Source organism: Saimiri boliviensis, chromosome 9, assembly GCF_048565385.1.
Source record: "Saimiri boliviensis isolate mSaiBol1 chromosome 9, mSaiBol1.pri, whole genome shotgun sequence".
NCBI classification, from domain to species: Eukaryota; Metazoa; Chordata; class Mammalia; order Primates; family Cebidae; genus Saimiri; species Saimiri boliviensis.
The window spans coordinates 20,082,092-20,370,449 of NC_133457.1; the positions used below are offsets into that span (position 1 = coordinate 20,082,092).

The window sequence follows — 288,358 nt, forward strand, 5'->3', positions numbered from 1 at the left end:
TTCAGCAGCCGCTATCAAGCCCCCTCGCCCGCCTCAAGCCTCGATCCCCTTCTCTCCCTCTCACAACACTCCGCGTAAGACTAGCCCAGCCTTCCCAGCCCCAGCATTCCCAGCCCTGCCACCAGTTTTCCCACTTCCGCCCGGTGCGTGAGGCCAGGGGCGGTGCAGGGAAGCGTTGACGACGGCGTGGGCCGTGACGTCACCGCGCCCTGACGTCAAGCCGGCGGGTGACACGGTCGTCCGGGAGATCGGGAAAGCCGTTTCACACCCGTTGTAGTCAAAGTCGAGGTGAGAGACGATGGTTTTCCTCAGCCTGGGATGACCCAGTCTGCCGAAATGCAGTTACGGAGTGGAGGCGTGCTCGCACCCGGGGAGAGGGCCAGAAAGCTGAGCCGCGGCGCCCGAACGAGGGCGCGAGGCTTTGGGCCTGGACTCCGCCGCCACGCTCCTCTGCGGCCCCTTCGTGGTCTCTGCCAGCCGGCGGAGCCAAGGCTCGGTCCCCCTTCCTCCCAGTCCCGGAGTACGTGCGGCTCTGCCTCCTAACCCCCGCACTCTCCTCCTCACGGCAGCTCCAGGGGGACCGGGGTTAGAAAGGGACAAATTTGAAGGCCGTTACAGCAGTTTTGTCTGGCCTTGGGGTTGGTTTCTGTGTGGAAGATCCCGCCGCTTCAGGGAAGTCTTAGGACATGAACTCCCGTCTTCTGCCCCTGACCTGCTAGTTGTGGGTGATTCACCCCAAGGGAATGATTCTTTACGTAAGGCTTGAAAGCTGAACGTCAGTTAATGGCCTAATGTGACACTAGTGTGAGAAAGGGAATTGGAAATGAACAAGGACGTGTCTGCATTTAAAGAAGTCTTTTCAGGGCCGGGCGTGGTGGCTCCAGCCTGTAATCCCAGCACTTTGGGAGGCCGAGGCGGATGGATCACGAGGTCGAGAGATCGAGACCATACTGGTCAACATGGTGAAACCCCGTCCCTACTAAAAATACAAAAAAGAAGCTGGGCGTGGTGGCGCTTGCCTGTAATCCCAGCTACTCAGGAGGCTGAGGCAGGAGAATTGCTTGAACCCAGGAGGCGGAGGTTGCGGTGAGCTGAGATCGCGCCATTGCACTCCAGCCTGGGTAACAAGAGCGAAACTCCGTCTCAAAAAAAAAAAAAAAAAAGTCTTTTCGGTGATCTTGTTAGAGAGCAGGTTCACAAACACGCACGTAGCTGCAGCTACATCATTGCACTTCTTACCAAAGGGCAGTCCATGCACATGCACAATGAGAAAGAATTAAAGGGACTTGTTTGATAACACACTCAAAACTAAGACTGAATTTTAAAACACGAATTTTTCCTGTTGCCTTCTTTTTCTTGAGAAACTTGGTGTTTGTGAATGCTTCCTCTATTTAATATGTATGCAAATATTTTTAAAGACCTAGGAGTGCTTTTCTTGAGGGGCTGGAAGCCATTTCTTTTACAATGTAAACATCAAAGAAGATAGGGCCCCAATCTCCTTGTCACTTTGGAAGTTTAACGTAGGTGCATTATTCCTAATTGTAAACACCTGCTTTGTTATAGAGCTATGCATTAGGAGGAAAACCGTTAGCTAACACAGGTGGTTACCCCAGTTACCAAGTGAATTAAAGAGGAAATATAAAAGAATGTATAGAACACTATATTAAGTCCTCTTATGTGAGGACTAGTTACCAATTTTCTTGAGAATGTGTGTGTAACGGATGGTGTCTCCTTGACTGTATAAAGAAAAGGGAGATTTCCTTCTTTCTTTGTAACCTCATTAGTAGATTAGCTATGATGTTCATCAAAGTCTAGTTAAATGTCTCATTACTAATAAAATTGTCTTTCTGCATTGTGGAGCATTTTCTGAGTTGGCAGGATATCTTCTTTTTAATTTTCTCCCAAAATCAGAACCTGCCAGTTCCTCACCTTCTTATGGTGAGGCCATCAAGTTGGAATAGATTCACACACGATGAAGACACTAAACAAAAACTGTTCTACTGGTGCTTTGTTTATATTGTCATTTAGATCTGTGCTCTCAGATAATTTTATGGGTGAAACTTTAAAAGATGTTTGCCTGGTAATTTTTTGGAAAATTCTACTCCCAATAGAGTTGAAGTTACTATTTTATTTTACTGATGGCAATTCCACTGATAAATGACGGAAATGAGAATGATGAGCCTTCTGGGCTCTTGCCGCATGATTATCATGGTCTGCTAAACATAAGATTACGTTTGAGCCTATGTTGACATGGTTAATGGTACCTCCGTTGCAGACCTCAGTTAACTTTACCACACATGTCATATTATGTTTTATGCGGGGAGACATAAAGCTCATTAGTTTTTGGTTTTAAACAGCAACTCACTGAAATGAGTCTTGGTGTTAACACAGGGGACGAGGAATCTCCTCTTCTACAAGTGGTTGCACCATTTTAAAAAATAATGCCACTATAGGACTTTTTGTCAACTATAGTTTTCCTGCTACCTTGCTGTATGGCCGGGGTTGCTGTCTCTGATAAAGTACTTGGCTTCTCCAGTCTCTCTTGTCAAAATCTTGCCCTTACTAAATGCAAAAAGCCTCAGGAAGCCTTCACTAACTCCTAACTCCCGTCTGAACCATAAGATGTTTTTCTTTCTCGATCGTCATAGTCATGTGGCAAGAGACTGCTCTTGTCCTTAACTCATGGTCCTCAAACCTTCTCTGCTATGGAATTGTGCATGTGTTGTCTGACTCGGCTGCCACTGCCTTCCCCCTTCCCCTGACTCCTTAGATACGTATAAACAGCCTTCACTCATGAAACTAGACTGTTTCCATATTTGGGAAGGATTAAAAAAAGGAACCCAAAATGCTCCTCCATTTATCCTCTGTGGCTTTATGAAAGTAGTGACTGACTTTTTACATTGAATGGTTTTTATTAGAAAAATAAAATCTGTTAAAAGTAAAACATCTGCATAAAATTAAGTAAATGTCCATCTTAGATAAAATTGGCACTTGGCTTCTTCTGTTTTGATCACTTTTCTGTTCAATGCCTGCATATCATATTTAATCTGGTAACTCTAAATGTTCTTTTTCTGTATTTCATTATTTAATCCAGCATTCATGCCACGATTGCTTTTTTCATCTGCTGAACTAAAATACTATGTTTTATACTTTTTCTAGTGGCATTTCAGAAAAAATCCTTTTAAAAATATCCCAAAATAAATATGTATTTAAAATTTTAGTTATTATATATTTGAAAAATAGTAGTAAATCACAACAAAAATTACTATTAAACTTTAAAGTTCTGACAAGAGAAAAGATTTCCAACTTAGCAGTCTCTATAGTTCTCTCCTCTTTTATTGGCCCAATAACTAATGGAGAAAACCCTAATTGTACCTTCTAACATTGAGCTGATGAAATAAGCATCTATTGAAACAGTTATCCCCATTCATCCCCAAATACTCCTAAGAATTTATAAAGCATCTGAATTTGAATGTTCTCTACATATTTCTATTCTGACTGTTGCCATCAATGTTCTTAGATTTTTTTTTTTCCTTCAAAGCTCTCTCACTATATTTGGGGAAATTATGGATCGTCAAACTCCCATGCATGCTTTGCCTGAAGAAATCCAGAAGGTATGATATGTTGTGTTGCTACAGCCTAACAGTGGGAGCATTTAGCAGTTAGATAACTCTAAAACCTAGAGGAGTGAATTCATTAATTTTGGTCGTAGGATCTGAATGAATTGGTGGAGTGGGAGAGGTAACAATTATAATCATAATGAGCATAATTGTAGAATTCTATTCTGTACAAAGAATTTTGCTGATATGGAAGAAGACATGTATCTAATTCCAGTACAATATTTAACCAGGTGGTTGTGAAGCCCTAGTGAAAAGAAGGGCCATGTGTAAGTTTTTATGGTGCTAGATTTCTAAGCCTCTATTATAGTTTCACCTATGTTACACACATGTCAGAAATGTTCATGTGCGTAAGTTTTTAGGGTGCTGAATTTCTAAGCCTCTATTACAATTTCATCTACGTTAATTCTCAATACTTACTCTGTGCCAAGCACTGTTTTAAACCCTTTTTTATGCAGTTGACCATTGAACAACATGGGATTAAATTGTGTGGGTCCACTTATATGTGGGTTTTAAAAATAAATATATTGGAAAATGTTTTGAAGATTTGCAGTGGTTTGAAAAAATTCACAGATGAACTAAGTAGCCTGCAAATGTTGAAAAAATTAAGAAAAAGTCATGTCATGAATGCATAAAATGTATGTAGATACTAGTCTTATCATTTATTTCCGTAAAATATGCATAAATCTATTACAAAAAGCTAAAATTTATCAAAACTTATGCACACAGACACTTAACAGTCTACATGGTGCTATTTGCAGTCAAGATATGTAAATAAACATAATGATGCAGTATTAAATTGTAACTGCATAAAATTAACTATAGTATATACTAATGTAATAATTTTGTAGCCACCTCCTGTTGTTTTTGCAGTGAGCTCAAGTGTTGTGATTATCTGCTTAAAACACTGTGTGACAATCATAGCCATGTGAGCAGTTCCTCCCTTCAGGAAAAAGTGATCTTGAAGTCCTCATGTATTTTTTTTATCATGTTTAGTGCAATTTCATAAGCCTTGGATGACACCATAGGACACATTTAGCATAGCACTACTGATGCTGGAAGTACTTTCAAGAAGCAGAGAAACGTCATGACGTTACAAAGAAAAAGTTGAATTGCTTGCTATGTGTATATATGTCTGTGTGTGTGTATGTATGTATGTATGTATCTATGTATGTATGTATATATGGGGGGACAGAAATTGTGATGTTGTAGCTACAGATATGCCAACAGGTGCAAAAATCTTGTACTTTTTGTAAAATCTCTTACAATGAAAATATAGCTTTTATGTGAGTACAGAATTGCTATTCTGATTCTGTACTCAGATTATATGATTCAAGGAAAAGCAAAATCATTCCACAGAGTGAGCAGAGAGTGATGAAAAGTCTGGGATGTTAGTGTTTGGAGGCAATGTGGAGGCTGGAAATGGAGTAGGAAATCTAGGATACAGCCAGTTGTTGGAGGATCTTGGATGCTATAGGAAGGAGTTTGGATTTTAAGCCACAGAGAGAGAGAAAAAAAAGCAAAATCATTATATGGAAACTTAAAGAAAATATGAAAGATCCAAAGCTGGATAGTTTAATGCCAGCAAAGGATGGCTTGATAATTTTTGAAAGAGGCTGGGCTTAAAAATGAAGTCAAGATAACAGGAGAAGCATCTTTTGCTGATCAAGAGGCAGCAGACAAGAGGCAGCAGACAAGTTGTCACTGGAGAATAAAGGGGGTTTTGGTTTTTGTTTGTTTTTTGCAGTGAAGAAAGTTTAATTGATACGAGGCCACTATGACATGTTACAGATGGAGTTATTACTGCAATCAATCTCTGACAATTTGCAGGGTAGGGATTTTCAAGGATAGTTTGGCAGACAGGGAGCTAGGGTATGGGAGCTGCTGATTGATTGGGGATGGAGTAATAGGGGTGTAGAAAATGGTCCCTGTGTGAAACAGAGTCTAGGTGGGACATGAGTCATCAGAAATGAAAAAGCCTGAGAAAACGCCTCAAAAGGCCAATTGTAGGCTCTACAATAGTGATATTAATTACCTGAGTAATTAGGGAAGCTGCAATCCACTGGAATAATGGCTCATAGTCATTTACACCTACATCTTAGGAGAATTCAGACCCCTCTCATCCTCCTAACCTGTTGGCTTTTATTAGTTTTACAAAAATGGTTTAGTTTGTTCTCATGCTGCAGATAAAGGCATACCTGAGACTGGGTAATTTATAAAGGAAAGAGGTTTAATTGACTCACAGTTCCACATGGCTGGGGAGGCCTCATAATCATGGTGGAAGAGCAAGGAATATCTTATATGAAAGCTTGTGCAGGGGAATTTCCCTTTATAAAACCATAAGATTTCATGAGACTTACTATCATGAGAACAGCATGATAAAATGTATGTAGATACTAGTCTATTTTATCATTTACGATGATTCAGTTACCTCCCACTGGGTCCTGCCCACAATGTGGGAATTGTGGGAGCTACAGCTCAAGATGAGATTTGGGTGGGGGCACAGCCAAACCATATCAAATGACCAAGGGCAGTTTGGAGGTTAAAGGCAAGACTGAGTTAGTTAGGTTAGAATTTTCTCACTGTTATAGTTTTTGCAAAGGCAGTTTCAGTCACCCTCCTTCAGGTTTCATCATACCTTATTCTTAATCGGTGGGCTATGGAGATGGAAAAAGGTTGACAGCCACTCTAACTTCTTCCGGCTCATAGGGGCAGAGTTGGGCTGGGAGTTGCCCTCAGGACAAGAAGAGTGAAACTGTCTGTAATTGTTGATATGTATTCATGTGTACCAGATTGAGGTTCCAAGGTCTGCATAACAAAACATTGGTGCTCTTAATCCACAGATTTCATATAGCACTGAAGTGAACAGATGGATGATGAGACAAATAATGAACCCCAACAATAGGAGAGAAAGTCTTCACTTCAGGAATCCCTGTAGAACTGACCTGAAGCCTTAAGGGATGCAAGTGAATGACCCCAAGAATCAGTCAGTCAGATATGGGGTCATTAGCAGAGACACAAACACAGTGGACAAGGCTGGAATCTAATAACAGTTGTACTGTAATTTTTCCTGAAACAATTTTTCTTTCTCTAGTTCCCTATTTCTACCAAACACAAATCATAGTAGGACCAATTTATTTGCAAAATAAGTTCCAGTCCCATTATATTTGGCATGATTACTTGCATAAAATACAGCAAGAATAGTTATTTGCCACATAGGTTTCTTTAAAAAAAAAAAAATTGGCTTTGCTGGAATTTATTTCATAAGGAGTCCCGGATTAGACCTTTTAACAGCCTCTAGCCTAGCCAGGGATTCATCTGTGCCTGCAGCCACCTGTATGAATTGGGTGAAATTTCTCTCTTCTTGAGTACCCACTATAACTTGTGGTTCCTTGTCTGTCAGAAAGTGACACACTACTTACTACAGGCTAAGAGCCCTGGAAAGGACAAAGTATGAGACCAGTATTTCCAAGGGGCTGTTATCAGCTCTATAAGTCAACCTCAGTTACTCAAAGCAGCCTGAAACCATGCCATTTCCAGTCACATAATCAGTGTCTCCAGTTGTATCCTGTTGAAAAAAAAAACCAAACAATGAAAAAACCAGATTTTTTAAAAATGTTATTGCCATAAGCTAAGAATACTTAACAGTTAGTTTCAAAATTCTGGAGAAATCAAGTAGATAGAAATATGCTCCAAAGTTTGCTGATTAGAAATATGCTTCACTCAATTGTTAAAAGCTATAAACAGCTCAAAAGAAAAGAAGTTGTTTTTTTGACCCTGAAAAAAAAAGGAATCAGAAACATTTAAAGTAAATAGTCATAGATTATTTCATTATTCTCTTAGTTCAGTTCATACAGTTAATTCCTGTTCTGTTTGATCAGCTGTTCCTGAGAGTCCTAGAAGTGTTTCTTTATATATTAATGGCACAATCTTTAAAGATATCAGAAATCTGCATTCAAGAGCACCTGTCAGAGTCCCATAACTGATTATAAAATCACCTTTTGAAATGAATCGAAGTAAAAATAATTGTGAATGACAAGAGGCTTGGACCAGCTATGATTTAAGACTCAATTAACAAGGAAATTGGGTTATTTTTGTGGCATACAATTTAATATAACAATTACTATTACTGATAACATATACTAAATAATATTGGAATTACAGGAATCTTATACAATTTTGGAATACATACCAACAACACATTCATATAAATAAAAGCCAAAGAAAGCCAAATACCAATTCATACTTGACGGTGCTCACTCTGTGATTTCAGCATGCCAAATAAGCCAGATGTCTCGTTTAGACTTCAGGGGACCTAATACTGAAATAGTTAATGAAGTCTAAAGGACTGACTTTAGAACCTGAGATTTTGATTTTGGAAGATTTGTCAAATAACAAAGGTTTAGAACACTTACTGAGGCCTTGGTACCACCTCTGTTTCTCCTAAGGAATGCCAGGTTGTCAGAAATTACATTAGGTTCTCTCATGTAGGCATTGAGGATGGCAGAAAGAAGTAAATGGAGAAAAAATTCAGCCAACCAAGAAAAAAAATCATTTTTCTCAAAAAAAAAAAACAAGATCCAAGAAGAGAAAAAGCATAAAATATATGTATAGTGTGGATTAGCAACTTTTAATTAAGCCAACTTTTAACCATAGAGCTTTGTTAAATCCTTTTAACTCTTTTATTACTACACTCTGACAAACAGCCTCTAGCTTTGAAACTTTTTTCCCCTCAATGTCTTCTCCTAACTGAAGCCAGTAAGTCTGTAACTAAGCTTGTGACTTATCTATGGATGCATGTGGTATCTCCAAAGAGATGGCAAGCATTTTTACAGTATTTAGAATAGCCCCTGAGGTAGCTCAGAGAAAAGAAAATTTAAGACAGGAAATCAGAAGCTGCCCATGGAGAAGAAAAGAATTAAAAAATGACAAAACTACCACAAGTATCCAACCAGAAAGGACTCATTCTTAAAGCCAGCTGTTGAACCCAGACTGCTGCTGTAAAAGGGTAAAACCTTAGCTACTGAGCTATAGCATAGGGCAGCGGCCACTGCTCTTCCCAGAAGGAGTCTGGGACAGTCATTTTCAAGCTTGCAAAGGATTGTAACTGCTCAAGAGAATTTCCTGAAGCTACTTATGACATTATTCATCTTTTCTAAAAACGTCTTTTTTTTTAATTGTGGAGAATAAAAGATTTCTAAAATTCCTTTTAAAAAATGGTATACCTGTACTTAGTTTCAATAGTGACATAATCTGAGTCTTTTAAAAGCCAAGATGTTAATGTTCCAGGATTTTATCATATAAGCAAGAGATACTCTTAGGGAATAGAGGAGACATTTCCATGGTCCCCAAGAATTCAGAATGGAGAACTCGGAAATGGGCTTAAGATGACAAAAGCCCAGTAGAAATGGGATCTTTAAAGACAAAACTCACCCAAAGGCTTGACACACTGGGGATGAAGAATGTGCTGACTCATCTCAGATACCCGGTCCTCTCAGACTGACTGCCTGACATGAACCCCAAAATTCTTGCCTTTTGGATAGTGGAGACTGAGAGTGTCCCTCTACATGGTCATAAAGTCAACCTCCCAAGGGCAAAACAAGATGAGAGGAAAACCTCATCCAGTTTTTGTTTCAGGGACCCACAGCAAAGTTTGTAACTGACCAGCCTACAGGGCCAGCTTGAGTAGTGGGCTTATAGGGATCCTAGGCCCTTATTCTGTCCTATGGTGCCCCTCTCCATGACAGAAGACACATAAAGATAACTGAGAGGAAAGGAATCAAACAGTATGAATATCCATAGCACAAAGTACACCAGATTTGCTATAACCTCAGACTATCACACAAATCCTTTTCCCCATTAATCAGACCTTGCAAAGGAGACAGTGATTTTTACCATTGACTCAAAACAGTTTGCCCACAGGGAGGCCAGCAAATTCTTACCCTTTTGCTAGTATGCCAGGTTTCCAGGTTTGTGGAATCATAGTCAAAAGCCTCTCAGTTTTGCAAGATGTAGTCACGCTACGTGGGGGAACCAAAATGACATTTTTTATTCCAGACAGAGGAAAACACACATGACAAAACACAGACACCAGTCACCCCACTTAGCATCCAAGTATTGACCTGGCAAGGCTTAAACTTGCCTCTGTTGGCCCGTGTTGTCTTTGATCTACTCAAACTGGGGTGGGATGGCTTCCAACCTGGAGTTTCAACGGGTGATCTCTGAGCAACATGGAAGAGCAGATAGTCACCCTGAGTTAGGCCTGTTGAACTTTCTTCATGGCTCACAGAACGTGACCAACCAGACAAACTAGTAGAGTCTCCTGGACTTTCATCAGCAATTTATTTAGGGAATTCTCTCCATATACACACAATGAGATAAAGACAAACAAAAAGGCCTTCCAAACCAAGATTCCTAACCAAAAATTTCCAGGAGTAATTCTTCCAGACCTACCTCTTATTCTCTAACTGAGGAGAAATCTCTTCAAACCCAGATTCTTCCTACTATTTTGAGAGAGCCAGCTAATACCTGCAAAGGAGCCAAACTGACACGGTTGAAGGAGCAGAACCAAGAACTCCAATGGAGCCAAACCAATTGGGAGAAGGAATAAGGTGTTGGCTGTGTTTAGAATATTCATGAGACCAGTTTAAAGATGTCTTTCTAGGCAGGATGTCTTTCTCCACTGCAATTAGGCCCAAGTACTATGGGTCAACAGCACCTCACTGGCTAAGTACAGCACCAGACATGGCCTTCAGTTCCAGAGAAATAAGCAGCTGCCAGAGCTCACCTCTAGTTCCATCATACTGGTGGGGACTGACAAACTGCAGGCAGGTACCCACAAAGGCAGATACCAGACCCCCCAAATTAATAATAGCTCAATGGGTTCTTCCTGGCTGCCAGACAGATGAAATCAAGCCTCTGAGACCATGGCATTGCAGCAGAGAGAGAGTTTAATGGAAACAAGGATGACCATGCCACACACAAGATGGAGTTATTACTCAAATCAATCTCCTAAACAGGTTTTGAATGCAAACAAAAGTGCCCTATTCTGGAAAAAAAGTGACACAAAATACATTGTGGAGGAAGAGAAGTGAGCACCAGGATTTAAAGAAGGAAGGGATAGGCTAACTGTATGGTTTTGTGCAAATGTAGTCAGGTTTATGATCAGGACTGCCCTTATCTATGAAACTGCTGATCTCCAGCCTTGATGGGAAAAGATAAACATCAGCCATCATTCTTTTGATTGTACAACACAAAGGCTTGGAGAAGGAGAATGCTTTTTCTCGATTGATTCCATCAATGCTTTGTCCCTGAAGTCAGGAAGAACCTTGACATTACTCAATCGAAAGGGTTGTCAATGTTATGGAAGAGAACCCTGGTGGAATATCGTGAAAGTCTTGAAAGATTGCACCATTAAAGATGCCATCATTATTATAGAAAAAGCCATGAAAGTCACCAAGCCTAAAACGAGAGATTCCTTCTAGAGAAAACCGTCCAGATGTTGTGCATGATTTCATAGGATTTACAATGGAACCAATCAAGGAAATTATGAAAGAGATTGTGGATATGGCAAAAAGGGTGGAGGTGAAGAGTTTCAAGATACAAATCGTGGAGAAATTCAGGAGCTAATAGATAACCACACAAGAGAAGTTAGCAGAGGACAACATGGAGATGATTTTTTTCTGAATCAGTACAGGCAATGAGAAAGAAGACATAGTAGAAGCAGTGCCAGAAAACAAATTGACAATAGATAATATGGCAGAAAGGTTTCAATTATTCAAGACTGCTTCTGACTTCTTTTATAACATGAATCTTTCTATGATATGGGCACTGACACTAAAGCAAACATTAGAGTAGGATTGGCACCATATGGAAACATTTTTAGAGAAATGAAAAAGCAAAAGAGTTTGACAGATATTATGACATATTTCCTCAAAGTTACTCCAAGTGTGCCAGTCTTCTGATTCCTCATCCACTTTCTCCATTTCTGTCACGCCTGAGACAGCAACACCAACCTCTCCTCTTCTTTTTCCTCCTTAGCCTGCTCAATGTGAAGATGAGGATGAAGACATTTATGATGATCCGCTTCTATTTAATGAAGAGTAAATGTATTTTCTCTCATGATGATTTTCTAAATGACATTTTCTTTTCTCTAGCTTCCTTTTAAAATATGCATTAATTGAATGTTTATATTGTCAGCAAGGCTTCCTGTCAACAGTAGGTGATTAGTAGTTACGTTTTTGGGGAGTCAGAAGTTGTACATGGATTTTCAACTATGTGGAGGGGAGGTTGGCACCCCTATATCCATGTTGTTCAAGGGTCAACTATATATCAACTCATTTTATCTGATTGACAGTCCTTTAGTTTTTATGCTATTCTCTTCTCTTTTAGTTCACAAATGTACTCAGGACAAAGCATTTCTCCCATATTTAGCTTGGCAATCCATATATTGTTAATAGTATAATTTTTAAATCTCTCTTTGAAAAAGATTGATTTAAATCGTGAGTTATAACCTTAAACCTTAAGTATCATTAATCTTTCATGTTTTTCAGTAAATTTACAGTTAATTATTAATTAACAACCAATCTGTTACATTTTGATTAAAATTTACAGTCTACTCTTAGATATGCTTTTGTCCATTGTACATGTTCTTTTGGGCCGCCTGTTAATGTCAATCATGCCATCAATTTAACTTGATGCTTACTGTTGCTGCCTTCCCTTCAGATTGATGTAAACTGTAACCTAGCAGGAACTGGAGGAAAAGTCAATTTACATTAAAATATCTTTTTTTTTTTTTTTTGTCACCCATGCTGGAGTGCAGTGGTGCAATCTTGGCTCACTGCAATATCTGCCTCCCAGGTCAAGTGATTCCCCTGCCTCAGCCTCCCACGTAGCTGGAACTATAGGCAAGCACCACCATGCCCAGCTAATTTTTTGTATTTCGTAGAGACAGGGTTTCACCATGTTGGCCGGGATGGTCTCCATCTCCTGACCTGCTTCGGCCCCCCAGTGTATTGGGATTACAGGCATGAGCCTCTGTGCCTGGCCAAAGGATCTTTTAAGTCATTATATTCAATTATCTTCACTTTTTAAGTTAGGTATAAAATAGTAAGCACAGAGAGGGCTCAGCTATGCTGTGTTCACTTGAAAAATGGTGCTTGTATGTGTTTGAAGACATGAAATATCCTTCCTCTTGCCTTGAACTAAGTTCCTTTCTTGTACTAGCCTAGGTGTGGTAGAAATTAAAAGAAACAAAGCAAAACAAACAAAATCTACAAGAAACAATAGCTGCTCTTCAGACCGTAATCACCTCTTAGGCAGAGGAAAGATATATAATGGCATGAAAAAAAAAATAGCTCTACAAGGCAGTATATTGATTTAGTGCCATATAAGATAGTATCTGCTATGAGAATGAATAAAGTAGAAAGAGGAATCCCTGCATGGTGGGATGGCCAAAGCAGGAGCTTGATGCTGGAGGTGAAATTGGAATTTGCTCTTGAAGCCCTAGTATTTCCATAGGCAGTGGGTAATGCATCCTAGGCCAAATGAACAGAAGCTTTCTGGTGAGAAAAGCTGGCCAAGTTAGGGAATGTTTAACAACTTCGGTGTTTTGAAAACATAAAATATGTACTTATTTTGATAAGGTTTTTATGAGAGTTACAGAGTGGTCTCTCTCATGTTTGAGGTACTTTACAAGTAAATTTTTTAAAAAATACTAAAACCAAGCATTTCATAAATCTACAGTTAGAGTCTAAAGCAAGAATCACAGGCAGCGATCCAGGCAGTGCAGAGAAGTGTGGTCACCAGGAGAGGCTCAGCTGCCGAAGGTCCTGGACAAGTGTGCTAGTTGTAGACTTGGTCCTGCCCAGTGTTTAGAATGTAAAGTGCAGCTTTGTACTTTTTCAGACCTAAGTTACATACATTTATATAACAAGTAATTATTATGCCTATTATGTGCCAGTCCCTGTTTTGGGTGCTGGGACAAAATACGTATATGCATCTCAAAGCCTATGAAAGCATAGTCTCTTAGAAAAAGTATTTGTGTTATATAACATCTTACCTATATCTAGATTGTCTATAATTTAACTTAATTTCCTAGTGATTGGGCAGTGTATCTATTTAACCAGCTTGCATGTATTATTCTATAGAGAATAATATTAGACAGAAAAATGAGGGGTCCCCAAACTTTTGGCCCTTTACTGGTACCAGTCCATAGCCTGTTAGGTACTGGGCTGCACAGCAGGAGGTAAGTGGCAAGTCAGGGCGCATTACCCCTGAGCTCTGCCTTCTGTCAGATCAGCAGCATCATTAGATTCTCATAGGAGCAAGAACTGGACATTCGAGGGTTCTAGGTTGTGTGTTCGTTATGAGAATCTAACTAATGCCTGATGATCTGAGGTGGAACATTCATCCCCAAATCATCCTCATCCCGCTAGTCCATGGAAAAATTGTCTTCCATGAAACCGGTCTCTGGTGCCAAAAAGGTTGGGGACTGCTGATTAGATATATAGCTTATAGTGGAAACAGGAGTTGTTTAGATTAAAACCATCTCATTTTAAGATGAAGGAAACAAAGGCTTTTTTCATAATGGCTTAGAAATAGTTCTATTTCTTTATTAAAGAAAAAAAGGACTTGAGGTGGGTGGATCAGTGTGCAATGACAGGTCTTTCAAAGGCTTTTTCTTTCTTTCTTGTTCTGTTAACTTTTTATGTTACTTTTTATGCTGGCTTCTCTTTCTAGAGAAGTCCCTGCTGTTTCCTTCCCCCATTCCCCCCACCCTCCATGTATAGGCAAGGAAGGTCAGTGTAGAAATCAGGGAAGAGAAGGTGAGAGCCTTTCCTATTTTTTTCTTTTTGTATTTTTGCTATGTGATATGAAAATACATGGTTGATAAATTAGAATGTGAAAATGACTATGCTACACTGTATTATTAATACCAAAATGAGCAGTAAACGAAGAAGGAGAGTTGCAAAAAATGTAAAGTTAGTGGGGGAGAAGGCTAGAGAAAGTATAGAGAAGAATGATGATGATAATAAGCTACAGTTAGAGAATGCATTGCCTGATTAGAAGGCTAAGATTGTTAAACCATCTTCTCCTAGTGTCATCTCCTCAGGGAATTTTAGGGAAGAAGGAATAAGATAATCTTTGACTCTCATGTCCAGGTCTTTTTGCTTTTTTGTCACAGTTTCTGACTGGGCATAGTATACTTGCAGATTTCCATTTTCTTAAGTGACAGAAAATGTAAAGGTGGCCCGTGGGCTAGAGAGCAAAATTACATTTGGCTCCTTTTTCTACTGCTGTACTCTACAGTTTACTTCTGTATGTACTGAGACCATATCTCTAAATCTGTTCTCTCTCCAGGCTAAGCTGACTCCTGCCTGTCCCTGACCTCAGATAACCAGCAGCCTTACTAGCATTTTTGTCAAGTATTCTGAAATCAGAATACACTTGAAATTATAGTACTGTTCTAGGTTTAGGATTTTATTGCCACCATTTAAGACCAAAACAACACTTATAGATAAGCAAAGTAATACTATAATTGTGTATCTCTTCCACTCATGAATGTCAATCTGTTTTAGAGACATATGGACATTTCTTTTTAGAAAAGAGCAATGAACAATTTTCCTTTTGCTGTTTTTGCTAGGGGACATATGTGGAAATCAGAACAACAGCAACAAACTAGTAGAAAAATCAGTTAGTTTGCTGAAAGTGAACTGATCTTTTGGTTAAATGGTGACAAAATGAATACTTGTAATAGGATTTTAGCTTCAGGAAATCTTTATTACCACAGGATACAAAAGTAAAATAAAGAGACCAGAGTTGTTTATTTTGCAAAACAGAAGTAGCGAGACAAGGGCTAGAGAGTGCACTGTTCTTTCTGGGATAACAATCCCTTTCCCTAGCAGTAACAGCTCATTTTGTCCTGTTTCAGTAAAGTAATTTTAGTACTTTGGAACTTTGAAATATATTCAGAATAACAGTTTTATATTTCCAAGCACAGATTGTTATTGCCAGAAAAAATAAACTTAATTTTCCAGGTTATTTTGGGCCACTGTGGCTGGGTTCAGATCTTGTCTTGAGCTGAAGTGGAAGAAAAGGAAAAGGAAAATGGTCATAGAAATGTTAGACCTAGCATCCTAGCAAAGTTGTGGGGTGTGTGTGTGTGTGTGTGTGTGTGTGTGTTTGTGTGTGTGTGGCGGGGGGCAGTGATCATGTTTATGATGTATTTTTAAGCAATTGCAGTTTTATTAAAACCTTATGACAAAGGGAATAGGAAGCTGTATAATTTTTGGAGAGGCTATCACTCAATATTGTGAATAGTTAGCTCATTAGAAAGGTAGTTCATTAGAAAAAAACATTTTCTTCAAAATATTACTATGAATCTTGAAAAGTCTGAATTTACCAATTTGCAGTCAAAAATACTTTTGCTGACTGACCATAGAAGGACATAGAGTTTATTAAGGTGAGGTTTCCCACTGGAACAACAGGTATTGGAGGAAATATACTTTGGAAGTATGTATAGATAGACATAAGTATATCATTTATAATTTACATAGTATAAAGCCAACATTTCTGATATTACTCAGTAAAATGTCTTTATGGGTGAATCTCTGGTATTTTAGTCCCAGATTGATTTTTTTTCTATTTTTATTATTTTAAAATTAAACTTCTTATTTTGATATAATTGTAGATTCACATGCAGAGTAAGAAATAACACGAGGAAATCCAGTGTATTCATCATCTAGCTTTCTGCAGTGGTAACATCTGGCAAAACTAAAGTACGATGTCATAACCAGCATATTGACAATTGTTGCAATCAAGATACAGAACATTTTCATCACAACAAGGATTCCTCATGTTGCCCTTTTATCACCACATTCACCAATCTCTTCCCTACTTCCAGTCCATGGCCCCGACAACCATTGATCTGGTCTCCAATTATTTTATGTCAAGAATGTTATGTAAATGGAATCATGTAGTGTGTAATCTTTTGGGATTAACTTTTTTCAATCTGTAATTAGCTGGAGGTTCATTAAGTTGTATGTATCAATAGTTTATTCCTTTTTATTGCTGAATAGTATTCCATGGTATGAATGTACCAGTTTGTTTAACCGTTTATCTACCCGTTTAAGGGCATCCAGGTTTTTCCCAGTTTTCAGCAACTACATGTAAAGCTGCTATAAACATTAATTTATGTGAACATATGTTTCCATTTTCCTGGGATAAATGTCCAAGCGTTCAATTGCTAGGTTATATAGTAACTACAGGTTTATTTTTTAAAAGACAATGCTAAACTGTTTTCCAGAGTGGCTATACCAGTCTACATTTTTTACCTGCAGTATATGAGTGATCCAGTTTCTCCACATCTTTACAGAATTTGACGTTGTCAGTGATGTGTAGTGAGTGATATCTCATTGTGGTTTTAATTTGCATTTTCCTAATGGCTAATGAAATGATATGGAATATCTTTCCATGTGCTTATTTGGCATATGTGAAATGTGAAATGTCTTATGCAAAAAGGTTCTTCAAGTCTTTTTGTCCATTTTCTAATTAGATTTTTTTTGCACTGAATTTTGGAAATTCTTTGTATAATCTAGGTACTAGTAAGATATGTGGTTTTCAAATACTTTCTCCTGCTCTGTAGCTTGTCTTTTTATCCTCTTTGCAAGGTCTTTTGCAGATCAGGAGTATTTAAATTTGATGAAATTTAGGCTCTCAGATTCTCCATTTATGAATCATGCTTTTGCAATCATGCTTTTGGTATTAAATGTAAGATACCTTTTCCAGTTTAGGTCCTGAAGATTTTCTCCTCTATTTTGTTCTAAAACTATTTCTTCTATTTTTTTCTACATTTATATTTTACATATTTGTCCCTATTTGTAGAATATGTTAGGTTTAGTTAGGTTCTTTCTTTTTTAATGTATGGATATTTAATTGTACCAGCACCATTTGTTGAAAAGGCTTATCTTTCTTTCATTGAACTGTTTTTGTACCTCTGTCAAAAATCAGTTTGGTGTATTCATGGAGATCTATTTCTTGGTTTTCTGTTTTGTTTCATTGATCTATGTGTCCTTCCTTCTGCCAAAACCATACAATCTTGATTACTGTAGCAATACGGTCTGTCTTGAAATCAGGTAATGGTTCCCTCCACTTTATTCTTCTTTTTCAGAATGATTTTAGCTCTTCTAATTCCTTTGGCTTTCCATACAAATTTGAAGATAACTCTTTCTATATATAAAATGCCTTGCAGGGATTTTGATAGAAATTGGATTATACCAATTTAGGGAGAATTGATATCTTTGCTATTTTATATCTTCCAAGTTATAAACACAGTATATCTCTTCATTTATTTAGCTCTTCAATATATTTCATCAGCATTTTGTAGTTTTCAACATGCAAATCTTGTACGTATTTTGTTATATCTACCTGCGTATTTAATTTTTTGGAGCAATTGTTTTATATATATATATATATATATATATATATATATATATATTTTTTTTTTTTTTTTTGGTATTGTATTTTCTTTTTTTTTTTTTTTTGAGACGGAGTTTCACTCTTGTTACCCAGGCTGGAGTGCAATGGCGTGATCTCAGCTCACCGCAACCTCCGCCTCCTGGGTTCAGGCAATTCTCCTGCCTCAGCCTCCTGAGTAGCTGGGATTACAGGCACGCGCCGCCGTGCCCAGCTGATTTTTTGTATTTTTAGTAGAGACGGGGTTTCACCATGTTGACCAGGATGGTCTCGATCTCTTGACCTCGTGATCCACCCGCCTCAGCCTCCCAAAGTGCTGGGATTACAGGCTTGAGCCACCGCACCCGGCGGTATTGTATTTTCAATTATTTTCAATTTCAGTGTCTTGGTGCTCACTAGGTATATATAGAAATACAATTGATTGTTCTTTCTGTATCTTGAAACATTCAACCTTGCTGAACTTAATAGTTCTAGTTTTATTGTCTATTTTTTGGGATTTTCTGTGTAGATAATTATGCCATGTCAGTTAGGGAGAGTTTTGTTTCTTCCTTCTAATATGTATGCCTTTTATTTTCTCTCTTGTGTTATTGCTCTGGCTAGATATTCTAGCACTATGTCGAATAAGTGCAGTGAGGGTGAATATCCTTGCCATTTTCCTAACCTTAGGGGAAAAGCACTGAGTCTTTTACTACTAATTATGATAAAGCTATAAGGTTTTCTTGTAAGTGCACTTTACCAAATTGATTTTTAAATTGGTAATTAAGCAGGTTAACTTAATGATGAGGAAGGGTCCTAATGGCTTTATGAAGTAGTCAGGTGGTCTGTGTGACTAATTGGCTTGGAGTGTCCACTGTCCTATCTCAAAAATTTTCTCCTAATTTGAATGAAATTTACTAAACACTCATTGTTTTGATTAAAGACATCCTATTGAATGAAGAACCTCTTAAAGGATTAATACTTTATTCTGCTATCACTCTTACCTTTGTAGAGTAGTTTATTTCCTCCTTATCTAAGCACAAAAAGCATGATATGGGTGGGAGAAGGAGGCACAATTTTTTAAAATTGTTTATTTGAAACAAGGTCATCCTCTGTTGCCCAGGCTGGAGTGCAGTGGCACCATCTCTGCTCACTGAAGCCTCTGCCTCTTGGGCTCAAGTAATCCTCCCACCTCAGCCTCCCAAGTAGCTGGGACTACAGGTGCACACCACCACACCTGGGTATTTTTTTTTTCAATTTTTTGTTGGTATAAGGTCTCACCATGTTGCCCAGGCCGGTCCTGGGCTCAAGCAATCCGCCCACCTCAGCCTTTTAAAGCACTGGGATTACAGGTGTAAGCCACCATGCTTAGCCAGGAGGCACAATTTTGGAGCAGAGAATGCCACAATTGGGCAGTAGGAGGGTACTGAGTAGTTTTTCTAGTTGAAGCACAGACAGGAGCTCTGAAAAGGGTCTGAAGCCTAATTTTACCTTTTAAAAAATTTTATATTATTTTTATATTAACTCTAATTTTAAAAGTATAAACACTGCATTTTGTTTCATAATTTATTTTCAAATGGTTTGTTTAATATACTGCAATTGTTAATGTCTCCTCCAAAGTGCATCTTGTAGAATGCAAAAACATCCTGTTAATGATAGGCTTTTGTCAAGAATGACAGCCTGTCATTATTTTCCTTTCAAATGAGAAAATGATATAACACCAAGTTATAAGAATGAAGCACAAATTATATTTCACAAAAAGCAGATAACTTTTACTTCATTTGGGAACGTAATTACAGTATTTCATATTTTCTCAAGTTTCACAAAAATGCCCTAAGTAATTAGCTCATATAGACACTAATAAATTGAAAGGGTTATTACATTTTTTTCTATAGCAGCTTTGCTTACAGAACATTATTTACAATTTAATAGCATTAAAAAATTTTGTGCAATGTACTTATTTAATGTAGCTCACTTAATGATTCAGGTAAAGTCAGAAGACCACTCTTGTGGACCTCTTATTTTAAAATCTTACTGTCTTGTTTCCTGCATCATAATGAATATCATGTTTTCTCTTTCCTTGGTAAACTTCTAGAAAACCTATTCTCTAAAATGTATTGCTTCACATAAAATATATTTCAGCCTTTTCTCCCTTGACTGTTCTGGTAAAATAACATTCTAATAGCTTCCACAATGTGAAGTTTTTACCATTTCTGTTTTGTTCTTCAGGCTGCAAATCTGCTCCACCCATCAAGAATTTTCTTTAGAATAAAGATAGGACACTTTGCCAGGAACAGGGCAGGAACTGCAATTAATAGGCAAAGGTTAATGGTGAAAGTGACTTTACAGTAAGCAACAATGTTCAAATTGAGAAGAAGAAATCAAAATGCAAGATAAGCAAAGATTTTAAGAAAATACTCATCTGTTCCTAATTAGTTCGGGTTTTGTGACATGGATGAATTATATTTGTGAGGACTGAACAGTGTCTTTGAATAGAATTGCAGAGCCACTCTGGGTTATGTTTGAACACATGTACAGAGTAATAGGATAATGTACAAATGCCATTTCATGTATAAATTACCCATAAATTAAAACCGATGAACTTAATTTCGATACCAGACAAGATTTAGAATATATTATGAAAGAATGGTTTGCTAGGTTATATTAGACAAAACAACCCTTGGACCAATTTTATGTTCATGAGAGCAAGCATGTAGGCTTTGCTATTTCATTTTATGTAGGATTACTAGATCCAGGGACCATATTAGGCGTAGAATATATGGCCTTTATGAAAACATTTGACAAACTTTGTCATAATAGTCCTGAAGACAGTATGCAATAAATATAGGCTGGTAACAAAGATAATGGGATAATTTAATGATCAGATTAAGAGTTGTACCTGAAATGTACTGAATAATAGAACAGTAACAACCAAGGTGATATGACATGCAGTAGGGTTCTGTCCTCAACTTTGTCAATTCAACATTTTAAAATCAATGAGTTAGACAGATAAAATGGCTTATAAGGATCAACTTTGCAAAAGACATAAAACTTAAAATTTTCTGGATACCAATGGCAGTAACTAAGGCAATAATCAAAGGCAATAATTATGTCTAAGACATACATATCTGCGTTATATACTCAAATATATGAGTCTATATAATGTACTAATATACTAATAATCTAAGATAAGATGTATATTTTTATATATTTTATATATTTTTATATATTTACATTTATATCTGTAGTTTTATACTTGGATCTGAAATGCCAAATGCTCACATAATAGAATGGGAAGTGTTGGTTGCAAGGAATAGGTGGCTTCAGAGAGAAAAGAGAAAATAATAGAGGAAGATTGAGCATGAATTCCAAATGGCAAGTGGGACAGCCAGATCTCAAGAGGAACTGGTGAGGAATTGGAAGATTTTTGGCTATGTTAGTGGCTGATTCCTAATTATCTGTTTCTGGAGCTACAGTGTCCTCGTCTCAGCTTCTGTCTGTGTCTACTCATTCATCTCTCAGATTTTAGTTACATTACTTATTCTGTATCTTGTACATGACATTTTCTGTCTTATGGCTATGCCAAAGGTGACCTAAGTGCCTGAATCTTCAACAGTTTCAGGCCCAGTTGGCTCATCCCAGCTTGGGTTTGGTTCTTCTGGGTCTGATGTCCAATCCTGGTTCACCAAGTCAGCCATGGCTTAGGTAAATGGGTGGAGGGAGTCTACATTGCCAAACATCGCAGCTAGGCCTGTGGAAAGATTCTCTAAAATGAAAACATAGAAAGGAAATAATTGGTATATTCAGTATAATGAGACATTGGTTTGCACTGCAGTATTTTTAAAATCAGGGGTTTTATTTAACATAAAGCCAGTTAGAGTATATAACAGCAGAATATAATTGCTAAAAATGTGGAAGACCAATGAGATCTAAGGTTGCGTTAGAACATACTACAATGATATTAGTAATAAGATATTAGAATGAGAGAAGTTTGAGTCTTCTCTTATTCTATTTTAGTGAGACGAGCCACAGTAAACTATTCCATTCTGGGCACCATACTTTAAAACACATGTAGAACACTGGAAAAATTTTAGGGAAATCTTGAATGAGGAAGTAATTCACCTGAAGTAATTTTAAGTGTTGGCCTGGAGAAGAGAAGACATGGACTGTTCCTGATAGCTATCTTCAAATATTAGAAAGACCTTCATGTGAAAGAGGCTGGGGATGTCTTACATAGTTTCTAAATGGACTGGGATCTGTGCACAATTCAAGGTGGTAGATTTGGGATGAGGCTGAGAAAGGATTTCCTGAGAGACACAACTGGCAGAAGATGGAACAGACTGCTTTAGGAAGTAGTTTTCCTTCATTTGGGATGCTAAAATAAAGGATAGGCAACAACATATTTAGGTTAAATAGATTGATGCAATTGAATTCGTCTAGAGCTTGAACCAGGTTATCTTTATAATTACTTTTAAACAAGATGTTTAATAAATCTATACATTTGATAAAGTGGCAATTAGATAGTTGATATAGTCATCAATTGGTATCCTACAATACTGTATTATGGTTTTTAATTTAAAATATTTATTATTAAAGTTTAAAGGATCAAAATTTTACTTTATAAAAATGTGTTATTTTCTTCCAGTTGACATTTGTGTAATGACATTGGTAGGCAGATATGGTGGCATCACTGTTAGTTACAGAACAGTTTCTATAGTTTTAAGGGAGGTTACTTTAAGAGTAAATACTTCTTGGAGAGTTGGGGAGAGATAGCATGGGGAGAAATGCCAGATATAGGTGATTGGGGGGAAGGCAGTAAATCACAGTGTCATATGTGTACCTATGCAACAATCTTGAATGTTCTTCACATGTACGCCAAAACCTAAAATGCAATAAAAAAAAAGAGTAAATACTTCTTGGGTAATCCAAGAGTTAATTTCAAATTTAGTGCCCTGGATCAAGTATTTTATGAAGCCATCTCTTATCCCTTGTGAATAGGAAAATGAGCAGAGGCTACTAATAAATATTTATACCTGAAACAGAGAAAAGAATTATCTCCCTTCTAACTTGGCTAAATTACATTTTTCACTGGCCCTATGCTGTCCAGAAGTCATACAACACTTTATCTGAAGGGAGGAAGAGAAAATAGCCAATATACATGTGATAGATAAATATAATACAGATGGATAAAGGCACAGGTGCTGGTTTTAAATAGACCTGAGTTTTAATCCCAGCTTCTCCACATATTAGCCAGTTACTTAATTTCAATAGTTTCAATGTTTTAAAAAATATATATAAAATGTGTATAACTAGACCTACTAAGAACTGACTTAGGGAGAAGAGATTAGATTCAAAGTATTTTTCCTGTTTGTAGATTTATGACAGAATGTTAAATTCTGTAAAAATCATAAAATGCCAAAACTGAACAGAAACAGTTCATTTAGTGTGATGCCATAATTTTACAAATGAGGAAAATAAGATCTGAAAAAGCCATGGGAACAGAGCCGTTTGCAATTAAAGAACAGTGATTTCCTCCCACTTTTTGGAAAACTCATCTTAAAACCAGAATTATAAAGATTATAAATTTTTCTATTTTTAGTTTTATTTTATGGAAAATATTTCAAGAGTAAATTTTTCATAGAGATTACATGGAGAAACAATTGCTCTGAAAGATCTTTTTCTAATCCCAAGATTTTGTGTCAGACTCAATATGCCAGTTTTAAATTTTTTTTATATAAATGTGGGCAATGTCATTTATTGCTCCAAGGCATAGTATGCTGTATATTTACTTCATTCACCCAGCATGGTTACAATATCTTCAGTTGAACTTCATTTTTCAGGACCAAAAAAAAAAAAAAGATAGTAAGTGTATGTTCTGTTTCTAGATGTTGCCTGAAGACAAAGTTTGTAAGTACTGTGGAGTCAGCTATCTAATTCTTCATGAATTTAAGGCCATGGAAGAAAAAGTGAAAGCAATGGAAAAAGAAATGAAATTTTATCAAGGAAGTGTAGAACGTGAAAAGAGACTTCAAGAAAAAATTAAGTCTCTTAGCCAAGATCTTGAACAGTACAAAACTGACAACAAATCCAAAACGGAAAGGTTAGAGTATGTTTTTCTTTTTTATCATTTATTTAGTTGAAAGAAAACTATAAGAAATAAGCAGACTTTGAATGTTATTCTAAAATTTCTTTACATCAGGTATAATTTATGCTTCAATATATTTGTTCCTTAATTATATTAATAATTACTAAATATAATTGTTATAGTTTGATTTCTTTAGAGGCATGTATTTACTGTCTGAAAAACTAGAAACCAATTAATTTATTAACCATAATCTGAAATGTTCAAGTTTTTTCCCCAGGTACATATCTTATGTTTTATTATTAGGAAAATTTATCTACCAAAAATCAGATGAATTTTCGTAGTTTTTCATAAATTTATTTTTAAATGGCTTTGAATTTTTAGATTTATAGGGTAAGGCTTTCATGTTTTAGAAAAAGATGCCAAGACATTAAAATTAGTATATGATTTTAAATTAATGGAATTGGAAAAAAAATAAAGATTAGGCCTCTAATATTGTAGAATCTAATCAGCAATCTAGTCTTCCTAAAGACACCTCAGTGAGCCTATACAGACATTTATACAGAAGAGCTTTTGCTCCTGTTTTATAGTTTTTCCTGTTAATGAAAAATTTCTTCATTTAAAGTATTCACTGTTGATGTTCAGACACCTTGAGTTAATGAATTTAGTGAGTTACATGTATATGTAAAGTGGAAACTTGCTTAAATCTCTTCAGATTAAATACTTTTATTAAATTTTACTATAAATTGTTATATAAAAGTATATAATTACATTAAATGCCAGTTGAACCAGATATTTCTTAGTCTTTTACCAAAAAAATTATGTTTATAGTTTCTTTAATTTCAAATCTGAATAATATTTTATGATATTTTCATGGAAGAACTTAAAAATTTGAAGTACTGTTTAAAATTTCTAATTTAGATAGTGTTTGCCTGTCAGGGAGTCTTTTGTTTGGTATATTCACACTTTATTTTCTTTAATAAAATTTAAATAAAATGTTGCATTATACATGCAATACATAAACATACGAAGTAAAAGAAGTACAGAAAATAATAAGACAAGAAAGTCTTTGCACCCTGCTGATTGTACTATTACTGGTACCTTGCTAATTGTGCTGATTGTATTCTTACTGGAGGTAAAAAATCACTATTTTTTATTTTCATTTTTGAAAAGGAACCTAGCTCTGTACGCAGGCTGGAGTGCAGTGGCTTGATCTCAGCTCACTATAACCTCCGCCTTCCAGGTTCAAGGGATTCTCTTGCCTCAGCCTCTCAGGTAGCTGGGATTACAGGTGCACACCACCACCCCTGGCTAATTTTTTTTTTTATTGCATTTTAGGTTTTGGGGTACATGTGAAGAACATGCAAGATTGTTGCATAGGTATACACGTGGCAGTGTGATTTGCTGCCTCACCTATATCTGGCATTTCTCCCCATGCCATCCCCCCACCAACACCCCACCCCACACTGTCCCTCCCCTATTTCCCTCCGACAGGCCCCAGTGTGTAGTGCCCCCCTCCCTGTGTCCATGTGTTCTCATTGTTCAACACCCACCTGTGAGCGAGAACATGCGGTGTTTGATTTTCTGTTCCTGTGTCAATTTGCTGAGAATGATGGTTTCCAGGTTCATCCATGTCCCTACCAAGGACACGAACTCATCGTTTTTGATGGCTATATAATATTCCATGGTGTATATATACGACATTTTCCCTGTCCAGTCTATCATCGATGGGCATTTGGGTTGGTTCCAGGTCTTTGCTATTGTAAACTGTGCTGCAATGAACATTCGTGTGCATGTGTCCTTATAGTAGAATGATTTATAATCCTTTGGATATATACCCAGTAATGGGATTGCTGGGTCAAATGGAATTTCAATTTCTAGGTCTTGAGGAATCGCCACACTGTCTTCCACAATGGTTGAACCAATTTACACTCCCACCAACAATGTAGAAGTATTCCTGTTTCTCCACATCCTCTCCAGCATCTGTTGTCTCCAGATTTTTTAATGATTGCCATTCTAACTGGTGTGAGGTGGTATCTCAGTGTGGTTTTGATTTGCATTTCTCTAATGACCAGTGATGATGAGCATTTTTTTATATGTTTGTTGGCCTCATGTATGTATTCTTTTGTAATGTGTCTATTCATATCCTTTGCCCACTTTTGAATGGGCTTGTTTTTTTTTTTTTTTTTCTTGTCAATCTGTTTTAGTTCTTTGTAAATTCTGGATATCAGCCCTTTGTCAGATGAGTAGACTGCAAAAATTTTTTCCCATTCTGTTGGTTGCCGATTCACCCTAATGACTGTTTCTTTTGCTGTGCAGAAGCTGTGGAGTTTGATTAGGTTCCATTTGTCTATTTTGGCTTTTGTTGCCAATGCTTTTGGTATTTTGGTCATGAAGTCCTTGCCTACGCCTGTGTCCTAAGTGGTTTTGCCTAGATTTTCTTCTAGGGTTTTTATGGTGTTGGATCTTATGGTTAAGTCTTTAATCCATCTAGAGTTAATTTTAGTGTAAGGTGTCAGGAAGGGGTCCAGTTTCTGTTTTCTGCACATGGCTAGTCACTTTTCCCAACACCATTTATTGAACAGGGAATCCTTTCCACATTGCTTGTTTTTGTCAGGTTTGTGAAAGATCAGGTGGTTGTAGATATGTTGTGTTGCCTCTGAGGCCTCTGTTCTGTTCCATTGGTCTATATCTCTGTTTTGGTACCAGTACCATGCTGTTTTGATTACTGTAGCCTTGTAGTATAGGTTGAAGTCCGGTAGTGTGATGCCTCCTGCTTTGTTCTTTTTGCTTAGAATTGACTTGGCTATGCAGGCTCTCTTTTGGTTCCATACGAAGTTTAAGGTGTTTTTTTCTAGTTCTGTGAAGAAGGTCATTGGTAGCTTGATGGGAATAGCATTGAATCTGTAAATTACTTTGGGCAGTATGGCCATTTTCACGACATTGATTCCTCCTAACCACGAACATGGAATGTTTCTCCATCTGTTTGTGTCCTCTCTTATTTCATTGAGCAGTGGTTTATAGTTCTCCTTGAAGAGGTCCTTTACATTCCTTGTTAGCTGTATTCCTAGGTATTTTATTCTCTTTGTAGCAATTGTGAATGGCAGTTCATTCTTGATTTGGCTCTCTTTCGGTCTGTTATTGGTGTATAGGAATGCTTGTGATTTCTGCATGTTGATTTTGTATCCCGAGACTTTGCTGAAGTTGTTTATCAGTTTCAGGAGACTTTGGGCTGAGATGATGGGGTCTTCTAGATATACAATCATGTCATCTGCAAATAGAGACAATTTGACTTCCTCCTTTCCTATTTGAATACCCTTTATTACTTTTTCTTGCCTGATTGCTCTGGCTAGAACTTCCAGTACTGTATTGAATAGGAGTGGTGAGATAGGGCATTCTTGTCTAGGAATTCATGTCCTTTGCAGGGATGTGGATAAAGCTGGAAACCATTATTCTCAGCAAACGGACAGGAGAACAGACAACCAAACACTGCATGTTTTCACTTATAAGTGGTTGTTGAACAATGAGAACACATGGACACAGGGAGGGGAACAGCACACAGGAGGCCTTCTTGGGGGGTGGGGCGCCAGGTGAGGAATAGCAGGGGGTGGGGAAATTGGAGAGGGATAGCATTAGGAGAAATACCTAATGTAGATGACGGAGTGATAGGTGCAGCAAACCACCATGGCACGTGTACGCCTGTGTAACAAACCTGCACGATCTGCACATGTACCCCAAAACTTAAAGTATAATAATAAAAAAATAAAAATAAATTTTGATGAATATTATACCAAGTAGTCCTTTGAGAAGATAGCATTAACTTACATTTGGCCAATAGTTGATGAAGTGACCACTTTCCTACATTTTGTTAATATATCTCTTGAGTGAAAAATGTTACCTCATGGTTATTTAATTAGCATAACTTTTTTTGCCAATGAAGCTAAACAGTTTTTTTCATGTTTATTAGTAATTTACGTTGATTACCTACATACATCTATTGCCCATGTTGTTGGGTTATTTACTTATTTTTGTTTATTTATAGAAGCTTTAATATAATATTGGCATTATACTTTTTAAATATATGTTGTTAATATTTTCTCATTGTTGCTTGTCTTTTCACTTTGTTTATTGTATTTTTTTTTTTGCTTTATCTTTTAAAAATTTTAATTATATTCTGTGCCAAATTCTGGTCAGTTAGAGTTCTGTGTAAAGTTCTTTTAATTGCAACCAACAGAAACTTACTGTGACACAAACCTAAACACAAAAGAAAACGATAGCTCATTGAAGGAAAGGAAAAACTCAAGAACCTTGGCTTTGGAAAAGGACTAGAAACAGAGCTCATTCAGGGATATGGGAAGTCTGGGGTAAATTCACTCAACTTTTTCTTTCTTGCATCATTCCCTTCAAGATTCAAATCCCGGAAGAGAGCATCTCACTGGCTTTATTTCTTTTATGTGACCACCTTCCAATTCCACCCCCTTAGCCTGATGAAGGGGGAACCTTGATTGATAGTTCTGTAAAGACTTCATACAATGAAAGCAAAGACATTCACCAAAAAGAAGTTAGAGTATTGTTATCAGAAAAAGGGGGAATAGACTCAGGCAAGTAAAAACAACAACATATGTTTAAAACTTACAGTATTATTGTATTAGGATTTTTAATCTATTTAGTATTAATTTTGTATATAATTTGAGGTAGATTTTCAATTTCATGTTTGTTGTTTCTCAGATGTCTGGCTTATTGGCCCAGTATCACTTACTTATTAAATTCTTCATCCTCTCTCCCTTGACTTGAAATGTCACTTACTAATTTTTCTTCTAGCATATTTCTGGATACCTGTTTTGTGTTATTGATTTATTGTCTATAAATGAGTCAGGGCCAAACTTTTAATTACTTTAGCTTTATAATATGTTTTGACATTTTGTAGGACAAGTGTTTGATTTGCCATTAAGTTACCCTCGCTTTTTAGTATATTTTCTTTTCTGGATGAACTCTACAATCAGCTTGTCAGATTCCATAAAACATGCTGTGTTATGATTTAGACTGCGATTGTATTTACTTTCTAGAGCAGATTATCTTGATAATTGACATCTTTATAATTTTGAGACTTCTTATCTTGGAATGTGGATTCCTCATTTATTTGGATGTTCTTTAAATCCTTCAATATAATTTTGTAATTTTTAGATATATTCTGTATAGTTTAATCTTGGACATATTTTTGTTGCTATTGGGAAGGGTGTCTTTTTATTATATTTTTTTGAATTTTTCTTTATTAGTTGTTTGGATTATTTTAATTTTTTTGAATAGATGTTATATATGTTTATAACACATACTTATAAAACAATCACATCACATATAGATGGTATCTGCCATCTTTTTATTTCCAATAGTTATACCTTTTTCCTCCTTTTTCTTGTCTTATTAAATTGGATTAGACCTATAGAACAGTGTTGAATAATAAACTTGCAGAATGCATCTTTGTATTTATTTCTAATGCAATGCAATCCTGTCTAGTGTGTTTCTGTGTTAAAAAGGACATCTGCTAATAGGTTTCTTAAAGATATCTTTTTATCAATTTAAGGAATTCCTTCTTTTATTTCTAGTTCTTTAAGTTTATTTAAAATCAGATGACTATTGAATTTTAATAAATGCTTTTCTATCTTTTTTCCTTTAATCTATTGATATAGTAAATCATACTAATGGATTTTCTAATATGAAGCTACATTTTTTATATAAAGCCATTTTGATCATGTTATATATTTCAGGGTTCCCAAATCTCATGTATTTGCTTGCCTCCGTGTTTCTTGCCACTGCTATAAGTACTCTGCACTATTTTTCTGTGAACAGTCGCTTAAAAATATGTATTTCTGTGCAGATAGTAAGTGGAAAAACATTTATCACTTGCTATAAATAGAAGATTAAAAAATAAATACATAACTACAGGTTGAGTATCTTTTATCCAAAATGCTTTGGATTTTATCCAAAAAAGCATTGGATAAAAGTACTTTGGTCCAGAAGTGTTTTAAATTTTGGATTTTTTTTGATTTTGGAATATTTTCAGAATACATACCAGTTGAGCATCTAATCTGAAAATCCAAAATCAGAAATGCGCTAATGAGTATTTCCTTGGAAAATCATGTGACACTCAAAAAATCACAGATTTTGGAGAATTTCTGTATTAAAATGAAAGTATTTTGTCTTTGTAACACTAACAAAATTGCTGTTGCTAATTGTGATATGTGAAATAATTTATGAAAAACATTGTTCTTTTAAAATAGTGCTGCTGGTATTTTACATAGATATTTGCATCTGTGTTCACAGGTGAGGTTGGCCTTTTCTTGTGGCATACAGACTAGCTTATACATATCTTTTCTAATAAATTAAGAAGCCTTCCATGTTTGGTGTGTACCAGACATCTTGAATAGCACGTTAAGTTTTTTGTTCCTTGAAGCTTTGGTAGATCTTCATTAAAAATGTTTTGTATTTTTTGGGGGGAGGGTTGGTAGAATTTTGATGACCTATTATGCTTCCTCTATGATTATTGCCTTACTTATGGATTTTTACCTGTTTTTGAGTCAGCTTTGGAATTGTTCTCCTAGAAAATCAAGCATTTCACTTGGCATTTTAGATTTCTTGATGTTTAGTATGCTATAGTAGCCTCTTATGTAGAAGCTTTCCTCTGTATCTATTATGATCCCATTTCTCTTTCCTTGGGTAGCTTGTTTGTGTTTGATTGAGAAAGAGATAAGAAAGGGAGGGACAGAGGGAGAGCGAGCTTTTTTCCCCTAGGAAAATAAACAGATTTGTCTATTTTGGCCTTTGTTAGGAACCAGATTTTTGTTTAAATTAATCAAATATGTTCCTTTTTAAAAATTTATATTTTTTGAGCCAGGCGTGGTGGCTGACACCTGTAATCCCAGCACTTTGGGAGGCCGAAGCAGGCAGTTCACCTGAGGTCAGGAGTTTGAGACCACCCTGGCCAACATCGTGAAACCCCGTCTCTACTAAAAATACAAAAATTACCTGGACATGGTGGCAGGCACCTGTAATCCCAGCTACTTGGAAGGCTGAGGTGGGAGAATTGCTTGAATCTGGGAGGAACAGGCTGCAGTGAGCTGAGAATCATACCACTATAATCCAGTCTGGGCGACAGAGCAGGACACTGTCTCAAAAAAAAAAAAAATTACATTTATCTATTTTATCTATTTCTTTTCCTTTCTTTAATGTTTAGTTTTCTTACTACTTACTTGAGTTGATGTCTTTGGTTAATTGATTTTCAGTCGCTTTTTCTAATAAATACATTTAAAGCTGTCAAGTTTTCCCGTGGAAGTAATCAAACTTTTTGATAATAGCATTTCATTTTCATTTACTTCTAAATAAGATGAAGTTTAGTTTTTATTTCCTTTTTAATCCAAGAAATACTTGGAGGAATGTTTTAAAATTTCTAAATGGATAGATTGATTTTTAGCTATCCTTTTATCTATGTCTATTTTTATTCCAGGTGGACAGAGAATATGACCTATTTGGGAAAACATAGTAAGAGTTTAATAAAAAGTTTTGGAAATATTCTGTTGCTACTCAAAAGGGTACATAGTATTTGTTTTGTAGATATAATTTCTAATAGATCCATTAAATTACATTGGTTAATTACAGTATTCAAATTACATATATTTTTAGTTAGGTTTGTCAGTTTCATTTGAAAAAATTATAAGGGAATACTGAAGTCCTTCAAAATGAGTATGGATTTGTCAGTTCCTATCTGTGTCAAAATTAAGCTGATGGAGGTATATAAAACCTATCTTTTTGGATTTTATATGTTTTGGTAATATAGAATATTATTCTTGACCTACTTACATTTTTCTAACATTGGATTTTTAAAATTCTAGTTTGTATCTTTACACTTCACAAGTGTTTTATACTGACATTTTAACAAATTAATAAACTTTATTTTTTAGAGCAGTTTTAAGTTCACAGCAAAATTGACTGGATTAGAAAGTTTTCATATAACCCAGTCCTCACATTCACACAACATCCTCCTCACACCACAATTATACATTTGTTATAGTTGATAAAGCTATATTGACACATCATTACCCCAAATCCATGGTTTACATTAGGTTTTACTCTTGTTGTTATACATTCTGTGGGGTTTGGCAATATATAAAGACATTATGCACGATTGTAGAATACAGAATAGTTTCATTCATATGGAATAATTCCATTCATGCAGAATAGTTTCACTGCCCTAAAAATACTCTGTGTTCTACCTATGCATCCTCCTTCCCCATTAACACTTGGCAACCACTGATTTATACTGTTGGCTAGAGTAGAGCAAGTACTGCCAAAGATGATTTCTGTTGTTCAATCGCCTTCCTCCTAGTCAGCTAGGTGGATTAAATTTTTCTTGGAGCTCTTTTGTCTACAAGTGTTGGTGGTTCTGGGTTGGAGACTTCTACAGCACCCTCTCTGGGATATATGAGAGTCAATAAGGAAACTCAGGGATTTTATTGCCTTGGTATTTATCAAGACTCAAGGTCCCTAGGCCATCTGCCTTCTTTCCACTTTTCAGAGTCTTTCTATGCTGCTTGTGTTATGTTCAGGGTGTTTTACTTGTGAGGAGGAGGATCTGGGATCAATGGAACTAACCCATCTGGGTGGAAATCTTGGGTTGGTTTTTTAGTCAAATAATGTTTTGAGTAAGTTACAATATTTCTAGAAAAAGATAATTGGTTGAATTCTCACAAATGTCAGTAGATTGCAGAAGTCAGTGGTTATACAATAAAATGCACCTCTAAGTATCTGTTAAATATTTCCTCTTCAGTTTCTCCTCTGCTCATACCAAATTGAGACTGTCATATGGAGAGTTAATCCACTGTAATGTGGGCTTGTCCATGAGAGACAGCACTTAAGAGTTTGATTGATCATAGTTGGCAGTTATCTCATGTTAGGTGAGCCAGACAAGTCAGTTTAGAGCAGTCAGCCCAAGGATAGGGCTACCTAGGGTAGGTACCAAAGGTCCAGAGAGCTGAATTGAGTCTACAATTTGAGACCAAATTAATACATAGAATATCTCCGAATTTGCAAATGGAGAAAACTGGAGGAAATAAATGTACTTAGCTGGAGTAGAGGGCGATGGGACAAACAAGGCAGCTTTTGTTAGTCATTTTCCTTCCCTGCTAAACCTACCTACCTCCAACCTAGACTAGCTGGATCAATTCGGAATACATTCTGTAGTAAGTGGCTTAAATGGAAAAAGGTTTATTTTTTGAAGGAAGCAGAAGGGGTATGGAAAGTTTAGTGATGTCACCAGGAACTCAATCCCTTTCTATTTCTCATTCTGTCTTCCTCAGTAGGTAGGCTTTTAGCCTCATACTAGTCTTAGGATTTCCTGATGGCTTCAGCATCACCAGATATCATGTTTAATTTCTAGGCAGGAATATGAGAGAGGAAGCATTCAGAGGAAATGGTTGTATTAGGAAATCAAAAACTTTTTCAGAAAGCTTCACCATACATGTTTTTGGCCATGACTGCAGAGGAGTCTGGGGTATTGACTGCAGGGTGTTGGCTTGTTGCTCCCTGATACAATATCAGGTACTGTTGTAAGGAAGAAAAGGAAACAGACACTAGCAGGCCTGCCTCACTGGGCCATTAGATTTTTTTCTCCAGAGTATAACATGTGCATGCTTAATTTCATTCATTGAGAGGAAGAAAAATAGTATCTTGAGAAAATAAATACATCAACAACCCCTTTTGTAAAAGGTCTTATCTTTTATACATGTATCATCCAGGCTTCTTCTTTTTGTACTTTTGCAGCACTTTTTGGTATTTATGGAAATAGTGTAAAGGGCATATATGCTAAAAATGATTGGGATAACTTAATTTTGAATAATCAATATTTTATAGAGCAAAGAACTGATGCAAAACTGTAGTTCTTATGGGGGGGGGAATAATTTTTAATCTCTGAAGTCTTTGCAATCCCTCACATCTCTCTTGAGATTCTGATTTGCCCATTTTGGGGCATTGTGGGAATCCCTATAGTAAAATGAGAATTGTTACTGAAGGAAGTGTGGCTGGGCATAGGAACATGGGTAAGGTAGGGAAAAAGGTTGAATGCCATTGTAGAAAAACATTCATTTTCAGGCCACTGAAAAATGGCTCCAGTAGACACAGGGCCATTAAAAAGTAATTTAAATCTAGAAGTTCATATCACTTTTTTTGTCTAGATATATAGATATGAATTTATTATATTGATGTTTGTACTATGCATTACTTGAACTTTGAGGAACCTAAACAAGTTTTACTTATAAAATACAGTTCTAAGATCAGCTAATCTTTTTATCTTTTCATTTTTCTCCCACACCAACGATAGATTGTGCTCCAGACCAAAGTCCTTAGGTTTAGAACATACTGTTTTCTTTTATTCCTTCTCTCCATGAACATGTACAAATAGTAAATAGAAGTTGACAGGTGTTTTTACGATCGGCATAAATAATGTTTACTTGGCTTTCCTTGTTGCTAGATCTGGCAAGGTTATGAAGATTGATATTTATTTAACAATATTGATAGGCCTATGATATGTGTAGGTTTTTTATTACCTGTAGAACTTTGAAAGCCCTTCGTGTATAATTATGATGTTGCTGTAGCGACATGGTTACCAAAATAAGGTACATTTTTTTCTGCCTTGTATATTTAAGGCGTTCTTTTTCTCACAAAGCTTTTTAATCAGCAGTGTAGAGTTTCAGGCCCAGTCACTTATTATTTTTTCTATTCATTTTCCACTTTGAATTTCTCTTACTTAAAATTAGTTATTTATTATTATAATAAATAAAATCTAATTTTTATTGAGCTAAATATAATGAGATTTATAAGAATGAATTCAAAGGCAATGTATGACATAGTATAAACAGTATAGGCTCTGCTAATACCTAATACTATGACCTTGCCCCTTACTCTTTCTGTGCCTTGGTTTCATCATCTGTAAAATGGACAGAGAAGGAGCTACTTTATAGGAATGATACACACATTACTCATTGCTTGGTAGAAATTCAGTTATCTTTCACTTCCCTCACCTTCCTTTTTCCTTTGTCTATGTTAGTTAGCTAAAGTTAATAGCATACTATTTCTCCCTATAGATATTGTCACATTCATACCTACCTTCGATATCTAAATATTGACTAATTTTACAACATAAGTTTTTTTTTGTTTCGTTTTGTTTTTTTTGAGATGGAGTTTCACTCTTGTTACCCAGGCTGGAGTGCAATGGCACGATCTCGGCTCACCGCAACCTCCGCCTCCTGGGTTCAGGCAATTCTCCTGCCTCAGCCTCCTGAGTGGCTGGGATTACAGTCACGTGCCACCATGCCCAGCTAATTTTTTTGTGTGTATTTTTAATAGAGACGGGGTTTCACTATGTTGACCAGGATGGTCTCGATCTCTCGACCTCGTGATCCACCCGCCTCAGCCTCCCAAAGTGCTGGGATTACAGGCTTGAGCCACCGTGCCTGGCACAACAAAAGTTTTTGAGTCTAGAAAACTCTAATTTTTGAGTCTAGAAAATAACCTGATCTCAGCTCGCCCGCAATTAATTCCAGTTTAATTGGTATTTGAAAATGCCTAGCTTAGCTTTGGTTAAGTTCACAGCCAGTGGAGTTCCTCCTAGTGGAGTAAAGCTTTTGTGAAAAGCATAACTGTAGAACTTAATTATTACTTTTATTTTTTATACCCCCTTTCTTTGCATAAAGGATATGCAGTGATTTAAAGAGCATAATAAAATTAACGACATAGGAGGGAAAAGGGAAGGAGATGTTGGACAAAAACCAAGAATTTTAATATGTCGACCTCAAGGGTCAAAAGTTAAGTTTGGCTTTCCAGCAAATCCTTTTACCTGAGCTCCAGGGATTTTCATACTCATAGCCTTTTTGTAGGAGTAGGAACAGGGCAGGGGTTGGGGAGGTGGGCTGTTTTGTTTGCTTATTTAAGCAAGGCTGACTTAACACTGGATGAAATCTCTAGGAAGTCTAAGGGAGATAATTCAGGAGAGTAATTAGGCTCTGGTGAGAACTTCTACTGTCCATGTATCTGAGGGCAGTTCTAATAGGCAGTAGGTGGCCACCCTCTCTAATGCTAGACTCTATGCTGCTCTTCATCAGGGAGGCAGCAAAATTAATTTAACGAATGCATCTCTGACAGGTCTTTCAGTTAGCTTTTCTCTTGACCCTCATCCTTCCATGCATCTCCTTACTGCCTCACTTACCATAACGCCTGAACAAACAAGTCAGATCATGTTATTTTTAGCTTAAGAATAGGATAATTTTTATTTGTTGCAGGTTTGAGTTAATGCACCTTCACAAAGTATATAATTTGAAATTTTTTGCAGGTTCTTGACATTATTTACATATTTCTTACTGGAAACAGCTTTCACATTGGAAAAAAAATGAATTAACTCATTGACTGAGGTTATGATCAGCAACTCATATGCATTTTACCGAAGGCTAAGCAAACAAAAAGATATTAAATAATGATGTTCAAACAGCTGGTCAAATTCTTTTTCTTTCTCTTTTATATGATATCACTGTTCAGGTTAGTTGAAGAAACAAAACAAATATGGCTATGGTAAGCTATGGTAGAGTGAAGAATCTGTCATTGGAGGCACCGAGTTTAAAGGGACAAGGCACACCAGATCTTGTCTTCTTGAACTGAAGAAACCCAGTTGTACAAAAAGCCATCCAATGTTGGCAAGAGACAGGGTTGTTTGAATTTGCAGAACTGTTAGGTAAGCTGTCCCTAGAAACATTGCGAAGAACTCAACAAAATTCTTCATGTATTATTTTAAACTAAAGTGAAGATGTAGTCAGATGGAAAATTCTTTTAATCGACCAAATTGGCTCCATATTTGAAGTCAGTAATTTAGACATTCCATTCTTTGTGTACTTCTCATTGTCCAACTTGATCAGTTTGATTGTGTCCTGAAGTGTATTGATGACTCTACCTTCTCTCTTTTTCTGTTACCACTTTCTTATCCGGCTTAGATGCCATGTTTGTTGTGTCAGTCATCCTTTGACAGTGTCTTAAAAGTCCCATTTACATCATCTTTCCATCATATCAGCTGGGAAAACTAATATGGAGGACTCCAATTAACAACACTCTTTATATAAGTAACCTGGCTGCCAGGAATCTGGTACTAAATATTTCCTCTTTTTATGTATTTTCATCTTTTCTTTCTCTACAAATTCCTTTCTTTCCAACAGTATTTCCTTAGGACTCCAAATAAACAAATTTTTTACTTAAATTGAGACATCTTTCAGATACTTTCTAAGTTCTCCCTTTTCATGCCATTCTTACTGAATACATTACCTGGACTTATTGCTTTCATTTTCTCACATCCATGCATACCTCAGTTCACTGTAATTTGGCTTGACTGACCAACATTTCAAAAAAATGTTCTAATTAAGATTATTTATTTCCATGTTATATAAATCCAAAAAGTATGCTAGTTCTTTATCTTCATTAACTTCTTAATAGCATTTGATACAATATTTTACCCCTTCTGTCTAAAACACACTCTTATTTTACTTTCATATCATATTATTCTCATTTTTATGTGGCCTTTCATGATACCTATTGCTTTTTGTTGTCCTTTTCTGGCCTCTCCACTTCTTCCTGCTATGTAAATACTGGAGACTTCCAAGGACCCATCCACAGCTCTCTTCCATTTTTATTCTACATTCTCTCTTCAGTTTCCAGTTGCTTTTATTCAACCCTAAGGCTTTAGTTACCCTCTCTGTGATGTAGGCTTCTGAATCAACACTTCCACTTCTAACTTCTCTTGTGAGCCTCAGACTAATCTCTTCAGCTCTCTATTTAACATCTTCACCTGGCTATATCACAGGCTTTAACATGTCCCAAAATGAACTGCTTATCCTCCTTCAATTGTGTTCTACCTGCTACTCTTATGTTCCTAACTTTAGCAAATGTTATCCCCATCATCACTATGCAGCATTAAGGTAGTGTCGAAACAGTTTTGCAATCAGATTGCCTGGATTTGAATCCTGGCTGCACCTGATATTAGTAGCTTGGACTTGGGCAAATTACTTAAATGCCCTTTATCTTAGTTTTCTCTTTCTCTTTTATGTGATGCCACTATTTAGGTTAGTTGAAGAAACCAAATATGGCTGTGGTAAGCTATGGTACTCCATTCTTGGTTTGCACATCTACAGTCATGTCCCTATACAAACTGTTGCCTATTTTTAATTCAGTCTTTATTCTGCAGCCTGGTGGTTCAGTCAAAATGCATATTTGATCATTGCATTTCAACACTTTATCTGACATAGGTTCACATTGTCTTTAAAATATGGCTGAAAATCTCTGTGGTCTGAGAGTCTGGGTGATCTTTCACCCTTGGTTATCCTCACTCTCTTTGTTTCGGTCACGTTATACTTTTTTTTTTCCTGCTTTCTAAGAGGTTATAGATCTCTTTTTGCTACCTCCTTTTTCAGGGTTTAGCTGAGATGCCAGATCATCAGGAAGGCATTTGTCAACCTCTGATGGGGTTCCCATGAACATCCTTTGTTTTCCCTTTTATAATGTTCCTTAAATACAATTATTTGTTTAATGTTTGCATTCCTGGTTAAGTTCCATATTTATTTCTAGGACCTAACAGTGGCACATAGTAATGCTCTGAAAATATTTGTTTAATTCATTTATGAGCAGATATGGAAAATATATGATTGCTATGTTTGAGGAATTCTCCTTTGTCTGTTGTAGGCAGAAGAGCTGAACTTTCTCTATAGATGCTGGAAAGACCAGACACTTACTTTCCAAACCTACCTTCAAATTAAGGGTAACTTTCTGTGAAGGTTCTGTCCAATGAGATGTGAGTGAAAATCTGCTGGGAGGTTCTGGGAAATTTTGCACCACCACTTTCCTTTGTTGCTTCCTTCTTCCTCTTCCTCCAAAAATGCAGAGGATAGGCTGGAGGTAGATTAGTCTTCTTGAAATAGTGAGGTTACAGTGAGGATGGGCATGACATTTTAGAAAGACATAAGGATTCTTTGTTATTGATGATATCTTGGTGTCCTTCTGCCCACCCTCAAATGCCTCTCTCCAGACTTCCGACTATGTGAAAATACTTAACCACTATATCATTAATATACTGAAGTCTGGTTTCTGTTCTGTGTAGCCAGATGCAATCCCTGATAGGTGCACATAGTGCTTCCATAACTTACTTAGTACCTAGTGATATGATGTTTTATGATTGTAAACCAGCAGGCAGATGGCTTGATGGATGGGCAGGTGGATGAGTGAGTGGATAGATGGGTAGATGGATGGATGGACAGCAACCAGTAGATTATAAACTACTGGAAAATAGAGACAGTATTTTATATTTTTTGGATTACCCTTCCCCTCACCCAACTCTATGCACGTTATGTACTTTCCTTCATATGGTAAATTGCCCAACAACTGTTTCTGATGGTGATGTTGACTGAGGTTTGAAGAGGTTATTTCCTTAAGGGCTCTGGGTTACAGGTTTCATTTGTATTCTAAAAATGAAATCTCCTAAGAGGGCAGCCTCTGGACTTAATTTAAAGAGAAACATAAACATTTGGGTCAGTCTTTGCTGTATCTCTCATAATTTAGAAAATGAAGTACTTTATAAAAGTCAGAATCAGGGATATATCTTGGCAAATGGCTTTGCCAATGATGTTCAAAACAAAAGAACCATTATTAAATGAAAGGATGTCAAGTAGTATAATTCTCTGCTGAGATAGCTTATTATAAGTAAGATGACCATAAAATTTATTGTCCAAATTGGGAACTTTTTGAGTAAGAAGAGGTGCTCTCAGTAATTATTCTTGAACAATAAGCTCAAACTGGGACTGTCCTAGGACTTATGATTAGTTTTAAGAAAGTAACTCATTTCTATATGTCAAAAAAGTCTACAGTTTTAATGTAGATTTGAGTTATTAAGTTGATGCGAAAGTAACTGGTTTTTGCCAATAGTATGGAACTCTCTGAGGCCATTTGCTTTTTGGTATTTTTGTATGTTTCCCCCCGACCCCCGGCCGAAATAAACCACCTATATAATTTTTCTCTTTATGGTTAAATTATTTTTATACTTCAGGATGCTTCTTTCGTATATTGTAACCTCCGGTTACTACCACCCACAATAATCTCTTTTTGATATTGGATAGCATTTACATTTTTAAATGTGCAGCAAATAGGTATATACTGTCTTACTTTGTCTTTTTTTTTTTTTTTTTTTTGGTGTTCTTAAACCTCATCTTTTTAATATGTCACTATCTTTCAGAATAGAAACTGTCTTTATCTGCCCTTGTATTACCCATAGGACCTTGCATAATGGTAGGTGCATCATAGGTGTTAAATAATATGCTGATTGATTTGAAATACGTGTGTGAGATAAGTTATGAAGCCAAGATTTTCATGTTATATTTCATTTTAATTTTACCACTGTATATAACATAGGAATAATTATATACCTACTGGAAGGTACTAATATTGTTTGTTTGATATTATAAATGATTTCCACATCAAGAAAGGAGAAATGGAAACAGTGTATCTCTCGCTAATACCTCTGTTTTCTATTAACAGTAATGCATGTACGCCTATAGATGCCTGTCTGCCATGAATTGCATAATTTATACTGGCTTTTAATATGAATCCTGGCATTTCACTTTCTTTTCTCAGCAGGCAATCTCACTCACACTGAATCCTCTAATATTTGTACTCGGATAAATGCTTAGAGAACTATAAAAGGTATTTTTTTTCTTTGAGTCTATATGGTTTCAGATGGTTGGAAAGTATATTATTCAACTATAATTTAAAAGATCAATTATAATAATTTCCTAGAATTTATATTCCATTTTTCTTTGTGTTTTTTTTTTTTTTCTTTTTTTTTGGGATGGAGTTTTGCTCTTGTTACCCATGTTGGAGTGCAATGGCGCGATCTCGGCTCACCACAACCTCCGCCTCCCGGGTTCAGGCAATTCTCCTGCCTCAGCCTCCTGAGTAGCTGGGATTACAGGCACGCGCCACCATGCCCAGCTAATTTTTTGTATTTTTAGTAGAGACTGGGTTTCACCATGTTGACCAGGATGGTCTCGATCTCTTGACCTTCTGATCTACCCACCTCGACCTCCCAAAGTGCTGGGATTACAGGTTTGAGCCACCACGCCCGGCCTATATTCCATTTTTCTATTAACAGATGTGAATTTTTCTGTATTGAGTTTTGTCACTTATATATGATTACTCCTGGTTTTTGTCATTGTCTGCCCTCAGAAGATGAGGGCTATATCTTAACCTGCTGCTAGAGAGCAGGTACCCTGTGGAATGCCTGTTCCCGATCTAACAAAGGGAAGCAAATAAACAGGTAGGGGTAAAATGAAAAATTATTAATACTTTTCATGTACAAATTGGGGGTAGAGTATGACAAGCAGGGAAGAAGGGAGAAGAGATACATATTTAAATGTGCATAGCTTTTAGTTAAACCTCAGAAGAAGAAAAAAATTACTTTGTAGTAATTACACATTTTTTTCTGTCCATAATTATGCAGATAAGCTTGAAAAACATTTTTAAAGCTTTTTGTTCCTTTAGGACACTTTGTGTTCCAAAGACTCATACTGTACTTGACATAAAGGTAAAAAAAAAATCACCTTTATTGCTGTATTTTCATAGAGAACTTTTTATAGTTTTTAAATTGATAAATAACATTTTATATATTTATGGGGTGCATGTAATATTTCATTACATGCATAAAACGTGTAATGATCAAGTCAGGATATTTTTGGTATCCATTACCTTGAGTTTTTATAATTTCTATAAATTTCTTAGAAATTTATAATTTCTAAGTTTGGAATATTTCAAATTATCTCTTCTAGCTACTTAAAAATATATGATACATTGTTATTAGCTATAGTCACCTAACTCTGCTATCAAACATTGAAACGTACCCCTTCTATCTATGTTTGTAGCCATTTAAACAGCCTCTCTTCATTCCCCCTCCCACCATACACTCTTCTCAACCTCTGTAATCTGTCAGTTTTTCTCTCTACTTCCATGAGATCAACTATTTTGGTTATTGTAGAACTAGTCATAATAACAAAGATATGAATTTACCCCAGCTGTTTATTTGCTTCCCTTTGTTAGCTCAGGCACAGGCATTCCACAGGGTACCCGCTCTCTGGCAGCAGGTTAAGATAAAGCCCTCATCTTCTGAGGGCAATGACAAAACCCAGCTTCTGCATATAAGTGAGAACAGGTAGCATTTAACTTACTGTTCCTGATTTATTTCACTTAAAATAATGACCTCCATCCATCCATGTTGCTGCAAATGACATGATTTCATTCTTTTTCATGTCTGAATAGTATTTCATTGTGTGTGTGTGTGTGTGTGTGTGTGTGTGTGTGTGTATCTATCTCACATTTTCTTTATTCTTCCATTGATGGACAGTCAGATTGATTCCATATCTTTGCTATTATGAATAGTTCTGCAATAAACATTCAAGTACAAGTATCTCTTTGATATACTGGCTTATTTTCTTTTGGATAAATACCCTGTAGTGGGATTGCTAGATTGTAAGCTAGTACTATTTTTATTGTTTTGAGAAATCTCCATACTCTTCTCTATACTGGGTGTACTAATTTACATTACTACCAACAATGTATAAGAGTTCCCTTTTCTCTGCATCCTCACCAGCATCTGTTACTTTTTTTTTTTTTTTTTTGAGATGGAGTTTTGCTCTTGTTACCCAGGCTGAAGTGCAATGGCGCGATCTCAGCTCACCGCAACCTCCGCCTCCCAGGTTCAGGCAATTCTCCTGCCTCAGCCTCTCGAGTAGCTGGGATTACAGGCACGCGCCACCATGCCCAGCTAATTTTTTGTATTTTTAGTAGAGACGGGGTTTCACCATGTTGACCAGGATAGTCTCTATCTCTTGACCTCGTGATCCACCCACCTCGGCCTCCCAAAGTGCTGAGATTACAGGCTTGAGTCACCGCACCTGGCCTTTTTTTGTCTTTTTAATAAAGTAGCTGTTCTAACTGGGGTAAGATGATATCTTATTGTGGTTTAGATTGGTATTTCCCTGGTGATTAGTAGTGATGAACATTTTTTTAATATACCTGTTATCTATTTGTATGTCTTCTTCAGAAAAATGCCTATGCATGTCCTTTGTCTACTTTTTAATGGAATTATTATTATTTTTTTTTTACTGTTAAGGTTATTTTTTTTCTTAATTTCTTGTATGTCTTGGATATTAGTCCTTTGTTGGATGAATGGATTGCAGGTATTTTTTTCCCATTCAGCAGGTTGTCTCTTCATTCTGTTGATTGTTTCATTTGTGGTGCAGTGGTTTCTTAGTTTAATATAGTCCCATTTGTCTATTTCTGTTTTTATTACCTGTGTTTTTGAGGTCTTGGCTATAATGTCTTTGCCAAGCAATGTCCGGAAGTGTTTTACCTGTTTTCTAGTAGTAGTTTTGTAGTTTGGAGTTTTACATTTAAGTCTTTAGTCCATCCTGAGTTGATTTCTGTATATGGTGAGAGAGGTCCAATTTCATTCTATTGCATATGGATATCTGTTTTCCCAGTATTTATTGAAGAGGGTGTCCTTTCCCCAGTCTGTGTTCTTGGTACCTTTGTTGAAAATCCTTTGGCTGTAATTATGTCAGCTTATTTCTGAATTTTCTATTCTGTTCTTGTCTATACATCTGTTTTTATATGCCAATTGCATGTTGTTTTAATTACTGTAGCCTTGTAGTATTATTTTGAAGTCAGATAGTGTGATGCTTCTAGCATTTTCTTTTTGCTCAGGATTGCTTTGACTTTTTGGACTTTTTTGGTTCCATGCAAATTTTAAGATTTTTTTCTACCTTTGTGAAAAATGACATTGGTATTTGAAAGGGACTGCATTGAATCTGTAGATTGCTTTCATCGTTGCTGTGTTCATTTTAATATTAATTTATCTGATTCATGAGCATAGAACATATTTTCATTTGCTTTTGTCTTCTTTATTTCATCAGTGTTTTATTTTCCTTGTAAAGATTTTTCACCTCCTTGGCTAAATTTATTTCTAGGGTTTTTTTGTTTGTTTGTTTGTTTGTTTTTGTAGCTACTGTAAGTGGAATTGGTATCTTGATTTCTTTCTCAGCTGATCCATTATTGGTGTATAGAAACATTACTGATTTTTTGTATGTTAATTTTATATCCTGCAATTTTACTATTTTTATCAAATCTAAGAGTTTTTTGGTAGTCTAGGTTTTTCTAGATATAAGATTATATCATCAGCAAAGAGTACAATTTGACTTTTGGATGTCTTTTATTCATTACTCTTGCCTCATGCTCTGGCTAGGACTTGCAGTGCTGGCTTGAATAGGAATAGTGAAAGTGTGTATCTTTGTCTTGTTCTATTTCTTAGGGAAAAGGCTTTCAGCTCTTCCCCCATTCAAAATGATGTTACTGCGAATTTGTCATATATTGCCTTTATTAGATTGAAATGTGTTCCTTCTATGCCTAGTTGGTTGAGTTTTTATCATGAAAGGATATTGAACTTTATCAGATACTTTTTCTACATTAATTGAGATAATCATATGTTTTATATCCTTCATTCTTTTGATGTGATATATCACATTTATTGATTTATGTATGTTGAACCATCCTTGTATCCCCAGGATAAATTCCAGTTGATTATGATGTATTAATTTTTTTGATGTGTTGTTGGATTTGGTTTGCTACTATTTTCTTGAGAATTTTGCATTTATGTTCATCAGGGATATTGGCCTGTAATTTTCTTTTTGAGTTGTTCTTGTCCGTGTGTTTTTGTTTGTTTAATCAGGGTAATGCAGGTCTCATAATGAGGCAGGGAGAATTCCCTTCTCTTCAGTTTTTGAGAATATAGTTTGAGAGAATTGGCGTTAGTTTTTCTTTAAAAGTTTGATATAGTTCAGCAGTGAAACTATCAGGTCATACACTATCTTTGTTGGGAGACTTCTTATTACAGATTTAATCTCATTGCTCATCATTATTGGTCTGTTCAGATTTTCTGTTTCTTTCTGATTCAATTTTGAGAGGTTGTATGTGTCCAGAAATTTTTTCATTTCCTCTTGGTATTCTAGTTTATTGGAGTTTATCGTCGTTTATTATAGTCTTTTGTATTTCTGTGGTATCAGTTGTAATGTCTTCTTTTTCATATCTGATTTTATTTATTTGAGTTTTCTCACACTCTCTGTTTTGGGTTAGTCTAGGAAGTGGTTTATTAATTTTGTTTATCTTGTCAAAAACCAACTTTTCATGTCATTGATCCTTTTTATTTATTTATTTATTTTATTTTTGTAGTCTCTGTTTTGTTGAATTCTGCTCCAATCTTTATTATTTCTTTCATTCTACTTATTCTGGATTTGGTTTGCTCTTGCTTTTCTAGTTTCTTCAGGTGTATAGCTAGATTATCTATTTGAAATCTGTCTACTGTTTGATATAGGTGTTTATTGCTAAAAACTTCCCTCTTAGCACTGCTTTTGCTAAATTCCTTAAGTTTGTGGAATGTTATATTTTAACTTTTGTTTGTTTCAAGGAAACACACAGACAAGAACAACTCAAAAAGAAAATTACAGGGCACTTTTAGGCAAGCCTGGGTTTAGACTCTTCTTGGGTAGGGCTTGCTACAACCATTGTGGGGAAGAGGGATGTTCTCAGGCCAATGATACTATGTTTCAGAGGGGTTCTTGGCTGCCTCTGATACATTATATAGTTTGCCAGGGAAGTGGGGGATAGCCAGTAGAGAGAGACCTCACCCAGCTCCCATGCAGTTAGAGAAGCTGGTCTCACTCCTGCTACTTAGATCTTACCCCAGACCGTGAGCTACTCTGCTGAAAAAGCAACCTTGGCTTTCAGACCTTGCCCGTCTCAATCTGTTCACTCCATCAGTGGTGCCTCCTGGACTCTCCTGTGCTTGCTTGTATCCTTAGTAGCTCCCCTTTGTCCCCTGGACTCAAGAAAATTTGTACCCAGTAAAAACCACTACCAATTTCACTTGGGAGGTTCATTTGCCCTGTGACCCCCCACTCCAATTCTTCTGGCTGCTTTTCCCGAGGACTGCTGTCAGGTATAGTCAGGGATGACTTCCCTGGACTCAAGCTGGAGACTGGGAGTATTGCAAAGCACTTCCTGCTGCAACTTCTACTTTTATGTTTTGTGTGACTCCCTTAATCCATTTCATCTCTTGGTAAGGTTAAAACCTCCCATGATCTGGATTTTCAGATTCTCCGTTTGTGGGGGGCAGGGGGTACATTTGGAAGTAGGTTTTCTTCTTTTCACACTTTGGCAACTCAGTTCTTCACCTGTTTCACAGAATTTGTAGCAGCATGCTGCTTTCTTTAAAGGATCTGTGTATTCTTTTAGTCTTCCTGGTATGTTCCTCCAGTAGTTCTTGGAGCAAAAGATCATAGTATGAGTCTCCACATGCTATTCTGTCCATCCATGTGGGAGCTGCACATTAGCTTTGCCTCCTATCTGCCATTTTATGTTATATGTTTCTTTTTCAATATTCTGTTATAGCTCATGGACCTTCTTTAATCTTAATATTTTAAATTCTTTTGGGGATTTGGTAAATTTCTTTTTGATTGAAATCAGTTCTAGACAATTATTTTGTTCTTTTGGAGGTGTCCCATTTTCTTGCTGTTTTATGCTTTTTGTTTGTTGTATTGTTATGTTGATATCTGAGACTCTGGTGTAACAGTCACTCCTCCCAGTTCATTGAATTTGCTTTTGGAGATTTTCTTGTCACCTCTCAGCCTTCTTGGTGGGCCCTTGTGGAGGTGTGGGCCCAGTGAGTGTGACTGTGAAGCCTAGACCTGGAACCTTGTGAGCAGAGTGTGGGGCACACAGGAGCTACAAATTTTATGTTAGTAAAAAGTAGAATTGTTTTTTCAGGGTATGTTACTTTATATTTAGAAATGTGTTCGTAAGTTTTATGAACTATTATGTAGATGTTTTGTATGGCCAACAGAATGATGCTTTGAATTTTGAACACTCTATTGAAAAATATGTTAATGATTAGTTTATATATTCTGATGTACATATTGATGCAAGTTCCCTGGTAATTGCTCAGGAGGGAGCAATCAAACAAGAACTCATATAGTAATGTGAATTTTAATCACATAGTTAATCTAATTTGGAAATATTTTTATTAGACACTTAAGAAATTTAAAATTAGCATAGTTATTGTGTTACAGTTCTGGCATTGGGGTAATCTTTCTTCATCTCCCCCAACTAGTTGATAACATTTTGTATAAATTTAAGTTAGGTCATTCATTCATTCATTCATTCATTCTTTTTTCCAAATGTTATATCTTGAGAAATACATTTGAATATTCACTTCTCTATATATCATTTGAATATGTATATATGTTTTATATTATTGTTACTATTTTGACAAACTTAAGATAGTTGGGCAGTCTAAATTTTATCATTGATATGTAGATAAAATCATAATAGGGGAAACCTGGTGATATATATCAAAGAACAGAAAGAATATCACCCTTTCAATATGTAATTTTGTCTAATATGTAGCCTCAGTTCATGTAGCTTTTTGGTATCTTTAGTGACACTATCCTGTTGAATGTGATTGCATAAAAGGACTCAAAGAAGGGAGCCGAATAGGAGTGGGGAGAGGATTGGGTTAGGGAATGGACAAAAAAGTAAAGTAAAGCCGTTGGTCAACACTTCTGTTTAAAAGGAAATGTACAATTGATAGAAATGGTAATGTTTATGTTCAGCCTTAACAGCAAAATATATTTCAGAGTCATGCGTAGACTGGAAGTAGAACATTGCCAGCTGAAGGAACAAATGCCAAATTCACAACATTCTGTCAGTGAGCCATACATAGGTCTGTGATTTGTTTTCCTTGGTCATTTCTTAATAACTTAGTTTTTGCAAAATAAATAATTTTTTGAAATGAAGTTAATGGATTTATTATGTTATTAAACCAGAAGACTATAAAGAGGCACAGAGGGAGAAACAAAAGGATTGAGAGGGCCTAGTTAGATTTGGGAGCTGTTAATATGAAGAAAGAGAGAGCTAATTAAGCATGCCATATTCTCTAGTTCCTTTTATTTTGCTTATGTTTGTTTATCTGCTCTTTCTCTAACCTTTTGCCTTTAGCCTGTCTTCATTTTTTAAGTTTTCTGTTAAAAGCAGCATTTTCATTGAATATTTGTCATCATCATTCTTCTGTATCAGACCTTGTCCAGTGTTCTCAGGTTCTTCTCACCAGCATCACATTTCCAAACACAAGCCTGCCTTTGTGTCTTTTTTTAAAGCTCAATGAAAAGCAAATTAGAATATGAGCTGAAAAACAAAACATACTTTGTTAATGTCTTTGAAAAATTAACTTAGGCATAACCTGTTTTGTAGCTCTTATTTTCTAAAGAGGAAAGTTTATTTTTTTTGCAAATGCTAAATCATAGACTCCTTTTTATTAATAATCTTATTTTCTTTGGCTAGATATTTTATTCACTCATATGCTTATATCTAGGAGAATACATTATCATTTTCTCCATTTCTTATCTTCTTTTAAAGGAAAAAAAGTTGGTTACTGAAATAAAGCTCAAAATTGTCACTGAGTTAGAAAAGTCATTTAGTACTTCATTTTACTCTAATATGGGCCTGTTGTTGTGTGCTATTATGGGAGGGAGGACCGCAAATAAAAAGCTTTCTAGGGTTGATAGCAAGAATTATACTAAAAAGTTATGTTTTACATAATTATAAGCATATTTTGTTTGTTGCTGTTAAGAAGAAAAAACACAGCAGCAACCACCCCTGTACCTCTTTTTTTCTCTGATGCTTTTCTTTTGCCTAAATCTTAAATCAGTTTGGAGGCAGTTAGAAGGAAGTGAAAATGATTTGCTGTGGAAGCTAGACTATTAAGTGGTCTGGCAAACATTTGGATTTCTCTCTCAGAAGGAAAGCAGAAACATGCCAACTCTTTACCATGCCAAAATACAAAAACTAACTAGGGTTGATTCTGAAAACATTTTATACCCGTGAAAACAAATGTTTGTAAAAATTACCACCTAACTCTTTTCCTCTGTGAATTCCTGGCTTTTGTAAGAAGAGATTTTAAAAAACATGTATTTGGTAATATGTATGAAGTTAATCTCCTGCTTAACTTTTCTTTATGGCCATAACATTTGCAGTTTTAGCTGCTACTAACTTCCTTTTCTTGGTAGTGTCATTCCCTACTCCTCAATTCATATGAATCCCTCTTAAGCATCTTTTTAATCAAGGCAGTATTCAAAGTACAGTGAACAAGTCAAAATCCATCTTTTAAAATGATATGCAACGAAATAATCAAAAGATACAAAATCAGAGCAAGGGATAGTCCAACTACATATTAGTAGCAAGATAAAAGTCAGGCTGCCTGAGTTCAGATCTGAGCTTGGGTACTTGCTTGTTTTGTGGCCTCGTTTGTTCAGCTTGCTTACATCTCTGCCACCCCATTTCCTCATCTGTCAAATGATATTGATATGCAGCCACCTAATAATAAAATTGTGATGTTTAAATATGATGGCCCATGTAAATTATTAAGTCCAATTCCTGGTACTTTGTAAATGCTAAATAGAGTTTTATTTTTGTTTTGTTTTATTATTGTTATTATTTGTATACAAGTTTTCTTAAGGAAAGTTTTATTTTGAAAAAGAATATCAATAAAATGCCATATAAAGTAGCATTCTGAACTAACTCATTTATTTAAATGCCAAAATGAAGAGAAATGAAATCTGAGAAGTTATAATCAACTTAATATATATTGTATAGCTTGACAATTCAGAGTTATTTACTAAGAGCAATCTAAATCAGTAAATAGCTAAATGATAAAATATTTTATAAATCTCAGTTTTGTTTAAGTACGTATAATTGATAAAACCAAGACAACAATACATAATGTGATTTACAGCTTTGTGGATTTGCTTTAATAAACTCCCAAACCTAATGCTATAATTTTTAATTATTTCTAAATATAAATAATTTTCAGTATTTTTCTGAAGTTGGTAAGCAGAAATTAATATTTCCATTGTAAAAATACATTCAAACTTCAGCCTAGCCTTTTGTTCTAACTATCAGAAATTCCCTGTCATTGTATTTGGAATCAGTAATTTGTAATGTAACATTATATTTAACAGACAACTCTGAGGCTTCTCTGTAGTGGTAACTGAGATCAGTGTGATCATCTTACCCCAAAGTAATGCTTAAACAGCATTATTTTGACAGGCAACAGATGAGAAAAGAGGCAGCGACTTTTGATATGGACAGTTGTTTTTTTTTTTCTAACCACCATGCTTTTTTTTTTTTTTTTTTTTTTTTTTTTCTTTTGAGATGGAGTCTTGCTCTGTTGCCCAGGCTGGAGTGCAGTGTGGCATGATCTTGGCTCACTGCAACCTCTGACTCCTGGGTTCAAGTAATCCTTCTGCCTCAGCCTCCCGAGTAGCTGGGATTATAGGTGTGCACCACCATGCCCAGCTAACTTTTTTTTTTTTTTTTGTATTTTTAGTAGAGACGGAGTTTAACCATGTTGGCCAAGCTGGTCTCAAACTCCTAACCTGAGTGATCTGACTGCCTCTGCCTCCCAGAGTGCTGGGATTACAGGCATGAGCCACTGTGCCTGGCTGCCATGCTTCTTTTTAACAAAGAATACTGAAGAATTTATGGGAAACTAGAAAAGCATCTTTGTGTTTGTTTATATTGTTACATTTCAGAAGAATTTAATCTTGGAAAATACAATCCAAAATTGCTTAAGGGTAAGAAAAAAGTATATAAATTTGCCTTTTGGGGTTACATGATTCCATATGTAATAAATTATTAGTACTTGAGAATAGGTCCAATACTGTCTAGTTTCTAGGAGTGGAGAAATTGAAGAGATTATTAATCTTTTTAATCTGGATGAGGGATGTAAGGACTTAAAGGGTTAGTAAGGGAGAAACATAAGGCTATTGTTTTATGGTATGCAATGGAAGGTATCAGTGAGGATTAATCTGAGGGGCAATGTTATTATCTGAGAGAACAGTTCAAATTAATTGTAGTTGTTACTTCTCATAACTGCACATGATTCAGTTTCTTGTGACAAGTATATAGCTTACTTGAAGGGACTGGGGCCTGGAGTTATACCCATCCTTTGGCTAGGACAGGTATTGACGAAAATAGCCGAAGCCTTAAGTATTATATACTACTCCGTGGAGGCCACAGGAGCAGAAACATGGAATGCCAGACGCTGGGGATGCTGGTACAAGTTGTGGGACTGCATGCTACTGTCTAGAGCTTGTCTCAGTGGATCTAGAACTTCATCGCCATCTGATCGCCGATCACCTCTGAGACCTACCTTGCTCATAACCAAAGCTGCCCATGTTGGTCCTTTGCCCTGGACCTGTGACATTCTGGACTATTTCTGTGTTTACTTGTGGCCGAGTGTAACAACCATAAAATAAATCACCTCTTCCGCTGTCTTAGCTGAAGAATTTAAAAAAAAAAAAACAATTTCCACCACCATTTTCCCCACACATACCTCTCAAATCTCCAAGAGATTTGATGCTTCTTGATAAGTAGTTAACAAGAAAAGTTCAAGGTGAAGTATTAATAAATTGTCCCAACAGATAGCAGGGTTCATTTTGGGGACTCCAAATGTCTAATCTCTTACCCAGGGACAGTTATAGAAACTGAATTGCAAGACTGTACTCTTGGCATGAAAAGAGAATATTAGAGTTCTAATGTCACTAGTAAAAGACAAGATTACAAGAAACCAAGTTATAAGCATACTATTAAACCAGCCCCCCCCCCCCCGCCGCAAAAAAATCAGCAACAAGAATGAGGGGCTCTAGAACTTTGATTATGCCTTGGCCGTCAAGGGAGGTTTCAGGTTTCAGGTTCTGTATTTCAGAGTGTGTGTTTTGAAGAAATGTAAAAGAAATAACAGTCTGTAAGTCCCTGGTGGAGGAATGGCATTGGGAACGACTTCTTGGGTGAAATTTTTATCCATGACTCTTGAAGTTCATAGTGTGGGCTACTTAGCAGATATCTGGAGATCAGATAAGTCAGACTTTTTAGATTTGACAGTGTGAGGAATTGTGATGAAACACTGTTTATTAATTCTTTGGATTTATCTGTGTAGATTAGCCTTATTTATCGTTTACAAAAAACAGTAGCATTCAGCTTCACTAAGATTATAGGAATAGCATCTGATATAGTTTAGATGTTTGCCCCCTCCAAACCTCATGTTGAAAGGTAATTTCCAGTGTTGGAGGTGAGGCCTGGTGGGAGATACTTAGGACAGGAGGGTAGATCTCTCATAAATGAATTGATGCTATCCTCACCACAATGAGTGGGTTCTCTTGATCTGATTGTTTAAAAGTGTGTGGCACCCCTACCCCTTGCCTCTGCTCTTGCCATATGAGATGCCTGCTTCCCCTTTGCCTTCCACCATGATTGTAAGCTTCTTGAGGCCCTTATTAGAAGTAGATGCTGAAACTATGGTTGTACAGTCTGCAGAACTGTGAGCAGTTAAACCTCTTTTGTTTCTAAATTACCCAGCCTCAACAATGCAAAAATGGCATAATATAGTATCTCCAGGTGTAGGACTGTCTATCTTCTCCTATAGTCAAATAAACTATCCTGATCTGGGGCAGAAAATTGGTCTTGGGATAATGGATATGGCCCAACTGTCCCTTCAGAATTGGGTACAGGATACATTGGCTTGCTGAGGAGTCTTCCAGTTCTAAAGCAGCAGGCCAAGGGTGAACTTAGAGGCTGAAGTGAAGGGTCAGGAGTTGGAAACCAGTTTGATAATCAAGAAAATTTATGAGGAAGTACCAACAGCAATCCCCTGAAACAGTGTGGAGGAGAAGGAAGTCTTTAATGGAGTAGACTTCATCTTGGTCAGGAATACTCTCTGAAAGGGACAGCTCCTGTGGACAGATAAAGCCTCTTTGGGGCTCACCAGGAAATGAGTAATCTCTTTTTAGGTGGGGTACCTATTATCCATTTGACTTTCCCTCTTTTGCTGATATTCTCTGATACCCTATTGAAGTGAACAACACTTTAAATAAAAGTAATCACTTACAATAATTATAAAATTAATGCTAAAAAATAAAGCATTGCTCCTCAAAGTGTGCACCAAGGGATTCCTAAGAAACATTAAAAATGTTTGGAAAATATTCTGCATCTGTTCTTGGTGACTTATTCTGCATATTAGCATAGTGTTATAGTTTGAATAGTTATGTTCTTAAACTCTTATATAGTGATATTTTTCATAGAATTAGAAAAACTATTCAAAAATTCACGTGGAACCAAAGAAGAGCCCAAATAGACAAAAGCAATGCTAAATAAAAAAAGTAAAGCAAAAGCATCACACTACCAAACTGCAAACTATACTATAAGGCTATAGTAATCAAAATAGCATGGTATGGTACAAAAACAGACATACAGACCAGAAAACAGGATAGAGAACCCAGAAATAAAGCCACACTCCTGCAACTATCTGATTTTCAACAAAGTTTACTAAAACAAGCAATGGAGAAAGGACTCCCTATTCAAAAAAATACTGCTGGAATAACTGGCTATCCATATGTGGAAGATTGAAACAGGATCCCTTGCTTTCACCATATACAAAAATTAACTCAAAATGGATTAAAGACTTAAATGTAAAACCCAAAACAAGACGCTAGAAGAAGATTGAGACAATATCATTCAGGACATAGGCATGGGCAAAGATTTCATGATGAAAACACCAAAAACAATTGCAACAAAATAAAAATTTGATAATGGAATCTAATTAAAGAGCTTCTGCACAGCAAAAGAAACTTTCATCAGAGTGAACGGACAACCTACAGAATAGGAGAAAATTTTTTCAATCTATTCATCAGACAAAGGTATAATATCTAGAGTCCACAAGGAACTTAAACAAATTTACAAGAAAAAACAACCCCATTAAAAAGTAGGCAAAGGATATGAACAGACATTTCTCTAAAGAAGACATTCATGCAGCTAAATAGCATATGAAAAAAAGCTCAACATTACTGATCATTAGAGAAATGCAAATCAGAATCACAATGAGGCCAGTGCAGTGGCTCACACCTGTAATCCCAGCACTTTAGGAGGCCGAGGTGAGTGGATCACCTGAGCTCAGGAGTTCAAAACCAGCATGGGCAATATGGCAGAAACCCCATCTCTACAACAATACAAAAATTAGAGATGGTGACTCAAACCTGTAGTCCCAGCTGTTTGGGACTACAGGTGTGAGTAAATCCTCTGATCGCTTGAGCCCAGGAGGCAGAGGTTGCAGTGAGCTGAGACTGCGCCACTGCACTCCAGCCTGTACGACAGAGGGAGACCTCCTCTCAAAAAAATAAAACCAAAACCAAAACAAAACAAAAACCACAATGAGTTACCATCTCATACCAGTCAGAATAGCACTTATTATAAAACCAAGAAACAACAGATGCTGGTAAGATTGCAGAGGAAAAGGAATGCTTTTACATTGTGGTGGGAATGTAAACTAGTTCAACCGTTGTGGAAGACATTGTGCTGACTCCTCAAAGTTCTAGAAGCAGAAATACCATTGACCCAGCAATCCCATTACTGAATATATACCCAGAGGAATATAAATCATTATATTATAAAGATACATGCACGCATATGTTCATTGCAGCACCATTGACAATAGCAAAGACGTGGAATCAACCCAAATATTCATCAACGATAGATTAAAGAAAATGTGGTACATGTACACCATGGAATCCTATGCAGCCATAAAAAGGAACAAGATTATATCCTTTGCGAGGACATGGAGGGATCTGAAAGTCATTATCCTCAGCTAACTAATGCAGGAACAGAAAACCAAGCACATGTTCTCACTTATAAATGGGAGCTGAATGATATGAACACATGGGGGAAACAACACACAGTGGAGCCTGTCAGGGACTTGGCGGGAAGGAGAGTATCAGGAAAAATAGCTAATAGATGCTGGGCATAATATCTAGGTGATGGGTTGATCTGTGTAGCAAACCACCATGGCATATGTTTACCTCTGTAACAAACCTACACATCCTGCACATGTACCCTGGAACTTAAAAGTTGATTAAAAAAATAAAAAATAAAAATGGGCAAAGGACATGAACAGACATTTCTCAAAAAAAGATGTACATGTGGCCAACAAGCATATGAAAAAATGTTCAACATCACTATTCATTAGAGAAATGCAAATCACCATCACAATGAGATGCCATCTCCCACCAGTCATCTGGCGATTATTTAAAAGTCAAGAAACAACAGAAGCTGGTGAGGTTGCAAAGGAAAGGGAATGCTTATACATTGTTGTAGAAATGTAAATTAGTTCAGCCACTATGGACAGCAGTTTGGAGATTTCTCAAAGAACTTAGAACTATCATTCAACCCAGCAATGCTATTATATACCCAAAGTAATGTAAATCATTCTATTTATGCATACAATATGCATGCATGTGTTCATTGCAGCACTATTCACAATGGCAAAGACATGAAATCAATCTAAATGCCCATCAGCAGTGGACTGCATAAAGAAAATGTAGGATATTATACACCATGGAATACTACACAGCCATAAAAAAAAACAAAATCATGTCCTTTGCAGCAACATGGATAGAACTGGAGGCCATTATCCTAAGCAAATTAATGTAGGAACAGAAAACCAAATACCACATGTGCTCATTTATAAGTGGGAACTAAACATTGAGTACAGATGGGCACAAAGAAGGGAACAATAGACACTGGGGCCTACTTGAGGATAGAGGGTAGGAGGAGTGAGAAGATTAAAAAAAATACCTATTGGGTACTATGCTTATACCTGAGTGATGAAATAGTTTGCACACCAAACCCTGTGACATGCAATTAACTTGTGTAACAAACCTGTACGTGTAACCTAAAATAAAAGTTAGAAAGAAAAAAAATTCATATGTTGGAATCCTAACCCCCAAATAATGATATTCAGAGATGGGGCCTTTGTGAGGTGACTATGTCATGAGGGTTCCACCTTCGTAAATGGTACTCATGTGTCAATGAAAAGAGTCAAACTGTAAAATTTTGAAGAGATTTATTCTAAGCCAAATATAAGTGACCATGGCCTGTGACATAGCCCTCAGGAGATCCTGAGAACGTGTGCCCAAGGTGGTTGGGGTGCAGCTTGGTTTTATACATGTTAGGGAGGCATGCGACATCAATCAAATACATTTAAGAAATACATTGGGTTGGTCCAGAAAGGCAGGACAACTTAAAGCAGGGGGAGGGCTTCAGGCTATAGGTAAATGTAAACATTTTCTGGTTGACAATTGGTTGAGTTTGTCTATAGACCTGGGATTGATAGAAAATGTCTAGGTTAAGATGAAAGATTGTGGAGACCAGGGCCCGGTGCAGTGGCTCATGCCTGTAATCCTAGCACTTTGGGAGGTCAAAGCAGGTGTCAGGAGTTTGAGACCAGCCCGGCTAACATGGCAAAATACTTTCTCTACTAAAAATACAAAAATTAGCTTCGTGTGGTGGCAGGCACCTGCGGGTGTGTATTAAGTGTTCAAATAAAAACAGAATTTTTTTATTCTAAATAATTCCTTTAGTAAATGGTAGGCAGCTACCCTTTGTAACTTGCAGAGAAAAAAATATTTGGGATAGCTAAAGGCTCATTCAAATGAGCTTTAAAAGGATTATAAAACATCTGAAATCCAGCTAGCAAATTTTTGAATTAGGTAGTGTGGCAAACTCAAACGCCTAGGAAGTATCTAGAATAAATGAGTAAAACAGAGGGAGGAACTATCAAAAAATGCATGCTCATAAAAGGTAGCAGCTGCTCCAGAGACTAGTTTTGTGAGAAGAATGTGGGTTCATTGTTTTTGAATCACTTGACTTTTAGAGAGGTGGGGAACCAAGTTTAAATATTTATGCTTATAAACAACAACACTCTGCAAGACAAATAAAACATGTTCAAAGACCAGTTTGTGACTTCTTAATTAGGCAAATATCAGACTGCACATAGCGTAACCTAGGCAAGTCTTCATACAAACTCAGCTCTAAGTTATTTTTATTGCAGAACCCTTTGTTAAGCACACTCTGAATGAAGAGACCACCTAAACAGGCTTTGTGTGAGCAACAAGGCTGTTTATTCACTCGAATGTGAGTGGGCCGAGTCCAAAAAGAGAGTCAGCAGAGGGTGGGGGGAATAGGAGCTAGTTTTATAGGTTGGGTGTAGGCAATGGAAAGTTACCATTTAGGGTGGTTTTTTTGCAAGCTGGTGGTGGGGGTAGGGGTAGTGTCACAGGGTGCAGTGTCACAAGGTTGACCTGTCAGTTGGGGCAGGAATGGTGGTAGAATGTCGCAAGGTCAGTTAATCAGCCCACAGGGTTCAGTGTCACAAGGTTGACTTATCAGTTGAGGCAGGAACAGTGGTAGACTGTTGCGAGGTCGGTTAATCAGACACTGCAAGAGCTTGCCATTCTTCTCCTTTTGTGGTTCTCTTGTTGCTCCAGATTTTCTGGCTCCTGGAGGCCATCTGGAGGTGTATAAGTGGGTCACAGGAGTCACCATGGCTTGACTGTGGTGTGGTCCATGATGTAGTCAGTTCAAAGAACCTTGTACCCTTTACAAAGAAACTAATGTAGTGATGCTCCTAGCTAGTCTTATAAGTAAGGTGATTTTTGTGAACCTCATAACCATACCCTTAAAATTAACTTGAGATCACAGTGCTATTATTTGATGATTTTAAAAAAAAGATTATATTACATTTCCTAATGGCATTACAAGTAGGCATGAAAATTTCATTGCAAGGCTATAGGACTTGAGTTAGAAAATATTTAATGAAACACTGATAGCAGAAAAACTAGCTGAAAGTGAAATATGTTTCTTAATTGTTTGCTAAAGTATTTGGCTTATTATATGTATTTTCCTCAGAGTATGGCAGGCAGTAATTTGAATTTTGAATAAATACTACTGCAGTTTTTTGTGTGTGTTTTCATTTTTTAATGATGAAGTGAAGAGCATGCAATATATTGTTTCATGATTGGGCATTTATAAATGTATAACTGGGCATTGTTAACGAAACTCTTTGAATGGTCTTTGTTTTGGAAGTAGCCATAACTCACATCTTTTTTGATTATTCAATTTTTTAATTTTTTGAATTATTAAGTTTTTTTAAAGAAATGACATCTTGCTGTGTTGCCCAGCCTGGTCTTGAATGCCTGACCTAAAGTGATTGTCCCACTGCAGCCTCCCCCGTAGCTGGGATTACAGGCATCACTGTCCCTGGCTTGATTATTAAATATTTTGAGAAGAAAAAAGTCTTTCTAGCAGATTTTCTTTTCTTCCTTTGATTACCACAAACAACCTCATTCCTTTTTTTTTCTTTCCTTCTCTTCTTACCTGCCTTCAACAGTACTTGTGATGCAAGCATATTCTCTAATTGAAAAGTTCTTCATACTTTCCAGGACACACAAAGAAACAGCTGGGTACTTGCCTCTCTTTGTCGCTCCTTTACCGTATTTATCACAATGTAACTGTCTTCTTTTTTACACTCTTCACACCTAACCATGAGCCACTTGAGAACAGGTCCCATTCCTTTGTTTCCAAATACTTAATTATGCCTGGTATGGTATCATGTACACAGTGGGCTTGTAATTCATTTTTTTGAGTGAATGATTTTAGTTTTCTTTTTTCTCTCTAATGTAATTACAATTTTATCAGAAGATCAAAATAGTAATCCAGAGGTATTGCATATTCTATTTTCCTCTTATTGAACCAGTTACTGTTGCTTCAAATCCAAAATGGAAAGAATAGAAAATCTCAAATATTAGTGATTTTTTTTTTTTTTTTGAGACCGAGTCTTGCTTTGTCACGCAGGCTGGAGTGCAATGGTGTGATCTCAGCTCACTGCAACTTCTATCTCTGTGTTCAAGTGATTCTCCTGCCTCAGCCTCCCAAGTAGCTGGGACTACAGGTGCCTGCCACAACACCTGGTTAATTTTTGTATTTTTATTAGAGACAGGGTTTCACTATGTTGGCCAGACTGGTCTCGAACTCCTGACCTTGTGATCTGCACGCCTTGGCTCACTGCAACCTTGTAATTACAGGTGTGACGCACCGTAACTGGCCAATGATTCTTTTCTTAGAGTTCTCTGCCTCATTTCCAGAAGCTCACATATAATTTTCTTGAACATTTTGAAAGAAAAACAGATGTATAGACTAGAATTTAAAACAACATGTAATCTAGTAATATTTTGGGGTGCATTATTAAATGAGCTTCATGTTATTTCAAGTGCACTGACTTTTTTCATAGTTTCAAACATGAGTATTGATTTGCTGATCTATTACCTATTCTTAAAAAAATTAAATCTTTTGTTTTCACTGTGCACATTATGGAATACTTGGAAAATAGAAATAGATGAAGAAGATTGCCCTTAATATCACTTCATGAAATAACAGTAATTTTTAGGACTCAGTCTCTTCTTTTAAAATGCATTCATCATATTGCCCAGTGAATGTCAGAAATTATATTTTTAAAAGTATATTTCAATGAGAAAAATATTTAAAAGCTGAGTTTCACAATAAAAATATATTATGTTTTATGTAAGAATTTTAATAAAAGCTTTTAATCTTTTATAGATAACTTTATTATTCAGGGTAAAAATAAACAGATTTAGCTGAGAGACAAACATATATCTAAAGATCACTGAAGACATCCTGGACATCATGTAAGACTACTAACATTGCGTTTCTAGAAATTGTTATACATTTCATAACCACCAACAGTAAAGAAAGGAGACAAGGCCAACTCCTTAAATAGAGTAGCTGTGTGTTCCTGTGTTTGGAGAACAACTTTTTTCCTTCACTTAAAGGTACTAGTTCCTGGTGGAAATCAACTTTCACTAATAGCATTCCTCAGAATGCAAATCATGTTTCCTGTTAACCTACTGAATAATATCTAGCTTATATTATAAAACTTTCATAGAGAAATGCTTGAATTATTTTGATAATATATAGTTTTAAGAACATTTAATTATACAATTTAACATCCTGATTTTTAAAAATTTAGCATCATAATGTAAGCACTTTTCTGTTATTTTATACCCACTGTAAATATTATTTTTAATGACAAAGATTACTTAAGTAAATCAATCATTTTCTTACTGAACCATTTATGTGACTCAGATTTTTTTGCTACTGCAGATTACTGCAGTGATTAGCTTTCTTTAAAACCAAAGCAAACAAAACAGTTTTCTATATTTAGATCTATTTCTTTAGGCTAGATTCCCAACAGTAGAATTCCTGGGTTAAAGAATTTCAACATTGTTATGCTTTAAATAGTCTATAGAAATGAATATTCTCATAAATGATGTAAGAAAATACCATTCCATTATAATTTGACAATATTGGTTATACTCATTTTTAATAAATCTTTGTTAGATAAAAATATTGTTTTAATTTTCATTTCTCTGACTTTTAGTGATTTTTTTTATTTTTTACTTATTTTCCCTTAATTATCTGTTTATTGTTATTTGCTTATTTAACTGTATACTTCCCATTCTTAAGGATTCGTAGAGGCATTCAGTCTTCAAACCAACGTCTTATAAGTTAATTTTATGGTTGCTATATGATAGATCATTGGCCATACACTGTTAGTTATGACTCTTGGTTATAAGTGACTAAAATTTAGCTTGAACTAGCTTAGGCAAGAAGTGTTTAATGGATGATAGATTTCAAGGAAAAATTGAACCCTGGGAAGGACCTACGTAGCTAGACCTTAGGAATTACCTTAACAAAGGACATTGCTACCCTTAAGACTTTCCTTTTGTATTTCATCTCTGCTTCTCTTGCATATTGGCTTTATTCTCTTAAACTGCAAATCAACTTTCTCATAGAAAACTGGTTGTCCATAGTTCCTAAGTTTCACTTCTTATGTCTCGCTACCTGAAAGGGATTGCCTACTTAGCCAGTGGGGTTGGATCATAGAACATGGAAACTTCTGTGACAGTCTTATGATTGGTTGAAGCTAGACGAGGGAGTGGAAAGAAACAATTTGTTGAATAAAGGGTTAATTCTCCAAAGAAAGGTAATTATATTGGGTGGCCAAACAGTGGTTACCCACTACATGGGAAAAACTATCCAAGGATTTTATATGGTTTTCTATCATTTAGGATTAATCAGTAGAAGAATATATACCAGTGCCTACTAGACATTGTTACCAGAAATGGAGAGAGCAATAAGAGAAGTAAGAAACATAAGTTCTTGCACTGAAGAATAAATAATGTGATTTTATTAAGGATACTTTAAAATGATGGTCACAGTATTTAAGACAATGTTTTATATAAACAACATGATTTTATTAAGAAAATTTTCATATGATAGAGATTTTAGTTTTTCTAAAAACTATCTTCCGTCCCCTTACCCTCAAGAAAAATACAATAAATCATTTTGCCTCCTTTTTGTGAAATTATATATCAGCTCTATAATACAGAATCATGTGTTTGGGTTATTTTTTACTTTTTAAAATAGTTTTTAGAGACAGTGTCTCACACTGTGTCACTCATATTTATTCCCAGGCTGGAGTGCAATGGCATGATCATAGCTCACTGCAACCTTGAACACCTGGGCTCAAGCAATACTGCTGGCTCAACCTCTGGAATAATTGGACTACAGACATGCCACACTACACCCCACTAACCTCATAGACATATATGAGAGACAAGATCTCACTCTGTGGCCCAGAAGACTTATCTCAAACTTCTGGCCTCAAGCAGTCCTCCTCCTTGTCCTCCCAAAGTGCTGGGATTGTAGGCGTGAGCCACTGTGCCCAACATGTTTTTTTTTTTTTTTTTTTAAGTCAAGCTTAATATTTTTAACTTATGAGCCAGGTGCGGTGGCTCACGCCTGTAATCCCAGCCCTTTGGGAGGCTGAGGCGGGTGGATCACGAGGTCAAGAGATCGAGACCATCCTGGTCAACATGGTGAAACCCTGTCTCTACTAAAAATACAAAAAATTAGCTGGGCATGGTGGCACATACCTGTAATCCCAGCTACTCAGGAGGCTAAGGCAGGAGAATTGCCTGAACCCAGGAGGCGGAGGATGCGGTGAGCCGAGATCGTGCCATTGCACTCCAGCCTGGGTAACAAGAGCAAAACTCCGTCTCAAAAAAAAGAAATATTTTTCACTTCTGTTTTTGCACCAGTAAAACTTAAGAGTACCATATTTGGTCAAAGAAAGATGTATTATTTTAGTAGACTATCTAAATATTAAAGAAACAGGAAAATAAATGAAGAATCAAAGACCAAATAAAGCTCAAATTAGATTAATTAAATGAGGTTATTTAAAAACCTATGCTGAGTCAGTCCAATGCAGGTACTTTTATCCTGCCTTTTTTGGGAGAGGTGGGGAGAGAGAGATAGAGGGATGAGGTAATAAATAGGAATGTGTGGTATCAAAGTCAAGCTGATAGCTTTAGAAGACAATGTTATTGGAATATTGAACTTCCTTACCTGTTAACAAAGGTAAATATTTCTGATCCTTAATAGGGCAAGCACACTTAAGAAGGAGTCAAGCTATAAAGGAGTAAGTTTATTATCAGTGTACTGAATGTACTAAAAGTACATCGATACTATACACGATAATGACTCTTTGGTATAAAATTAAGACTATCAACAGAAGGACATATTTGAGTAAATTAGAATTTCATAGGAAGATGTCATGCTAATTTTCTAAATAAAAGCAATATAATACCACTCAAGAGGAAATTAATTGTATTCCCAAATAATTTGGTTTTAAATATTGCTACCGTTCTGTACACTTGTGTGTTAGTGACATTCCAGTCCTGTGCATTTCCTGTTGACATTTTTGAAGTTGCCATAGCTCCTGAGAGTGGATACAGTGGTTTGGTTTCTTTCTGCCTGAAGGATTTCACAAAGTGCCAGTGAGTTCTCTGCAAAATAAGAGTTCTTTCTTATTGTATTAAATACTAAATGATTTATCTATCTATAATATTTGGATCCTCCCATTCCCTACTTCTTTAAAAGGCAGCTTAATTTTCTGAATGGATTTAGGTAGTGGTTAATTTGAAAGGGGCAGGTATAGAAGCCACTTACAATTGGCAGTTGTATGTCAGTTTTTGAGCTCTGTTTCCCAAGAACTCCTGAAGTACTACCTTGCTCTGATTGATTTCTTTGTTGCAGTTCCAATTTTCCCCATGATTTTTGGATACCTTTACCTGTCAAACCTTGGTAGGATGTAATCCTGAGAATCCCCCACTTCACTTTTTCAGACCTCGAACTTCCACCTATCTTCTTTGATTGCTGCAAACTCAGTTTGAGGGAAAGACTACAAACAATCTTCAGTACCAGAAGCTTGGCCAAAAAAAAGTGAAGATTACAGGTGGTAAAATCCCCAGTGATGTGACCCGCTTTCTTGGGTTTTTTAAAACTATGGAGGGAAGCTAAAAGGGAGTTTTAAAAGTACTTCCCTTCAGAATATTATGATTATGAATAATATTAATAGGTAATTCAAATGAAAATAATTAAGAAGGGACTATAATACCTTCCTCTAATTTGTTTTACAACTTAATGATTCTCACATGATTCATTTTAATTATGTTAACTAAGAAAAATTGAGAAATACATAAGGATAATAAATGTTTTTGTGGTTGCATTGGCAAGAGTATTAAAATACAAGTCATCTAACTCCCCAGTACAGGACTCTCTCCACTAGAACTTGCTGTTAGTACCCACTATTTTCAGGAACACCCTCTGACTAGACAACATTATGTCCTTACATCAATGTAGTGTTCACATTCTGTGCCTAATTATGACTGTTAGAGAAAACTGTGCACTAGCACAGTACATACTGTATTTTAGTGTTTCAGGAATTATTTCATAAAGTTGATATGTAGAGTAAAAGTAAACATTTGTGCTTTTCCAATAATGTCATTTTTAACTATATCATTTTGATATGAAAGAAGTGAAGTAGAATAGCAGAGCCAAGTCAGAGTGAACTAATATGACCACATGTTCATCTCAGGGAGTTTAGTTAGATGGATTGAGATGCTATTTATATGTAATATTCATTTGGATAAATATATATTGAAGAAGTGACCTTGGAAAGTGTTTCAATGTGCACGTTTTTTAAAATTAGAAAAATGTTTTATAAACACAGACTGAGAATTCTTTTCTGAGTGAATGTTAATAATTGGAATAGGTTTCTATTAAGGAATGTTTAATACATATGTTTAATCTTATAATGTAGCACTGTACTATATAAGCTTAAATATCTACTATTTCTGCATTTTTTCCATTTATAAACCTGAGATATTTTTGCACACATGTAATGAGACTGTCTGGGCTTTTTAAAACAATCTTTTTAGGTTTTTAAGTAACACTGTGAACCCGTCTGGTCCTGGGCATTTTTTGGTGGGTAGGCTATTAATTACTGCCTCAACTTCAGACCTTGTTATTGGTCTATTCAGGAATTCAGCTTCTTCCTGGTTTAGTCTTGGAAGGGTGTGAGAGTCCAGGAATTTATCCATTTCTTCTAGATTTACTGGTTTATGTGCATAGAGGTTTTTGTAGTAATCTCTGATGGTAGTTTGTATTTCTGTGGGATTGGTGGTGATATCTGCTTTATTATTTTTTATTCCATCTATTTTAATCTTTTCTCTTTTTTATTAGTCTGGCTCGCAGTTGATCTATTTTGTTGATCTTTTCAAAAAACTAGGTCTGGGATTTCTTAATTTTTTGTGTGTCTATCTCCTTCAGTTCTGCTTTGATCTTAGTTATTTCTTGCCTTCTGCTAGCTTTTGAATTTGTTTGATCTTGCTCCTCTAGTGTTTTTAATCTTGATGTTAGAGTGTCAATTTTATATCTTTCCTTGCTTCTCATGTGGGCATTTAGTGCGGTAAGTTTCCCTCTACACACTGCTTTAAATGTGTCCCAGAGATTCTGGTACGCTGTGTTTTCATTCTCATTAGTTTCTAAGAACATATTTATTTCTGTCTTCATTTTATTATTTATCCAGTAGTCATTCAGGAGCACATTATTCAGTTTTTATATAGTTGTGTGGTTTTGAGTGAGTTTCTTAATCCTGAGTTCTAATTTGATTGCACTGTGGTCTGAGAGACTGTTAGTTATGATTTCTTTTCTTTTGCATTTGCTGAGGAGTGTTTTATTTCCAATTATGTGCCCAATTTTAGAGTAAGTGCATAGTGGTGCTGTGAAGAATGTATATTCCTTGGATTTGGGGTGGAGAGTTCTGTAGATGTCTATTAGGTCCTCTTGGTCCACATCTGAGTTCAGGTCTTGGATATCCTTGTTAATTTTCTGTCTCTTTGATCTGTCTAGTATTGACAGTTAAGGTCTCCCACTATTATTCTGTGGGAGTCTAAATCTCTTTGTAGGTCATTAAGAACTTGCTTTATGTTATCTGGGTGCTCCTGTATTGGGTGCGTATATATTTCAGATAGTTCGTTCTTCTTGTTGCATTAATCCTTTTACCATTACATAATGCCTTTCTTTTTCTCTTTTGATCTTTGTTGGTTTAAAGTCTGTTTTATCAGAGACTAGGATTGCAACTCCTGCTTTTTTTTTTTTTTTTTTTTTTGCTCTCCATTTGCTTGGTAAATTTTCCTCCATCCCTTTATTTTGAGCCTATGTGTGTCCTTGCACATGACATGGGTTTCCTAAATACAGCACACCGATGGATCTTGACTTTTTATCCAGTTTGCCAGTCTCTGTCTTTTGATTGGGGCATTTAGCTCATTTTCATTTAAGGTTAATATTATTATGTGTGAATTTGATCCTGCCATTTGATGCTAGCTGATTGTTTTGCCCATTTGTTGATGCAGTTTCTTCATGGTTGATGGTCTTTACAGTTTGGTATGTTTTTGTGGTGGCTGGTACTGGTTGTTCTTTCCATGTTTAGGGCATCCTTCAGGAGCTCTTGTAGGGTGGACCTGGTGGTGATGAAATCTCTCAGCAGTTGCTTGTCTGTAAAGGATTTTATTTCTCCTTCAATTATGAAGCTTAGTTTGGCTGGATATGAAATTCTGGTTTGAAAATTCTTTTCTTTTAGGATGTTGAATATTGGCCCCCACTCTCTTCTGGCTTGTCGGGTTTCTGCTGAGTGATCCGCTGTGAGTCTGATGGGCTTCCCTTTGTGGGTAACCGGACCTTTCTCTCTAGCTGCCCTTAGCATTTTTTCCTTCATTTCAACCATGATGAATCTGATGATTATGTGCCTTGGGGTTGCTCTTCTTGAAGAATACCTTTGTGGTGTTCTCTGTATTTCCTGTATTTCAATGTTGGCCTGCTTTGCTAGGCTGTGAAAGTTCTCCTGAAGACTGTTTTCCAGGTTGGTTTCATTCTCCCTATCACTTTCAGTTTTTTAATAGTTCTGTGAAGGATATCTTTGGTAGTCTGACAGGAATACTATTGAATATCTAAATATATTAAAATGTTTATTGACTATCTAAATATATTAAAATATACTGCTTTGGGCAGTATGGACATTTTAATGATACTGATTCTTGCTATCCATGAGCATGGGATATTTTTCCATTTGTTTATGTCAGCTCTGCTTTCTTTGAGCAGTGTTTTATAATTCTCATTGTAGAGATTTTTTTTTACCTCCCTGGTTAATTGTTTTCCTAGGCATTCTTTTCTTTTTGTGGTAATTGTAAATGAGATTGCATTCCTGATATGGCTCTCAGCTTGGCTGCTGTTGGTGTATTGGAATATTTGTGAATTTTGTATGCTATTTTTGTATTCTGAAACTTTACCAAAGTTGTTTATCATCTGAAGGAGCTTTTGGGCTGAGACTATGGGGTTTTCTAGACATAGAATCATGTCATCTGCAAAGAGTGATAGTTTGACTTCCTCTGTAACTATTTGGATGTACTTTATTTTTTTCTCTTGCCTGGTTACTCTGGCCAGAATTCTTAATACTAGGTTGAATAAGAGTAGTGAGAGAGGGCATCCTTGTCTCGTTCCTGTTTTCAAGATGAATGCTTCCAGCTTTTGCCCATTCTGCATGAGGTTAGTTGTGAGAGTACCTCATTGCTAATTATAAATAGACAACAAAGGACCATCAGACTTCTGGGCAGAGCCTCAAACATGAAAGCCAGAAAGTGAAACAAAGAAAAGTCTCAAAAGGAAACAGAAGCAATGCAGCAAACTGAAGAAAACTTCAAAAACATACTAGAATTGATATCCTCAAAGAAATATAAACTGTATTAATGGGACAAGAAAAGGGACAATTAAAAAAGGCCTTTTGGAGAATAAGAAGGAATTTTTGGTAGTTAGAATATGATAGCCAAAGTTAAAACTTTAATAGGATGGAAGATAATGAAAGAACAGAAAGTTAAAAGTGGTAAAATGATAGAAAAAGGATAAGAAAGTTAGAAGATTTCTTGAAGAAATTCTTCATTTAAAATAATAGAAAGATATTCCAGACAGAAACGGAAAATGGACAGAAAAGCATTATTCTCCCCATGGGAAAAATTCTGGAAACTAAAGAAATCAGTTTCCAAGGCAAGTACTCACCAAGGACCCAGCACAGAGAATGACAAAAAATTAACATGATGATACATTGTGGTCAGATTGAAGAATCCCAAGTGAAAAGTGAAAAAATTTCTTTCAGAAAAAGTTTCTGAAATAGAGGGAAGGTTGGGGGAGCCACCATAATATCACACAAAGAAATATAAATGAGAATGTCATTGATTTCTCATCAGCATCACTGGAAGTTAGGAAACAATGGAATGTTGTCCTAATTTTCTGCTGAATATTTTTCAAATCTGTGATTTTCTATTCAGCCAAACTGTCCAGTCTGAGATAAAATAATAACATGTTCAGACATCCAGAGTCTCAAGTTTACTTCCTATGCACAGGAAATTTCTGGACGATTTGCTCCAAGGAGTAAACCAAGAAGGAAGAAAACTTCAGAACCAAGGTATAGGAAAATTGACATGAAAGAGAGATGAGGACAGTTCCTGAAGTGATGGAGAAGGGAAGTCTCATGATGACAGCTGTGTAGTCAAGCCTGAGCATAAACCAGACTAGAGCAGGGGGATGGAGAACTTCCGGAAGGCTACCTCCTGGAAAAGAGATGATTTGGAAAGATTATCTACTATGTCTGAAGGTGTTGGGAGAAGAATTACCTCTCTGTCCAAGACGGAAGAAGAGCAAATATAGTACCCAGAAAAGAATGAAAGGAGAAAAGGAGACAGTTTTTAATTCCAGAGACAACAAAGTTATATAAGAAAGAAATGTAATCATAGCATTATATGTGGCTCACAGTGACCAACAATGTAAATGCTAAATATAATTTAATAAAAAGTGCTGATTTAACTATATTGGGAGGATTAAGAGAAGAGTATGTAGGTATGTAGGATGGTAAATTCTTATTAGCTACCTACCCCAACATTTATTTTGCCTTCTAAGTAACAGAACTATGAATATATCTGGGGGATAATCTTTAAACGATGACACCTTCTAGCTGCATATGCAGCTAAATATGGCCATGTATCTAAGTTTAGTAGAAGTATTCAGTGGTACTTTAAGGAGATTGACTTAAAAGGGATGGAGTAGGCCATTATTATTTTGCTGCTGACCTGGAATGGGAATGTAATGGTTGAAGCTTTCACCACCATATGGACTATGAGAATAAAGTACGGATACCAAAGATGGTAGACCAAAGGTGTAGGAAGGATATGAGGCTCTGATAACATATGATACTAGCACTGGACTGGTTACCAATGCATTTGTTTTATGTGAGATTATATGTATATTTATGCCATCATATTCAGGTCTCAGTTATGTTGCAGAACTAGATCTTAACTGATATATATCACTAAGTAACATATAAAATTAAATATTAGGAAATAGTGTAAATATGTTATTTAGTAATATGGAAATAAGTAGGAGAAATGGGAAAAACATTAAAAGTTGCCTTTGACAGTGAGAATTGGGGTAGAGGCACACGGTTACTGTTTTTTTTTTTAAATAACCCTTTTAGTGTTTGTTATGGTTGGATGTGGTTTGTCTTCACTAAAACTCATGATGAAATTTGGTCCTCAGTAAAGCAGTGTTGGGAGATAGGGCCTAGTCAGAGGTGTTTTGGTTGTAGGGGCAGATTCCTCATGAATAGATTAATCTCCTCCATTGTGAGTGAATGGAATTTTTGCTCTGGCAAGAATGGATTAGTTCCCAACATAGCTGGTTGTTAAAACACAAGGAGAGGTACATGGCCACCTGCTTTCAACCCATTATCCTTATATTTTGGCCTGCTAATCGAGAGTACCCTCCAAATCACTTGACTTTTCTTTTCTCAGAGTTTTAGGTCTCCGGAGATGTCCCCAGATGCCCCACATTAAAGATGCATCCTTTCTTTTCTTTGCTTCCCACCCCCCCAGAAACTATGAAGTGTTTACCAGAGAACTAATTCACATTGTCATGGCTGGAAATATTCTCTGATGCCCAACTCCCCTAATCTATAGATTGAGTTGGTTTAAGGTCTACTTTGTCTTATAAGCATTGTTGTTCCGACTGTTAGTGACTCTGTTCTTGATTCAGGTGAACAGCAACCATGCTGCCATAAAAACCAACTAAGTGGGAGCTTATTCTTCTGCTGCATTGTGCAGTGACTGGTCTCTCACCCAAGACTTTCATGCAAGAAGCAGCACCTTCCTTTTTATCAGGAAATTTCTAGTGCTTCCTGTTATTCACAGCTGAATGTAATGCCTCAGTTCATTTTCAATTGTTTGATTATATGTGATAAAAAAAAATGTGTTTTCTTGGTAACCAATATTTCTGTACATTTATCTTAGAAATAGATTAATAACTTTATAGCAACTACACACTAACAAATCTAATTGTCTTTTTAATTAATTAAGCTATATTAGAATATCCCATTGTCATGATATATTAGATCTAGTTTATAATGTTACGATGTTACTTTTGGGACATTGGATAGCGTTACCAAGAAGATAAAATGTCAGGCATCTTTTTCCTCATGTAAATTTTACTTTGCATGCATATATACTTAACAGTTTTAATTTTGATCCTCATTTTTCATTCATTCATTATACCAAAAGTTAACTCATGTTCTTCTGAATGACTTCTTACCAAAAGCCCCACACAAAAAAAGAGTTGGCTTCCTTGATTTTCTCTGTTGCTTCCTCTCTCACCATGTGATCCCTTTGCACATGCCCCCTTCCACTTTCTGCCATAAGTGGAAGCAGCATGAGGCTCTCACTGGATGCAGCATCCAGTCTTGAATTTTCCAGCCACCAGAATCATGAGCAAAATAAACTTTCCTTTCCTTATAAATTGCCCAGCCTCAGATATTCTTTTATAACAACACAAAATGGACTAAGGCAGTAATATTTGACATTTTAAATTTGAACATGTATTACTTTAAATGAATTATATTGTGATCAATATTTATGTATATATATTCATTGTAAACAGTTGAACAATACAAAAAGAATCTAGTTCTGCCTCTCTTCAGTATTCTTTACTTTTCCCCCTTGCCCATAAATTCTACTCTTCTTCCAGGATTGGTGTCCAAGATTTGGTCTCTTCATATTTTTTCTGTACATTCTTATAGCATTTATAAGAGGCTTAGTTTCTTCTACTCATTTTCATTAAAAGTAAGTACATTTAAACATTAATTTAAAAATAATACATATGAAGGAATACTTAAGGGATATTTGTTTTTATTTTTAGAATTTATGATATAGGCATGCAGTTAAAAAGTCAACAAAATGAATTTCAGAAAGTAAAGAAGCAACTGAGTCATTTGCAAGATGAATTAAAAATTAAATATAGACAATCAGACATCTTCAGGTAAGATTAAATAACTGAAAATTATAAAGATGAAAAATATATGTTTAATATTAATTTTGTAAATAGCCAAACACATTTTAGTCATATGATTTCTATATCTGGTGTGATTGAGAAAAGTGAAACAGCATTACATTATCTTTTCTCTTGTTTAAACCATTATCACAATGAATAATTTTACTAATTAAATTTAAATTAAGCATATGCCTTGTTCTAATAGTATGCTGTTATTGTTCTTATTTTATGGTGACATTTAGAATGAAAGCACGGTAACTAATTTCCCTCTTCACCAATATTTCTTGGTCTATTTGATCCCCTGAGTGATAGCCCAGTGACAAGAAAAGCAACAGAATAGGAAAACTTCCTATATAATATTAGCATACTCCTTAAATTCAGAAATCTCCAGTGTAAAGCATGTTAATTCTGCTTTTATATAATCTTTGGAGGATTTATAATACCTAAAGATAAAATTCAGTGTTCTAAAGAATCTAGGAAGTTCTTTTTCTTTCCTAAAACGTAAATTGAATATATTGAGAATGTTTATGAGAAAGAATAATTTCTTTTTTTTTTATTTTTTTTGAGAAAAAATAATTTCTTTTTAAATTGAATAACTTTTAGCTCTTAGAAAAGGGAAGCAAATAAATTAATTCAACATGGCAAATGACATAGGTTCAAGATGACCAAAAAAATATGCTGGGTGAGTATTTTGAATGTTAGATTTTTGTTTTTTATCTAATAATTATTAGGAATATTCTCAAAAACATTCTGTAGACTAATAATTTTTAATGCATTATCTGATAACCTATTGGACCATCTACCTTTTATAAATGCCTTGCACATAACTGATGCTCAATACGTAAGTTTTGAATGAATGCATGAATGAAGTCCACTCACAAAACAAGGTAAAAAACAAGATAAAATTTTTTTTTATCATCAGAAATTCCCTTAATCCTTTCCTAGAAATCTGATATTGAACCAACAGGATAATGCTATCCAAGTGATCCCAACTTTTGTATTTTAATCAGAACTATCAGTATTCATTTTTGGCTTCTGTAATAGCTTTGACTCAAGTCTACTGCAAAAGTCCCATCTGTTTTATCCACTAATGCCATCATGGATGGTAAGTTTGACCTTTAAAGGCTGGACTGGGACTAGATCAGATAATTACTGCTGCTTCAGGATATGATACTGATAAAGTTGATCCTCATTATTTTCATTTTTGCATGTTATCTTCAGTATTTTAAAATTTTGAAGAAATGTAGACATACATATGGAAGTGTTATTTTTATTCTATATTCTAATTTTGTCATCATTTTGAGTTATACTTTTAACAGATTATTTTGTTCACATGTTTTTATAGATCTGTGATTTTTGCTCATTTTTAGTTAAAAGATCACAAATTAGTCTGGGATCTGACTAATCTAAAAATAGTACATATTAAAACAATTTTGGAAGTAACTAGTCAACTAGATAGTACAAATTACAGTTTATAATAATGAATAGAAATAATTATTGACTTTATTTATACTCTCACTAGTAGATATAATATATTCCATAGAAAAAAGGCATACTATTAAAAATAAAATCAAACCAAATTTGTAGAGTACAGTGACTTTGGTGCATTACTAGACGTTGATTTTAAGCTAGATTATTGATTATTTTAAAAATATTAGGGCATAAAACTTAGTGATTGCTCTGGATAAAGAAAAGAAGCTTATAATCTTCTTTCTTGAAGAGGTACAGGATTCATGGGCCAAATGTGGGATGAAAAAAAAAAAAAGAGGTAAGGGAAAGAAACATGAGCTTTCTACTCAGATGTGTCATCTTTATTTATGGAGCCCAAAAGGAAGATTCAGTGGATCAGTGAACTATGTTTTGGAGTTTTTATAAATTCTTCTCTCATTTGATTAATTACAATTGGGCAGAATCACTAGCCTCCAGCAAAGTATGCTTTCGTGTTCAGTATTTTCCCTGACATCATTTCCAGCCCGTGTCTTGCAAGGGCTCCACACATTAGTTGGCACATTGGTTGGCTCAGCACATCTGCTACTCAGAATAAAGAGTCTTTTAAAAATGCAAATTAATTGTAGAAGGCCTATAAAATAGACATTAAAAACCTGAATGAAATACATACACTTCATAAAGTTGTGTATAAGTTCAGTATTCCAAATCAGACCATATTTGAAATATTCTAGTAGTATTTACTTTTAGAGGATTCATATTGTGAAACTTTCATAAATTATTTGAAATATAGAGTACTTATCCTTTAAATTTTATTTGTAAAGCTAGACTTTTTCATCTCTCAGATTTTCAATGTCAACTTCAAAAATTTCTCTTGCAGCTCTCTCACTTTCACTTCACTTCTTCAGCCTAATTAAGGATGCTAGTAAATTTTCCCAGCCATATTTTGGCTTTACTTTGTTTTCTATCCTTGATCCCATAGTTTATTACCCCATACCTTTTTAAAAACATCCTCATCGGGATATAATTTGCATATCATGAAATTCACCTATCATAAGGAGACAATTTAGTTATTTTTAATAAACCTGCAGAGTTGTGCCACCAATATTAGCTATTAGATTGGCAACCACATCCAATATTAGAATACTTGACTGATTCCAAAAAAGACTTTCCAGTTCCTCATACCATCTTCAGTCTCTGTCCTGACCTCCAGTTCTAGGCAACTAACCTTTCTCTTTCTATAGATTTACCCTTTTCTGGACATTTCAGATATATAGAATCAAACAATATGTGGTCTTTATATCTGGCTTTTACTAGTTATATTTTTTGAGGTTCATTCATGTTGTGGCATTTATCCATATTTTTGATCCTTTTTCTTGCTGAATAGGATTCCATTGTATGGCTTTATCACATTTTATTTATCCATTTACCAGTTGATGGATATTTGGATTATTTCCACTTGTTGGTAATTATGAATAATGCTACTATAAACATCCATATACCAGTCTTTGTGTTTTTAATTCTTTGGAGTAGATACCCAAGTGTGGAATCACTAGATCATATGATTAATCTATATTTAATTTTTTTAACTGCCAACCTGTTTTCCAAAGTGGCTGTACATTTTACATTCCCATGCCATGAATGAGGCTTCTAGTTTCTCCCTTTTCTTGTCAACATTTACTATTATTGTCTGTCTGTTTTATTGTAGTCATTCTAGTGGATGTAAAATAGCATCTCCTTGTGGCTTTATGTTTCTGAAATTACTAATGATGTTGAGCATCTTTTCATTTGCTTGTTAATCATTTGTATATCTTATTAGTGACACATATTTTGCCCATTTTTAATCGGTTTGTTTTCTTATTATGTGATTGTAAGAGTTATTTCTATATTCTGGGTATAAGTCCTTTATATGCAATGTGGTTTTCAAATATTTTCTCCCAGTGGCTTATCTTTTATTATTATTATTATTATTATTATTATTATTGTACTTTAAGTTCTGGGGTACATGTGCAGAACATGCAGGTTTCTTACATAGGTATACACATGCTATGGTGGTTGGCAGCATCCATCAACCCATCATCTACATTAGGTATTTCTTCTAATGCTATCCCCCCCAACCCCCCACCCTGCAACAATCCCCACTGTGTGATGTTTCCCTCCCTGTGTCCATGTGTTCTCCTAACTCCCTCTTATGAGTGAGAACATGCAGTGTTTGGTTTTCTGTTCATGGGTTAGTTTGCTGAGAATGATGGTTTCCAGCTTCATCCATGCCCCTGCAAAGGGCATGAACTCATCCTTTCTTATGGCTGCATAGTATTTCATTGTATATATGTGCCACATTTTCTTTATCCAGTCTATCATTGAGGGGCATTTGTGTTGGTTCCAAGTCTTTGCTATTGTGAATAGTGCTGCAATAAACATATGTGTGCATGTGTCTTTATAACAGAATGATTTATAATTCTCTGGGCACATACCCAGTAATAGGATTGCTGGGTCAAATAGTATTTCTAGTTCTAGATCCCTGAGGAATGGCCACTTTCAGGTACACTGATCAAATGTAGATTTGATGTTTTTGCATAATCTCATATTTCTTGGAGGATTTGTTTATTTCTTTTCACTTTTTAAAATCTTGTCTTCTTGTTTTATTTGATTGAGTTAGTCTTCAATCTCTGATATCCTTTCTTCTGCTTGATTGATTTGGGTATTGAAACTTGTATATGCATCACGACGTTCTTGTGCTGTGTTTTTCAGCCCCATCAGGTCATTTGTGTTCTTCTCTAAACTCGTTATTCTAGTTAGCATTTCATCTAACCATTAATCAAGTTTCTTAGCTTCCTTGCATTGGGTTAGAACATGCTCCTTCAGCTCAGAGAAGTTTGTTATTACCCACCTTCTGAAGCCTGTTTCTGTCAATTCATCAGACTCATTCTCCATCCAGTTTTGTTCCCTTGCTGGTGAGGAGCTGTGATCCCTTAAAGGAGAAGAGGCATTCTGGTTTTTGGAGTTTTCAGTCTTTTAACGCTAATTTCTTCCCATCTTCATGGATTTATCTTCCTTTGGTCTTTGAGGTCAGTGACCTTTGGATGGGGTCTTTGTTGACGTTGAAACTGTTTCTTTTTGTTTCTCAGTTTTCCTTCTAACAGTCAGGCCCCTTTACTACAGGTCTGCTTGGAATTTGCTGGAGGTCCACTGCAGACCCTGCTTGCCTAGGAATCACCATCAGAGACTGCTGAACAGAAAAGATTGCTGCCGGCCAGGCGCAGTGGCTCATGCCTGTAATCCCAGCATTTTGGGAGGCTGACACAGGTGGATCACCTGAGGTTGGGGGTTCAAGACCAGCCTGGCCAACATGGTGAAACCCCATCTCTATTAAAAAAAAAAAAAGATTGCTGCCTATTCCTTTCTCTGGTAGCTTCGTCCCAGAGGGGTACCCGCCAGATGCCAGCCAGAACTCTCCTGTATGAGGTGTCTGTCAGCCCCTACTGGGAGGTGTCTCCCAGGCAGGCTACACAGTGCTAAGAAGCCACTTGAGGAGGAAGTATGTCCCTTATCAGAGCTCAAATGCTGTGTTGAGAAATCCACTGCTCTCTTCAGAGCTGTCAGGCAGGGACATTTAGATCTGCTGAAATTGTACCCACTACTGCCCCTTTTCCTAGGTGTTCTGTCCCAGGAAGGTGGGGGCTTTATTTATAAGTTTCTGACAGGCTGCTGCCTTTTTTCAGAGATGCGCTTCCCAGCAAGGACATCTAGTGAGACAGTGCCTGCAGCTGCTGAGCTTTGTTGGGCTTTGTTCAGTTTGAATTTCCCAGCAGCTTTGCTTATACTGTGGGGTTGAAACTGCCTACTTGAGCCTCTGCAATGGTGGATGCCCCTTTCCCAACCAAGCTCGAACGACCCAGGTCCAGCTCAGACTGTTGTGCTGGCTGTGAGAATTTCAAGTCAGTGGATCTTAGCTTGCTGGTCTCTGTGGGTGTGGGAACTGCCAAACCAGACCACTTGGCTCCCTGGCTTCAGCCCCTTTTCCAGGGGAGTGAATGGTTCTGTCTCGCTGGTGTTCCAGGCACCACTGGGGTATGAAAAACTACTGCAGCTAGCTCAGTTTCTGCCCAAATGGCCGCCCAGTTTTGTGCTGGAAACCCAGGGCCCTGGTGATTGTGTAGGTACTGGAAGGAATCTCCTGGTCTGTGGGTAGTAAAGACCATGGGAATAGTGCAATATCTCGGCCAGCGTGCAGGAAACAGTCTCTAATGGCTTCTCTTGGCTAAGAGAGGGAGTTCCCTAGCACCTTGCACTTCCCAGGTGAGGTGATTCCCCACCCTGCTTCAACTCACCCTCCTTGGGCTGCACCCACTGTCCAACCATTCCCAGTGAGATGAACCAGGTACCTCAGTTGGAAATGTGGAAATCACCTGACTTCTGTGTCCATCTGGCTGGCAGCTGCACACAGAGCTGTTCCTATATAGCCATCTTGCCCGGGCTTACTTTTATATTCTTAACAATGTCTTTTGAAAAGTTGTTATTTTTGAGGAAATACAACTTATCTGTTTTATAGATTGTGCTTTTGCTTATGTATATAAGAACTCTGTCTAAGCCTGTTACAAGGATTTTCTCTTGTATTTCCTTAGAGTTTTATAGTTTTAGCTCTTACTTAGATCTGTGATCTATTTCTGCTAACTTTTGTGTATGATATGAAGTAAGGATCTAAATTCATCCTATTTCACATGGATATTCAATCATTCCAGCACTGTTTGTTAGAGACCGTTTTTTCCCTTATTGAATTACCTTAACATCTTTGCCTAAAATTAATTCACCATAAATGTAAAAGATTATTTTTGGATATTCTGTTCTGTTCTGTTAATCTAGATGTCTTATGTAAGTCCCACTCTCTTAAAAACTATAGTTTTTATTAAATGTTAAAATCAAGAAGTATAAGTCCTCTACCTTTCTTCTTTGTTTTCAAAATCAGTTTTGCTCTTCTGGACCCTCCATAATGAATTTTACGATCAGTTGTGAATTTCTGCAAAGTAGCCTGCTGGGATTTTGATAGGTATAGTATTGAATCTATAGATCAATTTGGGGACAATTTTTCCTTTAAAATTTTTGCATCTTTCAGTTCATGAATGTGTTATATTTTTCCATGGAGATCTTTAGTCCTCTCAAAAATGTTTTGTTTTCTTGAATTTCTTTTATTAAATTTATTTCTAAATGTTCTATTCCTGTTATGTTATTATGAATAGGACTGTTAATTTTATTTTGGAGATTGGTCATTGTTAATTACAGAAATAAAATTGATTTTTGCATATGGATCATGTATCATGTATCCTGTGACTTTGATTAATTTGTTTAATTCGTGTGTGTGTGTGTGTGTGTGTGTGTGTGTGTGTGTGTGTATCTTCTTTAGGATTTTTTACATAGAGGAGTTTACCAACGTTCCAAGTCCTTTTATCCCTACTTATTGAGTTGTATTTACCCTTAAATCCTTTGGGTTTCATACGTACTTCCAGGTTGTTAAACATTAATTCCCTTGTGAGGAATCCTCAATATTCTGCTTAGGCTCCTTGGTACTGTTCATCTCTTAGCAACTGTTTGTCTCCTTTGAGGGATTTTTTTTTTTTTAGTTTCAATCCCTTAAATGTTTGTGTTTTCCAGTGTCCTAGCACTTCTCACTTTTCCATTTCTTCAGTTGAGAAGGGGAACATATTTTATTTACTCGTTTATTCAGTATTTGTTAAGTACATATTATGCAGTAGGCACTGTGCTACATACTAAAGAGACTGTGATGAGCAAGACAGATATAGATATAACCTCTGCCTTATATATCTTAGTCTACTCAGGGATATAAATATTGACACAATAGTCATACTCTCATAGCTTCAGTCATCACTTTTGTGCTGCTAACTCTCAAATCTATATCTGTACTTGATTATTAAGGTAATTAAAACCATAATATCTGAAGTAATAAAAATCATTGAGATAACAAAAAACACGGTTATTAGAGCTGTCGAATGTTATGAAGCAAAAGCACTACATCAGTCACTTCGAATTGTTTTATGTATTATTACTCCAGATTTTTCACTGCCTGTCCAACCATGCTATGTGGGGCAAATGCTGTATAAGACTCTAAGATTCTGATTTAGAATTTAAGACTAAATTGCTCTGGCCTAATTTTCTTCACTAAATGTTTACTGTTGAATATATATATATATATATATATATATATATATATATATATAATTAGAATAAATATGTATGAAGGTAGTTAGCTATAAAGTAATGGCAAAATGGAACTGTGTTAGAGTGACCATACACTTCAGTCTACCTGAGTTATTCCTAGTTTGTATGTTGTCTCAGCATAACATGAATACCAACTTCTTTTGGTTTCAAAATTTGTCTCCGATTAGTAGATTATATGGTCACTCTAAAACTGTTTTTGAAGAAATGTTTATTATGCTTACTGTTTTTTAAAATCTTACTTATTTTTTTACTTTGCAGTCAAAGATTGTCAGAGTACAAATATTTCTGGAATAAGACTCTTTCATTACTTACTTTTACTAAAAGGGAGCTAATCCATATTAAAAATGAAGTGTATGATAATTACCAAAACTGGACTTCACTGAAAGGAGAAATTTTTCTGCAAATTAAATCTATGAGTGAAACAGCCTTGACAGGTTTGTTACATATATTTAGAATATAATTGTCCCTTTTTGGTAAACGATACATCGTAAGTAATGAAATAACAATATTTCATTTTATTTGATGGAAATTAGGAATAATTTCATTATCAGTTGGTAGAGTAGATGACCATTAAGATCTATTTCAGTTCTGAAATTTAATTATTATAGGTTTATATAAGATAAGCCATGATACATCTATCTTGAACTGTGGCCAGAAGTCTGTTTGTTACTGTTAAAGGTACTAATTTGTTTTAAAAACTTCTCTTAATGTCTAAGTAGCTCATATCTCATATTAGGTAAGCCTTCTTATAGATAGCAACTATAAATTCTAGAAAAAATAGCTACTTAAAGACAGTAGTGACCCAAACCAAACACATAATGGAGGGAGTATCAAAAATTAAAAGAAGGCATATAAAGTGAAGGATGCCAATTTCAAAAGGCTACATACTGTATTATTCCAACTACATGACATTTTGGAAAAGACAAAACTATGGAACAGTAAAATGATCAGTGGTTGCCAGGAGTTCCAGGCAGAGGATAGATGGGCAGAGCAAAGAACATTTTTAGGGCAGTGAAACTATTCTTTATAATACTACAATAGTGGAGACATGTCATTATATATTTGCCAAAATTCATAGAATGTACAACACCAAGAATGAACCCTAATGTAAACTATGAGTTTTGGGTAGTAATAAAATGTTGATTCATCAGTTGTAAGAAAGTACTACTCCAGTGCAGGATGCCTATAGTGGGGGACGTTGTGGATGTGTGGAGAAGGGGCGATATGGGAACTGTCCATACTTCTGCTCAATTTTCCTGTGAACCTAAAACTGCTCTAAAAAATAGTCCATTAACTTTTTTTTATGTTGAAAGAAAGGCATGGCAGTGAGTGAATTTTTTCTTTTTAAGGATATTGGACTGAGGGAAGGGTACAGTTTGCTCCATGCAAGAAAGCTAAAAATTTGATCAAAATTTGTAGACTAGAGGATAGAGAACAAGGCAACCTCAGCCTCTGAGAAGTAAGGGGATATCCCAAAAAAGTGAAAGCCAGAGAAAGAGAGCTCAAATTTTGCATATAAACTCTTTACACATCTCAAGCTTATTCCTGAAATGCATATGCTCAAGGAACACGCTAAGTAGTCCATCTAAAACTAAAGTAATTGATATCTTAGCTGTCACCTACCCTATGGGAAACAGATTTAATACGTTAAGTTTAGCCAGCTTAACTCCTTGTGAAGACAAAACAAGAGAAAAATGAATACTCTTTGGAAGAACGTAACAAGGATTCAGAGTCTTTATAACCTAACACCAGAGTCTTTATAACCTAACACCTGCAATGCTCAGTATACAATCCAAAATTACTTATATCCAAAAGAATAGAGACCAGTTAACTCAGACAATATAATTAGCTGACCAGGGTTTCAAATTAGTGATCATAACAGTGCTCAAGGATATAAAGGAAAATATACTAGTAACAAATGAAAGAAAATCTGAGTAAGCAACTATTAAAAAATGAGAAATTCAAGAATAGAAAAATACAGTGTCTGAAATAAAATTTCACTAGATGGACTTTTATAGCATATTTCATTACAGAAAAAAGTCAGTGAATTTTAAGATAAATCAATAAAAATTGTTAGATTTGAAGAAGAGAGATAAGCATTGGGAAAAAAAATTAATGGAGCCCCAGCATCCTCGGGAGGGAATAAAATGCACCGTAAGTGACAAATATGAGTAAATATAAAAGCCCCTTTTCCTTTAAATTAAAAAATCACATGCTTATTTAGAGCAAGAATTATTATATTGTGGAGTTTATGAAGTATGTCAATATAACATGACAACTAGAGCCTAAAGGATGAAGACAGGGATAAGTGGATTCATTTGGTTGCACTATATTTGTATTTTATGTGACATGGTAGAATATTTATTTTATTTAAACCAGTAAGGTGGGGAGTTGGGGAGAGATAGCATGGGGGGAAATGCCAGATGTAGGTGATGGGGATGAAGGCAGCAAATCACACCGCCATGTGTGTACCTGTGCAACAATCTTGCATGTCCTTCACATGTACCCCAAAACCTAAAATGCAATAAAAAAAAGAACGTATAGTACAATTTCTAACCACCAAAAAATTAAATACAAAAACATGTAGCTAAAAAGCTAATCCACAGTTTAAAAGATAACTCTTTAAAAAGTATTCAGACAATCCAAAAGATGGCATTCTAAACATCACGTAAGATCTATTGAGTAATCAAATCAGTATAGTGCTGGCATATGGATCAGCAAAGATGAATGGAACAAGATAGCCTGGTAAATAACCCTAATTATATAGTCCACCGACTTTTGACAAAAGCACCAAAACAATCCAATGGGAAAAAGAGTGTTTCAACAAATTGTGCTGGACCAACTGAATACACATGTAGAAAAATATACCTCAAGTTCTACCTCACACCGTACATGAAAATTAATTTAGGACAAATCATAAACATAAACACAAAGGATAAAATTATAAAACTACTAGAAGAAACATAGCAAAATATGTTCATGATGTGATTGTAAATGAAGATGTCCTGGATAGGACATAGGAGTAAGAACTATAAAAGAATAAAAATTGAAAATTGATGAATTAGAATATCAGAATTAAAACATCTGTTCATCAGAAGCTATCAGTAAGAAAATGAATAGTTAAGTTACAGAGAAAATATTTACAAAATATGTGACCAAGAACTGTTGCCTCAGTTACATAAAGAATGTTGCTCACACCTATAATCCCAGAACTTTGGGAGGCCCAGGTGGGTGGATCACTCGAGGTCAGGAGTTCAAGATCAGCCTGACCAACATGCAGAAACCCCATCGCTACTGAAAATACAAAAAATAAGCCAGGCATGGTCATGCATGCCTGTAATCCCAGCTACTTGGGAGGCTGAGGCAGGAGAATCGCTCGAACCTGGAAGGCAAAGGTTGCGGTGAGCCAAGATCATGCTGCTGCACTCCAGCCTAGGCAACAAGAGTGAAACTCTGCCTCAAAAAAAAAAAAAAAGAAAAAGAAAAAGAAAGAAAGAATGCCTGCAAGTCAATAATAAAAGGATTCATTCAAAAATGACCAAAAGATCTGAACAGACACTACACAGGAAGATACATAAATGGCCAATCAAGACACAAAATGTGCTCAACATTATTGGCCCATCTGATTGGCTAAAATGAACCAGTTTGGTGGTAGCAGATGTTACTGAGGAAGTAGAGCACTGGAATTCTTATGCAAATTGTTGAGAATGTAAAATGCTACAGCCACTTAAAAGATTTCACAGTTTCTCATTAAACTAAATATACATCTATCCAAAGATCCTGAAATTCTACCCTTTGGTATTTACCCAAGAAACATGAAAACATATGTCTACAAAATACTTACATGAGAATATTCAGCAACTTTATTCAGTCTTAATTCAAAATATCCTAAAACTGCAAAAAGCTCAGGAATGCATCAGTAGTAGAATGGGTTCTCTTATAAATAAATAAATAAATAAAATAAAAATAAAAATAAAAAATTGAATATATTCAGTGGAATATATAATGAACTGCAGATAATGTAGTAGTATAGATAATCTTCAAAAAATATCATGCTACTTGAAAATAGCCTTACACAAATAATACATGTTGTATTATTTCATTTATATGAAGTTCTAGAAACAGGCAAAACTAATCTACAGTGGGGAAGAGACAGAACAGTGGTTACCTCAGAGAGTAGGATTGGCTGGAAAAGCACAAAGGTACTTTCTTTGATGATAGTAATTCTTTATGTTTTGATAGGGGTTTGCATTACACAGATGGATACATTTGTCAAACCTTATCTATTGGTGCACTTGAGATTTGTATATTTCTGTAGGTAAATTTTACTCAAAAATAAGAAATATTTGCAAATGTTGAACTCTAATCATCTGTATGATGAAAGAAGTATATCTATTTCTGCAACTTACCTTGATATTCATAAGATGGATTGATGGATGTATAAAGTTTGATAGATATATAGTTATGTGATTAAGCAAATAAAATATTAATTGTAGAATCTAAGTAGTATGTATATTTGTGTCCAGTGCACAATTATTTTAACTTTTCTGTGTTTTAAAACTTTCATAGATAAATGTTGGGGAAAAAAATCATGTTGAACGATGAAACTTCAATTTCACTTATTAACAATTTTGTTATATAATGTGTGCCTTCAGAAATGCATTTTATATGACAATATGCTTTTAAATTTGGAATTTAACTTTAATAGTTAAATTTAGGCAAATGGAGGAATATTATAACAAACATGTAAAAAGTGTATCTGTATTAGGCTGCACGTGATGGCTCATGCCTAGCACTGTGGGAGGCTGAGAAGAGTCAGTAGCTTGAGCTCAAGAGTTCATAGGGCAACATAGCAAAACCCTGTCTCTACTAAAAATACAAAAATTAGCCAGGTGTAGTGGTGCACACCTGTAACTTCAGCTGCTTGGGAGTCTGAGGCGTGAGCATTGAAACCTATATTATTAAATGGAGCAGGCACTGACAGTGTGTTGGTCATATTCTTTGGACCTTTAGTTTACTTCTGACTTCTAACTTCCAGTATCTGCATATCTGTGCCAGAGAAATCTTGCTTCTGGCAATTAATAATATAGATACATTTTACATAATTATATTTCATTTTGTAAATATACTATATCTTATGCATCATTTTCATTATTTGAACATTCATATATGTCTTTTGTGGATATTTTTGTTATTTTTGGTAAATACCTAAGAGTGGAATGAATGGCTGAATTGTATAGTAGGGTATATTCAATGTTTTAAGAAACTACCCAAGAGTTTTCCAAAGTGGTTGTTCCTTTCATATATATATATTTTTTGAGATGGGGTCTCCCTCTGTTGTCCAGGCTGGAGTGCAGTGGTATTATCTCAGCTCACTGCAACCTCCGCCTTCTGGGTTCAAGCAATTCTCCTGCCTCAGCCTCCCAAGTAGCTGGGACTACAGGCACACCACACCTAGCTAATTTTTTGTATTTTAGTAGAGATGGGATTTCACTATGTTAGCCAGGATAGTGTCGATCTCCTGACCTCATGATCTGCCCACCTCAGCCTCCCAAAATGCTGGGATTATAGGTGTGAGCCACTGCACCCGGCCTCCTTTCACATTTTTACCAGGAGTGTATGAGAGCTCTAGTTGCTGCACATCTTTGCCAACACTTAGTATTGTCAGTCTCTTTATTATTTGTAATGGGGTATTCATATAAAAACTATGAATGCACATGTTAAATAGTCATCTTGATAATTTTCTCACTTTTGAGTGTCTTGTCACATCTTATTATAGAATATTTACCTCATAATATCAATGATTGTGAATTCAATCATATAGGAATTGGAGAGAAATCAACTCTGTTTTTGCTTTCATTTGTGTTGCATTATTAATATTTTCTATAATCCATGTTTTCTTTTTTAGGAAACTTTTAAGCCAACTGTCCATTTTAAGACTGTTAACCACATAGCTGGGAACAGTTATATTAGTTATGTAATGCAGTATATCACAATCATAGAAAAATAACAAACAAGGAGACAATGACACCCCTTTCATGTAGAGGAAAACCCTCCTCCCTCAGAAAACTTCACTCACTTTATTCTCCCTGAATGTGACCTGTGGCCATGACTGTACAGTATGTGGAAAAAGGGTGACTCTTCAGGTTCATGCAGGTAAAATTGGCTAAGAGTCTCCCAAACAAGTAGCTATGCCTTCTTGTAATTGAAAGTCTCAGTTCAAATGTCACCTCCTCGAAAAATCTTTACTGACCACATTGTCTTCCTTTATAGTCCTTCTCTATCCTGATTTTCTGTTTCTTTCTTTTTTTTTTGAGATGGAGTCTCACTCTGTTGCCTAGGCTGGAGCGCTGTTGCCCAGGCAAGAGTGTAGTGACACGATCTCGGCTCACTGCAACCTCTGCCTCTCGGACTCAAGCAATTCTCCTGCCTTAGCCTCCTGAGTAGCTGGGACTACAGGTGTGCATTACCACACCGGCTAATTTTTGTATTTTTAGTAGAGACAGGTTTTACCATACTGGCCAGACTGGTCTCAAACTCCTGACCTCATGATCCACCTGCCTCAGCCTCCCAAAGTACTGGGATTACAGGCATGAGCCACCATGCCCGGTCTGTTTCATTTTTAATAATATCTAATACTATCAGAAATATTCATTTATTGATTTATGTGTTTACTGCCAGTCTCCTCCTACTGGTTGTAATGTCAGTGAAAACCGGAATTTTGATTGTTTTGCTGAATGCTATATTACTAGTGTTTTAAGAGTATTGAACCTGTCACGTAGAAGGTGCTCAGTGAAATTTGTAGAATTGAAATGGAAGTAAAAGTACATCCACATTTTCATAATGAGGTTCCTGATTATATTTATATGAGGTTTTGGGACCTCTGAGTACTTTCTAAGGTTTCTTACATGTTCTTAATATTTACATAGTCTGTAATCTGGAAAGAGAAGACAGGCTTTATTCATGAACTACACTTGCCTGAAAACCAAGAGCAAATTTAATGTGGGGCTAATGTCAGTAGTACAATTCTGAATTGGATTTTAAAAATCAGTTTGAAAGTTTTTTACTGAATTTATAAGAGGAAAATATAAAAACTTAATAATTCTTTTTTTCCCCAAATTCAAAAGGCTTTTAGGATTTTTGCAATCATAAACATAAAACAGGCTGGGCATGGTGGCTCACGCCTGTAATCCTAGCACTTTGGGAGGCCGAGGCAGGTGGATCACGAGGTCAAGAGATCGAGACCATCCTGGTCAACATGGTGAAACCCTGTCTCTACTAAAAATACAAAAAATTAGCTGGGCATGGTGGTGCATGCCTGTAATCCCAGCTACTCAGGAGGCTGAGGCAGGAGAATTGCCTGAACCCGGGAGGCGGAGGTTGCGGTGAGCCGAGATCGCGCCATTGCACTCCAGCCTGGGTAACAAGAGCGAAACTCCGTCTCAAAAAAAAAACAAAAAACATAAAACAACCTCAATATAAAAACAGAAAATAGAAAATACAGAAAAGGGGCAAAAAGAAGGAAAATTGACACCAATCATCTGTAATATTATGACATAGAGGTAACTGCTGTTAACATTTTGATATAGAACTTTCTAAACTTTTTTCTATGCATATATATACATATATATATATACACTTAAGATATATCATGAAAATATAGTCATGCCAATTAACTATGTTGATAGAGCCAGGCGTGGTGGCTCACGCCTGTAATCCCAGCACTTTGGGAGGCCGAGGCGGGTGGATCACGAGGTCAAGAGATCGAGACCATCCTGGTCAGCATGGTGAAACCCAGTCTCTACTAAAAATACAAAAAATCAGCTGGGCATGGTGGTGCGTGGCTGGAATCCCAGCTACTCAGGAGGCTGAGGCAGGAGAATTGCCTGAACCCAGGAGGTGGAGGTTGCGGTGAGCCGAGATCACGCCATTGCACTCCAGCCTGGGTAACAAGAGTGAAACTCCGTCTCAAAAAAAAAAAAAAAAAAACTATGTTGACAGTATTTTATTATAGGCATGTGTCTTATTTAACTAATTTTCTATTCATGGACATTTAGGTTGATCATAGTTTTGCTATTGTAAATAAGGATTCACTGAACATTTTTATACATGCGTCTGTATGATTTTATCCCATTTTTTTCTTTAACATAGTTAATTCCCAGAAGTAGAATTGCAGAATCAAAGTATATGCCCATTTTTCTTTTCATTTGCAAGTGTTACATTTTATATTTTATCTAATACAAAGAAATAGGAGTTTTCAACGTTTGACTTTTATATTTACCATTATAGTATGTCACTTTTGCCTTAGAAGCAGAAGGACCTTGTTTAGAAGTTACACAGTGGTGATGACAGAAACTCAAAGGTGAAAATGCACACACAAGGACAGTATATTCAATTCCCAAGCAAGAGCTTGGTGAACACAGCAGATGGGTTGTGTCAAACTGAAGCTAAGTTATTATAAGACCTTTTTTCTCTTTTTAAAAAACTTTCTTCTTAGTGCTATTGGAACAATCGAATTTCCAGGGCACACACATCCCCCCCAGATGCCTAGCAGAATAAGAAAGCAAGATATGTTAGCTATAACTATTCTTTTTTATTCTAAAGTCCATGTTTCTTCTATCACATTAATTTCTCGTTTCTGTTGCAGAATGGTTCATTGTAATGGGTTTATAGCTTTTCTCCTAGAGGAAGTAACAAAAAGTCTTTTCACATGTGGTTTTTAAAAAATCTACATAAGTAGACGAGAAAAATATGCTCAACTGATTTTTGATAAGGACACACAGGCAATTCAGTGAAAGAATAGCCTTTTCAACAAATGATGCTGGAACAATCGGATATCCTTAGGAAAAGAAAAAGAGAAAGAACCTTGTCCTAAAGCGCACACATTTTACAAAAACTAACTCAAAGTGAATTAACCACGGACTTAAACAGAAAATACAAAACTTGTAGGAAAAAAAATATTTGGGACCTAGGATTAGGCTGAGTTCCTAAACTTGAACTAAACGCATGATACCTAAAAGGAAAAATTGATAAATTTTCTCAGTAAAATTTAAGAACTTTTGCAAAGTGTGTTAGCACATGCCTGTAGTCCTAGCTACTCAGGAAGCTGAGGTGGGAGGATTGGTTAATCCCAGGGGTTTGAGGCTGCCATGCTCTATGATCATACCTGTGAATAACCATTACACTCCAGCCTGGGCAACAGTGCAAGACCTTGTCTATTAAAAACAAAAACAAAAACAAAAATACCTTTTGCTCTGTGAAATACCTGTTAAAAAGAATAAAAACCTACAGACTGGGAGAAAATACTTGCAAACCATATATCCAACAAAAGATTTATATGTAGAATATATAAATGACTCCCAAAACTCTACATTAAAAAAATTGAATTAGAAAATGGGCAAAAGATACAAGTAAAAATTTCACCAAAGATGATATGTAGATAGCAAATAAGTACATGAAAAAGTGTTCAACATCATTAGTCATCAGGAAAATGCAAAACCACAATTAAATACAACTACACATTTATTAGAATGTCTAAAATTGAAAAGACTGACCATACTAAGTGTTGGCATAGATCAGAGAAACTAGTTTACTCAGCACTGCTGGTAGGAATATAAAATGGTTCAGCCATTCTAGAAAATAATTTTGCAATTTCCTCTGAAACCGAAGATGCACTTACTACATGACCCAACATTTGCACTCTTTAATTTATCCTAGATAAATGAAAACCTATTTCCCCAAAAAATTTGTACGTAAATGTTCATAGCAGCTTTAGTCATAATAGCCCCAAATTAAGAACAACCCAAATGTCCTTCAATGGATGACGGACAAATCATGCTATGTCCATACCATATGCTACTACTCAGTAACAGAAGGGAACAAATTATTAATATGTGTATCAACTTGAATGAACCCCAATAAAATTATGCTGAGTGAAAACAGCCAGTCTCAAAGGTTTATATAAGAATATGATTTTGTTTATATAGCATTCTTGAAATAAAAATAATTTTGAATGTAGAAAACAAATAAGTGGTAGCCAGAGATTAGGGATGGTGGGGATAGTGGTAGGTTTGGCTATAAAGGGATGGCAAAGATCAGCTTTGTGGTAATAGAGCAATTCTGTATTTTGACTGTGGTGATATGTAATGAAGCTACACTTATGATAAAATTGCATGGAACTACTCATACACACATACACCCATACACACATGAGTGTATATACAATTGGTAAAATTGAAGTAAGTTCTGTGGATTTTGCCAGTGCAATTTTCTTTTCATAGTATGCTACAGTTGTACAAAATGTCAACAAGGGGAGAAGTGAGGTGGGGTTAAGGTTGGATAGGAACTCCCTACACACTTCTTTGCAACTTTCTGTAAAGCTATACTTATTTCAAAATAAAAAGTTTTTAGTTTTTTTCTTTGTTTTTTTGAGATGGAGTCTTGCTCTGTTGCCCAGGCTGGAGTGCAGTGGCATGATCTCTACTCATTGCAACCTCCTCTTCCCAGATTCAAGCAATTCTCCTGCCTCAGCCTCCTGAGTAGCTGGGACTACAGGCGCATGCCACCACCCTCAGCTAATTTTTGTATTTTTGGTAGAGATGGGCTTTTACCATGTTGGCCAGGCTGGTCTTGAACTCCTGACCTCAGGTGATTCACGCACCATGGCCTACCAAATTGCTGGGATTACAGGCATGAGCCACTGCGCCTGGTGACTTTTAGTATTTTTGTTTTGTTTTGTTTTGTTTTTAAGTTGTGTACAGTTTTTTGTTTCTTTAGTAAATCTAGTCACTGAGTCCTTTTCCCTATTATTGTAATAAAACTGTGAAGTTTTGTGAATTAATCACACTGTGTTTGTAATATCAGAATGTTTGGTTATAAGATTATAGAAATTTCCTAATAATATAACAAACTAACATAATTTTGAGTTCATTTGCCTAAGCTCACAGGACAAAAAAGAAAAACAAAAAAACTTAATCAAGGTAAATAAATTGATTGCATAAGGCTAATAGTAATAATTGTACTTGCATTCGCTAGTGAATTATTTATTACCACTTACTCTAAAAGCTAAAAACATGTATTTTGATAATAGTACAAACATTATAAATAACAAATATTCTAAAATATAGTGTGATGGGCTGAATTGTGTCCTCCTCCCCAAATTCATATATTAAAATGTTAAAGTCCTAATCTCCAGTACCTCCTTTTGTAACTCTATTTAGAGGTGAGGTTTTTAAAGAGGTGATCAGGGTAGCCCCTAATCCAATCTGACTGGTGTCGTAAGAAGAAGAGTTCTGTACGCAGACACCATGTGAATACACAGGGAAAAGGCAGCCACCTGCAAGCCAAGGAGACCTGGAACAGATCCTTCTTTCACCATCCTAGAAGGAACCAATCCTGCTGACATCTTGATCTCAGACTTCTAGTCTCTGGAACTGTGAGAAAATAAATTTCTGTTGTTTAAGCCACTTAATCTATGGTACTTTCTTTCACCAGTCCTAGCAAACTAATAAATGTAGTAAACCCTCTACATACTGAACAATATTAGTCAGCTCCTTTTAAAGATTTGCATGTTAAAATTAAGTTAGGTTTTAAAATCAAAGTCCAAAACAGAAACAACATTCCTAGAAAAGGAATTGCTTAATATTTTCTTGCTGATAATGTGTGCTAACTATTGAGTAGCAGGTATGAGTAAAATATTTCCTATTCTTCCAGCAAATGAATATCACTTTATGTAATCAATATTTTTAAACTGAAGTTTTTATAGATGAAATTTTCTTAAACAAGAGCATACTTATTTTAATAAAAGGAATTTAAGGAAAAATATTTTTTACCAAGGCAGAGTATTTGTCAGGTTAATTCTACTCCCAAAACAACTATTGACTGAACTTTTAAAATTCAGATCTAGAATTAGGCTTAGAAATGTAGTCCATGTTTTTCACAAAAGTGATGAAATTAGGGATAGATAGAATTGATCAGTTTGTTCAATCAAAAATGTTTCTTTGGATGTATGTTTTAACTGCCTAACTTTGACATTTAAAAATGTGAGTTCAATCTTTTGTTAGTTACCAATGTTAAATAAATTTTTTAATCAACTAAAAAAAAATGTGTATTCAGAATACCTACCTCTGAAATGAAGGATGAGATAAACACATATTCAGGAACTAGTAGTATATTAAAATCAATTTAGAAGCTTTGCTCAGCAATGCCTTTATTCATTTATTAGGTATTTATTGAGCTCTTGTTAATCCTAAAACATCATGGTAGAAATTAGGGAGTGTCAGAAATTGGTCAGGGTGATAGTAAAAACTATAAGAAAGATGCAGACCTTCTTGGAAGGCCGAGAGGTATTGCAAGGCTTCTGGAAGGAATGAGCATAAGGTGACTGTCCTTACCCAGAGGCAATTAGGCAAGGAGTAGGTAGAAAGGAATGTAAAAGTTTATCTAAGTGGGTTCCTATCACCATAGGTACAGGAGTGTTTAGTTTACCCATGTTGTCCTAAGACCTTTGATTATCCTCGTGCAGAACTGCTCTCTGCTTGGGAAGTGGGAGATCAGCATGGTTAATTACCCACTAGTGGTGTTTACTTGAGACCTTTGTCATTAAATCTATTCTAAAATAAATATGAGCCTCTCTAGCACGTGGGGGCTCCATGGCCGGATTCCAGTCTTTTGGTCTTCTGTGAGCCATGGGGTTCCCTGGCCATGCTCGGACAGGAAAAACACCTATGTCTGTGCACTTCTTTAATCCGTCACTCAGTCTGCCAGTCAGACTTGACATTGGGGGAAATAGAAATGAATATTATCTATGGTCTAAAATAACTTACAGTCCAATAGTACATCACATGTATGCATATGATCAGTGCAATACAAATGATGTAAATTGCTGTGAGTTCCAGGAAGATGAAGATCACATCCAGATCAGATCCGAAAAGACTTCTGCACAGAGGTAACATACAGCTGAACATATGAGGATAGGAGGACTTTCTTCATGGGGTGGTGCTGAGACAGGAAAGGTTCAAGGTGGATACAATGACCAATATAGGTTGACCTTGTGGGGATCTTAATTCCTGAACCCCAAATTGGGACACGTGTCTGACAAGTATGGAATTGCATAATGGCAAGGGTAGAATTGAATCTTTGATACCAGGATCGCCACAGGTACAGGAGTGTTTAGTTTGCAAAAGTAAGTTAGTTCATCTCCATTTTACTTTTTCGTAACGTCTTATTAGGAATGTTGTAGCTTCTGTTAGTTTTGAAATCTTGATGTACTTTTCCATGTCTTAGAATATATTTTACAAATAAATTTGTATTGCAAATTTTTATTCTTTTAATGTCAAATAGAAAGTCACATTGACATGCGTAGTTATTTTAGAGTGTAGTATATGCTAACAGAGTCAGCCTGCTAACCTAAGCAGTGTAATTTTGGCAAATGATAAATAGGTGACAGCATGTGTGTGCTGCTGTGCAGTTTCATTTTGACTTAAAGATATATGGCTATGGTATGTTTTAGTTCATTCAGCCTTAAGAAGTCACCTTTTTGGCTACAAAAATACCCAGAAAGACTTTTTATGTATGTAGGGAAATTGTAACCCCGTTATTTTCTTTAACTTCATTCTTTTAAAAAATTTTATATACTGTGTTAGTAGTTTTCCTCACACAAATGGGTGCGTAGTCAAGTTTTTAGCAGCATATAGCTATTTTGAGGAAAACAATTGCCACATAAAATAATCACTGGACTATAGTAGAATCATACTTATTTGGTTCCTGCCAATTTACTTCTCTACGTTTTCCATTTTGAGCAGGAACTAAAAACGTAGAGAAGGTGCCAGACCTCTTGTGCTTATTCCCCAGGTCTATCACAAATACCACTTTTACTCCCAAACATGCTTTCTATCCATGGAAACTTTTCTCTCCGTGTACTACATTCCTGATCCTCCTCATCATGATCCCATAAAACATGCTCTCATTTCTGTGCTCTATTCTAGCTTACTGCTTTACTTCTCCTATAACCATTTGCTGGCCATGTTACCTCTACTGCATGTCTATCCTATGTATCTCTGCTTGTGGTCTTCACTGGTCCATGTGGGTGCTGTTTCTGCTGTGATGGCACCAAGAGCAATAAACGAAGCTAACCATTTTTGACATCTCATCACATGTTGAACCTATCACATAGTCCAGGATGGACTAACCAAGGAAGGGAATTCTAAGTGAAATGTCTGGAAAAGCAGACTGTCCAAATTTTCATGTAAATCACATGCTCATAAATTCAATGAATTTTGGTTGTACAAATTTTACAGTAGTATTATCTTTGTGGCGTGTGTGTTCATGTGTTTTAATGATAGTTTAAGGCAATAGTGCAGAAAAGACTGATGAAGGTGGAGCTTGATAATTATTTTTCTGAAGGATAATATGCTCCATGCATTTCTCATGACATTATATAAAATAAGCACATTTAAATCTAAGTAGAGCTATAAAGACATATTTTTATTAAACTTAATCTAAATAGAGAGAATAATGACATAATTATTATGATGAATTCTGGTCTTATTTGTGGGGGGGAACATACTACTATTACAATCATTAAGATATTATTAACTAATGCTTTTTGCCCATAAATTTATTAGACACTACAACCTTCTAGTTAATCCCTTAGAAATGCCACCCAACCAGCTCATGCTAGCACATTTAAATTTACTTTTCTTAATCATGTTGCCTAAAAAAAATTTTCAATAAAACCAGGAACATTACACAGATCTTATATTATTCATTTATATGAGTATTTACAAAGCAAGTTGTATTAACTTAATACAATCTAAAAGCTAAAAACAATACTGCTAAAAGATTTCATGCATCATGTAGCAATAAAACTCCTTTTTCTCATTTTCAGAATGACTACTGAATTTAAATTTAACTTTTTAGTTAGATGTCATTATAATCTCACAAATGTCATCTTGCCTTTCAACTATTAATTTTCTAAAAGAAACTAATCAATCCTTAGAGAAATGTTTTATGATTCAATTATTGCCTATTTGTAAACTTTGAATTTTTTTTACAGAAATAGACATACTGAATAAAAGTTTGACCGTATCCCAGAGAAATAATGTATGCCTTGAAAAGGAAATGAAAAATCTGAAATTGTTGTCAGATGCAGCCATATTGAGGTCTCAGCAGATTCAGACATCTAGACAACAGGAAGTAAACTTGCAAACCAGATGCTGTGATTTGCAGAAAGAAGTACTAGGTAAAGAGAAGACTTTTTTGCTGTTTTTAGTGACTAGTTATATAACTACATGAGGAAATGTTTAAATTTTTACTTATAATTACAAAAAAATCTTGTTTTAATTTTTTTGAGATGCAAATATACCTAATTATTAGCATCACCATGCTGGTAACTGTGCCTGTAGTCAATAGTTGCTGTCATCCTTTCCAGTTTTGCCATTTAGTGTGGTAAGTAAACTCCACTTTATTTTTCTGAAATCTTACATTAATCCGCTTAAGTTGCTTAAGTAGGTATATAAAAGGCATTTCAACTGCAATGTAAGATTTCAGAAAAATAAAGTGGAATTTACTTTGATAAATCTATGCTTTCCTATGTTTCCTTCTAAAAGTGAATCCAGATTTTTAGGCAGTCCTTCATTTTTCCAAATTAAAAAATTAAAAAGTGTTTGAAGGATCTTGGGCAAGGTTTTAAAATTTGTCTTCACCTCAGAGGAATGAGTGTCTTGACAGTAAAGGTAAAGGGTTTGTAATTTTCCCTGAAGGCAGTAAGGGATCAATAAAATAGGTAATCAGGAGAATGATATCACAAAAGCAGTGTTTTAGAACCATTAATCTGTTAGTAATGGATAGAGGTGTTTCAAACATCAAGACACTGGAGCCAGGTAGCCATTTAGAAAATATATTTGCCAGTTTCCCAACCCCAAGACTAACCATAAGAAGATGAAGTAGGGAAGGGAACTCACATTTTTAAAGTCCTAAGTGTGCTAGACACTTTATATGAATTACTTCTATCTGTTCTCACAGTGACCATGAAAAGCAGGTATAATTATCCCATCTTATAAAGGAGAGAACCAAGGCCCACAAAGTATCATGCCTGGTGCTACATACCTAGTAAATGGAAGAGAGTAAAGCAAATCTGGTGCTCATGCTTGTCCCACTGTATCTATTTAACCTTCTCTGTGGCCCAGTGGGAAGGCTGAGATAGAATCAGGGTTGAGATAACTACCCAAGACCCGGGGTGGGGGGCGGTGAACATCTGTCTGACTAAACACGGAAGAAAAGGAAGTCAGAAAGGGCTCTGAAGCACCTGTGCTTGGGAGTCTTTAATGATGGGAGCATACTACAGACTAGGGAAATCTGGAGAGAAGCTAGTGTTGGAAGAGAAGATAAGTCATCACATTAATTTTATAGCAGTATGCAACAGATAAAAATTTTAAAATCAGATAAAATTTAAAATAATCATGTATTTTTATTTTATTTCCTGAGAACTACCTATTTGTAGATTCTGGAAATTTTCTATTGCATTATTGGAATTTTTCTTGATAATTTTGCAGCAGATTTTATACAGTACTGATATTCTATAGTCAATTTTTTCTAATGCATAATTTATCTATTGACTTTTTATGGTAAATTTTACCATTCAAACTTTTTTATTTAGGTATAATCAATAATTACCTTTTATTGTTTATAAGGAGTCTTATTAAAGTAGTCCCATTCCTAGATAGTATATACAGTATCCTGGGTTTTGTTTCCCAACTGAGTCATTAATACATATAGAATATAGAATTTATTTTTATTTTATTTTTAAAATGTAGTCAGCTATTTGAAATTTTTTGTTTTTAATTTTTGTGGGCACATAGTAGGGGTATATATTTATAGGATACATGAGATATTTTGGTACAGGCATACAATGTATAATAATCACATCAGAGTAAACAGGGTGTCCTGCCTCAAGCATTTATCCTTTCTTTGTATTACATACAATTCAGTTATACTCTTTTAGGTATTTTTAAATGTACATAATGTGTGTAATTATATAATGTATGTCATAATGTACATATGTGTGTAATTATTGTTGACAGTGGTTACCCTGTTGTATTATCAAATACTAGCTTTTATTCATCCTATCTAACTATATATTCGTACCCATTAACCATACTCGCTTTCCATCCCCCCACGACCCCGCCATCACCCTTCCCAAACTCTGGTAACCACGATTCTATTCTCTATTGCCAGGAGTTCAATTGTTTTCATTGTTTTTAGTTTCTGCAAATAAGTGAGAATGTGCAAAATTTGTCTTTCTCTGCCTGGCTTATTTCATTTAACATAATGACCTCCAGTTTCATCCATGTTGTAAATGACCGTATCTCATTCTTTTTATGGCTAAATAGTACTCTCTTGTGTATATGTAGCCCATTTTCTTTATCCATTCAATTTTTGTTGATGGACACCTGGGTTACTTTCAAATCTTAGCTAATGTGAATAATGCTGCAATAAACATAGGTGTGTAGATATCTCTTTAATATACTGATTTCCTTTCTTTCCGTATTACAACTAGCAGTGAGATTCCTGGATCTTATAGTTCTACTTCTAGTTTTTTGAGAAACCTCCAAACTGTTCTCCATAGTGATTATACTAATTTGCATTACCAACAGAAAAGAGTTCCCTTTTCTCCATATCCTTGCCAGAATTTCTATTGCCTGTCATTTGGATAAAAACCACTTTAACTGAGGTGAGATTATATAGTTTTGATTTGCATTTCTCTGATGATCAGTGATGTTGAGCACCTTTCCATCTACCTGTTGGCCATTTGAATGTCTTCTTTTGAGAAGTGTCTATTCAGATCTTTTGCCCTTTTTAAAATCAGGTTATTACATTTTTTTCCTATAGTGTTGTTTGAGCTGCTTATGTATTCTGGTTATTAATCCCTTGTCAGATGGATAGTTTGAATATATTTTCTCCCATTCTGTGGGTAGTCTCTTCACTTTGCTGATTGTTTCCTTTTGGTGCAGAAGGTCTTTAACTTGATGTGATCCCATTTGTCATTTTTGTTTTTGCTGCTTGTGCTTGTGGAGTATTATTCAAGAAACCTTTGCCTCATCCAATGTCCTGGAGGGTTTCCCTGATGTTTTCTTTTAGTAGTTTCATAGTTTGAGGTCTTAGATTTAAGTATTTAATCCATTGTGATGTGATGTTTGTATATAGTAAGATATAGGGATCTAGTTTTATTCATCTGAATATGGATATTCTGTTTTCCCAGGAGCCTTTACTGAAGAGACTGTCCTCCCCCAACCTATGTTCTTGGCACTTTTATCAAAAATGAGTTTACTGTAAGCTCATGAAATTGTTTCTGTGTTTTCTGTGCTGTTCCTTTGGTCTCTTGAGTTTGTTTTTATATCAGTAGCCATGTTGTTTTGTTTACTATAGCTTTGTAGTATAACTTGAAATCAGGTAATGTGATATCTCCAGTTTTGTAATTTTTGTTCAGTATAATTTTGACTATTCTGGGTCTTTTGTGATTCTATCTAAATTTTAAGATCATTTTTGCTATTTTGGTGAAGAATGAGATTGGTATTTTGATAGTGATTTGTTGCATCTGTAGATTGCTTTTGGGTAGTATGGGCATTTTAGCAATACTGATTCTTCCAATATATGAAAATGGAATACCTTTCCATTTTTTTGTGTCCTTTTCCATTTCTTTTATCAGTGTTTTCATTGTGGAGCTCTTTTACTTCTTTGGTTAAGTTTATTCCTAGGTATTTTATTTCATTTGCAGCTATTGTAAATAGGATGATTTTCTTGATTTCTTTTTCAAATTGTTCACTGTTGTCACCTAAAAATGCTACTCATTTTTGTGTATTGACTCTGTATCTGCAACTTTACTGAATTTGTTTATCAGTTCTAATAGTTTTTGTGGAGTCTTTAGGTTTTTCTAAATATAAGATTATATCATCTGCAAACAAGGATAATTTGACTTCTTTCTTTCCAATTTGGATGCTTTTTATTTTCTTATCTTCTCTGATTGCTCTAGCTAGGATTTTCAGCACTGTATTCAGTAATGGTGGTAAAAGTGGGCATCCTTGTTGTGTTCCAGGCTGAGAGGAAAGACTTTTAGTTTTTCCCTCTTCAGTATGATATAAAATGTGGATCTCTTATATATGGCTTTTATTATGTTGAGATATGTTCATTCTATGCCCAGTGTTTTGAGGGTTCCTACCCTGATGGGATATTGAGTTATATCAAATGCTTTTTCAGAATCATTTGAAATGATCATATGATTTTTGTCCTTCATTCTGCTGATATAATGTATCACACTGATTTGCTTATGTTGGACCATCCTTGCTGCTTCTCTTTTATTATTGATCTGTTCAGGTTTTGGATTTCTTCATTGATCAATCTTGGCAGATTGGATGTATCTGGGAATTTATTCATTTCTTCCATGTTTTCCAATTTATTGGCATATAGTTGCTTATAGTAGCTTCTAATGATCCTTTGAATTTCTGTAGTATCAGTTGTAATGTCTCCTTTTTCATGTCTGATTGTATTTATCTGTGTCTTCTCTTTATTTTTTTCTTTATTAATTAGGTTAAGTGTTTGTTAATTTTGTTTATTTTTTCAAGAGACCAGCTTTTCATTTTGTTGATGTTTTGTATTTTTTTCTTTTTTTGTCTCAATTTCATTTTATTTTTACTCTGATCTTTATTTCTTCTAATTTTGGACTTGGTTTCCTCTTGCTTTCTTTAAGATGCATTGTCATGTTGATTTGAAACTTTCTACTTTTTTGATGTAAGTGCTTATTGCTATAAACTTTCTTCTTGGTACTGCCTTTGTTGGATCTCATACGTTTTGCTATTTTGTGTTTCCATTTTAATTTGTTTCAAGAAATTTTAAAATTTACTTATTTATTTATTCATTGACCCACTGGCCATTTAGGAACATACTATTTAATTTCCATGTTTGTATGGTTTCCAAAATTCCTCTTGTTCTTGATTTCTAGTTTTATTCCATTTTGATCAGAGAATATATTTGATATTATTTCAATTGTTTTGAATGTTGTAAGACTTGTTTTGAGCCTAACATGGTGTATCCTTGAAAATGATTCATGCGCTTAGAAGAATATGTGTTCTGTAACCATTGGATGAAATGTTTGTTAAATTTTTTTTAGGTTCATTTATTCTATACTTCAAATTAACTTTGATGTTTCTTTGTTGAGTTTCTATCTGGGAGACCTGTGCTATGCCAAAAGTGGAATGTTGAAGTCTCCAGCTATTATTGTACTGGAGTCTATCTTCCTTTTAAAACTCTAGTAATATTTGCTTTATGTATGTGGGTGCTCCAGACTTGGGTGCATGTATATTTACAGTTATTACATTCTTGTGATGAATCAACCCCTTTATCATTATGTAGTGATTTCTTTGCCTCTTATTATAGGTTTTGTTTTGAAATCTGTTTTGTAGGATATAAATATAGCTTTTTATGCGTTTTTTTTCCATCCCTTTACTTTTGCCCATTCAATATGACATTAGTTGTGGGTTTGGCATAGATGGCTCTTATTTTGAGGTCTATTCCTTCAATACTTAGTTAATTGAGAGTTTTCCACAAGAAGGGAGATTGAATTTTATCAAAAGCCTTTTCTTTTTCTTTAGTTCTATTTATACAATTCCACATTTATTGATTTGCATATGTTGACCCAATCTTGCATCACAAGGATGAAGCATACTTGATATATTAGCTTCTTGATGTGCTGCCGAATTTGGTTTGCAAGTATTTTGTTAAGGATTTTTACATTGATATTCTTGATGGATATTGACCTGAATTTTTTTGTGTGTGTATCTCTGCCAAGTTTTGGTATCAGGATGGTGCTGACCTCATAAAATAAGTTGGGGAGGAGTTCTTCCTCCTCAATTCTTTGGAATAGTTTCACTATGAATGGTACTATCATCTCCAGATCTCCAGTGTTTTTTTTGTTTTGTTTTGTTGTTGTTGTTGTTTTGTTTTCTTGGTTTTTTGTTTTTTTTGTTGTTGTTGTTGTTGTTGTTGGTAGACTATTTGTTACTGATTCAGTTTTGGATGTTGTTATTGTTCTGTTCAAGGAATCAATTTGTTCCTGGTTCAGTACTGGGAGGGTGTATGCGTCCAGGAATTTATGCATCTCTTCTAGGTTTTCTAGTTTCTGTGCATAAAAGTGTTTGTAGTAGTTTCTGATGGTTATTTTTGTTTTTGTGGGGTTAGTGGTAACATTTCATTTCTATTTATTTGGATCATCTTTCTTCTTTGTTAGTCTAGCCAGTGGCCTATCTATCTTATTAACTTTTTCAAAATACCTACTTCTGGATTCATTGATCTTTTGAATGTTTTTGTGTGTCTTGATTTCCTTCAGTTCAGCTCTAATTTTGGTTATTTCTTGCATTGTGCTAGCTTTGGAGTTGATTTGTTCTTGGATAGCTTAGAATTCTGAGATTCTAATGCTTCAAAAAATTTTTTACTAGTGGTTGTAGTATAAGCAATGAATATAGTCTGAGTATATGAAAGTTGTATTCAAATGAATTACTTAACATTTGTGGCTTGAAATCGTCAAAATGGTATATAGAGTTTTGATTTTATGAACTAGAAGAAGTAGGGAATTAATGTGGCAAACTCTATTTAAAGACACACTTTTGCATTCTTGAGAAAATTAAAATTCTTCTCATATATCCTGGATTTTCCTCTTGACCTGGAATAGCTGCTTATGGGATGACCCCAGGAGTTGTAGATTCCTGGAGATTTTTTAGAACTAGAAGCTATTTTTAGTTAAACGGAGGCACTTTGAAAATGTATAAGAGTAGTAGCAACAAAAATACATTTTTGGAATTTATTACACCAGGAGCTGTTAATCCTGACAATATAAATACTTATGAAATCCTTTAATGTATGAATAATAGCTTCTCATAGAAACTGTGAAGTTTTGGAATATAGCTTTGATCTTATTTCCTTCAAAATAAAACACTGTCAAAACTAAATATTTCAAATATTTATAAGGTTCATAAAAAAGGAATCAACTAAGATGGTAATTTTCATGTATCATATTAACAAAACCCAAAAGTATGATAGCAGATTGGGTTTGTGAGGCACTCTAATATATTTCTAGGTGGACTGTAAATTGATACAATTACTAAAGCAATTAGTTTGTCAATATTTGTCTGAAATACAAATGAACCCCCCTCCTTTGACACTGGAGTTCCTTTTCCAGGAATTAACATATAGATATGCTTTCTTATAAGTGAAATAACAGATTTCCAAGGTTATTCTTTGAAGCATAGTAATACCAAAAGATTGCAAGCAACCTAAAACATCATGATAGGTGACTGGTTAAATAAATTGTGCAGTATTGAAACAGTAGAGTCCCTGTAGCCAGAGAGAGAGAGAAAGAGAGAGAGACAGAGAAAGTTCTTTGTGTGTTAATATTTAGAGATCTCCAAACTATGTAAGTAAAGCAAGATACATAACATTGCATATGCACTATGATATAATTTATATAAAATATGAAGTGAAATATATGTGTATTTTTATTTACTTGTACTGTGTATAAATTTTTAAAATCTTTGGAGATATATATACAAGAAACTAACAATAGTATTAACTATTTGGAGGCAATCAGAATTAGGTGAACAAGAGATGAACAAGGGGAGTCTTTAAAAAAAAAAAAAAGACTTTGTTTTTCACAGCAATTTGAAATTTACTGAAAAAATGAAAAGATAATATGGAGCATTCTCATATACCATTCCTCCTAACACAGTTTCCCCTATGGTTAACACTGTACATTAGTTTAGTATATTTGTTACAATTAATGAATGAACGTTGGCAAATCATTTTTCCCCTCAATTTTTATTTTAAGTTCTGGGTTATATGTGCAGGATGTACCGATTTGTTACATAGGTAAATGTGTGCCATGGTGGTTTGCCTTATAGATCTCATCCCATCACCTAGGTATTAAGACCATCATCCATTAGCTATTCTTCCTGAAGCTCTCTCTCCTTTCATCCCTCAGTTGACAGGTCCTGGTTATGTGTTGTTTTCCCCACATGTCCATGTGTTCTCATCGTTCAGCTCCCACTTGTAAGTAAGAACATTAAGTGTTTGGTTTTCTCTTCCTGCATTAGTTTTCTGAGGATGATGGCTTTCCATCTGTTCATGTTCTTTGCCCACTTTTTAATGGAGTTGTTTGTTTTTCCCTTGTAAATTGTTTTAAGTTCCTTGTAGACTCTGGATATTACATCTTTGTCAAATAGATAAATTGCAAAAATTTTCTCCCATTTTTTAGGTTGTCTGTTCACTGTGTTTATAGTTTTGTTTCTTGTTTTTTGTTTTTTTGTTTTTTTGTTTTTTGGGTTTTTTTTTTTTTTTTTTTTTTTTTTTTTGCTGTGTAGAAGCTCTTTAATTAGGTTGCATTCATCATTGCTTTTGTTACTATTGCTTTTAACATTTTCATCATGAAATCTTTGCCTGTGCCTACATCCTGAGTGATATTGCCTATATATTTTTCTAGTGTTTTTATAGTTTTAGATTTTACATGTAAGCCTTTAATCCATCTTGAGTTGATTTTTGTATACAGCATAAGGAAGGGGTCCAGTTTCAGTTTTCCACATATGACTAGCTAGTTCTTTCAGCACCATTTATTAAATAGGGAATCCTTTTCCCATCACTTGCTTTTGTCAGGTTTGTGAAAGATCAGAACTTGTAGGTGTGCTGTCTTATTTCTGAGTTCTCTTTTCTGTTCCGTTGTTCTGTATATCTGTTTTTGTACTGATACCATGCTGTTTTGGTTACTGTAGCCTTGTAGTATAGCTTGAACTTGGGTAGCATGATGCCTCCAGCTTTGTTCTTTTTGATTAGTATTACCTTTGCTCTTCAGGCTCTTTTTGCTGGCTGGCTGGAGTTCAAAGCCAGTGGGTCTTAATGTGTGAGGTGCCATGGAAGTAAGGCCCACAGAACGAAGTCACTTGGGTCCCCAGATTTAGCCCCCTTCCTAGAGGAATGTACAGAGAGATCTCCCGCTTTGCCGAGATTCCTCAGGCTTGAGTATGTAAAACTTCCGGGTCTGTGTCTTCCTGAGCAGCTGTTCTGTCAAAACTCCACATAGCTCTGTGTATCAGACCCAGGGCCTTGGTGACTTGAGCTCAGGAGAGGATCTCCTGATCCATGGGAGCAATGTGGTTTCCTGAGCAGGGTTGTATAATCACTCACCACTTCCCTTGGCTAGGGGTGGGGGTTTCTTTGGTTCTGTGCCACTCCTGCTCCCAAGTAGGCCATCATCCCACCCTGCTTTCTTCCTTCTCTACAGGTCAAGTTGTCTGCCTAGTTAGTCCCTATGTGAGAACCTGTATATTTCAGTTGAAAGTGCTGAATTCACTCACCATTTTCATTCCTCTCTGTGAGGGCCACAAACCAAGGGGCCATCTTGACCCCTCCTCCAAGAAATTATTATTAACTAAAATCCCTAGTTTATTCAGAGTTCTTTTTCTGTTGCTGGATCCCACTTAAGATAAACACATTACATTTAGTTGTCATGTCTTCTTAGTATCCTCTTGACTGTGACAGTTTCTCAAACTTTTCTGTTTTTGATGTCTTTGATGACTTGAAGGTGTACTGGTCAGGTATATTGTAGGATGCCCCTCCACTAGATTTATCTGCTTTTTTTTCATATTTAAATTGGAATTATGAGTTTTCTTGTTATGAGTAATATAATCAACATGATTTTTGACTATTGGCATTGACTTTAATCACCAGGTTAAGGTAAGTGTTTGGTTTCTCCACAGTGAAGTTTCTCCTTTCTTTCTATCCATACTGTGAAGCCTGGAAATGAAAAGCCATGTTTGGCCACCTGGCCCTAGCATATTTAAACTATGTTTTTATAGGGATGTTTGCTGCTGTGAAAATGGCAATATATATCTTTAGATATATATTATACAGAGTAGCAAATCCAGAAGTAGAATCAGATTTTAATGTAAGTATCAATTAAAAATAGGGAAAAGCAAAATTATATAAGTGTTATAGAGTTAACCAAAGGAAATAAAGTAACCAAACCAAAATAAACCTCAAATGAAGGCAAACTAGCACACAATAAAAAGATATAGAATGTATCCTAATTATGGAGAGATAAAACAGCACTTTAAAAATTACAAAGAATAAGACTGACAGATGTCTATAAAAAGGTAAAATGTTTGAGTTCAAATCTGCCAAACAACCAAAAAGCAGCAGACTGGCAAAAAAAGTATTTGTATTATATATGATATACAAAGTGTTAAAATACACACCATTTAAAGGATTTATTGAACTGTATAAGAAAACTCCAAGACCCCAAGCAAATGGTTGAAAGAAACAGACCATTAACATAGGAAAAATACATAGTAAACACAAAATGTTCAGTTACTAATAACTAACTAAATAAAATGCTACCTTTTAAATTAGTACAGAGACTTTAATGGTAAAGTTTTCCTTCATTTAGTGACATAAATTATTACTGTATTTTTTCAGTCCATAGACGTGTTTGTTATCTAGTAATCTCCTTTTTGATAATTTATACTTAGGAAACAATCTGAAGAAGAAATTTATTTCTGTGGAAAGATCAAATTTGTAATAGTGAATAATTAGAACTAATTTATGCCCAACATTACTGATATGAGTAATACATTATCACATGCCAACATTTAGGACATTATGCAGACTTTTAAAATGACAGTATGACCTCTGGGCATCAACACAGAAACAGGCTTATGATTATGTTACAGCATAAAGAGAATCCACAAATTCTCATATAATCCACAAAATTATATGTGTAATATAATTACAGTTACATCAGAATGGATGTATTTGTGAACAGAAACCAGAAGAGAACATAGAAATATAAAAATAAATTTTGGGTGATGGAAAGGAGTGTTTTTTTCTTTTAATTTTTTTTCTGATGATGTTTTAACAATAAAGAAACTTTTTCAAAAAGGAAAAAAATCGCCCAACACATCTTTCAAGATTTAGCTCACATTCTACCTCCTACAGTGAAGAAAAAACTCATCAAAACAATACAGTACTATAATTAGCCACAGTTTTTATACTCATTAAGGCTTTAAGTTCAGTCTATATCCAAAGCAAACGTATAGTGTAGATCGGTGTTCTCTGTACTTTTCAGATGTTTTCAGTCTTCATGTTTAAGTTACGCAGTTGTAGGTAGAATACAGAATCTTCTAAAAGACAGTGTAATTGCAGAGCAAAAAACTATTTATTTATTTATTTTCTTTCTTTCTCTTTTTCTCTCTGTTCTTTTACAGACAAGGTCTTGTTCTGTCACCCAGGCTGGAATGCATGATCATAGCTCACTGTAACCTCAAACTCCTGGCCTCAAGCATGAACCACCATGCCTGACCCCATATAATTTCAAGACTAAATTAGGGTTTCATTTTGCTGCTGGTGTTGAATAGATTCATACCATAGATAACACCAAAGCTGTGATAACAGAGAAGACATTTAGAAAGACTTACATTTCTCTTGGTTGAAACCATTTAAAATTAATAGGTCAAAAGTGGACAGGATTATTAGCCCTACTCTCAACTAGCAATAACAAATACCACTTCACTATGTACCTATCTGTGAAGGGTACCAGGTTTGTTTTTTTGTTTTGTTTTGTTTAACAACCAACAATCTTATTCATTCTGTATCACAGTCTCCATATGGAAATTGTCAAAACATTTAGAAACATGTTCACAAATGTACTTCTTGCCTTATCCACAAATACCTTTCTGGTGAACTGATTGTACCAACATGTTTTTCTTCCCAATTAATTTGGCAAAAGTATTTACAGTGGTTTAGAAAGGCTATAGAACTACAAGTGCAGGAAAGGCAGCAAAGTTTCCATCTCAGATTTTGCAATGTTGTATTGCAAACTTATTGTAACTTTCTTCTTCTCTGTAGGGAAGGTTGGCCAGGCTGGTCTCAAACTCCTGACCTCAGGTGAACTGCCCACTTTGGCCTCCCAAAGTGCTGGGATTACAGGCATGAGCCACCATGTCCTGATTTTTCCCATCTCCAGTGCTGCAAGCCTGCCCCTTTGCTCCCTTCCTACTACCTGTTTCCTACTTGTTATAATCTGAGTTTTATCTCTGCCTACTGTCTATTAACCTACTCACTAGCTTCTAACCACAATAGATGTTCTCATCTGTTGACCCTGGGCTGACCATGTCCTGGAACTGATTTCATTTTTTCAGCAAGTATTTATTGGACATCTTCCTCACGCCAGCCAATGGGCCTTCTCTTCACTTTGACTTCTAGTATGCAGGTGTCCTCCGACTCTTCATGGGTCTTCACAAGACTTCTTACTTCCTAGCTTTACACTGGTTTTATGTATGGGTACTCTTCAGTGATTTTCAACAAGGTATTTTTTTCTTTTTTGTCCTCTTTTAGGTTTCTCTAGTTCCAATTATGTTCCCATTCAAATCGTTTTGTTTGGCTTTACTTTCCCTATAATTATGATATTTACTTTAATAATTTTAATGAACTTCAGCCATCTTCTTAATCTCCTTTCTTTAAAATTCATGCCTAACTTTTGTTATTAGCTGATTTATGTCTGTAAGATTTTGTTATCTTGATAAGTATCATTCATAGCTTTTCCAGCTTATTAATGACTTCCAGCTATCATGTTAACCTTTTGAGAAAAGGAAAAACCAATACATTACAGTGGATATCTTCTCCGCAGATAAATCATCAGGTTAACATAATGGACATAGTATTTTAGATTTTCTTCGGGCAAATCAAGTAAGGGCAGAGTGATATACCACTTATCTCTTTTTTCTTTTGTCCTGTTTTTAAGAGCATAATTATTTGTTTAAAGAATATAATGAAAATCACTGAAATTCACTTTTTGTTATGAACTTTATAAATGGCTTATTTTAATTAATAATCGTGAGTTCAATTCTAAGCATTTGCATTGTTCATATTATCCTTCCTATAAGCCATTTTACCAGCTTCTCCACAGTTGTAGAACTAGCTTTAAGTGTTAAGTATCACAATAAGACTTCCTTTATAGTACTAGTTAAACATCTTCCTTTCTGTTTTCCTTGCCTAATTCTCTGCCCCACCTTCTATCCCACACCCTGCCTTTTTTTCTTTAGTGAATTCAAACTCTGTACTATCTATTTCCCCTGAATATTGCAATCCCTTCATTCATTTCACTTGAATTTTTATACTGTGGCCTGTTATTATCCATGCTCTTAGTTGTTCCTTATTCTTTCTTAGGTTCTCTCTCCTAATAAATGAGTTAACATGTTATCTTTTTTTTAAGTAACATGAAATGTATATTTTATACCTGAATTTTTGAAACTGTGCTGAATATTATATCACTATTGTGTTTCTTTATAATGCATTTTAAAAGCTGTTGTAATATTTTATATTCCCATATTTCTTACTTTTGGAATTCACTTGTAGAATAAACTTTATCTTTCTTCATTTCAAACTATTTAACTATCTCTCTGTTGTGGCTTTCAACCCCCCAACCCATGTTCCCTACCAATGTGGTATTAATTGAAAGCATGCTAAGCCATGAGTCAGAAGATGATGACCCTCCCACATTAGCCAGGTGACTTTGATGTGCCTGTTATCCTTAATGAATATGTGTCCATACCTAGGCAGTGAATGTATATGACTAAGACCTTGGAAGGCCCTTTGGGCTCTGATATGCTGTGATTCTGATTCTAACTCTGATGCCATTTTCTTTCTTGTTTTCAAAGTTAAATGAATGCTCATATTTTCACATTTTGTTACTTTTTCCCTTTTAAATCACCATTGAAAAGTTTCAACTTCGATTCAAGTATATCGTTTTTATTTGTTTGTTTGTTTTGTTTTTTTAAGATGGAGTCTCACTCTATTGCCCAGGCTGGAGTGCAATGGCTCTCTCTCAGTGCACTGCAAACTCCGCCTCCCAGATTCAGGCGATTCTCATGCCTCAGCCTCCTGAGTAGCTGGGATTACAGACATGCGCCACCACACCCAGCTAATTTTTATATTTTTAGTAGAGATAGGGTTTCACCATGTTGGCCAGGCTGGTCTCAAACTCCTGACCTCAGGTGATCTGCCTACCTTGGCCTCCCAAAGTGCTGGGATTATAGGCATGAGCTACCATGTGCAGCCCAGTATGGTTTTTATGATCATAACTTTTCTACATAGAGACTTTAAACTTTGTTTTTCCCACATGTTCCCTTTATTAGTGTTCCAGAGATGCTCAAAATTTTAAATACATGTGTTAATTCTGGTGTATGTTTAATAGTGGTTTAAGAGTAAATAATGGGCTATCAACAGCAGCCTAATTCTTAATGCCAAAATTTGATTATTTTCATAAAAATGTCAACATATAAAGTAAAAATTTGAAGACCATTTCTTGTTTCTTTTTTAAAGATTTATTTATTTAAGTTCTGTAATTTTATGTTTAGCTCACACTAATAATTTCCAAAATGCACAATTTATCTCAATTGATATTATCCTCTCAGAGGTCATTTTGACCCACAGTCAGTCCACCTAAATGATTTTCATTCCACCTGCTAGAATAAAATGTCCTTTACTTTTTGTCAGCAGTCACAAATATTGGAAGACAGAGTTCAAATAAGTCACTTCAGCATTCAGCTTATTTTTAATATTCTTCCTTAAATTTATTTTACCAACTTTCAAATTTATCCCAAGTGAAAAGACTTTCCACTGTTTTATTTTAGTAAGCTGCTCAGTATAGTACATAACACAAATAATTTAATAAAATTATTTTGCATATAACATTTTAACATGCTAATTGAATTTTTAAAAACAGCCTTACAGAAATAAAATTCACTAATAATAAAATTCACCAACTTTAAGTGTACAATTCAGTGGTTTTTAGGATATTTGCAGAGTTGTGTGGCCATCACCACAGCCAAATTTTAGGGATTTCTTTCACACCAAAAAGAAACCTTGTGGCCATTAACAGCCACTCCCCTTACACTCCTACCCCTTTTAAACAATCCTTAACCTACTTTCTGTCTCTAGATTTACCTATTCTGGACATTTTATACAAATAGAAGCATAAAATATGTGGTTTTTTGTGTGTGGCATCTTCCACTTAGCATAATGTTTATGAGTTTTATCCATGTTGTAGCATATGTGAGTACTGCATTCCTTAATTAGTAGCTTGTTTAGTAGTTTGTGAGTCAAGTCACAAAATGAGTGACGTGGTTTAGTTGGAAAAAATACTGAGCTGGGATCCAAACACTTCTGCTCTCTGGTCCTGTTTAAGCCTTTTATAGGCCCTTTGAATAAGTCATTAATTTCCTGGACTCAGTTACTTCATCTGTAAAGTGGAATATGGTAGCTTTTCTTACCTATCTTAATGGATTAGAATAGGCAAGAAAAAATGTAGGAGCATCTAAAGAGCTACCTATTCAAATGTGTTTTAAAATGATTTTCCTAGTGTGATAGCAAACCAAATGATTATATTTAGTATAAAAGCATACTACTTTAATTTTAAAAGAAAACCATAAATTTTAATTTCTCTTTGCCCAAAGTTCTGCTCACCTCCACTTATTTATTTTCTAGTCAGCCTTGGTTAGTTGTAACAGTAGACTGCCTGCTCTTAGAACAGGTTACTGAAAAAGGGAGGACCTATAATTAATTCAGGAGAGTCATCTCTTTGTATGGCAGATAGAGAATTCTAGGAACACAGATCCACTAGGACCTTACCTGCAAGGTCTGAATTTCAGAGGGTGCTCACTGTGATGACTTGACCAGCCTTTATAGTTCCTTTTTAACCCTTAGGCTTTAGTGGGAATAATGTGACCTTGACCTCAAATAAAAGGGGGAAGGTACTAATTTTACAAACAGAAAACTAAAGAAGTTTGTAATGATTTACAGTTGTATTAAATCCAATAGAGACGAGCTTGGTAATGGAACACTGTGGGCTGCTTTTATGCCCAAAAGTAGATGGGAAAAAAGTTTAGCCAGATCTCTAGACAAATTGCAAACCAGAAAGTATTAACTAAAACTCTGAGAAATCTTTTTTAGAACCTCATCACCATTGAAATATGAGTCTAATAAAGAGATCTCCTGTGGAAGCCATTTGATCTTTCATCACTGGAGTGTTCTAAGATTATCTTTGCTTTCTTGCTTTTATATTTGCTCCAAGCATTGAGCTTTCATCTAAAGATTACCACTGTTTTATATATCATCTCCATTTTATTAATGTTTGAATCGTAGAGGAATTTTCTATAATGATCATAGGTATTTACTCCTTAGTAATGGATATCATTCCTCTGAGACTCCTTTCTCTTTTTTGAGATAGCTGTAATTCTGGTTTATTCTCTAATCATTTTTCACTTGTGCCATTGCAGCCTTCTCTCCTTGTTCTTTACCTCCAATGTCACTTTTTCTAAGAATAGATTTAGCCCTACCACTTCCTTTGCCTTTTCTTTAACTGTACCATAGGACCTTAGAAATATATTTTAGACCTCATTTTAAAAATCCTATAGGTTCTGTCCTTTGCTTGATTTCCTTAATCCACCTCTCTCAGATAGTTTGCCTCTGGCATTCTTTCTCCCATTATATACTTGTGGCCTGATGTGTCTGCATCATCCCATCCGAATGTTAAGTCTCCTCCTGCTCATTCAGATACCAGTTTTCAATTTATTTAGTCATTCAGCAATATTTATCAGGCACCCATCATATGATTAACACTAGTCTTGATCAGTAACAACTATGATAGATGTTTTGTCTTCTCTGTCATACAAGCCTTCTATACTAAGCATGATTCATCCTCAGGGAAACCTCAGCTAAGCAGTGAATAGAAAGGAGCTTTAATCTGTTCCTTCCCTGACACCTACATGGGCACACTCCTCCCTATACACACAGACACTGTTTTACACATGGACTCACCCAGGCACAGAACATACCTGCTGCTCATAGACATTTACAGATCAATCCACATTTATGGGCTGACAGTATGAGTAATAGTGACATTGTCTAAATGAGAAGTTAATGATCTCTCACCGTACTCCCACCCTTGTGTCCAGCGTCTCTTACCTCTTGGAAGCATCTTTAACATCCCTCTCCCACTGGCTAATCACTGGTACTATCCTAACATCATTTTAAAAAATTATTCCTATGAATTTGGTAGTTTTCCTACTATAATCTAAAAAGCAGCTGACATTCACATACCACTTGCTGTATGTCAGCTATAGGTACCCCCTTACTATCACCCTCCTGGGTTCAGCACATTTATTATCTCCAGTTTACAAATGAAATTACTAAGCCCTAGAGGAATTTAGTCATTTGCCCAGGACCACACAGCTATGAATCAGCAGAACTGGAACCTGATTCCGGAACTTTACTGCCAAATTTCCACAGCCTATGAGCACCAAAGCATATATGTTGCTATAATTTATGTATACTTCAGAGTGAGCCACTGTATCAGGCCACTTCCAGCATGGCTGATAGTAAACATAAGTTTCTATGTGGGGAAGGCAGAAGAGGTCTAGAGGAAAGTGGATACCTGATGATGGATTATAAGAACCATCCATGGCTTATGAGATGACTTATAAGATGGGTATGAGTATGTAATATAGTTTAGTATCAGGCTACTTTAACATGATTTTTTTGTTTTCCCTCACCAAAATAAACCATGTTCACTATTGATTAGGAAATTCCAACTTTCAGATAGAATTATGAAAACTTGATATGTGTGTATCCTTCTAGATTTTATTTTTTGAATATATATTTTATAAAATTAGAATTTAAAAGTTTTATAATCCCTACCCTTCCCCTTTCCTATTTTCTGTTATGAAATTTTTCCATGTCAAAAATATTCATAGTATTCTGTTGTTTGGATTAATCATAGTTTACTTAATCTTACCCTATTATTGGACAGTTCTTTTCACTCCATTAAAACAATATTATGACAAACATGCTCATAATTAAATTTTTATATATCTCTGAGTATTGCCTTAGAATCCCTTTGGTCTTAAAGTTTGTGTTGTTTTGTTGTTTTTTACTTTTATATTATGTAATTGAGTGGTAGAATTAATTCTTAAGACTGCAGTTAGTTCAGAGTAGTTTTGTAGCATGAAAAGACTCTTTTGAAGACAGAGAAAACTCCATGTCTTTTGCCTATTTTACTGCCATCCTAGCACAGAGAAAAAGTGTGCATTAAGAAGAATCAGTACTCTGGAAAGCTGAACTCCATCTCCTTCATAGTTTTGCACAGAATTAGCTCTGCATACAGGAATCTCTGTAAGCGTGATCTCTGTTTATGAAATATACTGATTCATTAAAAGAAGTTGATGCTTATATGGTTATGTAACAATATCGAAAACAGTCCTAAATATTTTTAGATATAAACTTATCTTTTATTTATTAATTTATTATTTACCCTACATCTTTTCTTCTTTATTCCATAAACATTTTCAGCTAATATTCTGTTTATTACTCTAGGCTGTTTCTATCCATTTTCAGGTCTTGAAAAATCTCATTATAACTTAGAAATACATATGATTGTGTGATTTATGTAAAATTTAGAACAATGAAATACTGTTCGAAACATTCAGAAAATTTTCTAAATTCATCAGGAATACAAAGTATTATATTCATTTGCCAGTCTAGAAAGAGTGGTTAAATAATTTAATCATGGTAAACACACATATACACACATACAATCTAGAATTTTAAAATTCCTATCTTATCCTTTCATAATCTGTTATATTTTATAAGTCCCTATAAAATGTTAGATTGGGTTGTTTTAATGTTCAAGTAAAAAATACAGTAGAAACTTAGAAGCATTTTTTGCATGAACAATTCTGAAGTGAAAATGTTGGTCCTTAATATTAAAATGTAATTAATTTGTAAATTTTGAATATTCTCATTCTTTCCTTAGCCTGATTTAATCCACTCTCCACTTCTACCCCCACACACAACCAAATAATTTTCTGGTTTTAATATAACTACATCTGTATTGAATTGCATCTTTTAAACTATATATCCACACTTATTCTAGCATCTGATTTATAAAAATCTCCATATACTATTTTAGTTCTTTCTAGCATAATGCACAAATTATTAAATGTACTTCAAGAACACTTATTTCAAAATAGATGTAAATTAAACCTCTAAAATAGAAACCCTAAAATGAAATGAATTCTCTAAGCGGCTGTATCACCAACTGAGCTTTGAAAAATGTTTGCTAAAGTTAAAATATGTTAATTGGATATTGACATAGTTAACTACTCATTAAGGAATTTTTTCTAGTATTGGTATACATTTTTACATTTGCAAAGCGTTACTCTGAATGTTCATTATAAGAATTTTAAATGACATCTTTTGTAAAGGGCTAATAGCTCATCAAACTATCTTATGATAATATTTATGTATAAATTACATATAATGCAACAGATTGATTTCATTTATTCAGGTCAGTTATATTTTATTAGAAACCTCACAATTTCAACCTTGTATTTAACCTAACTAAATAAAATAATTTAAAATAGTGAAAAACTAAAATAGATTTTAGTTTAAATGAGTTATTAATTCGTTATTTAAAACATTAATTGATCATTCACCAAGGCCAAATGAGGCACTTGATTGTAATTTATATAAGGACAATTAACTATATCTTAATGATATTTGTACACAGAATCTAACTAGCATGAAACTTAACTACAGATAGGTGTTTAATAAGCGTCTGTTGAAATAAAATAACAAATAAGAAAGTTGCATTTTAATGCCAAGACACATACCAGATAATATCAATGAAAACTGCAGAACTATTTTTGTTCCATGTACTGTATTTTAATATTAGGTACTTAATTCTAAACATATTTGCTGGCACTCTTATTTCTAAAGTCTGCAAAGTTTTATTCATTCTTTCAATGATTATTTTCTAAGCAACTTCCATGTCTCAAGCACTATGACTATAATAGATAAGGTTCCTGTTCTCACAAAACCTGCATTCTAGTAAGTTTACATTGAAAGGATTCAATTGGTGTAAAGCACTTAGAATACAGTGCCTGGCACGTAGTAAGTATTTCATATTTATTAGCTGTGATGATGATGATGGAAGACACCCGTATATAGATCCTATTAAAAGCCATGAAATTAGATGAGATTATCTTGAGAGATAATGCAGGTAGAGAAAAGGGCTGGGGACTGAGCTTCTTGTGCTTCCCAGCATTCAGAGTGAATCTAAGAATAAGAATGATCAACGGAAACTGAGAAGATAGCCAGAGTGTTGCCAAGAGAGAGAAAACAACTGGGTCAAATGCTGCATAATGTTTGAATTTAATAAGAACAGAGAATTGAATTTTGAAATTGCCAATGCAGAATGTCATTCATCACCTTGAAAAGAGCTGTTTCTGTGGAGGAGTGAAAAAGAAAGCTCAATTGGAATGGATAGAAAAGAGACTGAAGAAAAGGCAAATTATAAAAGGGAGTCATGCATGACCAAGAAGTATAAGGTGAAATGCTCAGCTCCAATAGTAAGCAAAGAACTGCAAATTAAACCAACAGCAAGACACTACTTTGTATTCTTCAGATTTGCAAAAATTAGAAGAAAAATAACTATTTCTAATGAATATTAGGAAAGCAGGAGGCTTTATTCAGTGAGGTAGGAATGTAAGCTAGTGTCTCCATGTTGGGAACCATTTGGCAGTATTTATATGTATGCCCATGATCTCTTATTTATACCTAATACTGCCCTGAAGACATATTGCAGACAAACTGTCCTGTAAGTATGCAAGAACATGGGTAAAAAACTTGTACTGCAGGATTATTTGTGGTGACAAAGTTTCAGGTAGCCTAGGTTCTATCACTATGATATTGGATAAGTAAAATGTGGTATGTGCAGTTAATGAAATATTATATAGCAGTCAGAACAGAACGAACCATGTATATATGTAGCTGGATAGGTCTCAAAAACATATTGTTGACTTAAAAGAGTAAGAGTTAAGATGAGACTTGTAGTTTAACATGATTCGTGTAATTTTTTAAAACACTTTCAAAAAGGATAATTTTTTCACATGTTAGATGCAGGTTAGAAGGCATACATGCATTAAATTCACAAGCATGAATGCTCTCTAGAATGGATATTTCCCCAATGAAAATAAGCACGTCTCATCACCCATATTAGAAACAAAACAAAACTTCCTTGTTACCACATCCACCACCAGCTGCCATTCAGTTTTTCTGATCCTTATTAATGGAATCATATGGGTTGTCTTTCATTGCTGTTTCAAACTTTGTCTCCTCCCCTCACTCTCCAAAGAGCTTTCTTGCCCTTTTTCATTTGTTTTCTTTTATACCTTGGACACACAGAACAGAGTTGATTATACTTTGTAGTACAAAACATGCAATCATCCTTGACCAATGCCAGCAAGGGCCCTCTCTAATTAATGTATCTATAAATGTTTAATAGAAAAGTACAAAGAATGATACAACATGTGTGTGAACCCATCATCCATACTTAACAAGTTTTAACATTTTGCCATAGTTGCAGTATAGATTGTTAAAGAAAAAAAAGACAATTAAAACTCCAATTTTTACTTCTCTCCATGCAAAAATAGCTACTGGTGACACCAGATCCAAGTGCAAAAACAAGGTGTCCCCAAAGTGAGAAGTAATAAGATTCAGTGCAGAAGTGGAAGAGTAGGCTTAATGTCACCACCAAAGATAATAGCTAACATGTGTGTTACTCCCAATGTGCCTGCAACTACTCCCCTTCTTTACATATATTAAGTAATTTAATTCTCAGAACAGTCCTGTATGATAGTGACTGTTTTACAGATGATGAAACTGGAGTGCCTAAAGTCATACAGTTAACAGGAAGCAGAGCCAGGATTTGAAGTGAGGTAGTCTGGCACTCTAAAGAGCTTGTGCATGACACCTTTCAACTATCCTGTCGAAGACAAGTAAAGAGTTCTTGTTTTTCCTTGTCTTCAATTATCTCCACAATAAAAAAAAGTACAGCCTTCTATTTTGCATTAAAAAAAAAAATTCCCTGAACTCTGAGTAGCAGTTCAACTGCCTGTGTGTTCTTTCATTATGCTACTTTAACCTGGAATTGTTGTCCTCCATATAGCACTTTGAACGAGATGTTTAAATGTTTTGTGATTTCTTTATCCAGAAAATTTTAAGCTTGAAATATCTTTCCACTATATAGTTTTTAGTTATTGTATTCTCAAACATTATACTAACTTAATATGCCTTCCAAGTGACTATAATGTTTTATATCAGCCTATAAAATAGCCAATTCTCAATACCTTTTGTATTTGTAGTTTCTGGAAACCTTAGGAATAGCAGGATTCTCTTTTTTGTTGTTTTACATGTATACATATATATGCTACTGCAGTTTAGGTTTTGGGGTGCATGTGCAGATCATGTAGGGATTGTTACATAGGTATATACATGACAATGTGGTTGCTGCCTCCATCCCCCTGTCACCTATATTTGGCATTTCTCCCCATGTTATCCCTCCCCAACCTCCCTACCCCTCGCTGTCCCTCCCCTATTCCCCCCAACAGACTCCAGTGTGTGATACTCCCCTCCCTGTGTCCATGTGTTCTCATTGTTCAACAACTGCCTATGAGTGACAACATGTGGTGTTTGATTTTCTGTTCTTGTGTCAATTTGCTGAGAATGATGGTTTCCAGATTCATCCATGTCCCTACAATGGACACAAACGCATCATTTTTTTATGGCTTGATAGTGTTCCATGATATATATGTGCCACATTTTCCTTGTCCTGTCTATCATCGATGGGCATTTGGGTTGGTTCCAAGTCTTTGCTATTGTAAACAGTGCCATAATGAGCATACGGGTGCATGTCTTTATAGTAGAATGATTTATAATCCTTTAGATATATACCCAGTAATGGGATTGCTGGATCAAATGGAATTTCTATTTCAAGGTCCTTGAGGAATCACCACACTGTCTTCCACAATGGTTGAACTAGTTTACACTCCCACCAACAGTGTAAAAGTGTTCCTATTTCTCCACATCCTCTCCAGCGTCTGTTGTCTCCAGATTTTTTAATGATTGCCATTCTAACTGGCGTGAGATGGTATCTCAGTGTGGTTTTGATTTGCATTTCTCTAATGATCAGTGATGATGAAAATTTTTTCATATGTTTGTTGGCCTTATATATGTCTTCTTTTGTAAAGTGTCCGTTCATATCCTTTGCCCACTTTTGAATGGGTTTGTTTGTTTGTTTTCTTGTAAATCTGTTTTAGTTTTTTGCAGATTCTGGATATTAGGCCTTTGTCAGATGGGAAGATTGCAAAAATTATTTCTTATTCTGTTGGTTGTCAGTTCACTCTAATGATTGTTTCTTTTGCTGTACAGAAGCTCTGGAGTTTAATTAGATTGCATTTGTCTATTTTGGCTTTTGTTACCAATGTTTTTGGTGTTTTCAGAATGAAGTCCTTGCCTATGCCTATGTCCTGAATGGTTTTGCCTAGGTTTTCTTCTAGGGTTTTTATGGTGTTAGATCTTATGTTTAAGTCTTTAATCCATCTGGAGTTAATTTTAGTGTAAGATGTCAGGAAGGGGTCCAGTTTCTGTTTTCTGCATATGGCTAGCCAGTTTTCCCAACACCATTTATTAAACAGGGAATCCTTTCCCCATTGCTTGTTTCTATCAGGTGTGTCAAAGATCAAATGATTGTAGATATGTGTCATTGCCTCTGAGACCTCTATTCTGTTCCATTGGTATATATCTCTATTTTGGTACCAGTACCATGCTGTTTTGATTGCTGCAGCTTTGTAGTATACTTTGAAGTCACGTAGCATGATGCCTCCAGCTTTGTTCTTTTTGCTTAGGATTGTCTTGGCTATGCATGCTCTCTTTTGGTTCCATATGAAACTTAAGGTGGTTTTTTTCCAGTTCTGTGAGGAGGGTCATAGATAGCTTGATGGGGATAGCACCGAATCTATAAATTACTTTGGGCAGTATGGTCATTTTCACGATATTGATTCTTCCTAACCATGAGGATGGAATGTTTTACCATCTGTTTGTGTCCTCTCTTATTTCCTTGAGCTGTAGTTCATAGTTCTCCTTGAAGAGGTCCTTTACATCCTTTGTTAGTTGTATTCCTAGGTATTTTATTCTCTTTGTAGCAATTGTGAATGGGATTTCACTCTTGATTTGGCTCTCTTTTAGTCTGTTATTGGTGTATAGGAATGCTTGTGATTTCTGCACATTGATTTTGTATCCTGAGACTTTGCTGAAGTTGCTTATCAGTTTAAGGAGATTTTGGGCTGAGACGATGGGATCTTCTGAATATACAGTCATGTGAAATAGAGACAGTTTGACTTCCTCCTTTCCTAATTGAATACCCTTTATTTCTTTTTCTTGCCTGATTGCTCTGGCTAGAACTTCCAATACTATATTGAATAGGAGTGGTGAGAGAGGGATCCTTGTCTAGTGCCACATTTCAAAGATTTCAAAGGGAATGCATCCAGTTTTTGCTCATTCAGTATGGTATTGGCTGTGGGTTTGTTGTAAATAGCTTTCATTATTTTGAGATACATTCCATCGATACCTAGTTTATTGAGAGTTTTTAGCATAAAGGGCTGTTGAATTTTGTCGAAGGCCTTCTCTGCATCAGTTGAGATAATCAAGTGGTTTTTGTTTTTGATTCTGTTTATGTGGTGGATTACGTTTATAGACTTGCTTATGTTGAACCAGCCTTGCACCCCCGGGGTGAAGCCTACTTGATATGTTGGATAATTTTTTGATGTGCTGTTGCAATCGGTTTGCCAGTATTTCACTGAAGATTTTTGCGTCTATGTTCATCATGGATATTGGCCTGAAGTTTTCTTTTTTTGTTGAGTCTCTGCCGGGTTTTGGTATCAAGATGATGTTGGTCTCATAAAATGATTTGGGAAGGATTCCCTCTTTTTGTATTGTTTGGAATAGTTTCAGAAGGAATGGTACCAGCTCCTCTTTGTATGTCTGGTAGAATTCGGCTGCGAACCCTTCTGGACCTGGGCTTTTATTGGTTGGTAGGCTATTAATTGCTGCCTCAACTTCAGCCCTTGTTATTGGTCTATTCATAGTTTCAACTTCTTCCTGGTTTAGGTTTTGGAGGGTGCATGTGTCCAGGAATTATCCATTTCTTCCAGGTTTACTGATTTATATGCATAGAGTTGTTTGTAGTAATCTCTGGTGATAGTTTGTATTTCTGTGGAATTGATGGTGATATCCCCTTTATCATTTTTTATCACATCTATTTGATTCTTCTCTTTTCTTTTTTATTAATCTGGCTAGTAGCCTGTCTATTTTGTTGATCTTTTCAAAAAACCAGTTTCTGGATTTATTGGTTTTTTGAAGGGTTTTTTTGTGTTTCTATTTCCTTCAGTTCTTTTCTGATCTTAGTTATTTCTTGTCTTCTGCTAGCTTTTGTGGTTTTTTAAATCATGCTCCTCTACCTCTTTCAATTTTGATGGTAGGGTTTCAATTTTAGATCTTTCCTTGCTTCTTATGTGGGCATTTATTGCTATAAATTTCCCTCTAGACACTGCTTTAAATGTGTCCCAGAGATTCTGGTACATAGTGTTTTTGTTCTCATTGGTTTTGAAGAACATCTTTATTTCTGCCCTCATTTCATTGTTTATCCAGCCCGTTTTTCAGTTTCCATGAAGTTGTGCAGTCCTGAGTTAGTTTCTTAATCCTGAGTTCTAATTTGATTGCACTGTGGTCCGAGAGACTGTTATGATTTCTGTTCTTTTGCATTTGCTGAGGAGTGATTTACTTCCGATTATGTGGTCAGTTTTAGAGTACGTGTGATGTGGTGCTGAGAAGAATGTATATTCTCTTAAAAATGTGGATTTTGGGTGGAGAGTTCTGTAGACATCTATTAGGTTTGCTTGGTCCAGATCTGAGTTCAAGTCCTGGATATCCTTGTTAATTTTCTGTCTCTTTGATCTGTCTAATATTGTCAGTGGGTTGTTAAAGTCTTCCACTATTATTGTGTGGGTGTCTAAGTCTCTTTGTAGGTTGTTAAGAACTTGCTTTACGTCTGGGTGCTCCTGTATTCGGTGTGTGTATACTTAGGATCATTAGCTCTTCTTGTTGCATTGATCCTTTGACCATTATGTAATGTCCCTCTTTGTCTCTTTTGATCTTTGTTCGTTTAAAGTCTATTTTATCAGAGACTAGGATTGCAACTCCTGCTTTTTTTTTTACTCTCCATTTGCTTGGTAAATCTTTCTCATCCCTTTATTTTGAGCCTGTGTGTGTCCTTGCACGTGAGATGGGATTCCTGAATACAGCACACCAATGGGTTTTGATTTTTTATCCAATTTGCCAGTGTGTGTCTTTTGGCTGGTGCATTTAGCACATTTACATTTAACGTTAATATTGTTATGTGTGAATTTGATCCTGCCATTTTGATGCTAGCTGGTTGTTTTGCCTGTTAGTTGACGCAGTTTTTTCATTGTGTCAATGATCTTTACCATTTGGTACATTTTTGGATTGGGTGGTACTGGTTGTTCCTTCTATGTTTAGTGCTTCTTTCAGGAGCTCTCGTAAGGCAGGCCTGGTGGTGGTGAAATCTCTCAGCAATTGCTTGTTCATAAAGGATTTTATTTCTCCTTCACTTAGGAAGCTTAGTTTGGCTGTATATGAAATTCTAGGTTGAAAGTTCTTTTCTTTAACGATGTTGAATATTGGCTACCACTCTCTTCTTCTAGCTTGTAAGGTTTCTGCTGAGAGATCTGCTGTGAGTCTGATGGACTTCCCTTTGTGGTTAACCTGACCTTTCTCTGGCTGCCCTTAGCATTTTTTCCTTCATTTCAACCCTGGTGAATCTGACGATTATGTGCCTTGGGGTTGCTCTTCCTGAGGAATATCTTTGTGGTGTTCTCTGTATTTCCTGGACTTGAATGTTGGCCTGCCCTGCTAGGTTGGGGAAGTTCTCCTGGATAATATCATGAAGAGTGTTTTCCAGCTTGGATTCATTCTCTCCATCACATTGAGGTACACCAATCAAATGTAGATGAGGTCTTTTCACATAATCCCATATTTCTTGGAGGCTTTGTTCATTTCTTTTTATTCTTTTTTCTCTAATCTTGCCTTCTCATTTTATTTCATTGAGTTGATCTTCAGTCTCTCATATCCTTTATTCCTCTTGTCCATTCAGCTATTGAAACTTATGTATGCATCACAAAGTTCTTGTGTTGTTTTTCAGGTCCATCAATTCATTTATATTCTTCTCTAAGCTGTTTATTCTCATTAGCATTTCATCAAACCTTTTTTCAAGGTTCTTAGTTTCTTTCCATTGGGTTAGAGCAAGTTCTTTTAGCTCAGAGAAGTTGTTATTACCCACTTTCTGAAGCACGTTTCTGTCAATTCATCAGACTCATTCTCCATCCAGCCTTGTTCCCTTGCTGGTGAGGAGTTGTGATCCCTTAGAGGAGGAGAGGTGTTCTGGTTTTGGGTGTTTTCATCCTTTTTGCACTGGTTTCTTCCCATCTTTGTGGATTTATCTACCTGTGGTCTTTGTAGTTGGTGACTTTCAGATGGGGTCTCTGAGTGGATGTCCTTTTGTTGATGATGAAATTATTTCTTTTAGTTTTCCTTCTAACAGCCAAGCCCCTCTGCCGTAGGACTGCTGGAGGTCCACTCCAGACTCTGCTTGCCTGGGGATCACCTGTGTCAGCTGCAGAATAGTAAGGTTTGCTGCTGGTTTCTTCTTCTGTTATCTTCATCCGGAAGATTACCTGCCATATTTCAGCCTGAGCTCTCCTTTATGAGATGTCTCTTTGGATATGCAGGGGTCAGGGAGTTGCTTGAGGAGACAGTCTGTCTCTTACAGGAACTCAAGTGCTGAGTTGTGAGCTCTGTTGTTCTGTTCAGAGCTACTCGGCAGGTACATTTAAGTATGCTGCAGTGGAATGCATAACTGCCTTTTTCCCAGGTGCTCTGTCCTAGGAAGGTGGGGCTTTATTTGTAAGTTCCTGAGGAGCTGCTGCCTTTTCTCAGAGGTGTCCTGCCTAGCAAGGAGGTAGTCTAGTCACAGTCTGCGAGCAGAGGCATTACTGAGCTGCTGTGGGCTCTGCCCAGCTGCTGTGTGAACTTCCTTGTGGTTTTGTTTACAGAGGTGCAGTTAGAACTGCCTCAATAATGGCAGTCTGCCTCAGTAATGGCAGCCTGCCTCAGTAAAGGTAGATTGCCTCAATAATCATGGACTGCCTTGGTAATGGTGGACAACCTCAGTAATGGTGGACTGCCTCAGTAGTGGTGGACTGCCTCATTGGTAATGGCTGATGTCTTTTCCCCCACTGAGCTGGACCGTCCCAGGTCTAGCTGTGCTTGCTGTGAAACTCTCAATCCAGAATGTTTCAGATTGCTAGTTTTTGTGAGGGTGGGACCCACCTAGCTAGATCACCTGGCTTCCTGTTTCAGCCCCCTTTTATTCAGTTGAATGGGCAGCTCTGTATCCCAGGTGTTCCAGGCACCAGTTGAAATGGCCACCCAGATTTGTGTGAGTTTTTATGCAGAGATCCATGGTGCCAGCTGAAACAGCTATTCTAGAAACTCATGGCACTTTTCAGCTTGGGAATCTCCTGGTCTGTGGGCAGTAAAAACTCATTTGGAAATGCGGTGATCACTCACCCTCTGCATTGTTCTGGCTGAGAGGTCCACTCCAGAGCTGTTCCTATTCAGTCATCTTGGATCCCAACCACAGGATTCTCTTAAATGACTCTTTATCCTAAATCTGATGCCTGTGGAATGCTGTCCAGCAAACAGCTGGCTTCATATGAAGAGAGGCTAAGAGTGTTTTTTGTCTTGTTCATTTAAAAGCATTTACTTCTTATTTAATATCTGCAAAGAACACAGTCACATCATAATATAATTTGCTGTTGTAAATTTTGGATTGTTTCCATGGGTTCTGCTTTACATCTGCATGGTGTCTGAAGCCAATGCTTCCTTTATTTTTGTAGGCATTTAGGGACTTGTGCCTCATAATCCAATGTCATGCTCAATGACAGAAAATTAAAGTAGAATTTCTTTAACTATAGAGAAGGTCTCAGCAGAACAATACACTTATTTAACAACTCCTTGCCTCAGAAACTGAAGATGCTGTTGAGTGCAGGTGCTCTCTGCTGCTTATCCTGTATTTATTTATTAAGGACAAGAACTGGGTACTCTGCTTCTGAAAACAAAAAGACCAGACTAGTCTATCAGAACTTATGATGAACTAGTAAAATGTTTATATTTCATTCAGAACAGCAAAGCTTTGAATTAGCTGCCATTTTTACTGTCTACTATTCTCCTAATTCTCAGGTAATTGAGAATCAACTGCATAAAATTTACATATTAAGTACCAGTTCTTTGAAGTTCATTTTAAGATAATTCTTCCTTTTAATTTATAGCTGCATTCAGAAGTAGCAAAAACATTTATCATATGGGCTCAGACCTCTGCTTCTTCTAGTTTAGGACCATATCCTGACACAAGCACCAGGGGCCATTTAATAGTAAGGTGTAATTGTTCTCTCTGATGAAATCTTCCCGTAGAATCACAATGATACCATAATTATATTAATATCTTTTATTAACTATAACATATAGTTAAGCTTTCCAAAACTAAAATCTAAACCACCTTTTGAAGTTAGAAATTCTACCAGTTTACTACGTATTTCATTGTTAATAATTCTTTTCATTTGTTTTAAATATACCTCTTTAAGGATTCTGGGAATATCATAACAGATTTGTAGTCATACTTACCCCACTTTTATGGACAAATATCATATTCTCTTGCAGCTTTTATATTTCAAGAGTCAGTGTGAGAGAGATAAGAACTTTGGGATCAGGCAGACCCGAATTTAAATTATAGGATCTAACTAGCTGAGTGGCCTTTGATAAGTTAATTAGTCTGATCCTTTGAGTTTTCTTGGTAGTTGTGACTATACATGAAATTATATGAAATCAGTAAAAGTATGGGTCATCTACTCTACACCATTACCTAATAAGTTTTTTCAGACCCAGGAAGGCTTTTTGCATGGAATACAGATGGAGCCAGTAGACCTTAAAATGAACAAGCAGAGTGCACCCCCTTTGGCTGGGAATTCTTTCTCCCTGAAGTTCCCTCCTTGACCTGGAAAGCCTCTCCAGGGTTGAACATGCCTTCTTCTAGCCCATTATGAAAAACACTCACTCCCTTCTCTGGGCATACAGCCCTATGGCATCCCACTGTCCATGCCACCAGTGATGGCAGCTGCCTTCTCCTGGCACAGAATACAGAACCTGGGGATCTTGCCTGGTGGTGGTACGGTCTGTCCCCTTTATGTACATGAGTTACCTCCAGCAGCCTCTCATTGTTTCTTTGTTGGAGGAAACAGAAAATTCAAGTAGTATCATGTAAGTACCTGTAATTAAATCACATAAGAAACCTGTATCAGAGAAAAAAAAATGAACCTGTGATTGAAACACAGAGGACAGATGATTATCCTGAAGAAATGTCATGCCGCCTTAATGAACTCAGTGCCTGCCCACAAGCACTGTTGCAAGAGAATCACCTTAAGTCATAGTATAGCCTGGAAAGAGACCTTTACTGGTGGAATTCGTGAATACTCAAAGGAAGCAGAGGATACACAGATGTGATTGTGACATATGCAACAAAGTATACACTAAAAGCTTCCGCTTGAAATCATACAGAACACACACAGGAGACACATCCTACAAATGTACATGGGATGGATGCACATGGAAATTTGCTCTGTCTGATGAACAAGACATTTCTGAAAACATACTGGAATCAAATCTTTTTAGTGCCTGGACTGTAACCACAGCTTCTGTTCTGACCGTCTTACCCTCGATAGGAAATGCCACATGCTAGTCTGAATGCCTTCGTCTCCCACCTCAGTGTGACCTTCCACTCACCTAGCTCTTTCTCTATCCTCCCACCGTTAACTAACACATTTTTTAAATGTACATTTTAATTTTGATTCAGCTGCTCTGATCCTCTGAATTTATATCATCCAAAACTTCCATACGGTCAGTAGCAGGTATTCTCTAATCCTCCCTCTCCTTACCATGGATGACTTGAAAAATGAGAACATTTTTTTCAGAGATTTAAGCAAACCATTCTTAGAGATACATATATTTAATGTAATAAGAATAAGGAAACATGTAAACTAAAAAAAAAAATGTATGTAAAAGTACTGGATAAACAAAGATTTATACAAATGTCTGGTAAATTCTAATTAAAACATTTGTTTAGAGTGAATTTATTTTCTAATTTAAGGAACTAGCTCTTTGTAAAATAAAGTTAAGAACGCAGATTTATATAGATTTATAATGATTTTAAAGTTTACTATTAAAATGCGTCACTGAAACACCTGAACAGATGGAACATAGAAATTTTACAAGTCCAGTGTTTTGAACTATTTTTTTTTCCTATAGAAACAAACAAGAAACAAGTCTATCAGTTTGTTTTCCATTATAACTTATTCTCAAAAAGCATACCAACAAGGGTCGTAACTGGGGCTGGGGTTCAGATCATAGTTTCCACACCCAGAACAATGGAAGGACTTAGATTAGTCAAACCATTTGTTCTTTCTGCTATAGTTTCAGTTCTCCATTCACATATTTGTTAGACAGTACTGCTTGAATAATCATCCTCAAATTCTTCTTACACTCCCCAGCTAAAGACTCTGGAGGCCAGTTTCCTGTTTGTAATCTCTTGGGTTTGACAGTCATTAAAATGCCTTTTAGATGCTACCCAGAGTTACAAGTTCTTTACTATGAGCCTGGCACGTGATTTGTCTGTTTTAGTTCTAGCAGGAAGACTCAGTTGTGCTTCTCAGTTCCAGACCACAAAAGTGAGCTCAGGCAATCAAGTGTTTTAGAAGCAAGACACATGATCAGAAATTCATGTTTGTCAGCCACATACATTTCCTTTGAAAACGTTAGTAAAATTTAGCCTACTAGGTGTTTGAAAATCAGCATGGTGGTGAGGGCAGAAAGAGGCCAACAAACTGGGCCTGTCAGAATCCATTGAGTCTCTGGGGTGTTAGGATAGGGAGGGCTGAGTAGTCAGTGACAAGTTGCATATGGACGTAGAGGCAAAGTGGAATAAGAAACTGCATTATTCTTCTGGAGCTGACTAGTAACATTAAAAGAATATGGTTTACTCTGTGAAAATATCTGGACACTTAAAATGTACTAATTAGATGAAATAAATTGTGTCATTTCAGATTTACAATGTCTAGTAGAGGCACTTGGGTTAAAACTTCAGAAGGCGGTGACAGAGATGGACAACTATAAAGAAATGCTTATGTAAGATGGAGAACATTAAACAACTTGTAAGATAACAGTGCTCTGTAGATGTGCCACAGTATGGCAAGAATTAGAAAGAAATGACAAGAATTATAAAAACCCTGGTGTGTTCTCTGTGATTCTTTTGGCAGAAATTTACTTGTGTGAGTAATAGTTTACTGCTGCTTTTCTTGACCACTTTGCTGCCCTAGATTATATATTGAAGAACCTGTAAATATATTCAAATACATGGAGGATTTCTTTGTCTCAATAAGAAACTTATCTATCCATATATTAAAGCTTTCCCTGATAGTTCAAATGCAGCAACTTAATGTGAAATACTCTTTGAACTTTTTTCTTACCTTTATTCCTTTACTATCTCTCCTTAAGAAACAATATTGAAGTTGTATCTCGAAATTACTAATTTTAGCTTCAAGGAGAGAGTTGAGTATTTTTGAAATGCTGAAGCACTTATGCTTGATGCAAGTGAGAAAAAAATGTTGGAAAACACATGATAAGAAAATGATATAAAATCAAGAGCACTGTTTCTTCACTTGATCTTAGCCAAAAGGCCGAGAAGCGATAGGAGCACTGTTTCTTTTAAAAATTAATTTTAAGCCTGGGCAACGTGACAAAACTTTGTCTCCCCAAAAAATACAAAAATTATCCAAGCGTGTTGGCACACACCTTTAGTCCAAACCACTTGGGAGGCTGAGGTGGGAAGATCACCTAAGCCTAGGAAGTTGATGCTGCAGTGAACCATGATCATGCTACTGAGCTCCAGCCTGAGTGACAAAGTGAGACCTTCTCTCAAAATGAATAAATAAGTAAAAATTACTTTCATTTCAGAAATTTCAAAAATCATAGTGTAAACATAGAATATCTATAATTATAATACTAAAATAGAATGTGTACAATCTTTGAAAAGTAAGCAGATTCTTTTACCTTCTGATATATGTGATTTTCAGTTCCTGTATTTTAGAAGGATGAACTGCATAAAAATATAAATATTTAAAATGCTTAGCAACCAAATGTTTGTGTTGACCATGAACTACTCCTAAAAACAATGTGTTTAATAAAGTACTGAACACAAGAAGGAACAAATTCCAAAAATGACCTATCAAATTAATGTATATTTGGATTACTTGTAGCAAAATAGTTTGTTTCTGAAAAATAAGAAAAATCAAATATTCAAACTTTATAACACTATGGTTAATAGTACAGTAAATATAGTAGTTCAGCTGTCTTGAAAAAGAAACAAGGTGATGGTTGCTAGAAAAAAAAGAAATTGTCGTTTCTCTTCCCTGTAATATCATCAAGGAGGGGTTTGGCCACGTGGATGTCTCATGTGGAGAGCAGTCTAGTCAGGTCCCAGCTACTATGTGATGATTGCTTCTTGGAGCTCAACAAATGAAGAGATCACAGTCTGGGCATAGGGAGGTGGTGCTAGCACACAGCTAAGCTAAGAGGGAATTTGTGGGCATACCAAGAGTTAGCATATAAAGTGGAGTCTTGGAAAGTTAAGAAAGAAGCTTAGAAATGAGCATAGTGAAGAAAAGGAATAAACCTAATGGTAGTGACATGAATTGATATTTTACAGAATAAGTTTGCACAGAATTCTTTGTATATTCATGTTCTACATAATGACATTTTGGTCAGTGACAGATCATGTATACAATGATGGTTCCATGAGATTATAATACCGTATTTTTACTGTAACTTTTCTGTGGTCAGATACGTTTAGATATGCAAATACCATTGTGTTACAATTACCTACACTATTCAATACAGTAGCATTCTATACAGGTTTGTAGCCTAGGAGCAATAGGCTGTATCATATAGCCTACGTGTGTAGTAGGTTATACTGTCTTGGTTTGTGTACACTCAAGGATGTTCGTTCACACAATGACAAATTTGCATAATGACACATTTCTTGGAATATATCCCTGTTGTAAAGCAATGAAGGACTGTGCATGGAGCCTGCCCATTTAATATTAACACGTGCTTTGTGGTATTTTTTGTTTATTATATTTTTAACATAAGTTGTTCTGAGAAGTTGTGAGAGTCAGGGTAGACTGGAGATGGAGGGAGAAATAAACCACTAAAGTCCATCAAACTAATTATCTGTAGGAAGTTACTGTACTATTGCAGAAATGCTGATGACGTTTTATCAGTTTATAAAGTTGATGTTTCCTACCCATGCAAGACCTTAAAAATTAAAAAATGGACATAATGCCCATATTTAGAAATGTGAATTAGGAAAGATAGAGCCACTTAAATGGCTCCAAGTGCTAGAGACCTTTCTGTATGCTACCTGTCTCTAGCTCTTCTATCTATACTCTATCTACTCTCCTTTACCACTAGGATTAAGTTGGGGAGGGTGGGCATTTAGGTTCAAAGCCTGGGACTGCTGAAGCCTCAGGTTGCTCAGAGGTCAGGAGGTCCCTGGTAGTATATAATACTGTTTTAATTATAAGCTAGAGTCAAATTTGTGGCTTGGCCATTTTTGTAATGGTAAGCTGGAAGTCAAAACAATTCACTCAAAAAATTTGACATATTAATACAATTTGTAAGTAAAATTCAAGATTTCCTGCCCATACTCAAACCTCTTAGGACTTAGAAATTGGAATATGCTATGAAATCAAGTTTCTTTGATTTTTAATCCTCATTCTTTGTGGGGCTGGGAATAGGAATGTTTGTCACCTATAATTTAAGATAATTCTTTTTGTTGTTTAAAGATTTTAAAATATTTGGATATAAGTTTTGTGAATTTTGACAGTAAGAGAAGAAGCAGTTTATGAATTTGTGAAATTGGGGTTCTTTTTTCCAAGATTTTTTTCTCGAGATTTTTAAGAAAATATTTTCTAAAAAGAGCACTGTTATGTATTTTAAAATAGAGATTTTATCAGGATGCTTTGGGCTACAAGTAACAGCAGTAGGATAGTGTCAGTTGTAGTCGATCAGAGTCTAGGCAATATCCTCAAGGATCTTGATGTTCTTTTTGTCTCCATCCTGCTGCCCTCAGCACTGGCTTCAACCCAAAGCTAAGTCAGGTCCTTATATAATCACAAGATGGCTATAGTTCCTCCACCCTGGAGGCCTCATTTGGATATGGTACCTGCAGGCAATAAGGGACTGGTTTTCTAATGTCTTTTTAGAAGTGAGAAAAAAAATTATCAGATGCCACCAACAGCCTTCTCCTTATATTTCCTTGGCTGGAACCCTTTACATATCCTCTCCTAAATGAACCACTGGCAAGGGGAACAGGGCTACCACAATTACCTTAGACCAAGCAGGATTTATCCTTAGAACAAATGATAATTGAGACTTTGATGGCCAGGAAAAAGGCTGTAGTGAGTGTTCAGAAGGTAACCAATAGAGTTTGCTGAAGCAGTAGAGCATTAATGATGCTCTGAGAGCTTGATGACATTTTCTACAGATTTTAGGTACTATAATATCGAGGTTAATTAGGGGAACACCTCTCTGAAATAATGAAAAATATGAAGACTATAAAATTGTTTTTAAACTGATATGGATACAAAATATATTTTTATTACTTTCACATATATATGAAAGTATAAGGCTTAAAAGAAAGACTGTCATTTATGATGAAAATTTTTTAAGAATTCCAAAAGGAGAATACATAGAAAGAATAGTAGAAAGGGTCAACTCTACTGAGGAACAACCCAGATGAAGAGCAATTGAGTGGTGATGCTGGTGGGCATGGGATAGGTAGGACCTTTCTTCAAATTAATTAAAACACAGAGAAGGGAGTGACACCCGGTGAATCATTGAAATAGTGGTTGTCACACTCCTATCTACATAAGAATCATGGGGAGCTTGTTAAAATTGTATATTACAGTATGGCCTTTCCCACAGACTCAGCCCCAGGACCAGATGTCTGGGCTCCTTTTCCACAGATAATCTAGTTTTGCATTTAGATCTGGGATGGCTCCAAGCAATCACATTTTTAATGCACTCCCTACATGATAAACTGATGCAGATGGTCCAATGAAACCCACTCTGAGGAATCACATATGGAACATTTAATCCAGCTGACTCCTCACCAATACCCTCCAATCAATCAGCCCTGTGAGAAGCAGCATTTGTAGAGGCATCTAACACAATGAGTATGTGGACTAACACAATGAGTATGTGGACTGGAGTTAGACAGCCTGACAGCTACTGAACCCCAGGAGAGCCCAGGATCCCATAGCCCAAGGCAAACCTCCAGTGCCCCCACCCAGTAGCTTACCCTGCCCCTTCATCACACCTCTAAAAACAACCTAGAGCAAAAATAAATAGCAAAGCAGACAAGCAAACAGAGGATCTTAAGTCTGAGGATTCACACACAACCAAAGATTAGTAGGTATGTGAGGAAACACCTTCTACCAATTCCCCCCAGAAAGTGGCTATGAATTAACACAGAAAATCCTTAACACCCTAGAAAATTGTTGAATAGCAGATGACATTAGAATAAGTATAATTGATATCCCCCAAAGTATGTCCAGGATTGTAACCATAAAACAACAGACTGTTATGGGAAGCTATTAGGAATTCAGGAGATTTTAAATATCATAAAAATGATCCCATTCATGCTAAAAATGAATACAAATGCATATACACATTCATATGGATTTAAATACATTGAATAAATGATAGGATTTCAACAGCAAATCTCTAGAAGTGAAAGTGTGGGCTTTTTGAAAACTCTTATTTCACTCTATTACATATTGCTTAAATGCTTTACACTGTGAATATATTTATTTTCATGTATGTGGTAAGAACAAAGTTTACTTAAAGTGATTTATGATCTGTCACTAAGAATATGTCTAAGTGGTTATGTAAAATATGTTTTATATGTTTTCTGGCTGGGCACGGTGGCTTATGCCTGTAATCCCAGCACTTTGGGAGGCCAAGGGAGGTGGATCACCAAAGGTCAGGAGTTCGAGACCAGCCTGACCAATATGGTGAAACCCCCATCTCTACTAAAAATACAAAAATTAGCCAGGCATGGTGGCTTGCGCATGTAGTCCCAGCTACTCAGGAGGCTGAGACAGGATAATTGCTTGAACCCGGAAGGCAAAGGTTGCAGTGAGCCAAGATAGTGTCATTGTACTCCAGCCTGGATGACAGAGTGAGACTCTTTCTCAAAACAACAAAAAAATTAAAATATGTTTTCTAATTTAAGAACCTCTGTAATGTACTTACACTTAAATTCCTTTTTTTCTGAGCAAGCTAAGACAGGAATTACATTTTAATTTCGTTAGCTGTCACGTGCTCCTCATTTAACTGATAATTTGAACAATAGGAAACTTATGACCATCACAAAGTACTAATTTTTAAAGCTCTTACTTGGCCTTTCAACAGCATCTGACAGTTGACCAGTCTGTTCTTGAGAACAGTCTTTATTGAGATATAAATACCAGTGTTATCTGATTTTCCTCTCACCTTCCTGTTCACTAATGAAATTTTTTTTTGCCTGGCAAGCAGAAGGTGACTTGGTGGCGTTCCAGTGTCAGTGTATAGATCCATTTTTCACATGATCCTAACTTGAACAGGGTATGTTTATTTCATTTATTTATTCAATACAAAATGTTTACTGAGAGCCAGGACTATTGTGTGCAGGCACTGGATATTGGAGCAACAAGATTGGCACTTTTCCGTAGAGTTACTTAGGTAATTTCAGGCAATGCTAATAAGTGCTGCAAAAATATAAAATAGGCATAATAGATTGCGAGTAGTGAGGAGGGGTGGTATACTTTTGACAGAGTGGTCAGAATGGCATCCTGAGCAGATGACCTTTAAGATATGAATAACAGAAAGGAGCTAGCCACGATTACATCTGGGAGCAAGGAGATCAAGACAAGACCCTACATTTCTTGGAAATCAGTTTCACAGGTTCAAAAAACATGAAGGCCAGTGGTGACAGAATAATGGCTTCCCAAAGAGTTTCATGTCCTAATCCCTGGAATCTATGTTCCCTTACATGGCAAAAGGGACTTTGCAAATGTGATTTTACAAGTTCAAAAAACATGAAGGCCAGTGGTGACAAAGTAACAGCTTCCTAAAGAGTTTCATGTCCTAATCCCTGGAATCTGTATGTTCCCTTACGTGGCAAAAGGCATGTTGCAAATATGATTAAGAATTTCGAGGCCAGGTGTAATGGTTCATACCTGTAATCCCAGCACGTTGGGAGACTGAGCCAGATGGATCACTTTAGGCCAGGAATTTAAGACATGGCTATCATGGTGAAACCCTGTCTTTACTAAAAATACAAAAATTAGCTGGGTGTGATGGCGCATGCCTGTAATCCCAGCTACTGAGGAGGCTGAGGCAGGAGAATTGCCTGAACCCAGGAGGCGGAGGTTGCGGCGAGCCGAGATCGCGCCATTGCACTCCAGCCTGGGTAACAAGAGCAGAACTCCATCTCAAAAAAAAAAAAAAAAAAAAGGAATTTTGAGATAGAGAAATTATCCTGGATTATGTGGGCAGGCTAATGTAATTATGAGGTTCTTAGAAGAGGAAGCAGGAGGGTCAAAGTCGCAAAAGCAGATGTGAGGATGAAAATAGAGGTTGCAGTGATGTGATATAATGATGGAGGAAGGGGCCACAACCCAGAAATACCAGTGGGCTCTAGAAGATAGAAAACGTAAGGAAGTGAATTCTCCCCTGGAGCCTTAAGAAGGAACATAACCTGTTGACACCTTGATTTTAGGACTTCTGACCTCCAGAACTGTGAAATAATAAATTTGTATTGCTTTCAGACACTAAGAAGCTTGTGGTCTTTTGTTACAGCAGCAATAAGAAATTAAATTGCCCAGTGTTTCCTGAAGAGTTTCTGTGGAGTTTGGATTTATAAGGAGAGCTATGGGAAGCCTGGGGAGAATTCTAAGAGACTAATCTAATCTGTGTTTTCAAAGGTCACTATGGTTGCTACTTGAAGAATGAACTGATGTAGGAGTAAAAGCAGTATCAGGGAGTCTGGGTGGCAGGCTGTGCATTCATGCAAGTGAGATGTGATTAGGTTTAGCCTAAGGCTGTAGCATGGAAATGGAGAGAAATATATGCCAGAGGTCAGTCTGATTTACTGATAGAGAAAATGTGATTGGGGAGCATGGAGACTGGAAGTGAAAGGAAACAATAAAGGTGGGCTTGAGGCTTTTTGCATCAGTGTAGACAGTTGAGAGGCAGCAAAGTGTAGTGGCTGAGAGCTCAGACTCCAGATCCAGACTGCTGGGGTTCAAATCCCAGCACTACTACTTAGTACTTAGGTCAAGTTGGCCAAGTTTCTTTTCTCTTTAGTCTCAGTTCCCTAAACTGTAAAATGGGAATGAGGGCTTTTTTGAGGAGTGCACAAGATACATACCTATTACTATCACCATTGTGTTTGTTCCATTTATTGAAGTGGGAAAATCTGTGAAAGAAATAAATATAGGGAGTGGAGGATTTGTTAAAATTGAGATGCCTTTGATACAGCAAAGTAGAAATATCAAGGAGGCAGTTTTAAGTATAGCTGTTTCACGTAAGCCAGTGGAGTGGCATATACCATCACTTTTCAAAGTGGGGGGAAATATCTCATTATTTTATTTTATTGGCAGGAGCAACAGGGGCCTTTCTGAAGGGTTGTTCATTGCAATTGAAGAGAAAGGATCACCACTATTTGCTAAGAGTAAAAGAAGGAATGCAGTGCTTAAAAAGATGGAGGTTTTCTTTTATTACACCCAGTTTCTCCATCCTAATGAAGGTGAAGCTAACAAGTGGGTAATGAAGGGTAGACCATAAAAAGAGTGGCTTAACTGGTGCAGGGCAAGGGAAGGGACCATGCTGAGGGGACTTCTTGGAATGGTAAGTGGCTTTAAAATTGCAGCCCAAATGTATTATCTACATAGTAAATTAACCATTAACAGGAGTTATTTTGTTCTGCTTCTAGATTTGGAAAAGTGTGTATAACAGTCTGAACATATAGTGAAAGTTGTGCTGGGGATGCTGAATCACAAAGGCATTTGTAAAAGAAACATTTTTTGTTTAAAGCAAATTTGTAAAACTTGGAAAATATAAGGATATACAAAAAGTCATAGTTATATTTTGATATATCTTTCTATTCCATTTTCCTTTTAAAGTAATTTGCATTTTATTTTCTTATCATTATGAATAGTAAAGTTCACAGTTCAGTTCCCAGGCAACATAAAAGTGAATGTTTTACATATAAGATACGCACATGTAATGTGATAACATGGGGCTTTGGGGTTTTTTGTTTTGTTTTTGTTTTTTGGATTTTTATGAGCCACTGTGATTTACTAGTCTATTAAAGGCCATCACAATTTAAAACTGTGCAATCATAACAAGGCAATCTTCAAGCAATTAAAAACAATGAATTGTTGAACCAGCCTGGGAGATCTATTGAGTAATCTGGCCTTTCAAGTAATGTCAAGTGGAAACCCTGTTTTCTCTTTCCATCTGAGGATCATTAAAAAGAAAAAACAAACCTAAACTAAACAAAAAACCACCTGTTCTGAGTGAAAGTCAGGATTCAGCCCATGTGACTTGGAGACATACTCTTCAGCTGGTTGGTGGAGGCGCTGTCACTCCAACATGTGCAGGAGCACGGAGAGGTCTGCCTCCATGCCTGCGGTCCATTATGCAAGCTCTGGAAGTTGGCATGCTTCCTGAAGTGCTGCCACCAGCAGACAAAGGCCTCCACTACCTGCAAGTGCACATTGTGGGAATGGTTGGCCTCACAGCAGTAGATGTCTATCTGGAGCAGTACCAAGGACAGCACCACTGGCTTCCACTTAGGGCCCAGACTCTGGGCCAGCTGATTAATCTGCCAGTTTGATGCCGAGCCATTGGTGTGTGAGGGGATCCCAGTCATTGTGTCACCGGCAGGTGGCTTAGTCATTGTTTCTTCCCTTGCTTTCTCTAGCTTCTCCCTTATTCACGAAAATTCCTGTAGGGAATCTAGGAAGTATCAAATGCTTTGAGACCCCTGGAAAGTAGGATATTCAGTAGCAGCATTGTTTTCTGGAGACTTGTGGATTGATCTTTGATTTCTTGAACATGGTTTTCTGTCAAGATTCCTTCCTGGTAAAGTTACTGAAGAACCAGTCCCTCCACCAATACCTCTGAATCCAGCTGCAGGCAAAGTGAGCAAAGTACTTTTTGCCTCTGGCCTCCATTTCTCAGTCTACAACAATGTATCTTTGAGGGAAACAGAATTCTAGTCCATTTTTTAAGTAGTATATATTTTTAACATAATTGGGAATATACTTTATTTACTGTTTTTGTTTTGTTTTGTTTTGTTTTGTTTTGAGATGGATTCTTACACTGTCGCCTGGGCTGGAGTGCAATGGCGCAATCTTGGCTCACTGCAACCTCCACCTCCCAGGTTGACACGATTCTCCTGCCTCAGCCTCCCAAGTAGCTGGGATTACCTAATCAGTGTCATAAATTTACATACAATACTTTAATCTACCATCCATACTTCAGTTTTGTCAGTTGACCTAATGATATCTTTTATAGCATTTTCTCTTCTTGTACAGGATCCAATCTGGAGTCCGTTTACTTGGGTATCTCTATTAGCCTCCTTTAATCTGGAATATTTCCACAGTTTGTCTTTGTCTTTTAATGACAGTGAATTTTTTAAGAATGCAGAACCCCTCACACTTTTTAAAAACAAAAAGTTCTTTATTATGTATTGGTCTGATGTTTCCTGTCTGTTAGATTAAGGATGTGGATTCTTAGCCAGAAAACCACATAGGGAGTGATGTGTCCTCAGGGTATCACATCTGGAGGCACATGATAAACATTTGCCCCTAACTGGTGATGTTCATTTTGATCAGCTGATAAAGATGTTGCTCAATTATTCTGCATAATTGCTGGGGGGTTTTGTTCTCTTTCAATCAATAAGAAGTCTAGAAGAGACACTTTAAATGCATGTGAATATTCTGCTTCTCATCAAAATTTATTCTTAGATATATCATCCATTAATGATTTTTGCCTGATCTCAGTTTTACTACAGTGATTCCTAAATGATGACTTTTTAAAGTTCCAGACCATACTCCCCATTTATTAGTTAGGCTTTAGCACTCTATAGTAAGCAATATCCTACCTTCGTCTATTTATTTATTTATTGTACAGACTCATGAATTCCTATCTTTTAATGGCTTATAGTTTATTACTGTACTGAAATATTGTCCTAGGCTTAGTAAGTAGAAGGCCCTTCAAACTGGCTCTTCTGATGTTAGAACATTATCTCATCATCTTTTGTAAACACTTTCTTACTTTCTGTCATCACAAGATATTTCAGATATACTTACTTTGCCCCAGGCTTGAAATGAGTCATTTCTATGAGTAGTCCTGGTTCCTCTAATAGGGAATGGTGATAGAAGCCAAGATCTGGGTTCTGAGTGTGCTCATGTGCTACTTGATTGTAGTGATGGCTTCATGGACATATACATATGTCAAACCTATCAGGTTATACACTTTAAAGATGTGCAGTGTATTACATGTCAACACAATACCTTAATAGGGACATTTTACAGAAACAGGGTAGAGCAGATAACATTTTTAATGGCTTTAAAATAAAAGCGAAATTAAAATACAGTGTTCAGAGATGAAACTTAGATAATAAAGACCTAAGGAAAATCAGTGATAACAATATTATTCCTGAGAATGGTTACTTTTAGGGTGCAGAGAGTTGGCTATGATTGGAACCTGGGACATAAAGGACTTCTAGAATAGCTGGTAAGGTTTTATTTTTTGACCTGGTTGGTAATCACCAGAATATTCTTCTTATAATAATTCATTATATTATATAATTGTTTTATGCAATTTTCTGTATCTTACAATTTTGTTATATTTTACAATAAAAAGGTTTAAAAATAAATGAATATTGTGTATGTGCATGATGATTTTTACATTATTACTTACTAGAAATTAAAGTCATTCTGAAAGAAGGGCATTGATAATCTAACCTATTTCATTGTGTAACAATGAAAGCTTGTTCATTAACAAGCTATTAGAGATGCGTTCAGATTATGTCTTAACTAGTCAATAAGTGGTTTGAATACATTTAAATTGGATATGATTTTTTTAATATATTAACCTTTTGAATATTGTTACAAAACCCAATTATATAAGATCAAGGCAAATGTTTATTTCAGTTTTAGATCTTTCATCTAGTTCTTCTTAATGGTTTTTATTTTCATGCTGAGATTTCTCATCTTTTTATTAATTAGAATAGATTTTCCTTTATGTCTTTGAGCAGAGTTAATGATTGCTTCTTCAAAAATCTCTGTCTGCTCATTTCAGTATCTGGGTCATCTCAGAGTCAGTTCCTATTAACTATCTTTCTCTTTATAATGAGTCACACTTTTCTGAATACTTTTTTACTATGTTCTGGCCATTGTGAATGTTACGTTATGGAAAGTCTGGATTCTGATATATTTCTCCAAAAAATATTATCATTGTTGTTGTTGATAGTGGTGAAGTGTTGTTGCTTTATCCAGGCAGCTAACTTGGCCTCAGATGGCAATTTCTGTCCAGGACAGCAGCTCAATCTCAGTTCAGTTCTTTTTCTTTTTCTTTTTCTTTGTTTTTGTTTTTGTTTTTGTTTTTTGTTTTTTGAGATAGAGTCTTAGCACTGTCACCCTGGCTGTAGTGCAGTGATACAATCTCAGCTCACTGCAATCTCTGCTTCCTGGGTTCAAGCTATTCTGCCTCAGCTTCCTGAGTAGCTGGGACAACAGGCGTGCACCACCACACCCACCTAATTTTTTTGTATTTTTGGAATTTTTAGAGATGGAGTTTCACCATGTTGGCCAGGATGTTCCCAATTTCCTGACCTCGTGATCTGACTGCCTTGGCCTCCCAAAGTGCTGGGTTAGTTCTTTTTCTTCAAGTAGGCTGCTTGGAATCTGCTTAATACATGTGTAGTTCAGGGGCAGAATTTATGTGGAATATTTGGGACTCTCTTTCTCTGCTCTCCCCTATTCAGCATTCTTTCTTTACTTTCCAACAGCTGTGGTTGCTCCAAATACCATGCCGTCTGGTTCTTTGGACCAGAAAGACTGAAGATTTCTATACGAGTTTTAGTTCCCCTGCAAGGTGCTGACTGGGGCCTGTCCTCAGGCTTAAAATTATTTTTAATAATCCAACCCCATGCTGTCACCTCATTCCAAGTGTCAACTTCCCTCCAGAGTCTCCCTACTTTTGGTCACTTTCCAATACCGTCACATAGGTATTTTGGTGTTTTGATTTTGTTTATTTGTTGTTTTTGTTTTTTAATGTTGTCCAGAGTTTATACTTTTTATTTACATGCAGATCAGTCTGACAGAAGCTTAGTTGGCCAGTATAGAAATGAACTGAATGTTTATTTCTTTAAACAAATAATAATATGAAGATGTTAAGAAATTCCTTCTATTGATGAGTAAAATAATGCAACAGAAAAACATACTTTATTTTGAAATAATATGTTTGAACTTCTTTTGTATTATTTTAGGAATAAATCTAATGAAGCTGATGACTGTCAAAGAGAACTGAGAAAACTGAAGTTCGAATCCATTATTTCTGAGTCACAGTATGCATTACCGATTTTTCAATTTATATTTTTAATAATTGAACTTAAAACTGTTTTTAAGTAACATTTTATTTAAAAGGCACTTAACATTTCTTATTTTCTTGTTGTTTACATAAACAATACCTAATTCAAGCTTATAATGTCTTGTGGTTAGTTATTGCTATTGCCACTGCCTAGATGGGAAAATTTTAACATTATAGAACCATTCATTTTTTTAACATTTAAATTTTTTTAAAGCCACAGTTATAATCTATAATTTCAAATGAGCTCTTTATGCATTTTTGATAAGGATAAAATGTAGTATATAATGCATGTTGGTGTTTTGTTTTGTTTTTTTTTCCTATTTCTTTTTAGGCATACGATGCTGCTTAAGGAAAAAGAAGACTCTTTAATGACTTGTCAACAAATATATAAAACATTACAGGAAGAACTGACTGCAAAAGAAAAGCAAGAAGAAGACATAAAGAGAAGAATTAACCTTGCAGAAAATGAACTGGAGATAACCAAAACTCTTCTGAATCAGACAAGGGAAGAGGTTTTAACACTGAAAAATGAAAGGTGCAGTCAACAATAATTTTTTAAAAAACATTTTATGTTTAAGTTAGTAGTCCGTATATGTTTGAAACATCAGTGTCCGACATATTGTAACAATAGTGAAGTCACAATTGGGACTAAAGATATATTTCTCCTACAAGGTCATTGCATCCCACTACCTCATTTTACAAGTGATTAGACTGAAGCCCCAATTGGTTACGTGACTTGGTAAAGTTGCAGTTGGTGAATGTAGGAGTGAAGCCCGGGTTGCATTTGGTGTCAAATTTTTATTTTAAAAAAATCAGACCATATGTGATACTTGTACTACTAAATTTCACCTGGGTCAGTGATTTGTAGATTCTATCATTTTTCCAACAAAAAACATCTTTTTATATCACTTTTTCCTGTTATTGGTGCCTACTTTTCTTCTCTCCTCCTTGTCTGTCAGCATATCTTGTTGAGGATATGCCACAAGCAAAGGTATCTCCTTATGTCTATCAAGGATACTAAGAAGCACATTGGTTCAGGCTTCCAGGATACTTTTGCTTAGTTAATTTGCCTTTAAATTAACCTTATCTGTAATTAAAATTTCAACCTTGCTTTCTTTCTTTTTGTTTTCATTTGCCTGCTATGTCTTTGTTCATTCTTTCTGAATCCTTTAGTTTTAAATGTATATTCGATATATAGCACAAATTTTGGGGGTTTTTTTTGGTTTGTTTCATTGGTTTAAAAAATCTGGGCATCTTTAAGAGGTTATTTCATTTACATTTACTGATGTGATTATTATATTCACTAAGAACACAAGTTTCATAAGGACAAGAATTTTTTTTGTCTTTTCTGTGGACAGAAAGCACATGATAAGTTGTTTTCATTCTTCCTATCATGTTTATATTTTAGTTTATATTTTATTAATTTTATTTTATGAATATAATTTAGAACAGTTCCAATTTTTTTTTAGTAATTTGTAAAGCTATTTGCTGAGTCTGGGGGTGGGGCCAGGGGAGTGGTAGCAGTTAGCTTAGAATTAGATTTTTTTTGTCTCGAAACTCTTTTTGTCAACACTGTTCTCTGGGTACCATATCTGTTTCTATGCCAGGCAAGCAGGAAGTCTGTGTAGTTTATAGGGAAACAAGGCTTATCTCTTGTCTTTCCTGAAATTATTTTATAATTACTTATCTTTGGTTGAATAAGATGAGCAACTGCAGAGCTGATATTTTCCCACCATTTATTCTTCACCCTTCAACACCAATAGTGTACCTTATACTTACATTACTATTCCACCCCACCTCCTCTGCCATTTATTAGAAGCTGCAATTTTATAACAAGGAAATGTATAAGAGCCAGCCTTATTAATTAAAAACAGAATGATAGCTGAAAGATTGCTATCATGTGTAAGCAGAGATAAAAACTATATATGCTAACATACATAGTCAGAAAGATTAAAATCAGTTATATATTCTATACAAAAAGCACACATCATACATCTTTGAAAAGATACATGAAACAAATAAAAATTTTCAAAGTATTTGGTTTAGAATTTTGATTATCTTAGCAGTTCCTACATTACCTAGAATATCCTATTTCCAGTGATGCCAGATTAATTAGACTTAACTGTTTAGTCAAATGAATGCTGTCTCCTTCACTGAAGTCATTGAAGAGATCCTATCCTTGTCTCATTGTTTCTGGAACTCTTCTCTGAGGACTGGCTTAAGTGCACATTTTATACTCTCGTCAGCATAACAGCTCTTCACCTTTTAGGAATACATTTGATAATTGAAACAGTCTCAAATGGGTCCAGTGAAAGTAAGTCCAGTGAATATGATGGGATATCAATCTGGGAAATACTATTGGGGATCAAAAATAAATTTTTTTTCTATGCCTAATAAATTATCTCTGACTGCAATTTGAAGAAGGGAGTTTTATGAATGCTTTGAGGGTTAGTAACCTCAATAGAATATATACAGAGTTTTCTTGGGGAATTGCTTTAAAATAGCATACACCTGGATGTATATGTTTTACCATGTTTTAAAAAAATATATTATGACTATAATCTTACCTTCTAAGTGTTGAATGAGAAGGACAGTTTCTATCAGCTTTCAGAGAATAGTGACATCACTGAACTAACTCCTATTCTTTTTTTCTCTTCTTTGTTTTCTCATATTATTGCCCTTGTTCCTTCTTTGTTCTCTCTGCTTTAGTCTATCCAGAAACATACATGATCTAACTTAGTCATTGGTGACACTAAGTTTATAGACATGATGTCTCTCATATAATAAAAATAAAAATGACCAGGTGTGGTGGCTCACACCTGTAAGCCCAGCACTTTGGAAGGCCAAGGCAGGCAGGTCACTGGAGGCCAGCAGTTTAAGACCGGCCTGGCCAACATGGTAAAACCCCATCTGTACTAAAACTACCAAAATTAGCTGGGCGTGATGGTTCATGCCTATAATCCCAGCTACTCAGGAGGCTGAGGCACAAGAATCACTTGAACCCAGGAGGCGAAGGTTGTAGTCAGCTGAGATCACACCACTGTCCAGCCTGGGCAACAGAGCAAGACTCTGTCTCAAAAAATAAATTAAAAAAATTTTAAATGTCCTTGTAGACCAGTAAGTTATCATGTAATCATGAGATTACTCCTAAACATAAGCACTGCCTTTTTCTAGACTACCTTCAGATTTTGTTTGCCTTGTCCTCTAACTGTCCAGAGCCTGCCACACATATCCACTCAATAAATATTTGCTGAGTGAGTGAATGAATGAATGGATCACTTTGGGCAATTCAGCCAGTCTGTCAATTATTTGTTGGGCATTTACTATATGCCAGGTACTCCGTACCCTGGGGTTAAAACAATGAATCTGAAAAATCTCTTTCCTCATGAAGCTTATATATTAAGGATAGAGGCAAACAGTAAAACAAAAAAATTAGAGTACTGACTAGAATAATAGTAAATTGTGATAATGGATATGAAGTAGTAGACACTGATAGAAGGGGTGCCTGCTGTGGCTAGGGTGGTCATAAAAATGACTTCCAAGGTGATACTCTGCCCCTTCCCTAAAGGAAGACAAGTGGAAGTTACCAGACCAAGAGCCTGGGAGGAGCTTTACAAGCAAAGGACAAGGTTGATGAGTTCTGGGAAAGGACAGCAGGGTAGTGTGGCTGGTGGCATAGTAAGTGTAAGTGAGGCATGCAGGGTCACATTATTTAGGGCCTTGCAGGCCTTTGGGAATTTAGATGCTGTTTTCAGTGCAATGAATAGAAACCATTGAAGGAATTTAAACAGAGGAGTGACACTGTAGAAAGATCATTTTGGGTGCTGGATGGAGAAGATATTGGCAGTGGGAGCAAATCAGGACATTTACTGTTTTGATCAAGGATTTTATAGGTAGTGAAGCCTAAAAGACATGAGAAAAATGAGAATCTCCAGCTCTTAGTCCCCGTCACATTCTGTTGGGTTAAGTGTCTGTGTCGAGTAGATGGTAATAAAATGGCCAGAGCTTACTCCATGGTAAGCCTAAGGTTTAAAAAGAGATTCTTGGCCAGGTGCGGTAGTTCAAGCCTGTAATCCCAGCACTGGGAGGTCGAGGTGGATAGATCACCTGAAGTCAAGAGTTTGCAACCAGCCTGGCCAACATAGTGAAACCCTGTCTCTACTGAAAATACAAAAATTAGCTGGGCGTGGTGGTGGGCACCTGTAATCTCAGCTAGTTGGGAGGCTGAGGCAGGAGAATCGTTTGAACCCAGGAGGCGGAGATTGTAGTGAGCTGAGATTGTGCCGTTGCACTCCAGCCTGGGCAACAAGAACAAAACTCTTTCTCAAAAAAAAAAAAAAAAAAAACAGATATTAGGCAGAACAAATGACTTTTGGAAACTTTTGACATTACTGTCGAAACCTGTCTTGAAACAGTGGTCTTTTGGCTTTAGGGAAACCTGTTATTTGATCTCTTTTCTAGCTCTGTTTTGGTTCTTTCCTCTTACCTCCTGTGATCACCTGATAGCACACATTTCTTAAAATTCACACTTGAACTTGACTTTCCTCTTTCCACTTTCTTTCCTTCAGTATACTGACCCTGTCTCAGCTTAGCAAGTTTGCTCTTGAAGCTTTGATTGGAAGCACCAATGGGACCTTTAAATAAGAAGTTTCCTTAAGCAGTTGGAGGCGTGAATGTCCCTCCAAAAGAAGCAGCTGGACTCAGGAAACACTTTTAATATAAAGGTGCTTGGTAATACCATAGGAGATTCTGGTTCAGTAGGTCTGGGTAGTGCCTAGGAATCTGCTACTTGGCAAAGTCCCAAACCACTGCTATGGAAGTATTATAACCAACTTGGCTACCAGATGTGCCCACCAAAGGCCAGAGTCCAACTCGCTCCTAGCGACTGTGTGTGCTTTCATAAATCCAGGCAGTGTCAGATACACACCACCCTTCTCCTCTGACCCCTCAGGAGAACAGAGCCCTTACTGAGGTCATAAATTGTGCAGTTTAGAAGCTATGTAATTTCAGAAGAGAAGAAAAAAATGTAAAAAGCCAGAGGTGATCTTAGAAAAAAACTAGTAGAACTTCTGAATTTGGGGCAGTAAGGGAGTTAGTAACTAGGAAATAGTTCAATATTAGTATAAATCTATTTATTTGGACATTGCTTTACTCCCCACACTCAGCTGAGAAAGTGCTAGGTGAAGAAGAACGTTCAATGAAAGGAAAAGAAGTAGGTCTTTTCGGATCATGAGATTCTGCAGGTGGAAACAGTCTGGCCAGCTTAGTGACAGACACATTGGGACTGGTGAGGGAGGTTTCCTTTATGGATAGAGAGGAATGCAGCAAGGCATAAGGACAGCGCCAGAAAAAACTGTGGCTGTTTATTCACTTCTATGTAAAGACAGCCCTCAGCTCCCATTCTACTGGGACACAAGGTCTCTGTGGCCAAGGCCAGAACTCTGCCCAGAACCATGAATGTGCAACACTACTTCAGGCATATTGTAGGTTAAATAGTATTCTGTGGGCTGATGGGGGTAGCTAATTCCATTCTTAGAGAAAACTGTTTCAATAGTAAAAATGTCCTAAATTCCCTATAACAAATGTACAAATACATTTTGTAAGGACATATGTGTTTAAGCTTGAAGATTCCTACATACAGCACTTGGAGAAATTCGCTTACACACTAGCATGTGTCCTACAGCCATACTGGAAACACACTGTTTCTTTTTTTTTTAATTTTTTTTTATTTTTATTTATTTATTTTTTTATTGCATTTTAGGTTTTGGGGTACATGTGAAGAACAGGCAAGATTGTTGCATAGGTACACATATGGCAGTGTGGTTTGCTGTCTTCCGTCCCCTCACCTGTATCTGTCATTTCTCCCCATGCTATCTCTTCCCACCTGCCCACCCCCCGTCCCTCCCCCATTTCCCCCCAACGGACCCCAGTGTGTAGTGCTCCCCTCCCTGTGTCCTTGTGTTCTCATTGTTCAACACCCGCCTATGAGTGAGAATATACGGTGTTTGATTTTCTGCTCTTGTGTCAGTTTGCTGAGAATGATGGTTTCCAGATTCATCCATGTCCCTACAAAGGACGTGAACTCATCGTTTTTGATGGCTGCGTAATATTCCATGGTGTATATGTACCACATTTTCCCTATCCAGTCTATCATCGTTGGGCATTTGGGTTGGTTCCAGGTCTTTGCTATTGTAAACAGTGCTGCAATGAACATTCGTGTGCACGTGTCCTTGTAGTAGAATGATTTATAATCCTTTGGATATATACCCAGTAATGGGATTGCTGGGTCAAATGGGATTTCTATTTTTAGGTCCTTGAGGAATCGCCACACTGTCTTCCACAATGGTTGAATTAATTTACATTCCCACCAACAGTGTAAAAGTGTTCCTATTTCTCCACATCCTCTCCAGCATCTGTTGTTTCCCGATTTTTTAATGATCGCCATTCTAACTGGTGTGAGATGGTATCTCAATGTGGTTTTGATTTGCATTTCTCTGATGACCAGTGATGATGAGCATTTTTTCATATGTCTGTTGGCCTCCTGTATGTCTTCTTTTGTAAAGCATCTGTTCATATCCTTCACCCATTTTTGAATGGGCTTGTTTGTTTTTTTCTTGTAGATCTGCTTTAGTTCTTTGTAAATTCTGGATATCAGCCCCTTGTCAGATGGGTAGACTGCAAAAATTTTTTCCCATTCTGTTGGTTGCCGATTCATTCTACTGACTGTTTCTTTTGCTGTGCAGAAGCTGTGGAGTTTGATTAGGTCCCATTTGTCTATTTTGGCTTTTGTTGCCATTGCTTTTGGCGTTTTGGTCATGAAGTCCTTGCCTACACCTATGTCCTGAATGGTTTTGCCTAGGTTTTCTTCTAGGGTTTTTATGGTGTTAGGTCTGATGTTTAAGTCTTTAATCCATCTGGAGTTAATTTTGGTGTAAGGTGTCAGGAAGGGGTCCCGTTTCTGCTTTCTGCACATGGCTAGCCAGTTTTCCCAACACCATTTATTAAACAGGGAGTCCTTTCCCCATTGCTTGTTTTTGTCAGGTTTGTCGAAGATCAGATGGTTGTGGGTATGTTGTATTTCCTGTGAGGCCTCTGTTCTGTTCCATTGGTCTATATCTCTGTTTTGGTACCAGTACCATGCTGTTTTGATTACTGTAGCCTTGTAGTATAGTTTGAAGTCCCCTAGTGTGATGCCTCCTGCTTTGTTCTTTTTGCTTAGAATTGACTTGGCTATGCAGGCTCTCTTTTGGTTCCATATGAAGTTTAAGGTGTTTTTTTCCAGTTCTGTGAAGAAGGTCATTGGTAGCTTGATGGGAATAGCGTTGAAGCTGTAAATTACTTTGGGCAGTATGGCCATTTTCACGATGTTGATTCTTCCTAACCGTGAACATGGAATGTTTCTCCATCTGTTTGTATCCTCTCTTATTTTGTTGAGCAATGGCTTGTAGTTCCCCTTGAAGAGGTCCTTTACGTTCCTTGTTAGTTGTATTCCTAGGTATTTTATTCTCTTTGTCGCAATTGTGAATGACAGTTCGTTCTTGATTTGGCTCTCTTTAAGTCTATTACTGGTGTATAGGAATGCTTGTGATTTTTGCACGTTGATTTTTGTATCCTGAGACTTTGCTGAAGTTGTTTATCAGTTTCAAGAGACTTTGGGCTGAGATGATGGGGTCTTCCAGATATACAATCATGTCATCTGCAAATAGAGACAATTTGATTTCCTCCTTTCCAATTTGGATACCCTTTATTTCTTTTTCTTGCCTGATTGCTCTGGCTAGAACTTCCAGTACTATATTGAATAGGAGTGGTGAGAGAGGGCATCCTTGTCTAGTGCCGGATTTCAAAGGGAATGCTTCCAGTTTTTGCCCATTCAGTATGATATTGGCTGTTGGTTTGTCGTAAATAGCTTTTATTGTTTTGAGATATGTTCCGTCAATACCTAGTTTATTGAGGGTTTTTAGCATAAAGGGTTGTTGAATTTTGTCGAAAGCCTTCTCTGCATCAATTGAGATAATCATGTGGTTTTTGTCTTTGGTTCTGTTTATGTGGTGAATTACGTTTATGGACTTGCATATGTTGAACCAACCTTGCATCCCCGGGATGAATCCTACTTGATCATGGTGGATGAGCTTTTTGATATGCTGTTGCAATCGGTTTGCCAGTATTTTATTGAAGATTTTTGCATCTATGTTCATCATGGATATTGGCCTGAAATTTTCTTTTCTTGTTGAGTCTCTGCCGGGTTTTGGTATCAGGATGATGTTTGTCTCGTAAAATGATTTGGGAAGGATTCCCTCTTTTTGGATTGTCTGGAATAGTTTCAGAAGGAATGGTACCAGCTCCTCTTTGTATGTCTGGTAGAATTCGGCTGTGAACCCATCTGGACCTGGGCTTTTTTTTGGGTGGTAGGCTCTTTATTGCTGCCTCGACTTCAGACCATGTTATTGGTCTATTCAGGGTTTCGGCTTCTTCCAGGTTTAGGCTTGGGAGGATGCAGGTGTCCAGGAATTTATCCATTTCTTCCAGGTTTACTAGTTTATGTGCATAGAGTTGTTTGTAATAATCTCTGATTATGGTTTGGATTTCTGTGGAATCTGTGGTGATATCCCCTTTATCGTTTTTTATTGCATCAATTTGGTTATTCTCTCTTTTCTTTTTATTAATCTGGCTAGTGGTCTATTTTGTTGATCTTTTCAAAAAACCAGCTCCTGGATTTATTGATTTTTTGAAGAGTTTTTTGTGTCTCTATTTCCTTCAGTTCTTCTCTGATCTTAGTTATTTCCTGTCTTCTGCTAGGTTTTGAGTTTTTTTGATCTTGCTCCTCTAGCTCTTTCAATTTTGATGATAGGGTGTCAATTTTAGATCTCTCCTTTCTTCTCATGTGGGCACTCATTGCTATATATTTTCCTCTAGAGACTGCTTTAAATGTGTCCCAGAGATTCTGGTATGTTGTGTCTTCGTTCTCATTGGTTTCGAAGAACATCTTTATTTCTGCCTTCATTTCATTGTTTATCCAGTCAACATTCAAGAGCAAGTTGTTCAGTTTCCATGAAGCTGTGCGGTTCTGAGTTAGTTTCTGCATTCTGAGTTCTAACTCGATTGCACTGTGGTCTGAGAGACTGTTTGTTATGATTTCTGTTCTTTTGCATTTGCTGAGGAGTGATTTATTGCCAATTATGTGGTCAATTTTCGAGTAGGTGTGATGTGGTGCTGAGAAGAATGTATATTCTGTGGATTTGGGGTGGAGAGTTCTGTAAATGTCTATTAGGTTTGCTTGTTCCAGGTCTGAGTTCAGGTCCTGGATATCCTTGTTGATTTTCTGTCTGGTTGATCTGTCTAATATTGACAATGGGGTGTTAAAGTCTCCCACTATTATTGTGTGGGAGTCTAAGTCTCTTTGTAAGTCATTAAGAACTTGCCTTATGTATCTGGGTGCTCCTGTATTGGGTGCGTATATATTTAGGATCGTTAGCTCTTCTTGTTGCAGTGATCCTTTTACCATTATGTAATGTCCTTTTTTGTCTCTTTTGATCTTTGTTGCTTTAAAGTCTATTTTATCAGAGATGAGAATTGCAACTCTTGCTTTTTTTTGCTCTCCATTTGCTTGGTAGATCTTCCTCCATCCCTTTATTTTGAGCCTTTGTGTATCCTTGCATGTAAGATGGGTTTCCTGGATACAGCACACTGATGGGTTTTGGCTTTTTATCCAATTTGCCAGTCTGTGTCTTTTGATTGGGGCATTTAGTCCATTGACATTTAGGGATAGTATTGTTATGTGTGAATTTGATACTGTCATTTTGATGCTACCTGGCTGTTTTGTTGGTTAGTTGATGCAGCTTCTTGATTGTGTTGATGCTCTTTTACCATTTGGTGTGTTTTTGGAGTGGCTGGTACTGGCTGTTCCTTTATATGTGTAGAGCCTCTTTCAGGAGTTCTTGTAGAGCAGGTTTGGTGGTGATGAAATCTCTGAGTGCTTGCCTGTTCACAAAGGATTTTATTTTTCCTTCACTTATGAAGCTTAGTTTGGCTGGATAGGAGATTCTGGGTTGAAAGTTCTTTTCTTTAAGGATGTTGAATATTGGCCCCCAATCTCTTCTGGCTTGTAGGGTTTCTGCTGAGAGATCTGCTGTGAGTCTAATGGGCTTCCCTTTGTGGGTAACCCGACCTTTCTCTCTGGCTGCCCTTAGCATTTTCTCTTTCATTTCAACCCTGGTGAATCTGACGATTATGTGCCTTGGAGTTGCTCTTCTTGAGGAATATCTTTGTGGTGTTCTCTGTATTTCCTGGATTTGAATATTTGTCTGCCTTGCTAGGTTGGGGAAGTTTTCCTGGATAATTTCCTGAAGACTATTTTCCAGCTTGGATTCATTCTCTTCATCACATTCAGGTACACCTATCAGACGTAGATTGGGTCTTTTCATATAGTCCCACATTTCTTGAAGATTTTGTTCATTCCTTTTTGCGCTTTTTTCTCTGTTCTTGCCTTCTCTTTTTATTTCATTGAGTTGATCTTCGACCTCTGATATCCTTTCTTCTGCTTGGTCAATTCGGCTGTTGAAGCTTGTGCATGCTTCACGAAGTTCTCGTGTTGTGTTTTTCAGCTCCATCAATTCACTTAGATTCCTCTCTATGCTGTCCATTCTCGTTAGCATTTCGTCCAGTCTTTTTTCAAGGTTCCTATTTTCTTTATGTTGGGTTAGAACATGTTCTTTTAGCTCACTGTAGTTTCTTACTACCCACCTTCTGAAGTCTGATTCTGTCATTTCATCACCCTCCTTCTCCATCCGGTCTGGTTCCCTTGCTGGTGAGGAGTTGTGATCCCTTTTAGGAGGAGAGGTGTTCTGGTTTCGGGAGTTTTCATCCTTTTTGCGCTGGCTTCTTCCCATTTTTGTGGGTTTATAGACCTGTTGTCTTTGTAATTACTGTCTTTCAGATTGGGTCTCTGAGTGAGCTTCTAGTTCGTGAATGTTGAAGTTACTTCTTTTTTTTTTTTTTTTTTTTTTTTTTAAGCTTTCCTTCTAACAGTCTGGCCCCTCTGCTGTAGGACTGCTGAGGTCCTCTCCGGGCCCTGCTTGCCTGGGGGTCACCTGCAGCAGCTGCAGAACAGGAAGGGTTGCTGCCAGTTTCCTCTTCTGCTATCTTTGTCCCAGAAGGATGCTCGCCTACTGTCAGTCCGTTCTCTCCTTTATGAGGTGAGTCTTTGGATCTATGGGGGTCAGGGAGCTACTTGAGGAGACAGTTTATCTTTTATTGGGGCTTAAGTCCTGAGTTGTGAGCTCCGTTGTTTGTTCAGAGCTGCTGGGCAGGTATGTTTAGGTCTGCTGCAGCTGAACTCATAAAGCACTTTTTGTTCCCAGGTGCTCTGTCCCAGGGAGTTGGAGCTTTATGAGTTTCCATTGCACTACTACCTTTTTTGATTTTTCTTTCAGATCTGACCCGCCCAGCTAGCAGCAGGCCTAGCCACTGCCTGCCCGCAGGGGTTTTGCTGAGCTGCTGTGGGCTCCGCCCAGCTGCCCTGAGCTCTTCCCTGCAGTCCTGTTTATATGGGCGTAGTTAGAACTGTCTCTGCAACAGTGGCCCCGCCTCTGTTATGGGGGACTCTCTCTGTTGTGGCAGGTTGCCTCAGCAATGGCGGGTTGCCTCGGCAACGGCAGCCTGCCTCCATAGTGGTGGAGAGTCTCAGTAATGGCGGAAGCCCCTCCCCCACCGAGCCGGACCGTCCCGGTTCAGCTGTGCTTGGTTTGAAGGGCTCAACCCAGAGGGTTTCCAATTACTGTTTTTGTTTTCGTTGTTGTTGGGGGTGGAGGGCTGGGACCAACGGAGCCTGATCACCTGGCTCCCTGACTCAGAGTCTTTTCTTTTAAGTTGAATGACCCCGGGTTCCAGTGGCTTGTTGAAAAGGCACCGGGATCTCCCGTGCTGCGACTCACTGAGTTGGCTCGAACTGCGGCGCTGGCTCCTGGCGGATTTTTTGCCTAGGAATCTCCTGGCCTGGCTCGCTATTTCAGATGAATGGGCAACTCTGCCGTCTCAGGGCCCTGATCGCCAGCTAAGAGGGCTCCCAGACCAGTGGCTTTTGTAGGGAGAACCGCAGCAACAGGGCGTGGTCACAGCAGCCGAACGGGCGGAATCAGCCCCAGGGGGGCCAAAACAGCCGCACCGGCTGGGACTGCGACGCTGGCGACCCCTCTGCCTGGGTATCTCCTGGTCTGTGGGCAATGAGAGTTCGTCTGGAAATGCGGCGTCCACTTACCCTCTGCACTTTCACTGGGAGCTGAAGTCCTGAGCTGTTCTTAGGCGGCCATCTTCCCAGCATTCCCCCAGGAAACACACTGTTTCTAATATCTCTCATACCCTTTACATTCTTAGATGTTGTATTTTCTTTATCTTGGTAAACTCCAAGAAAAAATGTAGAAAAAGACTTACTGTGATCAATTTACCCATCACATGTTGGGAATAATGAAGAGTCTTGTTAGAGGAAAAGCTTAGTCGTATTAAAGTTAGGTGCAAGTTGCTTATGTGTAAATTTTTCGGAGATATAAATAATATATATCTGCTTCTGTTTGGCAGTCTCTCTATTTATCTGTCTTAAATGTAGTTAACTAAATTGCCCCCACTATTTTTAGGCTACAGGGAAGGGTTTTATCCACTTTCCTCACCCCCGCCTGCATTATATTAACGTCTCTTTTGGCCTCTCCTCTCTCCTTCATCTTTTTCTTTTTAGTCAAAAGCTGTGAACCCTCACTGATAGGGTTTAGCTGTGTCCCCACTCAAATTTCATTTTGAATTGTAGTTTCCATAATCCCCATATGTCATGGGAGGGACCCAGTGGGAGGTGATTGAATCATGAGGGCAGTTACCCCCATACTGTTCTTGTGATAGTGAGTTCTCATGAGATCTGATGGTTTTATAAGGGGCTTTTCCCCCTTTGCTCAGCGCTTACTCCATCCTGCTGTGCTGTGAAGGAGATGCCAGCTTCTCCTTTGCCTTCCTCCACGATTGTAAGTTTCCTAAGGTCACCCCAGCAATGCAGAACTGTGAGCCAATTAAACCTCTTTACTTTTTAAATTACCCAGTCTCGGGCAGTTCTTTATAGCAACATGAGAACAGACAAATACATTCACCTCAGAAAAGTATACACAAAACCCAGCACATTATTTCAGAAGGTTCGTAGAGTCTCCTGTTTTCCAACATATGGCGGGACCTCATGATTAAACATACCTGCTTTCTCATTTTCTCTCTATCCCTCCTCCTGTCTCCTCTCCCTTTTCCTTCCTTTTTCTTCCCTTCCCCTTTCTTTTCTCTTTCTCAAGCTTTCACATATCCACAGGCTTCACAATGAGGAGCCCTCTAAGTGCTTCTGTAGACATTATCTTATCTTGTCTTCAAGATAAGATAATTCAAGATAAGATAATCTTGTCTTCAAGATTCCATTTGGATGCTGATCACCCTGTGCACCATGCCATGCACCATTTTGTGAAGCTCAGTGGAAAGGTTAAGAGGGACAGGAAGCCAGCCGGGGCTCTGCTGTCATAGTTACTTGCCAGAGGAAGGGGTTCACTTTTCTTGCATAAGTTTGCCATCTCTCCTTACCAAGCCCTGTGTCCATAGGTCCTCCCTCAGACAGAGGGAGTACTTTTTCTAATTCACCAACCCAGAAGATAAGCCATTTCCAAATTTTCACAAGGGCACTGGCTAGCAGAGCTGTGGCCTGCTACAGCTGCTTCACCTGTAATGCAGATGTGATTTTCCACATTTTGGAGATGAGGACATTAATGTTAACTGAAGCTAAATTTCTTGCTCAAGTTCACATAATTGGCAAAGACAGAAATCAAGCTCTGTTGGGTCCAAACTTGTAACTCATGTTCTCTTCTCTACTGTTTGCACAATTCCCTCAGTATTTGTCTTGAAGGGCTAAGTTTTGTCATCCTTTCTCAGTGTGACATCTTTTTGAACCATGTTGTAACACTAAGTCTTTAGGAGACCCACAGCCCTGCAGAAAGCAATGCTCTTTTTTTGTTTCTTCTCATCTCTCAATTTCTTGCTTAACCCCACCTCTGCAGTATTCCTCTCTTCACTCAATAAATATTAGATGGTATCCTCTGCTTTCTAGTGCCTTGGTAGAATCAGAAGTAAAACTATATCTACAGATGGAAAATAGAATAAAAATAATACACAACTACATTCTAAAAATGAGAAGCTGAGTGTTTAGTTATTTCGTTGAGGCTTGTCATATTTTCATAAATGCTAGAAGCAATGAGAAGTGATTAGCTATATCTAGTATTAGACATGAAAAAGGATTAAGACATGAAGCAAGTAGTGTGGCTTAATATAAAAAGAATGAAGTTTAGAATTAGGTAAACATATATTTAAATCCCAACTTGACCACTGTTGAGCTGGGCAATTGAGGCTTTTCTTTCTTACCTGTAACATGGGCATTTCAACAATAGCTATCATCTTGAGAATTTAAAAATATTGTGCCTGGTATGTTGTAGGTACTCAGAAAGTATTAGTTTCCTTCTTTCATCTTTCTTTAGATTGTTAGCCCCTTAGAACATCATGTCTTATTAATTTTTATTCTCTGCACTGGTCATGTAAGATATTCAGTAAATATCCATTGAATTCATTATTATCTGCTTTACTCATACAGTTGTAAAAATTAATCCTTAGAGTGATTTCATTTGGATGCTGATATGGTTAGGCTTTGTGTTTGTGTCCCCACTCAAATCTCATCTTGAATTATAATCCCCATAATCTCCATGTGTGAAGGGAGAGACCAGGTGGAGGTAATTGAATCATAGGGATGGTTTCCCCCATGCTGTTTGTGTAATAGTGAATGAGTTCTCGTGACATCTAACAGTTTTATAAGGGGCTCTTCCCCCTTCTTTCGGCACATCTCCTTTCTGCCACATGTAAAGAATGTGCCTTGCTTCCTCTTTGTCTTCTGCCATGATTTTAAGTTTCCTGAGACCTCCCCTAGCCATGCTGAACTATGAATCAATTAAACCTCTTTCCTTAATAAATCACCCAGTCACAGGTGTGTCTTCATAGTAATGTTAAAACGTACTAATACAGATGCTGTTCAGTTAGCTTAAAGCACTATGAAATGTTCTAAGTAATAATCTAAAATAATAAATCTTATCAGGTTTTTTTCCCCAAGACTCACCTGTTCCTCTGATTTCCTATCCGTCAACAGCTCTCAGAAGAGACTTGCCAAGCTTCTGACACTATCACACACTTACTACTTTTAACAGAGGCAGGAGTTGTGGCAAAATCAAAATTATCTCTTTGATTGACAATGTGAAGACATCTCTAAAAGAACAACTTGTGAAACAGAATTTAAAGCTGTCATTTTGGCATTATGGTTTGACATTTGTTTGCAGTTATGTTTTTAAGTGCAATTAAGGGAATCTTGATTTGCATATATATAAGAAATTAGATTCTCATTTTCTTTTCGGTCAAAGAATTTAATAGTTAAAGTTTTTAAAAGAAATACTCTTAATTGTGAATACATTCTAATTTACCTATTGTGCCAACTCCAAAAACGTTATTTTTTAAAGCTATCTGGTAAAATTGCAGGGTAGAAGGTCATAGATAGCCACACCTCCCTCTGAGATATGCAAAGCAAAGACAGCATGACATACTGCTGGCTGGCATAAGCTTCAGCTAGCTTTGTCACTTGTGAATCTTGTCACCTCAGATAGTCATTTATCACTCAGGTCTTCATTTCTTCTAAAACTGAGGGAGTTGTATTAATATATTTCTAAGGAATGAAAAGAAAGAATCACTACATCCCCAGAGAATAAAGCAATGCCAGACACATAGTCAGCACTCAATATTTGCTGGATGGATGGATGCATGGATGAAAATGAATTTAATTTGTATCAAACAACTGATCGTAGAATTTAAAACTGGGAAGCTCCAGTTTTTCTATCAGACCAGAGAACTTTTGACTTGCAAACATTAGATCTAGGAGTACAATGAGAACTCCTGGATTCTGGTGGTAATCTTCTTTATTAGATTCTTTGTAAAATTCAAATTTAGGATCTCAATCTGTGGTGTTTCCTATAATTTTAAAACATCAACATCTCTTGAACTGATCCTAGAAAGAGAAGTTCAATAACTAGCTATTCATTTTCAGCTACTTATAACATGGAAAAATATGTACTATGCCTTTACAATAAATATTTTATTTCTACATAATTCTTCTAAATTTCTAGCAAAAAGTCCTTGAGTCAGAGTTGGTCCTTCATAGTTTTTTTCAACACAAGATTGTTTTCTCTTTATCAATGTCCTAAGATTGTTTTATGATCTTAAACAATGTATGAGCCCCTCCATGGTTGTACTGTACAAGTGTGATTTTCATTTTTGGAATCTGTATTATCTTTTTCACAGACTTAATCATTCCTATATACATTGCTCACTGTTCATCCCATTCTAATCAAGTATAGTGAGTGCATATAACATCATATATAGTTATTCTTTCTGCTTTATCCCAGTAAAGAGACTCACTAAAGATTTATTAGAGCCAGGAATGGAGGCTGTGCACGGAATCAAAGAGGTATAACAGCCCTTTTCATTTCAGTAGCCATAATATCAAGCAAAATTACCACACAGATACAAATTTATATTTTTATAACTGTTTACTCAAAACACCATATACTTTGTTGGAAATAACATAAAGAACTTTATAATTCCTTGAAAATTCAGTGAATAATCATACTTCATAAACATTGTTTGCATCCTAGCCTACTATATTTTACCTGCTATAATCTACTAAACTTTTTAAGTTTTTCTTCTAAAAGGATACATTTAACATGAATTCCTTGTACTGAGTCCATCAGAGGAATGCATTTGAAATGGATTCTACTTTTATGGTATCAAAATTATAACTATATCCAAGAAGACTGAAATTCAAGCAACTCACATATTCAGTACCATCTACTTTATAGTAAAGGTAGTTTCTAATGTACTCACAGGCACTATCAGGAGGTGCTCATTTGGATTTTCTAATCAATAAGACTTCTTTTCCAACAAGAAACCTAATTTAAGGAATTAAATGGATCAAATTGTTAGGCTGTCTAGACACTTCGAACAAACACTTGAGCAGACAGGTTTATTCTATGACCCTTGCATTTGAAAACCGGGTGAAGTGCTACTTTATTTCCATTGACAGCTGCTCCTTAGCTTGATCAAGTTACTATCATGAGATTTTCATATTATTGCTGAAGTTGTATAATATCACTTACAGGAAGACCATTGTATTCTTTTTATATTGCTCCTATAACAAATGACCACAAATTTAGTGGATTAAAATAACACAAATGTATTGTCTTATAGTCCTGGAGGTCAGAAGTTCAAATGAGTTTTATAGGGCTAAAATCAAGGTGTCAGCAGGGCTGGTTCCCTCTGCAGGATCCAGAGAAGACATTCCTTACATCTTCCATCTATTATGAATCATCAGAATTCCTTAGCTCCTGGCCACGTGAATCTAATCTCTGCTTTCATTGTCATGTAACCTTTCCCCACACTAACCCTCTTGCCTCCCTCCTGTAAGAGAACCTAGTAATTACCCTTAGCGCCCATCCAGATAATTCAAAATAATCTCCTTACTTCAAGAACCTTAACTTTATCACATTTACAAAGTCTTTTTTCCCACATAAGGAAACGTACAGATTCAGAAATGGACATCTTTGGACGGGATTATTCAGCCTATCACACTGTGATAAGCTAAAAGATAGCTATTATCAACCCTATAGCAACCACTAAAATAAAAATAAACAAAGAGTTATGAAGCCAACAAAGAAGATAAAATTGAATCATAAAACATGCAAAATCCAAAAGAAAACAGAAAGTAACGGGAAAAAGAACAGATGGGAAAAATAGGAAACAAGTGACAAAATGGTAGATTTAAGCCTAACTATACCAATGATTAAATTAAATGTACATTGTCTAAATATTCTAATTAAAATGAAGAGATTATCAGATTGTATAAGAAAGTAAGATTTAGATATATGCTGCCTGCAGTAAACATATTTTAAATATAAAGACATAGGAAGTCAAAAATAAGAGAATGGGAAAAGATATACCATGCTGACCCTAATCAGAAAGCTGGAATGGGTTTACAAAGTAGATTTGGAGAAAAAAAAATATTACCAGAAGTAAAGAAGTTCATTTTATAATGGCAAGTAGGTCAGTTTATCAGGAGGACATAAAAATTCTAAATATTTGTATATATAATAACAGACCTTAAAAATACATGAAGCAAAAATTGGATGAAATTCCAAGAAGTAGGCAAATTTACAATTATTGTTAAAGATCTCAATAACCCCTTAGTTTCAGATAAAACAAGTAATAAACATCCTAATAAACATCCTAATAAAAAATGAACAAAAGACTTGAACAGACACCATCAAATATATACAAGTAATAGAACAATCAGGCTATAGAAAATCAAGCTATAGGAGACTTGAACATTGTAATCAATTAACGTAACGGACATTTATACAACATTTCACCCAACAACAACAGAATACACATTTTCCCCTTATGGTTATACAGATTACTCACTGCAGTAGACCATATAATTGGGACATGAAATAAAACCAAAGAAATTTTGGAGGATTTGAATAATACAAAGTACTGTATGTTCTCTGGTCACAGTGTAATTAACTTAGAAATCAAATACAGAAAATTATCTGGATGCTCCCCTAAATATTTGTAAATTATATAACAATTCTAAATAAGACAGTGGTCAAATGAAATATGAAAAGTGAAATTAGAAAGTATTTTGAACTATCAAAATTTATGGGATGTCACCAAGGAAAAACTTAGGAACAAGTATCTCTGTGGAGATACTTTTTCCACTAGAAAAAGAAGCAAGGGAAAAAATTTCAAGATAGTCAGAAGAAGGTAAAAAAGATTAGAGCAGTAATCAATGGAAAACAGGAAAACAATAGACTATCAGTGAAACAAAAATTTGTTTCTTTCAGATCAATAAAATCAGTAAACCTCAAGGTAGACTAATCAGGAATAAAAAAGGTAAGTCAGAATTACCAATATCAGAAATAAGAGGGATGACACTACTACAGATCCCTTAGGTAGTAAAATGATAATAGAGAAATATTATGTACAGCTTTATGCCATTAATTTTGACAAGTCTGATGAAACAGACAAAATTTTTTAAGCAAACTACCAAAGCTCCTGAAGAAGAAATAGATAACATGAATAGCCCTATATCTTTTAAAGAAATTGATCTGTAATTTAAAATCTTCTCACAAAGAAAACTTCCAGTCCAGAAGATTTTACTGGTAAATTTTACCAAGCATTTAAGGAAAAAATAATGCTATTTCTACACAAACTTCCTGAAAATTGAGTGAGAAAGAATAGTTCCCAACTTCATTTATGAAGCCAATATTACTCTGCTAACAAAACCTGATGAAGACATAACAAGAAAATTAGCAGACCAACATTCCTAAGGAACATTGATACAAAAATTCTAAAAAATTTTTAGCAATTTGAAGGGGCCAAAATCAAGGTAACGTCTAAAAAGGAAATAAATCATGAATAAGTGGAGTTTATCATAAGAATATAGGATTATATATCAATGACATTCCACAGATAAAAGAGATAAATTCATAAAAACGTCAGTGACTTTCCACAGATAAAAGAGAAATTCAACTTCATCAAAATTAAAAACTTGTTCTTCAAAAGACACTTTAAAAGAATGAAAATAAAAACCACAAACTGGAATAATATATTTACAAAGGATCTATTTAATAAAGGAGTTTTTCTGTAATATAAAAAGATCTAGAAGCTCAGTTATATGAACATAAACATCCTAATTAAAAAAATGAACAAAAGACTTGAATAGATACCACCAAATATGTACAGATGACCAATAAAATAATCACATAAAATGATGCTCAGTATCATTACTCATTAGGGAAATGCAAACTAAAACCACAATGAGATACTACTATACATTTTTAGAATATATAAAAATTTAAAACCTGGAAATATCAAGTGTTGACAAAGATATGGAGGAACTGGAACTCTTAAAATCTTCTGGTGGGCATGCCAAATAGTACAACTTATTAGAAAAACAGTTTGGAAGTTTCTTTAAAAGTTAAATATATACCTACTTTGTTACCCAGTAATTTCATACCTATATATTTACCCAAAATAAATGAAACTATATGTCAATACAAAAACTTGTACATAGATATTGATAGCAGCTTAATTTGTAATAGCCAAAATATATGTGACAACCTAAGTGTTCACCAACAGATGAATGGATGAGCAGATTGCAGTTTATCTGTACAATGGAATACTACTCAGCAATAAAAATGAATAAACTATTGGTAAGGTACAACCTGGATGAATCTAAAATAATTATGCTGAGTAAAAAATGCCAGACCAATAAAAGAATACATTGTGTGATTTTATATGTAGAGATATGTAGATATATTCTGAAAATGCAGACTAATCTATAGTGACAGAAAACAAACCATTGATTGCCTGGAGGAGAGCAGCAGGAATGATGGATTACAAAGAGGCAACCCCCTCAACCACCCATTAACATCTACAGACCATAAGGAAGTGGAGAAAGCTGCTTATGTCCCAAAGGGCAAAACATCTAAGAGCTTCTCCAGATGTGGCCAAGCCAGATAATGAAAAAGAGGCACATTTCAGAGAGGAAAGCTAGGAGGTATGGCAAAAATTGAACTTAGAAATTACTGCCAGTAAAAAGAATCATAGTCCAAGCAAGAAATGTTCCCCTCCTTTAGGGTAAGGTTCCTGTGGGATTTCAGAGTTGTGATGTAGTCCATCGGTGCCAGTCAGGTGACTTACAGTGCGCCTCCCCGTGAGAGGACTATGCTATCCACACCTGATTGCTATCAGACTTGGTCAATTGATTTGTTCTTGCCATTGAAATGTGAGAAAAGTAATATATACCAATTCCAAGCAGAAGCTTTAAGAGATTCTTATGTTTTGGCTTTTTCTTGCCACAGTAACAGCATTCTCAAATAAAAGCTCCTCCCTGTGCTATATCCTGGTACAAAATGTGGAGCAAGGAAGCAGGTAACATATAGTAAAAGAAAAAAAAATGGTATTGTAAGCCACTGAGAGTACATGCATGTTAAATTTAAGATGTTTCTAAAATAAAGTAAAACAGGTGGAGAGTTGAATACATGAATCAGATAGGAACAGATCTGAACTAGAGATAAAATTTGGGAGTTGTAAGCAGCTAGATTGCATTAGAAGATGAGTCTGCAAGGGACACAGGAATGGCCAGATATTTGGAAGAAAGCTTTGAGTAAAATTTTAATGTAATCTCACTTTTGCTGTCCTCATTATTCATTTCTTTTGCTTCACTTCCATTTCTCTAGCCTAGAGACTAAGGTGCAAGCATCAGAGCCTGCTGGGTCTGCCTCACACTTTAGTATTTGCTGGATTTTCAGCACAGTTTGGACAGTGACTCTCCCTTCCTAATTCACTTCTGTATGTCCAGAGAGGACAGTAAACCCCATCACATGGGAGAGAGACCTACAACTCACCTGCACATTCCTTCACCTTGGTTTTTACCTTGAATTCCCTTTCTTTCACATATGCATTCTACTTTGTGCTCTGGCTATGTCAATAATTGTTTTTTTTATAAATTTTGAGTAGATACATTGAAGGTTTATATAGGTATCAAATATAAAGAGCTATAATACAATGAACATCTGTTTGTCAACCACTCAGTTTAGGAAAAAGAACTTTACAATTATCTTTTGAAGTTTTCTTGTGCTTCTCTCCAATTCCATCTCATTCTCTCCTTCCTCAGAGATAACCACCAGACTGCATTTTGTGGTTTTCAGCAAATGAGGAATAGAAGGAAACTTCCTCAAACTGATAATGAGCATCTACCAAAAACTACCGATAATATCTATTGTGTCCATGCTTCTTTCTATAATTTTATCAAGCATGTTTGTATTCCTAAAAAAAAAAGTTACATTTTGCATGTATTTTTATCTTCGTATAAATAAAGTTATTATTCTAATGTGTTCCTTGTGCTCAATATTATTTTCCTGGGATTTGTTTATGACATTTCATGTAGCTGAGGATTATTCATTTCTTCATCTATATTGTGTGCTAAGGGATATCACAATTTATCTATTCTGCTTTAGCCTTATTCCATTAGTTTTGATAGGTAGTATTTAGTAATTTCATTATTGTTCAGGTCTAAGTATATTTAAATACCAATTGTGATTTTTGACCCATGAGCTATTCAAAAATACACTTAAAATTTTTTTTAGGGCTGGGCGCGGTGGCTCACACCTGTAATCCCAGCACTTTGGGAGGCCGAGGTGGGCGGATCACGAGGTCAAGAGATCGAGACCATCCTGGTCAACATGGTGAAACCCCGTCTCTACTAAAAATACAAAAAATTAGCTGGGCATGGTGGCGCATGCCTGTAATCCCAGCTACTTAGGAGGCTGAGGCAGGAGAATTGCCTGAACCCAGGAGGCGGAGGTTGTGGTGAGCCGAGATCGTGCCATTGCACTCCAGCCTGGGTAACAAGAGTGAAAAACTCCGTCTCAAAAAAAAAAAATTTAGCTGGGCGCGGTGGCTCAAGCCTGTAATCCCAGCACTTCGGGAGGCTGAGGCGGGTGGATCACGAGGTCAAGATATCGAGACCATCCTGGTCAACATGGTGAAACCCCATCTCTACTAAAAATACAAAAAATTAGCTGGGCTTGGTGGCGCATGCCTGTAATCCCAGCTACTCAGGAGGCTGAGGCAGGAGAATTGCCTGAACCCGGGAGGCGGAGGTTGCAGTGAGCCGAGATCGTGCCACTGCACTCCAGCCTGGATAACAAGAGCGAAACTCTGTCTCAAAAAAAAAAAAAAAAATTAAATACCTGAAGCTATTTATCTTCTGTTACTGACATTTCTCTGTTTTCATGGAATATACATTATCATAGTCTGTTCTGTAGAAGTATAACATAAAGCACATATGTAATTTTAAAATGCTTAGTTGCCACATTAAAGACTAAAAATAAACAAGTAAAATTAATTTTAATAATTTAACCCAAACTATCCAAACTATTATCATTTAAACGTGTAATTATCTTAAAATGTTATCATGGGTATTTTAATTTTTTTGTACTAAATTTTCAAATTGGTATGTATTCTACATTTACAGTACATCTTAATTTGAATGGGCCACATTTTAACTGCTCAATAGTTACATAAAGCTAGTGGTTACCATATTGAACAATGCAGGTTATAGTATAACAATTGTTTGAAATTAGCTAAAACAGCTTTTTGTCCTAGAAGTGGTCAATTCCATATGAGCTGGAAAATAATGACGCATTTATTCACTAATTATGTACAAGGTTCTATATGTGAACCTTAAATCTATCTTATGAACCTTCAGTCTTCTATATCTTTAATGAATTATTTCTTTGCTTGATCCTGGATTGCTACATTACACAACTATAGCAAAGATACTCACATAACAGTCTGGAGTTGTGCAGTTTATACTTCCACTGACATATGTGGTGGTCCTGGGATGATCTGTCTATAACTAAGAAAGCTATGGTAGATTCTACCACTAAGGTGTGGATTTAAGAATTTCTTTGTACAGTTATATCAAATTTTGCTTTATATATTTTAAGGCTATTTTAATAGGCACATAGAAGTTTAGAATTGTCATAGTAAATTAAACTTACCATAATTATCAACTCTGAATAATGATTTTTGACTTACAGTCTACTTTGCCTGATATTAGCATACTTACCTACTTCCTTTTCCTAAATATATCCCTGATGTATCTTTTCTAAACTTTTCCTTTCAGTATTTCCACGTCCTATGTTTTAGGAATCTCTCTTATAAAATGCATATAGCTAAAGTTTGTTTGTTTTTGTCAAATCTGATTCTCTCTTAACTCATGAGTTTAGTTTATTTATCATTATTCTGATTATTTAAGATTTTAATTTCTCTCTCTTTTTCTATACTATTTTCTCTTTTTAGGCCTTTTTGCAGAAAGGATTGCTGGACTTCTGTTTGTTTTCTTAGTGCACTTTTTCACTAATAGTATATTTTGTTTTTATTCTTTTAGAGTTCACTCTTGAAAGTTTGCCATGCATACTTAATGAAGTCTAAGATTAATATCTTAAACTCCTCTCAAATAATGTAAGGGCCAGAGAACACTCAGTTGTGATAACTGCTCTCCTTACATCCATCCTACATTTTTGTCCAGTATTCTAGTTCTTTCTTATTAGTTTCACTAATTGCACTTAATTAAAAATATGTTAATGCAGGCAATATTTACTTCTACTTACCTATATACAGGGCTAGCTATAATTCTGGAAAGAGAAATCTGGGAGTTTCTTTTTTTTCAATCACTTTCCCTCAAATTATATTAATATCTGGATTACCAAATCAAATGTGCCTTCTTATATTTATAGCATTAAAATTGGCTAGCCTAGAAATGTAAGCACTATTTTTATGGTAAAAATGTTTAATAATATAAGAGTGACACTAGAATGGAGCTCAAAAGATTGAGAAGCTACTACAGTACTCTAGGTGGGAGATAAAGTCAAGAAACTTAACAAGGGTTTTGGTAGTAGGAAAGGAGGAAATACTTTTAGATACCCCAAAGAAGCAGACTATACATAACTTGCTGTTACATGGTTGTGATAGAACAGAGAGAAAGAAATGTCAGAGATGACTCAAACCTTCAAAGATGACCCTTGAAGGTTTTCAGAAGTCAGGAGGAAAGGAAAGATTGAAGAAGGTGGTGTTTAATTTGGTTTTTGATGTATAGAATTATTGGTGTTGATGGGTCATTAGGGTGGAGGTGTGGAACAGGCAATTATAAATCGAAGTCACAAGTTTTTGCAGAAGGGTAGGAGCTAAAAGGAAGTGAGGGATGATGAAAAACAAAAGGATTAGGAGAAGGAATGAGCAATGGAGAAGAATCCCATGCATAGAACATACAAAGAGTCACAGTGATTATGCAAGGAGGAAGGACCCTTGATCATTAAGCGTGATTTTGCTGCTACTAGTGATTCCCTATCTTAATTTCAGTGCCCCTGTGAAATTTTCTCTTGAATTTCCTCCTGTCCTTACTTCCATCCAGAGGATCCCAAGCTAAGCATTAAGATCTGCTTATGTAGATTAAGATGTTAAAGTGATCTTTATGTTTTCTAATTTCTAATATGTTCTATACTGTATTCCATCCCTGACATCACACATCTCTCTACTTAATTTGGTTTGTTCATATCAATATTTGAGATAAGTAAAGGAAAGAAAATTATACAGGTAAGTAAAAGAAAGGAACTGCCAACTTATATTGATTTTATGGCATATCCCAACATATTTTCCTTTTTTAAAAGGAACCAAATATTGTCTGGTGCTGTTACAGAATTTCCTCATACAGTTTTCAACCACAACTTGCAACATTTTGTTTTTTGCACACATGAATAGCCAGAAGACATTTTATTGTATTTGTGACTCTGCATATGTGGTTAGTATTTATTGCAAAAATAATATCTTACTACTTATTAAGCAAAAATTAATCCTGGGAAAATACCATGTACACAGCACTTATAAACTGCTGTTAATAGTTCAAATGATATATAATAGCAGCATATATACTACTAAAGAAAATAAACAGATTAAGTTGTAAAGTAATATCTTCTGAGCCAGGAACTGCAACTTAGGAATTGCATTACGGGTGAGCACTGACTTATTTGTCGGGTTTGATTTTCAGGGAATTGATGCTGATTTCACATCAGAAAAGCATTGAGCAGCTGCAGGAAACCCTTAGACAGAAGCTGCTGAGTGATGATAACTGGAAGGAGAAGGTAATGGTAGTGTGGTTTTCATCAGCATGCAACCTATTTGCTTTTTAAAAACTCTGTCCATTTGTCAGAAGACTCTTCCAGATAGATTTCTTTGCTTCTATGCACACTTTTGATTCTTTCTAGAATTTCCTAGGCCAGACATGCTTATGGAGTGTGTTTTTTCCAAAATATTATACAACATAATGGGAAATAAAAAACTAGAACACATTTTGAATTCTTGTAAGGTAGCTCTTGGTTCTCATGCAAAAGCACATTTTTTTTGCTTTTAAGTATTTTCTTATTTCCCCATTAACTGTCACAGTCTACATTTGATCATTTTCTTAAAACCAAGGAAATAATTCTTACGACTTTTCTGCTTCTCTTAGAAGATAAAAGAATGGAAAATTACTTAAAATTATTCAGTTTTGGACTCTTGACATATTTACCCTGACAAAGTAAAATGAATAAGCATTTAGCTTGCTATTATTTACAGAGAAATGTTTGCTGTTAGAGTACAAAAAAATTGCATTGATTTTGGTCTTTGGACTTTTTTATAGTTTTCAAAGTTTCAACAATGAATATGTATTACTTTCATAATTTTAAATAATAAAAGTAATATTTAAAAAAAATTTTAGTCCCTACCTTCTCAGGCCATCCACAGGTCTAGTCATTGAGTTAAAAGCAGTCTTCTTTCTGCCATAAACTTCTAGTACTCCTTGACTGATCCCTGGGCCCTATTCTACACACTGACCCAAAGCATTCCCAACTCATTCTTTTCCATGAGTGTTATCTATGCCTAACACTGTCCTTCTGCCTTGGTTTTCTTATTATGTCTTAAATTTTCCTCCAGAAATGGAGCTGGTTTCCAAAATTCTGATTGTTTGACTGAAGTCCTGACAACTTGTTTGGATTTTGCCAGATTCTTCTCCTTCAGGATACAACCCCATAACTTGTAACCTCAGCAACAAGCAGTGGCCTCCTTCAGACTAACTCAGGAATACCTCACTCCACCATCCAGCATACTGAAACCTGTTAGGCGTTCTTGCTGGCTCAGATCATTTTTAAATTTGTTGCTTTCGTTTCCAGTCTTCAAATAGTTGGCCATACTCAGCCAAAAGTAGCTGTCTAAAAATAAGTATCCCTTCCCTTGTCCATCAGGCTCCACATCAGGATATAATAAAAATAATCACTGTAACAATAGTACCCCATGGGCCAAAACGAAATTGGAGAATATGGACTAACATTACTATTTGTATCTCATTCTTATTTTGTTTTCTTTTGTAACATAGCCCTTTTCTTTTTCTTCTTCTCTAAGGCCCACCTTCTTTAATTCTTTCTAATTTTCATTAACCTCAGGGTATTCCACTGAGTGGTCTGTACTTATTCACTTTCCCTATCCTTTCCAATCTATGTTTAAAAATTGAAAAGGAAGATTATCAAGCCTATTTTATGTAATCCAAAGTATTCAAATTAGGACAATGAAAGATTATGGTTTATCCATCCAACTGATAGAATAGTTTAACGCTGTGGTTAACATCTAGTAAAATCATCTCTCATACTTACTCTTTAAGGGACTAGAAATTAAAACAACCTTTTTGGAAAGCAGTTTGTCAATATGTATCAAGAGATATTGTAAACTTCCCATCCTTTAACTCAGAAATTTTAATAAAGGAATTAACATGGATAGAGATTCAGGGAGTCATTCCTCTTCTAAACTCCTGAGCTTCTCTTGGTATGAAGGAGTAAACTTTCCTGTTTTTGCTTGTGTAGAAATTTCCCATCTCCATATTCACACCTCACTAGGGGTTTTTGGATGCACTTCACTGGAGAAAAGTTCTCTGTTTATGATTCCCTCCCTCTAGTACTTCTGTTCACTGTACCCTGTCCTTGAGTTGCTAACACAGAGTAGAACAAGTTAGTGTTAGCATCTGACATGTAAAAGCGTTTATGTTCTTGCTTGATGCTATCAAGTTAATCTGGTGGTAAAAATAATTCTATATAAAATTCTATAAGTTCTTGTTAAGACCATGATATCTTTCTAATGAATTAATTATACTGCAGAGGTATTATGGCATGTATAATTTTATATAGTATAAATGGACATTTCATTTGGTTGAAAGGACATGACTTCTTGTTAATAAATGTTATTATTTAGCTAGCAGTAAATCAAGATCCAGACCAGGAAAGCCAAGGAATAATAATTATGCCTTGGCTGTGTTAGCTATTGAGACATGAATAAAAAGTTCTCTAAAAGTCCTCTCATGAGAAAGTAGAATCGTTAATATGACATTGTCATCTTTTTCTTGGGTCACTGTGCCTTTGCCAAAGAATGAAATGTTCTTTTTACAAATATATAATACACATAACAAAATAAACTTCATAGCTTAAATTGTTTTAACATGCAAAAAAGTAGATAGCAATTTGTGTCTGTGCCTAATTATTTTAGAGTATGTAAAAAGCACATAATAAGATCAATAGTTGCTATGCAACAAGGATGGCACATTTTAAAATAACTGCATATTTACTAATTGTCATGGATTTTTGTTTATTTCAAGTATTACTATTTGCAGAGAGCAAATTAATGTGCATGCTGAACCTTTAAAAGTGGTTTTAAATGTACAGTGTTGTTACTATTTAGTTAAAATTTTGTAATTAAAAAATCCTAAAGCCACACTGCTTACATAATCAACTCACATTTATTTAATCACTATAACTTTATAGCACAATAAGCAAATTCCAAGCAAATATTTTCTTAGATTATCATCAAGATATCACACTTAAGAACCTTTTTTTTTTTTTTGGTGGCGGGGGATGGAGTTTCACTCTGGTTGCCCAGGCTAGAGTACAATGACATGACCTTGACTCATCACAACCTCCGCCTCCTGAGTTTAAGCAATTCTCCTGCCTCAGCCTTCAGAGTAGCTAGATTACAGGCATGGGCCAACGCACCCAGCTAATTTTGAATTTTTAGTAGAGATGGATTTTCTCCATGTCAGTCAAGCTGGTCTTGAACTTCCAACCTCAGGTGATCTGCCTGCCTTGGCCTCCTATAGTGCCGGGATTATAGGTGTGAGCCACCCCATCCAGCCCCAAGAACATTTTAGAATTGCACTATTGACCTCATTTAAAATAGTGCATAGAGCTTTTGAGAAACCAGTAGTTAAAGCAAACAAATAAAACCTTGTTTTTTGGCCGAATCAGCTGGATTGATAGTGAAAATGCAGGTAAAAAAAAGTTTACATCAAGAAATAGTCAATTTCAAAATTGAAGGGAGGCAAAAAAGAATCTCAAATTCTTTCTTGAAATGGAAAAACCAAATGACTTGATGTGTTTTAGTATACTATTATTAAAATAAAAGGAATAATTTCTGACATATAAAATATGACAGATGACATCGTTATTTATAAATAAATTTAAAAATAAATAAAGTTAAAAATATCAATTTTAACTTATGAATAATAAACATGGCTAAAAGGAATATTGAGGACACACTTTAATTTTTATATTTTTTAAAATGCAGTTTTAGAAATTGAATTAATAAAATCCCCAGATTTTAGATCTGGAGTGGCTTGCAAAAATTATCTTATAAACCACTAATCTAGAAAACAAAAAATAGTCTCCCATTATTAATGTAATTTTAATCATTATGACATTATTATTCCCATTTTGCACAGTTTAAAAAAGACTTAGAGAAGTTAGGTAATTTGGCAAAGTTACAAAGGCAGGAAATGAGCTAAGAATCAAATTCCATGTATCTAAATACAAAGTTCAATATTTCTGCATTTGACCAAGATGGAGTAATAGGGATCAAGTTTACCCTCCTACCTGAAACAAATAAAACAGTGAAGAAAAGATAGAAAACAATGATTTTGAGACATTGGACATCAGGCAATGAAGGAAAGTGATTCTTGGAAACAGAAGAGAAACAAGATGAGTTGTATGATTGCCATAACTTAGTGCTTTGAAAGAAATTTCAGGTCATGATGCAGGGAGTGGGAATCCAGTTTGAAACTGTTAGATTCTTTGAGTTGAGGGAACCTTGCAGAGTCCTGGGAGATCATGGTGGGTAAAGTTCACAGATAGTGTTCACAGAGTAGCTGCACTGTGAACTTGAAGACACAGCAATAGAAAAACTTTTCAAATAAAACATGATATAATAGACTCTAAAACAAAAACAAACAAAACTCAAAAGGAACATCAGTGAGCCATGAGACAGATTCAAGTGGCCCAATATAGGTGTAATTGAAATTCCTGAAGGACAGGAAACAGAAGAGGGGAAAAAAATAAACTGAAGAAATAATGACTGAAAGTTTTACAAATTTAATGAAAACTAAACACCCACAGTCTTAAGAAGCTCAACAAGCCTGAGGTACAAGAAACGAAGTGCACCACGGGAAATTATAATCCAGTTATCCAAAACAGTAATAAAAAGAAATATTTTAAAGCAACTGGATTTTTTTAGAAGGCATTATATAGAGAGGAAGAAAGGTAACAAAAATAGATTTTTTTAAAAAATCAGAAACAATGCAGGCAAAAAGACAGTAGGATTGAAAGTACTGAAAGAAGACTGGGGGGGAAGTGAGGAAAGCTGTCAACTTAGAACTCACACCAAGTGAAAATATCTTTCAAATATAAGTAAAATGGAGACTTCTTCAGAAAGCACTGAAAAAATTAATTACCAATAGACTCACACTATAAAAAATGTTAAAAGAAGTCCTTTAGTCAGAAGGAAAGTATATCAGATTAAAATGTGAATATACACAGAGGAAGGTAGAAAACCAGAAATGGTAACACTGTGGATAAAGATATGGGGTGTTTTCTCATTATTTAAATTTTTTAAAATGTAATTGATTAAATAAAGATAATCTATGAGATTTATAACATATAGAAACAAAATAAATGATAATAACAATGGCAGAGAGGGTAGAAGTGTAAATATATTACTGTGAGATTCTTATAATGATATATTATTAGATAGTAGACTGTATTGAATTGAAGACATGTTTTCCAAACCCTAAAATTATAAATAATAAGCTAATAATGGAGACAACATTGAATTTTAAAATATAAATTCTAAACAAGACAGGAAAATAAGGGAAACAAAAAAGATGAGATGGGCCAAATGGAAAACATAGCAAGACAGTAGATTTAAAGCTAATCATATCAATAATCACATTAAATGGAAATGATCTCAACCAGAGATCAGCAAACTTTTTTTATAAAGGACCAGTTAGTAAATATTTTTGTTTTGTATGACATACAGTCTCTGTCACAACCATTCAACCCTGTCATTATAACACATAAAAACAACCATAGGCAATATGCAAATGAATGGGCATGGCTGAGTTTAGTCTGTGGGTCATGAATTGCTAAGTTCTGTTCTAAATATTCTGTTAAAAAGGCAGAGATTTTTATGTTGGATAAAATAAAATAAACACCTTACTATATGTTGCCTATAAGAAATGCACTTTAGGATGTGAGTGAGATCTGGCTGTGACATCTGTCACCCTGTTGATTGCCAGGGTTGATTTGGCCGATAACAGCTGGCTAAGCAGGTGTCCGCATCCTCTCTTACCGTCCTCTATGTGTCTCTCTTGAAGCTGCACGTGTTCTGGTGGAAGAGGATGACCTACCTTTGTAGAGGAAGACCATCCTTCTGTAAAGGGCATAAGAGTAGCTGTCCTCCCCTGCTAGAAGTTCTAAATTAGCTCTGAAGAAATGTGCTTTAACATAAACGCACAATAGATTAAAAGTAAGGAATGGCAACACAAGTCAAAAGAAAGCTGGAGTAGCTATATTACTATCAGGCAAAGTAGATTTCAGAGCAAAGCAATCAGAATACTTAAAATTTTGCAAGGATTAAAGAAAGACATTGAATAATGATAAAGGGGTCAGTTCATCAGAAGGATATAATAACCGTAAATGTTCATTCACCTAATAACAGAGCTTACAAATAAATGAAGCAAAACCTGATAGAACTGTAATGAGAAATAAATCCACTAATTAGAGTCTATATATATATTATATACATATATATATAAATTCACATATTAGAGTCACTCTAATATGCTCTCTCAATAATAGATAGAGAAATGGCCACACAGTCAGTAAGGATATATACAATAGAAAATAGTATAAATTTATTAACAGATATATTGAACAATATTGTTAACAAACTTGACCTAAATGATATTTATAGAATTCTCGATTTGACAGCAGAATACACATTCTTCTCAAGTGCACATGAACCTTTTACCAAAATCCACCATATTTTGGCTTATAAATAAATCCTAATAAGTTTAAAAGGATTTAAGTCATACAAAGTATTTTCTCTGACCACAATGAAATAAAATTAGAAATCATTAGCAGAAAGTTATCTGGACAATCCTAAAATATTTTGAAACTAAATAAATACCAAGTCCATGCCCCAAGCTTACTATGCTGTATAGATGTAGGGGTCGGGGGACAGGTTACATGGAAAAACTAAACACACTGAGCTATAGAGTTCACCGGAAACATATGAGTATACACAAACCTTTTCCATCTTGTGGTAGCTCTATGATCTTGGTGAAGTCACTTCTCTGAGTCTATTTCTTAATCTAGACAATGGGAGTAATAATTCTATTATTGTATGTTATTCTCAGAATTGTTGTAAGAATTAAATGAGTTAATATATAGAAAGTGTCCTATACTATATCACCCTAGCTTGTATTCATGTACTCAGTGAACGTTCTCTCCTTCCATAGTAAGTTCACATAGTTTTTGACAGGATTTGACCTGCAGCCTACATATTCTGATTCCTTAGCATTCCTTTTTTACTGTAATAATTTTCAACCAGTATTCATTTTTAGTTTTTGTAAAATAATACAATAATTTATTTTAGGAAACATATCTTTAAAAATTATATATGCATATCAAATATAAACAAATCATTTGATTCCTTCTTTGGTATCTAAAACTCCCATTGGTTTTAAAGGTATCATTGAGTAGTAAGTGATCATATTATAATGTGGTGATTGGCTCCATGGGCAATTAGAAAATGATAATAACAAAGTCAACCACAAAGATCTCACTTGGAAAATAGTGTAAAGACAGTATTTTACACATTGGTATCGATACAGATTTTATAAAATACTAATTATGCATTTCAACAACAAATACAAAAGAAATTTAAAAACAGTGCTCTGAATGCTCTGGAGTCATCAGGAGGCCTTCACCGAGGAGATGGAGTTTGAGCTAGAAGAAGATACAGATAAATAAAAACTCCAAATAATTAAAACCTGAGATGTGTACAAAGATAATAATTGATTTTATTTTGTACAATTCTTAAGTTAATATTATTCATGCTTTTTTAGAAATCATAATTTTCCCCTTATCAAAATTACTATTAGTTATTGTACAAAGTGGCTCATGCTTTATATGCACCCCATCAACAAATTTATTTATTTTGCACAAACGTAACTCCTGTCATCTAAGATATTTAAAATTATCAGCTCCTATCAACATTTAAAAACATAAACATGACACTTTGGCATGAATGCATCTATTCAAAGCCAAATAATATACTCCTTAGGCAAATCATTGTGTTTATGGGCCCATCATTTTGTTCAAACTAATCAGATCATGAAGGAACCAGTAATCTCATTTCTCGGAGCTAAGGCGTCAGCACATTCAGATGGTTCTTACCATCCCATTCCAGCTTTCCTAAATGTTTGAAATCCCATGTGAAGCTCGTCAGTTTGCTTCCCTTTCTCAGATTGTGCAAATTAAAAACCAAGCTAGTAATAGTCAATCATCCTTCTCCCTTCTGTCTGCAGTGCTGTTTGTCTCCCACTGTCCATATATTCCTTCCTTGTTTTCTCTTTTTACCTATAGTAGGAATAGTTCAGGGGCAAGAAGACTTTGCTTTCTAACTCTGTTAAAACAGAACATTCAGCTCATTCAAGCCATCAGCCATCACCTTTTCTTCCCTGAATGCTTTGTTTCAACTTCATCAAAGGGAACCTGCTGATTTCCTAATTGACTTTGTCTCCATAATAATTTTTGAAAACTTTTTAAAAAGATTCTTCTAAAGTCCTTCTGTCATCTAATTTATAGTTTGTCATGTTCTACCAAGTTTGTATATATTCTCACTGGCTTAATGTGAGCAATCAATCCATATTTGGAAAGATGTCATTTTTTTCCTAAAATAGTTATTGGGCTCTACTAATTCACCACACAAGATTTTTTAAAATACTTGCTATCTTAGCACCTCAACACAAATTTTTCTTGAGTTCTCAAAAAAGTTTGTCGCTTTTTTAAATTAATAAATAGTGTTAGAGCATCTTGAGAACTGTTAATGCTTATATTAGTCACTTAATATTAATTACTATTAACAATTAACTATGTGATTATTATTAATTATTAATTAACAATTGAATGTTATTTATTAACATATATTAATATTATACCTTCCAACTTTTCCAAATGTTTTTGCATTTGATTTCTCCTTTCATATATTCTTGACTTGTCTGTGCCAGTGTGGCTGAGACACAGTGATCAAATAAGAAAAGTAGTGGAAGTCAGATTGGAGGAATCCAGGACTGCCACCATATACAGTATTTAAGTTGCATCCTGCACCAGGCCAAGGCAGCAAAGGGAGCTGGAATCCAGCCTGTTCTCTGCTCATCAAGTCCTATGCCTGGCATGAGACTGTTCTCATCTAAGGAAGGGGTGCTTTGTCAGTTTACACAAATGTGTTATATGGGCTGGTAGTGGCCCAGTGAAAGATCATATAGAGAAGTTTTGATATATCAATGCATTGAGAAACTTCGAAGAAGGAATAAAAGAATCTAATTAATATATATATTTTTTTCTTTTTGAGACAGAGTCTCACTCCATCACCAGGCACCAGACTAGAGTGCAGTGGCGTGACCTTGGCTCACTGCAACCTCCGCCTTCTGGGTTCAAGCAATTCTCCTGCCTCAGCCTCCCAAGTAGCTGGGACTACAGGCGCACGCCACCGTGCCCTGCTAATTTTTTTGTATTTTTAGTAGAGACGGGGTTTCACCACGTAGGCCAGGATAGTCTCTATTTGTTGACCTTGATTTGTTGATCTGCCTGTCTCAGCCTCCCAAAGTGCTGGGATTACAGGCGTGAGCCACCGCGCCCAGCCCTTAATTCATATTTTGTAAAGAATACCGTGCTGTGTGTAGTAGCATGCAGTAGAGAGAAGCAGGAGTGAAAGTAAGGAGGCCAGTCAGGAAGTGATGGTGGCCAGAACTAGGTGATAAGTGCTGATGGAAGTTGAGACATAGAGAAATGGATGCAAAGCATCTTTTGAAGGTAAAACGAACAGGATTTTGTGTTGGAATGGGTGGGGAGAATAAGTGAGAGAGGTGTGAAACATGGTGTTTCAGCTACTGACTTGAGTGACTAGATGGTTAGTAGAGCTGTATCCTGAAATAAGGGGGAGAAACAGGCTTTGGGAAGGGAGTTGTTACAAGATTTCTAGGCCATGCAATTCACTGGAGGCACCTGTGAATTGTCTAAATGGCTACCAGAAGGCAAAGTGGATTTAAGTACCTGAAATTCAGAAGAATGTCTTCTTTTTTCTGAGGACCTCGGAGATTTTCTTTGTCTTCAGCAGTCTGAGAGCAGCCCATCTGAATAATTCTATAATGTTGAGAAAAGATCATCAGTACCCTAATATCCAAACAATCCAGAAGTTTATTTTGAAAGAGCCAGAATAACTCCTTGCATTCAATACTGTATAAACATAATTACTTTGTCTTCAGGTAAATGCTCAGACCTATATACAGTACAATAAAATCTGTTGACCCCACACTGCGGCTAGTCTTCCATCTAGTATTTTATTTAATGTAAAGGGCTTTCTGTAACTTTCTCAGCAAAATTTGTGTCTTTGTACCCTGGCTTCCTTGTTCCCTTGAGAAATTTAGGTTGATCTCTTTCCTTGTCTTGTTGGCCTAAATCACAGCCACAATTAGTTGTGAGTTTCTCTCCCAATTTACCTGGCGTTACCCTCTTTTAGAGTTTATTATCATGGCACAATGTAAACCTAGAGCCAGCCTGTCTCCGGGATTCCCTTCTTTAATTTCTGAACTCCCAGGAGTAAATTTGTACTCACAGATTTGTTCTCTTTCTTGTTTCGGTAGGTAGAGCCAAAACCAATGGTTTAAAACCACATGGAGAGAGATGTTGGCTCAACTGCAGGAAAAAGTGCCTAATGCTTAGTAGAGTCTGAAAATGGAAATGCCTTCTGGGGAAGGAGTGAATTATGGTTTCTGGAGGTGTGAGGCACCCAGCAACCACTCATTTAGTATGGAGTCAGTAGTAGAGACTGAAGGGTCAGGGTGTGGAAGTAATCTCCACTATTAAATTCCTACTTGTGTTAGAGCTTTACACAAAAGCTTTGCCTCCTTTAATCCTCATAACAACCCCTAAGGGATCTAGTTATAATCCTAAAAGGAAGGGTTACAGACACAAACTTAAGATCATTCAGTTAGCAAGTAGCAGAGCCAGGATTAAGAGCCAGGATTTAAACTCAACTCCATCTACATCCAGAGTCCTTGCTTATTCTTTCTACAATTCATAGAAACATGAGAAATTGAATTAGGGGATTTCTAAAGTCCCTTCTAGCATTATGATTCTATCTGAGTCAAAATATGGATACATGTGGAGACAAGGTGTTTGATAGGTTTAAATTATGGGGAAGCCATTATCAATGAAATAAATGGTATTCTTACATTGTCATTTAAAAAAAATAGATTAAAAACTAAGGCAATCTGAATAAACCATGAACTTCAATTAATAATGTATCAATACTTGCTCATTACTTATAACAAATGTATTATACTAATGTAAGATGTTAATAATAGAGGAAAATCTGTTAGGGTAGGAGTAGTGTTGTATATGGAATTTCCCTCTATCCGCTCAATTTTTCTGTAAGTCTAAAACTATTCTAAAAAATAATATCTATTAAAAAAATCTAAATAAAAAAAAAATATGGATACAAATGTTCTTCACCTTTCAGTGGGGTTACATCCTGATAAACCCATCATAAATTGAAGGTATTGTAAGTCAAAAATGGATGCTCTGTAGACATGGTAAACATGAAGAATGTGAAAACACAGTATCTAAAAACACTGGCAACACAGTACATACAGTGTAGAGGATCAGTTGTTTGTCCTCATGATCACATGGCTGACTGGGACCTGTGGCCCACTGGCACTGCCTGACATTCCAAGAAAGTATCATACTGTGTATCAATGGCCCAGGAAAATAGCAGAATTCAAAATTTGAAGTACAGTCTCTACTGAAAATGCATATTGCTTTCACACCATCATAAAGTCAAAAAATCATAAGTTGAACCATTGTAAGTTGGAAACCATCTGTGTGGGCATCACTGACTCTTTTCCTTTAATCATCCTTCCCACTTTAGTCACATTAAAATGACAATCTTTGATTCCAAAACTTTCTATGACCTCCATCAAGAAGGGGCCATTTGAAAAAATCAACATTTGTACTTTGTATTTCCTCTGAGATTTGAGCAGATTTTAGTCTAAGGCCCTCAAAATCTGCTTAAAAACAAAAACGTTAAATTTTCTGAGTTGCTGGCAAGAACTGAGTTTACGGTATAAATGAGCAAATAACTAAGCTTTTAGTGTTTCTGAAAACTGTCATGTAGTTCTAACTTCTCTACTAATTTTTCAGGTCTTAGAAGGTGTTGAAATATTTGGCACAAGGTCAATTTTTCTGGCCCAAGTTCTAAGTCACGTTTTTTTTTAACTAGAATTTTAAAAGTAGTTTAATTAAAAATTTAATGTCAGAACATTTTAAAACTTAGAGCTTGAAAATAAGCTTAATGTACTTATTTTAAGGTAAAATGGTTTTAAATGCCATTTTTAGATTGAAGCAGAACTTGCCAAGGAAAGGGCCCAACACTTGGTTGAATTTGAAGAGCAAGCTCTTCTCTTTAAGGAAGAAGCAAAACTGAAACTTGATATTGAAAAAGAAAAACATCAAGATATAATCCAAAAGTATAAGAAAGAACAAGAGGAATTACAAATGAAGGTCTGTAATTATGACATTTATCATTATTTAATAGATTTGAAACTGAAGCTGTTGTTTATTTCCTCCTTAGAACACTATGGTATTTATAACTCCAGTGCCTTTCACTCACGATCACTGTGTCTTGGTTTTAGCCATGCAGGTAAGGTGATTTGGCTAATTCCCCAGAATGGATAACTGAGTTATCCATTCTTGTATAACTAAGTTATACAAGCATGTAATCCTGCTACACATGAATTTTTTCTACTGGAATAAACTTATTTTTTAAACAGCATAAATTATATGACTAAAAATTAGTATGGCTAGATATTTCAACACCTCAAATATCCAACATTAAAAGATAATGAGGTGTTTTACATAATTAAAATTTTCCCAACAACTAAAGCTTTTAATTACAAATATTTTTCATTCTCAACATTTCTGAATGCAGAGAAATATTTTTAAAATGTTATCACACCTCCCTAAATTCCTTAAACAGTATGTTCTAAGTATAAAAGGTCTTGTTAAGATTTTTCTGTTTTTATAGGACTTGAGTGTAAAGTATATATGTGTGTGTGTGTGTATTAATCAAGACATAGTGGGGAAATAACATTTTGAATAAATGCATTAAGAGTTTGTGTTAATTAAGCATCAGACAAGACCTAATGGCCTCTATATTTCTATACAGGAGGTGTGGTACATCTATTTCAGTATTCCATTGTAAACAATAGGCAGCACCAGCTGTATGTGTACAACCAGTGCAATAGCACATGGTCCCACACTCAGAAAGGCCTCATGCTTTGGATTTCATGCTCTGCAGATACTGCCTTGAAATTCTTAATAAGCTAGCCAGGCATGGTGGCTCATGCCTATAATCTTAGCATGTTGAGAAGCCCAAGCAAGAGGATCACTTGAAGCCAGACATTCAAGACCAGCCTGGGCAACATAGCAAGACTCTGTCTCTATTTAAAAAAAAAAAATTAATTGGCCTAGTGTGATGGTTCATACCTGTAGTCATGACTACTTGGAAGGCTGACACAGGAGGTTTACTTGAATCCAGGAGTTGAAGGCTTCTGTGAGCTATTATCACACCACTGCACTCCAGACTGGGCAACAGAATGAGACCCCTTCTGTAAAAGAAAACAGAAATTCTTAGTGATTTTTATCTTTGAATTTGTGTTTTATTAGTGAAATTTTATTGGAACAATGGAGCACTTGCCATAAACTTAGAGCCTTGGCTCCCCGCAAGGTTCTGCCTCCCCTAGAGGGTTCTTACCTCTTGTTTGCTGGATCCTCATGCTCCAGGCTCCACTGAGTCTCTGCCTTTCTGCCTTCTTTCCCTCTGACTGCTGTTGCAGCCCTGGGTGGCTCAGGATCACATCAGCAGGAAAATGCAGGCAGGCAGGCTGGAACTTGCCAGATGTTACAGTTTCTCAAGAGAAGTCATAAATCCACATTTTGTGAGTGAAACCTCCTGATTTTTAAATGTCGACTGCCTTAAAAAAATAAAAATTATTTGTGGTTATGTGAACCTCCTCTCCCAAGGATAACTTGCTTTATTTCAGTGTCAGCAATCCTCTGGGTGATGGAAACAATTGTGCAGACCTGACAGTGACATTCTTCCCTCCTGAATTAATTAAAGATGATAAAATATTAATTTATAAAATTATGAATTTTGGTGAAGAGATTTCTAACACAAGTTAGTCTTTCTGTAAATTTAACATTTGAAACAAATTGTGGATACGTAACTCTCTTTATGTAATAGTTCACAAAGTCCTTGGAACCTTGGTCTATGAATGTTTTCCAGATTCTTCGTGGGCTCGTTTCTTGTTGTGCTAATATTTATAACATGACAATAATTGCAGCATAAGTAATAAGGATATATTTCATTAGAAGCAGCTCTGCTCTTCCCTGTTTCATTGTTTTGTTTTTTAAGCAGAAAGAAAACAAGTAGTCTTTTCCCTTCTAAAGCTTCTCCAAGTTATTCTCTCTTTCATTTATCCAGAGGTACCACCTTGAGAGGCAGTACATTTTCAGGGTATTCAGGTGTTTTCTACAACTGTGATGTTCATCATGGTAGTCATATGTGGCTACAAAAGTTTCCACTAAATTAATTAAAATTAAATAAAACTTAAAATCAGTTCCTCAGTCACATTAGTCATATATCAGGTGCTCAAGAGTCAATACTGTTTTTTGAGAGCTATGGTTAGAGTATTTACACAATGGAAATTAGTTACAAATCTTGCTTTTTTTTTGAAAGTCAGTTGGTAAACATTTACCAGCATGCCACATGCTGTCAGTATATATACTGTCAGTAGCCACGTGTGGCTTGTGGCTGCCATATTGGATAGCATAGAATATTTTGCCACAGAAAGTTCTGTTGGACAGTACTGTTCTAGAAGGCATAGTGTCTAGAGTTCCTCCAGCCATTATATACAAGAAAAAAAAAATAATGTCAAAGGAAAACTTGAGTAGAGTATAACTCTAGTGCTCTCCTCCTTGCATTCCCCCAAAATCAGGCATTTTGAGATCCCAAAGCCAACCTAATTAGGTCCAGACAGTCCCTGATCTACTTGCCAGGACTTGAGCTGGGGCTGGGCACAGTGGCTTACACCTGCAATCCCAGTACTTTGGGAGGCTGTGGCAGGAAGATTACTTGAGCCCAGGAGTTTAAGACCAGCCTGGGCAACATCGAGAGATACCATCTCTACAAAAAATAAAAAATTAGCCAGGTGTGGTGGCATGAGTCTGTGATCCAGCTACTGGAGAGCCTGAGGTGGGAGGATCATTTGAGCCCAGGAGGTCAAAACTGCTGAGAGCCATGATTGTACTGCTATACCACTGGGCTCCAGCCTGGGCAACAGAGCAAGACCCTGTCTCAAAAAAAAAAACAAAAAAGACTTGTGCTATCCTTTGCGACTTAATATAGTCACAGAAATTTATTTATTTCCAAGAGTGCCCAAGTGATTAATGGGATACTATTTTAAGTAGAAAAATAAATGTTTTAGTCTTAACTTTTAAAAAGAAAATCTTGAAGGCCTGCATGTCATGGATTTGTTTTCATCTGATCAAGCAAGTACACTGATTAATGAGAATAAACCTCTTAAAAACCGTAAGAATTCTATGGTAACCTAGAAACTATTGCCTATAAGCTAATATGAGATTTATCTTACAGATATCTGACTTAATCACAGGCGCTACAAGAGATCTAAGGCAGGAAGTGACCACTCTTCAAGAAAAACTTCATGAGTCCCACATTCAGTACACTGAAGAATCTGAGTCAAAGGAAAAAGAAATTGAAAACCTGAAAAATTTGGTTGCAGAATTTGAATCTCGCTTGAAGAAGGAAATTGACAGTAATGATTCAGTTTCAGAAGACTTGAGGAAGGAAATGAAACAGAAGTCAGATGAACTGGAAAGAGTAATGCTGGCTCAAACACAACTGATAGAGCAATTTAACCAGTCCCAGGAAGAGGTAGGAAGCAGATGGTGGTACCTTTGCAATTAATCAAAGAGCACATGTTCTTTCAACAAACAAACAAAAACGTGAAAGGCAGCTTAGTTTCATGGAAAGCGTCCTGTCCTGGACTGTTAGTCTGACCTGAAATCACATCCTGGTGTTCTGTCCTTAACTCCAGGCAGTCATTTATCTTCTCCAGACCTTGCTTTCCCTTAAACTACATCATCTCTAAAGCACCCAGTTCTTTGTTGCAAATAACTATCTTAAACCTCTAAGACTAGGAATCTTTATGTATTTATGTCTTATTTGTTTTAACATTAAATCTTTGCCAAAGAGGGGCCGGGCGCGGTGGCTCAAGCCTGTAATCCCAGCACTTTGGGAGGCCGAGGCGGGTGGATCACAAGGTCGAGAGATCGAGACCAACCTGGTCAACATGGTGAAACCCCGTCTCTACTAAAAATACAAAAAATTAGCTGGGCATGGTGGCGCGTGCCTATAATCCCAGCTACTCAGGAGGCTGAGGCAGGAGAATTGCCTGAACCCAGGAGGCGGAGGTTGCGGTGAGCCGAGATCGTGCCATTGCACTCCAGCCTGGGTAACAAGAGCGAAACTCCGTCTCAAAAAAAAAAAAAAAAAAAAAAATCTTTGCCAAAGAAACTTTTAGAGCACTTGCTGCTTACATTTATAAACAAGTAGACTATGTCTTTTAAATACAGTTTTACCTTAGGTTTTTACCTTCTTGTCAATGTAAACTTAATATACATGTGTCAGTTTTCTTTCTTATGTATGCATGATTATTTCAGTGATGTTTTTCATTCAAACTGAAAGACTCATTTTGATTTGAAAACTAAGCAGTTTAGAAATAGTGGAACAATTCATCTGTTTTCTAATCACCAATATCATATCATATTATAATATTTGATCCCTTTGATGACAGTATAGCAAATGAAGGAAGATTCTGAATGTTGGTAAGAAGTAATATTTTTGTTGGTTTTATTGGCATTAATAAAGACATAAAAGGAAAGTGCTAATACAAGATTATTAACAACTAAATATGCCATGTTCTTGCTATATTTAAATTATCAGCCAAATAGAGTTTATGTCATCATTGTAATTATGCAGTGAACCTATTAGAAAGAAGTTATAAATATAAGATAAAATATGGAATAGACAGAATACTAAGTCAAGATTAATGCCTAAGACAACTCTATAAGTAGAAATTATTTACATGTTACAAATGAGGAAGTGACTGAAGAAGGCTGAATATTTTCCATAAGGTCAGGCAGCTTGGTGGAGCTAAGATTCAAATTTGAATCTCTATGATATGATGTTTCCTCTTTTGAGAAACCTAGTTATTATTCTGCTTCTATATTTCACAGTAACCACAGACTTGGCAGTTAACATCTCCAGGCCTCAATTTTCTTTTAGTATTATAATTAAGACAAAAAGTGTCTCTTGTTATGCAGCAGCACTGTCCTCCCAATAAAGGAAGCAGTACCCCCAGTTCAGGCAGGAGTAAGATGAGAGAGCAAGTGTGGACTCAGCTCCATTGGAGAAACCCTGAGAAAGAGGTGATACTGATTTGCCTCAAATGAGACAGCAGTAGTGAATCTCTAGAGGAGAGAAGCAGGGTAAAGGACAGAAAGGTTTGAGGCAACTCGACTGGCAGGTTTTCTAACTCTGCAATCACAAAAGAAGTGACAATATAGAGAATGAGGAGTAACTTATAAACTAGGACAAGTAGAAAAAGACAGAAGGGTCAAATTCAGTAAACGTATATTAGCATCTGTGTTACTCTGTTGTTGCTTTACTATAAAGTAATATATGAGACTTGGTAATTTATAAAGAAAAGAGGTGTAGTTGGCTCATCGTTCTGCAGGCTGAACAGGAAGCATAATGCCTGCCTCTATTTCTGGTGAGGACGTTAGGAAGCTTACAGTCATGGCGAAAGGTGTAAGAGAAGCCAGTGGATCACATGGTGAGCGAGAGAGGAGTGGGGAAGTGCCACATTCTTTTAAACAACTAGATCTTGCATGAACTAAGGAGAAGCCAGTGGATCACATGATGAGCAAGAGAGGAGTGGGGAAGTGCCACATTCTTGTAAACAACTAGATCTTGCATGAACTAATACAGCAAGAACTAATTCATCAACAAGGGGATGATGCTAAGCCATTCATGAGGGATCTGCTGCCATGATTCAAACACCTCCCACTAGACCTCACCTCCAACATTGAGGATTACATTTCGACATGAGATTTGGAGGTAACAAACTTCTATACCCCATAACAGCATCTATCTGGGTGCCAGGCACATGTTAGGTAGGTATTGGTGTTGTAATTATGAATAAGACTGACAACTGCCATTTGCTGCTCTCAAAGAAGAATTTAAAGAAAATTTTGCATGAGTAATTAAATTAAAATCCAAAGGAAAGAATGATTTAAACAAATTTACCATATAAAAAACATAGACTTAAAAGTTGGAATATTTGCCTTATGAGCCTGTATAAGTAATCTATTTCTACCTGACAAATTATCCCCAAGTTTAGCAATTTCAAACAACAAACATTTTTTATCTCATAACTTCTATGGGTCTCCGGGTTAGAGGCTCAAGTTCTCTCCTGAGGTTTGTGTCAGGGTGTCCACTGGGCTGCAGCCTCATCTAGAGGCTCAATTAGGATGCGATTGGCTTTCAGGCTTACTTATATGGTTGTTGGCAGGATGCATTTGGCCAGAGGCTTCCCTCAGTTTCTCCCATGTGGACCTCTCTGTAGAACAGCTCAGTGTGTCAGCTGACTTTCCTCAGGGCAAGCAAGTGAGTGAAAATGAGAGAGAAGGTGCCAAGACAGAAGCCACAGTCTTTTTTCAACCTAATCCCAGAAGAGACATCCCAGTGCTTCTGCTTTATTCCATTCATTACATATTAATCAATAAGTCCAACCCATACTCAAGGTGAAGTCATTGCACAAAGATGTGAATGTCAGGAGGATAAGGATCATTAAGGGACACTTTAAAGGCTTCCAATCACAGGGCTTCTGGAGGTGATTTTAGGAAGAGAATATAAACTTTAAGTGAAGGGTGGATTTCTTCATCAGGCAAAAGGAGCTGCATTTGGAACTCTTCCTGCTCATTAGTTGTTAAAAGAAGACACTTAGGAATAAATCTTTTTTTAAAAGTGTGGACTAAAAGACATAAGACATTGAGTTGGTATGTGAATGATCATAGATCATTGCTAGAGAGGATAAAAGGATCATCCCAAAAGTAAAGAAACCACGTAAGGGTATACTTAGGGGGACAATCTCCTTTTGTGGGAGCAGGGAGGATAGACTAGATTTTCCACTAGAAGTTACCAAAATATCACCTCAAAGTTAACTAATTAGAACTGAACTGTAAGGGTAAATAATTAAGGCTGCTTCTCTGGCTAAGCATGCCAGAGTCCAAAATATGCTTATAAAAATAGGAAACAAGCCAATAAAAGGGATATAATTTATGAGCCAGAAAGAATAGAGGCCATAGCACGTAAAGTGAAAAGCACCACTTTTTTTGATCATGCATTCCAGACACTTGAAATTTCTCAGATTCTGGAGAAACAAAGCTGCATTTAAGTGGAAAACAAATTCCTGTTAGAATAAAAATAAATTAATGGTCTAATGAGGAGGCTAATTAAGAGGAGGAAAGCCCCATTCTCTTTCAAGAGACCAAATAATGGATGGACTTTGTTTTTAATTGTATGAAGAAAGTTCTCAAGGATAAGAGGAAAACCAAAGCCTCTGAAGGGCAAAATGGGCCTTCCTAAGTGGAGCAGGAATTATTGGAGAGCATCCTCAGAAATAGCAAGGGTCACAAAGCAGAGCAACAAAGGGTGCAGGTCATTAAACAGGGAGAAAATGGAAAATAAAACTGTGCTTGAAATGTAAATATGAACAAAGAATCCCTGAAAAGATAAACTAAAAGATTCGAAAGAAAGGAGGGAGGAAGGGAGGGAGGGAAAGAGAGAAAGAGAGAGAGAATTAATATGTTATCAATAAAACCAAGCCAAAATAGATCATGTGCCTCCTGATGCCTGTTTTCCTTCCTGCTGGTTCCATGTGGATATAGTCAAGACAGTGTGACCCCACTGTTAGGGACCTTGTTGTGATCCAGAGGAAGAATGTGGTAAATTCAAATAAACAGCTCACAGTCACTAAAGAAAAATCAGTACAGACAGTTCAATATTTTTGTTGTTTTAAGACCACACATAAGGGAGCAAAAAGAGCAGAAGTTTTAAATTCTACAGTTCTTGTAATCATACAATGAAAATAAGTGACACTCAAAAATAGAAAATAATGTTCTTTTATCTCCATTTCATTCCAAATGGCAATAAATTAATAAAAAGTGATTAAATCCATTAGGACAAAGAGAACAGGAGAGGAGTTAGCACTCAATAAAAAAGATGCTGACCAAAGCTTAGAAAAATGGAAAGCAAATATCTAAGAGATAACTGACTTATCAGACTGTGGAATATTGAAATTTAACGCCTATGAGGATTAGGGATGGGAGGATCCATTATGGAGAAAATCTAATGTGACAACACTGGAGAGAGGCTTAGGAACTGGAGAAACTAGATGCAGGCATAACCTGTTTTATTGCCTGTTGCTTTACTGTGCTTCACAAATATTGTGTGTGTGTTTTTTTACAAATTGAAGGTTTGTGGCAACCCCTCTGTCGAGAAACTCTGTCGGTGTCATTTTTTCAACTGCATGTGCTGACTTTATGTCTTTGTGTCATAGTTTGGTAATTCTTGCAATATTTTTAACTTTTTCATTATTATTACATCTGTTATGGCCAGGTAACCAGTGTCTTTGATGTTCCTATTAGAGTTGTTTGGGGGTGCCAAGAATGGTGACTATATAAGACAGCAAACTTAATAGATAAATGTGTGTATTCTGACTAATCCACTGACTGGCTAGTCCCCTGTCTCTCTTCTTTTCCTCAAGCCTCCCTATTTGCTGAGACACAACAGTGTTGAAATTGGGCCAATTAACAACCCTACAATGGCTCTTAAGCATTCAAGTGAAAGGAAGAGTTACACATCTCTCATTTTAAGTCAAAAGGCAGAAATGATTAAGCTTAACAAGGGAAAGCATATCAAAGTTGAGATAAGCCAGAAGCTGGGCCTCTTGTGCCAGTTAGCCAAGGTGTGAGTGCTAGGGAAAGTTCTGGAAGGAAATACAAGTGCTACCTCAGTGAATACATGATTAGTAAGAAAATGAAACAGACTTCTTGTGATATGAAGAAAGTTTGAGGGGTCTAGGTAGAAGATCAAACCAGTTATAATATTCCCTTAAGCCAAAGCCTAATCCAGAGCAAGACCCTAACTCTCTCCAATTTTATGAAGACTGAAAGAGATGAGGAAGCTGCAGAAGAAAAGTTGGAAGCTAGCAGCGGTAGAGGTTATTTATGAGGTTCAAGACAAGAAGCCATTTCCATAACATAAAGGTACAAGGTGAAACAGCAGGTGCTGATGTAGAAGCTGCAGCAAGTTATCGAGACCTAGCTAAGATTATTTATGAGGTGGCTACATTAAACAAAAGATTTTCAGTGTAGATGGAACTACCTTCTATTGGAAGACGGTACCATCTAGGACTTTCATAGCTGGTGTAGAGAAGCTTTGAAGCCAAACTTCAAGAATTGGCCTTCAAAGGACAGGCTAATTTTCTGGTGAGGAGATAATTCAGCTAGTGACTTTAAGTTGAAGCCAGTGCTCATTTACTATCCCCCAAATCCTAGGACCCTTGATTGTTATGCTAAATCTACTCTACTCTGTCTGTGCTTTATAAGGGGGACAACGAAGTCTGGATGACAGCACATCCTTTTGCAGCGTGACTTACTGTATATTTGAAGCCTGTGGAGACCTACTGTTCAGAAAAAAAATTCCTTTCAAAATACTGCTTCTTATTGATGATGCATCTGGTCACTCAAGAGCTCTGATGGAGATATACAAGGGGATTAATGTTTTCATGCCTGCAAACACAATATCCATTCCACAGCCCATGGATCAAGGAACAGTTTTGAGTTCAAGTCTTATTATTTAAGAAACATATTTCACAAGGTGATAGCTGCCACGGTTAGTGATTCCTATGATGGATCTGGGCTAAGTAAATTCAAAACCTTCTGGCCAGGATTTACCATTCTAGATGTCATTAAGAACATTCCTGATTCATGGGAGGAGGATAAAATATCAATAATTACAAAAGTTTGGAATAAGTTGATTCCAGCTCTGATGGATGACTTCGAGGGTTTAAAACTTCAGTGGAGGAAGTAGCAGAAATAGCAAGAGAACTAGAATTAGAAATGGAGTCTGAAGATGTGGCTGAACTGCTGCAAACTTGAACATATAAAAAGTTACTTCTTATAGATGAGCAAAGAAAGCCATTTCTGGAAATGGAATCTACTCCTGTGAAGATGCTGCAAAAATTATTGAAATGACAACAAGGCATTTAGAACATTATATAAAATTAGTTGATAAAGCAATGACAGGATTTGAGAGGATTGACTTCAATTTTGAAAGAAGTTCTACTTCATGCAAAATGCTGTAAAACATCACATGCTACAGAGAAATATTTCATAAATGGAAGAGTCTGTTGATGGGCAAACATCACTATTGTCTCTTTTTCATTGCTTGTTGAGACAGTTTCACTCTGTTGCCCAGGCTGTAGTGCAGTGGCGCAGTCTCGGCTCACTGCACCCTCCGCCTTCCAGGTTCAAGTGATTCTCCTGCTATTGTCTTCTTTTAAGAAATTGCCACTACCATCCCAACCTTCAGCAACTTTCACCTTGATCAGTCAGCAGCCATCAACATTGAAGCAAGGCCTCCCACCAGCAAAAGAGACAACTCACTGAAGCCTCAGGTGATTGTAGCATTTTTTAGCAGTAAAATATTTTTTAATTAAGGTATGTACATTTTTTAGGCAACACTATTACACACTTAATTAAATACAGTGTGGTGTAAACATGATTTTTACATGCACTGGGAAACCAAAAAATTCATGTGACTTACTTTATTGCAATATTTGCTTTATTTTGATCTAGAACCAAACTCACAGTATCTCTGTATGCCTGTACCTCTGAAAAGGGGATGTAAGGGTGGAGTTGAAAGCAAGACTGTTTGAAAGATTATAAAAGGAGCAAAACAGGTCCTCAGAGATATTCTCCCAGTTACCAAGAAGCCCCTACCCACCATCCTAGCAGAATGCCAGGGGTTTACTCTCTAGCAAAACTGAATGAGAAAGGCACTGAACCTGAAGACAAAAGAGATGAAGCAAGATGTGTGTTAAATAGGGAGACCTCCCAATGTCCTTCACACTCTCACTTTTCAGAACACAAGTAACTAGGCTTATGTATCAATACCCATAAAAAAAAAATTGGAAGAAATGAACTGGAGAAATGAGCTGCCTAAAAGATAAGACCAGCCTGGCGCAGTGGCTCACATCTGTAATCCCAGCACTTTGAGAGGTCTAGGCGGACAGATCTATGAGGCCAGGAGTTTGAGACCAGAGTGGCCAACACAGTGAAACCCCATCTCTGCTGAAAATGCAAAAATTAGCCGGGTATGGTGATAGACGTCTGTAATCCCAGCTATTCTAGAGGCTGAGGCATGAGAATCACTTGAAACCTGCAGGTGAAAGTTGCAGTGAGCTGAGATCACACCACTGCACTCCAGCCTGGGTGACAGAGTGAGACTCTGTCTCAAAAAAGATAAGACCCATTGATACTGACAGTTGGGATATCCCAATGAAATGGTTATATCCATGTTCCATCTACTTACTTAGAAGGATATCTGCCAATAAAACCTATACAAGCGCACTTAAGGTAACATTTTGGGGACTCATTTTTAAATATAAATTGTCAAGGATCACCAATTATTTGAGAAACATCTCTAATGTAAAGAACAGAAACAGTAAGCAAAAAAAGAACTTCACAGAAAAAAGTATAAAACAATACAGGGAGCAAAAGAGAGCTTCAAAAAAAGTATAATTAATATCCTTAGAGAGAAAAGAGGTGATATTGTATTCATTAAACATAAACAGCAAGCTATGAAACAAAGAATGAGAGTGAGTATTAAAATATAAGGACTGAATTTTTAAAAAATATTTGGGTTAGATGATAAAGACATGAAATCTCCTAGAAAGCAGAAAAAAAGCAGAGATGGAGAAAAGAAAATTAGAGGAAATAAGAAGTAGAAGACAGTGCCTTCCAAATTCCAAAGGAAAATTATGCCCAGTCTAGAATTCTATATCCTGCCGCAATAATCCATCAAGTGTCAAATACAGATATTTTCAGACATAAGAGTTCTCAAAAATGATACTACCCTGGCAACCTTTTTCAGGAAGCTGTTAGAGGATATATGACAGCACAATGAGGGAATCAGTAATAAAGGAGAAAATATAGGAGTGAGGAAATAAAGGTTTCAACACAGAAGAGAGATGAAGGGAATCCCAGGATAATAGTGGGGAAAAAAATGCTAGGATTACAGCAGTGCATCAGATTTAAAGAACAACCAGACCAGAAGAATGGAGGTTTCTTAGAAGTATGTCTCCAAGAACAAAAAGAAGCTGATAGCTTACATGGGGTGTTTGAACATGTTGAGAGGATATTTATACTTCTGCAAGTTTGGTGAAAAATTAACATCAACACTCAGAAAATGAGGCAGATAAATAATGAGACAATAACTCCAGTTGGAAGTTGTGCAAGGAAGAAAATGTCATCATAGTACATTACATGGCCCAGATGTGCATGTTTATATACGATAATCATATAAAGAAGAATAAAAATTGTGACAGAAATATGAGGATGGAGGAGAAGCAGCATCTGTTGGGAACTGGTATAGGAAGCAAAACCCTCATTTTCCATTCCATGCAGTCAGTAGATATGGCCAAAACTGAAAAACAAAAAGATTGATGCATAATGATGTTATTTTGAAGTATGGAGGGTAACTATCAGAAGAAACAGTTTAAAGATTTGGAAATGGTTATTCCTGGGAAGCAGGACTTGGAAATGTGAAGAAATACTTTTTTCATTGTGAATTGGATAGTATTATTTTACTTTTCAGGTATATGTAATACATTTATTTTTAAAAAATTAAAAATAATAGGAATAAATTATAAAAGGGGCCTGGTAGAGAAGGTGGCAGAGACAAAAATAAAGGTTAAGCAAGGAATATACAAGAAAAATCAAGGAAGTTACAAGTAAAGCAAAAACAACAGAATATAAACCTTAGATTTTTTTTTTCAGATTATGAGAAATAAAAAAATTAAGACAAAGCAGATCCTAGCTTAAACTTTAGTAACAGGTTCCTGGCACATTTCTATTTATTCCTCAAGTCTAAGTGCAAGGAGAACCCCTCCATGAAGCCACAAAATCCCAGAGGCAAGATTAGGTATACACCTGTGCTCCTACTACAGTTGCTTATTTATGCATTCATTTAACAGGTAAACAGTTTTGTTGTTTTGATAGATGCTAAGAAAAAAATCAATCAGGATAAAAGGGATACTTTCTGAAGGAGGGGTGGTAAGAGGATTCTGAGAAGATAATGAGACAAAGAACATTCCGGGGAAAGAACACTCCAGGCAGAGGTAATAGTTTAGTGTCAAGACCCTGCAGCAAGGAGCATGCTGGAAACCTTAAAGAAACCACAGGGAAGTCAGCAAGCACTGCTGGAGCTTAGTGACCAAGGAGAGTGATAGAAAGCAAGGTTGAATGGACCAGTTCATGTGGAGTCATAGGCTACAGTAAGGACTTTGGATACTTTTCTAAGTGTGATAGAAAGCCACCTAGGAATTTTGAACAAGGAATTGACATGCTCTAACTTATTTTTAGAGGATGACTGACTTCTATGTAGAAAATAAGTTGAAGGGGACAAAAATGAGATCAAGGCTGTGAAGGAGGTGAGGAATGGCCAGATTTGAGATATATTTTAGGAATGAAGGCAATAGAAGTCGCTGATGGATTGGATGATATGAAACCATAAAGAGGAGTCAAGGATAACTCCAAAGTTTGGAATCTCAGCAAAATTAAGAGATTTTGCTCTGAGTGAGTGCTGAGATGGGAAATGCCAGAAAAGAAATACAATTGAGATGTCGATTTTGGAGACATCCACATGTAGCTGATATTTAGCCCTTGGGACTGATTGAGATCACCCAGAGGATGAGGTAATAGAGAAACGGTTGAGAACAGGTACTCCAAGTTTTAGAGGCTGGGAAGAGGAGGGAAATCTAGCAATGGTAACAGAAAAGGAACTTCTGGTGAGGTAGGAAGAAAACCGGAAGAGAACACTATCAAGGATTCTAAAGAAAGAGAATTTAAAGAAAGGGACATGCAATCTAGACAAGGCTACAGTCCTGAACTTTGGGCTCAGATAGAAAATTATTTTGAATTTTAGAAAGTTAGTACAGTACGTCCTCATAGATGCAGGGCAGCCTCCCCATGCAATGACATTAATACTTCTGCAGTGAAACATCTGAATGTTTGCACGAAATGGGATAAAGACTGTAATTAGTCTCCTATCAGTTCAGATTTTATCACTAAATGTGATGAGCTACAACATTTTTTTTCTTTCAGACCTTTTAGGATGTCGAAAGTATGGCTAAAGGACTATAGCTTTATCTGTACTGGCTTTCATTACAACAGCGGTTTTTATTGTTTATGTTGGTTTGCCTAACCATCTCCTAGCATCCTGAATCTGTTTTGTTTAAAAAACAAAGGAGAGTATGTGCGTATCTCTCTATAGGGCTACCAAGATGATAGCAAAAAATCAAGGAACAATTTGTCTCCAAACTAGTAACAGTGGTTACCTTTGAAGGGTAGGAAGAGATAATGGTTTCTTTACTTTTTAAAATTTCTTTACTTTTTAAAAATATTGGGATCATGGGTTGTTTTTAACATTTTGGTGTTTTGAAAATATGTTTCCAATGTAAACTGTATTTTTTAAAGAAAGAAAGAAAGAACCTCCATTTACATAAGAAAGTTAGGCCAGGTGTGGTGGCTCACACCTATAATGTCAGCCATTCCGGAGTCCAAGGCGGGAGGATCGCTTGAGCCTTGGAATTAAGACCAGCCTCGGAAAACATAGGGAGACCTTGTCTCTACAAAGAATACAAAAATGAGCTGGGCATGGTGGCACACGCCTGTAGTCCTAGCTACTTGGGAAGCTAAGACAAGAGGATTGCTTGAGCCCAGAGGATTGAGGCTATGATCATGCTTCTGTACTCAAGCCTGGTGACAACCTGAAACCCTGTTTCAAAAAACGAAAAGAAAAAATCTTTATTAACAAATCTAGCAAAGATGGATTTATGTAAACTCTAAGATTAAATTTTAGGAATACATGGTATTTGCAAGTACAAAGTTTATTTGCAAGAGAGATTTGCTTAGTTATAGGATAAGCGTTTATTATATTTGCATGTTTAATCAGTATACAGAATATGGCACACAATTCTCAGATAATTCCATCTATGAGAATGAAGAAACCAAAGTACCAGCAAGTAAATTATCAAAAAGTAGTCCTCGATCTTGGGACATAATAAAATTAGAATATCTATGTCTTTTTTAAAGAGCAAGAGGGTAAAGGGAGGTTCTCCAACCTCTGACAGGAAACATGGGGAGGATCAGGAAAGCTTTTAGGGGACAGGACTATATACCTAGGCTTGGTTGGCAGGGAGGATGAGTGAACTGAGAACCTGAGAATGTTAGCCTTGGGCCATGGGCCACAAGGGGACTCAGACTGGGAGTCTCTGTGGTGAGGAAGATACCAGAAAGTTGACAGAATCAGAAGATAATATTGAGAAACTTTTTTTATGTTTAATTAGTGCTAATTAAATCTAAATTAAGTTAAATTGTTGACTTAGAAAAGTAAATCCTAAATACTTTGTCATCATGGGCTCTTCCTCTCTGTCCTGAAAATCTGCCTCTGAAACATATCAGTCTGAGGGATTATTGCCCTCTGTTGCTACAACTTTTGTTTTGATATGTCCATGTTTTTATGATGTTTGTAAGCATAGAAATATAATTTTGAAAACAACCAGCCTGACATGCATCTTACTTCTTTCCTGGAAATTATTTCAGATTCTCATTCCTGTCTTACCAAAAGGCCATTTCCACTAATTTTTTGCAGTGTTTTGGGCTGATCAGATTAGTTGAACAGAAAGCTTTGAATGGGAGCTGGGAACATCCTTTGCTAACTCCCACTCATCTTTCTGGTTTCCACAGTTTTCCCCAGAATTTCCTTTCACCTCAGCTCCCCACCCACCTGGCCAGCCACCCACTCACACTGGAATATATCCAGTTAAGGCTGGTTGAAACTATAATCTGATCATTCCATGACTGGTTCAGATTTTAGTGGGTCTAAAGCATGAACAAAGCCACCCATCTGTGATTGTTCTTCACTGAAGAGGACTAGCTTTCCTGGCATGTTCCCCAAAAAATTGTGCCAGAAACAGCTGATTCCCATTGCAGATGGGAGTCTTACCTTCGGAACAATCAGGTTACACAGTAAAGCCTTCTCTCGCTTCTTCCACTGTTTTTGGAATTGAAAGCAACCCAGCTGTCTCTAAGAATAAAAAGGAAAACAAATATAAAAATAAACCGCACTTATATTGCAAGGATTAGGGGAAATTGACCACTTTTTAATATTAGAAATTTCAAACATATGGTGAACTAATTTATATTTTCATTTTGACATTTTCCTTCTCAGTGGGAGGGCAATTAAGCCACATTTTAAGCCCGTTCATAGTGGCCTTATTCTGAAAATGTTGTAGAGATACCTACAGATAATGCTCACCAGCAATCAGCAGAGCTTAAGGATGCAGGAATGCCTAGTTCTGCCCTCCCTAAACCACCTGACCCAAGGGTCACTTGAGATAGGGACTTCCTCCATGAAAACTTAGGGCTCCTACTGTCCTCCCTGCCTCCCATCTTGCCCAACTTCAGGACATTTTCCACAGAGCTGGCAAAGGGATCTTCCTTTCATGCAGATTTGATCATGCCAGCCATCTGCTTGAAATAAACTTTCAGTGACTCCATATGAGCCTCAGAATTAAGTCAAAACTGTAGTATTAGCACATTAACAAGCTTTCTCTTGATCTGACTCTGTTCACTCCTTTGTACATCAGTCCTGGTCTCTGCTCCCTGTGTGCAACTGCCTGTGTCATATTAAGCCGTGTTTCATCCCAAAATGTGCCTTTCCTTCTGTCATTGCCAGGCATTTGCAGCACTGCCCACTATGCCTTGAAAACCTCTTTCCCCCTTCTTCACCTGGCTCATGCCTTCCTTTTCATTTTAACTTCCAGTTTAGTTACAATCCAATGATTCTGTTTTTGCCATGTTAAAATATGGCCAAAGATAATTTTATCTAAAACACAGAATACTATGCATGATTTTCAGTCTTACTGAACATATTTCATCTTGCACATTTGTCCTTGTTGCTCAGTGAAAACACATTAAAATTCTGCAACAGTCCAACCTTCATCTTGACTAAATTGCTGAAAACAATCTAACCACGAGTGGATGATTCTTTTCACATATGATGGAATTTTTCACTAATGTGTCTACTTACTGTAGCCACATCCACATGTCCTCTAGTCATGCCCTATCAAACTCCACCCCTGAAATAGCAGTCCCTTAAACTTGCATTGTTTTATTTTCATTTTTTATCCCATAATTGAATAAATTATAAATCTTAACTTCCTGTTGAACAAAACAGAGTTATAATCTCAATTTTAGAGGAGGGGGTAATGGTGGCAGATTATATGAAAATATTGTGAGGTTCACCTAACATTTCATAATGTTTTGGCACAGAAGAAAATAGAAGTCTCAATTTTGGATCCTGTTTTCAATTCAGAGGTCCTCCTGGTTTGGGAACTAACAGAAGAAAGAGAATTAATCCTTTGTCTTGCAAGCTAATGACCTTAAAGAAGGATGACTTTCAGAGCAGTGGGCCCAGACAGTCAGAAACCCTTCCCCACCCCACTGGCTAGCCATTCACTTACTTTGGAATATAGTTAGTGCTGGTGGAAACTGTAATCTGATCCTTCCATGACTGATTCAGACTTCACTGGGTATAAAGCATGGGTACACAGTTCAGCTTATAGTCTGCCAGGACTTTGATCCCATTGAACTTGCTATGAGGACATCTTGCTTTTTGGTTGTTTCCCCCAGATCATTGCTCTTTTCCTTTGAGACTTGAATTTAATCTTAGTAAACTGATTGAATTTTATTTTTCTTTTAATGAGAGCTCTTGTCATCACATCCTCCATCACTTTATAATTCAATATTGTTGTGCCTGTTATTCATGTCACTGATATGTTGTCCTCATTTTTCATTGCTATGTTTTTCTTTGACATATTCAAATAAAATGAACTCTTATTGCTTTCTTAATTAGGGATATTTTTATATTAATTTATTGAAAATCACTTGATATGGTTTGTATCTGTGTCCCCGCCCAAATCTCATGTCAAGTTGTAATCCTCAGTGTTGGAGGAGGGGCTTGGTGGGAGGTGTTTAGATCATGGGGGCAGTTTCTCATGAATGGTTTAGCACCATCCTGTTGGTGCTGTTCTTGTGATACTGAATGAGTTCTCGTGAGATCTGGTTGTTTAAAGGTGTATAGTGCCTCCCCCCACCTCTCTTGCTCCTGCCATGTAAGATGCATCACTATCCCTTTGCCTTCCACCATGATTGGAAGCTTCCTGAGGCCTCCCCAGAAACAGAAGCTACTAAGCTTCCTGTGCAGTCTGCAGAACCATGAGCCAATTGAAACTCTTTTCTTTATAAATTACCCAGTCTCAGGTAGTTCTTTATAGCAATGCAAGAATGTACCAATACATCACCTAAATCTAACAATTCCAACACTTTGCCAGCTTACTCCACTAGTAGACAAAAAATATAATGGATTGGGTCTTTCTCCCTCTTTAAAAGAAACTTTGATTAATAGAACTTAGAAAACCTGGGCAAAACCAGAGGAAAATGTCCTACTGTTTGTTTTTTTTGGTTTTTTTTTTTTTCAGTGTCCTGGGAACAAAATGGTCCCTGATGCTTGATGTAATGAATTAGACAACTAATTTAGGCATAGGCAGCATGGAACAAGGCTCTGGAGGTGAGCAGGGCTCTACCACTTCAGAATGGAGTTATTTCAGCAAGTAACATAACAGTGTGAGCTTCAGTATCTTTATTTGTCAGATATGATTGTTGGGAGCAGGAAATGAAATCACAGCTACCATGGCACCTTATTAAGCTTCCTCTCTAGTCCCTCCTCCCCTACCTTTTCCACAAATGTTTCAGCTAGAGTTAATGAGACCCAGGTATTAAAGCCACAAACACCATCCTTGCTCTCCAATTCCTCCAAAAAATAACTGGAAGCAAGTGATTAACCCATGATCATTTTAAAATGTGGGTCATGTATGTAAGTAAATAGTATATGTAAATGATGAGGATTTGTTTGACCCAGGAATGCAACTTTTATAGAAAATTACTGTGCAACTGGTTAATCTGGAATTGCCCCATATTTTTCCATTTTAATTACCAAATTTGGAATTGAATAGACTTCTGTCTATAATCATGAGAAACTCAAAAACAGGAAGATGCTACTTTCTCTGGTGCTTTGTTATTTAGTTCTACTGACAGCAGATTAGTCACCCTTAGGGAGGATGTTTTCCACTAAGAGGCAGACTTGGGAATGCCTTGGCTATTTTTACAAACAAGTTAACCAATGGAAATTCATTTTTGAGTTGATGAATCCTATAGCACACTCATTTTAATTGTGTTTAGTTACTAGGATACTGCTTTGAATTATTTACTTTTCAGCCTCTTTTTTGACATCATAAAGACATGACTGTCAGGACATTTAGGAGATCCAAGACTTTAATCTTACCATGGTACTTGAAATAAGTTTGATGAATTTCATAGACAAAAGATGGATAACTCCTCAACTAGAAATGTAGAATTTCAGAATTTCAAAGAGGCTTAATGATCTCTAGTCCAGTCACACATTTGAAGCTTAAATTTGCTCTAGTACATCCCTGTCAAGTGAGATTCAACCTTCAGTGTCCTCCAGGTAGCTCTATTAAAAAGTTCTTCCTTATTTTAGACCCCACAGCTTTCACCTTGAGTCCAGATTCTATTATGGACATAAAAAGCAGTTCTGCTCAAAGTTATGAAGGTACAGAACTCTTGAGGGCAGGGACTATATTCACTACAGCTTCTGGTAACTTGAGAAATTATTACCAAATGAATGGAGTTAATAGCAGAAGATCTTCTCTATTTTGGGATATTATCTTACAGACAGCAAATGAACAGCATATTTAAGTTTTATTGAGAAAGCATCATATAAGAACTGATTTTATTGTTTAAATGCTATAGCTGATTTTTTTCTTTCAGTCATATGCTTCAAGCACTTTTACCTGTTTATGTTACTATAGTATACCTTTACTATAAAATAATATATGTGATGACTCTACAGCTATTAACTGTTGGGCATTACATGTGCAGAGCATACTGTCTGCTACTTGAGGCAGAGAAGTTGAAACCCCACTGAAATTAGATATTAGGAGTCCTGGACTCTAACCCCAGCCACACCATTAACATCTGAGTAACCCTGGACAGGTCAGTCAGTCTCTGCAGTTCTTGATTCCTCATCAGCAAACTGCAAGGGTTGAACCAAATACTCTCTTCAACTTCTTTTCACCTTCACAGACTGTTTCTGTTCTTGACTTGTCTGCCCCATGTGGTAGAGTATCATAGAGACAATCCAATAATACAGACCTCAGATTTCCAGTTCAGTTCTCAAACTATAGTGTCAATAACTATCTACCTATGTACGTTGTTTAAAACTAAGACTGCTTTCCCCACCACCCTCTCTTTCCAGAATACTTTTCTTCAGGAGACAGTGCGTAGAGAATGTGAAGAACGCTTTGAACTGACAGAGGCTTTGAGTCAAGCCAGAGAACAGCTCCTGGAGCTCAGAAAGCTTTGTGGAAGGTTATCATTCTCACCGTGTTCCCTCAGCAAGGGCAGCCTAACCTCCCCTGCTGCAGCGGTCAGTAATCATGGAGAAGGAAGCCTTGCAAGACTGAACTCTGAAAAAGGAATCAAAATTCCCAGCCTTCACGGAGTATCAAAACCCACCTCTTTCCCAACCTCAGATAAGCCCAAGAGGGTTAGCAGCTCAGGGTTGCCCCTTCTTGCCCAGGCACATCCTCCCAGGGGTGGAGCATCTTCAACAAATGAGACCAGACAGAGACAGAGACTGGCTGCCATTCTTAGGAGGAGGCAGAGTCAGCAATGATCCAAAGTGAGGGGCAGCTCCCCACAGCGTGCATGCTCTTTCAGAGTGCCAGGAACTCACTGTAACTGAGAATGAGAAATATAAGATTATTTTCACAGATCAGGAAGGCATATCTGTAGATACATTTAACAAAAGACTGTAAAAAGCTGGAAAATTGTGAAGCCGTATTTTTCAAGAGGGCTTTGATAGAGTAACAGATCATTTAGTTGTTGGTATTCCAGAGGTCCGATTTCTATATTTATGTTGCAATGTGCTCTATAAATACAGCCTTTTAGAGATCACAGATAAAATTTTTTCACCCATAACATCTTTTTTATTTTTTTGCACCACTACAAGCAGATATATTTGCACAAAAAATAGATTATTTGAGTTTTTTGGTATGTGTTTGTTTGTTGAGCTGAATTGATTAAATAGTTGTAATAAGTATTCCAAACAGAAAAAAAGTACTTTATCTAATTAAGATTATAATTTCCAAAATGCCTAGTTCAAGTAGTCACAGAGGTCATCATCATAATCAAAAGCTTCTTTTCCTCACCTTACAATCTAATTGTTTTCTCTTTAGGCTAGTTCAGAGTTAATTATAGGTAACCTTTAGGAAGACAGTCTTCTCTTAGTGGCTGGGGAACTTCTAGAAAAAGAGATGGTAATGTCAATTCAAGGAAATTGTAGTATATTTCTCAAATTATATAGATTATTTTAGTAAACAAAGAACCTGACCATATTGATAGATGTTTTCTAAAATGAGTGCTTTTTGGTACGCAAAGTTAGGTCTTGATTTGAACTTGTATTCTTGAACCACTGGGAAAAGAACTAATTCAATACAATTTAATAAAGTTATACAGAGCTAATTTGGGATTCAAATTTGATTACCCTTGAAAATGGGTAACTGGTTAACATGTTTTCTATTTTCAGAGTGAAAAAGTAAAACCAGAAGCCAGATCAGCTATTTTATCTTAAACCTGTAGACACCTCCTGTTTCTTAAAACACAACTCTTTACTTTAATCTTGTGTTCATCTATGTTTTTATCCATCTAGTAGAAGTATATTTTCCTTCAAAAACTGACATTACTTAAATACTCCATCTGACTGCATCATGAACATCCAGCCTTCCTACTCCCACGTTAGAATAATAGTAACATGTTGTAAATGTGCTACATAAAATTATCTGCTATTTGACTGTCTTATTGATGGGAGAATTCAGAAGTATTTGGGATCCCTTCCATGTGCAAAAAATGTGATATTACTAAGCAAAATCAAATTTATTTCCAGTCTTTCAAAGGATTAGTCTGCTCTATTGGTAGGGTATCTTAACCTCAAAAAAATTCCACATTAGGTCCACTGATTTGCCTAACTAGTTTAAGTATGGCCTCTTGTGTTAAGAGTTGGAATGCTTACTTTTGTTTTGCAGATTGGCATCCCTTGTAATGGCCTTTGACAAGAAAGCACAACATCACTGAAGAATGGCACTGGTGGATCTTAGAAGTCACCCCAGCCATAATTTTACAGATAAGAAATAGATGCCCAAAGAGATTGTGACTTGGTAAAGGTAGTATAGCTAGTTAGTGACAAGTAGAGCCAGAACCACAATCACCTGACCCCAGCCTTTCCACCTCACCAGAGCTTCCCAGCCTCCATCATAACCTTTGTCAATAGCAACTACACTATATGTAGTTTGTATTTTTCCTTAAATGCACTTATTTTTTAACCTAAAATTTATGTAAAAAGTAAATTTGACTCAAAGAAAGGTAGCTATAATAAGTTTGATCTGCTGTTTTTTTCTTATACACTTTGAAATAAATGTATATCTACTAAAATAAGAAATGTTGGCTGGGCATGGTGACTCCACACTTGTAATCCCAGCACTTGGAAAGGCCAAGGTAGGAGAGTTTCATGAGTCCAAGAGTTCGAAATCAGATTGGGCAACATAGGGAGAAAAATAATAATAGTAATAATTAGCCAGGCATGGTAGTGCTTGCCTGTAGTCCTGGCCACTTGGGAGGCTAAGCTGGGAGGATTCCTTGAGCCCAGAATGTCAAGTTTGTAGTGAGCCATGATTGTACTGCTGCCATCCAACCTGGGGAACAGAGTGAGACCCTGTCTCAAAACAACAACAACAACAACAACAACAACAACAACAACAACAACAACAACAAAGTGTTAGTTGGTGCATCCTCTAATCGTCTTGTATAATGCCAACAGGGGACCACTGCATTGGACCTTAGGGTCTCTGATCTGTTGTTTGCATGTTTAAATTACAAGTACTCATGACATAAGGAAAATGGCAAAATCTAGTGAAATCTTTAGTGAAAGGACAAGAGAATATTGTGTGTAACAGTCTTTGTCACAGATTTACGCATGCTTTTTACAATCTTGCAATTTCAGCTCATGGAGATACAGTGGGTCTGTATCTTCAGAAACCATGGGGATAAAATAGATTTCTTCATTTTTTTCTAAATTATGAACATACTTAGATTTGTAAAGTCACACATAAGCTTTTCTAATGGTGATATAGATTATTAGTGCAAAACCTGGTTTCTGTTTCCTGTTATATTTTTGCTTTATTAGAATGAGTAATTCTGTAAATAATCACTCTAAGAATAGAATCATGATCTGCAGTGAGGTTGTATTATACTCCACAACTATGTCAGAGAAGTAATTCCATGAATAAACAGAAAGATCATATTATTTCGGCCTAGACCATTTGAATGGTGCAGACTAAGCTATGTTGCCTTTAAAAGAAGACATCTTTAACAAAAAATTAGCATTATAGGATGTAACCTACAGGTTAGGAACACATTAAAACTTTTCTTGATTTTATCACTGATAAATAAGTTCCTGGCATAAGATGGTTATAAGGAATCTTAGGAAAGTAGTAAGGAGGATGAAAAATAAGGTTTCAAATACATGTAATAGATATTTAGTCTAATACTTTTAATTTATCCATAGATTGATGTTTCCCATGACTTAATGGAAGGATTTACAAGTGCTAAAGAGAAAAGATACCAAAGAAAATATTCCTTAGAGAATTATAATCCTCTGTTTTTCTTCTTAAACTGGTATTCATGGACAAAGATGGGAGACTTCTTCTAAATTAACATAGATTTCTCAAACAGTTTTAAAAAGTCCTATTGAATTAAATTACTATATTTGAAGTTGGTCAGAACTACTTAAAAGTCACATTTCCTGGTAAGGGAATTGACTGGAAGAAACATTAGCAATGAAAATTATGTAAGACTAAGATCATTTAATGTTCTGTTAGTCTTAAAGTTTTTGTAATATTTAAAATCAATTATTGCTGATTTCTTTGATTATGGAGCTAGCTTTCACAAGTTTTATCTTTCTAAATTCTTATGACTCTTACACTATTGCACTAATAGATCAACCTAGTATTCTAAAAGAGTTAACACACTACAGCTGAAAATGTTTAACCAATGCAGTGCAGATTATGGAGCACTGGAAATCAATTTGGTAGGTGCTCAAAATTCACAAATCCTATCGTGACTGTAAACTTTTTCATTTCCAAGTTTTAATAAAATAATGTAGACTGTATCTTGCAAAGAACACCTTTAATGGTTCCCAAATCATGATAGACAATTATGATAACATTGCTGAGGTGGTGTCAATGGTATTTTGAGGAAGAATTTGACTTTTCTGCTTGAAAATATTAATCCTGTATAGTAACACGTTGTGAAGCCAGTACCATTGTGTTGCATTTTTAGAATAGTAAATATAAATTATATCATCTTTGTATATTATGAATTTTACATATAGAATTTTCTTAACAATATAATAGATGAATCTGGGATACACTCTCCTATGACAATATTTACCATGATCTAGTAAGTCAAGAGATTTCCCTCTGTTCCAACATTTATATAGCATAGTGCTTTATATTCTTTAAGTAAAAAAAATTTGCTAAACTTCCCTTGCCTTAAAAGAAACTATGTGAGAGTAGTGAATCACAGCAATTAAGTAATTTGCCCAAAATAATAATAGATTAATAAATAATTTTAAATTTCTGAAGTTTCTGAATGCCTTGATCCATAGATTAATACTGAATCTGTATTATTCATTCACTCATTTCTTCAACATATGTGAGGAACTGAAAAAATACTGTGAGAGCTACAAAAAGCATACTACAGATTCCCAAGAATTATACAAGTAGAGGGCAGGGAGAAAGCATATATAGACATTAGAATATAAGGCAGAGAGTATTGGGTAAAAAGAGAGTTGAGAGCAAAGTATTATGTGAGTTCACCTTTTTGCTACAAGAATCAGGGAATACTTTAAGCCAGAATTGGCATTTGCAATGGATCTTCAAGAACAGATAGGATTTATGGAAGAAGGTATACGAGGTAGAAGAAGAAATGCATAGAAAGAGTCACAAATTCTGTTTATAGGAAATGTAGAAAACCTTTGGTTAAGGGAAGTAGTGGGAAACTGAAAAACGTAGGCTGACCTCATTGCATGAAGGTGCTGAAAAAGGACCCCCTTCAGGCTTTAAACTAGCAGTCACATGTTGTACATTGCTGAAATTTGGGAACATTGCTCTGGCAGGGCTGTATTGGAGTAACTATGGGATGGAAAGGCTGGAGATGGAACACTAGTTGGTGGACTAGTACAGTACTTCAGGCAAGAGTTACTGAAATTCTGAATAAAAATATTGGGGATAAACAAGAGGCAACTGATTCAAATTCTATTCAGAGAAGGGAAAGGATTTGTTCCCTGTTAAATGCTATTTAAAACCACTACCCACCATTGCTACCTTAGCAGGGATGTGTTTTATGAGATTGGCTCCAATTAATGGATCAGCCCCCATTTAAGAATATTACAGCTTCTCTGAAAAATGTAATAGAAACTACATTTTTATTTGGGCAACAAATAATCCCACAGACTTCGTATTCATTTTTTAAATCTCCTTAAAGTTAAGGGAAAATACTAATTTGAATAAATGTTCTAAGAATTATGGAGAAAGACTATGGAAATCAACATTAAAAAGAAATAACTATCTTGGCTCAAAGAATGCAAAATACAACTAAATGGGAAGCTTTGGGAGTAACACAGCACAATAAAATTTCTTTTTATTTTCAATAATCATTTATGAGGGAAAATAAAGACAGCAGCAGCCAACATAAAAACCAGAGTTATCTTAAAAATCTATAATTTTTATAGTTCTGAAGGGCCTGCTGCATCACCTGGTCCAAACCTGTAATTTTACTGTAGACAATAGGGCCCTCAGAGGTTAAATAATTTTTTTATTCACATAACTGCTTAACAGCTTGCTTAATATGAGAACCTGGACCTCCAGCTTGTGGGCTACACATCTCATTTCTAGGCAGGAAGCACAGTATCAGTGCTGTAACTTTTTGACATTTGAAATGGTTCAGCAGAATCAGTGTCTACTGGGAGCTTACTAGAAATGCAGAATATCAGGCCTCACACCCAAACTTAGTGACTAGAATCTGATTTTTAATAAGATTCTTAGGTGATTCATATACTCACTGAAGTTTAAGAAACACTGTTTATGATGTTACCACTGGTCCTGGCATATTCCACATTTAAGAGCTATGCGTTAATAGCAGAATTAGGCTTGCTATACTCAGTTCTCTTATGCCTAACTGAAACTGGTGGTGCTCTGAGAGCCACCCCATAGAATGAACTATTTAACACTCTTGACTCCTAGCACATGCGAATTCTACTTCTTTACCCACTGATTGTGAGTCTATAACTCTCCAGGGAAAACTAGTGAATTAAAGAAAATCACTATTCATTCATAAAAACTTTAAATATCTTATACCAGCACCTGAAGCTGAGCTTGAAAAGAACTTACTGCTTAAAAAAATTATTTTAAAAAATATTCAATAGAAAGATTTTGGTTTTGATCATAGGCAACTCATTGAATAATCCCTAAACTTTACTCTCCTAACAGCATGTATTTGGAGATCTGATTCCCAAAAGAAAATTAGTAATGCTGGTTGTCTTTTGAGGCTGTGAAACAGAATGCTTAGATAACTTATTAAAATTATGAAAAAAATATGACAGTACCATTATTCTCCCTGACAGTAGTTCTAAATCACTTCATTATAACACTGTAACTTGCAGTATTACACATAGATTGATTTATTTCAAAGGTAGAACTAAAAATGTCTGAATGAGAATCCATTTAGATTCTCAATTTCAAAATCTATATTTAACCCAATAAGCCATTATGCTCACTTGTCATTATGTCAGTTCATCTTATGATACCACAGGGTGGCTACCTTCTTTAAATTTTTTGAATTTAGAAACAAGGAAAAGGATTTATTTTGTTTACCATTAAAAGATTTTTGAATACATTTTATGAGCGTATTTAGTGCTAGTATTTAGCTTCTATGGTTATTTGTTATTACCATTAATAATTCTCATAGTTAATAATTCAAACCAAGAATTAGACAGATACACAATTTAGAATATTGAAGGGGTTTTTTTGTTGTTGTTTTGTTTTTTTTGAGACAGAGTCTCACTCTGTTGCCAGGCTGGAGTGCAGTGGCACGATCCCGGCTCACTGCAACTTCCATTTTCTGGTTTCAAGCAATTATTCTGCCTCAGCCCCTCCAGTAGCAGGGACCACAGGCACGCACCACCAGGCCTGGCTAATTTTTTGTACTTTTAGTAGAGACGGGGTTTCACCTTGTTGGCCAGGATGGTCTCGATCTCCTGACCTCTTGATCTGCCCTCCTTGGCCTCCCAAAGCACTGTGAAGCATTTTTAAGTAGAACCTTACACAGGACATTTGTGTAAAAAGACTTAGCACTGGAAATATATTTGCTGCAAAGCATAAATATCTGGCTTTGCATCATGCCCCATGGCCAGATTTATCTACTTTTCTCTCAAGTGAGCTTGATATAGCCTAACACATTAATCTAAAGAGATACCTTCTGTTTTCTTAAAAGTAGGTGAGTTCTACAGTTGTCATTTTTTATCTAGAACCCTAAATTTCTATGGAATTAAGGTTTCTGCCAAGATTCAAGTGACTACTTTTTTTCACTGATTTAAAGCAGGATTTCTTAAAACCCAGCACGGCCAAGTTTTCATTCACTATTACCAGACTTTTTTAATGGTAGAGTTGAGGTTTAAGCTGGTAAACTGTTAAATAATATCTCAAGACTGTCAAGACTGGAATCTTTTTATTTTTCCAAACAGTACATGATATTCACTATAGTAACTGAGAAATGTATTTTTGGTGAGGTTAGGAAGAAAAGAATCTACTACCTTATTTAATAGCAGTGACCAGTGATTGACCCAATCACACAAGGACTTACTTCACACATTTCATGCTCCAGAATTACAAGTCAATATTTTTCTAATGTACCCCATAAAACTTTTTAAACTATATATCTTTTGCACATTGTAGGTTGATAACTGAAATAGTTCATCCTAAGTTTAAATAGCTGCAAAGAATATTGTAAAGATAGCCAGTATGTTGTAAATATTGGCATTTACAAAATAAATTTGTTACATTAAGATATTTTCATAGTTGTAAAACTTTTATTGATCTCTTAAATTACTATGAAAACATGCATAACTTTATAGAGTTCTTCTAGATTGTAACACAAATGTTACAAATTTTAATAAATATTAAGCAAAGGTTAAATTTTATTAATTTCTTGATGAGATGAATCAACATCTAATGTTTTGTTTATATTTAATGGAAAAGAATGGCAGATGCAGACAAAAATAGTTTGTCTGTACATAGAATCTTATTTACTTTTTATTAATAGGAAAAAATTAAACATCTTAAGATGAGGATTTTACTGTTTTAAACATTTCAAAGTATCTAATAAAATCATATTAACTACTTCATTAAATTATAAGTTCCAAGGGGAAAAATCTCACAGAACTCTTATCCAGTAATCAAATAAAAATTTATACTGCTTTGGCTATTTAAGATTTTTTTTTTCCAGCTAATGACTTGTCCTAGGGATTAATATCAAGAAGAACTGAAAAGAGCTGCTTATATTTAAATGCATTGCTGAAGGGGGCATTTGCAACAGTAAACATTTCTTACTAATGTTGTTTTTGCCTTGCTTTCATGATACTGTCCCTCAGATGCATACTTTAATAAAGCCAGGGCATAGAAAAAGAGAATCATTAGTCCAGAATTGTCTTATTCCCATCACTGCATTCTACCTTGTGTCTGAACTGAGAAAATTTCAGTGTAGATGAAAACTGCCATGTTTTCAGCACTACACTTAAACAAGAATATCTATGTCAGGGAAATACCAGAAACCCTATGAACTAACAATCATCAACTCCTTCAAGTACCCTTGGGGTACACAGACTCCATGTTAAGTAAAGATTTCAGTGTTCTCAAGTCAGGTCAACCAGAATCCTGTTTGCATCAGAGCGTTAGACCTTCTAGCAAAATCTAGTAGAGTACCTCAGGTCAGGAGTTGGGCCCTAGACCTCAGATGCAAGGCAGAAGCTATGCACCCTTCCCTTAGCCTCCCCCCACCTAAGAGTTCACTGTGTCTTTGAGGGGACCCTGAGAGTTACTGTATGCCGCATCTGGCCTCAAGCCCCACATCACATAAGAGGAAAGTCTCTGAGTCAGCACTTGTGGTGTCCTTGTGGTTTTCTGTGACCATATCCCCATGGAATTCTTTATGCCTTTAACCAGAGGGACTCCACAACTGACCAAGCCCATCCACCTTATGGAGTCTAAGACAGAACTACAATCACCAAGAAAAAAGTTCTTTAATTTCCAGCCCTTGACAGCAGTAAGAAGAGTAGTAAAAGCAAAGTGTGAGACAAAAATCAAGTTGGGTTCGGGGAGAGCTTAAGTTCTTTGTAACTAACCTGGTTAACTGAGCCAATAATTGTTAATGTCATCAAATTGTCAATATCTTTACAACTCATTGACTTGGGGAAAAGGAGATTATACTTGTTTTTACCATCTGTGTCCTAGATGTAGTACATTAGTAGGAAGAGATGACTCTATCTGATGAAAAGAGAACTTTTTTCCATGTTTTGATGTTGTTATTGATAATTCAGAGATATAGTCATATGACTTAATATTAGAGTTTGTTTTGATTATGTAGTGAAGGCCTTTGAAAATGCCTTCAACTGTAATTTGTACTTTGATGCTTTAAACTGCTCATGATGCACTTCAGTTGCATTTATGTATAGCGTCTATATTACTATTCTTAATTTAGTTACTGATGTCCTAAATGTTTCTTAAGCTAACTTCTTAATTGTTCATGGTCCCCAGACACCCAAGGCTCCTACAGTCATCTCCACCCCCCCCACCCCCACCCCAGGAACTAGGACAGCTATTGAAAGAGCACAGAGAAGAATGTCCAACTAGGTCTAAGGGCACAAGCCCTGATTGAGTGTATGGCCCTGACTGCTTTTCAATCACAAAATCTTTATGAACCGTTCATTGTTTAATTATTTCTGCCTCTTCTGGCCTTGTTAACATAAAAGGAGCTAAACTTTCAGTAACGAGAACAGTATATTCATATGCTATTGAAATTCAACCATTAAAGATCTAACATAAATCTTTTTCTAAACTTAATACCATGGGTTTCACCACACAGATCTTCTCATAAATGTTCAGAATTTTCCTGGACAAATGGCAAGGATATTGTCTCAGCAGTATTTAGATGTAGTCCTAGCCCTTCTGAGAGGATAATTTAGCCCCAAATCTAACTTACCTAAATACATGTAAAAATGGGGCAATTACACTCTCTTAGCCAACTCACATTAGGGTCAGGGTCTCACTGCAGGTCACTGAGAGGCTTTCCTTCATTACTGAAAAGACTTCCTCCCTGCCTGGTGAAAGGACTGTCTTCACAGGCATCAGGCCTGCTTCCATAGTTTGTGTTCCCACTTTAAAAGTAGTAACTATACTTTTACTTTCAGTATAAGATGGCATGACATCTGGCTAACAAGCCTTGAGGCAGCCACTTCCAATATCCCATTAAAAGTCCTGTGATGGGTCAGGTGTGTTGATTCATGCTTGTAATCTCAGCACTTTGGGAGGCTGAGACTGGAGGATCACTTGAGGCCAGAGGCAACATAGTGAGACCCTCATCTCTATTTAAAAACAAAATAAAACAAAAGGCCTTGTGATGAAAAGGGGTCAGAGATTCACCGCGTAACAGCATGAAGGCAACAGAGTATCAACAAGAGCTTCAGCTGAGTGTGGTGGCTCATGTCTGTAATCCCAGCAGTTTGGGAGGCTGAGATGGTCAGATCACTTGAAATCAAGAGTTCAAGACCAGCCTGGCCAACATGGTGCAATCCTGTCTCTAATACAAAAATTAACCAGGCATGTTGGCACATGCCTGTAGTCCCAGCTCCTTGGAGGCTGAGGCAGGAGAATCACTTGAATCTGGGAAGTGGAGGTTGCAGTGAGCCGAGATCGTGCCATTGCACTACAACTTGGGTGACAGAGTGAGACTCCGTCTCAAAACAACAAAACAAACAAGAAACTGGACCTTCATTGCTGTGCCACATGGGTGCTGCCTCTCAAGGCACCAAAGGCCACTTTGCCTGGAATATTCTAAGACGGTAAATCTGAAAAAAAAAAAAAAAAAAAAAAAAAGGCTAAGGAAGTTTGTGTGAGTGGTGGTGGGGAGAAAGAAATAAGCAGTGGTGCATTAGATCCTGGGAAGTGGAATTGTCTCGGTGCAGCAATGATGTCAAAAGACCAAGCAGCATGGTCAGAGAAGTTGGCCATCAGAAGATTCCGGGTGCATGACAATAGTAGCAGCAGCGCAATATAGTAGCAATGACATAGGAGCTCATATGTATTATTTATGATGGGCAAATGTATGGTGCTCAGGGCTTTAAACACATTTATTTTAAGCCTCAAGAGAACCATGTGGCATTGGTTTGTTTACTGGTTTCCTTTTACAGATAAGAAAACAGAGGTATAGAAAGGTTAGCAACTTACTCAAAGTGACACAGATAAGAATTGGCAAAGCCTGGATTAGGCAAATAGGCACAAATAAATTGGGAATTGGACTAGAGGCTACCCACATCATTGCGCCCTCCAGTTGTGCCTCTGAGGAGGAATATGCTGCTGAACCCTGAGCAAATTTGAAGACATCTCTGTGCTGTTTGTTGACGAAGATCTAGCCTGCCTTGAGAATGAGCATTTGAAAAAAGAAAGAAAGAAAAAACAGCTCAGAAACTATGGGAAAAAGCACTACAGAACCAAAGAAAGAAGTAGCATGTAGACCAAAAACCAGAAACAGACCTGTGGAAGGGCTCCGTTGTGGATTCTGATAAGGACCCTTTAGGAGGCTATTTAGCATCCTGTAGAAGCACACTATTATGGACCTCATTCCTTTTTTAAAATATCACTTTCTATATTAAGTCTTGAGGTCTTGAACTTTCTGATTCATTTCTTTTAAAAAATGGTATCCCAGCCCTAGTCTTAAAAATAACAGGTCCTCCTAAATACAAAAGAGAAAAGTATTAATATAGGAGTGAAAGGAGGAGAACTAACAAACAACACAGCAGTTCGCAAGATAAAGTTCTCCAGATAAAGTCAAAGGCCAAATTTCACAAGAATAAAAACATGTTCTAAATCTGGTAACCATAAGAGTGCTCTTAAAAATTGTCTATAAATGTCCATTTTTGAGACCTAGGCCTTCAAAAGCTTAAAGCTTCTTTTACGGAATAAAGCCTTTTATTCCTCAAGGACATTTATGCTACTTGTTCATTGTGAGTAGCAGTATGAAATTAACACTCATGATTTTAGAGTGTGTACAAACTCCCATCGTTGTGTTACCGTGCAGATGATCTTACTCTGAACAAACTCTGTCTTTGTTCTTCTTCTTTGATTTATTTCTTATTATGTGCTTTCTATTTTTCTAGCTTTCTTCCCCATCTCTTGTCATCTTTTTGTTTTCTCCTTTTGCTTATTCCTCTCCTCATCTCCTCTACCTTCTGCTTCTTTGGAAGCAATTATCTGTATTTTAATTTTAAGAGTTGCCATAGACATGTTAACATGCTTGCTTAATTTCTTGATGCTTTACCCAAATAATTGCAGGAACCTGAGAATACTTCATAATTTTTCATCCCCTTCCATTTTGTATTATCCTTTGACTAGTATTTAAAATCTATATATATATATATTTTTTTTTTGAGACGAAGTTTCGCTCTTGTTACCCAGGCTGGAGTGCAATGGCGCGATCTCGGCTCACCGCAACCTCCGCTTCCTGGGTTCAGGCAATTCTCCTGCCTCAGCCTCCTGAGTAGCTGGGATTACAGGCACGCGCCACCATGCCCAGCTAATTTTTTGTATTTTTAGTAGAGACGGGGTTTCACCATGTTGACCAGGTTGGTCTCGATATCTCAACCTTGTGATCCACCCGCCTCGGCCTCCCAAAGTGCTGGGATTACAGGCTTGAGCCACCGCGCCTGGCCTAAATTCTATATTGTTTTTTAACCTCACAAATTACATATGATTATTATGATTATTATTTTACATGTAGCCAATGTTTGTTTAGATTTACCCAACATATTTATCAATTTATTTGCTCACAATTTTTTTTCACATGTCAGACCTTCCTGCATCTGGCCTTGTAATCATACTGCCTAAAGCAATTTTTTTCTTTCTAAAAGCTTTATTCAATTTTCTTCAATGTGCTGGATTTTTTTTAAAAAAATATTATTCCTTTCCTGTAAACTTTTCATTGCTTTAAACATGTGAAACTCACTTATTTTATATTGTGTCTAATAATATGTATGGATCTGATTTTGCTGCTTATTGTTTCTGGATGGTTCTTACTTATGGTGCTTTGTTTCCTTGAGTGTGTGTGAAAAGGTACGTATGTGTTTATGTACTTCAATGTGAACTTATGTCTCTTGGAACTTTATCTACAGGAATTCTTTGAGACCCAACTGAGATTTCATGTTTACAGAGAATATTTGCATTTGTCCCTCCCAGATGATTATACAAACATTCTGAGATCAATTGAAATTCTTTTTTGGTTTTTCAGATGTGGGAGATATAAATTCATACAAAAAGCCAGGTGAGGGTCAGGTTGTAGTTACAGATTCTGAAGTGAGATTTCCTACTACAGTCAGCCCTCTGTGTCTGTGGGCTCCACATCATGGACTCAACCAACCAGTGATTACAAAAAAAAAAACACACACACAATAAAAAATAACAATGAAACAATTTTTAAAATACCAAGCTTTTAAATGCAGTGTAACATGTATTCGCATAGCATTTATGTTGCATTAGGTGTTATAAGTAAATCTGGAGATGATTCAAAGTATATGGCAGTAAGTATGTATGTTATATGCGGATACTATGCCATTTTATACAAAGGCCTTGAAAATGGTATCTGTGAGGGTCTTGGAACCAATCTCTCAAGGATACCAAGGGACAACTGTATAAATTTCAAGTGAGATTGTGTTTATTATCGCCACTGGCCAAGGGCATGCTGTGCCTCTCCATTCTGCTCTTCCCCTTCAGCACACATGGCAAAGACCTAGAAATGTTCTACGTTGGACTGGGTGTGAGTGGTAGTAGAACTCTCCCTGTTGCCTCTCAGTCTGTGACTGTGCAGCACATATTCCTCATTCAAAGTAAATTTCAAGTTAGGTTTGTACAGGAACACCCTTTGAAGTTGCTGAGAAAATATGGCAGAGCAAAGAAAGTTGACATCTTTATTGTCTTCTGTTTGGTATTGGGATCAAACACTGCATTTGACATCTGCAGAACAATAGTATTTTGACCTTTATCTCTCTATACAGCATTTAGGCAAAAAATGCACTGTGTAAAGATTTTTTATTATACTCTGCTGATCTGGATAGTTATGTCTTGACATCAGTTTTACAATTGTTCTTTAATCTTTGTGTCAATAACATATTCAATTTACAATTGTTCTTTAATCTTTGTGTTAATAATATATTCAACCATATTGAATCTCCTAAAGTAGTTAGCATTTACTAAATTCCATACCTAATGCCTAAGTAACCACCTGGGGTATGTTTTAAGAAAACAGCTCTGAACTGCCTCATCTGCTGCTTTGTCATGCCTGGGAGAAACAGACTTTCCTGTATTAATCTCTGAACAACTTTAAAAGAATGAAAACCCGAGTTTATCAAGTTCATGTTACTATCTTTACGTATCGACGTTTAGAAATGTCTCTAGTCATTGTTTTTCATTATCGCTATGGCTTTTAAAGCCTCCAATATAGTCATTTTGGCAAATGAGTGAACACCAGCAACTGTGTGAAAACAATGAGCCTCACTTTGTGACAGGACATGGGGAAGATATTTTTTAATTTTCTAGCAGGTGCTGGGCTATGAGTCTGACTCATAAAGATAGTAATTATACCTCTGTTCTGAAGTGATGCATCAGAGAAAGAACATACCAAAATTAATGGAGAAAGCAAGACTTGGGTGGTTCATTCTCTGTATCTAGATAGAGAGTCCATGATCTCGAGAGATTTTTTTTTAATGAACCAGGATAGCACAGGCATAGATATTTGTCTTTGTGTCAAAAGCATGGGCCCTTAGCAAATTGAATCTCCTCCTACCTTTAGACAATTCAAAAAAGATAAAAATCTTGAGTGTTTTATATTGTTGCACACAAATAAATCCTCCTTACAGATTGGAACAACATTTTAATCTGTTTGAAATGGAGAAAATATATTTCAGAATGATTTTCACATAAAAAAACTTCTAAATTAGAACACTATATACAGGCAGGGTGGTAATTGTGTAAACATGCCACATTATGTGAAAATGAGAGCTGATGGATGCATGTGGAGCATACGTTAGTGATATCATGAATCAGAACAAGAAACATTCTCTGATTCTTTAAGTTTTGAAACGAAGGTGGAAGAAGTGGGGAGAGGGCTGGTTTGATAGCTAGTGTGACAAAGATCAGCTGAAAACAAGAGGCAAAAATTGCAAGATAGGGATATTTTAATTTGAATTGCAAGGTGCAAATATGTGACCTTGAATATTTGCTCTATGCCTCTTCCAACAACTCTAGCGCACAGATAAAGGCATAAAATAGCCCTAAACCAATGAAAGATTGTGTTCTCCCACCCCCTATTTTTTTAATATAACATAAAACGATAAGAACAAATTGAATTAAAAAGGAAATTACTAAGAATTAATTTGAGAAGGAAAACGTTGAAGAATAGTTTCCATCACTCTGGCATTCCTACATGTCCTTAAAATATGCTTGTAGCAACTTCTTTCCCAAAACCCTTCATCATTCTTTATTTAGCCTAGTAAAGGACGGTGTTGCGATTAAAGAACACTCTCTTGTACACAAGTGACATATTGTGCGTTACTTAGCAGTCAGAACTGTTTTGTGGGTTGACAATGATACTAAAGATTTGTTTGAGGTTTCCTTGGGCTTCAAGCAATCAAACAAAACCTATGTGCAATCAGATCTTGTCATTGGCTGTGGAGAAGGGCAAGTTGTCAGAGACTTCTATTGCCTAGGCAGGTCATTCTTTTAAAGAGATGTGAGAACAACAGTTGTCAGAGACTTCTGTTACCTAGGCAGGTCATTATTTTAAAAGGATGTGAGAGCAGCAACAGTGTAAGCCTGGAACTTATAACCATGAAAGTGTTTATAGATAAAATGTTGATCACTGTGTTCATTGTTTCTTTTCACTAACATCTACAAGTCCAGGAATGAAAACAATAGCTAAGAATCTACTGTTCCCTTGATGTTGTGGACTGAATTGTGTCCCCCCAAAATTGATATGTTGAAGGCCTACCCCCAATATGACTATATTTAGAGATAAGGTTTTTAAAGAGGTAATTAAAGTTAAATGAGGTCATTAGGGTGGGACCCTAATGCAATACTACTGGTATTCTTAGAAGAATAAGAGAGGGCCGGGCGCGGTGGCTCAAGCCTGTAATCCCAGCACTTTGGGAGGCCGAGGCGGGTGGATCACGAGGTCGAGAGATCAAGACCATCCTGGTCAACATGGTGAAACCCCATCTCTACTAAAAATACAAAAAACTAGCTGGGCGTGGTGGCGCGTGCCTGTAATCCCAGCTACTTAGGAGGCTGAGGCAGGAGAATTGCCTGAGCCCAGGAGGCAGAGGTTGTGGTGAGCCGAGATCACGCCATTGCACTCCAGCCTGGGTAACAAGAACGAAACTCCGTCTCAAAAAAAAAAAAAAAAAAAAAAAAAAAAAAAAAAAAAAAAAAGAATAAGAGAGACAGAAAAGGAAAGGCCACATAAGAACACAATGAGAAGGTAGCTGTGTACAAGCCAAATTGGTCTCAGGAGAAATGAAACCTACTGACCCCCGATCCTGGACTTTCAGCCTCCAGAACTGTGAGAAAATAAATGTGTGTTGTTGAATCCATCCAGTCTTTGGTATTTGGTGTGGCAGCCCTAGCAAACTAAGACCCTTGGGATGGTCTACAAGTGTAATGTCATCCCATTATGATATCAAGTTGCCGCCTAGAATCCTGAAGATAACCAGAATCCCATGAGAGCCTAACATACACACTAGATTTGGCTTCTCTATCAGTTTTTTTCTCCCATGTGCATTATACTATAGTAACAGGAACACAGGGACCATCAGTTAGATTCAGTGTGCTGAAACCCCATTAAAAACTGGGCAATGCACATGAGACATTTCTCAAAAGAAGAAATACAAGTGGCCAACAAACACATTAAAAAAAAGTTTTAATTTGCAGAGACATGCAAATTTAAAACACACTGAGATATCATCTTACTCTAGTAAAAAGTGCTGTTATTAAAACAAAAACATGTTGGTATGGATGCAGAGAAAAGGGAATGCCTATACACTGCTGGTGGGAATGTAAATTATGTCAACCTCTGTGAAAAGCAGTTTGGAGATTTTTCAAAGAAGTAAAAATGGAACTACCATTCAACCCAGCAATCCCACCACCGGGTATTAACCCAAAAGAAAAGAAAATATTGTGCAAAAAAGACACCTGCAGTTGTATGTTCATTGCAGCACTATTCAAGATAGCAAAGTCATGGAACTAATCTAAGTGTCCATCAGCAGTGGAATGGTGGACTAGATAAATAAAATGGAATATATATGTATGTGTGTGTGTGTGTGTGTGTGCATGTGTGTATATACAGAAGTCAGTATTACACACACATGCACACACACACGCACATACACACACACCATGGAGTACTACACAGCCATTAAAAATAATGAAATCATGTCCTTTGCAGCAACATGTAGGCCATTATTCCAAGTGAACTAACTCAGAAACAGAAGATCAAATACCACATGTTCTCATAAGTGGAAGCTAAACAATGAGTACACATGGACATAAATATGAAAATAATAGACACTGAGGACTCCAAAGAGGGTGGGAGGGGACTGGGGGTTGAAAAATTCTCAAGTACAATGTTCACTATTTGGGTAACTCACTAGCCCAATCGCCACCATTATGCACTGTATCCATGTAAAAAACATGTATATATATCCCCTGAATCTAAAATAAAAAAATTTTTAGAAGGAATCAATGTGCTGGACACTGCTAAGTTCTCTGAGAATACAAAATGATTTAGAGTTGTTTCCCTTAAGGAACTCATATCGTCTCTTGGAGAAAGACAAGATGAGCCAGTACTCTGATACAAAGATACAAAGAGAAACTTTTGGAGCTAATTTGAATTTTGGGCTTGGGATTCTGAGGACAGGGAGGATCAGTGAAGGTTTCACAAACTGGGAGAAGTTTGAACAGGACAGTTTTGGCGTCTATTGATGTCTAGCAATACAACTACGGACAAATATAAAGAAGCTCATTCATTATCTCAAGGCAAGCTATGTGCCTGGACCTGAGCTAAGAATTAGAGCTATAACCTTAAGTATGACAGAGTTCCTGCCTTCAAAGAGTTTACAGCCTGCTAACCCACCGGTGATCACACCACCAAGAGTTAACCACTGCTAATATGCTGGTGGAGTTTTTCCCAATTTGAAAAAAAAAAAAAAAGGTTGAGATTACCCTGTGCGTACAGTTTTGTGTCTTGGTGGTTTGTTTATTCTATGCAAGATATCGTGAAAATTTTCCTCACAGCATTAAGTAGTCTACAAAACCATGATTTTGAATTGATGCATCACACATTGTCATATGAATATATCATTGTTTATGTGAGCAATCCTCTGTTGCTGGAAAATGTTTTCTAGATTTTGCTACTACAAAATAACACAGTAACAAATATATTTAATCTTTATGCTTCTCTGGCAGTTTTCTTAGGGCAAGTTCCCAAACTAGTTGAATAACGAGTTCAAACAGAAAGAACATTTTAGATGCTCTTGCTGATAGCTTTTCTAATGTGGCTTATAGAAATGCTGTCCAGGTTTGTGTTTCCCAGCAGGTATCTGAGTGTCTTCTTGGAGAGTGCCAAGTGGCAGACCATGAGGAAAGCAAGCCTGGTCCCAAGTATGGGATGGGGAGTTTTGGCCAAGTGTGACAGGAACTGACAAATGCTGAAAGAAACCAAAAGGCCAGCTACAAACTACAATTAATGAATAACCAGTATGAACTTGGCAATTAAGGAAATAAACTATAGGAAATTATTACAGTAGAGTCCAAGTCAACACAAAGATTTTATTTGCCTCTAGCACAATTTTAGGGCACCATTCTGAAACCTGTGTGTGACTAAAGGGATTCTGAGAAACACAGGTTCACTGTGGGTGTAGTTAGAGTGGTAAGCAACAGAAACTGACCTTGGCTAATCTAAATCAAAAGGGAATTTACTGGAGAAACAGCTGATCTTTCAGTAGTTCAACTGGAAATCAGGTCCAGAAACTGGAAAAGAATAAGCAGGAACCAGAGTGATGCCATAGGCAAAAAGCAGCACAGAATCAAGACCTAGAACCTCCTCACTGGGGTTGCCTGCTTACACCACTGTGAATCACAAATGAGCTCCAGTTGGTTTCTGTCTTTTGATGACTTTGTTCAAATTTCAGATTCCAAGGAAGAAGGATCTGACTGACCTCATGTAGTTCACATGCATGCCCTCAGGCCAGAGAAGGGCAGGTACCTTGACTAACAACTTTCCATATGTAGAATAAGTAATTCTTAGAGGTACATCAGGGTACAGTAAGCCAAACCAAAACTCTTTACTATACCATGTTACCTGGCAGGGGAGGTACACTAAGATTTAACCATTGTTATCCCTGAGCCCAAGTTAATTTCCCACATTGAACTCCTGCCTCCCCACCCCTCCACACCCCACCAAAGTAGAATTCTGTGGAAGTGAATAGATCCAGGAACTGTTAAGCTTTGCCAGGACACAACTGAGAAATTTTAAATCTAAGCCATCATGTATGTGGCACCGTGCTGGAAGTTGGTATGAATAAATAATTAAAATACATAATCCTGCTTTAACTTGAACTGAAGTTTAGCCTTTCTCCCTCCCCACTTGTTTTTCATCTGGAGCTCTGGGCTTTGACTGATTAAAAGCAACAAGGGAGCAAGTGAACTGGAAGGAGTCTTGACAGAGCCAAAGCCAGACTCCTGCTGCCTGCTGCTAGGTGGGAGTCCCCTCCTCCACCTGATGAGCATAGTCCAGAAAAGAGAGGCCAAAAGATATGGCCTGGCTCTGTTTGAGAGGAATACTAAAACCGGATCAGGACATGGGGTAACTTTGGGAAGCTGGCTCTCCCCAAGAGGTTTCTCCCTTGAGAAAATATCTCCCAGGCTTGTCTTTCCCTCCTGGCTTGTAGAAATCACACCATATCCCAGTGTCTATAACTGAAGCCACAGGCCCTGCATGTGCTTCTTCTGGTACCCGGAAACAGAAAGAAGAGACCAGTTCCCCTCAAGGACCCCCATCATTCAGCCAGGCAGTGATAGGATGAAAAGGGGAACTGATAAATTTTGGAAACAGAAGCTAAGTAACAAAAGCCTCATGGCACTGTGGTACATGACAAGTCACAGAATCAGGGCGGGGTTCATGCAGCAATGTAATACAGGAGATGAGCTACCCATCAGAACAGGTGTAATCAGGAAACAGCAGGCTCCAGTTTTTCTGAAAAGAGGCTGGAAGTCCTGGTCTCAGATCCTTGGGTGCTGCAGAGCAGACATCATTAGACATTCCCTTTGAGTAATCAGGACTACAGGTAATGAATTACTCCCTTGGGAATTGGATTGGAGCTGCAAAGTGGGGGTTGTGATCCTACAGTAATTTCCAGAGTCAACTCAGTCTCCAAGAGTACATTCTAGGAAGAATTTGGGATCTCTACATCCACAGACCCAAGGCAAGATCTCAAGAGCTCTGGAGAAAGCTCTTCCAGAGTCCCAGAGGAGTGGAGAAATGACCATTTGGTCAAGGACACTTGCTGATTTAGGAAGGGGTAGCCTTATCAGTCTGTGGAGCCAGGATCTAAGTAGAATCGCCACAGAGTCCTCTGCCCCAAAAGGGCTACAGTGGCCCTACAACATGCAGAGTTTAGAAACTGCCATGCCATATAGTACTTGTAAAAATATTAACAGGGTTCTAATTTTCCCTACAATAAACACTTCGATGTTTAATTCTAAAATGTCAAACCATTTCCATTTCTTCTCATTTTCTAGGGCTTTGTTTGCCTAGTCTGCTTTGGGTAACTATGTGCTAGGCATGGCCCCATGAGGCTGCACCAGACTTTGTTCACAGGGAAGAGGCTGCTGTGTCCATCACAGCAGGAAGAAAGTCTAGATGTGAAAAGTTTCCTGCTTGGAACATGGGGGTCACCAGGACTTGCTCCTAAGGAGGAGAATATCTGTCTTGGACAGGCTCTGCTCTCCCCACAGCGCTTCTCTGGGTGGGCCCTCAATCCCATCTGCAGAGTAAAGGCTGAAGGACCAAGAGCAGGTCATGTGGGTCTGATGGCACCTGGAATGGATTCTCACACTGAGAACCATCTCTTAAGCACAGCCTCCTCTTCGGTGATACTTAGTCCCAATTGAATTGTCTCTGGTGTGGAGTGTGTCAATTCAGCATGCAAGCTCTGCTGCGCTGGCCACCCCTCTCCCTCATATGCTCTTGTCTGCCTATCCCTTATGCAATCTCACCCTCACTCTATGCCCATCCCTAAACCCACTGCACCAGGATGTCCATTTCTCTCCTTCTATGGAGCACTTACATTCTTCTGACACTTATGTTCTTCTGACCTTTCACCTGTATTGCCTATACTTAACTTATTCTTTTAACTTTTGATCTGTTGTGGCCTCATATCTAAAATCTATCATATTCTCCAGAAGGCCAAGGGTCATTTTTTTCTATTTTCCGTGTGTCCTACATAGTCCCTAACACTCAGTATGTGCTCCTCTGTGTCCCTTTCTCCTCAAAAACGTTCGCTAAGCATAGCTTAGTTATGAATACACGTCACTCTTACATATTACCTAGAACAGTGGTCCTTAACCTCTTAAGAGTAACTATATTCTTAAGAATATAGTGAAAGCTACAAACCCCTCCTCAGGAAGATGTACATAGATATATACAGACAAACTGCTTCATGCAGATTTCAGGATTTTACATCCCCTCCACAACCTGTGCTGCCATTAATTCTAAGCTAAGGGACATGATTTAAACTGGTTCTTTTAACTGCACTGTGAGGTGGCTGCCACAGACACTGTGGCCTGTGTTTAACAGGTGGGAAAAATGGAGGGTTGGAGATGGGGAGACCCCTCCAGACTGCTCTATATGGTTGATTGGTGTGGCTCCTTGCCCAGCACCCACATCTCATTTGATATCTATTTTGCAGGTTTGCCCTGAGAAGTACAAAATCAACACAGAAGTATCTCTTCCATCAATACCTGTGCATCAGGGCAGAAACTATAATTCTTGTCATTCTCGCCCTTGCCACGACATTTGGCACCTGATGAAACAGGGCCCCACAAAGTCCAGCTGCAATTCTTGCCAGGGCTGAAGTGAGTATCCTCTCCTGCTGTCAGAGGACAGCTTGCTTGTTGCTGCAAATTTTTTATTTTCTCATCAGAGGCTCCCAGCTGTCTCTCCAAATCTGAATACAAGAAGTCAAATGTGAGAGCAGCCAGGTGGAGTTATTAGCATTGCAGCAGACCTTCTCAGCTCAGCAGCTGCGTCAGTTATTCTTGTGTGTTGGTCCAAGATGCTCTGTACCAACCTGTAGGCCCTTTACTCAACCGACCCTATAACTCGGAAGGCCCCGGCATCTCAGCAGGCAAATGACGTGATGAGGAAGGAGTCATGGAAGGGCACTGAGCCAGCACCTTCCACGGCAGCTTCAGTTTCTGCCGTCAGTGCGTGATATGTGAATGAAAATCCCTGCATAGTCATTAATGCATAATGCTTCAGTCACTGCTTCAAAAATCAATCTTTTACTGCCTCAGTGAGGGAGAAAAAAAACAATCCCATTGCTCTCCCAGGCCCTGTAGTGTGAGTCTATCATGGCCACTTGGGCATCACTTGGGCTCAGCTCCCTGACATGACAGAGTGTAATAGCTAACAGCTTCATAAAAAAGCAAGAGGGGTGTTTTTTTTTCAAACACCATTTGCTGTGTTTGAACAAATGTGCTTCATCACAGCTCTGCCTGCCTGTGGGCTGCTCTGTAGCTGACAGCCCCAGTCTGAGGAAGCCAAGGTAAGAATACATAGAGATCACCTTTCTGCACACTCAAAATATTCAAATCATCTCTAACTACAGCCCCAGGGTTTGTGCCAAATAGGTGTGCACCTTCCTTGAGTTTATATGTGTTAATATTTCAAGCAGTGATTGTCCTCCATACCTTCTAAGGAAAAATATGTCTCTCAAATCAGCTGTTGTGGTTGTTGTGCTACTTTTTGCCCTTGTGGTTTCCCAGCATGATCCCAGGCACCTGTTCGTAGCTGCTGTGCTCTAAGACCACAACCTCTCAAACAAAGGTATTTATATTTCAAAGGCGATGAGGCCTTATCCAGTTCTTTCCTTCCCCACCTCCTTTAAGAAAATTCTAGCATTTGGGCTGGGCGTGGTGGTTTATGCCTGTAATCCCAGAACTTTGGAAGTCCGCAATGGGTGGTTCTCTTGAGGACAGGAGTTCGAGACCAGCCAGGCCAACGTGATGAAACCCCATCTCTACTAAAAATACAAAAATTAGCTGGGCATGGTGATGCATGCCTGTAGTCCCAGCTACTCAGGAGGCTGAAGCAGGAGAATTACTTGAAGCCAGGAGGCAGAGGTTGTAGTGAGCCGAGATCTTGCCATGCACTCCAGCCTGGGTGACAGAGTGAGATTTCTTCTCAAAAAAGAAAAAAGAAAGAAAGAAAATTCCAGCGTTTGACTAGCAGGCACTGTGATAGCCTGTCATGGAGAAAAATTTGGCCAGAGGTGTACGTGGCTGCTGCCCACTATTGTATTAAGATAACGGTGACTCTAGGAGTGAGAACACTATCAGTCATCACTGAGCATCACATCTGGTGCTTCCTCTCAGCCTCCTTTGGGAATCACCTGCATCAGTGGTTCTCAATCAGGAGTAGTTCAGAAGACATTGTCAATGACTGGAGATACTGCCAATGTTTTGGGTATCATAACTTGGAAAGAAGAGGAGGAGGAGGAGGAGGAGGAAGAGGAGGAGGAGGAGGAGGAGTGCTACTACCACACATTGGAAAGAGGCCAAGGATGCTGCTCAATATCCAGCAGAGCACAGGATAGCCCCCACAACCAAGAATTATCCAGCCCAAATGTCCATGGCGCCAAGGTTCAGAATCACTGACTACACTGCCTAAGGCACTGCCACTTTCATACTACAGTCCATTCCAATAATCAGTGGTCGAGATACACATCTGAATAGAAAAATTTTCATTCTTCTTCAGTTCATTTAAACTTCATAAAAATGTATTGGATGTCTAACCCATGTAAGGGCCATGGGAATGGTGACAAATAGCGTCTCTTCCTTCCAGAAATTTAAGTCCAGCGATGGAGACAGACAAGTATGTACCAACCATGCAATGCCATACCGGGAGCGGGTGGTGAGTGCTGTCACAGCATACAAGGAACTGGGAACCTGAGAAGCAGAGATGAGCTCCAGCTGGCCCAGAGGGCAGGCGGGCTGTACGAAGTTTTCAGAAAAAAAGGAGGATGTGAGCTATGGCGGCTTCAGGGACGAGGAAATCTCACACAGGCGAAGCAGTAAAGGGAGCTCTGAAAACTCAGGGAAGAAAGTGAGCAAAGGCAGGCACTCTGCCTGTTGGGAGAGGAACTAAGGGCTGACCTCTGTGGCTTGCCCTAGGCTACCTGGTGCACTAGGGTGGAGGAGGCATTTACTTATTTGGAATAGTGGGCCATATTTCAATTTCAGACCTTTATAGTCTTTTCCTTTGCTTGCTCTGGTCACGTTAATATTCAGTAGGGAATCTTGCCATTTTTATGCAGTATTTAGTGGGGAAGAGACTTTTCACCTAAAAGTTAATTATAAAGTTTTTCCTGCTGAATGTGGTGGCTCATGCCTGTAATCCCAATACTTTGGGAGGCTGAAGTGAGAGGACTTCTTGAGCCCACGGATTTGGGACCACTGGGCAATATGGTGAGACCCTGTCTCCATGAAAAGTAAAACAATTATCCTGGTGTGGTGGTGCACGCCGGTAGTCCCAGCTACTCGGGAGGCTGAGGTAGGAGAATTGCCTCAGGTGGGAGCATTGCCTGAGCCCAAGAGGTCGAGGGTGCAGTGAGCTATGATTGTGCTACTCCAGTCTGGGCAACAGAGCAAGACCCTGTTTCAAAAAAAAAAAAAAGAAAGAAAGAAAGAAAAGAAAGAAAATTTCTCCTGAGGCCAGAACTAAATGAACTTCTGGACTTGGTTTAGTCATTAGTAATTCATATGAATCACAATTTGGTTTTAGAAAAACTCATTTTTAGTGTATATATTTGAAAATATCTCAGAATCATGGATTCTAGAGAAGGAAGAGACCTTGAGAAATGCTCAAATTCCGTTTTGTCTGGTCCACCCAGATAAGCTATTGTCATCACCGTTCCACAGATGAGACAATTAAACATCTGCACATTTTAGACAGATAGTAAGCCTACGTTAAGTGGCAGGATTTTTTTAAACCTGATGCATTTGCTAAAGGGTGCAGTACTCCAGATTTGGAGGTGGGAGAGTAACTATTGTCCAGACTCGATTGCCCAGAGATAAGGGGGTAGTCTTAAGGGATAGAGGAATACAGGCCTAAAGGGCAGTAGGAAGCCATCCAAGCTCAAGATTTATTAGAGGACAGATTCTCATCTCTATTCTGAGAGACCCCAGCCAGCGAGATCTCCTAAAAGCAGATGTGGGGAACAGTTACGATTGTTGAAAGTCAGAGGACAAAGTTCATCTGGAGAGAACATCTGTCCAGGGAATCTTTGGAGACTGGAGCCACTTTAGGAAATTCATGCTTTCAACAGAGAAAAAGCTTGCCTTGGGTGAAGGCAGGCAGAGTTTCTCCTTGGGGATCCTGACCGTCGGTGACCACTAAGATGTGCTCCAGTCCAGACTTCCCTGATTCTGGGCAGCCTGTGGACTCTCCTACCCTGGCTCAGAATCTCTGCCTCGGTTACAGTTCGAACTTAGATGACCTCATGTTTCCTATCAAAAATTCACCCTTTTCCTCTCAACATCCCCAGTGTGGGGCTCATTGCCATATCATCTGCCCCACTCCAGGGCAGGGCCCACCCAGGCAGAAGCCCTGGTTTTCTTTGTGAAGACCACCTTAGTTTATAATAGCAAATAAATATGCATTTTTTTTCTCAGTACAAGTCACTTGGTATGTGACTCAGAGTTGCTTTTGTCAGCTCATGAGATGGAGAAAGAAACAGTGTGGGGAAATCTCAAATCCTTGGATACCCTATTTCCTAAAGTGAACCTTACCCCTGGCATCATTAAATGGCTTTAACAGCCTTGTACTTACAAAATGAACTAAAAAGGCAAATGTATAAAAATCAGGTCCTTTTGGGGATCACAGAAATGTTTCATGAGATCCTTTTAAGGCTGCCAGTAATCATTTACTCACATTTTGCTCAGTACAGGGATGGTCCCCTTCTGCTCAAAAGAAAGGCAACTTCCTATAAAATGGGCTTGGGTGGAATCCTTGGCAGGGAGAAGAAAGCAGTGAGGTCATTTCTGGGCATGGCTTCTAGGGACTGGTGATTTCCTTGAGGATAATGCTAGTCTGGCTTATAGCAGCACCTAGCAACTGCTTCCCTCCTACCCCAAAGAAGCCCAGACCTCCCTAGGGTTGCAGGCCTCTGGCCATGGGCTCTCTGTAGGAAGTTGGCTGTGTATTTGCTCTGGAAGTGAGCCCTTGGGGCCAATGCACCAGACTATCACTGGTAATGTCTTCTTTGGAACAAATTCAGGTACACGACTCTGCTACAGGTGGCCTTATTAAAACAGACACAGCTCTGCTCAGGATATTTCCCTGGACATTCTAACATTCATGGTTACCTAGGAGTGATTCACCAAAGGCAAAAGGCATTCGTGTTAGCACCTAGGGTTTGTTCACACTTTGAGCTCCAGTCCCTGGCCTATGGCCTTGTTCTCAGAAACTGTGGTCTCAGTGGTACCTTCTTCCCCAAGCTGCCCCTGGCAAACAGATGTGGTGCTGTGACCATTGCTCCTTCGAGTTGGAGCTACAGATTACTTTCCAGAATCTTGTGAGGCCCTCAGTGGTCTGGGACACCCCTGCTCTGAACTACCATTTCCTGAATGTTGACTCTTGCAAAATGCTACATATGTCATCTGATTTAATCCTCACAGGATCTTGTGCTCATTTTACAAGAAAGAGGCTCCTTCCATCCAGGCACTGTTAACCTACATCTGGGCCAAGGAGGCTTACCTGAGGGTAAAACAAAGCCGAGGGGCAAGGGACCAAACATCCCATGTTTGGTCTCAAGCATTGGCTGTCTCTTTACACGTTTAATTTTTTTTAGAAAGATGCTACTTGAGACCAGGCACGATGGTTCATGCCTGTAATCCCACCACTATGGGAGGCCAAGGCAGGCAAATCAGTTGAGGCCAGGAGTTCAAGACCAGCCTGGCCAACATGGTGAAACCCCATCTCTACTAAAAATGCAAAAATTAGCCAGGTGTGGTGGTGTACTCCTGTAATCCCAGCTGCTTGGGTGGCTGAAATATAAAATCACTTGAACCTGGGAGGTGGAGGTTGCAGTGAACTGAGCTCACACCACTGCACTCCAGGCTTTTTTTTTTTTTTCTTTTTTTTTTTAAAAAAGAATAAAGAAGAGGAAGAAAGAGAAAGAGGAAGAAGGAGAGAGGATGGGGGTATTGCTTTATTGCCCGGGCTAGAATGCAGTCTAAATATGGGTATGCCTGTAATTGTCCTTAATAATGGAGACATGAAAGAAAATGAGGGAAGAGAGTAACAAACAAGGAGCCAACCAAGATTTCTTTTAAACTTCTAAGTTGATATGATGTGGTACTGATAAGAGTGTATATTTTGTATATTTAAAGTGCAGAGTTCTATAAATGTTAATTACATTTACTTGTTCCAGATCTGAGTTCAAGTCCTGGATATCGTTGTTAATTTTCTGTCTCATTGATCTGTCTAATATTAATGTTGAAGTCTCCCACTATTATTCTGTGGGAGTCTAAGTCTCTTTATAAGTCTTGTATGTCTGCGTATTCCTGTATTGGGTGCGTATGTATTTAGGATCTTTAGCTCTTCTTGTTGTTGCATTGATCCTTTTATCATTATATAATGTCCTTCTTTGCTTCTTTTGATCTTTGTTGCTTAATTGTAACTTCTGCTTTTTATTTATTTATTTTAGCTCTCTGTTTGGTTGGTAAATCTTTCTCCATCCCTTGTTTGGAGTCTTTGTGTATCCTCGAATGTGAGATGGATCTGGATGCAGCATACTGATGGGTTTTAGTTTTTTATTCAAATTGCCTGTCTTTGGATTGGGGGATTTAGTCAATTTAAATTTAGAATTAATAATAATATATATGAGTTTAATACTGCCATTAGCTGGCTATTTTGTCCATTAGTTGATGTAAATTCTTCATTATATTGATGCTCTTTTTGATAATTTTTTTAGAAAGGCTGATACTGTTTGTTCCTTTCATATGTGTAGTGGTTCTTTCAGAAGCTCTTGTAAAGCAGGCCTGGTGGTGATGAAATCTCTGAGTGCTTGCTTATTCACAAAAAACTTTATTTTTCCTTCAAATGTGAAGCTTAGTTTGGCTGGATGTGAAATTCTGGGTTGAAAGTTCTTTTCTTTAAGGATGTTGAATATTGGCCCCCACTCTCTTCTGGCTTGTAGGGTTTCTGCTGAGAGATCTGCTGTAAGTCTGATAGGCTTCCCTTTGTGGGTAACCTGACCTTTCTCTCTGGCTGCCCTTAGTATTTTCTCCTTCATTTCAACCCTGGTGAATCTGACGATTATGTGCCTTGGAGTTGCTCTTCTTGAGGAATATCTTTGTGGTGTTCTCTGTATTACCTGGAGTTGAATATTATCCTGCCTTACTAGGCTGGGAAAATTTTCCTGAATAATGTCCTGAAGCGTATTTTCCAGCTTGGATTCATTCTCTTCGTCACATTCAGGTACACCTATCAAGCGTAGATTAGGTCTTTTCACATAGTCCCATATTTCTTGGAGACTTTGCTCGTTCCTTTGTATCCTTTTTTCTCTAATCTTGTCTTCTTGTTTTATTTCATTGAGTTGGTCTTCGACCTCTGATATCCTTTCTTCTGCTTGATCAATTCGGCTGTTAAAACTTGTGCATACTTCACGAAGTTCTCGTATTGTGTTTTTCAGCTCCATCAATTCACTTATATTCCTCTCTAAATTGTGTATTCTTGTTAACATTTCGTCAAATCTTTTTTCAAAGTTCTTAGTTGCTTTAGATTGGGTTAAAACAAGTTCTTTTCATTCACAGAAGTTTCTCATTATCCACATTTTGAAGCCTGCTTCTGTAATTGGAACACACTTGTTCTCCATCAAGCCTTGTTCCGTTGCTGATGAGGAACTGTGATCCCCCGCTGAGGGAGAGGCGTTCTGATCTTGGGCATTCTCAGCCTTGTTTGGCCGTTTTCCTCCCTTCGTTATAAATTTATCCATCTGTGGTCTTTGAATTCACCGTCTTTGTAATTAGGTTTCTGAGTGGACGTCCAACTTACTGATTCTCAGCGCCGAAATCTGAGCAACCCACTGCACCGACCAAATCAGCGGCGTTAAGATTGATGGTGCTTTTCCGACTCTGCACCAAGAACCGTCACTCCAAGGCGCCGGCAAAACCGCCTCGCCGGTCACAAGAGTCGCGCTGGTGACCCGTGGGGCTCCTCCGCTGGGAATCTCCTGGTGCGTGAGCAACAAGAATTCATGTGAAGGTGTGGCGTCCTCTCATTCTTTGCGCTTTCAGTGGGAGCTACAATCCCGAGCTGTTAGTGATCAGCCATCTTGGATCTCTCACTCCAGGCTTGATGATGGTGAGAGAGAAAGGGCTGGCGGGAGAGAAAGGGAAAAGGGGAGAGAGAAAGAAAGAAAGAAAAAGAAAGAAAGAAGAAAGAAAGAAAAAGAAAGAAGAAAGAAAGAAAAAGAAAGAAGAAAGAAAGAAAAAGAAAGAAGAAAGAAAAAGAAAGAAAGAAGGAAGGAAGGAAGAAGAAGGAAGGGAGTGGTAGGAAGGGAGGGAGGGAGGGAGGGAAGGAAAGAGGGAGAGAGCTACCTGAAATTCTAGGCCTCCTGTTGGGAAAGTAACACCAGGAGGTACCTTGTCTGTGGTTGGCCCAGGGTAGCAAACAGCCCAGGAGTGGGCACAGTGGGCTGTAGAAAATACCAACCAGTTGTGCTATGAATTCTGCTTTTATTTTTCTGAAAGAAACTGAAAATCTAGAGTTTTTGTTTTGGTTTGGGCTGTTTTTGTTTTTGAGACAAGGTCTCACTCTGTCACCCAGGCTGGAGTGCAGTGGTGCGATCATGGCTCACTGCAGCCTAGAACTCCTAGGCTCAAATGATCCTCCCACCTCAGCTTCCCAAATGGCTGAGACTACAGGTGTGCAATACCACACCTGGCTCAGGGTTTGTTTCATAGGAAATTCTTCTAGTTTTAAATGTCGGCAATTGATTTAAAAAACAAAAAAAGCAAAGCTTCCTTAACACCCTGCAGATGAAACAACACACTTGCGGGCTGGTTTGCAATTTCTAGGTTACGGTTTCCCTCTAGATAGAAAAATTCAAACGTGGATAGAATAGGACCAAATCTTTCATTGTCTTGTTTTTTTCCGTGAAATATGTTTTTTATTAGAATACACTAAAATTCTCAAAGTTTAGAACAAAGTTCTAAAAAACATAAGTGCTGAAGTGTTTTGTCACTAAGTTTATTTTTCATATGAATAATACCACTTTCTATTCATTGACAACTCACATGGTGATTTGAGATCTGCGGTGTTATTTATTACTCACAGCCAGCTTTGAGGTGGGTGCTGTGACTTCTGCAGGCATTCATAGAGAAACTGAGGCTGAGAGAAGTTCACTCACGCTTACATGACCACACGTTTGATAGAGCCTAAAACCCAGCCAGGGCCTCCAGACTCTGAGAGTTCTTTTCATTCAATAAACCATGGTTTCTAGTTTCTCCCACCAATACTACTTTATCGATGATTATTCTTTGCTCAGGGCCACATGATTTTTTTTTCTGAGTTGCTTCTGTCACTAAATAAAAGAGAAGTCATAAAATGTCCTTTAAGCTAGCACATAGGATTTTTTTTTTCTTTTTCTTTCCCTTCTGTTTTGTTTTTGTTTTTTGAGGGAGGCCAATAAGGGAAATGTAGATGGTTTTTAATCTGGAGTTCAGGGACCTAAGAGTGAGTTGGGAGCCTGGGAGAGGGGCTGAACCCCTGGCAGTCATTTGAAACATTTTGTAGAGTGGTATACTGGGGTGTGTTTCAGAGATGGGGACCTGTAGCTCTTTCCAGAGTGTGTCTGACTTCCTCAGGGTAGGCAGGATCCATGCAGGCTGGACTCCCCAGCCCTTGATCTTTATCAATACTAGAAAATAACTCAGGCAACATTCCTGAATCTGCAAATTGATTTCGCCTCCATGGCTTTGTTTTGTTAGAAAGATGTAATGCATGCATGCCACCTGGCATCTGGAGTTAGTCCCCACCAGTAGCTTTGCTTGAATCCCTTGTTTATCATGCCTCATTACCATGCACCCAGGTTGTGTTCCTGCAGGACAGGACTCTGCAATTTTCACAACTTCCATCAGCCCTCTGACTCCAATTGGTTCCTTCTTGAAAGATGCAAAACCATTTTTCCTATAAGGAACATTGCAAAATGCCTTTTAATAAAATATAAGTTTTGGTGCACCCATAATTAGCTCATGCTAACAATTACATATCAAGAATATGTAAAAAATAAAAATGATATTGGGGCACTTATTTTGTTACTTTTTGTTCTTGCACTACTTTTGGGTGGTGTAAGAACCTTTCAGGAGCAGGCACATTTCACTTAATAGTAGCAACAGCATCCGAGGCCTAGGGATTCTCCTTTATAATTCTTTATAGGAGACAAGATGTGGGGAATTTTTATAAGGGGGACAGGAGGATCACCAAGGGTAACCACGGAACAGGTGTGGCGTCAGGTGGCCTTGACTTGATATCCAGCCTTTCAGCGGCTCAGGGTGTAAGTGGCAAGGCACTTTACTTCTCCAGGCTGACCTTTTCATCTCTTAAACAAAGGCTCAGAAGGGAAAGGCAAGATGAAAATAGCATTCATTGAGCACCCACCAGGTTGCCAGGTTCCATTCTTGGTGTCACTACACGCACCGTCCTGCTTATGCTCACAATGGGACATTTGGATTTATGCCCAAGGATACATGACTTGTCGGTGGCACGGTCAGAATCCAAAGTTCGGTCTCTGGACTCCAAAATTAAGCTCTTTTCCATGACCAAGTTCAGTGTTCATCAAGCTCTGTCAATAAAGCATCCTCAGTAAAAGAAGAGAATGGCCACATTTATTAGTTTGTTAGAACTGTCGTCACAAAGTACCTCAAACTGGGTACCTTAAAACAAGAGAAATTGACTGTCTCACAGTCCTGGAGGCCTAAAGTCTGAAGTTAGGGGCAGTTAGAGAAGGATCTGTTCCAGGCCTCTTACCTGGTGGTTTTCTGGCAATCTTTGGCATTCGTTGTCGGGTAGAAGCAACACCCTGATCTCCGCCTCCATTTTTCCATAGTGTTCTCCCTGTGTGCATGACTGTCCAAATTTCCCCTTTTCATAAGGGCACCAGCCATATTGGACTAGAGCCTACCCTACTCCCGTGTGACCTCATGTGAACTTAACTAATTGCAACTGCAATCACCCTATTCCCAAATACGTTCACATTCTGAAGTAATGAGAGATAGGATTAGTGCTTCAGCATATTCTGGGGACACAATTCGACTCATAATTCTACCCACTTCAGGAGTCAGAGGGGATCAGTCACGGCACCTGTTATAAGCATTAAATATTTTTGGAGCATTGAACATTATCTTTAAAATTCATGCACATTGAGCACTCAACTCCTTTATTACACCACCACTTAATATAAAAACGTTTCCCAAAAGTTAATGAGTAGAATTGCTGATCCAGAAAGCTGCTCCTTGCTGATCCCTGAGCTTCAAAACCCCATTGTCATATCCCTGACCTGCATCTTTTCTTGTCCTCAGAAGATGTTCCTACCAAGTTTCAAAGCACTGAGGATTGGAGACACCTTTTAAGGAGGCACATTTAACTTAAATGAGTGTAAAGAATGTTGATGTAGACAGGGCTGAACAAAAAGCAGTGCAAATTAAATGCAAACAGAAAATCTGAACATCCCTGACCAAAATCAGTGATGAAACACACCAGTATGGAAAAAATACTTGCAGAGAGCTCTGTTGGAACTGCACAGCTTCATTTAATTCTCCTCTTTTTCGTTTGTAAAGGAAATCAGCATTAGATAAGCACAGTTCGTCCTGTTTCCCCAACACGATCGCTTTAGAAGAACATGCTTTTGAAGTACAGGATCGTGGTGTTCAGGGACAAAGAAAATGGTTGTGGTAGTAATAGATCTCCTAACACACTGATCGGATTCATATTTTTCTATTACAGTAAATGTGTGTCAAGTAATAGAACTTACCAGCAAAACTAACCATGGCCATACTGTTCTTTTATTTCCTAAGAAATAACATTTTCAAAAGTGACAAAGGACTCTCTGACAAAGGCCCAGCAATGGGAGTGAGAATGACTCAAGTGGAGAAAAGGGCCTCTCCGTGTTAGCTTATTGCCACACTTGGTTTGTGACACAAAAACAGGTCCAGCCAATACAGTTCCACATTCGGAGGACCCGCTGCCAATGCAGCAGAGATATGCTCTGTCCAGGACCCAAAAGATGGGCAGTGCTCAAAAGACAGAGCCAGGCACCCCAACAGCATAGAAAAAGAGACGGCTTTCCACTTTCCATGGCTGAAAACATGGAGACCACAGTGTTCCTTCCTTTTCCCTACCTCTCTATTGGGAGAAATATGAACTTTCCAAAGGCATTCACCATCCACTTAGCAGAAATATCTGTCAGCTTTAGCTACAATCAAAGAAAAAACATCTCCAGAGAAGGAATATCCCACAGGCAAACCAAGCGACAGACCTGGAGAACACTCGTTACCCGTGGCTCTAGCTCAGGGGCAGCAAAGAGGCTGAAGCTCCATTCAGGAGAAAGCCCTGCTGATCTCTAGGATCTAAAAGCTGTGCGCTAAACAGGCCCAGAATGCAGGTCGTTCACTGTGTTAGCAAAAACCCGACCCTTGAAATTAAAAACAAAAACAAATTTTGAAAAGGCACGCAGGCCAGGTTTGGTGGCTCACGCTTGTAATTCCAGCACTTTGGGAGGCCGAGGTGAGTGGATCACTTGAGGTTAGGAGTTCGAGACCAGCTTGGCCAATATAGTGAAACCCCATCTCTACTGAAAGCACAAAAAAAAAAAAAAAAAAAAAAAAAAAAAGAAGAAGAAGAAGAAGAAGAAAAAGAAAAGAAAAAAAAAAAAAAAAAAAAAGCCCGGCATGGTAGCATGCGCCTGTAATCCCAGATACTCAGGAGGCTGAAGCAGGAGAATCTCTTGAATCCAGGAGGCAGAGGTTGCAGTGAGCCGAGATTGCACCATTGTACTCCAGCCTGGGTGACAGAGTGAGACTATGTCTAAAAAAAAAATAATAAATAAACTAATTAACTAATTGAAAGGGCATGTGATAACAGAGTGTGATCTCAGAGAAGGGAGGTCTACAAGGGAGGAGAGGCCGGGGAATCTGCAGAACCAGAACCTGCCAGGGAGGCACAGCCTCCTTCAGCCAGAGAGCAGCGCCCTCTCAGGGCAGAAGTGACTGTGCCCATCTCTAGGGAGATGAGCTCCACACAGTTTCATCAGGCTTTCCCACAGCCTGGCGAGAATAGCTCCTGAGATCACCCAGCACCCTCTGTCCTGACTCCACCCCTGCCACAGTTAACGCAGTTCCTCGGTTGTCCTGATAACCGAAGGCCACTCTGTAAAGGTGTCCACTGGGAACGACTGGCACTCTGCCTCAGGACACTAAGATTCACTGAAGCAGACACTACAAATTCTTTCTAAAGATCATGCACATCTTTAAGCTCTCACTCTTCTCTTAAATCCCAGCTTTCTCTTAAATCCCAGCCCCACCCTCTTCAGGCTACAAAGGTCATCCCCTTGGTGGCTGAGAAAGAAAGGGCCAGACACCTGGGCCAAGGCTGGGGCCCACTGGCCTCGGGCCCTGTGTGCACTCTCTGCCACATTTCATGCTGCTTGACCATGTTCCAGCTCTGGGTGAGGGCTCTGGGGATACGCATTTTAAAGCCATTCTGTAATAGTCTGGTGTGTAGCCCAGTGTCTAGTGACTACAGTTTTGGTGAATTATTGCTCCCAGTGGCTTACTAATTCACAGGGAAAAGGAAAAAAACTCTAGTTCCTAGATCAGCAAAGTGGAGGAGCAGAGTCCTAAACACAGCATCTTCATGAGGCAGGGTCCAGGCCCTGGGGCAGCAAGAAGCCCCGCTGCGGCCTCTCCCAGCAAGTCATGGTGTGCGCTTCCAGAAAGCTATTCCTAGAACAAGATGGGCTCAAACCGCAGAAGGCAGGCCTGGCCTAGTGGCAATGATGAAAAAAGTAGCCCCTAAAAGCAGGGAAAGGGCAAAGTGGTGAAATGCTGTATAATTTAAACGCATTTGGAAGATTCTCCTCTCCCCACTGTCAGAGCAGAATGCTATGCCGGTTTCATTTTTTTAAAAAACAAAACAAAAATCTCCAAAGAGAAGAAGAAACACCTAGTTACGGCCATCATTTCCTTCCCTCCATGGCTTCCCTCTTTCACCTTTATTCCTTAAAGCAGTGGCTCTCAGCCAGGGACTTTGCTCTCCCACCCCACGCTAAGGACTTCTGGTAATGTCTAAAACTGGTGTCAGTTACCACAAATGGGGGATGCTACTGGCATCTATGTGTAGAGACAAGTCCAGCAACGCACATGACAGCCCCCACCACAGAATTATCCAACTCACGATGTCAACGTGCTGCTATTGAGAAACCTGGCCTTTAGAGGCAGTCTTCTGATCTTATTTTCTAAGAATAAGAAAATACTATTTTTAGTTTAGCCTGCAGCTAAACAAACTGTATACGGGGAAGATTCGAGGTTGAGGAAGTGGGCAATGGTGACTGAGAATTTCACGAAGTCCTGGACCATTCAACCTTCATTCTGAAAGACAGGTGATCAGCTCCAGTGACTCACTTCTCTGATTATAAGGATCATCTTCTGAAGCCCATCAAGTGTTTAGTCATGCACTGTTCTTGTGAAGTGGTAGGCAAAGGGAATTAAGTGGAACCTCAGTACCCTAAGAGTTTATCACTAAGATGGGTAACAATGACTAGGCAGAGATACAAAGGTGAGAAGGACAAATAACCAAACTGCAGAAGCTGGGAGCTGAGCACAGTATGAGGAATGGGGAGGGTACATTATCCAGGTCAGCAGGTGGCATTAAAAAGGACTGGGACAGCATTCATCCGCACCTCCATTTATCCATTTGCTCTCACTAAAATATGTACCACATCCTTCTGGGCATGCAAAGGTACATTTATCACATTCCAAGCACTTGCAATCAAGCTAGAATGATAGGATTCATACACAAATAAGCAAAGCACAAAAATACCGTTTGGAGAGGTACAGCAAGTACATGTCACAGTGCTTACAGAAAGAACTGATGCCTGCATGTGTTCTGGCATTTGGCTGGGCCTCGGAGTGCGGGGCCACTGGGGAGCTGAGCCTGCCTGAGAACCTAGGGCAGAGTGGCAGCAGGGGTGTTCATGGCCTACAGATAAGAATCTCCAAAAATGGGATTCTGGCTTAAGATGTTTGTCCTGGCTTATTATCTTTGAGCAACTCAACAAATCTCTCTGTGCCTCATTTTCTCTGTTCTTCCCATTTCCAAGCAACAAAACCATGTTCATCTACTCTTATTATAAGAACCTCCAGGAGTGGTGGTTCACACCTGTAATAGCAGCACTTTGGGAGGCTGAGGCTGGAAGACAACTTGAGGCCAAATGTTCAAGACCAGCTTGGACAACATAATGAAACCCTCGTTTCTAAAAAATAAAAATAAAAATAAACACAAACACTGGCGGGTGTGGCAGCGTGTGCCTATAGTCCCAGCTGCTCCGGAGGCTGAGATGGGAGGATCCCTTGAGCTCAGGAGTTCAAGGCTGCAGTGAATCGTGATTGTGCCACTGTACTCCAGCCTGGGTGACACAACAATATGTCTCAAAAACAACCAAAACAACAACAACAACAACAACAAAAACCCACACACAACATACCAAGTGAAGCCTTCTGGAGCTTCATGGTAAGATGATCAACATGCCCAGGTTCGAGGGAGGTGCTAGCAGTTACAGCTCACAGCTGTAACAGCAACTCCGAACACCATCCAGGCAAAACGTCATGTGTTTTGAAGATGCACTGATATTTCAACAGCCTAAACATTTTCCATGACAGAATCTTTACCAAAGCTGCTAACAAGCAGTCAGATAGACTGCCCTGTGAGCGTTCTCCTCCAACAACGAACCAGCAGAAAGGTCAGCAGCCGGACACAGAAAGAGGAGAAGGGTCCTAAATAAACACAGTTTAATCAACCATGAAGAAACCTAAAAGTTGACCAAAAGTGTTTTGTTAATAGAAGAAGCAAGGCCCCTGCCCTCAGAGAAAGGCAAAGAAGGTTGAAGGTCACTTCAGCTGACCAGAGGCTGCCATGGTGGCAGCCACATTCCCTGGTGGGAATATCAATGGAAGACGCAAACACAAAAGAGAAGGAAGGGAGAGAAGAAGCCGGCATGTGGACCTTTTCCGAGGACCTGGCAAGCAAACGTTCCCTAGAAAGAAGATGAAAATTTAGGTCAATAAGAAGGAAAGACACAGCTTTTAGAACCACTATGATTACTTCAGAGTTGGTTCTCCTGCAGGCTTTTGTCCATCAAGTCTGTCATGTCTGATTCCAGACTCCTCAGGATATTTGAAAAAAACTAATTTATTTGAATTACATCAATGTCCTTTACTTGCATCTAAAAAAATCAAGGTCAAGCTATGCTGTTATGTGAAAGAGAATTGAGATGAATGAGGGCTGACTCCCAGGCTCTGCCCCTGTAATTACTTTCTTTGTAAGCCTGAATACCCAATCAGATGGACGCCATCTCAACACATTTTGTCATATTTATGAAATACCTTTGAACAATGAAATCTGGAAACTCTGGCAACATCTGTGTCCAAATATATCCAAGACTGTTTATGTTTTTAATTGAAGATCAAACAATTTTGGATGAACTAATCTACAATATCATAGAAACTGCGTATTTTTAGGTAATTCTTGAGAGCATTTTTGCAAACTATTAAAGTAACTTGATATCATGCTATATATTTAAAATATATTTCTCAGCTGTGAAAACTATTGGAATGAAATCAGGGGTAGCATTCAAAAAAGTCTGCAGCATGAAAAGGTTTGCATATGAATTCTGATTCCACTAGAAAGTCATTTCTTAGGACTGTTTTATCGTTCTCTATTGGTTCATGTAATATGATTATTTTGTTCTTATTCTCATTAAAGATACAATTTATTAAAGAGTTTTTAACTTCAATAAGGCAAAGTTTAAAATGCTTCTAATCAGATATTCTTGGTAGGCAGGAGAACTATAACCTTCAAACTCTCTGACGTTGTATGAAGCAACTCTCATCTCTACACAAAAATTTCACTTCTGGGATCTGGCCTGGTAAAACATTTATTCCTTTATACTCAGTCATAGTTTGTTTTAGATCTGAGTCTCTGGGCACGGTAATTTGCATAAGATGATAATTGGTATAGGAAGACAGTTGTGCTGTTTTTCTTCAATCCTTGAGGATACTGAGAAAAACTTTAATCAATTAAGGGATCCCATCACCTGACGTTTCTTTGGAGGAAATGACTTTTGAAGGGATGTGGGGACTATCAAGGAAATAACTTTCCTTTGAAATTACGTCTTTGTGTATAAGAGGAGTGTTAAACAGGATATCAAGAGGCAGTGGTCACTCATGGCACTATTTTCAAAGTTAGATAAACAAGGATACCAACGCACATTTCCCCAATGTAGCTTTTCATTTTTAAAAAGTCGCTGAATTCAAGTACATCTCGATTGCTCAGGATAATAAAGGAGACAGTAGGCGTGGACAGCATGACCACAAATGGTGTGGGTCAAGTAAGACACCAGGGATCTTTTCTTTCCTGTTTATTAACATTCACTCCAGGCTGTATACTTTGGTTACCACGGTCGCGTGGTGTCTGATGTCACAGGCCAAACCATATAAAATCACAGAGGCCACGACAGGCAGGAGGAGCGGCCTGGCCTTGTCTGAGTCAGGCAGTGCAGCGTGCGGGATGCCAGGCTGGGTGTACTGGGCCTGACCCGACACCCGCTTTCCTCTTCGCCTGCCTCTGCCTGCCCCCTAGTGGACAGTCTGGGTCAAGCATGGGCGTGCGCCTTGGGGGTCTCCGTGGGACTGAAATACCACTTCTCCCCTAGGACAGCCTGCCTCTCCCAGCCTTGTTCTCCGGCAAAGTCTATTTCCCGGAGAATCGGGACTCTGCCTCAGATGTTCTGGAGCCTCCATAGGATGAACACCTCCATTTCAACTCCTGGGGCCTTGATCAACCTGCACCTCCCTTCATCCCCAATTTGTGGGCACCTTCCCTGAGCAGTGCCCCTGCGAGGTACACCTTTTCTGAGAAACAAAAATCACTTCATCTTTGGGTCCTACAAGCTGTAGAGAACCAATAGAGTACTGTGCTATTGAACATGTTGCCACTACAGAAGCTCCTTGTGTTTCCAAGAGTGCATCTCTATGGCCATTCATTTATTCATCAGAAACCAACTAGAAGCCAGGCCTTATGCTGGGCCCTGGAGACATGGAAGAAACTGGGCTGAGGCTCCTGCCTAGAAGAGCTCGTGGCCCAAGGAAGGGACAGTTCATCTATCATTGATCACCACGTGACAGTGTCTATGATGCTAAAAAGATGCCAGTGCTGTGCTGCAGGAGCAAAGGCCATAGGGGAAGACGTTTTGGGTTTGTTGTGAGTTCTCGCCGGAACGAGGCAAAGTCAGTCACTGCTTTGTTCAGATGACTCAGGTAAACAAATGAGGGCGCACAGGCTGTCCTGACACCACACACCTCCAGAATACCCTGGCTGTGCTGGGAGCTATTGGTGTCAGCTGGGTATTTTTGTCCCTGTCCAAGTCACAATGATCTGACTGTACCAGCCTGTGTGGATGTTGCTAAGAGGAGGCAGACAGCACCATGAGCTCCCTTAGATGATGATCAGCATCATGTTCCTGCTGTGGCAGCACTCAGCTCTTGCCAACGCTCTGCTCTGCTTTGCTCACTTCAAGCCTCCCTTAGTTTTGTTGAAGCCCAGTTTCCACATTGCTGATTCACAGATATGCAAGTCTCAGACAGAAAAAAAAAAAAAAAGGTAATTATCTCAAATGACTCAGACACCCTCCTTGACTCTGGGATCTCTTGTTCAGACTTGCACTTTAAAAGCTGAGGATAATGATATTGTCATTTATGTAGGAAAGGCTGGAAGAAAAACAAATTAGTGTTCTTCTAAACTCTTGACTTTTGGCAAAAATTAGCATAGAGAGGATGGATGCTCAGCCATGGCCTGACAGTCAAATACCTAACCCAGAGGTGAAGACACCTGCACAGAGTCCCATGTGCTGGCAAGCTTCCTGGGGACAAGGGCAGTGCCTTGATCACCTCTTTTCCTCATGCAGGAAATGTTTGTTGGATGAATGGATGTCAACTCGTCAACTCTAGTCTTATCAGTCCTCCCTGAACACTGAAAGAAACAGAAATTCGGAAATAAAAACAACTAGCAGATCCTATACTCCTAGATTTACGATTTTTTAACAAATAAGGGAAAATTATTTGCCTGCTACAAAACTGCTAAGGGATATGACAATCAAGGAAGAGTGGGAATCATCTAAGGGAGAGGAGAGGGGAATCAATTGTTGCTCCACCAGAAGCTCACTGAAAAGCTTTCCATACTTGTAGGAAAACAAATCCCCCACCACCAAGAGTAGAAGCCCCAGCAAGGACAGTCACAGCAATGGTGGCTGTCAGGTGCCCTGTGCTGCATCGTGGAGCCATGGGCAACGAGTAGATCATGCCTGGAATAAAGGCTGTAGGGGTTCTGCTGGGGGTGGCAGCAACACATGGAGACTCTCAGTAAGGGGGCCTGAGGAGTCATCCACCCCCAACTCTACCCTTCCTCCCCTCCTCAGAGGAGAGCCAGCATAAGTTCTAAGGGAGGGAGGGCTAGAGTGGCTGGATGGGCTGGCAGGGATAGGAGGCACAGCCAAAGGCTCTGGAAATCAGCTTGAAATTCTAGATTTTCCCTGAGGCTGTTGTAGCCTGGGTAGAATGGCGTTACATCTAACTGTAAATGTTGTTCACACTCAATCTAAAGAACATCCAACAGTCATTTTAGGATGGTGGTGCACTTCAAATTACTTTTCTGTGCCCCAACTTTGGGTTCCATTAAATTCTTATTCTTCCTGCATTTTTGTTTTTCCTCCAGGTACCTTCAAAGAGCACCTGTAATTCATCCATTCATTCATTTATTCATTTACTTATTCAACAAATACTGATTGAATGCCTGCTTTTTATCAGGCTATACTAGGCACCTAGAATACAGGATCAGCAAAGACAGGCATGGTTCCTGCCCTCAAAAGGAGAGGACCTTGATCAAATACCCATACAAATTAACATCTTTGCAATGTATGAGTCCCTGGGTATGTAATGAGGGGATTTGGTTTAATAAGGGATGTCAGGGAAATATCTGAGGAAATTAGCGACATAAAATCTGAAGGAACAAGAGGATTAACTAAGCCCAGTGGGTCCTGGGCAACCCCTAGAGTGGGGCTGTGCATGTGTACTCAAGGCCATGAAACGTGGCAAGTGTGACCTGAGTGCAGTCAGCAAGGAGGTGAGATTTTTTTAACCAGGCTGAGGGCAGGGAGCCGTCAAAGTCTTTAAGTGGACAGGTGATGTGATCCAATGTGCAATTCAGAAAGAGTTCCATCTCCCTGTGGAGAACGACTTGGAAAACATCATAACTAAATGTCATTAGACCTGTTAGAATTGTTTGCTATAGGTGAGCTGAAGTCTAGGAGAGGAATGATGGAGGGGAAGATGGTGATGAGGTAGACAGGCTTACAACATATTCCATTCCTGTAAGATCTTCCAACAGCCTTACCCGGCAATGAGCCCCTCCGTTCATGAGCTATATCACCATCTGAGAGAAAAGCACAACCTTCCCCTCTTTCAGGCTTGTCCCTAAGGATGTCCCCTTAACTTGTGCCTTGGGATGTCTTCATGATTTCTTTCTAGCTTTCTCTAAAAATTAAGTAAAACATCTCCATGATGCCTGAGACATATCCACTTCAAGGTCATGGATTGAAATGATGATAATTCAGATTACAGGACTGTCAACTTTCAAGGCCCCATGATAAGTGATGCATTAAGGGGCTGGGATCAGATCAAGCGAGCTTCAAACAACTGCAGGCTGCTAGGGCGTTTAATCTGCTGATTGAGTGCCAAATATTCCAATTAACCAAAGTAGTCTTCCAAACGCTTTGAGGATGCTGTAGTAAGATCCCTTCATCAGGTGAGAGTGGAACTAGTTACCAGATGCTCTCTTCTCCCTGGGATCCTTGCTCCCTCAAGACAGCAATCCGTTCCAAGAATGATGTTTAACCATGGTGCTGTGCTAGGCACCGGGGATTGGAAGACGAAGAAACATTCCCTGCCCTCCCAGAGCTGCAGCCTAGCAGCTCTACCCATAAGGACAGCGCAATGGGATATGCTGCAGCACAGGCAGAGGCAAAGCGCTGTGGAGACCCCAGGGCCGGATGCAGGAGCTCTGCCTGGCTGAGTTAGAAAGGTTCTCCAGAGATCACATCTGATACAGGTGTCAAGAGGTGAGCAGGAATTTATCTTGTGAAGAAGCGGTGGCTGGTTATTTCAGCAGGAGAAATCCCTCCTAAAAAGATACCTAAGGGTGAGAAGTGACCCCAGAGGTGATAGAGAGGCTGTAGCAGGAGGTAAGTCTGGAGACAGAACTCTGGTGGGGTTACTGGAGCAGGAGGGTTTATCTGCTTTGGGGAATATACTGTGTTAGTTTTCTATTGCTGCATAGAAATGGGGGAATATACTGTGTTAGTTTTCTATTGCAGAATAGCAAATTACCCCAAAACTGAGAAGCTTAAAACAATCAACAGGTGTTATCTTATAGTTTCCATGGGTCAGGAATCCAGCTGTAGCTTAGCAGTCTTCTGGCTCAGGATCTCACAGGCTGTAATCAAGGTGTCAGCCAGGACCAAAGTCAACTCAAGGTTCTACCAAGGGAAGACGACCTTCCAGGTTCACTCCTGTGGCTGCTGGCTGGAGACATCAGTTCCCTGACCCATGGGTTTCTCCATAGGGCAGGTCACAACATGGCAGGTGGCTAGAAAGAGAGACTTTCTGTAACTCAATCTTGGAAGTGGCATCCCATCACTTTTGCTGTATTCAATTTGTTTAAAGCCAAGCACCAGGTCCATCCAGCCCCCGTTGAAAGAGAGGTTACACGAGACAGTGAATATCAGGAAGTGATGATTATCGGGGGCCTTTGTAGAGGCTGCCTACCACATATACCAAGAGCTATTTATGGCCTCATCACAGCATTATCCCACTCTGCATAAATTATAGAGAAAGACATATAATTTTATTGCATATTAGTTTTTGTTGATGGGTACATTCTGGTCCTTAGGAGCTCTGAAGAACAATGTGTTTCATTTCACAGCTCTCCCTAAGGATTTTATACAACCCACTTGGCACTCACACTGTTATTATTAAATGGATTCAGCCAAAAGCTGCCTGTTGGGGTAGAGATCGGTGGGAAGGTAGGGCGGCAGAGAAAGGAAGTGATCAGGACCCCAAACTGAATAAAGAAAAAGGTCACACGCCAACTGCAAGTTAGAAATGAATCTGAGTGGAAGTAAGTATCCTGGTTGACAACTCACACACGATGCCAACTTGCCACAGCTTGGCAGTGCCTTTGGTTTTCCCACATGCAACTGAAAATAGCTAGCATTCATCCTGAGGGAGTGCTACTAAAATAAGTAACTACTTGGAGCTATACCTCACTGCTCATTCAAGTTGGAAGCAGTCTGCAATTATTTTGCTGAAATTAGATACAAACTAAGTTGCCACTTCCGGAACTCTTTCTCCTGTACTATATTACAAAAAAGAAACTGATTTTTGAACTCGGACAGCTTAGATGCTACTTCTTAAAAATAAATCTGATCTCTGACAGAATATTTAAAAAGACGGATTATTGATTTTAAACCCTCATGAGCCCTAACCTCTTCACGATCCAGGTTTCTTGATTTTCAGACCTGAGTCAAGTTGCTATGGATACAGAGTGACAGGCCAATAACGGAAATTAAGGATGGGGAGTGGCCTGCCCACAGTTGAGATATACTGTCTTTAAACTTGCTGGGGATAGAGAAGGGGGCTAGCCTAGAATTGTCCTCTGGGATGTAAAGAAATGGTCCTGCTCCCACTTTTAAAATAGTGGTTTGAAAGTTTTCTCAGTGTATGCATCCATTTGGACATAGAAGTTCTGCTATGTTTTAAAAAGCAAAACGGAATAAACAAACATATATGAAAACAAACCATAATAACAATGGTTTGGATCTTTCCTCAAACTTGACTGGAAGTTACTGGCACACAAATAGTAGAGGTGTATGGGGGTTTTCTGCTATGAAAGAGCCCCTGAATCGCACTATCTCAATGAAGCACCTTCTTTTGACCTGCCTTTGGAAGAAGTAGGTGAATTTCTAAGGGCCCAGCTGTGCTGGACCCTAGAAGCCTGTCATAGCTCCCAGGGTGGGAATGTTTCTCCACAACTTTGAATTCCAATTTTCCTTTGCAAAAGGCAAAATTTGTTTTATTCCCATTGTTGGAGACATTAGCCATGGATGAAACACATTTAAAACTCCCCCTACCCCCTACTTCTCGCCCACCCCACACATTCCCACTCTATATCCTCATTCTAATCTAGTGAATCTTAGAAATGACACATTGAATGAAGAGCTTTCCAGGTGAACTTTCCAGGTAACCTTTCCTTCTTGGTGAGCTTTTATTTTTGTGGGGTTTTGGGGTGTGTGTGTGTGTGTAGTTCCATAATTCTCAAATGAAAAATTGCTAAAAGGTCATCTAAGCAAATCCTTAAGATAGTGAATCTCTACAACATCACTTTAATTTTAGGAGCTATTTCATTTCATGCCTTAAATTTTTCAATGATTTTCAGTGTCTCCTTATTCAGACTTCTTAGGACTTGGAAAGAAAATGAAATGACGTTGAAATCAAAGTAAATTGAGTGATCTGAAATGAACTGATGTCAGCAAGTATTCAGCATACAGCTCACAGCCCTCCCTCAGCTCATCTCCCTCTTGGGTATGGTGAGTTCAGCTCCAAATTTATTCTGACAAGAAGGCACAGGCAGGGCTCCAGTTGGTCTAAATCAGGTGAATATGCAAAGCAACCACCCTTCCTGGACAGCCTTCTGCTTTCCCAGTGCTTATCATGGCCTGAAAATTCCTGTTTGAAGAAGCAGAACTTTATTTTGGGTCCTCACAGGACAAAGTCACACTCGACGGTGCACAGGCACAAGTCGGGCTCCAGAACGCATTTTTGGCAGAAAGCCTCCTCTTTTCTCTGTCTCCTCCAGCTCTCTGCGGGCCTAAACCTTTCAGAAGCCATTCCATGTTCCCTGAGCAGGAAAAGACAAACTCAGACCCACAACCTTGGACTTCAAAAGAAGGCACACAAGGGGAGGAAGGACAGAGTACCAAAGCGTGAAAATTCGGAATGCTGCTATCTCATTTATTTTAACCATTTAGGAAACGTTTTTATACGCTTCCTTTTCCATTCCCTGATTTCAAAAAATAAAAAAATAGTCTAAAAAAATGATTCGGTTCTGAGGAGAGACTCCAGATGGACGGGGAAGATCAGGGGATGCATGGGGGAGGGCTGCTTGCGTCCTCTCCCCTGCCACACACACGCTCCCGGTTTCAGCCAGTGTAAAAATAGCTGCCCGGGTTTTTGTATTCATCCCTAAGCGGCAATGAAGCGCCTGCTTCCCGGCAGTCTGCAGCCTCTTAGTAGCTTATAACATCAGGTGACGCCTCCAGCTCTCCCGTTCCCCGCCCCAGCCCGGATAAACGTCCTCCGTGACCTTAGAAGTTTTCAGTTTAATCAGCGGTATCGTTTTTGAGAGGAAAATCCTCCCGGCTTTGCGGGCTGGCAGGGCTCTGGGGCCCTCCCCTGCCTCCCAGCCCAGGCCGCAGAGCGAGAGCGTTTCCATCTGTGCTGGGAGCGGGAAGGAGCCTCTGTGCTGCCCGGCACGTCCAGCGCGCGGGCGGGAACACGCTCTCCCGTGGGGGGCAGCTTTCCAGGGGTCTTGCCTAACGAGGGCCAGGCGGCTCCCCCGCGGGCCCCGAGTGGCTCCTGACAAGTCGACCCCCATCCCAGTCGGGAGCACTGATTTCCCCGGCGTCGGGGGAGGCAGCGGCGACCGCCTGGAGCGAGGGGATCCAGCGGTCAGGCGGCGAGGGCCTACGCGTGCGCAGAAAAGAGCTGCCTCCGCGCCAGGCTGCGGCGCGAGGGCGGAGGGTGGAGGGCGAAGGCGCATGCGTCGGCCGTGCAGCTGGCGCCGCGTGGGAGAGCTGAACTGCTGGGTCCTGCCGTCAGTGCCGTTTCTTGGCAGCACGTTGGGGACACTGCGCCATTAGAAGAGAGAATGTTAAAGGCACAGCCTCCTTCGAGGGCATCTGCATAATACCTCCCGTTTACAGATGAGGAAGTTGAGGCCCAAAGAGGTGAAGGGAAAGGCCCAAAGCTGCATTTCTGGCTTCTGGCAGCTGGGACCAGATCCTGCTCTTGTTGGTATGGTTTAAGCACTTCTTCAATGAGCACTTATCGAACGCCTGGATACTGTGTACTCAGTGTCTGAGTGGCAGTGAAAGATAACCACAAATACGTCAGAAGCAGTGTAGCCACTGCTGCCCTGGACTTGGGCATAGAATCGGACCTGGGTTTGATTTGATGATTTGCAGGACCACACTACTGGTTGGATAGTCTTAGTGAAGCAGTTAACGGCTCCATGCCCTAGTTTCTGGTCTGCAAAACCGAGATAAAAATAGGCGAGGGTCGTGGGATTTAAATGAGATAAGGTGCACATTGCTAAGCTAAGTACAGTGGCTGCACATGGAAGGCACTCAAGTAAATATTCGTGCAATGTTTTGAGAAGTAGAAAGTGCTAGGCACGTAGGAGTTCAGGAGACAGTCACGGTACTCCTTTACAGACAGAAGTCATGCGGAACAAGAGGGAAGGTGCTTTCCCGTGTGCCGTGCTTGGGGACACTCAAACAGACAGTTACAGGATGTGGCATGACAGGGAAAGGAGGAAATGACTTCTGTTAATCTTTCCTTCAGCTTCTCCCGCCCTTCCTATGCACCCTGTCTGTTTCCCTTTCCAATTCTCACTGTGACTCAAGGTGGGTGGCTGCAGAGAGATATTGGGACCTCTTGTCAGGGAAAATATGTTCTGTAAGGTGGCATAATTTTTGTTTTAAGTCGATCTTTATTATAGCAGCCCCCCTCCTCTTTATATAGGTGGGATAGGCACAGGAAAAAGGAATGGGGTTAAGTGGATAAGTGACTAAGGCGTCAAATTGGAGTTGTGTGGATCATAGATCTCAGAGCTGAAGATCATCTGGATGGACTCCCTCGTTAATGAAGAAGCAGTGAGAAACTGTGAAAGGTAAAATGATATCAAGTTTCAGATTCAAGTTGGAGCCATAGTGTTCTGTATCACCATAGTTCATTCATCCACTCACACACACTACTCTGAGTTGATACCTAACATACTGCCAGGTAAAAGGTTCTGCCTCAGTAGGCAGCAAAAGGAGAAAGGAAATAGAAATCCAGGAAGGTTCTCAAGTTATTTGTGCAGCTTCATGAATGTTGATACCATTTACTGTGATTGCAAGTAGAGGAAGAGAAATTGATCTGAGAGGAAGATGGCATGTTTTGAACATGTGTTTCATGTGCCTAGAGTACATCCAGGTGAAGACCTCCAGGAAGAATTAGGAACACGAGTTCCAAGCACAGGAGAGAGGCCTGGAGGTGCCCACTGGGGAACAGTCAACATAAAGATGGTCACTAAAGCCAGGGCAGGGCTGGGATGGCCCAGAAGAGCAGGCAGAATGAGAAGATTATGAAAGCATGAAACCCAAACCCTGACAGATACCAGCTCCTAAAGATCAAATAAGAGATCCTGAGGAACAGATGGAGAAATGGAAAGAAAACCAGAAAAAAGTGGCGTCAAGCAGTTCACATCAAGACTCTCCACGTTGAAGAAGTGGTCAGGAGTGGGAAATGCCACAGAGATGTCAAGCAAATGAGCCCTGAAATGTTTCCATTGTGTCTGACAATGAGGAAGTCATTGATTACTTGTGAGACATTGGTTTTAATGGGGATGTGAGGGCAGAAACCAAATCACACTAGGTTAGAAGCAAAATGGAGTCAATGAAGAGAAGAGGCAGGGGTAGTAGGTATAAATCACTGCTTCAAGAGAGTTGGTTGGGCAGGGAGGGGGAAGTTACAGCTAAAAGAGGAGGTGGGGAGAGTTTTTTTTTTTTAAATCATTGTTTTGTTTCATTTGTTTTGTTTTGTTTTGTTTTTGCAACTATGGGAAACTGGGACATGCTTATAGGAAAGGAGAAACGGAGGGTCAGCAAGGAGAAGTAAGTTGGAGCCTCAGTACAACATCCAGAACTACCACAGGGTGAGTGACAGGAGAGGGGATTCTGGGCCCAGATAATCCAAAGGAAGGGATCCTCTTCCTTTGTTCTTTTTTTCTACCATTGGAAAGGAAGAAATGTACATGGGAGGTTTAGAAATGGACTTGGGGAGCTCCTTAAGCAAGATTTGTCTATGTCAGGATCTTACCATTAAATGCATTTAATCAGCCCCATTTGCATGTGGAACTGTGTCCAGTACTATTCAAATAATGTGAAATGGATACTGTTATTGCCATGTCAGTCAGGAGTAAGAGTAGCAAGTGACTGAAACCCAGCTCTAACCGTAGGATCCATGCATTTACTAAACTGAGTATGAACTTAGTCTACTCAAGGCATTTATCTGCCTAGGAAGAGATCAAAGTTCTTTCCAGAACGTATGCAGAGAAAGAAAACATAACACTCAGTTTCTGGCATTCAAAAACAAATTTCACAGCAAGGCAATAATGATGTAATTCAAGCTATTACCTTGACAAAATATCCTGTACCTTCCATTACTTTCCACTTCAGAGGGTCAAGAACTGTGCTTGGTAGACTAAACCTTAGGGTATTATATTCAGAAGGCCTAGACCAGGAGAAAGTAGGGATTGTGAGAGGACAGAAGCAGTAGAATAAGACAAGAGGCCTGAGTGGAAAGATTGTATTAGAAAAATAAAGATTAGCCACAAGGGCAGAGTGAGCTGTTTCCCCCACATCTCCTCCAGAATTATGAGATGAAGAGCTCAGTGCTGGTGGGGCAGCAGGAGGCCCTGCTATGGACTTTTCAAGCTGTGCCAGGTCCCTATGAAGCGTAGACTCTACCCAGATACAGCAGCAAGCCTGTAGCCAGCTTGCCAGAGGTGATCATTGTAGTGAGGTGATTCAGTGGTGTGGGCTGCCAAGGAGACCCCTAGGATCAGGGTTGTTAGGAAGTCATGGACAGAAGTCAGAGTCTGTAGCAGCAGGAAGAGTAGAGAAGAAGCTAAGCCAGTCAGGAAACAGCTTTGGGAGCACTGCCTCAGATCGCTCCAGATGAACCCCAATCTCCCCATCCACAGATCCCCACATCAGAGAGTTGCAGTGCAACCAAGACAGACAAAAAGTGGATGTTGTCCCAAAATAAGTACACACAAGGCAGCTACGCTCAAGGACCAGTACAAGGACAAGAGTTCCCTTCCTGTCAACACCATGAGGACACAGAAAAGACACACACCACCATACTGCCTCCACCCCAACAGGCCCTACAGGGATGATGATCAAAACATTTAAAAATCCTTACAGGCTCAGGCACTGAGGTGTCTAAATGGAGGTGCCCTACTATGTCCAGAATTAACCCCTTAGTTGATGTATTATGAGGAGCAGGGACCTCAGGGAAGAACCTGTTTACCAACTGCTCCATGCATATTTTAGTATTTTATCAATGAGGGCAGCCATAATGCCATGTACCTGGTTGCATATTGGCCATACATCCAGATGGAATCTTTATGGAAGAAGAAGGAGAAAGAGGAAGCTATCTGAGAAATGAGAGTGTGCTCAGTGGGGATATTGAATTAATTATTGGATTGAATCAAGATTTAAACCCTAAATAGTGAAGGACCACATTGATTATGGACAAACTAGAGAAATTACATTTCATTGGTACATCTAAGTTGCAGTATGAGTTGAATTTACCATCTGTCTGCTTTCTTTTGTGTTAGTTTCACTTTCAGGCACAGGCTCCAAGCATCAGCAGTACCGGAGGGCAAAGGATATCTTTCTTACTAGTGCGTGCAAAGTCCCAGTCAGGCTCCAGTTAGCTTAGCTTTGGTAATGTACCCATCTCTAAACGAAACCCTGATTGGTCAAGCCCAGGTCACATGACTATTCCTAGCCTCATGAACTGAAAGTAGAGTGAGGGGTGGCTCCTCTAAAGAAAATCAGGAGGCTGTGAGCAGAAAAATGGGGTAATGGATGTTGGACAGGCAGGCACAACAGAGGTACACCACTATTGCCTTCTGGAGTTTAACTTTCTAAAACATTGAGAAAGCACAGTATCTCCATGGCAGGAAATGAGTTGGCACCTGGGCACTTATGCATACATTGATCAGTGTAGATAACTAACTTTGAAAATCATAAAGCAGATTTTTGTCCCCTCTTAAATTTTCTTCCCACACTGATTAAATTAATTTTAATAATTAGAGTTGGGAAGTATAATCAACTAAATATCTAGTATAGTTTAAAGCTTAGTCCAGTCTATAAATAATTCCATTTAGGAAATGTTCAGTCTCCTTCTTTATTAATGCGAAGACAACAACTATTTTACTTTTTCTCTGTGTATTATTTTCTCGTTTTTAAGAAACACCCTCTTGTTGGACATGGTGGTTCACACCTATAATCTCAGCTACTCGAGAGGCTGAGACAGGAGGATTGCTTGAGCCCAGGAGTTAGGGGCTGCAGTGAGCTATGATTGCACTACTGCACTCCAGTGACAGAGCAAGACTCTGTCTCCACAAGAAGAAAAAAATAGAACCAACTTCTCCTAAATCCAAGATAAAGTGCACAATTAGTTTATTACCTATTTTTTAAAAAAGCTTTTTATAGGCTGGGCGCAGTGGCTCATGCCTGTAATCCCAGCACTATGGGAGGCCAAGGCAGGTGGATCACAAGGTCAGGAGTTCAAGACCATCCTCGCCAACATGGTGAAACCCTGTCTCTACTACAAATACAAAAATTAGCTGGGTGTGTTGGCGCGTGCCTGTAGTCCCAGCTACTCAGGAGGCTGAGGCAGAAGAATCACTTGAATTCAGGTGGCGGAGTTGTAGTGAGCTGAGATCATACCACTGCACTCCAGCCTGGGTGACAGACTGAGACTCTGCAAAAAAAAAAAAAAAAAAAAGCTTTTTATAATAAACAAAATGTTTAATTATTCCAGATACAAAAGTAAAGGTATCATCAGCTTTTCTTCACAGACTCTTATTTTTAATGTCACAAAAACCTTCCACATAAATTTTTAAATGTACATGATTTTAAAATCAGCCCTAAGTAAAAGGAAATATTTAAAGTCTAAAAAAAGGAAACATAGTCATCAATTTTACTCCAAAATGTATGCTGTCTTTTGGAAAGAGTTTTATTTCATAAAGGATATCTTGATATTTACAATATATAGAACTTAAATCTCAGGATTGAAGAACTCTTTGGGAAAAAATGTATTAATCATAATAAGGGGAAATACACTCATCATGCCCTAGTGTCTGAGTCACATAATTAATTCAGAAGGGGCTGGCTTTCTCTGCATGTGGGATCCCAGGTATTCATTTATGCATCAAATATTTATCACACCCTTCATGGCTTCTCCACACTGTGCTGGGCACTGGGGATGTAAAGATGAGTAAGACAGGCTCATGTCTGAGAAGAATGGAGACAGGTGGAGAACAGGAAGCTCTGTGCTGGGGGTATGAGGGCATAATGAGGGCTTGCAGGAGGAACGGTTCATTTTCCAGGGAGTGATGGCTCAGAGATGAGCTGGGATCATAAGCTGCCTGAAGGGTTTGTTTTTCCCATGGTGCCCAGTGCAGTGCTTGTAGACGTACTTGTAGACCATTTATTGCTGTGGCTAAGACGGAGGAGGTTCGGAAATCTTTGACAGCTGAGCTCTGTGACAGAAGAGAGCAAGAATGCCTTGTCCTTCCGACACACTCAGAAGAACGTGTGCTCTGGTGCTGATGTCCAAGGTCGTGGTCATTCCAGTCATGCATTCAGCAGGCAGTCATAAAGCACCTACCAGACACTGCTCGAGCAAAGTAGACTAAAACCTCAAGGAGCTTACTCCTGAAGTAAGCAAAATATTTTGATATATATTGTATATCAAAATGCTGACTGACACTATGTAGAGAAAGGAAACAGAGAATGGGAAAACAAGGGTTGTAGGGTGAGAGTTATGTAATATGAAACGGGGTCTTTAAGAAGTCTAAACTGAAGACAGTGCCCTCATTTACCTGAGCACCAACAACTATGGCTGGTGAGGCATTAGAAGCCCTGTAAAGAAAGTGGCCAGCCACCTGCCTCAGAGTTTCTGGGAACTGGCTAGTCAGGGCCAAGACAGTTCCTGGTGTGCATCTTCCTCCATACTCCAAAAGTTTTCTTATATGGTGAGTAGAGCTGGTACAGCCAGCGTCTGAAGCAGTCGAGAGAGCATGCCTGGGTAGGAAACAGTCCTTTGTTGTGGGAATGATGGGAAGGTTTGTTTAGATGTAGGCAGGTCCCCAGGCAATGTCTTCTGGGGAAGAAGAGCATCCAGCTCCCTAAAGGAAAGATTTGGCAAGGCCAAGATAGGTCAAGGCCCTGACCATGAGGGTGGACTGGGTAAGTCCAGTCCAGCTGGAGTGACAATCAGAATGGAGCATAGATATCACGTCGCTGGAATGGACCAGGAGGAGTGGGCACGTGGGGTACAGGCCGCATCTTTAGGGGACATCAGGCTACAGCTGGGAGGAGAGCGAAGAGAACTTAGGGTCACATGTAGACCTTTAGACTGGAGCAGAGGGTTGGTGTAGGGTAACCAGGTTGCAGGGGCTTTGGAATCAAGTCAAGTAATATGTGTTTTTCTCAATCTGCCAACACTGGCTTAGGTGTATCTTTGCCGTAGCCAGGACTTGCTTGTTCTGTCATCTGTGTAAACAATATGGTTGTTTTGTTTTTTTGGCAGGGTCTTGCTCTGTCACCAGGCTGGAGTGCAGTGGTGTGACCTCCACGTCCCAGGTTCAAGCAATTCTTCTGCCTCAGCCTCCCAAGTAGCTGGGACTACAGGCATGTGCCACCATGCTGGGCTAATTCTTATATTTGTAGTAGAGACAGGGTTTCACCATATTGGCCAGGCTGGTCTCAAACCCCTCATCTCATGGTTTACCCTCCTAGGCCTCCCAAAGTGCTGGAATTACAGGAGTGAGCTACTGCGCCCATGCCCACCACGGTTCTTTTAAACATAAGCCAAGTAACAATGGAATAAACTGTAAGTTCACTGGGAGGGCAGGTAGGAATGGGAAGGAAGGTGAAATGGCAAGGAATCCCAGTTTTTCATGCCCAGAGTGTAATTCTCAACGGAAGCTAAGCAGAAAGAAACTTAAATAAACCCCTGGGGAGGAGAAAGTATGTGTCGTAAACAGTGGCCAGCACAGTGTGCCCTCCTGTATGAATACCAGGGTCAGAACAACCTGTCATTTTGCCACTTTGATCACACGATTTTGGTTAGAAAGAACATGGGATTTGGACTTTGCTCTGAGTTTGGCTCTTGACTGTCACCTGTTCAGTGTGTGATCCTGGGTAAGTTTCTTAACCCTCTCAGCCTTCATTTCCTTGTCTGTAGAGTGGGAATGTGCAATCTGGAGTTTGTGCTAGGATTCCGTCACATCTAGTGGACTAGTGGGGAAACCCCATAGGGACCTGGGAAATCTCCCTCTCTTGAGGAAATGCAGGGAGCCAAGTACCATGGGTTCACCAAGAGGTGAAGGGTTAAACTGGAGGAAGGAGTCGTTTTGACTACACTGTGGTAACAGTGGCGGGACCCCATCCTTTACCCTACCCCATATCAGACCCGTGTCTGGTTCCTGGGCAGAGCTGTCACTAAGAGCTAAAGCGACTATTTGTTAGTACTTCTTAAGACGCTAGAGTGTAGAGTTATAGAGTCACTGAGATGGGACCCCTATAAATGAGCATAAGAGAGAAAAAGGCATCTTCACTTGACAATCCACAGTGCAACTTTACCAGAGTGAGATGGCAAAGCCAAAAAAGGGACAGTTCCTGGGCACTGCTTTGCTGAGGAGCACATGTAAGACCTCCTATCCCAGGAGCTCCCCAAAAGTGCAGGGTAGAAGGTGCTTTGCAGGGAGCTAGGTTCAAAGTGAGAAATGGTGGTAACAAACTAACGTGTGGATTATTAGTCTTGAGGTGACTTTATTTGTGTATGCATAGTGTATTAGACAGGGTTCTCTAGAGAAACAGAACCTATAGGACATACACAGATTTGTGGAAGAGGATCTATTATGGGAATTGGCTCATGCAATTGGCTCAAGAAATTCCATGATATGCAGTCTGCAAGCTGGAGAACCAGGACATTCAGTCTGATACTGAAAGCCTCAGAACCAGGGGAGCCGATGCTGTAACTCCCAGTCAGAGGCCCAAGGTCTAAGAACGCAGGTGACAGCTTATGTAAGTCCCATGTTGGAAGGCCAGAGAACCTGGAATTCTGATGTTGGATGTGGGAAAAGATAATGTCCTGGCTCCAGAAGGGAGAGCAAATTCACCTTTACTCTGCCTTTTTGTTCTATTCTGGCCCTCAGCCGGTTGGATGCTGCCCACCTGCGTTGGTGAGGGTGATCTCCTATACTCAGTCCACTGATTCGAATGCTAATCTCTTCCAGAAACGCGCTCACAGGAAACCCAGAAATAATGTTTTATAATCTATCTGGGTGCCCCTTAACCCAATCAAGTCGACACAAAATTAACCATCACAACTGGTGGGGGAAACTTGGCTAATACCCACCTCATGGGAATCAAACAGGATGTTCCCAGGCATGAGCCTGGACATGGCAAATACACAGCAAGTGGCAAATTCCCCCAGAAACCACCCAGGAAACCCACTGGAACCACTGTGGAACGCTCAGAACATCTGGTGTGTTTGAGAATTTGATGGCATTCTTGTGGCAAATATATTTAATTAAAAAGTAACTTAACACCTATCTTTGAGCATGTATATGTTACAGTAAAGTATACATGCTAAGAAGGGTTTGAAATTATCTTTTCTCCTCAGCACTTTACAGTTTACAAAATACTTCAGTGTGAATTTCAGTCACATTAGCTCTTGAGCAACAACCTAATCATGTAGGATCCCCATATACAAATCAGAAGACTGCATTTCAAAGCTAATAAGGGGTGCAAATCACCTCTTGTGACTTTGGCAACTTCTGGTCTCAGAGTTTGTATCTCAGTCATTTCTACTTCTTGGAGAATTATTTATGACATTCTAAAAGTATAGAAAACCATCTACTGAAATGTATCAGCATTAAAACATTAGCCAGAAATTATGCTCATTTAAGTTACAGAAAAAAACAAAAGAGACAGGAAATGACATTAACATTTATATCAGCCTCTGTACTGGCATCTCTCACACTCATGATCTCTTGTTATATTTACTGCAATATAATTTGGGAAATGGTATCATTCCTACTTTGACAGTTGAGGAAATAGATACTTAGAGAGGCAAAGTAACTTGGCTAAAGTCACACAGCTAATAAGCAGCAAATCTAGGATGTGAATCCAAGCCTGACTTCAGGGTATTTTGCAATATACCACAGTTCATGGCCTGTGGAATTCAAACGGAATTAAGAGATGACCAGTAAACACAGTTTCATTGCCGATGAAATTCGTGACTTTGCTTTTTTATTAACTCATATATACCAACAATGCAATTTCCAAATTACCAGCTTCAGAAGAGTTCTTAAATCATTGAAGTATTCAGGATTCATGGAGTCCTGACAATCAGGATTTGACATTGAGGAAGATGTGACCAGAGAACCCACATGGAGCTGAGTGACTCTAACGTGAACTTTCATTCTTGACAGTTCTCTATAAAAGTGTGGCCTATCTTGCACTGGATAGAAGACGAGGAAGAGATTCTCAGTCAAACCTGCATGATTTCCTCAAACTCTGTTTCATACAGGTACCAAAGTTTGACACATTCTAACCACTTTGCTTTCTTTGGCATCTCCAACTTTGACAACAGAGTAAGAAAGTCTCCCCTGTTGACAGGAACAATGCGTGAAATGAAAGACCTCAGGTGCTGTATCGGCTCTTGACAGCTCTTCAGAAGAAAGCACCTCCTGCCTGTTCTGTTCAGTCCTGGTGCAGGTGAGTCACTGCATTGCCAGCCAGTCAAGTATTTTAAGAAACAAAATCTAAGCCGGAACCAGCGAGAAAGACGAGGGGTGGATTAGCGCCATTAGCTTTGATGGTGTCTTGTTGTCATGGTGCTAGGAAAATCACTATCATTTAGATTCCCACTCACCAGCTGTTTTGCTGGAATTTTTGACATGGGAGTCTGTGGCCACCCTAACATAGGCGTGGGACACGGGTGTGCACACACGTGTACACCTGCGGCAGACACCCACTCGAGAGGGCTCACGTTGGTTGTCTGGGCTGTGATTCAAAGGCTGCACCCATGTGTATGACAACTGTTTCCTGTACATCAGCTTGCAGGAAGCCAAATGACCTCCTCAGCTTACCTACATCACATCAAGCTTTGGAGGAGTCAGTGACCATGTGAACTCACCTCGACCTCTGCTCCCTCATTCAGCATTTGGCTTGGGAAAACACGCCACTGTTGCCTGTCTCTTGAACATTATTTCCAGGCTCAGGTCTTCCACCATTCTGAGGGGCAGGGGGAACTTTGAGTTCTTCCAGGAGCTGGGGGTTGGGGGAGGGAAATGCTGCCCAAGAGAAATGACTAGAATCTTTGTCAGGCTGTGGATCACAGCCTGGCATTTCTGGGTAGGTGACCTCCCCTGAGGCCTCTACTGGCATCTACACTGCAAAGTCCCCTGTATAAGGACACCAGTCACTTGGGATTAGGGCCCACCCTAATGACCTCATCTTAACTAATTATATCTACTGAAAGGAGTGAGGGTGGGGCATTCACTGGTACTGGGAGACCAGCTTTGAGTGGAAAGGAGCTTTTCTCGTGGCCCTCTGGTGAGCCACACTGGAGGAAGCCCCAGATGCACAGTGCTCCCTGCTCAGACTCACACTTGCCTGCCCCCATCCTCTCCCATGCTCTTCTTTTCGATGCCCTTACTTGGGAGACTGCAGTGACTGTGGGGTTGCAGCGAGGGTTGGAGGGCAGCATACCGCATTACCTGGCTTTTTCCAAGTCCCTTTAATTAAACTGAACCTTCGTATAAATGTAAAGAACAAGTAGGCTTTATCCCTGGGCACTGTGCTCCTCTGCCCCAGATTCAGACTTAAGGGCTTGGAGCAGACTTATTTTTATTAAAAGCCCAAGTGATTCGATTGCAGGTGGTCCTGGACCACACTTTGAAAAATGCTGGGGCAGAAACAAGCCAGCAAGCATATGGGATTCATCTGCTGTGAGTGGTAATTTATCTAGTTTCTAAAAATAGTGTTACGGGCTGGACTGTGTCCCCCTCCCTGCCCCCATGCATGTGTTGACGCCCTAACCCGAAGTACCGAAGTACCTCAGAATGTGACTGTATTTGGAAATAGGGACTTTAAAGAAGTAATTAAGTTAAAATGAGGTCATAGGGTGGGTTCTAATGTAGTATAACTAGTGTCCTTATACGAAGAAATTAGGACACAGACCCACACAGAGGGAGGACCATGTGAAAACAGAGGAAGAAGACAGCTGCCTAGAAGCCACAGAGAGAGCCCTTCGAAGAAACCAACCCTGTGGACAATTTGATCTCAGGATTCCAGCTTCCAGAACTGTGAGAAAATAGATTTCTGTTGTTTAAGTCTGTGGTATTTCGTTATGGCAGTGAAGTTGACTAATACAAACAGAAGCCTGATTTCACTTAATAATCATCTCAGAAGGTAGAGATTGCTCCAACCTATTGTATAAACAAGGCTAGTTTGTGAACCGAAGGACATGAGCCCCAGACCTGGAGTCGCAGAGGTAGCATGACACGCACAGGCAGCACAGCTTCTGGTGGCAGGCATTCCCACACTCAGAGACTCAAAGAACCTTCCTCCCTAGCCTTCCACCTGAGTGACTTTAGACAAGACAGCTATTGTTATTTTATTTAACAAATATGTATATAGTGCTTACTATGTGCCAGGTAATAGTCTGTGCACTGTGCAAATATTAACTCATTTAATCCTCATTATAACCCTGTGATATATACACTGAAGAGCCACAGTCTCTTATTCAAACCCTTGCTTGGGACCAGCAGTCGTTGGCATGTCAGAACTTGCAGATTTAAGAAAGATACACAGCATATGTACCGTAGGCTTCATAACACCTCATGGCATCTGCAACAGCGTCCTGTTAGGAAACATACTAATGTTTCTAGTTTCTGTACTGACACATCTATATGCTGCATAAGTAAAGACTGTAAGTATCGTTGTGTCAACTCAAGACACAAGGATACTTTTATTCAATGTGCTTGTTTCAAGTCAGGTTTTGCTGCCAAATGAGTTATAAGTACATTTTTTCATATTTTGGAGCTTTTAAGGTTTCAAAATTGTTGGCCTGTATTAGCCCAATCTTACAGATGAAGAAACTGAGGCACAGGAGGTTAAACAACTTACCCACATCCATTAGCTCATGGGAGGTGGGACTGGGCTATTAACTCACCAGGTTTGCAGCCTTGCCATGAGGACCTGATACAAAGTAGGTAGACTTCTGGGTTGAATTGTGTCCTCCAGAATTCATGTGTTGACGTCTTAACCTTAGTACCTCAGAATAGATCCTTATATGGAAATAGTCATTGCAGATATAATTAGTTAAGATGAGGTCATTAGGGTGGGCCCTAATCCCAAGTGACTAGTGTCCTTATAACAAGGAGAAATGCCGCAGAGGCAGGCATGCACACGGGGAGAGCACCATGTGAAGATGAAGGCAGGGCTCAGGATGACAATTCTACAAGCTCAGCAGTGCCAAAGGTTGTTAACTAACTGCTAGAAGCTGGGAGGGAGAAGCATGGAACAGATCCTTCCCTGACAGCCCTAAGAAGGAGCCAACCCTGCTGACACCTTGACCTTGAATGTGTGAGACAATACATTTCTGTTGTTTAAGCCACCCAGTTTGCAGTGCTTTGTTTCAGCAGGCCTGGCAAACCATTACATGACTCTCACCCAGTGGTGGATTCTGAGTGGCGAATCAATAAGTGGTAGCTAGTCATACTTATTATTAGTATGACTGAGGACTCAAGACTGTTCATTGAAAAATAAATTCAGTAAATTAGATTATTTCTAAGTCCTCTTTCAAGTTCTGGGTCTAATTTTTTATGTTAGTAACATGAAGATAATTCACCTCTGCTTGTACCCCAATGGTCTGGCTCGTACAGCATTTATTTATTGTTTCAGAGATGGGAATCAATCCAAATCAATGATAGAGTGGATATAGAAAATGTGGCCTAGATACACTATGGAATACTATGCAGCCATAAAAAAGAATGAGTTCATGTCCTTTGCAGGGACATGGATAAAGCTGGAAACCATCATTCTCAGCAAACTAACACAGGAACAGAAAACCAAACATTACATGTTCTCACTCATAAGTGGGAGTTGAACCATGAGAACACATGCACACAGGGAGGGAACATCACATATTGGGGCTTGTTGGGGAGGTGGGGGACAAGGGGAGGTAGAACATTAGGACAAACACCTAATGCATGCGGGACTTAAAACCTAGATGACGGGTTGGTAGGTGCAACAAACCACCATGCCACATGTATACCTATGTAAAAACCTGCACATCCTGCACATTTATCCTAGAACTTAAAGTAAAATTAAAAAAACAAAACAAAATAAAAAAGCTGGATGCAGCGGCACACACCTGTAATCCCAGCTACTTGGGAGGCTGAAGTGGGAGGATCACTTGATCTCAGCAACATAGGAAGGCTCTGAACAATAGATGGGCTAATGTAAATGTGGTCTTAGAAAGCAAAACAAGCCAGGCTCAGTGGCACATAACTATAGTACCAGCTATTCAGGCGGCTGAGGACTGCAGTAAGCTATGATCTAGCCACTGCACCCTAACCTGGGCAGCAGAGCAGGATGCTATCTCTAAAGAAAAGTGCAAAACAAAATAACAAACATTAAAACCGAAACCATGTGGGCCCTAATTTGCCTTCTGATGTTCCTGCTTGCATTGTGAACTCACTCAGTTCTTGACTTTTCTGAATCTCTTCTGCTTGTGTCTTCAGGTCTGTGGAATTAAAACCACAGTGTGTTCAGGGTACAAATTCTGCAGAGGAAAGCAGAAATCTAAGTTAGAGGTTGTTTTCTGTGAGTTAAGAATGTATTGCTAGAACCCTATTTAGGCTTGGAACATTTGGGTTCTTCAGGTGGAAATTTGTCCCAAAACTGCCACTTCACTGAGGAGATAAAAGCTGCTTTAACAGAGCAGCTTGCATACTTTTCCTGTTCATAGGATGAGGTATGGTTGGGCCCAGTCTAGAGAAAGAGGTAAAATGCCAAAAAGCTTTTCTTGAGATTTAGTGACAGGAATCCCCATTGTCAAGCTAGCTTGGAGCTTTAAGCCTCTGCCCTTAAGATTCTACCACATCAATTCAGAAAACGATTTGCTCTGGATGGGGTGTGGTTCCAAACTTTCATCTGTGGAAACAGGACCTCAGTTACTGTGTGCGTTCAAAGAATGGGCTTCAGGTTTCCTCCCAGCATCTGATTATGTAGTGTAGTGGTTCCCGGGGCTGCTTCTCTGACTCCTGTCAGCCCCTCAGCCTTTGTCCAGGAAGTGGCTCCCAGCTTCTTTCCTGGAAGCACTTTTGCACCAAACCAAAAGGCCTCTCTCATGTCCCCACAGCCCAACCCCGCTCCCAGAGCCAGCGGTGGTTTTAGCATTTGCTTATGGTTTTTCGTCTTTGTTCCTACCCTCTCCTAATTTTAGAGGTATGCCTTCTCCTGTCAGTGGATGCAGCCCAGTGGAATTCCACAGGGATACAAAAATAGTTGCAGGGTGGGGGGTGTCCCTTTTGTTGGTGATTCTAGGCAATACCAAATGAGATATTTAAATAAGCAAAAAGACCTATCTAATCAATCGAATTGCCAGCGAGCAGAGATCACATATTGTTCATTTTTGAATCTCTGGTGCTTAGCCCTGAGCTTGGCACAGAGTAGTGCTCAGCACAATTATTTGTTGAATAAATCCATTTTAGTTTTCTTTTTCTTTGGAGAGATGCTCTGACATGCATTAAGTTTAAACATGGCTGCACAAAGTTGGAAGATGTTTCTGCTTCATAATAGCTGTCACGAATCATGTCCAATGAAAAGGCTCTGGGATCAGGAGGCAAAGGACACACAGTCCAGATCCAGCTCAGCCATTACCCAGGCGGCCCCAGGGTCTCAGCTTCCCTGTGCCTTGGTGTCCTCCAGTGCAACGAGAAGGTCATAGTTTCTGATCTCCGTCCCTCACCGCTGGTTATGAGAATGTGACAAGAACAGACATAAAGAGAGCATACTAGAGGTCCTACTTTTATTATCATTATTATTACTGCATGTAATTGCAGAGTTGAAGTGTTCATAATTACTTTTGACCACCTCAATCTCTCTTCTTCTCCATGAGCCTTCAAGGATCAAAGCCAGGTTCACCTCCTACCTCAGCTGAAGAAATGTCCCTCCTGGTGAGGACTTCTTGCAGCTCAATCATCTGCTTGGTCAGCCAACATTTTCTGCCTCACAGGTGATGACTGAAAAGTTAAGTTGTGGAAGACCGGTTGAAAAACAGTTGTTTGCTGACACAGTGCCTGTGCTTGAAGCCACTCAGAGCAGAAACAGGGTATCCTCACCCTGAGACTGTGCTCCTCAGCAGCATCCTTGAACCAGCTGAAGAGTCCTCAGCCCCAGTTCTTCTGAGAACAGGCCCAGGAGGAGAGGAGATTTGTTAGGGGCAGCCAGCCAGTAGCCAGCAGAGAGGCCAGGAACCGAAGCCTCTTGATTCCAGGCCAGTTTTTCCTCTACTCCCCACACCTCTCACTGGGGACATTGGTAGGTGGTGCTTTGCTTCCTCTTGTATCTTGGTGCAGATGCTGTTGCTAAGGTAACTGGGTAAGCATAAAACAGAAACAGCCCATGGGGTCTTGCTGCCTCCACCTGTGTGCCCAGACAGTTTCCCATCCTGGCCGGAGAGACGCAGTCAGGCTTATTGATCCAGGCCGAGCATCTGTGTTGGAGCCTGGAGAGAAACACCTGATCTGTGTGGCAGCCTGTATTCTCTGAACACTCCTCCTGGATATGTTTTTAGATAAGATGTTGAAGATGAGACAGATGATGAGGAATTGAAATTGCTTGAGTATACCAGTTGTCAGTGTGACACGGCTAAAATTGTCCAGGGCCTGGGTTCTTGGTATATCCTTGGTTTATTCAGGGCATCTGTAGAATAAAAGGGCTGGAAGTATGGCCTCAAGTCTGAATACTGTGTCTAGCTTTCCTGCTGTACCCCAAGATGGGACCCTCCAACTTTCAGACAAGGGCCTTCTTAAAGAGCTATGTGATACTGTGTGGCTGATTTTCTCTTGTTCATGGGAAGGGTTAGCTAAGTAGTGCATTATCTAGGGCCTTCCTTACATCTTTTTCTTAACCTTCCCTTAGCAGGCCCGCCAGAGTTGGTCCCAAAGGAGAGAGGAGAGAGCATATATAAATGAGCCAGTTTGGCTGCAGGGACAGCTCACAGGGTGGTCAGATGATGGAGAGGGACTGAAATTCAGTCTAAGCTGCAGAAAAAGAGAAGTGGGTACAGTTCCTGCATTCCCAAATTTAAGTGGCCCCTGGAAGTTGCAAATACCTGATATCCACATGTAAGGCTGAACTTCACTTAGGGACTTTCTGGCTTAGGATCTCACTGTAACTACATCTCCAGTTTCTTTGGGGTGCACATTGGAGGAGGCAGATTGGTCCTGGTAGCTGGTCGTAGAACTGTGGTCCTTTGAGGTCTGAGAGAAGCGTGAGATGCTGCACGGGGCTAGAAACTCAAACCCTGAAATATGAACACTGCCACCCCTGCAGGTGACCACACACTAACTCACCACCACTCAACAGACACACAAACTTACTATCCACTTTCCAGCCAAATGCAACAGCCAGCTGCTCCCTACATATCCTTTGCTTTTCTACTTCTGTCCTTTGCCATCTCTCTTCACTTAGTGACATCTGTCTTAGAGAGGATACATTGGTTGCAAGTTCAGAGCCCAGCTCATAGGAGCTACGGAAAAGGAGGGCACAGCTGATACTTGGGAATACCTGGAGTCAGGGCCCCAGAGTTCACCACGACTCTTCCACTTTCATCTCTTCTCTCCACTTCTCTCCAGGTGCCTATTTCATTCTCTCTCATGGTGTACTGATGTCTTCCACATTGCAGGAAACACGGCTGCCCAAATCCCTCCCTGCCACACACACATACACGAAGCTCCTGAATTTAACATCTTTAGGCTTTCACTAAAGATGCTGCCAGCTTTAAATCAGAAAATCCCAGGTAAGTCTAATGAGTGGCTGTCCTTGATCAGGCACCCACCACTGGACTATCAGGCAAAGTGGGGCAAGGGCAAGCACATCGCATGCAGCTCCTGTGGGCTGTGTGGAGAGGAGACTTTCATGTGAGAGGAGAGTGGTAGGCAGACAATCCCTCAGACATCTCAGCAAGGCCTCCCTCCAGCTTTAAGGCCCAATTCAACAAAGAGTTCTCCAGAATTCTCTCCAGCTCCACCTGGACTGGAAATAGCCTTCTCCTCCTCTCCACCTCGCAGTGTCTTCACCTGTACCTCCCCGTGCACTGAACACCTGGTGACCGTGTACTCACTATTTGAATAACTTTTATTATACAAATACTAATGTATGTCACTGAAGAAAAAAATGGAAACATAAATAAAGAGAAGAAAATTAAAACTACTAATAATTCTGCCATCTGGAGACAATCACTTAGCATTTGGGGGTGTTAGCAGTTGTTAGATTGATGTCTTTTTTCTCTGCCTACATTCAGCCCTTCAGCATCTCACCTCTCCGTGCTCCCCCAGATTCAGCAAGTGCTTCCCATTAGTGTGGGCTCCCTTTGAGAATGTTAAATAAGCTGTGAATAAAGGAATAAACAAATGGATGAGTAAATAGAAAGTAAGAGAAAAAATTCTCCTACCCAAAAGTTGCCCCAGAGAAGACATCAGGAAGGAAAAAGAAAGGTACCAGTCCTTAGAGGGCATAGACACCCCACCCTCCCCATTCCTTCCCCAGCCTTGTCTGCTCCTATTGGGGCAGAATCAGTGCCAGGAAGTGAGTGGCGCACAGTGAACAGGCCAGGCCTAGACCACAGACATTAGTGAAAATACTGTCAGGGACTGAAGTCGTATCCCTGCCGTGTGACTTGGAAATGCTGCCCACGGCTTAAGGGAAAAGAGGGTTCATGGAAACAACCAAGTCAAGGTCACCACATGCATGCAGTATTTTAGGCTCAGCAAGCAATTTGGCAAATTCAAAGCTGCTCATGAATGGGTTCCAAGAAATCTGATTTTTAGCAGTGCTGTTGACACGGGAGTTGCAACAGCAACCCCCATGACTTGCCCCTCACTGGGTTGAAGATTATCATTGATTTATCTGGAGCAGAAACAGCAGGATTCCACATCACGCCTTGGAAGGCAGCCTGGGCAAAGGCAGAAAATTAACAGATCTTTATTATTTATTCCAATACCACAACTCCCCATGGGTCCGTGCAGTAAAATCACAGGCTCTCTTAACAGGAGTTTCTCCGTGTTTAAGAGGAGCTAGTGTTTGTTTTGCTTTGTTTTATGGGGCATGTCCTTATTCTTAATTACAAAGACAATCCCAAATCACAAATATTCATTAATGACACACCAGTTCAAAACATGTTGCAGGAGATGCAAAATAAGTAGCACAATCTCTCTATTTCATTCATTTGAGCATCAAACATTTATTGAGGCTGTTCTACGTGCCAAACATTGTTCTAGGGACTCAATTTTATAGCACATTACAGTTATTTTCCCTTTTAAAAGTGAAAAGATGAGGTTTAGGGAGGTTAAGCAACTTAGCAAGCTCGCCTGTAATCACACAGTTTGTAAGAGACTTGGGATTAGAATAAAGGGAAAAACCTAACAGTTTGTTATTATTTTTATTATCATTGTGCCATTGATGTAGCCTTAGAAAAACTTAGCCAGTGTTGTATAAGCTTACTTTTCACTAACACACAACCAGCCACAATTCATGCTGGGGAGTAGGAAAGTGGTTTGTGCCCATTTACTCTTCCATTGGTGAACCTCCCAGGAAGAGCTGGTGTGTGCAAAACCAGGTGTCCATGGCCCCTGCTCGGTTCTTATGCACAGTGGTCTGTTGATAGCTGCCCTGCACACAGTCCTGGCACAGGGGTTGATCACAGGCCCACCGCCAGGACAGATGAGCAGGAGGAATGCAAGTTTTGGTCTCCCACCAATGCTTTACTTCTGACTGCTATGTTTTTCCTTCCTATGGAAGCAGCATTTGGGTGCTAAAGGAAAGAACCCTGAATGCTGGAGTCTTACAGGCCAGGGTTTAAAACTCAGCTCAACCTCTTGGAAGTTGTATGAGCTTGGGCACAGCTCTTAGCCTCTCTGAGACTTGAGACTTCATTTTCTCCCCACTAAATGAAAGCAGTACCTACCCTGCAGAGACGTTTAATGGAGGCAATACCGACCCTGCAGAGAGGTTCAATTGGGTAACATATGCAGGATGTCTGGCACGCACTAGTTGCCCAATCAATAGTAGCCATTATTATTGTCCAAAATAAAATTCACCCAAGAAGTGGAGTCTTGATTATTAAGCCACAAACTAATAAGCATTTATTAAAGATCTATTTTTAAGTAGGATTGATAATGGTTGTGAGAAAAACCTTGCCCATCCCCTCCAGCAGTTAGGGACCTAGACAGGGAGTAACTAAAACCCATGGCAATGAACAAGTCACCAACAACTCAAGCATCTAAGATACTAGAAGCGAGAGATAAAATTCTCCTAGGCGTCTGCAACTGTGGAGATAAGGGCGGTGAGTGTGGGCAGATGGAGGTCCCAGGGGTCCCCTGGCCAGGCCCAACTGTGCTGTATCACAGGTACCCCTCACAGGCCTAGTATCCATGCACTGTTCTTTTCCCCACTTCTCCAGAGTTTTCTTTTTGGCTCATGCAGGTATTTTCCTTCCCAAGAGCCGCTGGAGACTCAGAGCATCCTCAAGTTATCTGTCTCTGGGCCTAGCCGGCTCCTCGCTGGGTTCTGACCTCACCTCTGGCGTCAGTCTTATCAGGTGTGGACAGAATCGTCTCCCAAGCTCCTGGAGCTGCAAGTCCAGGATTCTCCCCACACCCAGGCCCCATCCGGTATGGTGGAGGAGGGCCAGGCACCTCTGGGACTAAATACAGTGGTCACCTGCCAAATCAAGATGACCACGGGGGTCTGCAAGGGAAGCCATGAGGCCCAGAATCGGGGAGGAAGGGTGAGGTTTACGTAAGTGTCGACAAAGAACAGAGCAGATGCCATGCTATGCTCTGCCAAGCAGGAAAGAGGGAGGAGGATGCTGGGGAGAAACAGGAACCTCCTCAGCCCAGGCCTTCATGGGGACACTAGCAAAGGAACAACAGGTCATGATGGGGATTTAGTCTCCTCTGGGGACTTTTTTCCTCCCAGGGAACATGACAATCCAGCTGAGATCTAAAGAAACGAGTCTTGGAGTGACTGAATAGGAAGTGAGTGAGCTCACTGGGAACCAGAGAGATAGCTGACCCTTTGCTATTGGGTACCTGGGCAGAGGTACCAGCTGCTTTGTGTAAACTCATATTCCATAATCAGAAAGGACACTTCTTTTTTTTTTTTTTTTTTTTTTTTGAGACAAAGTTTTGCTCTTGTCTCCGAGATTGAAGTGCAATGGCATAATCTCGGCTCACTGCAACCTCCATCTCCTGGGTTTAAACTATTCTCCTTCCTCAGCATCCCCAAGTAGCTGGGATTACAGGTGCCTGCCACCACGCCCAGCTAATTTTTTTTGTATTTTTAGTAGAGACAGGGTTTCACCATGTTGGCTAGGCTGGTCTTGAACTCTTGACCTCAGGTGACCCACCCACCCTTGGCCTCGCAAAGTGATGGAATTACAGGTGTGAGCCACCACGCCCAGCCAGGACACTTTATTTCTATGACAATTATGGTTTGTCTAAATTTGTCAGCTGGCTTGAGTTTTCCTTGGGGTTAATGGCTAGGGGTGGGATGGGAGTGGGTGAATATTTAATTAGAATTTATTCCATAGGGGCCTCTTTGTCCTGCTAGGGTCAGCTCCAGTCACTTGTTTCTCTGCACAGGCACTGCTACCTTTATTGGACTTGCTAGTATCTCAGTAAATGATAACCCATTTGAACTGTCTCCAAAATCACAGTGGTGCAGGGCACAGAAGCTTCCCACATTGGTGTTTCACATTCTAGAGCTTCAGAGGGAGGCAGGGGTCAGACCACTCCTCCAGACCATGCAGACAGACTGCAAGCCAGAGAGCTGGCAGGCACACAGGGAGCCAGGCCTCATCCTGGGGTGACAGAGAACCAAGGGAGCTCCAGACTCCTGAGGGTGCACACCTGGGACTGGCACCCTGTCAGCAAGAGATAAGCAGGGACACTGGGATGTGTCCAACAGGTGGACAGCTGGGGTCCAGAGAAATGGAAAGCCAGAGGAACAGAAAGCATTTCTTTCCCTGCAGGTTACATTCCATGTGCAGCCCCAGCGTACTCAGACTTGTGGGCCACAGCCATGAAGCCAACTTTCAGAAATACTCACATCTGTGCAGAATGACAGGGTACAACTTTGTTCATTGTAGCATTGCTTGAAATAGCAGAAGACTAGGATCAATCGAAATGTCATCAATAAAAGTCTGATTAAATAATTTACAGTCTGTGCATACAATGGTGTACTTCAAACGAAGCTCCTCACACACTGACGGGGGATGACCTCCGAAATACATCGCTACATCAAACAAATAGAACTAGGTTTAGAACTGTGTTATATCATTTGTTATTTTTTAAAAGGGGGCAGATAGACTGGGGAAGGGAAGAGAACACATATTTATGCACTTGTTTATGCCCAAACTGTCTTTGGAAGGTAATATTTTATTCCTCCAGGAAGGTGGGTGCTGGGATTGGGTGTCAGAGATGGGAGGGGTGTATGCCAGCCCTGCCCAAACTTAGTAGCTTAAAGCAACCCCCATTCATGCAGCACACATCTCTGTGGGTTGACTGTGGTGAAGGGGGCCTCTGCCCCTGAGGACCAGGATGCTGCTCCTGCGTTCTTCACAGAGTAGTGTCAGAGTTCCTGGGAGCCAGAGAGCAAGCCCAGCGCACAAACACTTTCAGACTCTTATTTGCATGATGTTTGCTAAAATCCTTTTGGCCAAAGGAATTCACATGACCAAGCCCAAATTCTAGGCAGCGAAATAGATTTCATTTCTTAATGGGAGGAATCACTAAATATTGTGATCACTTGTTTAAATCTACCTCACGGTAGGGCAGGAAAAAGGAAGGAGGGAGAGACTTTTCTCTTTTTAGGTTTTGAACTTTTTGAATTTGAGTCACGTCAATATTACCTATTCAAAAATAACAAAAATGTTAAAATTGTAAATAGATCCTTGAGATTAGCTTCAAAATAATTAAGCTGTTGAAGGAGATGCGGCCGGGAGAGGGGAGAGCTGAGACAGGGAAAACGAGGTTGGCAGCGAGTTGGGAATGGCTGAAGCTGGGTGATGAACACATGAGGGCTTGTAATCATCTGCTGTGTGGATGTTCAAATTTCTTACAGTAGGATTTTTTTTAATAATAAAAAAGGAAAAACGAATAGCAAAAACTCACACTAAGACTTACAGAGTAAGTGCATTGCCTGTGTCATCCCCTCCAAGGCGGTCGGGACTCTCGTGGCCTTAACAAGCAGCCTTCTTGAGTGGCAGCTGCAGAGTGTGGCCGCAGGAAAGCCTAAACTAGAGACACGAGCAGAAAAGAAAGGAACGTAGGGAGCTGCCTTCACCAGTGTGAACAGGACTAGTAGCTGAAAACCCAAGGTTATGGTGATGTTTGGTGGTGGCAGGGGAGGTGCAAAATACTTGATTGTCTCAGAAACACATGGAGACATTACAAGGGTTGGAAAAAAGAAGGGAGCCTTCCAAGAATTCCAGACAAACACTATGGGGCATGTGAGCACATTTGAAGGAAAATCACTCAGTGGGGAATTTTCTCAGCAGGTACATATTCTTGCATCTTTGCTCTTATCACTCAGAATGGCCACATGTGTGACCCTAGGTCTCCAACCACCCACATGGCCTGGGCCTGGTGCTGAAAGGCTGGTGGTCATGGAGCAGCTCTGAGAATGCTAAGCACCCAGGTGATCCTTCTATGGAAGATGAGGAAATCCTTCACCAAATCTCCGGAGTCCCTGGCCTCCTTAGCTAACCCGTAGAACTGTCTCCCTGTTCCAAATATCTGCTAAGAGTTTTCCCAGAGGCTGTGCCCTCCGAAGCCATGGTCAGTCCCTCTGGAAAGCTCAGCTTTTAGGTGTGTGCCTGTGAATGCCAGGGCTTGCACCCTGGATGCTCCTCCTGTGGCGGCTACAAGGCAGACACCTCTGTGAGGAAAGTGACCATATCACTTTCTAGGAATACAGGGGTGTCCCCCAACCCAACTCTAGGCCAGGGTAAGGGGCCTCTACAGCATACCCATGCCTGTCTTTGTTGCTGAATCTTTGATGTACATTGTTTAAAATTCTTCATCACCATTCAAAGACTTAGTATTAAAGAATTGCTATTAAGTTTTTAGGTGTGATACTGGTATTGTTATGTTTTGTTTCATCCTTTTATTAAGGCGTAATGTATATACTGAAAAGAGAACAAATCATATGTGTACAACTGAAGAGTTTTTTTTAAAAGAAAACACCTGTATTGCCAGCCTGCAGTTAAAGAGAGAGAGAGAGAGAGAGAGAGAGAGAGAGACAGAGAGAGAGACAGAGAGATCAGTGCGAGCAGGATAGTCATGTTCATTATAAAAGAAGCTTTGGAGTAATATGTTCTTAAGGATCTACAGACGAAAATGTTGTGATGCCTTGGGTTCGCTTCAAAATAACCTGGAGTTGACGGAAGGCACAGACTAAACAACATTGCTCACAAATTGATAACTATTGATGCTGGCAAGTTTTCCATAGGCTATGTATTCTCTGTCTTGCTCTCTGTCTGACATATTTAAAATTTCTATGAGGTTTTTTTTTTTTTTTTTTTTTTTTTTTTTAGACAGTTTCACTCTTGCTGCCCATGCTGGAGCACAATGGCATGATCTTGGCTTATTGCAACCTCTGCCTCCCAGGTTCAAGCAATTCTCCTGCCTCAGCCTCCCAAGTAGCTGGGATTGCAGACGACCACCACCATGCCTGGCTAATTTTTGTATTTGTTTTTTTTTTTTTAGTAGAGATGAGATTTCACCATGTTGACCAGGCTGGTCTTGAACTCCTGATCTCAGGTGATCCACCCGCCTCGGCCCCCCAAAGTGCTGGGATTACAGGTGTGAGCCACCATGCCCGGCCTATGCTAAGATATTGAAAATAATCATTAGGAGTTTTAGCTTTAACTCAACCAGAGACTCTGAGGCATGAGGTAAAAGCTAAGAGGTGAAATAAAAATGTCCCTTTAGGATGTTACTTGGTAATTAAGAATCTTTGAGTCTACTGGATTAAATATGTAAATAATCTATCTTTTTAAGTGAGTTTTTATGTGCCTATCTCCTCTGTGTCACTGAGAGCTCCCTGCAGGTGCTGGGTTTTATTCGTATCTGTATCCTGATGCTTATGTAGTACCGTTCTTGACACACAGGGGGTGCTCCTAAGTGCTTGCTGAGTGAATGAATGCTTTAATGTTATATCCTATGACAAGGTCTAACACAGGTGTTAGATGATGACAGGTGTTAGGTGTTAGAAGATGACGCAGGTGTCCAAAACTGCTACATCACTTAAATTGAAATCAACACCACCAACTTCTTTTCTCTTTTGTAGTTGCTTCCAAACAATAAATTGCTTAAATCCTAAAATATCAGAATTGAGAGGGACTTAAAGATCACTTTGTATAACCTGCTTGTGTTATAGATGAGGAAACCAAGGTCCAGAGAACTAAGTGACGTTTTCAAGGTCACACAGCTGGTAGGGACAGAGCCAAAGCTAGAGCTCAGTCTTGTTGAGCCCCGTCGGGCCTGTTTTTATTATATCATCCAGCTCCATGACTGTTAATTTGACACACCCAAAATCCTATTTTCACAGGTAAAGAAAGAGAACTTCGAAGAGGTGAATATAATTTCCCCAAGGTCTAGGGTCATCATGACTCTGTAACTCTATCAAAAACAGTGTTTGCCACCTTGGGTTATGTCTCTTACTTTAAGAAAATTTAAAAATCAGAAATGTAAAGAACAGAGAGGTGATTATTCCCATTAAAAAGGACTTTGGTGCACATTTTTATTCAAGAGGTAAATTCTTTCAAATGTCTTTGAAATATGGCAGAATTTTTAAACTTCCATCTGCACCCAGCTCGTTAGGAACAAAGCAACTGTATAAAATCAGGCACAGCCCAAGCTATGTCCTGCCCTATCAAGTGTCATAAGGTGCTTTCAACATTCCCAAGCCAAAAAAAAAAACCAATTAAAGATAACATACCAAGACTGGAAATTAATGAAAAACCTCAAAAACAAACTAAAAAAGTCAACCATTTGGTAACATCGTATCTTTTTTAAAAAACGTATTCATTAAAAAAAAAAAGTTGGTAAATTAAAATGTTAGGATAACCGTGCCTTGTAGTTTAATTTTGTTGTCTCTCCTAGCAGCATAATTATAGTGGTCTTTTGTCCCATTCATGTTCTGGGGTTTTCCATGCAAAAGTATGTTGCAGCTTTGTCCAGTGTCTTTTTCAAGCATCTTGTGACATTTCCATCCCCCTATCTAATAGGGGTGGCTGGATTTCTTTGCTGTTAAGAGGATTACTGAGACGTTCCCTTTTATATAACTCAGAAGACTCTGTAAATAAGAAAGAGCAGACAGATGTCAAGGAGAGAGGTTACAAGCAAGCGCTGCACTTCAGAGAAGCTGGCTAAGTAAAAAGGGGTCAAATAACTCTCTTAATGGACACCGATAAAGCTGGGGCTTGAGAAGCAGTGTATTGGGTGCCATTTTTGTAGGGAAGCAGAGGGGTTAGCTTACATTCATCTACCAAGGGTTAAGCTTTAAACCCAAGAACTTCTGGTGAGTCAGGGCCAGTGACCAGTAAGGATGAGACACCTTATCTCTAATCAGCTCTGCCTGAAAATAGCTGTCTCTTCCCTTGGGCAGAGACTCCCAGCACAACACAGTGCAGGAAAGTGCCTGAGCTACACTTAGATAGTCAATGAGTACACTTTGTGCACAAAGCTACGTTACACCTCTCTGCATGGAGCAAGGCATAACTTAGCAACCGTCCCTATGGTTTGCATTACATCAGGATGTTCCAGTCAGGAAGAACCTTATGATTTACCTGGAGCAACTCCTCATTTTACTGAGGATGTTGAATAAACTGAGACCCAGGGAGATGGATGATTTGCAAAAGAACACAAAGGAAGTCAGTGGCTGGGCTGAGGGCTGAAACTCTGTGCTGGGGCAGTCATTCTCTTTCTCTTGGCAATGCTGCTCTACTTATCTGAAAAATGAATGAAACACTCATGCCCATGGTCAATTTTCCTTCTGTTGTTAAGGAAATCATTTCCAATGCTCCAGTAGTTTCTAAGTCAACACTTTCACAGGCAGCTCTTGTTAAACCCTTTCCTTGTGAGTCTCTCAAACTTCCTCTTCTATCTTCATATCCCAGACAGCTTTACTTTTGAGGTTCACTGTATGGGCTGCCACTGTTGTTTCTTTCTCTGCTGCTAGAAGAAAATGTTGCAAATGGGCAATTGAAGTACTTGGGGTGTTACTCTTAGGATGTGTTCAGACAAAAATTGACACCAGCCTCATCAGCTGCTCACCCTCTGCCAAGGGTTGTGACTCACAGCTCAGGACTGCTGTTTCAGAGACTATCTGTGACATGGCATAGCTCAAACATTCCTGCCTCAACACTTCCTACACCGCTATTTGCATACTGTGTCCCCTTTGTGCATCCACCACACAGTATGGGCTCTGTCCAGAGCTATCCGAGGCACATGAGGTCTAAATAGGAGTGGGGGAAAGCTGGGAGCTTGCAAAAGACTGTTGAAAACGGGGCAACATAATAAGGATTTAGGACATGGACAGACAAAGGTCTGGAATGTGCTGTTAGAAAACTGCCTGGCCCTATCTAACTTGAAAGAGTTTTGTGTCATGTTATTACTATCCAAGACTTTGTGTCAGGGACTGAAAAGGAATAAAGCACTAAGGGAAAGGACATTAAATTTCAATCCCCCTTCATTTCTCCATGATTGCCATTTCTTAAATGTTCCCATTTATTTCCTACATGAGTCAATTGGGCTGGACTTATTACAGCTCTCAGGTGGAAATTGGTCCTAGTTGTTCTTCATGCATGAGATTTATCTCTTCTAGCTAGACTCCAAGTTATTCTACAAAAGTCTCAAGGCTTTATAAATCCCACAAGGTTTTCTACTGAAGGCTGGATATACAGGAGGTGCTTAATAATTGTTAAATAACCATATCCTGTTTGGTCAGCATCACAGTTTTAAATGCATTTCATGATAAAGTCATGTCATGCTACACAGACCCTCACTGTACTCATGAAAAGGCACAAGGGCAAAGAAGAATGATCACCCAAGTTTTACACCCAGTAAATGACAGAGCCAAGCCTCAATGCCAGGTCTTCTGAAACCAAATCCAGTTCTCACTAATTCTTCTGTCTAACATAGGATGGAGAAAGAAAATAGGTTCAAGACATTTGGGTTAAAGCAGTGAAAAGTGAAATAGCTCATTGTTAGGCAGGACAGGGGGGTGTTCTTAAAATTTTCATGTTAAATTTTTAAAACACAATTTAACTGTTATATCTTTAGCTTATTATACAAGTTACACAAACACTTCCATACATTTATGTAACTGTAAAAGTGTAACATTTTTTTCTAGCAAGAGTTCCATCATAATCAATTGGTTTAGCAGAATAAGCATAGGCTTCTTTTTAGTTGAAGAACTAAAAATAGGAGGCAAATTGATATTCAGCAAATGAGATAAATCTTTAGTTTGGAGCAACTGGGATTTCACCCTAATAGCCATGGCTATTCTTTCTCTAAATATGGCTTTACTGTTCTGATGAACACCAACTTAATGTGGAGTTTCAAAATGTCTCAGTAACACGCATACTCATGTTCAAAGATGATGTCACCAGGGAACATCCACAGCCCGACAATCTGAAGCAGGGAGGGGACTCCCAGGTCACAGATACTTGAGAGACAAACGATTGCATTCTTTTGAGTTTTTTATTAGCCTTTCCAAAGGAGGCGATCAGATATGCATTTATCTCAGTGAGCAGAGGGATGATTTTTTACAGAATGGGAAGCAGGTTTGTCCTAAGTAGTTTCCAGCTTGATTTTTCCCTTAGTGATTTGGGGCCCCTAGATTTATTTTCCTCTCATATACATATATACATACACACACACACACACACACATATACTATATATACATATCTAGTATACATGTGTATATATAATATATATAATATATACATATATACATATAGATATATACATATATACGTATATACATATACATATATATACATATATATAATATATATATCATATATATACATATAGAACAAGGCCCTAAAGCTCTAGAACGATTCCTATGCCGTTATTTTCTCTGTCTTTCCACATATAACCATGGCTATTCGGGTGAAATCCTAATTGCTCCAAACTATTTTACTGCCATCATGACATTAAAGGTGTTTTGAAAAATGTTCATAACCTCTGACCCAGAATTCTTTTGAGGAGATAAACCAATTTAATAAAATATGAGGTAGCCTACTAAATGGAAAAATGCTTATTGCAAATGATTTTTACATACAGAGTTAAATGATATGGAAAATATTAATACATGTTAAAATGCTGAATGAATACAGGGTACAAAATTACCTGTATCATACCATCATAGGGAATCTGTGAGTTACGTTATGTAGCATCATATCAACTATGTATGCCTTTTTATACACAGAAAAAAGAAAAAATTATATTATTTTAAGGTTAAAATACCTAAAATTAGAATATTTAGAATTGGGTTAAAGTACCTGAAATTGTTTTCACCATCGACCCAATTCTCTATGTTTGAATAACAGCATATGAAGGTGGTTCTGGAGCAGGCCCTGTCCAGAGAAATTTATATCTGGCCCTGGGACCTCTAGGTCTGTAAAACAGATAGAGGACTTATAAGCAGCAGGGTTGAAACGTGTGAATCTGAAAAAGCCAATCCCTCAAGACGAATCCTGAGTGGTTAATTGAGCATAAATTTAATATAGAGCCAAATGGCCATTTACTGACTAGGGATTACACAGTACTCTGAGTTCCGGGAAAACCCACAGCAGGCTTAACACTGGGCTTTCATAGCTGACTGTTCCTGTTCATGTGGCCTGAACCAATAGGCTGTGCCCCCGCCCCCATCAACTAATCAGGACTCAGCTGCATTGACCAATCAGAACCAAGCCAGTTTGAATTGTTCATTTGCATACGTGGACCCGATTGGGAACCCAGGTAGGAATTTTCTCTCATTTTACACTTAGGGCTATGTTTCCTTGTCTGTAAACTGTTCATCAGAATTATTTCCTCTAAATTCCTTTTCAGAGAATTTTTGTTCATGTATAAAACCACAGGTCAAGTGACTTTTTTGTTTATTTTTGGAATGAGAAGCACAGATAAATTTAAAATTAGAGTCAAGGGAGAGGTAGCTAGGACAACCCAGTGACAATGATCAATTCTTCAGAAAAGAATCAAGAAGAAAATGGGGTTCACAAATGAGTAACAACCAAGATTTCCACTTTAAAAGTATCTTCATACCAGTATTTCACGGAATCCTCAAGACTCCCTGAGGTGGTAAGAAAATGATTGTTGGTATCAGTCCCATTTTGCAGAAGAGAAAAATGAGTGTCAGATGGAGTCACTCGCGGCGGAAGCACCAGGGGGCCCAAGGCCCCTCTGCTCTCTGGGCTTGGACGCCCGGCAAGAGGCTGGGAAGGCCTGCAGGGCAGCTCTGCAGCAGGTGGCAAGCCGTCTGCCCACTGGGAACGTTCTGGGCTATCAGCCCGTGGGAAGCGAGGTAGGACCAGCAACTTGCAAGAATCTGCAAGGTGGGAACCGCGCTTGGGATGTGTTTGGCCCCGCAAGGCCAAGGCAGGAAGGAGTTCCAGGCGGGTCGTCAGCCGCGCGGCTCACAATAGCGTGTCCAGCCAGGAAGGGCTGCCCAGCGGCCGGGTGAGCTTTCCTGCCCTATGCGGCTGTTTCCTTCCGCCTGCGCCGCGTGGCCTGCCCAGGTGCACCTCAGCCACCAGGCGCTGGGTAGGCCCGGGCCCCGCCCCTGGGCTCAGCGCACCTGTGAGTCCCACAGCCTTGGCCCCCTTAGCTGTTCCTGTGCTTCGGTGTTTGGTTTTCCCTGTTTGACAGACTGAACCTTGTACTTTCGCAAATAACAAGTGTTTGCTCAGCAATCCAAGCGGCCCCAGGAAGATTGCAGGTGCTGCAGCAAGCATGAGAGGTCATCCATTCCGGATGCCAGGAGGTCCTGGAGTCAGGAGGTCTGCTGTCCCCACGGGGATGCCAGTGGCTTGGGCTGAACCCCAGACTCTGCCCTCGACTCTGAAGAGAACTTGAAGCTTCTTTAGGCCAAGTTTTATCGAAGGGTGTGCTGGAACACAATTAAGTGACTAGTAGTACATTTGGCCATCAGAAAGCTCTCTTTACCCTTAAGAAAGACGAATACACTTAATGTGTATTACATTAATGACAATCACAACAATAATAATATTAGAAAGACGATGGTAACTTTTTTGTTCTTAACCTGTCTCACTCTACTTCTTTTAAATTCAAAACAGGCCCTTTTTTGGATGTTAAAAAAGAATTTTTAACTTCTGAAATTAAAGCAAATTATTTCAACTTTTTTTTTTTTTTTTAAACAAAATAGAACCTGATCCACAGTAGAGATTTTTGTTTTTCTAGACTAGAATCTGTTCGGAATTTGCACAAGTGCCTTTCACTTCAACACCTTTTATCCAAATAGAAGCACAAAGTTGTACTTGCCTTTCCTTCCACAGAAGGCAATTCCAGTATCTTGCATACACACCAACTTGTTCAGGTTAAACAGAGTTTTATTAAAGAGCTATTTAATGGTGATCTTAAGTTTATCTTTGCATTTTAAAGGGGGTCTAGATGCTGCCCAAACAGCAAGGATAGCATGTAGTTTACTTTGGAGTTCTCTGAACTTTTTCCTCCTTGGAGTCACGGAAGTCTCTTCCTGGATTCAGTCACTCTGGTACTTAATACAGTGCTTGCTTACATCATTTCCCATTATGCCCCTTAGCTTTTACCCAGTGTCATTTTAAGAAATAATTGGGTGAATAACAACTTTAAATTATCTGTAAAATTGCCATAGGTATTCATTATGTAAAAATACCTTGCAACTAATTTCCACTTGGACTTTAGTACTAGAATGAAGTTTGCCTATGTTTTCTTTATCAGTTAATGAAAGCTGTAGGATGCATGGGACCATTCTTTATGCCTAGTAATCAGAACTTAATTTCAAGGATCCTCCTTAGCCTACATTTTCTGACATAGTTCCCATCCTATATATCCCTTTCCCCCAACCACCATCAGATTTTTCTTCCTCACGTTATTTATCCCATCTTTGTTTTAAGGTACCTATAATTTTTTTATGATTCTCCTAAAAGGATCCCAGAAGTCAGAGGATATAAAAATTATTCTAGACTTCCTCAAAATGTTCTTTCAATCTGCTTTTAAACAGCATATACAATCATTCTCAGTTTTGGCATTTGGTTCAGGTGACATTCACTTGCAAGGAAACTTACCAAAGGCCTAACCAGAATTATGTACAATCCCAGCCACTGAGGCTCTGCCCCTGTCAAGAGTACTCAAACAGCAATGCATATCTCGTCAAATGCATTACTATTTTGTGAGTCACTCACAAGCTTTGGGACTTCTTTTATTAGTAACAACTGACTCACAGCACACCTTGCAGCTGTGAAAGCCCCACCTGATACCCAGAACCCCAGTCGGTGCAATGCAGCTGCTCTGAGATATGCTGGGACATCACAGCTCATGAGTCAGTTCTTATTTTCCTTCAAGTAGCAGCACAGATTTCCTTACTTTCAACTGTCATGAGCTGAACTCATTTTTCAACAAAGCCTAACATCTGTACTTCCTTTCATCCAGCAGGAAAACTATTTCCCCAGAATTTATTTCTTCAGTCAAAGGTGTCTGCCAATTCCGAAGAGACCTGTATTTACAAATATGCCCAAGAAGCAACTGGGAAAAATTCTCTTGGGTTCTGAGGACCCTAGAGGATAAGCTGATGGAAAAGAGGAAGGGAGTGTATATCTCTTGAACCTCTGCTCTGTGCTAGGCAGTCTACCGATTCCTTGGCAAATTTCTTTTAGCTTTCCCAGCAGGCCTCTGATTTAGACACATTCATACACATTTTCCCCATGAGAAAACAGGCTCAGAAGGGCGAAAGAGCTGCTCAAATTGCATCACTGTTGTCTTAGTCTGTTTTGTTTCGCTACAACTGAATTCCAAAGACCAGTTAATTTATAAATAACAGAAATTTACTTATCACAGTTCTGGAGACTGGAAAGTTCAAAATCATGATGTTGATAGGTTTGGTGTCTGATAAAGGCTGTCTCCATTCATAGATGATGCCTTGAACACTGCATCCTCTGTAAGGGAGAAACACTGTTCTTCACACAGCAGAAGAAGCATGAGGGAAGAGCTCTAATGACATGAACACCTCCCATTAGGCCCCACCTCCCAACACTGTTGCCTTGGGAATTAAGTTTCAGCATGAGTTTTGGAGGAGACAAAAATATTTAAACCATAGCAACTATTAAGTGGTTAAGTGGTGAATCCTGGATTCTTGCCAAGTTGGATAGATGATGGGGCTCATTCCATATTCACTACAGAAACCGCCCAGGGAGAATGAGGCTCCCTCAGACTGGTTACACAGGGCACCCTATAGTTCGGGCCACGTGCAGGGACTCTGAGGCTGCAAGGCCTGGGTTCAAATTCCAGCTCTATTACCAGTGCATGACCTTGGACAAGTTACTTAATTTCATGGGGTGCCTGTTTCATCACCTTTAAGATGGGGATAGTTGTTTGGAAGAAATCAGTCACTTCTGGCACAATATAAGTATTCAACAACTGTTAGCTATCATTATCCATTTATACCCCACTGTTATTTTATTACAGGGTAAAAAAAAAATGGTGCCCAAATGGTAGTGTTTTTACATTGCCTATCACTTGGAAATCATTCACTTGGAATGGTAGACCTGGTAGTGGGGCCATCTTTGGAATCACTTGGACAGTTTATAAAAATATTGATGCTTGGGTTCTGCTACTAGAGATTCTGATTCAGTTGGTCTCCTAGGCATGCAGGAGAAGGAAGTTTTTAAATGCTCTTAGTGGTTCCCAAAGTGCATCCCTGGAGCAGCAGCCTTAGTATCACCTAGGAGCTTGTTTGCTGGAAACACAAATTTCCAGGTCTCACCCCAGACCTAGTGAATCAGATACTTCGGGAATAGAGCACAGCAAAATAAGCCCTCTGCATCATCTGATATCCACAAAAGTCTGCAAGCCACTGCTCTAAAGGAAGGCAGTGCCCTGCAAGTCTGTCTCATCCTAAACCCAAGGCATAAAGATTGATGCCAACCTAAAGGGCTTATCCGTTCATTTACATGGGGCAGTGTAGCTCTAGTAATTAGTGTCCCCAAGGGGCATAATATGCTGTGACTTTATTGGTTCATCCTCTCCTGGACCCAAGGAAAGCCAGGTCTTCATCAGAAGTTTCTTTACTAAATGTTGAAAGATACCTGCTCTTCTTTGCCTTGGTTATGCTCCTTTTTCTCTGCTCCCACTAGCCTTCCTCTTTTTGCATATTCAGCACAATCTTTCTCTTGTGTTATATACTTAAGGAGGTTTAAATTGATTTTTCCAAGCTATAGAGACACTCTGCACCTTCTAGGTGACTTTGTGTAACTCTGCTCTGATCCCTGATGTGAGGCTCTGACACTCTCAGAGGCAGCGGTATCTCTTTTCCCTCTTTCTTATAGAGGAACTCCTCGTAGTGCTCACATGCTTCAGCACCTGAGTCTTATTCCTGCTTCCTTCATCCATCAATATTCTCTTTTGAAAATAAAGAAATTTGGCATTAAACATTTGCCTTCAGTGTTTCTCCAAATTATGTGGAACTTTTTAAGCTCCCACAATCTATCTTTCATCTGATTAAAGAGAAACACTATTGTGGCTGCTAGTGGAACAAATGCCATCTCTGTGCCTTTGCATTTTAACTTCTCACAGAAAAGAAACACTGATGCTTTCCTCAGTGGGCTGCATGTAACTACCCTCTAGGAAAGCTACACTAAAACTTCACTAATTCTTTTGATAATGGACTTATAAATAACTTTGCGTCAGCTTTCAGCAACTGAACAAGCAAAAGAATCATCAAAACAAGGGCAAAAAGAACAACAGCAGATCATGAAAGTGGGAGAGGAAACAGAAGAGAGAGAGATGATGTGAGTTAGTTAGCAAGGAGGGAAGGCAGGTTCTGAAATCTAGGGTAAGGAGAAGCTATGCAGGCAAGTGTTACCCTTAGCCTTGGGGATCAAGGCAAAAAGGGAAACGCAACAAATTCCACTTCTCCATAGCAGGACGTTAAGGGGGGCTTTTCCTATTGCTGCAGAGTTTCAGTTGATTCCTCAAAACCAAAAACAAGGGGTGTTATGTGCCCACTACACATTTTATGCAGGGATGCTTGACCATCCACACAGACCTTGCTGGGCAGTGATCCTGAGCCCATCACCTACCTCAGGGGTGTGCAGCAGAGGGAAGGAGGGGGGTGAGGAGGACTAGAGAGGAGGGGATTTATTTCAAGAGAGTTGTTAGTATACTGAGAACGTGAATCATCCACTTTAATCCAAGTGAACAGAGCCACTCAGAGAAGGTAGGATGTCTCCCAGGAGGAGATACTGACAGCTTGCTTCCTGGCTGGATTTTTCAGAGCCCTGGAAACAGTTCAGCCTTAAGCCATCACAGAACTGAGACAGAATGTGAGGAGAGCAAGGGCTGAAAAACTACCTACTGGGTACTATGTTCATTGCCTGGGTGATGGATTCATTCCTACTCCAAACCTCAGGGTTGTATCACACAATATACCTTTGCAACAAATCTGTACACGTACCCTTGATTGTAAAACAAAAGTTGGAAAAGAAAGAATGTGGGCAGAGGGTTGTTAGGAGGGCTAAGAACTCTCTGTCCTATACTCCCTGTGTCCCAGGAGTTTAGGAAAACAAAGACTGGAGGCTGAGTTTTATGATGCCTGTGATGTAATCTGACATACTTCAACACAGGCAGGGTGATACTGTGTGTGTTGCTAAACTGCACTTCTTACCCACACTCCAGAGGCAGCTACCCTGAGGATGTATAAGGTTATCTTTACCTTTGAGCAACACCAGAAGCTTTGCGAATTAGCGTAACGAATACTTAAAATTGGTTTCATGTTGTGAAATAAGCAGTGTTCAAAATATTTGAAAGACTCTCCTCACACTTGCATGAATTGGGCATAGATTCAGGGGAGACTGTAGCATAAACCGTTAAAGCCACCTAAGGCTTGATCCTTAAATGCTCCTATAACCAGCAACTGATTCAAAGGAATCTGGCTGTCTGATGCTAACCCTCCAGTTTATTTGAATCTTGCCTTTACACTGTCATCATATTTGCCCTCAATTAACCTTTCATGCAAGGGAAAGGATCTTTCATGATAACACAATAGCAGATTTATAGAGGAATGACCAATCCTCATCTTCCCTCTACATAGTAGCAGCTACGATTATCTATCACAAAAAAATCCAATGGTCTTGGCTGACCAAAACAACATAGGACAGTTCATCACTCTGAAGCTAAGTAACCTGAAAAAAATCTAAGGTGAGTGATGGCTGGAGCTACCTGGGATGGAGGAGTGAAGAGTGGGGCTGACTGAGTGTGGTGAGCACTGTAGGCTGGGCACAGCAAAGAGAGGAGCTTGCCATGGGTCAGGGAAAGGCTTTGGGTGAGTCATCTCGAAGGGGACCCCACCTAAGAAGACTAGCTGCCGGAGTGAGATGACACCAACAGAAAATTGGGTTCTTGCAGGGGTTACTAGTGGTGTAGGAACTGAGGGGAGAGTTGTTAGGGGCCTGCCAATGATTAGGTTGCCTTGCCAGAGAAGTCTGTGGTTGGATGTCTCCGAAAGGCTCCCTGAGTGAAGAGCCACAGCTGAATCAATAAAGTCTTACCTGCCCCTTACCTCTCCTCCCTTCCATTTACCCTTTCCCACTCATGAAGGAGCCAGAGGCAGCAGAGTGAGTGACAGAACAGTGGAAGAATGGGAGTGAAACTAGTCAGGAAGCTGACCACCTTGCTGCCCAGCACCCGCTCTTCACTTCTGTAGGTTTGGGGGCTTTATCAGGCCCAAATTAGAGCAGCAAAAGAAAAGCTTTATATTGGATGAGACAATGAAGCTTTGATGGGAGTCTGGACTGAACTTCCCAGACCAAAAAATTAGATGTTTTAGTAAAACCTGAAAGTGACCAGAAAAGTTTTGGGATATGTCTGGCATTTCATCTAGAAAAGTGGAAGAATAATTTAACAGAGTGGGCTTAAAAAGAGGGCAATGAGAGAGAATTAAGTTGTTTACTTTTTGTATCAAACCGGGTCCAATGTAATCAATTTTCTACTGCTTTCATTATTGAATGAAAGGAACTCAGTGTCTTTCCTGTAATTTTTCAAATCGTTTATTCTTATATTTCATTCAGCAAAAATCAGGGATGGGTGGTGACTTAGTTTTCAAGCATATTCTTTAAAACCACAAACTAGAGAGCAGTGGGGTGGGGAGGTACAGGGACATGTATGAGTCCCCATTGCTGCTATAACAAATCATATAACAAAGCTCGACAGATCAGGATAGACAGTCACGCAAAGATGACTTTGGGTCTCACTGAACTAACATCAAGGTGGAAGCAGGGCTGCATTCTTTCTGGGGGCTTTAGGGCAGAATCTGTTTCCTTACTTTCCAGCTTCCAAAGGCCACCTGCATTTCTCAGCTCATGGCCCCTTCCCCACCAGCAGCAGGGTAGCATCTTCAAATTCCACTCCGACCCTGACTCTCCTGCCTCCCTCTTTCACATAGAAGGACCCTTGTGATGACATTGGACTCCCCCAGTAATCCAGATAATCCAAAATAATCTTTTCATCTTTAGATACTTAATCACATTTGCAAAGTCCTTTTTGCTATACAGAGTAATACTGTATATTCACAAATTTCAGCGATTGGGGAACGGATGTCTTTGGGGGACCCGTCCTCTGCCTTCACAGGAGGGGCTCAGGTGCATGAGCTGGGCCTGTGATTCACCTATGAGAGAAGGTGGGCTAGCCAGGAATAATGGTGGCAGAGAGAAAAGAGGCTCTGTGTAATGTTGGGGAAAGCACACAATCTGCTAATACTTCAGTTTCTTCATCTGTGAAATTATACCCTTAGCTGTCCCTAAAGTCCCTTCGAAATCTAAGCCCTATGCTCCTTTTCTCTTTTGGTAAAATAAGCATTTGAGGAAATCTGTCTATCTCAAGAACCCCAACTGATCTTCTAATGCACACTACACCAGGTCTCCACCATCCCTGGGGCAAGAGGGCTCTGACAGCTGAATTGTGGATGCATCTGGGTAAGGCAGGCAGCCCTTTGCTTTCTCCAAGGAGCAAGAGGGACAAGGAAGGCACTGGTGGGAGGTTTGGGTTGGAAGGCCTCTCCACCAGGGCAATGAGTCGTCCTGTCCCTTTCTGCTGAGTCACCACTGAAGGCCTTGGGCAATTGTGCCAACCAGAACCACAGAAATGGCTGCTGACTCAGAGCTAACAGAGTGGTCCAGGGAAGCCTCAGTGGAATGAGTCACGGTCAGGTCCTCACAGCCCTACTCTTCTCAAGCCAGCGTAGACGCCCCTGATCTCCCTGGAGCCTCAGACTGTCAGAAGAGCATGTCTCAGAACGCTGGAGCTGAAAGGAACCTGAGACACCATGTCATAAACCCTGCTCACCAACCTCCCTATCCCGTGACCTCTCGGGCTGATTGTGTTTTTGTTTTCCAGCTACTCTGATAAATCACATTGTTTGGGTGGTCCAGCTCTGTCTCTGGTCTGACATTAAAATTAAGGTTCACTTTGCCCCTCAACCCCATGGGTCCAACTCCCTCAGGACTCCTCCAGGCTACGTTTATCGTCCATTTTTGAGGTAGTGTCATCTACCAGCAAGAGCTCTGAGTCATAAATCAAGAAACCAGGGCTTCCTGCTTCTGTCCTCTGATCAGACAGAAATGGAGCATTCAGCAAGTCAAATCATCTCTTTGGGAGTCATCAGGGTTTTACTGTATTTTCCCCAGAGTCCCTTCCAGTACTAACAGGAGAGGATCAGATTATCCTACAAGTCCTCTTCAACTCCGAAGTCAGTCATCCTCTCCCAGAGTCCCTGCCAACAGCCAGGCTGGCTCTCCCGGGGATAACCGTGGCTTGTGACTGCTGTGCCTCTCCTCCTCCCAGGAAGGTACAGAATCCACAGCCTCAGGAATGCCAGGCATTCTGCCAAGGGCGCCCTCCCTTTTCTCCGTCTGATTTCTCAGTCTCTCTCTTCCCGGTCTAGACTAGACTGTCACCTGTACTCACCAATCCCATGGAGGAGTCAGGGGTGGGACGAAGGAGAGACAGAAATGGAACTGTGACTCTATTCCTCATCCGTGTGGCAGGTCCATCATTCCTCTTCCAGCCGGGCCTGCCTAACCAGACCAGCACTCGGGTCAGTCTGCATGTGAGTGGGGAGGGATTCCTGCCTGTCCAGTAACCCTGCTCAGTGGGCGGATGTCACCTCTGTCCCTGGAGCACCCAAAGCACCCAGGGGCCCCCCACCTACCTGCTTCACTTCTCCAAGGCCTCCGTGTAAGGCCACCTCCCCCACCTCAGGACTGGCCCCACTTTACCAAGGACTGCTTATCCCCAGGATGTTTTTGGCACCTTCTAGACCACAAAAGTTCTCCTTGTAGGAGAACAAACCGCCCCAGGTTGTCTTTTGACACATCTATTTCAGGGACAGTTGGCATCTTATGTTTCCCCTAAAAAAACTGAACGTTCTTTTTTCTCTCATCCAGTAAGAAAAGTCTTCTTTTTATTTTTCACCTGGGTTTTATGTACCCCCCTCACCTTTTCAGGAAGAGGCTCAATGCAAGCATCTGTTATAAACTAGCTTCCTACACTGCCCCTGCCCCTGCGTGGACTTAGCCTTCCTAAGACGGGGCTCCTTTTCTCCTGGGCATGTGCTCGGCTGCTGGAGAGAAAGGCCTATTGTTCTTGATGTGCCCAGTACACTCTGCCAGGCAACACGCTGGGTGTTCCTCCCAGGAGGTAGAAAACTGCCTCCCGGAGATCGGATCATTTTATGCCTTGTGTTTTGTTTCTGGCCTTTCCTTCTTTACCGTACCTCCTGCCCGAGAGCTCAGAGCCCATACAGCACGGATTTCTTTCTGTTCCCTTTGCACAGTGAATTGCCTTTTGTATGCCTTTTGATGTGATTGCTCAGCTCCTGCATATTCCAAAGGGGGGAATTGAGCGTCTCGTCTCTCCCACCTAGAGGCTCGTGCGTGTGGTCAGGAAGAGAGCGAACAAAGGCGTGCTTGGCCCCGAGGGAGGCTGGGGTGAGGCCTGGGCGTGGAATGCACGGTCTCTTCCACCAGGAGGTGGAACGTCGAGCGGAGCTTTGGGGTCTGCGGGGCTCCCCAGCGATGACTTGGGGCGCTCATGGAGGGGCTCAGCTGGGCAACATTAGGAGGAGAGGTTTTGTTTCTTGGTCCCTGTCCCATCTGCTTAGGGTATCCGGGCTGTCTGCGGCTCCGAGGGAGGAGCACTGCAGCAGGAGCCAGGAGATTCTGGTCCGCCTGCCTCTGCCACCGTGTGGCCCCGCATGACACTGACCCTCCCAGGGGGAGCCTCCCTTTCCTGGCCCTTGAGTGGGGCAATAACTCCTGCCCCACCCGCTGGCTTTCTGAGCCTCATGTGGTGAGGCGCAAACACAACACTCTCTGAGGAACCGCCGTGAGAAGCAAGAGCCCTTTGTGAGTCAGAGGTGGTGGCTGTTGCTGCCTTTCCCCACTGTTTACCAGCCGCCTCCCACCCCATTTCCCGTGAGCAGCGAGTGACCTCATGCTACCCCCTCGTGGCCAAAATGCGCCTCATCATGCATTGCTGTGAAACTAAATTGCACTTCTATTAAAACCGTAAGGAAAAACAAACAATGAAAGTAATGAATAATAATGAATATATAGTCATGAACTCAGACTGGAATACATTCACTTTTCATCAACACAGCCATAAAATATAATTTTAATACCTTTTGATGGAGGAAAATGGCGCATGAAGAAAAAAGTGTTTCATGTGGGCCCAGACCCAAGGTGAGCGTGGCGCCGAGGGCGCCCTTCCCCGCTGCCAACCAGCTGCTGGCGGCGCCTGCATGCCTGCAGGGGGGCCTGCCCGAGGCCGGACGGCAGCCACGAGCTGAAGCTCCCCTAAAAGGGCCCATTCGTACCCAACATTATGGGGCCCGGATGAGACACAGGTAAGAAAGCACTTGGCGGCTCTTCCTCAGCTCTTTAAAATCTTTTCAGGTCCCTCAAGACTACAAAACACTTTAATAACTGTCTTTTCCTTCACTGAGATAGGACCGGTTGTCTGAAGAGAAATTAGAGCTCTTGCATATTAAAAAAAATGAGTGAGCAATAACTGCTGTGTTTCCTAATTACAGTCCTTCCCTCAGACACAGTCTCACCAACCACTCGCCACAGCCCTGGCGCAGAACTATCCTCGTTTTCAGACAAGGAACCTGGGATCTGACAGGTCATACGCCGGGTAGACGGAGCAACAGCTTGAACCAGGGATTCTGATTTCAAACCCCTCACTTTTTTCTTTTCTTTTTCTTTTTTTTTAAGGGACAGGGTCTATCACTTCGTTACCCAGGCTGGTGTGCAGTTTTGTGATCACAGCTCACGGCAGCCTCACACTCCTGGTCTCAAGCACTCCTCAGCCTCCAGAGTAGCTGGGACCACAGTCATGCGCCACCATGCCTGGCTAATGTTTTTATTTTTAGTAGAGGCAGGGTTTCACGATGTTGCCCAGGCTGGGGTCGAACTCCTGAGTTCAAGCAGTCTGTCTGCTTTGGCCTCCCAAAGTGCTGGCATTACAGGCATGAGCCACCACGTCCGGCCCCCTCGCTCCTTTTACTACCTCAAGGGCTTGGCATTGAATACTGGGTGAGCCCCAGCCCTGCGGAATGAGAACAGCCTATATGGAGAGCAGGAAATGCTGAAAAAAATGTAACAACGCTTTTCCTTCCACACCTGTAGAATAAATCTAGTCAACAGTCATCCTCTAGTCATGATGAATAATCTCTTGAAAACTCATGCCCTTGGACCTGAATAACTGCTTTCCTTTTCCCTTCTCCTCTGGCACAGATTCCTTCAGAATATTCATCTCTCCAGATGTCTTATTTACTCCCTTGACAGCCTGTGCCCAGGCTTCTGCAGAGCTTTCTTTCAGACGTGGCTTCCTGGCGTTGTAACTGGGATGCAGTCTTGCCCTCTGTGTCCCTCCAGCCCCGTGCCCTCCCTCTCTCCCTGAGAAAGCAGGATCATGGACATCTAGAGACTCACTGCCAGACTGAGAATTTTGTCGACTTAGTGCCAAGTATTGTCCTGCTTTGATGAAACCAATGAGCACAACACTGAAGAACTTGTGAGGATCTGACACTGGAGGAAGGGTAGGTGGACAGGCACAGAAGCCTAGGGCACCCCAGAAGGCAGCTGGACACCCCCTCTAAGATGCTGCTGGTTGTAGTACGGGGTGGAGAAGGGTTTCCAACACTCACAGTGCAATGAAGCGACACACAGGCTCGCTTTCTTACCAACGAGGACCTGAGCCAGTGTGCAGAAAGCCTTCTTCTCGATCTTCCATGTCTGGGGTACGCTAAGTGAGATCATGCTTGGGTTCTCACACTGTCTGGGAAAGCTCATGTTTCATAAACATCTCTTGTGTACCAGTCCCTGGCATTTTTGTATACATCATCTCATAAACATGTGGAAAATCCTCTGAGGTAAGGGTTATTGGCCCTGTTGTGCATATTAGTAAATTGAGGTTCAGAGAGGTTAACAGACTTGCCCAAGATCACAAAGCTAATTAGGAGATTCAGGGCATGATGTGAGCTCCAGAAAATGTTACACCCTTGAAACTATGGTTTGCCTGACCAAGGACACCTCTGGACACTTTTCTGCTTTGGGGCAGAAGGGAGTCCCTTGCATCACATTACGTGAGTGTATATGATCATTCCATTGATTGCATTTATAAATTGAGTGATCAGGTAACTTGGTTACACATGGATATGCCTGCACCCAGAGTTGGCCATTGTGCCAGTGTTCTGCCCCCTTCGTCCACCACACACAAAGGGCAAGTCATGATTGTGTCAGTCCCTATGGCCTCATTCGTCTGTCTGCCACAGATGTCTAAGCAGCTGTGGGGCAACTGACCAAGAACAGAGAGAGCATAAGCTTTGGAGCCAGGCAGGCTTGGATTTAAATTCTACCTCTGCCATATTTTCAGGAAAAACTACCCAGATTCTAGGATGGGCATAGGGACAAGGAAAGGCAGAAAGGAAGTTGGGGTCAGAATCATGGGCCCTTATCCTAGTTCTGAGAAGAGGAGGGCGCAGGTGCCAGGGCCACTGCCCTATGCCACCAGCCCTCTGCAGAAGTCAGACCCACTGCTGGTCACTGGCAACCCTCTTGTATGAGAACGCAATTTCTGGGGTCCAAAGAAGACTCAGGTGGTTTCCCAAATTCTCTCCCACACACTGGTCTAAAACTCTTTTAAGGCCCTGGCCATAAGCTAAGTGTAACCATCCCCGGAAGTTTCACAATGGGAGAGAAGCAGCCTGGAGTTCGGGGGAGCACTTGCTGTGGAGCACGGTGGAATTCAATCTTTACACACGAGCAGTAATCATCTGTCTTCTCACCTCTGACATATAACAGCTAATACTATAATAAGAATAGCTAACATTTCCCTCTAGTGATTCAAAATGCTTTCTGTACATAAGTTAACTCCTTTAATGCTCACAACAGTCCAATTCCCATTTGCCGGTGCAGTGGGCACATAAGTGTAGTCCTCTGCCCAGGGTCACAGAGTTGGACTTTGAAGTGAGGCAGTCAGGTAGCAATGTCCCTGCGTGTCACCTCTACACCATTCTGGTACTCAGGGGAATAATGAGGCCCTCCTCTTAGGTATGAAGACAGGATTAAGTGAGGCATGGATCTAAAGTTTCTGGCACAAAGCAAGGACTCAATTAATGTTCCTTTCCTTACCTGGCCTTTTTCATTTGTGAGTAGACAACTCCAGCCCACCTCTCTCAGCAAAGGTAGGCCTTGGACATGTAAGTGCTCAGTGAATGTCTGAAGAATGAATGAAAGGGCAGACTTTGATCAGGTGAGTGGCAGGAGATGAGGGGAGACTGAGAATAAGAAGTATTTATAGGAGGCTGTCGGAGGGCTGAGGCTAAGTGCGGTGGTTTTTCTGGATGCTGAGGTGTCACTATGCTGCCTGGGGGCTTTGAGTCCATTATATGAGCTTTGAGGCCTTCTTGCCCCTTGTAACATGATGTAAGCCTCAGAGCTCACCCAAAGGCCTGGAGTCCCAGATGAAGACCAGTGCCAAACTCTGCAGAATGGCTCATGGCATCAGTATGTGTGTGTGTCACTAGAAGCAGCACAGAGGACAGAGAGGCATTACCTTGACAACCCCCTCTAGTGCAGTGAAAGGTTTGAGGCTACTCCTTGGTGGTGGCTGCGGTGTGGGGGTGGATGGTGGGATGCCAGTGAGGAAATGGGGCTGTTCTGTTCCAGGCCTAAGATAGCCCAGACCCACACCCAAGTAGTGACTGTCCCACCCCTGCCCTGGCCTGCGTCAACTACTGGCAAATGGAAGTTGTCTCTTAGAACCCAGAAAGAGTTCTCTGTAGGGCCAGATATAGCCCAGGCCTCCGATGGAGGGTCCCCAGGACATACTGGCCCATTTCAGCCACAACCTGGCTTCACCAACACAGGCTATATGGGCAATGGTTACTAAGGTGCATTCATTTCTGTTTATCAAGATTCCGTGGGCCAAGGCCAGGTGTACCAGGGCCAAAACAAACAGACTTTGACCAGGCAACAAACCAGTGCATTGGTTTCACCACGTTCTCTCTGAATGTCCCTCAGCTCAACTGATACAGCATAACTGGGATGGTCTAGGGTGGCTGAAATGAACTGCCACACCCTGCTCATGCTTTAACTATTTCTGTTTATATGCACAGCCTTTACATCCAATGCAAAATGAAACAAGGTGGTTTTTGCCCACAAAGTGGAGTTGCTGAATGTCAGTTGCTTGTATGTCTCAGGAGTGGTTATTTAAAAATCCTACCCACTGCTTCAGTTTGCTCTGCTCTTTGTAAGTACAGTCACAACCCAAGACTCCAGTAGAGATTAATCCGGTGTTCTTGTTCTGTTTCGTTCCATGTGACCAGCTGAACTGGGCCTTTCTTGTTTGAGATTTGCAAAGGAGAGTCAAGATCCTACTTCAATCATTGGCATTTCAAAAGGGTTCTTGAAATGACAAATGGTTCCTTTGCACTGTCGACAT

General features: G+C 38.4%; 1 protein-coding gene, 1 long non-coding RNA gene and 3 pseudogenes across 2 annotated transcripts; 3 read left to right on the top strand and 2 right to left on the bottom strand.

Moving 5' to 3' along the window:
• Positions 1-209: 209 nt before the first annotated feature.
• LEKR1 (leucine, glutamate and lysine rich 1) lies at positions 210-213,244 on the top strand. The gene is made up of 13 exons (XM_010335744.2): positions 210-288; positions 3,542-3,614; positions 23,954-24,168; positions 70,924-71,043; positions 78,994-79,169; positions 93,791-93,976; positions 125,955-126,036; positions 138,518-138,595; positions 138,950-139,153; positions 164,384-164,477; positions 176,364-176,528; positions 179,680-179,979; positions 196,855-213,244. Exons 2-13 carry the CDS (start codon positions 3,567-3,569, stop codon positions 197,272-197,274), a joined length of 2,088 nt encoding a protein of 695 aa, XP_010334046.2. The 5' UTR covers positions 210-288; positions 3,542-3,566; the 3' UTR covers positions 197,275-213,244.
• LOC141585729 (Krueppel-like factor 3 pseudogene) lies at positions 123,673-125,959 on the top strand (annotated as a pseudogene).
• Positions 126,454-126,599, bottom strand: LOC120368391 (U2 spliceosomal RNA; annotated as a pseudogene).
• LOC104650907 (death domain-containing protein CRADD pseudogene) lies at positions 134,601-138,059 on the bottom strand (annotated as a pseudogene).
• A 30,815-nt stretch (positions 213,245-244,059) lies between the features above and the next one.
• On the top strand, positions 244,060-255,170 carry LOC104650888 (uncharacterized). Its single transcript, XR_744466.2, has 3 exons — positions 244,060-244,383; positions 253,450-253,548; positions 254,713-255,170. It is a non-coding gene; the product is annotated as an uncharacterized LOC104650888 (long non-coding RNA).
• Positions 255,171-288,358: the final 33,188 nt, after the last annotated feature.

Bases quoted from the DNA above. Each gene is read 5' to 3' on its own strand.
- LEKR1 (XM_010335744.2), top strand. From the start codon at position 3,567: ATGGATCGTCAAACTCCCATGCATGCTTTGCCTGAAGAAATCCAGAAG. The intron at 3,615-23,953 runs GTATGATATGTT...TTCTGTTTCTAG, and splicing joins TGCCTGAAGAAATCCAGAAG to ATGTTGCCTGAAGACAAAGT. The intron at 164,478-176,363 runs GTAATGGTAGTG...TGCCATTTTTAG, and splicing joins ATGATAACTGGAAGGAGAAG to ATTGAAGCAGAACTTGCCAA.